This window comes from Rhopilema esculentum, chromosome 10, assembly GCF_057945365.1.
Source record: "Rhopilema esculentum isolate cy_ngs chromosome 10, ASM5794536v1, whole genome shotgun sequence".
Lineage (NCBI taxonomy): Eukaryota > Metazoa > Cnidaria > Scyphozoa > Rhizostomeae > Rhizostomatidae > Rhopilema > Rhopilema esculentum.
Genome location: NC_142824.1, coordinates 2,408,094 through 2,695,414, shown reverse-complemented (window position 1 = coordinate 2,695,414; position 287,321 = coordinate 2,408,094). Strand labels below are relative to the sequence as shown.

Genomic DNA, 287,321 nt, shown 5'->3' with positions numbered 1-287,321 from the left:
TAGCATTACACTATCCATGGCTGTATGAAGTAGTTTTGCCGCTGTGGTGGCGCAGCTTGAACAAGTAACCGTTAACGTGCTTCTGAGGGCTGGTTTTGAATTTGGTCTAAAGGGGGTGTGGTTGTCTTTATTTCCTTATGTCTATTTTAGCTTTTAACCTTTTTTCGATGCTTCAGCTTTAATAATTTATGCTTGGAATTAGTCATGAAATTCTAAACAATAGATTTGGGTTTTTGAGGGTTTTCTCGTTTATCCCCACAAGCCCCATTGGGTTTTAGAATCTTTCACAATGAAGGTCCTCCACAGTTTTTGTAGTTGCTTTCAAAACTCTTCAGACACTGCATTGCATTCAAAGCTTCGTGCAAAGAGATTTGTTTGCAAAGATTTTAGGTTTGTTTTGTAGTATAGCTTATACACTTATTGTCGGGTTTTGAGGAATTTGCTCTTCTCTACTCAGTGTATCACAATCAAAGTTTTCACGTTACTATTTCTGATTTCAATACAGTGAAAGGACTAAGAATTCAACTACAGTCTGGCCCTTTTCGAAGCCTTCATAGTGCCCAATAGTTTCCATAAAACATGAATTTTTAGTTGTAGGATAAAGCATGCATTTTGAGTGGACCCTGTCTTGTTCCTTAAGATAATGTACCCTGTCTTTGCTTTGAGGTTTCCATCTCTAAAATTTTCATAACTTAAGTAGGCCGACTAGATTTGATACATCTATTTGCCACATTAAAATTCGTTTTTATCTTTTTAAATCAGACAGTGCTTTCGTCTTCTTATTCCTGCTATAGTCTTCGGTGTTTCCAGTATCAAAATATTCCAACATGCGGAATCGATAAGAAAAACATTTTTGAACAAATGTCGTACGTAAACTAATCTACAACTTATTATGGACTAAAGCTCCAGTCAAGAAATGTATATCAAAGGTTTTGAAACCTCTTCTAACAGCCCTGAAAAACCTTTGTACGATAAAAGCAAAAGGTTTCGTGCAGCCTTTGGGTTTCCAAATCTTATGTAGCCATTTCTAAAGGCATTCATTAACTTAAAACTCTGTGGAATATCTTAAATTGGTTTGGAAGTTGACATAGGACGCGCTACATTGCCTTGAGGCCTGGCACACGTGGACCATTTTACACATGGATTAATATCCCTATTCGAGCGCATATTCTGTACGACATCTGTGGTTTGAGAAGTCTTCGTGTTTCAACGCTGTTTGAACAAGTACAATACGAGCTCTCAAGTCTACTTCTCAATGGCTTATTTGCGGCATTGCCGTGAAAAGATGGGATTCCATCTTAGACCGTAATACAGCTGGCATCACGTTTGCCCAATCAAAATAAATGAATTAACTCGCTACAATTTTACTTCTATGGAATTTTTGATCGTATTGACCTTATTGTCTAATGATTAATGTCGTATGACTGTGGATTGTGAGTACACCTGCCTGCCACACGATAACATCGTTAATACAGCTTTATCATCCGTATTTGTGCCATTGAGGAACGCTTAGCGGCCCGCGTTTGTTTGAAAGGGGGGATCCTTCACCTTCATTGATTCTCAAGCGCGAAATCATTATCAAATATAAATTTGTGCACGTGATACATTAGCACCTGACTATTAAAACACCTTATGTACAATATTTGCGAATGAAATCACAGCCTTTGAAACAAACGTTTCCTAAAATTTGTAACCTGGCTTTGCCTACTCAATTACCTAGAAATATTTCTTCAGGATATTTTCCAAGGAATTTACATAACTATAATTGTTGTTCAAAATTCTTGAACCTTTAATAGCTCCCTTCAAATTTTCACACGTACTTTTTACGGGTAGCTGGTTGTTACATTATCCTATAAGGCAACTAGACAATGCTAACTTTTTTATGTTTGTCAGTTTTCACCATAAAAATATTTCAGGAGGAGAGTTTCCTTATCAAAATTATTTTTCTGGACACTGCATCTCGTAAGAAACTTGCGGGCACTTTTTTCGTGACAATGGGAGAATCATCCCCAGTCCGTGAAAAAATCAACTTCTTTGCTTGTTTTGGCTCAAGAGTCCATTTATTTGGATTCTTAACTTGACTACTATTTAATGTTGATGAAAAAGTCCCCTATTGAAATATCTTAGGTTGGATCTATATTCATAAATGGATTCATTAGGGGTCATTCATTTGCCAAAATCATTAGGGGCCCTTCATTCGGCGACGAGGTGTGGTGGGGGTATAAAACAACATATTGATAGTCCAGGTGTTTAAGGTGGTATTTCGCTTATGTTAAGACATTAATTGCAAAAATTGAATTGATCTCCATCTCTAATTGCCCCTAATGCAAATTTAATGTTTTCTTAAATATTCATGTAGACTGAGAGTGTTAACAAACAAAAAAATGCTACAACACACCCTCTATTGATAACTAGCATATATTTCAACAATGTGACTCGCCATAAATGAGTACTCTAATGATTATAGCAATGTTTTGGTTGATATCCGATGGTGATGTACTATGACACCCTCTTCTGGAAAGAAAACATCATCACTTTCAGTACTCATTTCTGCTACTTTACTGTGTTTTCTATCATTCTTTCAATAAAAGTCTTGTCAAACTTTTTACCGAAAAGTCTTTACATGTAAACCACAAGTAGTTGTTTGTGACGTCATGAGGGTTACTCTAGAGTCAAGATCCCTGCGCACTGTCACTGTATCGCTTATTCTATTATTACAATTATTCTGTGAACGCATCTTCCGTATATTCTTAAAGCACCTGAGCTCAGAATAAACAGATAATTTTCCTCAATGTGTCTGACAAAACTCCACGAGGCAGTTAATAATACCTTGAAAAGATTATTGTCCAGTGCAAGTTGAAAACAGTTGTATTATCGCGTTTTTGTCCGAGAAGAAAAGTCTTTTCGAACCAAAACAAAAGGTTAATTATACATAAACTAAGCAAGGCTTTGATATCAAAACGGATTTGTACTCATGCACCTTGCTTTCAAATCAGCCCTGTTAAGCTCAGGTGGATTAATATGCTGTACTTCGTTGTTTTTTTTACATGTCTACGAAATCAATAAAAAAGGTTTTTGTGTGTACTTTTAAGCATATAGTAGTATTTGTTCTCGTGGCCTGTGAATTGGTCAAAATGATTGCTTTTATGAACAGAGCTAATCCGTAGCAATTTCATTATTATATTTGGTGCTAGCAAATATCAGTAGAACAATTTTATCACTAACCGTTAAATATTAGTCGTAGTTTAATAACAGGGTAATCTTTGAAACGGAAAATTGATGGCACAAGCCCGAATTAGTCAGCCTTATAATGAAGATGAAACCTTTGTAAGACCGTTTGCATTCTTTGTATAAGATTTTAGAATTTTCTTGATCTTTTTTAGTCTTTCTGTGACTTTAACGGAAAGCGTCCTTAAAAAGTTTTTTGTCTATTGAAATTTAGTTTTTATCGTTTCTAAAATGGGGGTGATTGTTTTAACAGCTTGGAAGTGGGAGGCGACAGGAAGAATTGTCAAGGGTATTTCAAAGTGCGAACCTAATTATCTAAGAAATTTAGTGGAGTTTGTTATTTATCGTTATTTCCTACCTTTTTCAATTTTGGTGGGATATCATTGTGTTTGTAATAAATCGCACCCTGTCCCTGGCAGGAAACCGTGTCAGCCACTGACAACCTCAAATTCACCAAACTTATACACACATCTCTTGAACGCCGCGTCCAGATATTCGTTCTCACAGTAATCCGACTGCATAAGATAACAGCCGCTGCCGACTCCAACCAATTTTACGGATAGCTTCCTGATTTTCCCACACTTTACTTGCGATGTTTAGCCTATCTACTGAGTTATTACTAAGCTTATAATTGCCTTTCGATCTAAATTTCACTAGCCTGGTACGGGTTGATAATTTATATACAATTCCCTCCTGATCTAGTAGGAAAGAAAATCAGATAAATAAGATCTGGCACTTTGATAATTTGTTCAGGAGCGGAACAAATTTCTATCTAATAGATGTCGAGATTGTTTCACGGGATATCAGTTGCATTCCTTCTTTTAAACAAGCCAAGACTGCTAATGTTGACTGCACGCGTGCCGAAGGTTTTTGGTCGCGTGCTGGGACGTGGCTGACAGGTCCCCCTGTGACAGAATTTGAATAACCCAATATCAGTTATCTTTATTCAGTTGAGCATTCTTTTTGCCATTAATAGTTCTTTCCTCAATCGAATTACGTCAAGATTGTGGTTGCCGTCTGCGGACCATTCTTTTATAAGTTTCCCATCAAAAGGGGCACTGAGGATAACATTGCCCTTTTGGTTGCGCAATGTTCACAATCTTTCGCCCAAAAAGCAATTAATTTGAGAATTGTGCGATGATTATGCTAATAAAAAGTAGATTTTATTTTTCTGTGTGCTTACCCCCTTACTAAAGTCCCCGGTCAGGCGGCTGGACCCTAGGAGACAATTTACAAACGAAATAAGATTGCGGCCCGGCCATCTGCCCGTAAATTCCTTTGTTCATCACAGCATGTACTATCTTGACTTAAAGATAAATAAGATCTGGCATAAATAAAAATACTCTGTAATTTCTTGTTGTTTTAGTCGATAATTTGTATTGAACTAAGTGTAAATGGTTTCTCGAGCAGCAAGTTGTTGAATATGCGCATGCGTCCGACTGTGCTACACCGCCCCAAGGGATTTAGATTTCGGTAGCCCGGCAGATCGCGGAGTATTTGAATCGAGCAAGACGCGCATCCTGGCTTATTTATCACATGAGGTTTAGAAACATCATCGCATCGTTCGTTATATTTTATTCAGATTTCATGTCTCGTGGACAGGTAGACCTAATCGGGGTGCTGCTTCAGGCCGTTCTCGTAAGGAGATAATCAAACTATGTGCAGTTCTAGGGTTGCGATATTCGTATTTGTAGTTGCAGTCTTGGCTCTTCATACAAAGGTTCGTTTTGTACACGATACTACAAAGATCATCATTATTGCAAGGGAGTTAATACGTACCTTACATGAACTTTGTTTCAAACCATGGCGTCTGTTTGATATTTTAAGCCAATTGTTGTCATTTTGGGGGTATTATGTTTATTGTTCTCATATGTTTTGGGGGCATTAATTTCCAATTGTTATCCTTCAGGATGTTATTGGTACTGGAGCCTTCGAATTGCAACTTGTGGAAATTAAGAATGTTGCTGGAGAGTTAAGAAACGGTTCTTGTTGTGATGGGAGCCATACACTCAGGTTTGGCAGCCAAAGATGCCTTGACCCATGCGATACGTACTTGAATCTCTGCGTCAAACAGTACGGTGCTACTCAAAGTACAACAGGACCGTGTAGATTTGGCAGCATGTCCACTCCTGTTCTTGGGGAGAATTCGTTTACGATTCCCTTGGCAAAAAACAAAACTATGAAAGATGGCAGGAAATTCAATAATCCAGTCGTGTTGCCATTTACATTTTCGTGGACGGTAAGTCAAATATAAGTTTTATTTTATTTAGTGTTAACCTTCCCTGGATATACGCAGGTTATTTTTACGAAGACTTTTTGCATTGATGTGTGTACTACTTTATTTCTTGAAAAAGACACCTTGCAAGCTTTGATGAATTATGTATAGAAGACCAGGGTTTGTTATGATTCCGTGTGGTCAGCGCGATCCCAGACTCACTATCGTATAGGGCAGGCTTCTTTAGCTAATTATATTTTGCGAAATCAAGAAATATTCTTCGCCCCAAGTTAATTTGACTTCAGATACGAAGCGTGTTGCCTGTTGGTCTTTTTCAAGCAGTGGTTTCCTTCTCCACGGAAATCACCTCTTAGAAATCAATTTGTTTGTGACATTAAAGATTATTTTTGTCATGTGGTAAACTTCCTTAATTTAGAAAGTTGGGATAAAACTTTCCTTCCCCCCGAAATTACAGCTACAAGTGATTTCTTCAAGTTTTTGTGTTATTTTGATTTGCTACATTTGGGGGCTTTCGCCGCAACTCCAATGTAATCTAAAATTAACCTCGTGTAGCTTTCTTCGATATTTCTCCTACTGAACCAATTTGTAAATGCTCAAAACAACACCGGGGGCCAGGAATGTTGACAAGGAAAAATGGTCTTACAGGGAGCCTCTACAAGAGCTGAGTTGCAATTTTTAGGTTCTCCTAAAATCAAAATACAGCTGCTAAGCACCAGCCAATGAGGACATGGTTTGCGCGATACTTTGGAGGCCTCTCGTTAAAATAAATATTGCCGAGAGTTTGAGTGAGAAGACCTGCAAACTCACAGTTTTCTTGTGTACCCAGGAATCAAATGAATATTACTGAGCCACGTGTGTGCTTTTGAAATGTGTCATGACGCTCGCGCCGAGTTGAATTAACGAGACTAGGGATTTAAATAACAATATCGCCAAGCACAGATCATCCTGACCACTCCATGGGAACCTATTCAACTCGCACCTGCCTCCATGTCAAAGTTTGCTAGAGTGTGTTCTCTCACGCCCCCTTTTCATTCTCAAACACTAAAGACAATCATCGGGATTGCTCAATAAACTTTCTAGGCCGTGTAGCTCAAAAGAATAATTATTCCCGGATAATCGTTTGTTGTTCGTCTGTTCTTTCGAGGTGTTGTGTAGTCAATCCGGTGCACGTGGCCACGAAATTTCGGCTTGAATGATTTGGCGCCAAAATTTGTCAATTTGTAGTAGAAATTACAAATCCGTAAGGGAAGTTGCAGTCCCAGTAATAAACTTCTTTTCTTTGGGAATGCAGAAAGCTACTTGAATTTATTTAGCCATATAGGGCACTCGGTGCTAGTGCACGATGTTTTAAAGCCGTGCTTTTCTCTAACAAACAAAGAGATTTCGAAACTACTCATCTTAGACTTGGCTACAAAACATGATACTACGATAAGCTGTGATATTTCATATTCTTTTGCGAGCATAGTAATTGCTATGATATCAAAACACTTTAAACCTCTTGAACCTCTTGTTTTTTAGACAAATGACTTTTCCCAGGTTCGATGAAGAGTTATTGTTTTGATCATGCTCCCTTTGATTGGTCTGAAACTAGGTTTCTGGAACTATAAAAACAGAACATCGTTTTGTTTTGAAAAAGGGATTTGAGACATTACCAATGACACGCAAAAATTTGAATATACAAAGATCGTCAGTCTCCTGTAACATTGTTTAATTGTGTTTGATTGAGCTCTGTGGATTTATTATATGTTTAGACAACCAGACTTCATTTCCTTTGAAATGCCTTCTGTGTTTTTTTCTCAAAATTAAAACTGAAGCTTTTTTCAGATTGTATGTCAGTCAGTTTTCCAGTACCATGAATGATTGCATTTATCTTCAATACTACTTTAAAACAAGACCTGAAGATGAATCTTTTGATATTTATTTCAGATGACATTTGTTTTAATAATTGATATCCTTGATAAAGATGAAGGTGGGAAATTTGGTGAGTGAAATGTAAATTTTGTCTGATTTGAGCTTACATAGGTTTGCATATGGAATTTGTCACTAGAAATTTGCTTATTATTGTGCATTTTCAGTTTTTAAATTTTAAGTTGTTTGTTTTTGTTCACTTGCTGTATATGTTATGTAATTTCTTTTCGTATGGTTTCAAAAAGCAAATGCATCGCTTGATCCAATTTTAATGACATGGAAGCATTAACAGACGTGCTCAATGTTGTGGCATTAAGTATAATGGTGAAAAAACTAGCATAGAAGCTTGCTAACTTGTCTAGAGCCTCTTTACCCCCAACAAGAGGAAGACTCTTGATCCTCTATGCTGCTACCCCTACTAGGAAAACACCAAATGTTATTCTAAGAACTTACCATGATGCATGATTCAAAATACCTTGATGCCTGTATTTGAGGATAATGCCCTGTTGGCTTCAAAATGTTTCATAACACTTTAAGTGAACTTATATCAAACTTTTTGTGTTTAGAATAATCAATTATTTTGTTATTTTTCAGTTATGTTTATATGTCCATGTCTATGAAATTTACTTGTGGGAATTTTGTTTAGAATCACAATGATATGAAATGTTTTTCTTATAAATGAGTCAGGCTTTTTGAGGTTTTACTTATAATTAATTAAATTCATCTTATGCACAAAATATGATGTCAGAGATGATGTCAGCATCATCCTCAATATTGACCTCCTAAGCATCAATATACTTACCCTGACAACAAAATTTTTCTCATGCTGGATTAAGGATTTTGATTAAGCATGCTAATGGCAACTGATTCATTTTCACCATGCACACAATTTCACATCACCAAACTACCTGCTGTTAGTGGCAGGTTTTTCACAAGATCTAAATGAGCATAGTTTTCAAACAATTTCTACTTTTTGCAATCAATGGTTGATATGAATGATGGAAAGTGGATACTTTTTCTTTTTAATTATTCATTATTTGGTGCAGAATGTCAGTGGTCAAAAATATCAATTTTTTATCTCTTATTTTTTAATGTTATCAATATTTTTTTATTGTTTATACATATGTTCATTTTTCATATAAGTTTTTCCTTGTCATCATTTTTGTTAAAAGATATTTTTCTATCTCTTAGTCTCATTTTTGCATGTTATCATTTTTGTGAATGAAAAATTAAGTTATTTAAAGCTTGCAGCTAAATTTTGTTCTATGTTGATTTAGATCTAATTGACAGAGTGAGCAAGTTTGGTATTCTTACCCCAAATAACACCTGGCAGCTTCATACATACAATGGTCCTGCTGCCACATTAGTTTACAAATTGAGACTTAAATGCGATGAGCATTATTATGGTATGTCATGCACTGTTTATTGCAAACCAAGAAGTGATAAGTATGGACACAACACATGCGACAGAAATGGAAACAGAATTTGTTTGCCAGGATGGAGTGGACCATATTGCAATATTCGTAAGTGAAAATATTGTCATAAAATTTTCCAATCAGAGGAACTAACTAAAAGTATGATAATTAATATTAAATTAAATTAATTGTGACTAATGTTTTATAATTCTTCGAGTTTTGTGTTCAAACATCCCTTAAGGGTTGTGTACATTTGCTTCTTGAAGATAAAAAGAACTTTATCAATACTGTATTAACTTTAGACGTGAAGAGAGTGTTCAAGTCTAAACAACTTTCTGTCTTATCATAGTGTTGGTATAAAAATCTATTATTCTTGTCTATGAAATATCCAACAGATGACCTAGGTATTCTTGTCATTGCTCACATAATTAATTGCAAAGCTGAGTCAAGCTTCACACCAAGACCACAAAATATGACTCAAGTCGTTATTTTCCAAAGAAAATCTAATTTCGTGTATTATATCATGCTGAATAAATATGATCAATCTAAATGGACTACGTCTAAAATTAGCCACAATTCATTGCTTTATTATTTATTTGTGGTTTCCATGATTAAGTACCCCATCGCTTGTTTTTCTCGTAGCTGTCTGCAAGACAGGCTGTGATCCAGATCATGGATTTTGCAGCAAACCTTGGGAGTGCAGGTGGCTGTTTATGTATTTGCATTTTCATGCTGGCTTCTTTCTCTTCATTTGATGCATTAATCCTTCGATTTACTTTCATTATATTCAACAAGAAATAATAAATCCACAATGTTTTTTGGATGATTAAATGATTTCATCCGTGCACGTTTTATTGCACAGGTCATAATTTTCAAACTAAAAAGTTATCAATTTCTCCGACTGCCTTTTCTTTATCAGAGGCTACTCTTTGTAAGGAGCATTGTATTTCCTCGCTAGAGCTTCCTCCAGCGTCTTGTTGCTTGATAACTGTCCATTAACTTGATCAATAATGCATCCACCCAAGCGGAACAACTCTTGCAAGTAAATTATCGATGCACATCCGTTGAAGCGTGGAAAAAAACTAATAACAGCAACTGACAAGTTTATAACTTTCGCTGAGTGGAAAGTTATATAAACGCTGTTAGGATTTGCGAGTTAAATATTACTGAAAAGTAGATCAGAAACATGCTGGAATATATTAAGTCATTTCTTTGGAGTTTAATGGGCTGTGAAGCTCGTTAGAAAGGCTGTGCCTACATGTAATTTTTACGGAAAAAGTATTGAGATCAATGACATGTTGGCGATGGCTATGTGAATGCTATAGATGTAAAAGACTGTTTAGTATGCCAAGTTTTTTTGATTAGAAACCAAATTAAAATTTATCCATCTTAATTTATATTGTTATGTGACATAGCTTGGTTGTGATAGTTTCTTATGGAAGAATGAAACTGCCTTGGAGAAACGATATTCTTCGAGTTTAACCAGCTGTTTAATTGCTTAGATCTACTATTTGCTTGGCTTGTGGATCCAACGAAAAATTTAATTTAAAATTCTGCTTTATAATCCTCGCTCATGAAATTTCGCTACACTGCTTGCTTTGAAAATCTAACATGTACATACGCAGTAATATACAATGATTGGTAAAATTATGTATGTCTTGGCTCAGGAATTATTCGTTTGTCTGCCATGTAAACACCTTCTTGCTATTTGCTTTCCAGTAGCAAATTAATGTGCCACTGCTGATATTGTCTTTTACTCTATTGTCCTTCTCCGATAAAATATTTACTTCCCGACTCGCATGCACCCAGAATTGTATTAATCAACCACAATTTTGTATCTTAAGATTTATTCTAAAAAAGAAGTAACAATTCATTTTTCCTTGAAATAGTTTTATTTTTATTGGTAAATAAAAGATAGAAATAGAAAAGCGCGAATTTAATCTTCATCAACCAGTGTATCTTTCTTCTGTGTTCCAGAGTTAGATCGTTTCTAAGAAGTTATTATTGCACTATATTTATTACAAATACTTTTGATCTAGGTGTCTGAGCGGATGGAAAGGGCCATTATGTGACGAGTGCCAGACATTTCCCCACTGTGTACACGGAACATGCTCAACCCCTTGGAAATGTGATTGCATGCCAGGATGGGGCGGTGTACTTTGCAATCAAGGTATGAGGATCGCCAACGTACTTATATATTTAAACCCTTTCAGATCGTTATATGTCTCCCTGAACTCAGAAGGGCTTAAATAAGTTTCCTATGTTTGTTCTAGACTTGAACATGTGTCGTCATCAACCTTGTCGGAACGGAGGCACTTGTTTGAATACATCGCCTGGCAACTACAAATGCTATTGCCTTCCAGGATTCTCTGGGAAAAATTGCGAAAGAGGTAATTTTATTTCCTTGTCTTCAGCAAAGTCTTTGGATGAAACCGCCTGCGTCTTTGATGAAGGTTACTTTCACGTAGGCTTCAATATGCGTAGCAGAAACAATTTGTATTTAATATTACAAGGGACTCGCAAAAGTTTGTTTGACTGCGAAATGCGTCATTCCAATCGCCATTTGGTATGCTTATAGACTTAGAAATTCCTTTTTCGGCTGAAAGCCCTAACTTTTGCAATCTTTGTTTGTTTTCAATCATTTTAGCTTGTATTCTGTTATATTCTTGTCGCACATTCCACCAAAATTTTACGCAATGTTTTTCTGTTTATATATCCATATGTATAGTTTTGAAAGACTTTGTAAGAAAGACCGCCCTTTCTTGTGTTAGAATTCCACAAAAATCATTGTCGATTCTACAAATGTTACCAGTCGATACATTACACTTAATAATGTTCTTTCACTGTGCCGTTTGTTTGTATTTCGCATGCCTATTTGTTAGATTTCTTCTGTAGGCCTAGTTTCGTGTTTGTTTCTGGTATTACGTCATGAGAAAATCTGAATGTTAGTTTGAACCGGAAATTTTTGTAAGGATTTTCACGCTGTTTTGTTATGAAATCAGACGGTGATGTGCGAGCTGTTTGAATGAAGTCGTGAAGATTTTAATATTTGATCAGTAGACATAATAATCTGCAGTATGTGAACGCGAAAAGATTTTTTGAGACGCATTTTGCTCAGTTAGAATGATGTAAAGCCACCATAGGTTACTTGAATGACTCTTTTATTAGTTAGAAGTCTGAAATTGTAGGGATTTGTATTTTAATCAATACAACATGGACCTGTTTTATTTGTTGGTGATCTTGTTTTTCATATCACGATGTTACGTGTTTGAATTCCGTCTTCTGAGATAATTTTCAAAAATCGTACGTCAAAAATCCCACAGTTATCTTTTCTACTTCTAAGCAGCGCCATTCTTTTCTGCAAACAACTCCCGTTTTTTTATTTCAGTAACATATATGGAGCCTTATCTACTCAAGAATCAGTCCTGCCCTTTTACTATGACCTTCATCTGTTCTATAGTATTTCTCTTAGATGATTTCTGCTTTTTCGGTGCTTTTCTAATTACCTCTATGGGTTATGAACGAGTATAAACATTTGGAACTCACTTTTACTTCAGAAAGAGATGAGTGTGCGTCAAGACCGTGTCTGCATAATTCTACATGTATAAGTCGGCAAAATGGATATCAGTGCATTTGTGCAGCTGGATTTGATGGAGAAAGATGCGAAAAAAGTAGGTAGCAAGTTGCAATAATTCTAGTTAGATTCTGCCATTGGTTTCGCAGAGTTGAAAATCAATGCATCACTTAAACTTCCGTTACTACAAATGGAATATATTTCAGTAATTATGAATCTGCGCCTCAATTTGTTTCTCAAGTAGTATCAAATGGACTAGCAATCCCAAGCTTTTTATCTCTTTCGTTGCTTTTCAAATAGTAGTGTTTTGTGTGTACAGACAAAAACATCAAATGGTTTTGTGTGTTCAGATATTGATTGAAGTAATTTTCTTCTAGATATCGATGATTGTGTTGGTAAACCATGCCAACACGGCGGTACTTGTATCGATTTGGTCAACGGCTTTTCCTGCAAATGTGCCAAGGGCTGGGAAGGTGTTAGATGTCAGCGAAGTAAGATCAATTATACTGTGGAAATCATTTTACCTATTTGCATGTCTAATATTACTAATCGTTGCTGATTAATTTGTTTCTACAGGGGGGCGTATGTCTTGAATAGGTCGAAGCAAAGTAAATATTGAAGGATCTGATATAGTGACTTAAAAGATCATATCTTATAAGAATGTTGTGGGGCACCCGCTTCGACCCCCACCACGATGCTATACCTTTTTACTCGTCATCTCTTGTTACCTCTGTAACCTTTGACCATGTTTTTGCGTGGTCTTAATACCATATGTCGGAGTAGAGAAACATGTGAGTGAATTCTAGCTATAAGGGTTTCATAACCTACTTTTATTAACTATATTGTGTTATGCAGAACTCGTTCTAAGTGTTAATAACACTTTCCGTTCTCTAGACATTGATGAATGTTTGTCAAGCCCATGTGTGAACTCCCTGAGTTGCTCTGATCTGGTCAATGATTATTCTTGCTCGTGCAAACCTGGCTGGAGAGGAAAGAATTGTGACCAAGGTAAGAAAAATTCCATCTAGACGTTAGACATTGCAAACAGATATTGAAGAACATTTTTGGTCTAAATTTTGCTAATCGTAGCGGATGATTTTATTATGGAAATGAAAAATGAAACAAAGCGAATCTTGCTTTGTTGGATTATAAAATTTCGACCACAGCTTTCTCACTGTGAACTGTTGAAAATTCATAAGATTTTTAATTCATAAGATCTCCCCACACTGTCAGCAATATACCATTATGCAGGTAAAACTACAGAAAATCTCAAGAACATTAAATAGAATATTTTGCTACAAAATGTGTTCAAATTCTATCCATAAATAATACCTTTTTCCCAGTGACTTTGAGTTGAAAACAATTAATATGTCCTTGATAAATGAAAGTCTGATGTATTTTGAAAGCACTGATGAATTATTAATGCAATATGCACAAAGCAAAAGTTATCTAACTGTCAGAAAACGACTGCGCTGATAAAGCCTGCAAGCAGAGCACTGTAGTTCCAAAGCGATAGGATTTTCAAAGATATTTGTATAGGAGAGGGCGGGCCTATTGAGAAATCATGCGCAATCTTAGAACAGCAAAGCTGCTGTCAGCTTTAAAGATGTTTTGCTACTGTTTTTAGTTCTCCGCTAATAACAATCGTGTTTATGTGTCCTGATAAACGAATTCCCTTTTGCCTTAACCAATGAATAATGCAAACTTTTTCCATGTGCTCAACTATTATTCTGTTAGTTTCATTGTAACGTTCACATCATTTTTATTCAAATTTTCTTATCTGTAGAAAATTTATAAATTTCTAAAAGAACGTGCGCAGCCCATTCAACTCTACTTATGCACAAAATCTAGCGTGGCTCAGTTCTTTTACGTTCAATCTACTACCTACATCATTTAGATGCTTGTCACTATGATATCACATAGGTCATAGCTATTTTTTAATACATTTTTACTGGCAAATGTAAAGAAACCACGAGGGATGTTTGATTAATAATGTGGAGGCCCTTTCTCTATATCTGTTTACTTCTTTCCATGCTGATTATATCTCTTGACAAAAATATTTTTGAAGTCATTCTTTTGCCTATATTTCTTTGTAATTTGCTATTTGAATCATTGTTAGTTGCATTTGTATCTTTAAAGATATTGTGGACTGTCGAGGGCAGTGCCAACATGGAGCCTTGTGCCAGGACCTTGAAAACGATTATCGATGCCTCTGTCCTGCTGGCTTCACTGGGAAGAATTGCCAAATCAATGTAGATGACTGCCAAAGCAACCCTTGCATGAACAACGGTGTTTGCATGGACAAGGTCTCTTCATATCAATGTGTCTGTCAAACTGGCTTTTATGGAAACAGATGTCAACATCACACGAACGAGTGTCAACCAAACCCCTGTATTCATGGTATTTGTACCGACCTGGACAATGATTATCGTTGCGATTGCGAAGTTAATTGGAGCGGAAAGAACTGTTCTGTGCGACAAGCATCAGCTGATCTGGGCAATTGCAATCACAATCGCTGCCAACACGGATCGACTTGCACCAGCTTGCCTAAATCAGAGTTTATATGTCACTGTTTACCAGGGTACACTGGTGGGTACTGTGAAATTAACATAGATGAATGCACGGGCGACCCGTGCAAGAACGGTGGGGTGTGTGTTGATCGAGTGAATGGCTATCAGTGCGTGTGTCCAGCTGGATTTGAAGGGAAATCGTGTGAAAGGAATCGAAACGACTGCCTAAGCAGACCGTGTAAGAATAATGGTGAATGCATTGATGGAATTGGAAAGTACACCTGCAAATGCACTCCTGGATATACTGGTGTTAATTGCACGTATGACATTGACGAATGCATCAATGTAAAATGCCAGCACGGGGGGACGTGTATCAATTTGTTAAACAGCTTCAAATGCAAGTGCAAGTGAGTAGAATTTTTCCAAGGTGGCTAACTATTCTTGCATTAACTTTCATAAAAAGTTCTGATTAGCATTTTCAACTTCGTTCATGAGCGTGTTGCTGACATTTCAATGACCACTCATTGAGATGCCATAATTGACAGCAAAATCTCTGGCTCAATTAAGTAGACAGAATTTCAGTTTTTGTTAAAAGTAATATCTTTTTTTAACTGGCTTTCATGACTGCTTTCATGTTACTCACATGTGTTTGATTCTACTTCAAGGCATGGATACTCTGGCCGCTACTGCGAGATTCAGGAACAATTCTGTTTGAGTCAGCCATGTTTAAACAACAGCACGTGCATAGAGCAGGCTGAAACGTACAAGTGCAACTGTCCAAAAGGCTACACAGGGAAACGATGCAATGTTGATATCAACGAATGCTCGTCTTCGCCATGTTTGAACGGAGGAACATGCACTGACCTAATTGGAAACTACCAATGCACCTGCGGTGGAGCTTTCACAGGTTGGTCCTTAACCATCTGTATTATCACTATGTATTCTTTCTCTATGTTTCAAGACCGTTGATTGCAACCTATTCTTTCTAACTGCTATATTACGATTAACCTTCCAGATTTCATTATCGCTGGTTTAGTTTTATACAGTGTTTTCCTTCTGTTTTCCTACTATAATCCCTCGTTGGTTGTGTTCTTTTGTCATAAACTCCTATTCCCGGAAATCTTCAAGGTAATAGTGTTTTAAATTCTGAATGTTAGTCAGGTAATCAAGAACATTAAAAGGTATGCCTGGCTAATTCTTCAAGTTTTTGAAAGGCCTGTGGTCAAAATACATCTTTAAATGTCAATTATGCCTTAATAGGAAAACGATGTGAGCAGATGATTGACTACTGCGCATCTTATGTTTGCCATAATGGGGGAACATGTATGAATATTATTGGTGGTCCGAGCTGTGTCTGCAAACCAGGGTACCAGGGGAAGCAATGCAAGGTCGACATTAATGAGTGCGCCTCGAATCCATGTCGCAATGGAGCTACTTGCTTGGATCAGGAAAATCGCTATGTCTGCCAGTGTCCGAAAGGAAAAAGAGGAAAATTTTGCGAGCAAGGTAAGCTAATAAATTTTCTTTTGATAAATACTTTGGTCTTGAGGCATCCAAATTTCGATTTATTTTTTTGGCCTGTTCTTTTGACACAGTGGCATCCATAATTAGTTAAGAGTGGCATCCAAAATTTTGACAAGATGTCCTAGGAAGAAGGGAGTTTTGTGAGATCTAGCTGTAAGGTTGTGTATCTTTTGTCTATGAAATGATTTAGTCAAGAAAGCCATTTTGCACATTTCAGATGTTTAAGGTGTAGATGTTTAGCAGCTTGGGTAGTTGAAAATCGAATTTGCACGCCTATATTTTTGAAAGATTACTTTTTGTGTTCTACGCCTGATCCAACCTTGATTCGCGGTTCTACGTTGATGGTATAAAACTTGCTTTTTAGTCACCGACAGCTGTACTAGAGTTGTTTACGGAAATCTAACGCATGTTGTCCGTACTGGTGTTTGTGGCAAACATGGTACCTGTAGTGTTTTGAAAGATGGAGGATTCAAGTGCACGTGCAATCCTGGCTGGACTGGCCTAAGATGTGAAACAGGTAAACAATCTCTTTTTATACCTGTTGAGTTGGGTGAAAAACAACCCACAAGGCTGCTTTTACGTATCCAACGGTCACCTTAACAAAAAGTTGGTATATCTACACTCGTTAAAATTGCCACTAAATTTGATGGTTAGAAACAAAGTGAGACTGCTTGCTTTATGTTTAAGAGGCAAGAGTGCTCGCTATTCACATCTCCATGCAATGATAACATTTACCTTTCATTCTGGGGATCGCACTCGCGTTGTCAATTAGTAAGAACTTCTTTTTCTGGCAAAATAAGGTCATTGTATAGACAGCTGCATGGTTTTGTTAAGGGATGTCTCATCTTCTGACAATATTGACTCATCAGTTGTTTATCAAATTTTGCATTAGCCTGTTAGGTCTGAACAAGCTCATTCCAGTCTTTCTATTGATAAAAACCTTCTTTTTATGGTAATATTTTGGCACATGGCGAAGCATATTCTTTTCAAAGTACATAGACAGCTCGCTGTCTTACCTTGTCATTTATTTCTTCACATAGATTAAATTATATAGAGTAGAAATCTTGTTTTAAAATATAAAACTTTCATATATCGCTGTATCAAAATTCTTCACAGCCTTTTTTAGTCATGCATGTTATAAAGGACCCTTATATGAATGTTATGATTGTCCATAACACTATTTGATGGGTTGCCCGCCTCCCTCCGCCCTCTTATTTGGTATGTTTGTTCAGTGTGATCAAATTCGGTGATCTTGGTTTGTTTTTCTTAAAAATTGAATGATAAATTAATTGAACTCATACTGGGCACGTGTATCAAATAGTAAACTCTCCTGAATGAGCGACATCCATTGATGGTCGCGTGTCCTTCATTCATCTTTTTATCGATTCATCCTTTTGTCATCGAGCTAATGTTTTTGTAAGACCCACTGACCCAAAGTGTTGGCGCCATCATTGTGCTATCGAGTTTGCGTAGGGAATGGTCTGCGACTACGATAATTGAAATGCGTGCAATCTGATTGGCTGGTGATTTAATACTTGCAAATTGATTTGTTTTTCCATTGAAATAATAAATGCTGATTGGTTGAGCTTAGCTGTGGCAGTCAACACATTAGAGAATAAGGCAGGTTGCGATGAATAACATCGTAAAGGAGTAAAGTTTACCACATTGGTTCATCAACATAAAACTATTCAAGCTCCTTCCCAGTATTTCATAATTAACGCTTAACCATACATTAGTTTTAAGACACGTTGAAAACAATCAACAAAACCTTTTTAACAATAGATGTCTTTCCCATTTTTCGCCTTTGTTTATTATTTCGTTTTCGTTTAAAGAGTTTTCGCTTCAATTTTGAAAGAATCCCTCAATCTCTCGTAACTAGTCATTAAAGCCGAGACTTTGAGACGAGTTACACTCAATCCAAAACACCAATATCAGAAAAATGCTCTATTCAAATGACATGATTGCTACTTTTCTTTTACGAAATAACCTTGCACTCTATGATATACTTGATTTTATTTTTAGATATTGATAACTGTGCTGAAAACAACTGCCAGAATGGCGCAACTTGCCTGAATGCATTTGCCTCGTACAGTTGCCTCTGTCGACCTGGCTTCAAAGGAAAGTACTGCGAAACTAATAAAGATGACTGTGCCAGCATGCCGTGTTTGAATGGAGGCAACTGTACTGATCTCGTCAATGATTTTGAATGCAAATGCCGAGATGGCTGGAAAGGGAAATTTTGCTCATCGCGTGAGTATATTTTCATTTCTCGTTTGAAACTTTTCAAGAAATTTAAGTTTATTTTCCTTCTACTTTCCCGAAATGTAGACTGCTCATGCAAGACATTCTTCCGAAATTGTTGCTTTCTAATATTTCTCAGCTCAGGTCAACCGATTTTCACTCAACCATTGTCTTTTTAGGTATATCACATTGTGCAGGAAACCCGTGCAACAACGGCGGTCATTGTGAAGATGACGTCACGACCTTTCGTTGCCAGTGTACATCGAACTGGAAAGGGAGAACATGCAGTGAACCTGCAGCTGTATGTCAGCCAAACCCATGCCGCAATGGTGGTGTTTGTCTTAATAATGGAGGAATCGCCTCGTGTAAATGCAGCGAGGGTTTTGAAGGCCGTCGCTGTGAGATTGGTGAGTATTTTGCCTTACTGTTGAATGACTGTTTGTGTTTTGTTGTTGTATGCTTTCAGAAGAGGTGAAGGCTCCAATTGCCAGAAGTTTTCTTGATTCGTTGGAAGATATTGTTGGGGGATGCCTAAAGATAGTTTATCGTAAAACTGACTTTTATGCATAAGATTTTTCCTAGTTACTAAGTCAACTATTTTTATTATGTTGATAAATATAGAACGTTGCCACGAATGATGCCGTTTTAGGGCGTAATCAAGTTTCCAAGGCACTTCTCGTCTCGCGTTGAAACACTCAAAGGCCAAGTTCGATCATACTCGCTCATTCTTTCCTACAGTAGCTCTTTCATTTCCAAATTACCCTCAGAATTACTCTTTGATTTATGATATCCTTTTTCTTCGATTTGTAGATAAAGACGACTGCGCGCAAAACCCGTGCTTTAACGAGGGTGTTTGTGTTGATGGCCCCAATTGGTACCGTTGCAAATGCAAACCAGGCTTTGCAGGAGTTGATTGTCGCATTAACATAAATGAATGTAGCAGCTCACCTTGCGTGCCAGGCGTTGGTGCCAAATGCATCGATGGCATCGGCAAGTATACCTGCATATGTCCCGAAGGAAGAAGTGGAAAGCGATGCGAAGGTAAGATATATCTATTTTTCTTGCGCATTCCCATCAAAAAGGAGAAAATAACTTTTAGTTTTATTTTAGGTTTATGTATTTATCCTCACTTCAATAGGTCTCAAATTTTCTGAATTGTCTTCCATTTAATTACTTCATAAGAAGATTTAATGTGCCACTAAATGATTTATAGCGTTTAATGTAAGGGTTGGTGCAGTTTTAAAAGTTTTTTACTTTCACAGTTGTGATTCAAAATGCCAAATGTTTGGTTGGTGATGTCTTCATGGAACACAACAAAACCTGGACTGAAGAATGCAACACGTGCACATGCGAAAACCGGAAAGTAACGTGCACCAAAGTTTGGTGTGGTCCTTCCAACTGCATGAGCCAAGAAAACAAGGACACTTGCACAGAGGACCACCCTTGCAAAGAGAAGGAGGACCGTTTGTGCCTTACTCCTCCTTGTACACCATGGGGACAGTGCGAGGGAAAGTACACAGAGGTGAATCAAGGCGTTTGTAACCCTGCAACGGAGATGTCAAAACTTACTGACGACTGTGCTAAAGTAAATATCGTCTACGATGCCAGAAAGATGCCGAAAGGAACGATTCTTGAAGAGTTTTGCCATCAGCTACGGTACCTGAAATTATTTCGATCTTACGCCTTGAAAGGCCCTATTAAAGTTCATTGCAACAGAGCCGGGGGCGTCAACCCAGAGAATGCATCAAGCATCGTTGTTTCGATAAGCAGTGCAGGAACGGGGGTAGCACCAAAAGCTGCCTTGGAGCTCGCCAGTCTTATAAAATCGCAAGCAACAAATACAACTATGTACAATATATTTATTGCCGTTATTCAAGTAACTATTGAAAGACCAATGGTCATGTCATATCATTCTACTCAAGGTATGTTTGTTTTTGCATAATTTGTTAAAGATGTATCATGTTTTTTATTTTCCTGGATATCAAGAGAATCCAGTCCAAGAAGTATTCTTATAATTAAAACTTGCCATTAAAGTTTTAGCCCTGTTTCAACAGAAATTGTGCTTGGTACGCGCCAATTTTAAGACAGTCTGTTTTTTTAAAAGATTGGTAAGTCCCTAATTGTATGGGGAATCGTTGTTAGTTAATGTTTCATCGTTGAATATAACCTCTTTTAGTGACATTTTCTGCAAGTCATGTTTGTTGACTTGCTGATCGAGTTCTCACCTCTCATGTTCACTTTATTAAGGTTTATCATTTTCGTCATGTGTAGCCATGCCTGATACACAACTAGTGTCTATAAACCTTTATTTCAGCATACCTGCCTGTAGTATGATTCTTACGTTCTCTAGGTCTGACTTTTGCTGGCTGCCTTCCAACGTTAAGGCCCATTCTTATCCTTAAAATGATAGTAACTTGATCGAACATTTGTTTTCCTTGTAGGCCCTGTCTTCCTAATTCCGCTGGTTGCCTGTATGGTAGGACTCGCAGCAATCCTTTTGCTCGTTCTCTGCATAACAACGAGACGGTATCGTGCCAAAGAGCCTGACAGTTCGGACGAGCAACATTTAGCTAGCTATTTTACGAAAACCCGGAATAGTTGGCATCGAAAACGCAGAGATAAAAACCTCTGTAGAAAAGAAAAAAATACTTTGAAATCAACAACTAAGAACAGCTCGCCGACCGAGCTTACAGGGTTAGGCCCTAGTTGCTCATCTGCTGGGAACTCGTCACTAGACCCTTACGATGATCAGGATATTGATGTAAGCGATAACCGATTATTAGCCGGCGTGCGCGCGGCTCGTTTAGTGCAACGGGAGGCGGAAGATTCGATGGAAAAGCCGGATATGATAAATATTGACTTGCCTTCGGATACTGATCAGAGAGAGTTTATTATTTAGCTCGAGTCGAGCCAGACTGGCTGGCGTTAAATCAACTGGATGGATTTTCCATCGTATACCCAGCTGACGAAAGAAAGGCTGCCCTTTGGAAAGTAAATTGTGGTTAGGCCTTCGAAGAGAACTGTGTGTCGATTCCGCGTTATCACCGAACTCGGAGGATTTTTTGTAGGAAATTCCTAAAGATCAAATGGTGTTTCAAGGTTTAGTTCGGTTCTTGGTAGAGAACATTGGCTATTCGTGTTCCCTTTGTGATGATCACGAAGTCGTTGACTGAAGATTTGACTGCCTCAGTCTTGGCATTTGATGTCCTAGACTGAGTACACGTTTAGCGAAGAGGGCAAAAACGTTTACATTGAGTTTCAAGGCGATTAAATAGAATGTAGAATGGATACGTCTGTCTGGCTGTAGCTGAACAAACAGGCGGTATTCCATATTGAAAGAATTGCTGGAAATGGAAGCCCTATAATCGACACGAGACACGCGTAGCAGTAACTACATACTTAGATTTGACCGTGCCTCGCCTTTAAAAACAAGTATTGTCACGAATTACGTAGGGAAATGCTTTGGTAACCAGAGAATTTTTGTAGATATAGAATTATGTGAGTACCAGTACAACCTGTATTGTATCTCTCAAAAATTAGAGGGGCAATATAATTATGTAAATATGTAAATGGAAATTTTAAGTTATGTTGCGTTCCTTTTGTTTTTAGTCCGAATTTGTTGTTTTGACGTTACTCAATGTAAAGAAGAGTACTTTAGAATATTGATTCAGGGGGGAATTTAGATTATTTTAGTTGAGTTTGCATACATATAATTGTATAGTTTTCTAATACTTTGTAAGACGAGCACTCTCGACCTTCTTCCAATACGGTGATGGACACTGTTTCTAGACAGTTATTATTCTATCAACGAGAAATCCAATATCGTTACAGTAAGCAGCTGCAAAGCGATAATAGTCATTATCAAATGAAAACTAGCTAATATCAGCGAATTCATCCATCATTTATTACAATATTATCGCAAGGGAGAAGCCTAGAAAAGGACCACAACCCACCGCGAAAGGCATATCTGTCTGCGGAAGATCAGATATTGCCAATTTTTGCCTGAATTCAGCGACATACGATAATGGGTCTAGATTGGACAAGATGTCTCCCATCCCACTTTTTTAACCGCAGAAAACTCTTAAACGTAGCTACTCGTGAATAAACCGTTGCTAATTGAACTGTCATTGGAGCAATTCTAAGCCGTGGCCTCCTGTACTGCCCCAGCGTACAATAGCGACTAAGTGCTAATATACTTGGCCTAGTCCGTGTTCTAGATCCTTATCCTTTATTTACGTCAATGTAACGAGTACGTTCGAATAACTTTATTGTGTTTGCGTTTTGTACAAAGTACAATTAATGTTAAATTGATTTAATGCACTTAAAGTCGTTCTAATTTGGTAGATATAGATTTCTCTCAGCAAACTCAGTCAGCGAGAAGTGCTGGTTTATAACCATTTCCATATGTAAACGCTTTCCCTACCCTGGGCCATTTTCTCTCACCCTCCGGGTCCCCTTCGCATAACAGTTTGTCGTGAAACACGTTCGAACTTTTATCTTGATAGAAAATTTGACCATAAAGCGTTCCTAATGATAAGCTTGAACAGTGTTAAACCTCCTTTCTGTTGCTGCTTGTGAAGATATCACTAAACAGATGTTAGATGTCTTGAATTTTGCATCCCAGGAACTATTACACTTTGTGCACCCGATAGCGTCTGATTATTTGTAAATTTTAGCTACACCCGCTAGAAAGACTTATTTTGCCGCCTATCCAATCGCTGCCTACCACCCCCCTCCCCCCCCCCTTTTGTTGTATAATGCAGTATTGTGGCTGTAAAACTTTTCCAATATTATACCCAATATTAACTTCTTATTTGGGTTTTTAACCACCTGTATTCTTGGAAAGTAACATACGTATCAATTTTTGATAAAGCTATATACTTAATAAAAGGAACAAATGTGTTCGCGTTTGTCTAACTTAACTTGCCATTTCGTAGAAATAAAACTGGGCATAACTTAATATATGGTTTTACCGCTCGTTTCTAAGAGCCTGCTTCGTTGAAAGATCAATAGATTGCTGATATTGTATGAAACAAAATATTTATTTTGAATCGAAAATTGTTATACACTATCAGAAAGCAAATCACCGATATTAGATTTGTAGAATATTTCCTCTCTTTCTTGCGTCAATTCCTATTTATTTTTTCAGTCGAAATTGTCTGCTGAATGTTAACGGTAGAAAACATATTTACAATTTTAACTTTTTCTGAGACGTCCGTCTTTCAATAAACTACAAAATTTTACATTGTATTATCTACACAATTACAAAGAAAGATTGAAATAGCCACACAAGCAGCTAAATCTGCAGTTTATATTGTCTAGAAATACGCCTTATAACACTTTATTCAGTAATTTCAGGTCGAAGTCTTAATTTTAGGCCAAAGAAATAGTTCTAGGCCGAATCCTACGCCTGGAGTTACAGGGAGCTGGTGACTTTCCTTATCTTGGATGAAAGTTTGGGCATGTCAGGGACTCGAACAACAGACCCTTGAATTTATAGTCCGCGACCCTAGCCACCGACCTTCTTCGCATTATGCTTGGCCTCTTAACGGAAATGTCTAATAATTAGCACAGTAGTGTATATACAGCAAATTAAGCTGACAATTCGTTTTAGTCTTATCCAGTGTCATCTTTTTGGACTTGAAAAACTTTGGCCAAATCACGAAAAGATCCATTCTATTTTAGATCAAGAATGTAAAAATTGTTATGCTCAAATTAGCTATGAAAGACACTAACCCTCTTCTTTTTAGTTAGTACGTTTGAGCGAGTTCAACTACGTTTTAAGCTGAAAGTCAGACCAACGTTTCTACTGCCATTTGAAACGAAAGTCCTAGAGATAGAAAATTGGTTAAGATTGCAGTGGGAAGCAAAAAGCCAAAGAAAGCAATGGCCGTATATTATTTTGTGCCAGCCATTAAAGAATATTAATTTTGCAATAAACCTTACTTACAGGAGATTTAAAAAATCCCACCCACTTTGCTCAATCTAATGCAGTTTTCACTCCACAAAAAAAGCTTCATAGAGTTTCAGTATTAAATTCTTGAATCAAAACAAATGGCCAGTAAAACAAACCTCTATGTAATTATTAAAAAAAGAAAGCAGTGAAATCTAATTTAAATGCTTTAGAAGAGAAGGAAGCAGAAATTGGTCAAATTTACATGTCATTTCTCTATATTTCAAACGCATGTGGTTTTATGTGAATTGTGAAAGATTTAAAGCAATACAAGTTAGCAAATATGCCTAAATTCACAATATTACATTAGGAAATAGCACAATGGATTGTAGCAGTGCATAATGTTATGACTTGGCTAAATTCATATTTCACTTGATGAGTTATGAAAAAATCTATTCCCGATTCACATTATTTGCAAAAAAATTAAAATTAAAAACGACTATGAAATCACCTGCGGGAACGATCTATTTTCAAAATAGGTCTGACATTAATAAATTTAAAATCCCCATCTTTTTTTAATAAGAACATTCATATCTACATCATGGGCGGCAATATTCTAGAAAAGATTCTTGAAACAAACGTCCTAAACATAAATTAGATTTTCCTTTCTTAAAATGTTTCAAATGAAAGAAAAAACTTATTATGTTAGTTAAATTAGTTATGTTAACTAAAGTTTACATTTAATGGAGAAAATTGATGTATTTGAGCGCGATCAGAAAAATGCATATAATGCATGTTTGAAGTACATTCTGGAGAGGCTAAAGTGTCATCAAAAACAAATCTTTTTACTCCTTAAGGTAGTTCAGGTCCTTGAAGCGATCTGCGATCATTTGAAAAACTAATTTTGAGAATCGAATTAAATATTTTGTAAGTTTCGTTCCAATGCATGAATTGGAACGTATGATTAAATATATCAATTTAATCATTATACCTAAATTCCATTTAATATTTTGATCGAATTTAGAAAAAAATTAAAAGTTGCAATAGTTGTTATTGAAACACTGTAAGCTACAACTGAAACTGACTCTGGACTCTATCAGCAACCATTTTTGCAATTGCCAGGGATGACGTTGCCGCAGGTGATGGAGCGTTTCGTACATGCAAAACATGTTTTCCAATGTCACTTTCTCCGACATCAAATACGAAATCATCAACAAGATTTCCCTCCTTGTCGAGAGCCTGGGCACGAACTCCGCTTGGACCTCTGCGAAGAAGCAATATCGTTTACAGGATTTAGACTTAATAACCTAAAATTACAAATATATCAAATAAGCCCAGCCTTCTGGGTCTTGCAGAAAGAAGCAATTCAGAAATAGAGGCAATTCAGAAAAATTGCAAAAAGAGAATGCAAAGAAAGGATAAACGATATGAAACCCTGGTTTATATTTGCGTATCTTACTCCTATGTTAGTTGGACTCTAAAATCTAGTTTAATCCAAACAATCTCATAATTGAAGCTTCATTAAGATGAATGAAAAAGTCTATATCTTTACCCTAACACAGAAATTAGAAAACTCAGCCACTATTCAAACTTTATCACTAAAACAACAGATAACAACATAACTGTGGCCCGATGATCGCATTAAGCGTGAAACTCGAAGGAGCAACTTAGAGAGAGGTCCTGTTCTATTCACCAAAAGCGTATACAGTATTGCTTCTACGACATCGAGCATTTCAACACAGACAGGTAAACAGTAACTTTGACTGCAAACCTAAATTAAATGAACTAAAGGTGCGATATATCGCCTGGATATTTTCTCTTAACAAAACCATAGCTAAACATAGATGAAGTGTGTAAACAGGATGTTCGTCTGCACGGGAAAAAATGTAACAGACAGCAAGTTAGGCCATCCATATATATGTTTTTGTAAGATTCAGCTCAGAATTCTGACCTTTCGACGTCTTCAAGCCGCAGCTCCGGTACATACTTCTGTAACTGCTTAATTTGTGCATCTAATACAAAACTACGATAAAACTCCTCTACTCCAAATTTCAAATGCTTTGCAATCAGCTTTTGCAGACCTCTACAAATAGATTGAATGTAGAAAAACTTAATAAAAATTTACATTCTGTGACACCTAGAGTTAATTGATCGATAATCTTGCCAGTTGGTGTTTATGATAATCAAGTCAAACATCAGATTGAAGTGGACAAAATTAATTGATAGGAGTTTTTATGAGGCAGATGAAAGCTCCTAAATGCTGCTGGCAAAATAGTAGTTTTGACTGTGTCGAATAAATGCTATGATATTTGACGGGTACTATAAATAAGTTATGTCATCTACAGTGCGATAGACGGCGACAAATAAAATTCAATCAAAGCGCACTATGTGCACCAGACAGGAGAGTTTGGCTTTAAGTGGCTAAACACAGCTACTGATTACAGAGGGAAATTACTAATAGTCAGGCTTCCATTGTTTTTAATAAACGCCTAAAGGACAGTGGATATGAAATTATAGAGAATATAAACAACAATTCTATTAGTGAGGAATATTGACGTCACAGAAGCACATGGTTAACGTCTACGACGTTTTAGAGCATGAAAAACGCTTTGGATCATAATAACAAAATCAGTGACATAATAGAATTAATATCTGTTGTCATATCAATTCCTGTCAGCCTTTAAAAATCAATAATTTCCTTTGTAAGAAAATATAAAGCAACTGAAGGCGTTAGGAAGATGATATGCGAGAATCTCGACAAGCTCAAAGAATTACCTGAAGCTGAGCGAGTCTGCTAAATCGGCTATATTAAAATCGGTAAATTTGTATCCTTCCCTTTTGAAGGCAAGTAAAGCATTTGGTCCTAGCCATATACCACCATCCATGCGAGGAGTAAAATGAACACCAAGGAAGGGGAGCTTTGGATCTGGGACCTTGAAAAAGCAACAAAAGCTCGGTTAGTTGTTCAGCAAAGAGATATACCACGAAGCACCTAAGAAAGAGTTAACAAAATTGCTCCAAAAAAGTGGTTATGCGATGTAATATTCAATTGAATTTCAACTTTACGGGAAAGAGCATTCTAAAACAACCTTAAGTGTCAAATAAAGTTGCACTTATCCAGAAATGGGCGAAATATAACCACCAAAACACAGGCTTCTTCCCAATTTGATCTTCCCCAATCGGGTAATTTGACCTTGGCTCTAAAATTTACGTCATAAATCTGATCTAATTTGAAACTGATTCAAATGGTTTTGAGAAACTCCATATTTTCTATGGTGCTATTTTCGATAATACAGTCGTACCCTCACCTCCTCCCTACTTCTCATTGAAGGTCCGAAGAGATGGGATCAACTGTATGCTCCAATTCAAATAATCAAGACATAAACTGACCATGTAACAAATTCCCCCATAAACCGCTGTTATCAGTAGTAAGGTAGCCAAGATTGAGCCTACGTGATCAAAAGATTACTCCATGAGTAAAATGTTACCTACCGGGTATATATTTCCTTTTACCAAGTACTGCTTATGAGGCTTCAGCACAAGATATTCCCCTCGGAAGGGGACTATCTTTGGCTCACTGCTGCATCCAGTTTTTTCTGCCAATTTATCTGATTGAAGTCCTCCACATGTAAGCACATATCGACAATTAATGGGCGCCTGAAAAAGGCCAGTAGCATGAAAATAAAATTGTTTGTCTTTTTTTAAACATCTAATCACCAGTTTATGATATTTGTACGATGATATTTTTCATTGCTTTTATATTAATTCTTACTTTGCGATGTGCGATTCACTGGTAGATAAAACTCTAGAGATACATAAGTATTTGCAAAAAGAATGATAGTATCTGCAAATATAACAAGATAAAGAGAGAAACTGTAGCATCATCGAGGCTAGAAAATGACTTGAAATGAAGAGTGGTGAGCTTGATTGGTTCCTTGTTTCTTCAGTAGAAAAAGAACTCCTTTTGTCTGTAACAATCCGGATTTGTTTGCTTAAAGAAATAAGTTCAAATACACTCAAATAAAAACATGACCTTGCTTTCAAAATAGCCCTAAAATTATCGAAACTGTATGTTCTGGCACATTTAGCATTTCGAGTAAGTGTTATCTAATGTGTAATTGATTATTCATTTCCGTATCGTGCACTTGCAAACACAATTTCAAATTTCTTCTAGCTGTTTCTTACTTGTTCGTACTAGCAAAACATCCTACATCATTTTTCTTGTAATTTTCACCAGTATTTTTACTTTTTTATATTTTTACTTGAAAGTTGCAAACACACTTTATTAACCTCCGTTTTGCACGAATCGCAATCAGTATCTAATGCAAGTATCTAATGTATTTAATTTTCTACTTTTTCGAATCCCCCCTTTCCCCCTAAAGCAATGTTGGATTTGTAGTTCTGTCATTTCTCCTTCAAAATCATGCATTCAACATTGAATTGGGGGAGGGGGAAAAGTTATTTTTCAAAGGAAAGTGAAAATATAAGCTTTCCTTGAAAAGTCTCAACTATTTTTGTCCGGGATTGTAGATCTACTTCGACAGCTACACGAAGGTCGATATTGTCAAGGTGCCACTAACCCCTGACTTAAAGACAGGGGTATAATTTCGAGGAGCGAGGCTGGCTTATTGGTAAGGGTTGCGAACTACAGTTCTAAAGGTCTGGGGTTCCAGTCCCTGACGTGGCAAAACGTTCACTTAGAGTGTGGGGAGTCGCCAGCTCTCTGCCATTCAAGGCATAGCAATGACGAGTTATGGTCGTATGGAGAGGAAGGTCCAAGAAAACGCTCGATAAGCATAGCTTATAAGTGTCCTATAAACTACCTTCGGGAGCAAGGTAGAAACAAACACACCGGGATAGAACATCTTTTAAAACTGCCGCCTTTGGCTTTACTGGATCATGTGTTCATGATTTATGAGTAGGCCTGATGAAGGCTTTCTTTTGACCAATTAATGTCATCAAGTTCTTCACTGTCATTCCAGTGGAACCAGATGGGACGAGTTTCGGTAATACAACTCAACATACATAACATTAAACCATGTGTATTTTCCACTTTGAAAACGATTTTACAAGATGCTGATAAGGTTTCTGCTCTGCAAATTCTTCTGGAACTAGATAGGAACTTAAAAGCTTTCTTTTTTTTTCTTTATCATGATACTCAAATTGGTTTTTATCAGCGAAGCAAGCATATTTTCATATTTTGTCACAATTCGTTTAAGAGACTTCCTTTCCACGAATATTTCTAGGAGGAGCTGATGCATTTGCGCTTATTGTGATATCTTCTTCCTTGAAAATAGCGAGGAAATAGTTTCTGAAGCTGCTGCACTAATGACTCGACTAAAACCAGGCACTATTTCTAAACATAAAAAGTGTCGCTTATTCTTTTCACACAACAAACCATATTTTTGAGTATCGTATATGACATGATACAATTTACATGGAACAAATAAGTTACATTTACATACCTTGCTTTTGCCAAAAATCTGTATTGGGTAGCTATCACCTGCAATGAAAGAACTTGTTAAACACCGTATTAAATATTCTACTATGCGATTTTACCAGACATTTTAACAAGACAATTTTTTATTGTTGGTGTATTTGGTCCATTCAGCTATTTCAAAGTTGTTTATTTTGTAAATAATGTATTCAGTCCCAAGGCCTCTTCAACACCAAGGAATGTATTCACAAAACGTTTTCTATGTAAACCAAATCTTGATCAACAATGAAAGCCTGGCAAAAACCAAACTTTTCTAGTAATTAAACCTGAGTAAAATACTGTAACACTATTTGAAACATTTGAAAGGATTTCATGGTCTAAATGTTCTGAGATTTCTTTCTGCAATACTTATCTTTCCGAGAAGTTGTCCAAGAAGTCTATCAGAGCAGTGGCTAATTGCTTATATTCACATCGTTTATGCAAATCATGCAATACCAGGAAAGTACAACAATAGACTTTACATAGAATAATAATAAAATATTTTACCTTGATCATTGGTATTTATACTTGGATTTCCTAAGGAACTTCTGAAGTCAGTTGCCTATCAAAATGCAATAGTTTTTCAATAGATTTAGTTTAACATCTAAACATTAAGCTTCTTAAAATATAAAATAAAACGGGTAAAAGAAAAAGGGCTATGTAAACTCACTGCTTTTGAAATGTTGTAAAGGACTGATAAGTGGAAAGCAGTTTCAATTCCAGTTACACCTCACCTCAAATCCAGTTACAATTGTGCCTCCAGATTTTTCAAAAACGTCACCAAATTTTCTTGCTACGAGTCCCCAGTCAACAATGCCAGTATTTGGTGAGTACAGTCCTATTTTGCCCTTGAAAGTAAAAGCATAACCTTTGGAGAAGATTGCCAACATTTTGACACTGATTGGTTTGCTTATACCAAGCCAAAACAAGATACTGCATCAATAAGGTAACTCATCAAGTTGTTGCATGCTAGTGTTTATGTGCTTGATTGCAAAGCTTGTCTGACACTACAATAATGCAGTATAGTGGGATCCTCACTGTTTACTGCTATTGTACTCTTGAAATATTTTATATGGGAAACTGGGAATCTATCAACACTTAAGCTAGCATAAGGCTTGAAACTGATAAAAAGGTGGTTGAAACAAATAGTGGGGTCGTGGCCAAGTCTAAAATTATCTACACAAGGGGCCCTTAACAAACAGCAGAGGGTCAACCTTTTCTGAAGCAATAGTTTTGTTGAAAGTAATTACCAGGACCTTTAAAATTGGAGCCAAATGCTCTTGCTGATGGAACAGAGGGTTGGAAAAAATTTAGAAAAATTGGATGCATTTATATCTGAATATAGAGTATGCATCTTAATTGACTGATGTTGATATGATGTTGATTTTGCTTTTAGTTTGTTGTACATAACCAGCAGCTTGTTACCTGGAAAATGTATTCTGTCCAGCAGATAAATACACTTTCGTGAACAGAACAGAATAATAACTTTAGGATACAGCATGCCATGGAATCAGGTTCTAAAGCATAGCCAAAAGTAGTACTACCATCAAAATCAATGAAAAAGCAGGAATACCTCACAATGTGGTTCAATCTCTTTCATTTCTGATTTTGATAAAAACGTGAGGCCTTTGGCCCCATTTGTAACCCCTCTTTTATACAAGTCCTCCAGCCTTGGTACTTCTTCATTTGTTACTGCAACAATAATCTGAAGATATAATCAAAAGTTTTAAGAGAAAAAGTCATTTATAATTTTCATGATTCTTTAATTTAAAAAAAGAAAGTTCAAATATTTAAACAAAGCCAGGATCATGATCTATTGCCTATATAATTTTCACAAAAGCATCGGTTTTCCAATCAACAGACAGAAGCAAAAAACCAACATAATAACTTACTTTGCCACACTTTTTGTATGGAATATTGTGTTCATCGCAATACTTGTAGGTCAATTCTAAGCCTTCAACGCACAACTTTGCTTTCAATGTTCCTGGCTTATAATATATACCAGCATGTATTACACCACTATTGTGTCCAGTTTGATGTGAAGCTGAAAAATCAATGTTCAAATTTTAACCATGCCTATCACACATAGAATGTAGCTTATAGCATGTTATTACATATCTGTCTCAAAATTATATTATACCTTAGAATTTATTTTAGATTATATTTGAGAATGATTACTTGGCAAATAAAAGGAAAGCAAGGGGAATGTACCAATATTGTACCCAGTTTGATTGGAAGCTGAAAAATTAATGCTCAAAGTTTAACATTGTTTGTATCACACATCAGAATGTTGCTTATCACATTTTATTACATACTAATTTTCTTAAAATTATATCATACTTTATATAAATTTTTAGACCATATCTGAGAAGAATTGCTAGGAAAAAAATTAAAGCAATATCTACCTGAAATGATTCAAAAATTTGGGCTGCCTTGGAATATTATGGATTCATTGAAAATCAAAATCCTTAAACTTTTGAGTAAGTAAATTGGTGAAAACTTACCAAGTTGTTTTTCTTTTTCAAGAACAATATATTTTAATTTTGGCTGCCTTTTGATCAGCTCCTGAGCTGTTGCCAAGCCAACAATGCCACCACCAACTATCGCAACATCATAGTTGTTGCTATTTGTCCCATACTTCCTGGAGCAATGAAGATATGTAAAGGTGCATTAGTAAAATCAAATTATTTGCATTCAAATTATACTTGGTGATCACAAAACTTAGTAGGACCCAGATAATGTCAAGTGAAAGGGCAATGTCTGAACAACTAGAGAGATTGAAGAAATACAAATTCTGCAAAATTATATCTTTGTCTGATACTCGTCTAGAGAGAAATCTTGCAAGTTTAGGTGGCAAAAATGATAGGCTGGCCCCAACATATATAGATTGTAAGTCTGAGATATTTAGTTTTTAAAGAAGAACTGACACGCAAAAATAAGTTTGGCTATATCGGTAGTTTGTGACAAGCAAATTCCGGGATCGAAAAAAATTTTTAAATCACAGTTACCGTTTTTGAAATACAGGCGTTTTAAGTTGAGAAACGACAATTGTTCCGACAACTTGAGACTCGAGGCGAAAATCGTCACGAGTGGGCGATCATCTTTGACGTCACAAGTGACATGTTCTCAGCACGTATTGTTTTTCTCTATAGAACCTTTAAGAAAATGCTGCGGACAAATGTTTATTTTTTGCATGTGAAAATAGCTAATTTTGCATTTTTGACACATAATTGACTTTTTCAATGGTTTGGGACTCGGAATCAGAGTTTTATTACACTGATTTTGAAATAAATGGAGAATTTCAGCCGTCTGAGTTTTTGCTACCAACCAGCGCTGCCGCTTGGGCAGACAGTCGTCCCATGGCTCAACATTGACGATGTTATGAACAAAGAACAGACTGGAAGTACAAACTGATATGGAATTTCTATTAAAAACAATACTATTGCTACAATCTAAATGAGATCAGGTATCGTAAAACTAAAATTTCATTTCAGATTGAGGCGTCTTTGTTCAGACTGCTTTGTCTGTATGGCCTAATTCGTTGAAATGCCTATGATGCCCTAAACGGAACTGCAAGTTATTCATTATCAATGTAGCATTCTATTATTGTTTTCAATGTTTCAAACGCGTTAACTGTATCGTGATATTAAATAGTAAAGGCGGGTTAAAAGTCGACTTGTGCGGATTATATGCCATTTTCACCGGGCGTGAAGGGTTTCGGGAACTGATAAGTTACCTGGCAGTCGAAAAATCTGGAGTTACGAAATAGGCTCTTTTCTCTTAGTCAAAGAACTTGATTTCTTAGTCAAAGAAAATGCTGTTTAGCTGTCATAGGAATATCAATTAGCGCATTATCTTCTTTTGCAAACAATTTTGACTTGGGCGGGGGATGGTCTTTTTCAAGACTAGGTTATTCCCTAGTATCTTAACCTCTGTTAAAATACAATAATCAAGTTCAGTGAAATTATCATTTAGTCACACTCGCAGCTCCCATCAACCAAGATTTTTCTTGAATTCATATTTCTGCACCCAGAGCAGGTTGCAGGATCGCTTTTACCGCTGTCTCCATTAGATTTTGTTTGTCTTTTGGATATTGCTTACCCCCCCCCCCCCCTTCACCCCCATGCTTCGATTTTATTCATAATTATAAAAATAAAAACTTTGAAGAAACGGTATCAGTTTTCAAACAAAGTCGACTCCTTTTTTTACAAGCTTAGAGGTTCTTTCAATGTTTCCAAGCATGTGGTTCGAAGATATCATGGTATAAAAATAAATTTTATGTGGATTTCAGCATCCTAGCAGACTTGTAGCTAGGTTTTTCTAGCTTCTTTATACTTAAATACTTAAATACTTAAATAAAATGCCTGACAATTTTTTGTCTTTTCACCCGGACTATTTTCAATAAAACACGAAATTTCATTTGTACTTTCACCGTTGAGGTGAAAGCCTTTACAACGGCATTGTTAACATGTCACTTGTGACATCAACCGAGAATTTTAACAACTCCTGGCGATAATCTTGTTTCCGCTTCGGGAAATTCCCGAGTCCTGGCTGTGACGTAATTGATGGATAAAAGTGCAAATATCAGAAAAACGGCGAATCTAAGAAGAAAACTTTTTCCAGATTTGAAGTCAGCGACAAATTTTGCATCCAATAAGCCAAAGTTATTTTTGCGTGTCAGTTCTCCTTTAAGGTTCAGGATTGCTGTTGCTAAAACGAGGAACAAGGGGAACAACCTAGTAACAAGTGGAACAACCCAGTAACAACCCAGTAACAAGCGGAACAACCCAGTAACAACCGGAACAACCCAGGAGCAAGAAGAACAACCCAGTAAGAAGCGGAAAAGTGAATTAATTGTTTAGTAAATAACACATAGCGGCATTTATAATCAAACTTTCTGAAATTCGTGTGGGCTAGCAAGTGCACTATCAAAAGGCTGTCAAACACTTTTGTTATGTAATATTTTGTTATTTCGCAACCATTTTCCCTCCTTCTCACACAACCGTACATTGTTTGATGGATCAGAAAACCTGTTGCTATGGTTTTGCACTTGAATCAAACACCGACATAGCAAGGCAAGGGCTGGTAAACAAAAAGCCCAAATTAAGGGGCTGACAATTCTTTATAATGGGGTGGGAAATAATATTTAGAGTATAAAGAGTATATTAATGGCAACTGTGGGGCAAAAGGAGATTGCTCAAGAAATACAATTTAAATTGAGATGGGTATTTTGAAAAAAATTCGGGCAAATAAAGATTTATTATGTCCATTATCGGCAAACATTTTAGGAGAGTATGGTATTCAACTCTAATTTTGTTAGACTTGCACAAATCACATTTTCTTACACGTGGTATATTTCCCAAGTTTTACTTCAGCATACATGAGCATGACAAATGATAATTCACAAAGTGAACACAACAAACAATTGCATCGCGACTGGGGGGGTGTGGGGGTGTCACACCTTCCCAATAGTATCTCAACAAGAAACTTCAGGTAAAATCAGCTCAGTGGAAGAAATGCTTAAGTTATTTCAGAGAGCTCCATGTCTCAAAATCAATTAAGGAACAAGCAAAGGTAGTTTCCTGGTATGAATGACGGAAAAGAAACTAATGAGTTTATGCTTTCAAGATTTCTTGTTGGCACCAAATCCACAAATCCTTTGGAAATCTCTTTTGGTAAACTGTGCCTTATGTACATTGCCCCTAAAGTTTCTTGATAGAAGCGTCACAATGAGCTCCAGATTTCTTTAACATTCGAAAGGAATGCTCAGATGGAAAGAGGGATCTAAATTGACAACCAGTGCTGCTTGTTACCTAGCTTTTGAAGTAGCTGACAACATGGTTTTTTCAAAGCAACGGCAAAATTGTACCAGTTGTTTTTATTTACTGCTCAAACTGTTTGCAAAAATAAAAGAATTTTCAATAGGATCAGGAGGATTTTTTTAATTAAATTTGCTTAAAAGAGTGCATTTTCCAGTGAACTGGAAGCATCAAAATTCGAAAATTTTATTGGCGGCACTTCTGGTAGTAACTATATCCTTTGCCTGACCTGATTAACAAATTTGACAAAATGATTAGAAAAATCTGTTATTATCATAAATGATAATTAAGAATTAAAGTTGTGAATTAAGTGATTTTACTATGATGAAGTCCTGTATGCCGGGGCAAAATATTAGTTTATTCCTTAAATTTAATTTATTAAATTTTGTCTCGTGAAATTGGATTCTGGTCGCCGTATTGCTTTATTCCTGTATATCTTTCGAAGACATGACTGGCGACCTCTTGATAGTACATTTTGTAGAAATTAACAAACTGGAGCGCTGGGTGGAAATGGTATTAATCCTACTCCTAAGTTAATTTTCCTTTTCCAATTTTTTTTATTTTTTTTTTTTATTTACTCCAGATTGGTTGTATAGCCTTTAGGAGTTAACGATCGAAGATTGAAGAAGAAGATGTGCTAGCCCACACGAATTTCAGAAAATTGGATAATAAACGTCCCCACGTGTTATTTACTTAACAATTAATTCACATTTCCGCTTGTTACTGGGTCGTTCTGCTTGTTACTAGGTTATTCCGCTTGCTCCTCGTTTAGCAACGGCGGGTTCAGGATATTTAGTCATCACTAAAAAGACCATCCAAACAGCATGCTTAAGGCCAGATGGTACATATACATAGACCACTATGATTTGTAGCAGTTTGTTAACAAAAAGAATTAGCGTTTTCAAATAGCTTGTGTCTGGTACAGCATCTGTTGAATTGCTGCATAAGTGACTAAAGAAATAAACTTTAAGCAAATTCTAGGCCCTGCCTACGTTGGGGTGAAGTGACACTATGCAAATAAAATGCAGCCCTTGACTTTCTCTGAAACAACTTACCTTGACAGGAAACATGAAACTTGGCAAGTTTTGCAAATTAGTTGTCTTGATACACGGTTAGAATAAAGCCACATTGTTCAAAGACAATCTTGAACTCACAATATAACTTTTTACATCCCTTCTAACAACTCTTTTCTCCCCAAGGGGTTCTATTTTGCAGCCTCTTATTGATAGCCCGGATATGAAACCAAGAGAGGCTATGACGGAACGGAAGGTCCCCATCAATCAATCAATCATACCAGTTAACCAGTAATCAGTCACTACAATCAACTAATCAATCGATCCATCAAGGACCCTTTCCTCCCAGATTTACCAACTAAATAAATCACTTTAGTGTATCAAAGTCAAATATTGTCCCCCAGTGGCTCAGAAATAAAATTAATCCTTTATGAGAATGGTTTTGGTTATGTCTGGATATTCCATGGAAATGAACGGCTTCATATACAAACTTTTCAAGATAGGATAAAAGACATCCAGTTTCAAACCTGGCAAAAAAGCCTCGCTGATTATGAAAAGCTGCCAAATTTCTTCGACAGGAAGATAAATGCATGTTTTCGATTTTCCAATTACCATTTAGCAATAGAATTGGGAAGTTATCAAAACAGATTAGCAAGAGAAGAGAAGAGAGAATTTGCAAAAATGTAACAAAAACGCAATTGAGGATGAATTCTATTTTTTATTAATCTGCCCAGCTTATGAAACTTTGAGACAAAAATACATCAATAAACGGTTTCTTAGAGTCAGGAATAAACAAACATTCATCAACAACATGTCGTCAGACTCAAATGAGCAGCTTGCAAACCTTGCTATTTTTTTGAGACTAGCCTACAAAGCCAGAGATTCTCAATCAACACCGATGCCATTGGATTAATTCATTTTTCTAGTTCGTTATTCTATTCTTATTAATATTTATTGCGTTGTATTATATGTAATGACCCTTAGCATGCTAGAAAGCCGTGTAAAGCTCTGTTCTTGTTATTTTATTAATTGGCGACTTTGTCCCAGGGGCGAAACACCACAAATATCTCATACACCGCTTGGATAGATCTCAAATAAATCTGAAAGAAAAAATTGTTTAAGGCCTCATAAATCTCGAAAAATCCAATCAAATCGATCTCTGCAAGGATTCTCTGCAAGTAGCTTCAATAAAGCTGACACAAATCCTAGTGGTTTGGTGCTTAATTGAGTTCTAAACACCTGCGAAAAATTGCTTGATGGTGCTATGACGCACTGCACACTCTATATGCACTCACTCTGCTGACCCCCCTCCTCCCCCCTCACCCCTCCCCCCTGTAAAATGAGAGGACAGATTTATGGCCCTGCTATCATCTAAATTTTCTCTCATCATTCATTGTCCCCTTCTTTTGATTTACTTTGTACAATGCTCAAAGATCTAGATTTGTTTAAATGAAAAAATCCAGCGCAAACTTTTATCAAACACTATAAACACAACAATATGTTTTGCTTATTACATGTATTTTAATACGGAGGAGTCTAGATATCGATATTTCACCTCTCGGGGTCCGGGTTCCAGGGGGTAGCAATGTCAGCTCGTTATGCCTTTTGGTTTTCTGGTCAGCTGAGCAACAATGGCTATTTCCGATGGCAATAGAAAGTGAGAGGAAACAAAAACGTTATAAAAAATCAACTAACTTTCATTAAAAAAAATTCAAAAGTAAATTTTAATTTCAAATTGAGTTCGAATTATAACGAAAATAATTTATGATGTCCTTCGCGCGTGTGGTGGATATTTCTGGAATTTTAATTTTAATTTCTTCGATTGTGCTATAGAAAATAAAAAAAAAATACATATTGTGAAAGCTGCATCAACATAAAATCATTATATTATTAAACAACTATCTTGGTCATGTCGAAATATATTCAATTAATTCTAAACAATACAAAAAAGATGAAATTTACTTAGACACAGATTCTGGCTAGTGTTAATTGCCCAGTTACTCCTTCTAAAGTGCTGCAAGTTTACCTCACCCCATAGACCTCATAGACCTCATAGATAGTATCTGCATTCAAACAATATAATACCATCAATAATTCTTCTGTGAAGAGATAAATTTGAGTGTTACCTGTTCATCAAAGCGCTGAGACTTTGAAATTCATTACAAATCCTTATTGCCTGTGGATACACGATGTGTGGAACTGTTAACAGAACTTTCAGTAGCTGTCAAAATAATAAAATGGAAAGTTAAGCAATTTAATTAGAATCAAAGTAAACTACTTCGCTTCTACGTATGGTAATAAGATAAAATGCCTGTAGGATGTCCTTTTTATTCCGTTATTTTGGTTCCTTAAGACGTAACAAAAAATGATATATAAGCCTAAAAGACCTTTGTTTTGGCTGACATGACTGTATTGTGATAGCTACAGTAAATCCCAGCAAAGAAAAACTTGCTTTTTGAAGAGTAAACTACTCTTGTTCTTATTCAAAGGCGCACATGGTCATTTCAGGAACAAAAATTCTTCTTCCAAGGGGCTATATTCCTTGAGCTTTAGGGAGAGAAAACCATATATATATATCAGAGGGTGGGGGGGGGGGGGGGGGTTGCTTATAAATAGACGATAAAGTGTTTTGTGAATTTGTAGCTAAAAATTGCCAACACACAGACTGAAATCACCAACGATCCTTGATCAACGTGCAAAAATATAACGAAGATACTTTTACATGAACAGCCTTATATATTTCGCTGCCTAAACAGGTTCTCGAATACAAGATATCCAATGAAAGAAAGACAGAATGTTGGTTCTTAAATTATTTTCTTCTTTGCAGAGATTACTGTTAAAAGATATGACCGTCTTTTTATTTAGAAATTTGAAACTAAGAAAGAATAGTCTTATCGTTGATTGAGAACAAAACCAGAGATTGACTTAGGCCCCAACGTTAGCGTTCCTTTCGGGATTTTTTTACTTTGCTACAATAAGGCATTTATCGTAATGCTGGTGTTAGGTTCTGTTATCAACCCTCTGTTATCAACTACACCATGATAGAATCGATATTCAAAGAATAAAACTTTTTTTGAGTATTATGTTAAAACTCGTTACAGGCAAAGGCTTTATGATTGTATGGTGTTGAAGTTTAGTTCTCGAGTTATGTTGGCAAAGACTATTCACATTCTGTTTTGGAAACAAAAAGTGGATATCTGTGTTCGAACTTGCGTTGCATGAGGTAGACCTCGCCTACACCAAGATATTATGTTTGCATTGTCAGTGGATTCAATGTATGCATCTCTGTTTGCATTCATCAATATGAATTCAATGTAGGCCTCATCTCTACATTAACTATCCAGAGGTAACGCAAGAAATAGCATAATAAAGTTTGAAAGCATAATCTAGCGTCAGAGACAAAAACCTGTTCCAAGGTATCGTTCCTCAGGTTGTTCGTTGAAGAGAAAAGCCTAAAATCTGTTCCATTTTCCATCATTGTTAGTTTTGAAATAAGAAGAGCTGTTTCCTCTAAAACACGAAAAAAACAACATTATGGTACCGGTTTGGTTAGACATGAGAAGGAAAACGTTTAAAGTCCTTAAAAAAATACTAGCCAAGCATTTAAGTACACACTTGATCAGCTGCGATCCAGATTTGAAGTTGTTGATTAATGAGTTTACTTACCAAACAGAATTGTTTAATGTTCAGCTTTGCTTATTTAAAGAGGATTTTCAAAAAGCTTTTTCATATCTTCAGAATTAATAAGTTGCAACTGACATATCAAAGTTTCTAAAGCAGGAGAAAAACCGCCAGTATGTCTTAAGGAAATTTCGACAACTTTGCGAGGGGAAAGGAAAAGTAATAAAACAGGAGATTGAAGCTTTCTTGGGCTGTGATGCTTTAGTGTTTATCAAACCTACCTTGAGAATCACTGAACAATACTTTAATTTGACTAGTGGCGAGATTTCCCAGCAATCCAGTATAGTTTCTACTGTACGGCCTAGGAAAATAGCACACATGAAACATTAGCTCAAATTTTACATAGGCAAAAAATTTTCATGGATCAAGTTTCGTTTTAAAATCATATCTCTGCCAATTTGTAACACATTCAACTGATTTTGAACATTGAGAGGTATTTCATACAGCTTTTTAGGTCAAAATTGAAAAATGGTAAAAAAGAGTTTTGTGACGTCAACGCCTTAATTTTCAACTTATAATCGATCAGAATTTATAATCCCCTCGTTGCGATTGGTGATCGAAAACATTGCCAGCTGCAAACAATTTCAATTTATTTCCCTCCATGGGTTACAAGAAAAGATATAAAAAGCCTCATTTGAATAACAGTTTAAGACAATCTTGCCACCTTTAAGTTCCATTTATCATTTATTAGGTTGACATCAGTTTTCAATTTTTGTAACCTTTATGATTGCGTTGCAGATAATTTTATGTTGAAGATAGAAAGAACTTACAGAAAGTGATTAATTTCTTTACTCATCGAAATATTTTCTTTCAACCGAAATTCTTCAAAAATATGACCGAAATTTTTTCCACCGAAAATTTTATCCACCGAAATTTTTGGCACCTAATCTTTTGGTACTTAATGTATAATCGAAAAAAACCTGCCAATCAGCTACTCAGTCAATCAGTTACTTAGCCAATCAGCTATCCAGCCAGTCAGCTATAGGGATAGCCTTAGCCGGAAAGACATAATGAGCTGAAGACACTTTAAAATATTTTTCATCGATCAATTATAAGTATCAAAAGATGCATACACGTGCTTTTCACCGGCTGATCCTCCTTTGACGCGATCTTTCTCAATAATAATACAACGTTTGCTGTAATTATCGGAAAGCTCTTTAATGGCTTCTACGTTCTTAGCGTTGTGGGCGATATCTGTAAAAAAACAGTGTCTGCAGTGTTATTATCTACAAAATTAGGTAGGCTATTATTATGACCACGATAACAAATATGAATACATTATATCATAACTATTAATTGTATAATACATGACCAGAATGACACTATAATCTTGCTTTCAATTTGCCAAACACAACAGCAGTTATGCAGAGAAAGATATTTGCATTTGTACTCCCATTTTTGAACTGCATGGGCAGCCTAACCCTTGCCCCAATTAGTGACATCCTTAATTTTCCTACGTTGTAATCATCAATGCAACAAAGTCTCTTAAATACTTTGTTCTTTTTACATAACATTGATATGCTCTAAGCTGGTTGGATGTTGTTATACATCTTTCATGTCCATACAGAAATGTCCTATTTAAAGCAGTGATTCATCATGAGTATAATGAAACTTTCAGCAAAATGAAAACTTTCAGCAATACGAAAACCCTGTTATTAATCTCGGGAAATTTTGACCTATTGTCTCCATTCACAATGTCCCCGTACAAGGTGGTACCGTTTCGTTGCTAACAAGCAATCAAACTGAATCCTCCAAACCTTAATGGTTCGAAAGTAAATTAAAAGAAAAGTCATTAAAAACCTGATAACAGTCTCCTCAGCACACCCATTCTTTTACTGACGACGAAATCACAACCAAGTTTTGAGCAAACAGTGACTTGAATATGGTGCTTTAATCGAAGGAGTGAGCCGATCTTTAAAAGAAAACTTCTATTTAGTTTCTTGCAAGTAAAAGCCATACAATTATAATCGCCATTTTAGAAATAATTTTAAGAAGAGTAAGACGTTTTGCTGGGAATAAAAAATGTTCCACAAAAAAAAATTCACCTGACTGGATGTAACTGTTTTGGTATGAACAAAAATGCATGGTCTCTCTTCGTTAGATTTCTCTAGGCTACCAACAGCCTTGACAGTTTTCTCCTGTTGATAATTTGCTCGTGAATGCAAATCAGGCTTCCCATTGGTTCTTGATTGCAAAGCAGGCTCCCCATTGCTTCTTGATTGCAGATCAGGTATATCGACATTTCTTGATTGTAATTGAGGTTTTCTCTCCGATATCACTGGCTTAAAAAAGAATTAAAATCTTTTGCATTTTTGAAATTTTTATGACATATAGTTTTAAAAGTCTATTAAAAAGAAAACTGCAAACAAATTCCAAGGAACTCATTAATTACTTAAGATGAAGATGCATGGTTACCAGAAGACCTTTTTAAATAAATGAGTAAAAGCGCAAGCAAAAAAAGGGTAGGGTAATTGCAAAGCAAGCAACAAAGCAACAGTATGATGGAATGTCCTGCTTGCTTTTTAGATAACAACACCATATCTGAGATTTATTTGCAAAAATTAATGAAACGACTCTTATTCTGAGTTCGGCTAGGCAAAGAAACTGGGTATGCGCACACAAACCTCGTCAGGACAAGAAATCAGCTCAAAATCTTTAGCACTTAACCCCAGTCCAAGATCAAAGCAAGGTAGAAAACAGTCTTTTTGGAGCTCTGGCAAAACTCCTCCATAATCTTCTAAATCTAGTTTAGAAGGTACGTCCACCAGCCGATAATGTGAAGCATTTTGTTCCATATTCTCAATATTCTTTGCCTCAGCAGACTTTGCCTTGTTACCTGAATCGTTCATCACTTTGTCAATAGCAACCTCATTCTCATCATCATCATCATCAGTATCAATGATTCTTTTTACACGTGATTTCTTCCTTGACTTAGTATCTTCACTTGAGCTCCGTTTGTCATATTTACTGACATCAGCATCGTCAGATATCACGTGACTATTTTCCTCAAAAATGTCTTCTTCATACTCGGAGCAAACCTCGTTCAAACAATTCACCTCCTCGGCCTCATCATCGTTTTCGTCACTAAAAGTCAAGACATTGATTTATCAAGACAGTAAAACTGGCATGACACAACAACCTAGAGATTTTCAAGCGAATAATTTACCTTGAGAGTGTACAGAGTTGTTTTATAGAATCCAGCGGTAAAACTGTTGTTTTTGAAATTTCTGTTAACTCCTTGGCAGTCATTAAAAGTACATGATCTAGGGTTTTTCAACCAGCCAATACTTTAACGATATCTTTCAATTAGCCTTTTATTTCAACAATCCAGGATGGTGTCATTTTATGACATTCAACAACAACGTAAATTTTCAGAAAGTTTGATAGATAAAGCAATCTGATAAAGAAAAATTTCATTTTGGTATACGAAAAAACAAGCTGGACCTAACCTTGGGTGTTGCCAATCATCCCTTTCAACCATTTTGTATTTGTTTCGATTTGCTTTGAAAGCAGGCGTGCCGAAGTTTAGTGCTGAATACATAGGGCTGAACAAAGACTGCCTATAAACCATTGCCATGTCGGCGGGTGAGCGAGTACCTGTAGAGAGACAAAGGGATCTACATATAAGTTCCAAATGACATAAAAACAAACTAGAGTTCAATTTATATAGAAACCAACGAAGAGAGTTGTTTATCTGCACTTTCAGCCTGTACTTACTAGTATTGAAGAAACAAAGAAAATTTGCAGCACAGTGATAAATAATACTCAAATCTTTATAGCACATTAATTCATATCAGCTGGGCCAAATGACAGAACGTTGCATGTTGGATCAGTGACATTTTACGGGCTTCCCTAGGGGTATCATTGAATAGTATAAACTGTTCCATAATTCCCGTTGCATTTGATAAAACACTTCAATATCTTAAATTTCTAAAATTTGACCTAGATATGCAAATTTAGACGTTCAGTGTAGCTCTAGGTACCGTTCTGTAATAGGTGATCAGTAATTAATAAAAATTCTGCTTTATAATCTGCTATGGCACCCTATTCCAGTCAGTACCTATACTTTCATACATAAGACACCATAGAGTATCAGTTTTAAACAGCTTGTTATAGAATAAGACCGTGAAATAGAAACTTGCAGCACCAGTCTTTGGGCTTTCTCACTTTCACGCGTTCTGCTGTCCTTCAGTCAAGACGGTTCTCGTTCGATGCACATGCAAATTGCTGCAAGTATGATTGCTTAAGTTTCTCACCTTTTTTATTTCGCACAGGTGTCCTTTGCGTCATCTGTGTCGCGTCATCAATAAAACTATCCATTACGTATTCATTGCAGTCAATGTCACATTCATCGCCACTTTCGTCATCAGTTACTTCCACTTCGTCATCAAAGAAGTCAGAGATACCTTTGTGCTTCTTCTTCGAGGCGTTCTAAGAAATTTGATTATAATCTTAATTGCTGACAAATTTAAAGCAATAAAACGTATTCGGAGGGAAATGACCTAAAATGCAAACTTATAACATTCTTAACGGACTAATGATATCAAAGAAAATATCCTTAAATCAAAAATTACATTTTTCTAATCATCTCATTATCAGTACAATTTATGTTATCAATGTAGCTGTTTCCGTTAAATATTATTAGAAAGGTCAATTCACGGTTGGTTTATTTTTTTGCCTTTTTTAGTGTTTACAAAATGTTTATCGTCGCAATTCATGTTTCAAACGAAAGTTGCATGGACAAGACTCAAATAAGATTTGTTACTTCTTATAACAAACAGGATTAAAAAATAACAACTAACACTGTCTCTGCATTTTAGTCCTGAAGGCGTTCAATTTGCTTACCTTCGTGATAATTTTGCGATCTCGATGACCACGCTGCAATGGCTCTTCACCTAGCAGAGGTTCAATAAAACTAAACTGAAAATCGTAAGCATATCATTGAAGTCAAAATAAAAGAAACAAGGGCACTTCGTCTACAAATAATCGTTTTGTTGAGAGATTTGAAAAGGGAAGAAGAAACGAAGTGCATTTATAGAAGATTAAAATCTGGGTTTTATTGTAAATGTACAAGAGTCTGTATAAATGCAGCAAATTCTATGTTGATTGCGTTGTACTGTTACATTGACATTAATTAAAGGGAGGTGAAGAGGGGGTGTCTCTTACTTAATTCTCAAAGCAACATAAACATAGGTGTACCTGCAGACTCGTTGTCGAAATCTTCGTCAGAGGTTAGGTCGACATTTTGAGCTAACGGTGACTTCAAAACCCGATTCTTTGATGTCTTCCTTTTCCTTCGCAAAATGCAAACTTCTTCATCAGAATCTTCACTATCCTGTTTCGCTATATTTTCTTTTCCTGGTACTGGCGAATCGTCTAATATAACCCTGCGTTTTCTCCGTTTGCTATGAGCTACCGGTGTTTCATCTTGTGATAACATGTTCATGTCAGCCCTATCCTCTCTAATATTTTCATTCCTAAACGAAAAACACTCGTTCTGTGAGCTGAACATCACATGCTTTCCTGTTCTTGAAGCTTCACTTTTCTTGATAGGAGATTCGTCTCTTTCTAAATCTACAATCTTCTTCTCAACATATAAATTTTGCGTCGGTATCGAGAAAAGATTGAAGTCCGCATTAAAAGTTCCCATCCTAGCATTTGGCGACCCAACTATATTGTCACTCAGCCGTTTTGAAACCGATGCTGTACTAAAACCTTTGTTGTCGTCTGCCCTGATGTGGTTTTCTGATTCATTACGTAAAACATTTACACCACGATTCTTGAGACGAGTGGTTAGAGAGGCAACTGGAAATTCGCTGTCACCTTCGGAGTCACTATCGCTTTTAACAGAATCTATACATTTCCTCTCAGAAATTTTCCCGTTGACTTTGGCTAACGAGGAGCTGTTTCTTGAACACGACGACGTACCAATTTTTGGTTCAAAATCAGTATCACACAAAGGAGATATATTTCTAGAATCAATATGATAATGTTTGGTCCTTTCTTTTGATTTATCGCAAATACTCTCAACGCCTAATACTCCCTTATTTTGAAGACGACTAGCGAGCGACAAGATCGGGAAATCGTCACAAATGTCATTTTCGTCTGATTCACAATCAAGCAAAGAATCTCCTTGAAAAGGAGCCGAATTGCTAACCAGCTCATTATTCTCAGGTCTTTTCCCTATACTCATACATTTGCCATCCGTTACCGTACTGACCACGTCGTCATGATCATGCATTGCCGTAGAACTTTTATCTTCAACATTCCTTTCTGAGTTCTCACCGAGCTTCGTTGATGTAGAAACCCCTGCTAGCATCGTGTACTCACCCCCCGTATTTTCTTTACCACTTACCGACTTAAAGGTCTGTTTTTGAACAACGACAGGAGGAGATGGGCAGTCTTGAAAATCATCTTCATCAAAGCACAGGCTATCTCCAAATAAACACGATGTTGATAAATCAAGATCTTCCAAATCTGATTTATTGCCATCAACATTTGCGCTAACAGCATTACTATACAGCTTCTCTGCAAAGTCTTCAGTGTTTACTTCCGAATAAATTTTCTTTTTATTATTATCACCACACCCTACATGTCCTCCATCTTCATCTTCAACCGTATAAATCTTGTCGTTGTTGAATGCAACCTTGCCTAGCTCGTCGTTTTCGCCTTCTAATTTCACAGCAGGTCCAGAGACCTCGTCTGCTTCATTAAAATCACCCACACATTCTGGATCAACGTCGTTTTCAACATTATCAAAGAACATGTCATTTGACATCTCTAGAATCTCTTCGGTAACCGCACAACCAAGAACATCAACCTCGGAGGAATGACAACTTGACATTCGATCCTCTGTAGTCTCCGAATCCGTAACATCAAGCATTCGGTCATCGTCAATCAACCGATCTTCTTCATTTCTACCAGGGGAGTCATCCAACAGTAAATCTAGATCCACAGTAGCTGGAGCAGGGGGAACAGGTTCACGTTTATTATGAAACTCGCTCTCACGAAATAACTGCTTTTCACTTCGAAAGTGTGGTTTAAAATCACTATTTGAAAGATAATCAGATATATTTTGAATATCGTCAGCTTCATCAGTTGATCCTTTCGGCGCTGGTGTCCCAAAAGCAACAGTTTGATTATATACAACCTCTGCCATATCTATTTCAATATCAGCTGACGCGTGGATACTTTTCGAAGGGCCACAAATTTTTGTGGAACCTACGGTAGTTTCATATTTCGTTAAATCTCCATTCTTCTTATCATCTTTATCTAGATCGAGTATTTCTTTATTAGTTTCATCACAGGAATCTTCTTTCATTCCATCCTCTGTACATTTAGTAGGCAGGTTAGCAACCTCATCGAAATCCTCATAATTTTGACTCTCGTTTTCATTAATATCAGCTCTTGCCAACGTACTTTGTCTCCAAGCCTTCGCTTTGTCAATTTTATCTTGTTTTCGAGTTTTCTTACCTTTTTCTTTTTTATCTTCAACCTTTTTTCTACGGTTTTCCTTTCCTTCCTCAGTAGACCTCTTGCTCCGTTTGGTTAAATTCCTCTTCTTTTTCTTGGAATCTTCGAATTCGATCCCATCATCTTCAAACTGCATGTTCTCTTCTTCATCAGCAGCTTCTAAAAATATGAAATCATATCTACAGTCTTAAGAAAACAAGGTATGCTATATAGGGAAGGGATATTTATCAGAGTTCATTAAAGCGAAAAAGATCTATAAACTTAAGAATGCCAAGCTATTGTCTTAAAATATAGTGATCAGTTATGAAAGTTGCTGAATAATAGTGAAATTGTAACAACTCTTTAAAAGACGATTGTGGCGCACATCAACATTTCTTGTATATTTAGACAACATTAACACCTGGGCCTACTCTTTGATGAGCAACTATATTGATGAGGATCACATATGTTAGTCATTCTTGCTACTAACACTTCTATATTGCATTTCTAACTTAGCCTAATTTAGCAAGAAAACTTAAGAAAATTCCCAAATGGCAAACAACTCACCATCTGCGTCAATAATCTCCTGTTCAGGACGCTTTGATATCGTTTCGGTCCTAGCATTACCCGACTTTTTACGAGATGTTTTGCCTTGGTTGTCCGTTGATTTTCTCTTTACACCACGACTGAAATAGTTTGATTGAAAGACGTCAAGCACGAAACAAACTACGTAAGGCATAATCAAACGATGAGGCATAAAACGTAAGGCATAAACAAAAACGAGCACAGATGCCACAAAATGAAATTTACATGAAATCACCTCGAGGTCTGCTTTGGTTTAACAATGAATTGCATTTTCAGGCAAAAAGGGTTCAACTGCTTAGGTATCATCCTAGGGTTTTCGTCAAACAAAACCAGCGAGTTCCCTGCATCTGCTAGCTTTTTATGAATGCTTTTCTTGTTCACTAAACTTCTTTTGTATATCTAAAACATTAAAGGCATCACATCTGTTAAATGGGGTATTTTATTTCTAAGGTGGCAATGAAATCTAAACTAGGCTCGTACACTTTGAGAAGAGTCACCCATCTAAAGCATGTTTCGACAAAAGGGAATTCTATCTTGAATATCCTTGTTAAATTCAAAAACGGAACATTCTTCTACTAATTTAAAACTGATTTTATCCACGTTCTTGATGGTATTATTATAAAGCAGGTAAATGACCCTTAAATAAGAAAAAGAAATTAAACGCATCTACAAAAAAGAATGTTATCTATCCTAAGAAGTAATCCGCCTGGTTAAAAAAAGCTACCCGCTTAAGCCAAATCCGTCTATTGAACACAACAAACCTGGTCTTCTTTACCCTCAGTGACTAAAATGATAATTTTTCCAGCCCGTTTCCTTCCAGTTCTGCCCATTCTTTGTACAAGGCGAATTGGTGAATTCGAAGCATCAAAGCATATTATAAGATCTATATCACCAATATCCAAGCCTTCTTCTCCAACTGAAGTTGACACAAGTACGTTGTACCCTCCTTTTCTAAACCTTTCAATGACCTGCAACAAAATCACGCAATAGAAATATCGAAGAGATTGAAGTATTGACGTGAAAGTAGGTTGGTCATCCATTGATTCAACAAATTCAACATTTCAAAGGACAACCCTAAAAATTAAAACCAGTTTCGGTGAATTACTGGTATTAAAAAGCTGCTTCTCCAAAGGAAAAATACGTGAGATATGCTAAAAGTAAAGGTAGTACAGTTGTTCGCAGGTTGATGTGGAAGAGAAAAGAAAAAATCTACTATGCTTTTGGACAGGATCAGTCAGAATCTCGGATCAGACAAGACCATGGGTCAGCCAAGACCACGGGTCAGTCAAGACCACGGGTTAGCCAAAACCTCAGATCGGTCAAGTTGTTATCTACCATGTTAGGTCGTTCAAACATTGCCAAATTATAATGGGGACTACATGACCGAGCCCTTAAAAGATAAAGGAAGTTCAAGAGCAAAGGGCAGAACAACAACTCCAAACGCGTAACGAAAAGGAGGGGGTATTTAAAGGAACTGACTGAGAAAACGTGGCATTCCCAGCGATCTTAGTTTGTCTTTTTGTTGATCAGCAAATCCTTTGTCCTGCAGTTTGACCAACCAGCATACATGATAGGACCTCGCAATTAAGAAACTTACAATTGAAATTGTTACCTCTAACTGTTCTTTTTGAGTCAATCCTTTTTTGCCCTTACCAGCGCCATTTTGCCCAACGAACGACATAACATTGACAAGCGGCTGATGCTTGCTCAATACCGCGGTAATTTCTTGAACACTGTCTCTGTATTGAGAAAATATCATTATTCTTGTGTTCAACGGTGTTTGGCTGGAATGTATTGGCTCCTTCTCCTTGCTCTTCTCGAAATGGTCCACGACAATCTCTTCTAGCTTTTGCAGCTTAGGGTGGCTTGAAAACAACGAGTTCGGCTTTGGTATCGATTTCAATAAGCGTCTTTTTGGTGTCAGCGACTCAAAGAACGACCCATTCAGAGACACATCTGCATCATCAGGTGGTTCTATGCGCTGCTGAAGGCCGTTCATCATCTCCATAAATTTTTCATGCTTCATTAACTCAGTGCGACATCGTGCGGTCCCTTTTGTACCACAATAAACTTCTTTTATGAAATTATAAAATGAAAGAATCCCATGCTGCTGTAGTAACTCATATGCATGGTATAGAGAGATGGCGAGAGCAAAGTCGCCTTCAATCAGTCCAACTCGATTCTGAAACGAAACATTATCAGTTCAGGTAATTGCTTGTTCTGGATTTTTAAACAACCAAAGTGGAATCTAGAGCTAGTCAGCCATATAACAGCTGCAGAAAAAATCGAAATTTCATAAAGATATTCATTAATCTCACTCATTTCACTTGCATTAACTGACATGATAATTCATGAGAAAAAACAGAAAGGTTCAGAAGCAATCTCAGACAGACTATACAAATCTTAACATGTTTAAACGTACATTTGCTCTAACTCATGTGGCACTCACTGAAGCTTTTCATCTGACACTCTACAGAGCATTAAATGACAAAATAATGATCGAAAATTCTAAGCAAGGAAATATTTCAACCCGGTTGTGGATCAAAAATGCCAATCAAAAATGCAAGCACATGAGTGTAAAGGTTGCCCAGTCAGTGCATGCTTATTGAGAATGTTACCAATGAAGTCCAACGGTGAAAAGGACCTCTCTGTCTACATAATAACGGTTTGGTTTTCATTTTTAGGTATAAAGATTCTAAAACTGCTATATGAAACGGCTACCGGGCTCTGCCAATTAACCAAAACGTTTTGATTGGATGTCGCTTCAGATCTACGAAACCCAGGAAGCTGTTTATTGTGTAGATCGTTTTCACCTTTGGAATATAACTACTAAAAATAAGGAAGTCTACGACATAGAAATTTGAAAACGTACTCTATCTTCCAGGCCACGTGCACGAAATTGGTCTCTTGCTTTCAACAAAAAGAATTTGGAAATTTTTCCTGCGTCATGTTGCCAGCATACGCCTTGAGTGCAGAGTCGCTGAACTATGCATTCAAGAACCTAGATGAAAAGGAGAAAGCCAATGAGAAAATCCTTATCCCGGTTCGTGATACTACAAAATGACCACGTAGATCGATAAAATGAAGATCCACAAAATTTGTGGATTGACATAAAGATCTTCCTTAGGAAATAATATCCCAATGTATAGGACTAAAGCACAGTTAAAGTCTTTGTCATCATTCAAAAATTATGATGTGTCTGCAATTATTAACTCGGTTACTGTAACGAATACAATTTTCTTGTATGTAACAAAGTTCTGTAAACAAATCAGGAAGAGAGCTTCCGACAATACAAAAAAGAGCCCAATAAAAACACCAACCTTTAAAAACTCTGCTTTGGCTTCTTTTAGCTCACTGCTGAGTGGGACAACAATCTTTTCAACATTTCTGCCAAATACGTACGGCTTTATATCATCTGACTCCTCGCTTCTAAGTTCAACGTGTGAAATCATGAGGTTGGTGACAACTTGCTGCACAGCCTAATCAAAAAGAGAAAGAATAAGTCAAAAATATGCTAGTTCCAACATTATATACCGCGGAGACAAACACACAAACAGCTAGCATAAATCGTGTATTGAGAACTAAAGAAACCAAAACGCACTTTAAGATAAAAAAATTGCTCATTATAGAGACAAATAAGCATAAAATACATTGTAAAACACATGACTTACATTCATATCTCCACCAGGAGTAGCACTAAGTGCAAGCACACGAAAATTGCTCTTAACACCAGCCACTTCTTTTATCACCTAGCAAAGGACGAGATTGATGTCACTCAATCTGTACACAAGATTTTTACCTCCCAAAAAAGAATCTTTTTGTTAGTGATGAAAAAGTTTTAATGACATTAAGGTGGTTTCTAGTGTTGGTAAAGAGCAACAAGATCTGCTACAAAGTCTTTTAAATCTCTACATGAGATGCTAACAAGATCCTCCTCTTCACACTGGCAAAGGGTCCTGATTAATATTGATCTCAACTCTGAGACAAGCTAACTAAAGTTGTGCTAATGGCCCAGGAAAAAGCTTCAGATTCCTAAACCTAATTTTATTACATCCCATATTATTATTATTTTACTAAATTATTTATTATCTCATTATAAAGCTTAAGAAGTAAATTTGCAAATAAAAAAACATTGGTGATACGTAAAGCGATTCTTATCAAAAGAGACAATTTGCAGAAGCAATGAAACTACTTATTGTAATAGACCAAATTGTTTAACCAAATAGGCTCTCTACAAACTGTCTGATATGCAAGTGACAAAGTAAAACAACCAAAGCAGACCCATTTTACCTGACAATACGCATAGTTGCCAAGAGCTTTGTGTGCTTCATCAAAGACCAAGCAGATGATATCTTCAGCACTGCATGTTCCTCTACCAAGGTCGTTTTGCAAAATATGAGGGGTAAGGAAGAAAACTCTTCTTGTTTCCCACAGTACCTTCCTCCTTGCTGGAGGCATTGCTCCTAAAAACAACAATATGTTTTAAAAAATAAAGAAATATATAATACAAAGTAAAACAGTAACCCTTCATGAAAAAAGTGGACATAGCTTTCATTTGTATCTAATGATATATGAAATTAAGACTACTGTGAGCAACAGCTTTGGCAATAACACCATATGGATCTGAATCCTGGGCTATGACAAAGGCAGCTGTAAACAAACGGATGTGTTCAAATGGGGGCTTATAGAAGGGTGTTAAGAGATATTTTTTTATGGAAGTTTGGCCTTTTGAAAATGTCTTATGAATAATAAAAATGTTCTTTGCCTGCTTGGGAACTTTTTTAGAGGATAATGTCAACTTAAAACCCAAGAAATGCTTACCTTTTGGGTAATTTCAGAGAATTTTCTAAAAGTTTTACTTTTAATCTTTTAATAGACCAATATTTAAAAGAATCACCACTCCTGCCCTATATCCTTTTATCAAACAACACCCTTCAAAGTACATTGCCACAATACCCATACAAAAAATATACCTGTCATTTCAGCAGTATCCTCAGGGGGTGTGCCAGTTATACTATAACATGCTTCAATCTGCTGTGCAACAAGAGGCTTGGTTGGAGCCATGAACAAAATTTTGCCTCGAGGATACCACCTATAGAAGTTATACATCACAACGGCAGCAATAAATGTCTTTCCTAGGCCAGTTGGTAAAACAACAAGTGTATTCTGAACTAATGCTTCCTTTATAATTCTAAATTGATACTCTCTTATTGGGTAATTTATTGGATAGATGTAGTTATGTCCAGAAGAAGAATCAAAACCTGGTAAGTTTTCTGGAGTGCAATTTGGATTGTGATTTTTATCAAGAAATGTGTCCTTATTTGTTTTTTCTATAGCCTCACAGAGTTCTATTACATCATCATTTTCTAAGCATTCTGCGATATTATCTATTTCTGTTTCTGTCTTCTTTTCTTTCAGACTTCTGTTCCCAGCTTGTCCCGCAGACTTTCCTTTTTTTGATTCATATTTCTCCTTCTTTTTGGAGATTTTATTTTCAGGATGTTGTAATGGCTCTGTGTGGGTATTTCCTGAGTGCCCCCATGTCTGAAACAATGTTGCCTGACTTTGACTTGACTTTGGCATTACACTGGAGTTCAAATTTCTTCATACTTTAGAGAAACCCTCAAGTTTGGCATGAAGATGATTCTTCTTTCTAAAGTTTACATTTTTTCCACTCTTTTGGTACCTACAAGACCAAAAATGTTCCTTAGATTGGCTTTCCATTTTGTATTCACAGCTTTTTTTCTATTGTAAGCAAAGAACATCATAACATATAATATACTTCTAAACATTGTAGAAATAAAAAATAAAATTCAAGTTCATTAACAGAAAATATGACACTAAAGCAATAAAGAAGAATCAAAACACAAAAAGTAAACCATGAAGAAAAACACCTTGTTCCAATTCAGAGGCGCCAATTATAAAATCAGGGACTGTAGAATTGTTTTTGAACTTTAAACCTGACAAAGCAAGTGATTTTCAGGTCACAATGCTTCTTTTATTATCAGTACTTCAAGTTAACATCCTTTGATTATTCAGCCATAAAAATACCAGAGGGAGTATTGATCAACAAAAAATGATTGACAGCAGCACTGACTGTTGAAACAACAACCAAAAGTTATTGATACAAGCTGCCTCTGGAAGGCATGCCATTGCACATGCAGATTTTGGCACCTCCTTCTTTCCTAAGAGGTGCAGTTTATGGCATGCCTTATCAAGGCTACAAGCTAAGACCTTTACAGGAAATAGTCTTACTTCCTGTTTAAACAATATTTTCATCAATATCAGATTCAATTTCCCAGTCGGACACAAAAAATTTCCTGTTTATATTGCCATATTCAAACTCTTTATCTTTATGGCCAATGAGGTGGCTTTCCACCTTTATAAGGAATAAATCATTACAGTCCCCTTTTCATTGAATGCCTTTGGTGGTGTCTTTTCATGCTAGCCATATAATCATTGTTATCATGTGACTTGTGTTACCTTGGTACATTAGGTTTCCAGGCAAGCACTTTTATGCACAAAGAATTAAAATTCAATTTGAAGCTAGATAAAAACTAGATTCCCTTAAGATGTTATGACCTTCTGGCTTGGTTACAAGAAGATAAGCACCATTGAAAAGTCTGCATGCAGACTAGAAAATGGTATGAATCATATCAGATTGGATTGTTTCCTTGTAAACAGAAGGCCTATGTGGTAAGGAATAAATTGATACAAAATGAAAACAGTTTTGAGTGGGCCTGGGACTCTTTTCTGCAAAGTTCATATTTTATCTAATCATGTTTTTCTTGACCTCATTATCACCGTCTGACTTGGGCCAAAAAGATTGATTACCAAATCAAATTGTAATATAGTGTAATATAAAACAATGCGTAATAAGGGCAATGTGCCATATAGTGAAGTTTCAATGACTTCAGAATACTGACCAGGTTTCAACTTTGTTCAGCAAAGTTAAAGAAAAAACAGGCAAAAATAGCTTGAGGAAATAGAAACAAATTTATGAAGTGTGTCATGTCTCCATATTATACCTTGCCAAGGCACCCTCCATCTGACCAACAAATAGGAAACAAGAATTGAGCATGTGTCAGTTTTTGGAAAATCAATGCCAAAGTTCTCAAAAAGAGTTTTTCAAGTTGATTGGCTTAAATCAGTGATTGATAATAGAATTGTCAGCATCCAGAAATCGCTCTTTACAATGAAAATATTTATCCCTGGATGCATGACTAATCATTACCAAATGAAACACCAGGCAAATGCTCCTGATGCAGTAATTTATCAACCATATATTGTGCATCCAGGTAATATATTATGTTTTGTCCAGCATTGAAATAGCGCTTTTGCTTGAAAATAGCTTGACCTGGCTTATATTTCAGATTGCTAAGCACATCTGGTCTGCCAAAAGCATGAATTTTCAAAACACAAACTACAAAAGACATTTTTTGTAGTTATCTGCCTAGCTTTTAAGGGAAATTCAATAATCTGATTTTTGTGAACGAACTGAAGAGACTCAGTCCTAATTCCTGACAATTGTAATTTTATTCCTATTGTAATCATCTAAGTTGCATATCAAATTCCTTCCGGTTGCATAACATAAGGCCTAAATTTACGAAATCAGTTTTGAATCATAAGTTAGATCATAGTTTAGCATCAATTCAACGTTTCAAACAAAACTTTTTTGACATAAGAAATTGAAAAAAATTGTAGAAGAGGTGAGGAAGGAAAAGTGTGAGAGAGAAGAAATAACGACGGCAACCCCGGATATTCCCCGTCGTGTATGCCTTGCATCCATAAGGAAAGAAATTGAGAAATTAAAAAAACCTTACAGCATACCGATGTTTTTCGTCGATCTATGATTGATAGATATCAGCAAAATCAGTTACATTTCAAATCACAAAAAATTCCTTTCGTAATTACCGCCATTCCCGGATTTTGGCGGGTATGGTTTCTCGGTACTTCATGTAAGGAGGTTGACGAGGAATGACGTAATCCTAAAGTGAATTTGTTTTGAATGCGAAACTGAGGCAGGATGTAAATGTTCTACGTTTTGTTTGTTATTTATCACTCACAGTCAAGTCTAATGAAACGACAAGATGGAAAGCAAGTGTTTGGAGAAAAATGACGAAGAACAGCTCTTCGAACTTGTTGAGGAACTCTCTACTAGTGGGGAGGCAAAACTTAGCGAGAAGTCTCTCAAATCTTTGAAAAGGATTTGCAAGAAATCTGATTCCAACATAAAGTTGGTGTATCGCATTATACTTTCTCAAATGGAAAAGGAGCACTCTGAAATCCGATTCTCTTGTTTTCAAATATTAGATGAACTGTTCAGTAGGTCACACGTATTTAGACAGCTTGTTTTCGAAGATTTCCAGCAGATAATGGAGCTTTGCCTTGAAACAAGCGATGAGAAAAAATTACCACCTCCGCTTAGCACTGCAAAGAAGCTGAAATTATTTGCCTTGTCTAGGATTGATAGTTGGAACGAAAAGTACGGAAAACATTACAAGAAGCTAGAGCTTGCCTATGACTATTTGAAGAACGTTAAAAGGGTAGATTTTGCTGGAATGAGATCAAGGACATCCTTAGAACGAAACAGAGAAGAAGAGTTGGAAAGAAGGCGCAGAGAAATTGAACAAAGATCATTGGAGACTGTAAGAAAAGAGATGGAAGATATGTGTACAGAAATTGAGTCATCAGTGTTACAAGGAAATAACTGTTTAAGTTTAATTTTGCCAAGACCTTGTGATTTATATGGAACAGAGGATGGGGAGCAAGGAACTAGCTTTTTGCATGACAGTAATTCCCATGATGATAATGGGTCACAAGAAGATGTAGCAGCAGAGACTTTAGATGATAGCACAGATACTTGTAGCTATCATGGAATATCTGGGAAAAACTACAGTTTGACAATAACTATACCTTTAGGAAAAACTGTAATTAATGAGACACAGGATAATGCAGATTTATTGAAGTCTCTTCAAGATATTGTCAATGAAACAGAGAGCAGATATTTACCTCATATTAACAAATGGATCAACATATTGACAAAGTGTAATAATGGTAGTAACCAGATACAAAGGTGCATTGACTTGAAAAACAAACTTCAGGATTTGCTTGATAAGCACAAAGATCTTGAAATTATTCACAAGAAACAGGATACAGAAAGTGATAACTTTGGCATTAATGACAGTGACAATGATGAAGAATTTTTAGATGTTCCAGAGTCTGAAACTTTCATTGTAGCAAATGAAGGTATCAAAGCAGTTTCAATCATAGCCATAATAAGTCTCTATTGAAACTTATGTCTTTATCAATGGAGATCATTGAATTGGAAATTTCATTTTGAAAGAAGCCTGTGCTGAAAATTTAACGTAGTTTGGAAAGATCAGGTGCTTAAATAATGCCATTTTCAAAATTTAGCTTTTTACATACATTTCACTGGAATTTGCTGCTACTGCAGTGTAAACTCCCTGCAAAATCAATCATTGCTTTCAATTCATTTGTCCACCTACAGAAGCACCCAACAGAGCTGTGGTATAATAAATGTGTTTTTTGGCTAGGCCGCTTCTGCCAAATCAAGCTCTGGGATTTCAAAGACAGATTTTTTAATAGTTTCCATCATGGAGACTCTTAACTAAGGGTTACCGAGCCCTTATTGTTTCCTGTGAGTTTTCTGTCCACTTTCTGTGTTATTTTGATTGTAGTTAGTTTTTTACAGTTTAGAATTCTTCTTTTTTCAGAAGGGATCTTGGCTACAAGCCAGGAAGAGGAATGTAAATCATGGAGAACAGACAAATTAGAGTCACACTCTTCAAGAGACAAATCAGAATTACCAGTGTCATCAGAAAAGGAAGCAAAGGCAAAGGAGCTCCTTAAGAAAGCACCTGTTATTCCTTTTGATAATGACTTAAGGTACTGGAGCTCTAAAAAGTTGCACATCACACCAATAACCAAAAATGACTCTTTGCATAAATTTTGGTGTAATGGAGAGCACAATGAAGAGTTTGTTCCAGCAGGGCTTGAGGAGTCACTAAGGAGCCGTGCCATGATATTCGCAGGTACATTTGAGAAGGTTAAATGGAAGTGCAGAGCACCAATGCCAAATGGAAAACTGTGTGAGAGGCAAGACAGGTAACAAATATTTCATAGCAAATCATTACTGTTTTCAAACCACATAATTTTTATATTTATAGGGTTTTTTTGTAATGCGATAGAATCACTGTGTGTACAAATACTGCATCCCTAAATAGTTTTTAGGAATGAACAGAATTCTGTTAAATGTTCTTATGTATTCTTATTTGTTTTATACCCTGTAAATACATTTGAAAAATCAAGGGAGCCCTAATTTTATATATTTCCAAATTCCCCACTTTCTCATCCCACTCTTTTGGCAGGGTGAAATGTAACTTTCATGGGAAGATTATACCAAGAAATGATGTTGGTGAGCCAACAAACCCTGAAGACCAGACAATTGAGGCAGAGAAAAAGCGAAAAAGAGACGAAGAAGAAGCTGATGAGATACGTAAGGATGTTGCAATGGCAATTGGCACTAACCTGGGAGCAGGGCAGAAACAACGAAAAGGAAAGACTAGTGAAAGTAAGCTTAGGTATACAAGGCTGACAGATTTAAAAAAGATTGATAATTCTTGTAGAAAGCGTCTAGAGAAGAAGGTTTTAAGTGCTGGAGCACTGCGAAGAGTAGAAGAAGCAACAAGTACTGTTACCAAAAGGAGAAATCTGGAAAAGTTTGGCTCAAATTTTAATTATCATTATGAGTGATAAACTCGTTTAGTTAGCATCTAGTTTTTTGGTTTTCCAAGGTGTATTTTTAAATAAAATGAAATTAAATTATTCAAATGTAATAAAAAACAAAATTAAAGATTGAAATTACGAGGTTTTTATGCTTTATATTATATGTTTTATATCAGCGATATCATATATCTAAAACAGTCAACTATCGCATATATGTATTATACATAGCTTTCAAAATTTTTCTGTAAGTCATTTAATATGCGCTAATTTAATATATAATAAACGCGATCCATATTCTGAGGAGAAAATCCACGCACCAAGGAGAAGGAAAAATCAGTATTAACAAGATCGATCGTGATTAAACACAATCCTGGCGAAAAAATCAGCTTGAACCGTTTCAGCCAATCAGGGCCCTGTATTTGCCATGGAATTCATGGTCAGAAAATTTGCATGTTGACAGGCGCTAATCCTCATGACAGGCCTTAATTACATTTGATTCCTTTGATATACCGCACGCGTGATACGCAATTTTATTGCCTAGGTAGATCTCACCGGTTCTTCTACGCTCGAGGCCGAGGGGCGAATTCAGTCTTTGAAAATCTTGTACAATTTCCGTTAAAATCATATGGTTTTATGTGAAAATCCCTAGAAATTATTTTGCTTTGGTAAAAATCATGTACGCAATTTGCCCCTCCCAGTGGCTTGCGATACGCAAAAGGCTTCAAGCTAAAAATTTGGCGCATAAGGCGAAATATAAATAGGTCATTACGACGAATAGATCGAAACGGGCACAGTCTTATGCCAATACGTCGAACGGGATAATTAGCAAGGTGCCCTTTCGCCTATTCTATCAGGTCGTGTTCCTACCGCGATAGTCGATCGATGGTAGATGCACTTGCCCTTTCTCCCCGTATCCCACCTAAACCCAACGACAGTCTCGTTGGTGACTATCAGGTAAATATTAAGATTCGCGTTTAAAATTCTATAAAGTTTTTCTCAAGCGACGGTAAGCTAATTTAAAGTGGGTTATTGGCCAAGAATAAGCACACGCATACGTTTCCGAAAAAAGTTTAACAAAAAAACAGTCAAATAGCTCACCATCGACACTAGAATATATTACGTCAACTTACCAAGTCAAAATGTACCATCTTTCCCGCATTTTCCGACATTGAAAAGAACCAACTAATTTGGCGCCAAATTCCATGCCTCTTTCCACGTGCTCCTAACCGAGCTCCTAACCACCACTGAGTGGATTTGAAAATGATTTGTAGAAGAGCTTCTCATGGAGCTGTGGACACTCCATTGAATACGATTAAAATAATATTCATTTGTTTCACAATACCTGGAGTTATAATAAATTTCTCAAGTTTCCTCGTGTTCCAGTGAAATGTAGCGCAATTTGCCTAGAACCACACACTTGCCAAGCTCTCCCGCGCGAGATGTACAATGCTCAGAATATCTTTCCAACTGTGAATTCTACACAGCCACTGACAGGTTTATATTGCCTCTGTTTTTCACGGAAGCGCCGCGCTATTCAAGCAGCAGTTTTTTTCTGGTTGGCAACATTCACATCGCATCTCACGTAAAGTCTTCCAACAGCCAGTATCGTGATATGCAGTCTTCGCAAACATTGAGTAAATAAGGGGTGGGGGGGGGTTGAAACCAAATAAAAAGAGGCTCAACTGGTGGTCAATTTCTTGATATTTTGCGTTTTCGAAAAAATTTGGGGCTATAACCCCCCACCCCCTGCTCCGCTCTGCGACACCAGTTGTTGTGGGAGGCTATGAATTCAGCTAAGTAATAAACAAAATAGAGATATAAAGGGAGTCGATCTTGCTGTTCATATTGAGATTAATTTAGCCGTTAAGATATTTGGACATGGTTCCTTTGAAAACCAATAACTTTTTTACATTTGAAACAAAGCGACGTAAACTGTATAGCAATTAGTTGAAAAATATTAATTGGATGTTTTTGGGTGCGGTTTTAAATGTTTCCCATTATTCTCAAAGTCGCTTGAAGTTTCATGAGAATACTTAAAGACTTTTTTCATTCGAAAAGCTTAAGTGAAAAATTTTTGCATCCGATCTAGTCACACGCCCGGTGGGCTCAGTCAATTCGTTCACTGTATATCATGTGTGGTCGTCCTGCAAGGAGAAACTGGACCCTAATCTCTGAATCTGGGATGCGTAAATTGTACCCTTCTCTCTGACTTTGCTAACCTTTCGGTCCCCCTTATTGCTATGAATATTCAAGCTAGGGCAAGTATTTTTTAAAATCAATTCATGTAAAAACCATTTTATTTCTTAAACTTATGTCAAAAAGCATATAAATGAGCCGAAATCAGTAAATTTGATTTAACAACAATTTCTTATGGTTCTTGATATTAATTGACAAAATATGACAGCTGTGAAATTATAAAAGCAACATATTGCTTACTTCACAACACATTGCTTACTTTGTTCGATGATGGTCGTGAGTCCTGGAGGGGAAGGTGTTCTCAGGGTAGGCTTCTGAGTACTATAGGACACAGAAAAATAAAAAGAAATTTACAAACTGCAAATAGAAATAAAGGAAAGGATTTGGCCGTGCATTTAGGGAATATTGCACCTTAAATTTTTTGCATCAAAAAGCTGCTCGGCATTTTCAATTTAAGTGTTGACTTACTGTTATAAAGGTAATTTTGAAACTCCCATTAACCGTTTACTAAATATTTCAAGGTCCCCATTTGTTTTAATTCCTTAAAAACTTTTCCAGACTAAGTGCTGAACCTCCGTTTATTTTGACCTATTGCTTTTTCTTGAAAAATCGCATATGGCGCATTAATATTGATGTCCAGTAAATCCTCTATTTGACTGAAGGGGCTAATTTTTTTTAGACAATGAATGCGCTCCTTTCTTTTTTATGAATTGGAAATTGGTTTTTTGGAAATTAAAAGAAATGAACAGAGGGAAATGAACAATTTGAAAATTGTAAGAAGGAATGGCCCTCTCCTCTCGATTTACCCCTTTTCCGACGGCCCAGTCAATCAAATTTTGCAAACTTTTAAAGACTTTTTCCGAACATAATTTTGACAACACGATGCGGTTTTTTTGGACTATTCAATCTAACCTTTTTTGCTGCAGCTTTTTTGAAGGGCGCTAGCTTACGTCACGGTCACGGATAAGGGAAGGTATTTTGGAGCCTTCGCAAGGTATTTTGTTCAAGTGGGTGTCCAAGTTTCAAAACTTAACCCATTCCCCCAACCCATATTCAAATTCAAATTCAAAATTAAAATTTATTTAATTAAGCAACATTCTTAAAAGGTCTGTTGATCATTGAGCAAAAATCTGTGTACCTGAACACACTATTGTCATTGTTATTAACATAAGAAGCAGAAAATCGTTAAATAATGTTCGTGAAATGTTGTCTAGGACACTGAGATAAGGGCTATCGAGCCTGTTACACATGCTTATGTCTTCTGTATAATTATTAATATTACAAAATTTGAAATTCCAATAACAATTAACGACAGTAACAGAACAAAATTACAGGAAAAAAACTATGAAATTGCATAAAAGGGAAAAGGGGAAGACGCGGCAACTGATAAATTAGGGCAAGTTTTGTATAAAGAGACGAAATAGGGGTTTTCGACCACATAAGATGTGATCATTGCAACCCTCATGCCTACAACTGCTGTCGGCATGCTATAACGAACTCACGTATCCAGGCGTCAAGGCTTTGTTTCCAAGCGTTACCACATGAGCTTCAACAGTATCCAAGCGCTCGCGTCATTATGAAAAATAGCATCTAATGAATACTCTAAAAAGACATTCATGTATGTACACTACTGCACGATTTTGTGCCAATGTTGGACCTGGTATGGCAAGCTGGAAATAATCTAGAAATTTATGTTGAAAATTCTTTGGTGTCTGCATCCCCCCCCCCCTCTCTCTCTCTCTCTTACGAAAATTCATGGGGTTTCATTTTGACTTTAATGATAAAGAAATTTTCATTTGATTTGGGAAGAACGGCAGATAATGGCACAACAAGGTTCCATTGAAGCGAATGCAAATGACAAGAGGGCCAAATTTGTGAATTTTGCGTCTAAAAATTATATTGGACATGAATTTTTGAGGGATTTCGTAAATTTTGAATTTTTAGCCTAAATTTTGTGTGTAGGACCACTGGGGGGACCCACAGGTGGGAAGGGTTAAGCAAGATTTAAATTAATTCAAATTTTTTGGGAACTATTGTTCAAGCAAATCAACATGCCAATGGACCATACAGGTTCTGACGTTTAGGAAGGGAACATAAAAACTCACAATCCTGCTCTATTTTACAATGGGAAACTAATCTTCGGCTATTCGGGCATGCCAGAGCCGCGGGGCTAGATGGGTGGTAGCCTGAACCTCAGACTCTAAAAATATTTTAGTTTGGGATCTGGAACTCAGGCCCCCCCCACTTTTTCGCTAACGTTGTGGCATCAGATATAATGGTAACAAACTACGTATGGAGCCACTTCACTAGAGACCTCTCCCTCCCCCATTCTAAAATTTGCTCTGACAGGATACTTGTTAAAAGTAAACTATATCCCTATACTCTTTTTGTCCGTAAGAATATTGTTTTATAATAATGTTTTTTGAGGCTTGACAAAATTAGTATTTTTATAAAAAGGAGTGTATAACTAGAAAGGAGTTATATTCGGTACGGGATCTTTTGCAACAAAAATGTTCGCCTATAACTTTGAAACGAATATAAAACAGGGTGGTAAATAAAACAGGAACTTTACTCTTGGAGACCTGTCTTGAAAAACATATCTGTTCATTGAATCCTATTTTTGATATTATTATGTGTGTGTTGATTGAACCGATAAGTGTAAAAAAATTAGGTACCCAAAAGCATCAGAGCACAAGGAAAGTCCTTACCCATAATTATCGAATAGACCAAAAACCCCTGTATATAGAATCTTCAAGCGGGGTCGATTCCTATAGTGTTTGGAGTTATTTTGAATTTTCAACCATATTGTTTGAATGTAGTACTTGGCACACATCAAAATGAAGTCTTACCATGTTGAAATTTGCAAAAAAAACAATAGATGAATGGATATTCTAGAAAAAATGTTAAAACTAAATCTTGCTCAACACTACATAGATAAAAAAAGCTTTCTACATAATTCTTAAGAAATATCATTGTGCTAACAAAAGGTCTATGGTAAACCTGAAAAAAATCGCATGATCTGCTTGTGGACTGTATTTTGGAATATCCATGACAAGTCATATTACAAAGTGTAGCTTCCTGTTTGCGAAAAAACGCTTAGATGCTATTTTTCATAATGACGCGAGCGCTTGGATACTGTTGAAGCTCATGTGGTAACGCTTGGAAACAAAGCCTTGACGCCTGGATACGTGAGTTCGTTATAGCATGCCGACAGCAGTTGTAGGCATGAGGGTTGCAATGATCACATCTTATGTGGTCGAAAACCCCTATTTCGTCTCTTTATACAAAACTTGCCCTAATTTATCAGTTGCCGCGTCTTCCCCTTTTCCCTTTTATGCAATTTCATAGTTTTTTTCCTGTAATTTTGTTCTGTTACTGTCGTTAATTGTTATTGGAATTTCAAATTTTGTAATATTAATAATTATACAGAAGACATAAGCATGTGTAACAGGCTCGATAGCCCTTATCTCAGTGTCCTAGACAACATTTCACGAACATTATTTAACGATTTTCTGCTTCTTATGTTAATAACAATGACAATAGTGTGTTCAGGTACACAGATTTTTGCTCAATGATCAACAGACCTTTTAAGAATGTTGCTTAATTAAATAAATTTTAATTTTGAATTTGAATTTGAATATGGGTTGGGGGAATGGGTTAAGTTTTGAAACTTGGACACCCACTTGAACAAAATACCTTGCGAAGGCTCCAAAATACCTTCCCTTATCCGTGACCGTGACGTAAGCTAGCGCCCTTCAAAAAAGCTGCAGCAAAAAAGGTTAGATTGAATAGTCCAAAAAAACCGCATCGTGTTGTCAAAATTATGTTCGGAAAAAGTCTTTAAAAGTTTGCAAAATTTGATTGACTGGGCCGTCGGAAAAGGGGTAAATCGAGAGGAGAGGGCCATTCCTTCTTACAATTTTCAAATTGTTCATTTCCCTCTGTTCATTTCTTTTAATTTCCAAAAAACCAATTTCCAATTCATAAAAAAGAAAGGAGCGCATTCATTGTCTAAAAAAAATTAGCCCCTTCAGTCAAATAGAGGATTTACTGGACATCAATATTAATGCGCCATATGCGATTTTTCAAGAAAAAGCAATAGGTCAAAATAAACGGAGGTTCAGCACTTAGTCTGGAAAAGTTTTTAAGGAATTAAAACAAATGGGGACCTTGAAATATTTAGTAAACGGTTAATGGGAGTTTCAAAATTACCTTTATAACAGTAAGTCAACACTTAAATTGAAAATGCCGAGCAGCTTTTTGATGCAAAAAATTTAAGGTGCAATATTCCCTAAATGCACGGCCAAATCCTTTCCTTTATTTCTATTTGCAGTTTGTAAATTTCTTTTTATTTTTCTGTGTCCTATAGTACTCAGAAGCCTACCCTGAGAACACCTTCCCCTCCAGGACTCACGACCATCATCGAACAAAGTAAGCAATGTGTTGTGAAGTAAGCAATATGTTGCTTTTATAATTTCACAGCTGTCATATTTTGTCAATTAATATCAAGAGCCATAAGAAATTGTTGTTAAATCAAATTTACTGATTTCGGCTCATTTATATGCTTTTTGACATAAGTTTAAGAAATAAAATGGTTTTTACATGAATTGATTTTAAAAAATACTTGCCCTAGCTTGAATATTCATAGCAATAAGGGGGACCGAAAGGTTAGCAAAGTCAGAGAGAAGGGTACAATTTACGCATCCCAGATTCAGAGATTAGGGTCCAGTTTCTCCTTGCAGGACGACCACACATGATATACAGTGAACGAATTGACTGAGCCCACCGGGCGTGTGACTAGATCGGATGCAAAAATTTTTCACTTAAGCTTTTCGAATGAAAAAAGTCTTTAAGTATTCTCATGAAACTTCAAGCGACTTTGAGAATAATGGGAAACATTTAAAACCGCACCCAAAAACATCCAATTAATATTTTTCAACTAATTGCTATACAGTTTACGTCGCTTTGTTTCAAATGTAAAAAAGTTATTGGTTTTCAAAGGAACCATGTCCAAATATCTTAACGGCTAAATTAATCTCAATATGAACAGCAAGATCGACTCCCTTTATATCTCTATTTTGTTTATTACTTAGCTGAATTCATAGCCTCCCACAACAACTGGTGTCGCAGAGCGGAGCAGGGGGTGGGGGGTTATAGCCCCAAATTTTTTCGAAAACGCAAAATATCAAGAAATTGACCACCAGTTGAGCCTCTTTTTATTTGGTTTCAACCCCCCCCCCCCCCACCCCTTATTTACTCAATGTTTGCGAAGACTGCATATCACGATACTGGCTGTTGGAAGACTTTACGTGAGATGCGATGTGAATGTTGCCAACCAGAAAAAAACTGCTGCTTGAATAGCGCGGCGCTTCCGTGAAAAACAGAGGCAATATAAACCTGTCAGTGGCTGTGTAGAATTCACAGTTGGAAAGATATTCTGAGCATTGTACATCTCGCGCGGGAGAGCTTGGCAAGTGTGTGGTTCTAGGCAAATTGCGCTACATTTCACTGGAACACGAGGAAACTTGAGAAATTTATTATAACTCCAGGTATTGTGAAACAAATGAATATTATTTTAATCGTATTCAATGGAGTGTCCACAGCTCCATGAGAAGCTCTTCTACAAATCATTTTCAAATCCACTCAGTGGTGGTTAGGAGCTCGGTTAGGAGCACGTGGAAAGAGGCATGGAATTTGGCGCCAAATTAGTTGGTTCTTTTCAATGTCGGAAAATGCGGGAAAGATGGTACATTTTGACTTGGTAAGTTGACGTAATATATTCTAGTGTCGATGGTGAGCTATTTGACTGTTTTTTGGTTAAACTTTTTTCGGAAACGTATGCGTGTGCTTATTCTTGGCCAATAACCCACTTTAAATTAGCTTACCGTCGCTTGAGAAAAACTTTATAGAATTTTAAACGCGAATCTTAATATTTACCTGATAGTCACCAACGAGACTGTCGTTGGGTTTAGGTGGGATACGGGGAGAAAGGGCAAGTGCATCTACCATCGATCGACTATCGCGGTAGGAACACGACCTGATAGAATAGGCGAAAGGGCACCTTGCTAATTATCCCGTTCGACGTATTGGCATAAGACTGTGCCCGTTTCGATCTATTCGTCGTAATGACCTATTTATATTTCACCTTATGCGCCAAATTTTTAGCTTGAAGCCTTTTGCGTATCGCAAGCCACTGGGAGGGGCAAATTGCGTACATGATTTTTACCAAAGCAAAATAATTTCTAGGGATTTTCACATAAAACCATATGATTTTAACGGAAATTGTACAAGATTTTCAAAGACTGAATTCGCCCCTCGGCCTCGAGCGTAGAAGAACCGGTGAGATCTACCTAGGCAATAAAATTGCGTATCACGCGTGCGGTATATCAAAGGAATCAAATGTAATTAAGGCCTGTCATGAGGATTAGCGCCTGTCAACATGCAAATTTTCTGTCCATGAATTCCATGGCAAATACAGGGCCCTGATTGGCTGAAACGGTTCAAGCTGATTTTTTCGCCAGGATTGTGTTTAATCACGATCGATCTTGTTAATACTGATTTTTCCTTCTCCTCGGTGCGTGGATTTTCTCCTCAGAATATGGATCGCGTTAATAGTCATCTAATAATAATAAGTCATTTCCAAAGCTAAATGTTTTTCGGATAAAGATGGAGAGTTAAAAACAATTCACAAATGTAACAACGATAGGAGAGGACAAGAGGACAAGAAAGAGCATTTAGACCTTGAAAAGGCAGGCAGAACAAAGTCAGCATAATAATCATTTCGTTGAATTTACAGCCAAAATTGCGTTATGTTTTATGATAGGAAAATGCTAGTTGTGCAAGCCAGCTTAATGAGGGAATAACGTTTAATGAGATACGTTGAAAGAATTAAACGCATATCCTTATTTTTATTGTATGTTATTTGGTACATCAATGTGAATAATGTGATGATTATGCTGTCAACTTCATGAATTTTATGAACTTTATTGCACTAAAGGACTTTTTTCTCTGAGCTTTTCTTGTTGATGGTCAACAAAATAGAATTGAAGCGAGGAAGACGAATGTTTCAAGCGAATTTCCTCGCATTCCACTTTTATTTATCACCTTTTCTTTAAAAGTATTTACCGTTATTTATAATAAATGAAATTTTGTAAGCGACCGAAGCCTGTTAGCTATTTCAATTACGAGCTAGCAGACTACAATCCCTAGTTCAATTATCGGACACAAGTAGGACACAAGTATTTTGGGTTACTGTATGTTTCTGTTTGGAAGTGTCCGTCGTATGAAGTTTACAAAGCGTTAACTGCGGCAGGGACTGCGCACTACTCTAAAAGTGGAGGGGCTGAAATGGGTGCGACCGAAAATTTTTGAGGCCATGCCCTCTAGAACGCTGGAAAACGCCTCTTTTAGAAAATGCTTGCTTATTTCTATTGAATTTTCATAAAGAGTCTGGTTCAGAGAAGATATCAAGAACCATAGAAATAGATATAATTAGCTCGAGGGTAATAAAAAACCAAGCTAACCGAGTTAGAAAATACATCATATCATTAAAAAAGATAAAACACCTAGAAAAAGAACAAAAATGGTTCCCAGTTAATGAGAACTGCTACTACATAGGAGTAGACTATCCAAAGTTGCGTTAGAGTAAACCTTCAAAAACATTTCTAGCCTATTACTGCAAAAAAAGTGGGTGGGCTATAGTCACTGCTAGCGCAATGGCTGAGTGGTGCCTGAACTGCGGGACAGGAATTAAATTTTGTGACAGAAATATTTATCCATTGTTTGGATATATTTCGTAAATGGGAAGAGACAGCATCAACAGTATTCATAGTTGCCAACGTATTTTAATCTGAAAACAGGTTTTCCTTTTACCTAGCAGTTGGAAAGACAATATTATACTTATACTGATGCAACACACTCACAATATGCAAAACTGATACAAAAATTGAGCGTGTCAAAACCCATTTCAAGTTCATTCATATTTCGAGTGCATACCCAGCTTTCCTCCCGAATTGTACTTGTTCTTTAGACTTTATTTACCAATAAAAATCCGTAGTTCTTCCTCAAATGATGTTCCTTAGTGAAGCCTAGTTTACCAGAAAGTTAGCAAACAAGAGATACTTGCTTGATCTGATTTTTAAAGATAAGTGACAATACCAGAAAAAATTTCCAAAATGTAATGGAAAAAACTTTGAAAAAAGTTTCTTGTTCGCCCTAAAAAAGCATTTGAAGCATTACGGTTTGTATGTAGCCAGCCAGTGCTGAGAAGAGGGGGGGGTCAGAGGGGTCACTGTACCGGGGGCCCGTGGCCATAGGGGCCCATAAATAAGAAATCAATTAAAAAAAATTCAAAGTAATAATAATGCCTCTCCATTACAACAAAATATCATTAATAGAGACAATCATGACAAAAGTCTACGAATGAAGTAAGGTAGAAGCAGTTTGAATCTTTGACTGCCTGGGTGGTTTGCAAAGATATTTTTGTCAAGAGTTTCTCATCTTTGAGGGCTTAGGCTAAAGAAATTTGAAAAGCCTCTGTTTCTATCAAAAAATGTGATTGCAACAGGGCAACATACAACAATATATATGTCATACAGATTTACACGATAGCATGTGCATTAGCCATCAGACAATGGCCTAGATTAAAAAATTAATAGGCAGGGTGAAAAACCTAAATTTTCCGGCAAAAATCTAACAAGCATTTATATATTTTCATAAATTTTAACATAAGATAACGAGATCGGAACTGAAATAAATAAATCCTTTGATATATTCAGATATTCTTATGTTTATTTAGCTTTAAATTTTTTCCTATCAAAACGAAGCAATTAGATAAGCATATACAACCGTGTTCAATTTCCGACAAGACCTGAAGTTTTCCCACAAAAAAGCAGTTTAGCTCTATAGGGGCTTTGCCCTTCTATAGGGACCATCCTCTTCAAAATCTCCTGGGGGAAGAGGATGATTGCTAAAATTGGGACTCAATTCTAACATCAGGGGTGTTGCAACTGCGGGGCTGTGTGTGTGGGGGGGAGGGGGGAGGCTTGCCTCACAATGGCCCTGTCTAACATATTATAAGTGATCAGACAACAAGAAACAATTAGAATCAAATTGGTGTGCCCCTGAAACTAATTTTCCCGGCCCATAAAAATTCCCACCACGCCCCTGAGTCAATTTGTAATTTCTTATTTTTGGACGTCAGTGGTATTTCATTGTGATCTTTTGGGTTTTGTTGTCAAAATTAAAAAATTCTTAAAATAGAGTTTATACTACCTCACGATAAAGACCCCTGCTACAATGTTTTGTCTCCCGCAACAACGTCGTGTTGTTTTGATAATCGCCATTTGCAAACGAGGTTGATCCAACAGCAAATTTGTTTTTTTGATTTGCTTGTTTCATCACGAGAAATTGTCATAAAGGCTTTTCTAGTACAGTACATGAACCCTCCTGTGTTATCGCTTATATGTTCTTAATATTTTAACTTCTATGGAAAATGGCAGGCACGAACTTGCCAGATGAAGACAACGTTGGTGACGAGAAAACTGAAGCTTGTGCTGGCCTACTGAAAAAGAAAGGGAAGAGATCCAACAGGTGGTCACCAGTATTTGCTAAAATCGAATCTAACCAGTTTAAGTACGGAAATTCAGAGCAGGTAAATAAATACGAGGCTCTTATTCATCATGTTTCATTTCATTTAAACTTATAACGAAAGTACTAAACTTAGAATTACCATTTGCACAACTACGCATCGAAAAAGACGATTACTCCACACTGAAGGCTAAAGATCTTCGGTCTCAGGTTAATAGAATGCACACTGGTTGATTCCTTTTTAGGGACCAATCAAAATAATCATTGCAAGATGTCAGAGGGAATAGAATAATTGCTTTTGCGTAGTTTATGATGATATTTTATATATGTTAGTTTAGATTTGAAACTTTGTTTAAGTAAAGTATGTTTTCTTTCAGGATCTCATAAAGTCACTTCCTTTAGCCGGAGCAATGATTGAAGATGGTGAGGAACATGGCTGTAAAAATAGTTTCAGCATTAGACCTACTCAATGCAAGAGGACGTTTTATTTTTTGGCAAACACAACAGAAGAGCACAGCAAATGGTTGCAGGCAATATGTCTTGCTAAGTTTTCAAATGCTCCCAATGTTGACAAGTCTGAAGCTTGCACCATCCAATGAACATATTCGTGCTTTACTTGATAATGGGAATCTGCAATGTTTGTCAGGCTTTTGTCCATAAAGGCATGTCTTGATATTCTGCTGAAAAAGGAGGAAACATCTCTTTGTCTCTTTTGCCATCAATATCCATTCTGTAGCTTGGGGATGCAAAAGAGGTAAATGAGCTGAGGTATCTGCCCAGAAGATGGCTTCTATGTCAAAAATAGAGACTTTTATTTTAAAATACACTGCTATGGGTCTATATGTGGCCATTTGTAACTGGAACCATTTGTCAAAAATGTTATCAAGTGCAGTTGTTTTCTTTTATGTCCCATTACAAAAACATCTCTATTTTTATCCTCAAGTAAGATTAACCAAGATACTGCTCTTAGCAAGAATTTAGACCTGGAAAATTTATTTTGACCCTTTGTAAACTCGTTAATTTTTAATTCTACAATGCTGTGTATTTTATAATTGAAGTGCTGGTTGAGTTTTTACAATATTTTTAGAATTTCTGATTTGTGCCTCTTTAGAATATGATATTTGCTACATGCTTTTGTGGCCACACTTTAAAAAGTGTATAGAACAGGACAGCTCTGAATTTTAAAATTTTAGTTTCATATTTAATTCATTCATAATGCAACTGTCTCTCTCTCTCTTCTCTCTCTGCAAGTTTTACTATGTTTAGTTGTTGTTGTAGTTATCAGGAATTTCTGTTTTGTGTACCTGAGCATAATAGATTATGCTGCTAGTCTGGTAAACCCCAGGGTAAACCCATTAAATGGGGGCATTGATCATTTCTCCTGCAGTTGCAGATCATCTCCTAGGATATACCGTAAATCCTTGAATTGGAACCCCCCTCAAAAAAGCCCCCCCCCCAATAAGCCCCCATCCTAGAACTACAAATGCTCAATATGCCCTCCTCCTCGAATAAGCCCTCATTGCTACTGTAAATCCTTGAATTTGCCCCCTTAAATTTGATGATTTTTGCCATTTGAGGTTGTCTCTGGCCTTTTAAAGAATTACCTTAAAAATTCATACTTTTGGTAAAAACTAGTTAATGCTCATAAAGAAAATCCTGCTAAAATAAACGAGGTCTTTTAATAATGGCTAAATTCTTAATGTCTAAAATGATTTTATCATGATTTTACCAAACAAATGATTTTACCAAACAAATAAAATCTGTCAGCAGTATTCTGCAGACATATCTGACATCATAACATAAATAAATATTTAACCAGGCAGCTTATAATATATACTGTAAATCCTCGAATTAGCCCCCTGAAGTCCCCACCTCACATAAGCCCCCCCCCCTCTTCGAATAAGACCCCATCAAAAAATATCAAAAATGAACAAGCCTTCAGGGGGCTAATTAGTGTTTGCAAGATTGTTTGTGCTGCATTTCAAGAATATAATTTTTCTCGACTTTCCGTCGACGCAGCCATGTATCACGAAATCCCATCTAATTAAAGAATGATGACGGTCTAAATGCCATAATGAATTTGGCCAAAGAACACTATATGTCCTCCGTGACACCAAGTCACCCCACTTCAGAGCTGCATTTCGAGGACCCACCCTGTTGATGCTGCTTCGTACCCTTTTTCACTGCACATGCATCCCCACTGACCTTAAGTAATTGTTTATGTATGGCTCTCCAGTAGTCGAACCATGCCTTGAGATATAATCCAAAATGATTTCATCGAGCCTATCATCAGAAAAATCGCTGATCTGCTGTAGATATTAATCCATATTCTTCAACTCTGCAGAATATCGTCCACCTAGATAATCCAAACAATAGATAATGCAATTTTGCTCCAGGAATTTTCCTCCAATGTTTCTGTTGGTATTGACAAAAGTGGCATGCATGGTCGACCAGCATCTTCTACCCGTTTTCCTGGAATTCTCAGCGCACAAAAAAGTGTTATATTTTCATGACAAATTTAAATGTAAATCTTCGAGATCTTTTTTAAGCATGCTGAGCACATTTTCTAGATCTGAGCATACTCTTCCATCATTCACACTAATAATTACCGGTGTATTGTTGATAAAAAGAAACTGTATCGCTGAATTGAGCAATTCAATTGTACCCAGGGTTCCACTCAGGGAACATTCATCATCCAATGAGCCATTTTATTGAGCTGAATAAATTTTATTGAACTGAATACAGATTTTCGATTGCATTCTGTGGTATTGATTGTGTTTTACATTAAATCTTCCTTTAAATGAAGAATTTTACAATTAAAATCAGGATTAAATCGGAAATTTGCTTGAGTAAAACATTTATTGAATATTGCTACAAATGGGTAGCCACAAAACTGTGCTTTTGGCAGCTAGAAAAGAAGACCACTGAGTTATTGCGGCATTGTATAGTTAAATTGTTAGAGCGGAGTGTTTTTAAGTCTTTTTTTAGAAGAAGACCATTTCAAAAGAGGACCAATCCATCAGATGATATCATCGCATTGTTTGTTTTTCTGTGGACATAGCAGCTTCTCTGATAAAAAGTTTTTCAACTGATGCTATAGTTCAAGTAAATCATTTAGTATAATTTAACAATTATTTGATATGAACATCTTCTTTTTTACATCAATGTCTTTCCCTTTCCACTAACATCAAATTTGATATTACTTCTGTTATTGTTCACCTGTTATTATCAACTAAACATTAAAAATCTCTAACTTAGATATTATTTCATTATTTCAATTTAAGGTCATTTCCTCTGTACAGTATAAATCTTGAAAAATAGCTAAGAAATCTAGCTTATTTACACCTCAACCAAATTAGTGTGTCATTATTATACATCTCCTTTTCTGTTCAATAACAACCCTATTAATTTAATTAACTTGGTGAATTTTATTTGAGTTTATCGTAAAACATGAGTCTCTTTATATGCATTTTTCTAGAAATATTTTGTTCAAAAGAAGCTCGACACATTTAGCAACAGTTTGAGAAATGACAAAATGAACCAACTTGGATTAGATTTTCCATCATTGAACGCGACAACAAATTATTTTCATGTTAGATGCCAGAGGCTTTTATCCAAAAAATTTGCCATGCTGATCTTGATGTTTTCCTATTAAGGAAGATTCGTCGTATTTCTTAATGCTTCTTTGATTTTTGTTGTTTTTTCAGTTGTTGTTGTTTTTTCAGTTTCAGTTTGTTGTTTGTATGAGACACGGCAAAACGTCATGAGTTCCGTGACCTCTTTAGCGATATTAACAAACATTTTTGCAAACTTTTCATCAAAGTCTTCTATTGCTTATATATAACAAAACTGAGGCACGAGGTAAAACATAAATGAGGCAATGAAATATTTTTCAAACATTTAAGAATTTAATCACTTCTAGAAAAAAGAAAACTTTTACAAACATAATTTCCATTTAATAAATACCCTCGCTTTTATGCATGCGTACTGGCAATGCAAAATTACTATAGCTTTATACGAAGATTCATGTGTTTTACATGCGGTGTAACATTTATGCATATTGCAAAAATAGCATTCCTTATCTAATGCAAAAGTAATACAATACAATTCAAAGTAGAGCTGTAACATTGACTGCAGCGAAAGACAATTCAACGCATTATTGAATGACAGTAGAACATTTGAAAACAACTAACAAGGAGATGAAGCCATGCTTGGCAATTAATTGCGTGTTGAAAATGTCACTCAAGAACGATAAAAGGTATTTTTTGGCCAAAGCAACAACGGATATGCAATAACGGTCATAAAAATAATTTTCTTCACTTTTATAGTTACAACAGATCTTCTCCTCCATTTCGTAACAAAACTAGTACAGAGCTCAAAATTCCATTTTCATTAACAAACTAATGAAGCAGAACAGTTTATTTTGTAGCAAATTCAAATATGAAGAACTTTATAAGCTGGCTTTCAACTTCCACCCGTAGCTGATTGCAATGACGAGCTCTGTGCTAAAACCATGCAAAAGGCCCCTGAAAATACCTTATACCAACTGTAAAATTTACCATCTGTCATGAAAACATACTTTATCACATACAAAACTATTGCAAATCTAGAAAGGAAAAGCGCCTGTATGGGTAAGGTCCTTGCACTTATAGAGTGTCTGTGCCAATGTGAATTCCGGTGAAAGAAGTGCTGTCACTGGACGTCCCAGTTCTGTTCATTTGGCTGACTTGAGTTACTTCATTGCATGCTTTATTATTTGATCCTATTAAATATAAAAAAATACAAAAATATTAGATAAATGGTGAATTCACATCAAAATGCAAGCATCTGTGGATAATGAAATATTAGAAATGAACATCAGGAATGTTCACAGTATAAAATATACAAGGATGAGAAGACGAAAAATTGTTAAAATTCGGAGAGATTACGGGGAGCTTCCTCCTGGGAGCCCCCTTAAAACGGAAGCACCCTTTATTATGCTATAGATTTTCCGTGAATGAGCAATTTCTTATCAATCTTTTTGCGTTGATGGATAGTTTGAATGACTTCGTACGCAAACAACAGACAATCTTTAACACAAATGCAAGCACATTTGGTACTGACAACAGCAGAGCACCCTCCTAAATTTTTGAGGAAGGGAACCCTGTTGTAAATTTATTTACAATGCAATATCTCATAGACACCACTAAGACAAATACTTGAATAGTAAATAGATCGTCACGAAACAAACCCATTTTCTCCTGTAAATCTCATGATTACAAGAAAAAGAAATAACCTTTACTTAAAAATGGATATTATTTTCACAGTTCGAAACGTCTATGACCAAAAGGTGATTTATATGCTGATACAGGTACTTTTAACACAAAGGAAGGAACGGTTCACTTTTGCGTCCTCCCTTTTAACTATCAGCCCTTGTTGTGAGCGGTGGGTTTTTGAAATGATTTGAATTTATTTTATATTTTCCAGAAAGAAGGTGTTAAATGGCTAGCTCATAATACGATGCCTCTTTGAAAATATGAATAGCTTGACAAAGAATTCAGCAAGAAAATTCATACATCTAGTAGCTAGAAAACCAAACGATTCCCTTAAAAACCTGCACTTTTTACCAAATTTTGGAAGGGAGGTGATATTTTGATCAACTTATACCCAAAATTCTTTAAGAGGCTATGAGACAAATTACCCTTAACACCTACTATCAATCGCGTCATTTCCGTACAGTGACAGCGGTGATTTGCTTGCAAAAATATTGTGTAGTTTAATGCAGAGAAATTGGCACAACCAGTACAACTAGATTTGAAAAGCTATTGTTACTGCTTACTGGGAACTGGAACATGACAGTTTTTAGGAATAAGCCAACCGAAAGAGCATGCACAGTTAAAGAGCATGCGCAACAGCAATTTCCTTCAGAGGGCATTCCTTTTCACAACAATGAAGGGGGTGGCTCATGAAATAAGGTGAGTGGCTTATTTGTTAGAATATATTTACTTGCTCGTCATTGCGACAAACTCCCACAGTCACGTTAAGAGACTGCTGATCTTGATTACTTAAGTAACAGCAGACAAGGCCAACTTAACATGCTTCTAGCTCTCACATCTTTAATAGCATTTCTCTCATTTCCTAGAGCCTATACAGCTGTGCCTATAAGGCAGCGATCACTAATTGACAGACCGGTAAGACAGTTATCTTCATTATCATTTTTCTTATATGTATATGCATTATGTTCAGTTAGTTCTGTATACGAAATTTATCAAGTATTAAAAACTGCGAGCGTTGGCAGGTTGTGTTTTAGCATAGTAGCTACTTAATATCAGTTTATCACAAAGGGTGTTTAAAAACAAGGGCAAACAAGAAAATGATCTGTATTATTCAGGTATGGATAATTTACCTTTAATGGTGTCAATGCATTTGTAGCTTGCAGGCCGAGTGTTCTCGCGAAAACGAAGGGAAAGAAGGATGTGGAGAAAAGTCTCTTTAGTGTGTCAATTGCAGTCATCATTGGAACAACCTCTCTTTGGCGCATTGTCTCGTATTCAAGTAAATGATCCAAGTCACCTACAAAAAGAGAAAATTGCCTTCGATTTGATTACACAGCTCTGCAATGAAAAAACCTTGTACTGAGAAGGGGAGCTCAAAGGATCAGGAGTTTTAAAAGCTGTTTAATTTTGAAAACTAAAGGCTCATTTTTTCTATTTAACTTAGCAAAATGTAAAATGATAATGGGAAGGGTGAGTCATTTTAATTTGAATACTAGACTATAACAAGATAATGGATCAGCTGAGGACAAATATAATTTTGACGAGATTTCAAATACCATATCTTCCAAGTAAAATTTAATGAAACAAATCTACTTTACGTTTGTTGTGTAAAAAGGAGAAACTTGTTTTAGAGGTAATTAAACCAGGAGAAAGAGTTTTCAAGAACATCTCCGGTACTGAAATCTGATAATACTTTACGAAACATTAAACCAAACAAAACATATGTCTGTAGAAATTTACCTGGGAAAATAAACCTAACCAAATGTACTTTTCGCAGCTTTAGTACTGTTTAACTAAAGGTCGAATGCAATAAAGGGCAAAGAAGAACAAGCAGAATCAGTTAATCAAGAAATTTACTTTAAACAGTCATATAGAAAATGCGAGGGGGAATTCATTCGCAAAAAAGTTCATGATTGATAATCAAATGTGATTGTTTTGTGATTTTAATCTGATTATTATCTGATTAGTTTGATAACATTTTGATCACTTTGATTATATTCTGATAACTATCATCACCTTCGGGCTATTTCATCACCCACTGTCTATTTTTGTATTTCAAAACATTTTACTCCATGTATTTCACAATGATAATGATAACTGACTTTTATATGATTAGCAGAAGTTTTATCTTATTTTCTAATCATTTTTTGATTGTTTTAAAAAAGTGAATGTTAAAATAATCAGTAAATAACAACCCCCCCCCCATCCTGAACATGTGCGAAGGTCACTTGGTAGAGTTTTCCAAAGTCCATTTTTGTAAGGTACGAGTATTTTGCCTTGCGGACTTAAGGACTTAAAAAAAGACTTTGGGAAAGTCTAGTCACAAAGAGGATTGGTTGAGAAGAACAAACTGTGGACAGTGAAAACCCAATGGTGTAAGAAGGTAAAAAATTACCAATATCATTTCCATGCTGAACAGCATCAACAAGCACATCCCTCAGGCACTGGACATCACTCGCCCCCAGGTTGACACCTTGGCCAGCCAGCGGGTGCACCCGATGAGCAGCATCGCTGTTTACAAGTAAAACATGCATTTGGTTACGCTTTGCACGCAGGACAGGGCAGATTTAAGTTGCAACTCCAAGCTAACTGCTAGATGCAATCATCGCCTAGGCTTACTCTATGAGCCTCTGTTTTGCTATTAATAACTTCAATTTACGGACGCTACAACACTAATAGGCACCATGAAACTGATGCAGGGAATTGAAGGTAGAGTGAAAAAAATGCTAGATAAACAAGCCTGAAAACAGGGAAAGATTAATGAAAAAGAAAGGCCAAAAAGATGCTTTAAATACTGCTTGCAATTACTTGGATGCATAATTATAAAACTCCCAAGCAATGTAAAAGCGTATTACGAGCTTTGCATAGAAACAACTGTTTTTTTTAAGGTTTTAAAGGCTTAATTGATAAACTCATAAACTCTATCATAGACCATTTAGTGTTGATACAAAAAGAATTATGCGAAAATAGTCCCTATAATATCCCTGCTAGAAATTAAGAAAAATAATTCAGCAGGAAAGCACATTCCGCCGGAAGGGTCATCAAAAACTAGATCTAGCCCAAATCAACCTTCTGGTTTATATTTAGTTGACAGCCTCTTGATTTAAAAACTTATAACCGAAATTTAAAATAAAAATCAAAGATTGCGAACTTAAATAATGGCGAATGCAAGTAGGAATCGAGGATATGCAGTGCTTATTGAATAGACAGCGAATAAAGATTTCTTCACGAGAGAGAGAGAGAAATATTTGCAGATAAACAATCCTCGAAATTTAGAAAAATGGGAATTGGAAGAATCACTGAAGGAACAAACCCAATGAGAGCCACTCTGCTGTTGACGTAGTGAGATGCATGACCAAGGCCGAGCGGGTACATTGCTCGGCTACTTCTGTCAATGCCGGATATTGTCGGGGGCTGCATTAATTTAGAACCAGCAAATGTTCCTAGAATTGGAGAAGAGAAGTCAGTACAAGGTTTGTATTACTTAATATAAAGCGGACATCCAAAGCCAAGCAAAACAAAGCAAACGACACGAAAGATAATGATAAAATATAAAACATATCATGATGACAAATCAAAGCTTAAAATAGGCTAGGGAAAATGTTTCGTAGAATAAATAAGAGAACATTTCGCAAAATAAAAACGCAATTTGTACTATCAAAGGGATATTTGATTTTTAACTATGAGAAGTTACACTGAATCTCATGCTTAATGATTATGTAAAATGCACTTATTTGATCACTTTTTTTAAATTTCAACATCTTTTTTCTACAAACATACTGAAAAGTACATGAGGAAATTCCTTAATCTAGTTATAGATAGTCTAAGCAGATCTTTACCTGGATTTTCAATCACTTGAAAAAATACATTTTTAAAATCCTGAATTACACAGATTAGAAATATAATCCATTATTTCACCGGGCGTATATCTGAAGGTCGAGGCACAGTAAGTCCCCGTTTAGAAGAAACTTAAATTTTCGTATCTAGTTCCTTACATGTAAGAAAATATTGCTAAATGTGGCTGGCTAATTTCTTATTAATCAATAAGACACTATTTTATATAATTGCTAATTCAAGAATCATGCCACATAGTGGAGGATACCCAAATAAATTAACATGCAAGAATTTATATAAATACGGTTTACATTTTCTAACTTTGATTAACTTTTTTTAATTTTATCACAATAAACTGGAAAAAATTAGAATTCCTAGTTTCTTAAAAAGGAGAAGGTGTTCCCCCTCCTGTTAGGCCGCAATTTCTTATATGCCCATTTTGAGCGCGGCTCACTTACTGAATTGAGAGCGTAAGGTTAATACAACAGCGATATAGAGGTAAAGGTAACCATGACAAAACTTCAATTAATGCATTTACCTGGCTGGATAGCACTAATGATACTCTGAAGGACACTTGCAGATCTATCAATCAGTGGATGACGGTCGCAATCAGCCCACTAAAAACAGTTATTAAACTTCACTGTGATGCAATGCAATGTGGAATGATGTAACCAAATTGTTTCAATAGAATCATATTAAAGCAGGGTCAGCTCAAATACAAAATTGGAAAGTTTGGGTATAATTTGTTATTGTGAAACATGTCATATTCACAACAAAAGGCAATGCATATTTCAGTCAAAAATGTCCCATTTGGACCATGTACAATTGGACCGTGGACCATTTGGATTATTTAGACCTGCCTTGCGGTCAAGAATTCAATTAGTTCTTGATCAAGGATAGTAAAATACATTAGAAGCTGATCACTTATGATGGCAGTATGTTGCGATATGGTGACTAACTCCAGTCTTGTTAATGAGAAAAGGGTTTTTGGTACTCACGAATGCATTGTTCACTGCATCGACAAACTCGTCATCGGGGACATCAATCAATGCCCTTGCATCTGCAGGGGTCGTCGACCACACTAAAGAGCTTCTGTTTCTGGACAGCTACAAAGAAAATTAGATTAGCAAGGTAAATCTTCAATCAGCCAGCCATATTTCGATATGCAGTTTATAGGAGAAGCTATTTTGACTTTCGAAGAAGTTAGAGCAAAATGCTAAATAGTCCTTAACAAATGTTTTGAAAAATCAGGTTCTCTCTACTTGACGGGACTGTATCTCCTTTCCTCTTCGTGTTTTTTCACGTCAAGCAAAATAATTTTTAATATTTTGTGCTAAATATGAGAATACACAAAAATCTTAGTATCTCTTTAATAAACATAAAAAAGTTCTTAAAAAGTTTTCGAAGTCATTGTAAATGATGCACCAATTCAAAATAATTTTTAGCGGTACAAAATTTGAGCATGGCTTTGAAAAAGCAAACATTTCAAGACACACTAAAGCTTTGTGTTTGACAATTTTATAGTGGAAAACGTCTGAATAATAATCGAAAAAGTCCCATAAATATCCCCATTGGCTAATCAAAAACAAGATCACACGACAGGCAGGGCTACCCCCATCAGTGCCAAATGCATATATAAAATATCACCACTGGAACCTTATGGGAAAAATGAACTTCTTCGGTCTACAGATATGGTGTTTCGGATCATTACACTGATAAGGGTCAGACGCAAAATTTTAGAATGGCTTAACATGTTTAAAGCCTATTTCAACAAAAAAATTAAATGTTCCAGATATTAATATGTGATTACTACGTCCAATTCAATTTCTATTCAATATCTTGACACCAGCGGCAGAACCTTTTGCTGAATGTCGATATTGAAATATTTTGCAGAGACCCTCGTTTCACATAGGGCACTTTACGGGAGTTGTCACTTTTGATGTTGTGCACCAGGGTGGAAGATTTTTTGTGGGATATGAAATTTTATAGCATTGTTAAATTGGGTTATCAAAATTTGTTCACTAATTACTGAAAGGGTCCTTCTGCTTTTCAAAGGCGGGCTGCGCCCCTCCTCTTCTTTCTAGGTAATTCTAAAACATCATGGCTCATTTCTGGCAGGATCAAAATCTTTGATTGAACCGATATGTCTTTTTGACATTTGCATTGATGTGTGACCTCAATAGTCCTCTGGATAGCTGAAAACTCTATAAATGCTGGAAAAATTTTACTACTTTGAATTCTTTATTTTCAAGATTTTTCTACTCAAGTAACACGTTAACATTGGAAGATGTTTCAAGCTTAGAAAAAATGGAAAGGTAAAGAATTTGATGTTGAGGAGCCATGCAAACAAAAACAGTTTAGATATTCACCTTGTATACAATATGGAGAAAAATCTATGGCCCCCTCTACATATTTTGGCTCTACCCTACTGGCATCCAACTATATTAGTACATCTTCACCGATGTATAAGTTATAAATCTTGCATAAATTAATAATTATTATTGTGCAGCAATATATAACAATACAGTTTTTCGAAAGGACATTGATCACAAACTTAGAAGTTGACTTGGTGCACTAAAACATAACTTAGTGCAGATTGGAAAAACATGGATCATCACCATGCTTTGATAGCATAATAGAAAACATTCGCTGGCTGCAGTCAACTGTTATTGCATCAAAGAGCCTGCTTCAATAGATGAGAAATGATTCTCAATCAAAGAAATAGAAAGAGTTGTATGTATGACACGAGTAGAAACGATATTGGGGTATTAATTTTTTCCATAAATTTGAAATGGGGTTTCAAGTATCATTGAATTTAGTCAAATATTGTAATGGGGTAAGAAAACTTTCCCACTTGTCTACAAATTTCTTCCGCCTCTACACCCACCAGCAAATATGATAACTGCCAAAGTTAAAAGTCAAACCTTGTTCTACGAAAGAAAAATCTTAAACAGTTTTCAAGGAACAAAAACAGCCGTTAATCGCAAACGACGTTAAGACTAGTTCCTTGTTCACCGGCTATCTTGAGAACATGGAACGTTTGACGGTGGAATGTGAATAGAAGAAATAGCCTTTACTCGCCAATTGAATTTGAAATTTTCATATATTCTCGGTGGTTTTAAATGTATATACTTTGTACACTGTAGTTTCATCAAGTGGAACATACCGGGAGCATAGCGATTGGCCCTGTGGGCAAGAACCTCTGCCAAGCAACGTCGTTTGGTGTTTCCTAAAAAGCAATGAAAGAATATCTAAAGTGAAATAACAATGATTACAGTTAACTTTAATATCGAGAGAGATTTCATTATCTTCTAAGAAGGGAGCTTTCGGATCTCACCAGATGCCGGTTTGGCCAATTATGCCACCGGTTCTGGTTTTTATTAAACGTGCCGGATTTTGGGTTTGAATATTAGATTCAGCAAAGCTTTTGTCCGAGCTAGGTTCTGGTACCTCTTGAAGGACAGAATACACATTCGAAATAAAGTACACATTTGAAATTTTGAATTTAACCAGAAACAAATGCATAACAGAAAATTACAGAACAAGGATCTATTTTTGGTGCTAAATCTAAAGTTGCGATGAAATTCTATATACCAGCAACAGTAAAGAATTGTGAGTAGTTTTCGAAAACGACGATTCTTAACTGAAGTGGTGTATTCAATATTTTTTGTTTCGAAGAGGCGAACACTTTCTTTCGGGTCGACTCCTCAATGACCGAATGACTCATTTGATGGCGTGTCGGGAGATTTGTCATAACTATGTGAGAGAGCCCAAATATATGTGGGTGGCAACCAGTCAAGGGCAGGCACAATCGTCGTAATATCATCAACCACGGGAATAAAAAGTGAGATTTAAACTACAGTTTTCCTGCTTGTTTAAATTCGAAAAAAGGGTGGCCCAGACAAATGAGACGAAACAAATAAAAACAGGATTTCGCCTTTACAAAAGGTATTGGGTATGTGGTCGGTTGCTAAGGGAAAATCTGCCACAAATATAAAAAATGGGGTAGGTGGTTGTGATAAAAAAAAGTATCTACAAAATACATGAAAAAGTTGATGAAAATAGGGTAGATGGGTCACTTTGGCGTGCTTCCATAAAAGTGTACGTTTCTCAGATAATTCCTGGACCTCCTCCAGTAACACCGAAACAAATAAACATTTTGTACGTTTCATTCGCCAGCGGAGTACACGGGGTAAAGTATAAGGGTTATCAGACGGGACAAAAAGGCAAAAATTTGAAAATTTTGTTCGAGAAAGGCCAAATGGCAACCCTGTACTGAAGAGAGGACATGACCGCGAAGCCACACGCGTGACAAAAAATTTGCACGAACCAGACACGACGTAGTCTCTAATGACTGTATAATGATGGTACGATAGTGGTACAATGATGGTACAATGATGGTACAATGATGTCGCTTTTGCAAAATCCTGTCTCCAAGACCGCCATCAAACTGACAAAAACACTAATCTAATAGCTCTGATGCAATTACCGATTTTTCCAAAAAAGCCTTATCAACCACCAGTAATTGCAAATTGCTTTCTGCGAAAATGGATTCCGTGAAATTAAATAACTTGTTGGCAGCTCAATTAGTGCAGCTTTTGTTTTTTTTCCTCACGTGAAAAGTAAAGAATTTACTAAGGGTTGACAGACGAAAGGTCCTTTCTGAGGGAACTGCAAAGTAATAGGTTTGAATCCTCAACCAGACATTATATTGTCGCATAAAAAGAAGTCCTATTCGAATGGTCCTGTTTCAAAGGTCCTTTCCCAAAGGATTAGTTCGTTAGGTCTTATTTCAAAGATTCTACTAGAAACGTCTAGTTTGAGAAGTCCTGTTTTAAGGTCCATTCCAAAAGGTCCTCTTCGTAAAACCCTATAAAAAAAGGTTCATTGCAAAAGGTTCTAGTTGAAAGATCCTATTCAAAGGGTGTATATTTCATTCGTATTGGAAATTAGACTTAGGTCTAGCTGTAGGATCTCACCTAGGTTGGCCAATCCACTCTTTTTATGGACACCATTTCAATTTCAGATATTTGAAAGTTCAGTAATGGAATCCTATTTGAGCTTGCTATCCTACTTAATGTGAATAGGCCCTAAAAGTCGCGTAGATTCCTCTAATGTTGGCTGGAAGCGCTGCTAGTGCTCCGTATTAGGACTACGATGAAAAAACACGAGTCTCGTCTCAAAAAGGACAACTCTGTATAGTAATCGGCATTTTAATGATAAGATTTGACAAAGACATATTTGCTGCAAAGTATATTTGACTCTGGTACCAACATTGTAAAGACAAATTTACTCGTTTCAAATATGGCTTAGTCAAATTTTACATCAAAAACATTACTATGTTGATTACCACCTCTAGTGTTATTTTCGAAATAGAACTCATGTTTTTGTCGCAGTCCTCATAATGAGTTTTTTTTAATGATTGTCATGCTTGTAACTGAATCGACGATTGATCGGTTTGCAGTAAAGGGTTTGATACACGGAAGACTTAACTACTTTCAAGGTGCAGTCTCGGGTGACCCATATTTCCTCCCAAACGACACCGTTTTCAAAGCCGACACATAATTGCCGTATCGAAAAAGTATTTCTTCGTTGAAAAGCACTGTACCCTTATCTTTAATTAGAATTGATTAATTTACCTAATTGGATAAAAACCCTTACGTAAGTATAGATAATGCGCCTGTATATTTGTCTGTATGCTATGTTGAAATAATCAAGCTTAAATAGGAGCCAGGTCGAAAACGCGGAAAATGCGGAACACGCGGAACACGCGGAAAAGTGAAATTTTGCTTCAAGCTTCTGGAATGGAAATACATTAACAAAGCAACAGAGCTCTTTCAAGAATTGAGATATAAGACCTTATTTTTAAAGGAATGAGAATTCCGTGTTATCCGCATTTTCGATTTTGAACGAGGGTGACTTTTCTAATAGGGCTTAACAAACAGGACTTTTTAAATAGGACCTAACGAACTGAGCCTTTTGACAAGGACCTTTCAAACACCACGACCATTCAAAAAGGACCTTTAAACGGCACCTTTCGGCACCTTTAAACGGTATTCAATCTATTCTATTCCAGTATTCTGTACATTGCACCATTTATTCCAATATTTTATTCCAGTATACCATCTCGATATTCCATTCAATTTTTCGATTCTAGTATTTCATCTAAGTATCCCAACCCAGTATACCATTCCAGTATCCCACGAGAATGTTTTCACAAATAATCATCTGCAAAAACACGCGGGAGGCTATATTCTGCCTAGTCTTGTTGAAGGAACAGAACTAGCCCACCCTTTGGCAAAGACGAGCCTTTAGGGAGGTAAGTCTGGCCAGCCATCTGGAAAATAGCCTTATTAAATTAGGCACACAAAAAGATGTCAAAATTGATAACCTCTTCAAGATGCAACGTAGCAACGACAGCAGTCTGTTGATAATCATGAGCCAAAAATCTCATTTTCGCTTTGGCTCTGACGAAAGAATTGATACCATCAGCACCAACCTAAAACATGTCGTATAAAAAATAGATTTATACTAAAACTAAAAAGAATCATCACCAATTTAAACCAACATTTTGTTGAATTTTTTACGTGGTAATTTAATACAGTATTATCGGGTAGGGAGCACACAACAACCCTTACCAGGACTGCACAAAGAAGCTATTATAGATTCTATATAGAATTGGTAAAAGTGTGAAAAGGGATACCCTAATGTATTAAATCAGTATCTTAAAAACTTCCGTAGCAATTACGATGTGTTAATGAGTTATATTAATTACGTGTTAATGAGCAGTTGATTAAATGTGATGAATCAAGTTCAAATAAAGCAGGACCATTTGGGTTGATAGCAGGAACTTCAAGAGGTATCTTTATATAGGCAAATATATATAAATTATTATAAAAAATGTTTAGAGTGAAAACTGGCCATATAACTATCCTATTAAAGATGGAACAGAGAAAATTATATTCAGATCATATGTTTGCAGACTTTACAGCGACTGCGCATTTGGGAAACAGATAACTTAAACTGGCTTGATCAAAAGGAGCAAGCAATTTTCCGCGTACAATTGCACATCAAGAGATCGAAACCGTGATCTAGCTACGAAACACAGCGATACAGACAGCAATATAAATTTGACTATGGCTGATACAATGACATCAGGGTCTGACAAAGCAAAGGTCATCAAATTCAGTCGGGAATTTTCTATTTGTCTACCACTTCTCACCTTGTTTAACGATACGCCGCTAATTAACCCAATAAATTACTCCTATAACCAAACAAATATGCCTCTAGACAAGAGGATTTGTCACATGCGATAGTTCGTGTTACTTTGCTTTCAATAAGTTGCACAAAGCAGACAACGCAAAGCTCAATGCATCTTTTGACTGTAGAATTAACGGTTTTAAAAGAAAAAGAAATCGTGAAGATTAACAACTTCCTTGTCAGCTAAAAAAGTATAAATAATCTGGCAATATGAAAAGATGACACGACAAAACAGACCTAGGAAATCCTCGACGACTCCCACTTCTCCCTATTAGTGGTGACACAACAATGTTTTAGAATGGCTACAATACGCTATGAAACCAAAGTCATTTTTTCTTTTTTAATTAAATCTAATGCCAGTTTACTTGATTGTAACACCAGCCAAGCATAAACTAGCAAACATCATAAAAGCAATTTTCACGTAAATTGACCCGATATTAAAATGTAACCTTTCCTGATTTTGTAAATTTTTAGCTAAAAATTCTCAGTTTTCCTAAACAGTCACAGAGAAATTAGAACTCCTTGCCCAGGGCCATTCAACCAAGTGCAGCTGCTCCATTCTCTTATCGCCCTTCTTGCTTCTCTAACTCCCTCCTTATCTCTCACCTTCTTCTCTCCGTTTTCTCTCTTCTTTCTTTCTCCCTTTTCTTCCCCCCTTTTCTCTCCCCCTTTTCTCTCTTCCTTTTCTCTCTCCCTTTTCTCATCTATCTCCATTTATCCTCTCCAATTGTCTTCTTAGGCCAGCTGATGTTTTCCTAAGATTCCTAAGAAGTTAACTTGAATTTTTCTGTGAAAGATTACAAATGTATTGTTAAGCCAGTGCAAGATCGAATTGAAGACCATGATATTGGACTCACTAGTAATTAGGTCGTCTATCCAGACTTGGTCGTACAGCCAAGCTTCTTTATGAGTAATTGGCCCGCTGCATTTACTTCCAGAACTTTAATCTCTCCCATTTCTCCTCTATATCCATTCTATATCCATCTCTTATTTTCTTTTCTCTCCAGTTTTCTTTACTTGGTCTCTCCTTTTCCTCTTTACAAGGAAGATCTTGGAACACAAGGAAATGTAGCTTACTTTACTAGGTCAAATGTTGGAATTAACAGCGAACGGTACTGAAGCTCAGCATTTTGGTTTGGCAGGGTCATAAGCCACAGTTTTCTCAAAGTCAAGTTGCTTACTATGTCAAAAAGGTTCAAGCAGCAAGACAAAATAAATCAAAATTCTCATTGCATATGTCGCCTTTTTTAAGTATTTCTATAACTATTTCACGCAACTTAAAACTCAGCTAAAACTGACAAAAAACATGTTCTTACCAGCAATTTCGTCTGAAATTCACTGCCATTTTCAAGGGAAAGTCGGACCAGTTGAGGTACATTTTTCTCACACTGCAGAGAAAATATGTGTTATAGTAACAATCTTGGGTGCAAACTCATTTATGGCAAACGCCAAAGGCATGAGGGGTCAAAACCGTGACAAAGAAAAACACGAACTTCTGTAGCACATCAATCATCAAAATCTATTGAAATTGAGAAACTTGTAAATCAAAAGTTGAAAGACTTTTCTTTTTTTGAGATGAAATCGAAAAAGATTAGACTAATGACAAAGCTAGAGACGAGGCTTCCGATAAAAAACATCGAGTCACATGGGAATCAATCTTTTAAAGAAAGGATTCAGGACCGTGGCGGATACTTGGTCAAATATAGGGGGGGGGAAGCTTATTGTTTTGATAAGATGACGTCACATTTCCCATTGTTTTAGAACAAAAGATAAGTTGACGTCACATTTCCCATTGTTTTAGAACAAAAGATGATTGTTCTCCAAAACATTGGGGGCCAATGCCTCACTCGCCCCCCTCCCCCCAGGTGTCTGCCAGCGATTCAGGATATATACATCAAAGCAGGAATGAGATATTCTTGATGTTGAAGGTAGATCGACCTTTCGTTATTGCTTTTGTGGAAACACTTTGTACAGTAAAAGTGGAAACATGTCATCGCGTTATAACAGGTAAGCGTAAGTTTATGTCCAGATGCACGGATTGAAAAAAAAGTGAAAGGAAGAATAATCCGTTTGGTGTCTTTCGTTTTTCATTTATCAGCAACCGCTGATTCCACACACATTTGATAATTAAAAGGGAGTAAAAAACTTTCTTTCTGTCTGTACAAGCCATGGTCTTTTGCTTTGATGTTGAAAAACGCATACAAATCACCTATACGAAGAGACGGCAAATTTATTCAACAGAACCCAACACAAATTCCTAGGAAAAAGGCTTTGACTACTTCTCATTACTACAATATTTTCTAACAGTGAAAAAGATCACCTTATCTGCTGGGAACTCAATGTCTTTTATTCTACTGCTGTAGTGCAAATCCACGTTTTGATGGACATTTAGAATTTGTTGTGTCATTGCTGATAGTATGATTGAGTTTTCAATTATGTAGGCCATGCTATGGTCTGTGTTTTCTTCATTTTCCTGCCGAATACCCTCTGCATTGAACGTTATATAGCCAGCTCCACAAGCATCCCAAACCTACAAAAGAAACATCCAACATGTACATAAAAAATCCACAAAAATTTCAGACTGGCAAAAATTTTGGGCTATAAATATTCATTTTACATAGCCCACCAACGAATTTTTGCATTTCACAATTCCTACCAAAAAGTAGATAGGTGGATAGAAAAAAAGATTTAATAAAAAATTATTTTCATTTCAAAAGAAATATTTAAAATTTCAGTAAGGAAAATCTCAATATAAGAATTATGCCCAATTCTAAAAGGCAAGTTGTAAGCAGAAACACTTCAGGCAGTGAAGATATTATGATTTTAAGAGCATAAAGAAAATGACTGCAACAATTAAAAAACTTTTAAATTAAATTTTTTTTATCTTCAGATAAACAAGTATATAGTTAATATTTGATTGTCACAAAAGAATAAAACCATTTTTCCTGAAGCATATTCTTAAATTCTTTTAAAAACTTACATGCATTTTTGAAAAACTTTTGTATCTGAGACTTTTAATTTCATCCCATGCACCAATATCTTTGGAAGAGAGACAATACAGAATGATTTCCATATTGAAAAAGTTGAGATAATTTGTGTCACCTTACCCTCAGTTCTAAAGGAATATCTGTAAACATATACTCTTTGAAACATATCTACTGTAAAACAAGACTAAAAGCCTGCAAAGAAATCTGTATTGAGAAATATGTTGTTCAAACTGGTCTTGAACAAAAATGGCAGATAGACACCATCCCAGAGTAAAGTAAGGTGAAATAACATATGTACCTTTGATCCAAGAATTAATAAATCAACATCATAAGATTAATTAAAACTGCTTAAAAAGTTGCACAAACTAGAGCCAATACTTCAGTATGAAAACAATTAAGTGCAGGTAACCAGTCTTCATAATATCAAAGATGCGATTGCATGTGCACACCTTCATACATGCCCAAACTGTCCAAAGTTTACAAAACATTGCTTGCACAAAGGGAAAAATTTGTGAGGAAAATTTTCCAAAATTTGACAGCCTTAAAGTTCAAAGATATGTTTCAAATGTTCCTAAAGCATCGGGAAATCAGAATTGCCAAATTCAAAGCCCATTTTGTTGGTTACCAAAGTGTTAAAGTATTCCCATGTACAAGATTTAACAATGGAGTCACAAAATAGTTACATATTCTTTGGTTGCCGCTTTATGGTGAAGGCTTTGGATCAACAATAAGATTTTTGATAAATATATGATAAATATCCACTACTTTGACTATGATAAAGGTGTCGGTGGTGTTGTATGGCAATATTTCATCAGACAGTAGGGTCCATGAACAACTGAAACTTTCTTTAATTAAGTTATCTTTAAATGATTGCCAAACAATTCTATAATTGCTTTCTGGAAATTTATTAACCAATGAAATTTAACATTGTTATAGAAAAACAGAAACTTAATATAACACAAAAGGTCTCCTTGAAATCAGCAATTAATATCTAGTCATGACAAGAATGAAAAAAGACTGTTCAGTTTGTATCACACAGCATCCCCTATTCTTAAGAGCATGGTCGGCAAAACATTTCCCTTTTATAGACCACTGTTCCACTACTGTTAGCTTCATACGTCCCCTGAAGCCCCGGAGGCCTGGGTTGCATTTTTATTTGAAAATGATACAATATGATATAACTTGAGGTATGTGACAACAATACCCTGACAAACTGCACATCCCAGTCTGACGAATATACTATACAATCTATTCTCTTGAAGGTTGCTTAGGGTAGCGTGGCAAGACGTGATGTGCCCCTCAAATTAAGGCAAAATGGCAGTGGGAATCAGACACCAAAATTACTGGTGTAAAACCTATGGCTTGCAATATTAAATAATTTTGAGGTAAATGAAAACAATACCCTGATAAACCGCACATCCCAGATGGACAAAAATACTATAGAACGTATTCTCCCCAGGATTGCTTAGCGTGGCGTGATATGGCGTTGCATGGTGTGGCTTGCTTAGGAAAACTGAGAATTAAGGCAGGTTGGTGGTAGGAATTGGAATCCAAAATTTCTAGCTTAAAAACTATGGCATGCAAAAAGCAAACTTTCCAAAATAACCCATGCCACCCCATGCACAAAGAAGTCAAGATATGCAAACAGCTCATGTGCCCTTTTTCATATCATAAAAACTATGTAAACATCATTACCAGTCCAGCATACTTATATCCATCCAAAATGCTCAAATATAGAACTCCTTAACAATACTCACACTCAAGAAGTCCTTTTGTTCCCGGGGTGATTGCTGATACCCTGTTGCTATATCTCTCAGGTGCGTGTTTTAGAAGTTCCATTGATGGGGCTGCCTCCAAAACCAAAATTTTGTGGTCTTGAAATACAGGATCCTTGCCTAAAAATTTTAGACAAAATATTTTAAGCATTTAGAAATAAGCTAAAAAGTATATGAGATAACAGAAATTAAAAATAAAACTTGCATGCAAGTAGTAGGATACTTAGAAGTTTTGCACTGTGGGAACATATGTCAAAGAAAATTGGTTGGACTAAGTTGGGTGCACAAAGCAGTTGTCTCTCTGGCTCTTGCAAAATTTACTATGTTTCTTTAATTTGCTTTTGTCTATCCTTTTTTGTAATGTTTTGCCTCCTCTGCCTAGGGGCTCTTCCAGCATCTCAGCATCTCATACACAATCTAAGCATATTGAAAATATTAAGGCCCTTTATTCCGTAAATAAATGGCAAATGACATCTGCTTAATACACCCATAAACAAAGAAATACCTTCCAGTATAAAAACAAAATTTTGTTTGGACAAGAAAGGTAGTTTGCAGCTTATTGCAAAAGGAGCCAACTAATTAGTTTTCTGTTGTCTTACAGACCTAACTAATACTTCAGCTTGACAGCTTATGTACTGAAATTACAAAAAGCAAGCATTTCCTGAAAGCAGTCAGCTTGACAGCTCATGTACTGAAATTACAAAGAAAAATCAAGCATTTCCTGAAAGCAGTCAGCTTGACAGCTCATGTACTGAAATTACAAAAAAAATCAAGCATTTCCTGAAAGCAGTCACCTTGACAGCTCATACTGAAATTACAAAAAAATCAAGGATTTCCTGAAAGCAGTCAGCTTGACAGCTCATGTACTGAAATTAAAATTTTCTCTTCACATAAAGCAGGCCTCTCCGGGAATAAAAAGTATGTGGGCTAAAAAAGACCCTGCTGGTTTCGCTGCGTGGGCTATTTGGCCCTTGCAGAATTTGTTGTTTATCTATTTATATTTGAGTATATACAAGCCAAAAATATATTACCTTGCCTACTGGTATCAGTGAGTTATCTTAAGAAGACAGTTGTTTTATGTGCATTACTACTCCTTAAAATGACAAATCAGATACCTAGATTTTTGCAAAATGGCAATGTTTTTGTAGAAACACACTGTATCCAATGAGCAGTATCCAATGAAACTCATTTTTATTCAAAAAGATAAAGAGCAGTACAATCCAATTTTAAGGGTAATCAAAGATTAAGTTGATTCGTATTAAAATTTCAAGAAAGAATAACTGAAATACACTTCTTTTCTATAAGAAATAAAAGTCAATGTTGAGTACTCCCGTTTCTTAACAGTACAGGAAATTTCAATACTCATTCTTTCTTATGAGTTTCTTAATCTGAAAACAGTTTCTTAAAGATTGGTGGATATAAACCTCAAAGCATAAAGAAAAGCAGAAATGCAGATCAAAAGTAATGAGAGAGTATAGAAAGGGTGAATGATTGGTTCTATGTTTTTGACAAATCACAACCTCTTATCTCTCACCTAGTTGAAGAGTCAAAGAGCCAAAACGAATGATTTCTGAAAGTTTTTTAATTTTTCCTGATTGCCTAGTTCTTGTTTCTTATAGCATGTTTCTTATAAAAATGATGTTGTCTCTTATAGCGTGTTTCTTTTAAAAAATGGGTGTATTCGTAATACAAGTTTGGTACCTGACAGTGTTGCGACAGTGTCCAATTTCTGTCATGGTTTTATTTGGCCTTATCTTTTTCAAAACACTTACCCAATTCTACCAGATTATGTGGTCAAAATTAAGAAATTCTTAAAATTGAATTTTGATGACATCACAATTTGGTAGTGTTAAGTTTTATGGAGTTGTTTTAGCTGCATATGTTATCATACCCCTTGGTTAAAAAAACATTTTAAGCCCTGAGAAGACAAGGGACTTCTTTTTAGTAAAGGACAGACTGAGAACTGTGTAAAATACACATGGAAGATACTCTCAGAAAATAAAATGAAGCTGGGATATGTAGTTGACTAAAGGAAAGTTCTTCTCTGATACATTAGGCAGGGTCCCTTGTATTAACCAATGGATGCCTTATTTTTGGAAAGATGTCAACAAGCTATAATAAACTCAATTTCCTGATTGCTTTCTTCTGGAAAATTTCACATTGGTTTCTTTAAATACATATGATACATTTTCTAGTCTGGAGAAAATATTCATATAATGCATTGCCAGGCTGGAAAACATGGGTGCTAATGCACTATCCTTCCACTCGGTGAGCTTGTTTTATATAAAACTGCAAATGCTGTTCAGGGGCCTCTTTTTGCCAAACAATAGAGCTTGCCCTTGCCCCCCTCCCCACCTCACTTTTCAACTTGAGTTGAAGCATCTGCTGGTAGGGTCAGGATCAGTGTCTGAGAGGTATACTGGTGCATTAGTGCTGAAAACATAAACTATTTGGCTATGCATATTTGAAACCTCTATTTTGGCCATCCCAAGCCCGTTTCAGATTTAGCTTATTGCAATGTCAGACTTAAAACTTACAGGAACATTGCATGGTCAAGATACTTGTAAATAAAATAAGAATTCCAATACACAATCAAATAGTTAATCAAAGAAAAACAAGAACAGGTTTGTACCTTCGTCATACAATGCATGTTTATCATATTTGCTTAGCCACTTTTCTTTGGAAACAAATAAATTTTTCTGTAGTTGAAACTTAAGACCTCACTCGAAGCATGTGGGCAATATATGACAGGCGCCTGGGAACTTTTTCAGTCTGCCATTTAGGCTACCAACTTTCTGAGGTGTCTAAGGTGCAACCTGCGAGCAGGATCAATAATGGCTGCAAGCTGAATATTTTGGTTTTTCCTATATTTCTAACAAGTGGCTTTATATGCAAATGTAGATTATCTGAAATGCGAGTTTGGACCATTATTCTTACATGTAAATGCATGTGAGACAATGTTTCCCAGTCTTGAATGAAAATTACGTAATATCGAAACTAATCATGCTCATGCGGAAATTTATTGAAAGAAACCAGTTTTTTATTTTACCTAACAAGCATGCAAGGGCCGTGCCAACTAGCCCTCCACCAGCAATGACTATGTCGTACTTTTTTGCAGCATCAAAATCTGCATTTTCCCCATTATTTTGAGATCCTGTGCTTGTATACCTAGAGCCAAGGCGAGGGCCTAAGCAAAAACTTGAGTTGTGACTCCGTCCTCTGGTGGTTGGAAATGTTGATTTTCTACGAATTCCAAAAAGAATAAGCACATTTCCGTCATTGCAAACTATTCCTTTATAACTAATTTTTCTTAGAACAGAAGTACTCATCATGTTACTGAATGTGAGCTGCAATTTTCGTAAAAAATCTTTCCTTGTATCTCATGGTCGTCACATTTTACGTCGGCGAAGACAAATTTGACAGTGGGAAATGGTTGCGAACGAGACTAGCCATATTTATTCAAACCCACGTGATTCTGGGAATTGTCTAGTTTCTATACTGTTCAACCTGATAGTCATAAATAAGCATGATTAATAGTAATTAATTAGTATGATTAATTATTTCAAGTAAAGGGTTAGGGTTAGGGTTAGGGTTAAGGTAAGGGTAAGGGTAAGGGTTAGGGTTAGGGTTAGGTTAGGGTAAGGGTAAGGGTAATGGTTAGGGTTAGGTTTAAGGTTAGGGTTAGGGTTAGGTTTAGGGTAAACTAATTACGTCATAAGGTCGAGAAGTATGGAAACTAGACAGCAACGTGATTCTGGGGCTAACTACTAGTCACCGACGATGGGGGTCGCCCCCAGCGGTCGCACGACACAGTGCAGTGGCGTGCTGGGGATAAAATCACAGGGGGCCAAGAGTCAAAGTAGCGCCCCTTATTTAGTTATCTTCAAACTTTTCTTAAAAGTTTTGGAAGTGAACAGTAAAGTACAAGAGTTAGGCTGAAGAGTACAAGAGTCACTGATCAGCACGCTGATCTATGTATATCTATCAGTGGCGTGCCGAAAGACCTTCAAATGAGGAGAGAGGAGGGGGATGTATTCAATTACCGACAGGTCGTGGTAGCGAGTATATTTCTTTGTAATAGGCTGTATATACGTGTGTATAGGCTGCATTATCAATCAGGGACGTCACTATTGAGTGAGGGTAAGAGTATGAAGGCGGCGCAAAGAAGACACTCTAAAGATGGTCGGAGAATGCATCTAAATATTTCCAACATCTAGACCTCTAGACCCATGATAGACCCTGGAGCCTGGATCCATAAGCTTTTTTCAAAATATAGCCCAGAGCCGTTGCGAGGCTAGCCTTGTTTGGGTTTACTACGAATTTGCCTGATTAAAAAAAAATTATGACACCACAATCCACAATACAGTGGGTCGATTCACAATCACAACAACTCTTTATAAGTTATAAAATGTTTGCTTTTTCAAGGCCATCTTTGCCATCAAAGCCAATTTAAAATAATGCAAGCTTTCTTTTAAATGAATACTTACAGGCTGAAAACTAATTGACAGTTTAAAACGATTTTCTTGTATCATTGTTATACATTTTAGCTTTTGCAACATAATTTTCTTCAGATTTGAACATAATCTCTCAGCTTTTTATTCCTAGCATTTCTTATCATTGTAAATCAAAACTCCTTGCACCCTCCCAGTAATTTCATGAAATGGCGCTCCCGATGATGAATAGTTCACAATTACAGACAAACCGAAATCTTGATCTGAACTTTCACCGATAAGATCAAAATTATCTGTATCGGTGGGTTCCTCAAAAACATCCCTACACCTCTTACCTCCACACGCCCCTGGTATTTTATTTGCGCAAAAATCATATAGATTAAGCTTGAGATCTTGAGATGCTGTATGGTGATCGTTGTTGAGCACATTAAAGTTGGTAGAAAAGAAGAGGTGGTCTGTTGAAAGTTGATTCTCGTTCTGTTCGAAGCGATTTATCGTGGATTGTATTGTCAGCCTATTGTACTGTTGGCGACTGTTTGGTTCTTTTACGTAAATTGTCCTCTTTTGCAAGTTCTTGCTAGGGCGCTTTTGCTAGCAAATATACTGTTCAGTGACAACTTGGTGCATTTTGTGTGGAATTCCTTTTGGAATAGTTTCTTTACATTCGTAAAAGCTCAAATTGCAAGTAAAGCCTTGTGAGCTAAATATTGACGTGTCCACAAGTCCGAGGGTAATATTTCTTGACCATGGCCTCAAAATATCTCAATTTCTTCTTACGCGTATAATGAACAACCACTTGAATAGGAAGAGGTTCCACTAGATTATTTAGGGCAAAGCTGGCTTTTCTACCGTCTTCTGCATTTCCAGGGCATTCACTCGTTATTGACTGCTAAAGAACGATCCTTTAAAGGGTCAAATTCTGTTAGGCGCTCTCTGCACGTTGGAACCTTAAAACCGCTATACCAATAATTCAATGCTATTAACATGTTTGCCTTGCAGTCTTTTAGACAAAAGGTCATCAACATAAATTTGAAATAGAAGAGGAATGAGTCGAGAACCCTGTCTAACACCAAAATTTATTTTCATTGTGATTCTTTTCAAAACAAAATTTTCAAGCCAATGATAGTATCCAATTTGCCTTTCTTTGTCTTGTGTTCCAGTTTATTCTAGCTGTTTTCCTAGCCTATTTGTTTTTGTTCTTGTGCTTTCTAGATATGACCCGATTTCTCACGTAGGTCAAATTACTGCATGGAAATCTCGTTCAACTTTGCTCGCAAATTAATCCTACAAGAAAATGCCTGGAACCTATTTTTTTCGTAGAAGCCTAGTTTACTATTTATAAACATTCCGTGCTCTTTTTCCATCAGCTGCAACTACTGCTCCCAAATAATTGAAGCTATCAACCTGTTCCAGCATAATTGAAGCTATCAACCTGTTCCAGCATTCTTTTATCAACTGTAATTCTCTAACATTTTTATCTTGCTGTTAAGACTTTCACTTTCATCATTTAGAATACCAAATAGTGCCAAAAGGATCTTCTTTGCCGTTGCTATAAATTACAAAACTCTGCCATATCTATGGTGATTTTGTTGATATTTTTGTCATCTTCTATATTAGTGATAACCATATTTAGTAAACCCCACCATGATATCGTAACAAAGAGAGAGCAGATCTGGCGATACAACCTGTCCTTGCCCACTTTTAATTTTCTCTTTCTTTCCAATTTCATTTACAATCTGACAAGTGCTGTTTTTACCAGTACATGTTTCGTATTTTGCATAGGTTTATTCCGTCCAGATTGAAATTTTCAAATACATTGGTAATTTTTTGTGGCCCAGTGTGCCATCAATGAGACATAATGTGAAAGCCTACTTCCTCCTCTATGAGGTACTTCTATTGCCCGTGCAATGATGTACCTTGGGTTGTAAACAACATTTGTATTTTGTTCTGTATCGTAGGTAGTACACGAAGAGCACACGTGTCGTAAGGAACTTAACAGAAAAGGCTTAGCTTGTATGTCTCCAGCATGGCTCTCTCTTACAGCATTTACTAACTATTCTGATGTATTTAATGCTATTTTGATCTATGCACAAATCACAACATGATATTTCGTTGTCCCTTTATCCACACAAAAAACTATACACTATGCTTTATCTTAGATTTGACATGTTTCTTGCTCTCACTATCACTTGCTTTCTCTTGAAGTGCCTTTCCTTGTTTTATCTTTTTCAGTACTTGTTGGATAAGAGGTATTTCAAAGTCCTTTCGTAACTGCAAGTGCTCAGGCAGACTATCCTTTCCTTTTCAACCCATCATGTTACCCCTACTGCTACCATCATCTCCTATCGTTTTGTTTTCCTTATGCCTCTTGTTGATAAGCAGGTCTGTTTCTGGTGCTTTTCTAACTTTCTTGCACTCCCGGTTTTGTTGATTTCAAGCTCATTTGCTAGAATTAGGTTGTGCTTAAAATTGCAATCTGCTCTTGAATGGTTGTTGTAACTTTTAACTTTTAATTGTGTTACAGTACTTTTTCAGACTAGCACATAATCCATTCCGTGGCTTTGTTTATCTTTCCATGCCAATCTTCTGCAGTAAAGCTCTTCAGACTAGATGTTGATAAAAGGTTTGCCTTTTCCATCAAGCTGCCTCTTGCTAATTGTACATGTCTAGGCCCTATGGAAATATAACTTTTTTATTGACCTAACTTTCATTGAATGCAACAGAATTCTTTAAGATGATCAATTTTCCTCTTTCTATCAATGACGAATCTAGCCTTAAACATCTTAAGTTATATATAATTTATATATAATGTTGCGACATGGACGCCGCTCTAATCATGCACCCTATTAAAGGCAGTCTGTCCCCTCAATGATTGGCTAATATGAACAATAGGTCTCCCCGCCTTAACGGATAACGGATTACGATACGATGCTTGCGTTGGCTGGCCTAGCTGCGGTAGTGGACAACATTTGAAACTGCGAACAAAAAGCTATCGGGAATGGCAAGAAGATTTAATTACTGGAATTGAATGACGATAATGAAAGTATTTCCGTTCGCTGTTGACATATTTGTCAAAGAAACCAAACAGAGAGCCATATTTTTCTAGCCACAGCTTCACTATAACGGGAACACAGGCATTTGATTCAAAAGCTCTGGAATCAAAGTTATTTCTGATTAGTTTAAATCGTTTAATTATCGATCAAATTCAACGGTGCGTGAATTTCACTCCCGTGAAAATAAAGTTGAGCATGATAGAGGACAGACAGCCTTAAAACTTGTTATTCTGGTTTTCCCAGTTTCAACCCTTCAAGAAACTCATTAAAACAACTTGTTTATATCCTGTTTGTTGACTTGTTTATGCCTGTTCTATTGATGCTGCTATTACCTAGAACTATCCATATTGGGCGTTTCTGCTTTAGTCGGTAAAATTGGGATTTTGACGGGTAGATAATTTTTTTTAAATTTTCAGACGAAAAAATTTTCCCGCTGTCTGTCTTGTGTCTTGTGTCAAAAAATTTTCACATTTGTGTCTTGAATGTTCTGTCTTCGCTTACACAGCACCACACAGCATTACACTGCATTCCATTCTATTGTTGTATGGTTACCCCCTCATTAGGATTACGTCATGTTGTATAGTCATTAATTTATTTTAGGGAACATTTTATGCTTAGTTATGCTTTCCTGGTAATTTCCTTCATAGACGTACGGGGTGAGTTTTGGAAGGGTGGGGGGCTGAAATTTTCTGCCCGAAAAATAATAACACCCAAAATTTTGAGGAGTATACATTAAAACATGTGAGCTTTTAGCATTAGTCAAGAAATGATTAAAATGCAACGCAATTAGAATAATGTTAACTGATAAGCATTTTCAGAACAAGCATTTAAGCATTTCACAAATTTTCATTAAAATAAGCGAATCTCTTTCACGACAGCGACCAACTATAATCGATAATTTTATCGATATCTTTTGTGAGCATGATTTGACTCATTTTCATCAATTCGCACACTGGAAATGCTTACCTGTCTATTCTTGAAGTGATTATTGAACATTTTGTGTTCCATTTCTAGAAGGTTAGAAACTCATAATCTTTTTGTAGAAGGAGCATACCTTTATGATGATTTCTGTCGAAAGGTTAGCATTCACACTGGCATTTCCCAGTCACGGGCCAGTGGAGTAACACAGTTAAGGGCACTTTGATTCAGCATTTTTCAACCTTTTCTACCCACGGCACATTATTTGCGGATAGTTATTAATTTTTTTCAACTTTATAGACCAATTTAGTGGAATTAGAGAATTTCCCAAGGCACACTAGGCAATATTTCAAGGCACGCTAGTGTGTCGTGACACAGTGGTTGAGAACACCAAGGGCCCCCGACCAAAAGGGACCCAAGGTACTTTTACGTCCAGATCTTTAAAGCTTTGCTCAAGTTCAAACAGCTTTTGAAAACTTTGAAAGTTCCTCAAATGAAGCTCTAAAACTCAGCTCTTCCTAGCTAACGAGAAAATAATTCTCATTTTTATCCTTTACTGTTGTGTTTGACATGCTCTACACCATTTAATGTGATCTTGCTGTCCGTGAATAGAAGTCTCGTAGCAGTTTTTGCTTAGGGGCCAGATGCTTTTATTACACCAAAGCACATACAAAGTAATATTCACTATCACTAAATCGCGCATAGATTTCTTCCGAAACTTTATCCATTTTATTGTAGAAACAATTGAACAGAGCTTTGCTGTCTAGATGGGTTGTGGGTTCTTCATCCTTGCAAAGAAAATAAGTGTCCTGCCCACTGCCTTCCCCCTCTGGCAAGCCCAGTGCGTTGCGCTTTGTCCCTTTTATCTATATGACGGTTCATGTTCAACTTTTCTCTTGAAATTATATGTATTTTGGTGTTGGCCTCAATGAAATTGTAGAGACCTCGAGCAATACCAAGTCCATTTCTCACTGACTCACTTTCTGCAAGAGTCAACTAATGGCCAAGGCAGTGGACATAGATGCTCAGCGGAGAACAGTCCTCCATTCGCTTTGCCAAGCCCTCAGCTTTGCCGCTCATTTTAGACAGTCGAAGCATTTGCCAACAAGTTTCTACATACGCTTTTAAGCCGAGTTTGTACAGTTGCTGAAGACCGAGCTTTGTAAAATTTAACAAAAATTCTTTTCGGACACCATTCAGTGCAAAAATGACACAAACTAACATTTATTCGTGCTGACGAAAGCAAGATGTTTAATCAATTATGAGAGCATAATAGCCGCTTTCTTTTACTTCTTCGACAATCTTCTCAAGCACTAATTGGGCTGTTGCTGTTCTTTTCACTTTTTTTTGTTTTTTTTTCACCCCATAGATTTTTACCATATTCCAATACTTCTGAAAGCGCTCACAATAACGACTACTTAATTTTTTCCTCTCAGATATTTTTAGCCATGTTCAAAATGTAGTTTTTCTTGTACTTTTTGCTTTTGGAGAAGGCTCCTGCCCCAATTTTGCCCGAAAAAATCAGCTGCTAATCTAAGGGGGGCTGCAGCCAAAGTATACTGGGTGGTATTGGTATTTCTCTTCGCTGGGTTCCAGAGAAAAAAGGGTTGTCAATGGGATGCCGAGAATCTTGGTTTGCGCTTACCCTGCGCACCCCACCCCAAGAATGTTTATCTTTGTGATGATATATAACAAATATAGAATTTGAATGATTGTCAAGAATGAATTTTTCTTTGTAACTACAGAATAGAACAAAAATATCAATAATGTTCACCTCGGTTGCAAACCAAAACGCTTATCAGGGCCTTTAGCTTGTTAAATGAATGCAAATAATGATCGCTTTGAACAAAATAGAAGAAAGCAACCCTTACAAAGTCAAAAAACGATTGAACAGCTTTGGAAGAAAACATCAAATATTTAATAGAATCTTTTGTCAAAACTGGGGAGGGGGTCGAATAAGGTGCTAAGAAAATTTCTGGGAGCTTTTCTTTCTAGTCTTCAATAAATTACCAGTACAGGTCGTTTGTTCTTCACTCCCTCTCAAATTCTTAGGCCTCTTCTACGAGAATGCGCAAAAGATAAAGGCAGCCATCTCCCTGCATTTTTACTTTCGATCTACGAAACAATGATTAGCCTGTGACTGAAATGGCAAACATTGAAAAGCAGCTTTCAGATTGGATACTTTTGAAAATATCCATCATTGGAAAAGTATCGTTTAGATTTCGAAACAAAACTTTTGATCGGTTGGTCAATGAGATGACAACGCAATGTTGCAAAACCTATCTGTTTTGTCTCCGAAAATTCGTATTGATGGAATGGGGCTTCAAATGCCCTGACATTTTTTACAACAAAAAATGGATTCAGGGGCTATTGAGGGTGGAACACAGATTTTGGGTGCTAAACTTTTTCAGGGGGCTGAAGAACGAGGGTAGAAGTTTCTAGTGAATAGTTTTATAAACATTATAGGAATTTTGGGGAAAAGGGCAAGCAATAGCAAAATGAAGAAAATTGCCTAATTTTGCCTACAGAAAGATTGCTTTGCATACCCCAGCTAAAGCCCGGTGTTACTGGGTAGCAAGCAAATGTTCCTTGACAAGGTGTCAACAATGGAAATCTAATGTCTCAGTTAATTTACAAGAAGTTTAAAATCTCGAAGCAAAATTTGCAACTTGTAGCTTCGATTGATCTTATGTTGGTGTACTCTGAAATTAAGAGTTGGAAACTACAATTTAATGAATGAATGAATAATGAATTGGATCATTTAAAGTACAACTGAATGAGTTGTAATCAAGGTACGTAAACAAACTATTTCTAATCCGAAATCATTTTGCGCTTAAGCCAGATTTTGACCTTTAGTGTTTGCTTAAGCCCCTATTGATCAGATGAACGGACAGTTTCATCTGAACTTCTTAAAGCAATTAATAAACGCTAAGTATATAAGAAATACATCACATTAGTGTTTTTCAAATTTCAATCTATCGTCGGAAGGATTAGGCTGTCGTATAATGCATGGGATAACAGGATCGTATCCACATATAAAAAATCGCTCTCATTTCTGTATGGATAGAGTTGCATAAAATATTTACTTCTGCTGTTGGATCAAAGAAATTGCATTTAATCCTATTATTGCCACTATATTTTCGGAAATTCAATCAAAGTTTCTTGTAATCGTCAAGAACTGGCGCCAGCCGGTGAAGTGGATTGGAACAGGTATATCTTTAAAAATGAATGGCACCGTCAAAAAGAGGCGCCCGTTACGCTAATCTTTGCCAATATTGCTATACAAATGAGGATTTACAAAAAATGTTTATAGTAACAAGCAGGAAAATGAGTCATTATAATCTAGTTTTAGATATATCAACAAAAGCCGGCATCGAATTGGCCTGACGTATCATCCTAGGGCATTAGCTGCTTGCTCTATAATGTCGCTGTATTACGTCAACAATCTATCTTCATTTGCAACAGAAAGAAATAGGCTAATATTCCGAATGCCCTTTTAGTTACTTGAATAATATCACCATATGCATATATTTTGCTTTTTGCTGAGAGTTTTTGAATTTATTACAGAAATTTGACGTATCGCTTTCTGAATTCTTTGTTTTAATAGTATCATTTTTAAAAGTAATCTTTAAGATTGCTTTCAAAGACAGAAGACTTCTTTTTATAAACTTTGCATATATTTAATTATATCTTTTTGATCAGAATGCGTTGGAGAGGAACATAAGCTCGGAAATTAAAAATTAAGCAGTGAATAAAAAACAAGAACAGCTTGTTTTGAATTTTATTACCAAAACACGTAATATTGCGCCGCGTAGATACAGTGTTGACCTGGGTATGCCGACCTGCAGGACCCGAAGAATCAGCTCGTTGCATTTTTCTTTTTTCTTTGCCAGTTGCAAATAAACTCACTAGAGATTGAACAGCAATCAATTAACAATCGAGGAAGGTTAGCGTGTGTTATCCCTTCTCTTTTTCTAAAATTGGCAAATAAATATTCTTGACCTTCGTTTCTTCAAAATATTATGAGGAAAGATTTTTTAAAACTCTTGTTAATCCATTTTAAACTGGCTAATGATTAAAATTAATAAGGCCAGAGAAATTAAGGTCAATTAAACTAAGCTAATTAAGCCCAATTAATTTGGGCCAACAAACTTTGTCCTTATGGAGGGCATGACTAACCTGCGCGCAGACTCCAAGTATCTTACCAGTTCTGGTAACATACTTGGAGTCTGCGCGCAGGTTAGGCATGATTGGTTCCATGGATAGACAGCAGAATCAAATATTTTAGAAATTCCAGGAGAATGGATGTTTACCAAAAAGCGTCTATTAACACCACTTTTATGAGCAAATTTCATAGAAGGGAAAAATGTCACTTAGATGCTGGCAGGTAGATGCCAAATCAAAAGAAATTCATTCGATAAATTCTTCTGTTGGATTTCATGCCCGAATTATGAATGCAAAAAGCCAAAGCTAAACTAACATGTCCTTTTTACTAAAAATTTTGGCAAAATAGAAAGTGAGGAAAAATATCGTGAAAATGTGTTCTAGCAGAGAATATATGCTTGATGAATTTGATTAATAATTGTATCAAGATATCTGAAGGTTTTGAATATTTGTCCGTCAACATAATAATCCTTCAACATGATTTTTTATGCGTTTTCCCACTTTTGCATTTTTGGCCCAATGGACCTTTACGGAAACTCTCACCTGTTTTCATCAGGGCCTATTTCATGGAATTGGCCTATTTCAGGAATGGATCTATTTCAGGAATGGGCCTAATGCTGAATCGCCAATACCACTCACCTTTATCCAGCCCTGGCTTGAAGTGGCATTTAAATCCCAATAAAAACTTGAATCAAAAGTGTAGAAGACACATTTGAAAGAAAGTTTTTAGATTCGACATAAAAAACCTGAGCATTAAAGTATATACGGGATACACAAGCGAGATGCAACTAGAGGTTGAACTACTAATTTAAGTAAACCACAAAAACGGAGGGTTTGGGTATGGAGACAAGTAACTTAAGTTAGGCGTTCTGTATCCAAAATGAACTTAATCGTTGCTGCGCACGTTGGAACATCCTAGATGAATCAAAAGAATTTCAGGAATTAAGAAAAACTAGAAGAATTTGTATCAAGGTGCAAGCACATTATTTCAATTGGCGAAATGTTGAGAGGATGACAAAATACAATAAAAAGCAATGATGCAGAAATATTATTGATGTAATGCTTACCTACATGGGTTGCATTTTGCACTATGAAAGATTTTGCCAAAGGAAAAAATAACAAAATTTTTACGAAATAAAAACAGCTTCATCTCAAACTAGTTTATGAGATTTCTGCACTCAAATTTGGAACATGGAGGAACCTTGAGGTTCAAAATTGAGCAGCAAGCCAGAATGGTCGTTGAAAATTCTAGAATGTGCCAGCTTGAGATCCCGGCGTGTCCACTCTCATTGTAGTGTACCCGAGCTCATCCGAGAGTTCTAAAAACGCCCCTTTCCTCTGACTTATATGTGAAGTTTTTATACCCTTTTCGCTGAGATAAAATACTAAGCAAGGTGTTATTTTCTTCGTGACCGTGTAACCATTTGTCACAAGGAACTTCGGTTAAAAAATCTTCTTACAGAAAATTTTTAGCCATAGCTAAATTAACTGTTTTATAAACTCCGCAAGAAGTTGGGCAGTTATGTAGGAAATGAAATGCTTGAGTTATGAATTGGGCAGTTATGAATTACTTCATTACATCGAAAAAGAGCAAAACTAGGCTAGCACAGTAATAATGTGCTAAGGAAGCTCAAGGGGAACAGCTTCCATTGCAAAAAGTAACGAATAAAAAGTAACAAATTACTACTTACTGTTATGAGTGTTTGAGTTACCTTTCGAATGCAGGCTATACAGAAAGTGTTATACAGGAAGTGCTTTACAGAAAGAACCGAACTCCGTTACTAATCATTTCAAAGCATGGTCGCAGAATTTTCTTTTCAAAAGGGGCATCGATAGATTTCGTTCCAGGACCTAAGAGACCTCTCCGTGGCCCTGGTTATAAGCATTCCAGAAGTTACTGATAAAATCTGAAATTTTGTTTTTCATTTATATGACTCCTGCTTTTCTTCAACGACATGATTTTATCGCATAATTGAGGTTTTAGAGCAGCAAGTTTCCAAAACTTTTTATACAGGAAATTTTCGTCTAAAAGTTTAAGTTTTCAAAATAACTTTAAAAAACGACACCCTGATACTAAATATAATAAACTTTATACAATAACACGAAGTGAACAAGAGATCCAACTTTGCTACATTATGATTCTGTCACACTATGTTGTCTTAAACTATGCTGAAGTTCTAGGTATGTGGTTCTTAATCTCAAAGGTTTATAAATGTTTTTCTAAAATATTGATAAATTGAGGAAACACATTGTGAAAGAAAACTGCCAACATTTTTATATTGAAAGTCGAAAATAAATTTTTATATGCAAAAGTCTTTTCTTCCAAATGTTATATTGAATCAAAATGATAACGTTTTTTTTTCTAAATATCCTTTGTGCATAATAATAAAGGTTAATGATCAAAGGACATGCATACATTTTACTTAATGTATCAGACGCTGTGATTTTGTCAGTAAAGAAGAACTGTGGACCACATAGTTTAAAACATTTATTTCAATGATTTTTTCAAATTCTAAAAGGTACCCCATTTTTTAAGTTTCACTGTCCTAGCCCTGAGGAAAAAATCACCCTTTTATAGAGATTTTCCGTATGGGACTGGGTATACCTCTGAATGAAATGAGACATGCCAGGCTTGAGATAGCAATAACGAATAATAATTTGTTAGAAATAGTTTTTTAGTTGTATGTACTCTATATAGCCCTGCTCATGCTATGCAAACATACGCTTAGCAGACAAAAGGGATTGGGGGCTTCAGCCCTCTCCCTATCATGCAAAATTTATCCCATTTCTTACTCCATTCAGGCAGTTATTTCTTAGTCAGTGGCGCAGATAGGAAAATTCACAGGAGGGTTGAGAAATTTAGATTTTTCGGGAGAAATATCATAAGCATTTTATTTTTTCACAAATTTGAACATAACATAAAGACATTAGAACTAGATTAAACAGAAGCTAGCATACTTGTCACTAACTCAAATTATGGTATTTAGTGATTTTCTGGTCTTCTCTTAAAAATGATATTTTTAAATACTATAGTTTAATGAAAGAGAAATCGTTATATTCAATTTTTCTCTCAAAATCAAGCACTTAGATGAAAAAACGACAACCATGTTATATTTCTGACAAGATCAGATGTTTTCTGACGAAATAACTCTTTAGCTTACAAGGGGTTTTTCACCCCTCTGATCCCCCGAAACTGTGGGCAAGTCCGGAGGTTAGGGTGATTTTCTTCGTACTCGCCTAAACGATGCACGTTCTCTTCATTTCAAAATGCTATGCACGCTTAACAACAAAATTACAAGCATAAGAGCATTTTCTCAATCCATTATTAACCTTGTTGCGCCTGCGCTGAAACAGGAGACTGTTTTTTATTTCAGCAATTTCAAGTTTATACATTAGCTACCCGGCGTATCCACTCTCATCCAGAGTACCCAAGCTCGTCTGGAAAACTCCTGAGAAACGGGGTGGTTTTTTTCTCAAACCTAGGACATTGAAACTTAGAAAAAGGCTACATTTTGGAATTTTGAAAAAAATAACTGAAATAGGGTGTTTCTTAAAACCCAGTCTAGGTCAAGATTATTCTTTGCTTACAGTATCACAGTATTTGATACATGAAATCAAACGTTTGCATGTAATTAACCCATTAATATAGTTATGAAACCTAAAGACTCAATTTGATTCAGTATAACATTTGGAAGAAAAGACTTAAGTATGCATAAGGTCTTTTTCAACTTATGATATAGCCTGCGCCACGGACCAAAACTTCCGTGAAAGTTTTTGGTTAGTGGCGCAGTCTACTTCTAATAGAAATGCTAGCAGTTTCACAATATGTTCCTTTCTCACTTATCACCATTCTAAATAAACTTATAAACCTAAAAAACAAGAATCATATAACTAGAATTTCAGCGTTCTCCAATAAGGACAGTTTTAAACAAAATAGTGCGACAGAGTCATAGTGTAGCAAGGCAGGAACTCCTGTTCACATTGTCTTTTGTACAAAGTTTGTTATCATTAAGGTAATATCTAAGTGAAAAGGGCATAATAAGTTCAAATCAGAGGAAGAGGCTCTTTTATTAAATTCATCGGATGAGCTCGCGTACACAACTATATGAGAGTTGACACGCCAGGATTGGTTCATGAGACTGACGAAATCACCTCCAGCACAGTGAGCAGAACGGGCGGTGCAAACTTAGCCTGGGCTGAGGCTCGTATAGTTTTCGTAATGCGAACAAGGCTAATGACTGTCATCCATTTCTTTGCTGTCAGCAAAGTGACTTTTTTCTTTCCTACAGTTTTGTCTAGTACTCCCCCGTATACCACAGTTCTGATAACGATTAACCTAGTAGCGTCACAAGTTTAATAGGGGGTGTTTGCAGACTTGCAATGAGTCCACTTGGGATTGTGCTTATTCATTTAATAGTGCCATTCAACCGCTTAGAATCTATTGTTGTACAATTTCTATGGAGGGCATGGCCAACATAAATGCAGTTACCGTTAAAGATTCCCCAGAGAGAAGGGTAGTGGTGTTGAGCCAGTACAGTCCTTGTATAGCTCGCATAACCGACAAAATCAAACTATTTCTAAAAAGCATAAACATGATGGAAAAATTCATTGCTATTTGGCTTCTTCTTTTACTGAATATTGAAAAAACCTCTGTCGCTGCAAGTGCCACTGCAATGGAAGATGTATTTGTTCTGAAAAACGGAATCTTGATGCAGAGAAAGTATTCTGCTGAACTGAATACAACGTGGTTTTCGCCAATCGCTAACTTTAAACTTGACGTCTTGGAAAATGATTTGGTGACTGACGCTTCCAAAGAGAGCTGCATTCTGCTTGAACAAGAAGGTTCAGAAGCAAATACCACAACAGTACTACGGTTTAAAGACATTTCTAAGGTACCCATTTATATCATTGATTACCAATAGTTTTAGAATAATTCAATATATTTAGAGTATAATGTAATTGTTTGTGTCTTGAAAATCGTCAAATAATTTCGTACTTCTTTGGGTGCTTTGAAAAATATTTTTGATGCTAGAAGAGAAAATTTTCGAATGAAAAATGCATTTATAAGTGTTGGTAAAGGTGCTTTTCTAACAATCAGATCAGACATGATTTTTATCCAAGTCTGCTAGGGTTTTTCTCTTCTTTTTGCATTATTAATTGTGCTTATATTTACGCTGAGAACAACAGGGTTTACAGTAAATAGAGAAATGGCAACTGAGCGTTTCCGTGCTTTTAAAAACCGTATTAGACCTACATACTGTTGACTGATGAAGTCAGTGCTCCCACTGAGTGAATGGAGTCAGTGTTACCATGGTGTTACCTGCTAATACTAATGACATGGTAATACCTTGAAAACTCTTTTCCCTGCAGATACATTTTGGCTGTAGAATCTCCTTTTTGTGCCACGAAATCCTTTACGAATAACGTTGGTAGTGTCTACTAAAAGATATTCAAGCTATCTGGAAACAGGTATTCGAAAAGCAACGGTTCGTCAAAAATTATTCTGCCAAAGACGCTAATTAGAATTAAACCCTTAGAATTTAAAACTTAGAATTTAGAATTTAATTAGAATTTACAACATTAGTACAATCGCGACCACAGGCAAAGTGAGAAAGTATGTGAAGGGGTCGATTTATGCCAATCAATTTATGACACGGCCCGGAGAAAACGCACTGAAATCAAAAGCAGTCACTTCTTTGCAGTTCTACTTCCAATCTGCACAACGACTGAAAACGCAAACATTTGAAAATTTCATCCAGAATTGAATCACTTGAAAATAGATTTGAATGGCATCGGTTTCCGTGTAGACGGAAACTTTTTGCTTCATTTTCGTTTAGACAGAAATGCAGCTTAGCGAACAATGAGAAATGGGCTAATGAAGCTTCCAAGCAATGGGAATTGACCTCACGAAAAATCATTCTCCCTTTTGCTGCCAATTCTCAGGTTTAGCTATTCAGGGAACACAAAAGCAAAACTAAGAGAAATAGCTAAAAAGTATCGAATTGCCATAAGAATCATTAGCTGAAAACGTAAAAGGACAAAGCGAATTAAATATAGGAAGTTGAGTCAAGGAGGTTACTTACAAATTTCGTTCTACAGTAAATCGCCACTTAAAAGAAATTAACGTATAAGAAACTTCAGCCTGTTAGCATAGAGAACATTTTCGCTTTTATAAGAAACTAGGTACGCTTCTTCTAGCATTCAAAATCCTTGGTGGGGGGGGGGGGGGGTGGGTATGCATATCATTATAATTAATTAACTTTGACACAAGAAGATTTGTCAATGAAGAATCCAATCGATGCAAACGGGAGGGTATTCAGCGCAAGGACATTTTTTATAAAGTATAGTACGAGAAGAGACCTCTCGGCCGACGAAGGACAAGGCAAAAGATATGTAACCAAACGATTGTTCGAATATGCAATAAAAACACCTCTTGAATCTTATTTTGTTTCGCGATAAAGTTATTTGTGAAGGTTATGGACGTCATTGGAGTGTTATGTAACTTCGTCAGTTATGTAATCGACTGTGTCATAAACGCCGGAGGAGAGGGGGCGCGGGGGATGGCTGGTGCAAGTTCCACAAGGAGGGCCAAAGAGCCCATTCGATAAATACGCCCTTGTGCTCTTGCCTGTTGTATTTAGCAAGGACACTAATATTACTGTGTTACTATGGTGCCTTTCTAAACTGATTTCTTTCTCTTGTTTGATGGCGACGTTTCTCAAAACGCGTAAAAGATTTTGACATGCCAGAAGTTTTTCCATTTTCAAGATGCATTTAGCAGACTGAAATGAAAATAGCAGTTTCGAATTAATAAGTGGAAATATAAAATGCGAGGGGCAGATCACAATGGAATTCTCGTACGCTATTTGCAGTGAATTGCCCCTCGACAAAAATTAGTATGTACTGTGCTATAGAGATTGATGCGTAAATACGATTGGCTTTGTTAGTGAATAGGAACATATTAGTTTTTAAATGGGTCGATGAAGAATCTTGGTTGTCGCTTAGTTCCTCTCAGAGTGTGAATAGAAATTCCTATTCTTTATCTCAGACAATCTGCGAGCGTAACCCGAATCATCTAATGCAAGAATTGGTTTTTATGTGCGTTGAGACCTGGCCAAACTAGTACCCCTGCTAGCCTGGCTAAACCTGGATTTGGTCAAGAAGGCGTGACCAAGTACCAGAGCTCTTCTCCTTTCAGTGTCAGTTTCATTTATTCATCAACCGATTCCTAAATAAAATTGTACATTGATTGACTAAGGAGGAGCTTTTTAAGCTAACTTATTGAGAGAGAGCCCCCAATAAACACATAGAAATTGATTTTTTTTAAAAAAAACAACAACAAGAAACCAGATAATATGATGTAATGACATAATTTTTTTAAACATAACACATTAGGGCTGTCTGATCACTCTTTCTTAAAGAGTGTCTCTGAATTTGATAAGCAGCATTAGTCCAGTTGTTCAGAAATCGAGTGAGGTCATTCTCAGGAATTTCGTTGCGGATATCATTTACTTTCTTGAATTTTTTAGAGATAGTGAGGGACACAAAATTAATATCAACCATGCCAGAAGGAAATGAAGTGGTTTGAAGGATGCTATTTTTAACAAAGGCAGTTGTAGTGATCTTAAAGCGACTTTTATCGTAGATTGGTTGTTTAGAAGACGAACTCGCAGTTCAAGCTTGTTTTTTATTAGCCTTGTAGAAATGTTTTCAATGCTCATTAGGGTATTGAGGTAATCTCTACTTAAATGTGAGATGTTGAACAAAGATTTTAGGGCTTTTGGGCTTCAGTGTCGAGTTTGTTCAGGTGATTCGGAGTTAGATTGCATAGCTACAGATCATATGTCAGAGTAGGATTAGCAAGTGATTGTAAGAGTTTGCTAAGTCTTGTTTAATGGTAGCTGGGTGGCATAACCGCATACCATCTTTAACTTTAACTAAATCTTTAACTAAAGACTAGAACTTGGTGAGATCAGTAAAATATTTTCATTTTCCATCGTTAGACGGTCAAGTTCCAAAACACGCCGAAAAGGTTTCAGATTGCCAGGGGCGTCGAGATGGGAGGGGGGGGGTTAGGAGGGGCAAGAGGTCCAGGGCCCGTACTCCGAAGGGGCCCGTAATAATGCAATGAGATCTATTCACAATGAAAAAGCTACTGTTTCAGCTACTTATATGAAATCAACGCCTGTAAGTTTATAGCAGAGAAAACAATACTCACACGTCCTTGATTCATGGAAAGTGTTTTTCCACAATCTCGTAAAAATCTTTAAAATACTTTTTCATCAATTGTAGCTAAAAGGGCGTCTCCTAGTTCTCCGGGAGACTGAAGAGCCTGGCCCCAGCTAAATTTTTGGGGGGCCCAGTTTTATAAATCACCTCTCGGCCTGAGCTGGCTGTCAACGGACCTGCAGATTGCCAACCGGTTTTATTAGAAAACCATTCATATCAAATGTGTTGTGGAATAGCGAGCAATCTGATTGACATTTGGATGTGCAGAACCCCATTTTTCCAGAGATGAAATTCATACAGTTCATCTTGGAGACAGTTACACAGGTACGAATCACATCTCTCAGTCCATCGAGGGTGGTACTCATGAAAATAATCTCATCAGCATACATTAGGGAGGCCCTATAAGGGGGGATGGCATTATTTCATATTTCATAATGATATCTTGCAATTATTTCATATTTCAAAATTAACAAAGCAAAGTATTTTGAAATTGTCAAATGCTCCATTCTGCCTTCAGGTGTCACGAAAAGTTGGACCGATCTACATACAAAATTGACCGAGACTTCAAAACCAATCTTTGCAGCTACAAATATTGAAAATGTATAAAGAATAGGTGCATAAAAAATCAAATGAATTTCGTACTTGGGTTAAAATATAGAATTCATTCCATTTGAACTGTGGAATCATTTGGTACTTTAAAGGCGAATCTAAGGAAACTAGATGAAATGTTTATCTTTGTTTTGCTCAACTTATTTTTTGGAAACAACTAAAAAAGAAACTCGAAAAACATACATGTACCAAAACTGATAGTCTTAAGTCTTTTGCGTGGAGGGTACAACTTGAAGGGGCCAGTTTTATAGACATGCCTGGAAGAGACAATAAAATTCGAGGATTTTTGAACTTTTAATTATAGGACATCTTTTTTGGTTCTCCTAGCAACCAGTAAATTCAGTTGTTTAATGGCCTTTTCATACTACAGTCCTACTTTTATTTCTAGTCACTTACAGTCTTAGGTGCATTCAATAGAAAGAAATAACGCTAAAATAATGTTAATGCGAAGCATCTATCTATCGAAATATCTTTGTTGGTTCAGAACTTTGAATCATAGGTTACGGGTAGAGACTGGGCGATGGATAAACATTGATTAGAATCACCGAAAATGCGATATGCGTTCTTCAAACGAGATTGGAGATGAGTATCATGAAGTACTTAAATGCCCTGCTTTGAAAGATTCAAGAACAAACTACATACCTGATTATTTTACCCGATATCTATCAGATCATAAATTTGATTCTTTGATGAGGATAAGTGAACACAATGAACTAACAACAAATGTTGCCAAGTTTGTAAGAGAAATATTCAGACAACGCAAAAAATTGGAAACTCTTCTGTAAAAATGAATCGAATCTCCATTGCTAGGCATAGATTTCCATTCATTGCTTTTGGTTGTACACTATTAACTCTCGCATTTTTTACATATCTATTGTTGCTTCTGTTGTGTTAAAAATTAAATTCTCTATGGTGGAGATTAACTGAAGTTCCTAGATGATGCAGTGAGGATCCTTTAACCAAGCTTCTCTCTGAATGACTTGTGTTTCAAACTTAATTTATCCATACAAAGAACAGTCTAAAAACCCAAGCCATTCATAAACAATTCAATTCAAGACATGGTTGTGTCATTTTTTCAAGTATAGCAGGTATATGTATAATGTTAAAACTAAGTAGTGAAATCAACTCCTACGATGTTCTCAAGAAGAAATCATAATAAATGCTGCAGATTGACTGCATGATTCTAAAGAATAGATATTTTATAGACAGGGAATTTTGCATAACCATCTTGCAATCAGCCTGACCGAAATTTTTAAGGTTTAAATCATTAAGCCTTGGGAACCTTCTGGCAGAAGACCGGAAGTCAAGTCCACGTTACAAGCTTTTTTGATGGTATCATCAGATTTGAATGTCGCAATTTTGCTGACCGTGCATTTTTCATGCTTCCAGTAAAGCGACTTCTGGTCAATTACCAGAATGTTTCCAAGGCTTAAAATGATCAGTGGCCTTTATTTTATGATTTAAACTTTCATCGAGTTTGAAAAAACAGTTTGAGTGGACCAAATTCTCTTCACTGTTGAATGATCGTGGCTTTTCATAATACTGCCTTATAGTTTGATCTTTTTGCGTAACTTATAATCACTTTTAGCATTACTTGTTGCCGCCATACTGAAATCAAAGATATGGCTGGAAACAAAATTTTCAAGATAAGAATAACTTTTCGGTAAACATGTTAGCTCCAGATAAAAAAATCGAAGAACGACCAATATCTTTCTGAATATTATCGCCACTCACCAGTAAATCAATCCTGCATCTTAAATGGCTTACAAAACAGTGGTTTAGTGGTCTTAGGAAGAATTCCAAGTAAGTATATGTGAACAAGTAATGTAGATAAAAACATGATTATGATGTTATTTGATGTTCTCGTCTATTTCGTTGAGATAATATAAGCCAAAAATTTGCGGTAGACTAAACCAAGATGACATTAAGATCAAAATCGGCGAGGCCATTGTTGAAGAAAGCTCTGAAGGAAAACTGCTAGGGGGGGTAATGGATAAAAATCTTAATTTCAAAAGTCACGTCTCAAATTTATGCAAAAGAGCCAGCCAAAAACAGCATGCCCTTGCTAGAGTAGCGACATTTATGGGTTCTGATAAACTGCGTCTCCTAATGAACAGCTTCATAAAGCTCAGTTTAGCTACTGCCCCCTAATTTGGATGTTCCATGACAGATGTCTGAATGCTAAAGTGAATAAAATCCATGAAAGAGCACTCATAATTGTTTATAAAGACAGTCATGCTGACTACGAAGCATTGCTGACATTGGATAATGCAGTATCGATTCACCAACGCAATCTACATTACTTGATGATAGAAATACACAAAACCAAATATAACCTGAACCCTAGTTTCATGTGTGATATTTTTGAAAGAAGAAATGTACATTATGATTTGCGAACTAAAAGTAATCTTTGCATTCCAAAAGCCAGGACAACTTCTTATAGTATAGAAACTGTGAGATATTTAGGTCAAAAACTGTGGCAAACACTATTTCACAGTATAAGAGAATCCCAATCATTAGTAACATTTATAAAAATCGCTCCTATCGCTCCTAACAATCATTTCACCATTCCTTCATGGATCCCTACTTTCAATGAACCATCTTATCCATTTGATCTAAAGCCACCTAGTTAACCATTACTTCTATCATAAGGCATATGAAAGCTTCTACTTCTTCCTGTCCTCTTGATAAGATATCAATCATCTGTTTCAAACAAAGTCCCTATCTTCGTTCTTTTCTTACTGAAATTATTCGTGTTGTCTGGCTTTCAGGTAAGGTACCATCCGAATGGAAAAAGGCCTCCACTATCTTGATTCACAAAAAAGACAGCACAGATGATCCATCAAATTTCAGGCCAATCACTTTAGAATCGGTGCCCTTAAAATATTCACTTCTTGCTTTCGTGACTCCATCTTCTCTTTTCTGAAATACAATGGCTTCATCGAGCACCAAATCCAAAAAGGCTTCACCTCAAAAGTATCAGGTACATTAGAGCACACAGCAATGATGAGCCATTTAATAAATAAAGCTCGCATTAAGCAACGATCTTTAGTGGCATCTTTGCTGGATCGCAAGAACGCCTTTGGCGAAGTTCACCACAAGCTGATAACAGCTATTCTTGCTTATCATCATATACCTTTGGAAATTCAATCATTAATCTCGAGCTTATATCTAGATTTTAAGACCTGTATCATAACCGATAAATTCCAAACCCCTACAATTCCCGTTCGCCGCGGCGTATTGCAAGGTGACTGCTTCAGCCCCCTTCTTTTCAACCTTTGCTTCAACACGTTCATATAATACATCAAATCAGATAAATATAAGCAGCTTGATTTCTCCTCCCATGATGGTAATGACTGCATGTTTCAGCCAGTACACTGGTTTCAGTTTGCTGATGATGCTGCTGTTGCTACTAGTGGAGAAAAGGAGAACCAACTCTTATTAAACTGCTTTACCAGATGGTGCCAATGGGCAAACTTCATTGTCAGGGTTGACAAATGTGTTACCTTTGGTGTCAAGAAACACTCTACGTGATCCCTCCAATTTCAACCGAAACTTTTCATCTGTAACCAAATAGTACCTGCTGTCAAAAATGGCGATTCCTTTAAATATCTTGGTCGTTTCTTTGATTTTGAAATGAGTAACCAAGATCATAAATCTAAACTCGTTTCTCTTTTCTCTACTCTTATGAAGGATATTGACGACTTACCTCTCCATCCTACAAACAAACTGCTATTAAACCATCGTTATGTTCTGTCTAAAGTTTCATGGCATTTTACTGCTGCAGATCTACCAAAGACCTGGGTTATCCAGAACCTAGACAATCTTGTTTCCAATAACATTCGCCAGTGGCTTGATCTTCCTGTTTCTGCTACCTTAAGTGGAAAATTCCTCTCAAAAATCTGTTTGTCCTAAATCTACATCTGCCTTCTATCAAATTTACGCAATGCCCTAAACTGTCTGTCGCAATGCCCTAAAATCTTCCCCTAACATTGACATTCAAACCCTATGGAAAAACACCAGTGATGGCACGAACCTACAGTACGACATCTATCGTAATACTAAAGAGGTATTAAAGGCTGTCAAATCAGACAACAAAGAACGTCTCTCTCAAAACTTACCATCTCAGGGAGCTACAATTACCTCCCTACTGAAACATTCACTGGAAAAGCTGAACGGTATTTGGTCAAGTACACAGAGCAACTTGCCTAGTAACATCTTTAACTTTACCATCAAGTATCTTAACAACACTCTTCCAACTCGAAAAAATCTGCTGAAATGGAACCTTAGTCAAACATCTGACTGTGAATTCTGTCTTCTTCCAGAAACACTTCTACATGTTATTGCTGGATGCAAAGTGTACCTTGACCAAGGCCACTTTACTTGGCGTCATAATTCTGCATTAAACTTTCTAGCCACTTCCTTCCAAGCAATAAACGGGTCTTCTCTCTACGCAGATTTACCGGGCGTTCTTTCCACTTCTATCATAACTGGAGATCAACTACGCCCCGACTTACTTCTTAGAACAAAGGAAAACTGTTTGTACGTTTTAGAGCTAACCATAAGCTTTGAAACAAATCTCAACTGCTATGCTGTCAGAAAGTTAGAGAAATATGCCAACCTCATATCTGACTTAAAACATCGGTTTAAGTCTGTTTCATTTGTCAATCTTTCCATCAGTTCACTTGGCATTTTTGGCGAATCCTGCAGCTCATTCATCGACATGTGTGACTCTTTGTCCATTGATCATCAACAGAAACGCTATCTCATCTCCAAACTTTCAAGCATCTCCATTCGATTTCTGATACGGCCACATTTTGGTGGCCCGTTGGTAGCTGTATTAATGGGGTTCCACTGTATGATATTTATCAAAGGAGCCTTTTGTGTCGTACTGGGAAAATGATCACGAGTTACCACGAGTTACCAACGAGTTACCATACGGGTCCCATTCTACGTTTACAGATCTCAGTATGGATGTATACGAGATACCAACGAGCTACCACCTTCTTTATAAAATATAATATATACATATATTCATTTAAAAGTGTCACGGTAACTCGTGGCATTCCCATATAAAACCTCTATTAGAAATGGTAACCCGTTGGTAACTCGTGATGACTTGAATATTTTCAAATAAACATTGATGCCACTCAAAATCAGTTCTGAAAAGCAGTGAGGACAATTTTGAGTGCTTTTCTGCACATCTGCTGGTAATGATGAATAAACAAAAATGTTTTCCATCTCACAGCCATCATTTTCTTTTCTCTTTTGACCGAGGTGTTGTATTTTTTGGTAGACTGACTCTCATGCTGGCACTTTGGCTGAATTTACCGTACTGTAGGTAATCAGGTAGCATCTGCGAATTTCTCTCTCCTAAGCTTACAGATGTTATCAACTTATTCTGCGTATGCAAAGATTGAAGGCAAATTGAATGTACGTACTATAATAGCAAAGTCTGAAGCAAAACGCAATGTGTAGGCTATCAAACCCATACAAACCTATGACTTATAGTTAATTGACCAAGAAGGACCGCCATGTCTATATTTCCCATCATAATTATGTACCGCCCACGTACGTAGAGAACTTTAAATCTGATCAGTTTAGGTAGAAATGTCGCGTCTTCTTCGATTTACTACGTCAATTGCAGTTTTCTGAAGTTCATAAATTTCCATGAAGATTCAACACAAAATGCTCTTTTAGAGCGGCTTCCTAGTTTTTTAGCATTAGGCGATCGTTTCTAGACGCCTAGTAGCTCTCTCCGATACATAGCAAACCTTTATATTTTATATTTACACTTTCATGAAATGCTTTTATTTCAAATAAATCAAATAAATTTTGTCGGAAAATTCTTCTTTCTGGCCCCTTCTAGTATTTATTCGCCACGATGCCCCTGTGAGACACGCTTCTGCTTACCAGTTGTGATGCATCTTAGTTGTCTGGTGGAAAAGGGATCGATGCCAACGGGTCGAAACTTAGATCTGAGGGCCGATACGTGCCTTGGGTGCACTTTCTTTTCGTTCTTCGTTGATATGTTTAGCTTCAAAGCTGCCTTCCATATGTAATTACTTTCCAAGAGCTACTCTGATCACGCAATGAGAATGAATCGTGTTAAGGCATGTTTTAACTTCCATGCATAAAGCTTTATCGAAAAGGTCCTGGTGTAATTTCTGTGTCTCTATTGAGCAATTTGTTTTGAAATTTCAGAATATGGCTTACTAGTAATACTTGCACACATTCCCATAACCTTCCGATGTGATAAAGCTGGATGCATCGTTTCCCTCAAAAAACTAAGACAGACATTCTGATAACTGAAATATCGTCCGTAATTGTGATGATTGAGTAGAAAAGGTATCAACTCACACTCAGCTTTTCAGTGCTATCTAATATTGCACTCTCTAGCTGCTTTAAAGTTTGAGAAAATTGCTGAGCGACAACGCTAATGAATTGACGGTATTTCATTTTTCCTTTAGCTTGCATCTTTGTTCAATCTTAGTTTCCCAGGTGTGCACATATCAGCTTAAATGACATTCTTGAGTTGCTGAATAACACAAAGATGAAAAAACTTCAATATCGAGCTTGAAAATTGCAGAACCGTCATTTGATGACGTCATGAAAACTTTCAATAGCAATAACTCGTTCTCTGCAAGTCTGATAGAGTTTATTCTTTAAAACGTTTTGCTCCTATTACAATTCCAAACAAGATAGTTGGAGCGATTTTTCAAAAAAGAGAAGAAAATTTTAATGACCGGGGAAAATGACGTCATCGATCACGTGATTTCTTTTGTGCTACAAAAATGTATCCAAGACTTAAAATATTCAGCAAAGCTTAAAGTACCCAAATCAAGAACAAAAACTGAGGTCAGGCACTTTGCTCGATTGTTGTTGGAAATTTCATGTTAATATATAAATTAAAATGGCCAAAATTTCTCTTATAGACTGCAGGATTCGACCATACTCACAGAGATCACATCCCTGTACGTCCACACTGCGTATTAGATTTTGTCGTTCCCTTTCACAATTCGACCAAACGGGCAACGCTCGCTGGGGAATTTTGCACAGCTGAACACATCACAGGCGGAGCAGCTGTTGGCGACTACGATGGTGACGGTCTGCTTGATGTTTTTTTCAGCGTATTTGACAAGCGAAGCGTTTTATACCGAAATTTAGGTATGTTAGACGATCCCTTTTAAATCATTTAACATTTCCTAATACATTTTCGCTAGTTATCTAGATCTTACCATTTTCCAGGAAGTGGGTCTGCTAGGTGCACCAGCCCTTGTACTGCCTGGATAATACTGATTTTTAAGGTGGGTGTCACCACTTGGAACATTTTCCCGACTGATGCACCTGCCCATATAAACCCACAAATGTCCCGGATGTCTTAGGCCAGCCTGCACTTGTCCGAAAGCGAAAACGAGGTTATAAGATTACAACAAGGGAGGTTAACTCTGTTTAAAACTGGGGTTCTAAAAAATGTAGTGCGAAAAAGTTCTCGCGAAACATCTTGGACATGCACAGTGAACTTTTACTTGAATTTAAAAAGGGAAAATGAATACATATTATTTTTGCTTTTCGTGAAATAGGTGGCGTACAGTGAGACATAAATGATCTCACACTTTTGATTAAATGTTTCATAGGAAATGGGAAATACAAAGATGTGACTACAGAAACCAAAATTGGCCCTGAAAAATATGCCAATGGTGCTGTTTGGATTGATATTGACCAAGACGGTGACTTAGATATTTTTATAACCACTGTTGGGGACTATCGGCACTATCTGTATGTGAATTATGACGGTATCTTCCGAGAAGAAGCGACAGAAAGAGGCGTCAGCTTCCAGTTTCCTACAAAGAGAAAATTAGCAGGAATGACACCAAATGCTGGGGATTTTGATAACGATGGCTACCCTGACATTTACACTTCTGAGTGGATTTTGCACAGCCAAGGTGGAAGGGTTAGTAAGAGAATCACTACACTTTAAAGACAATTGACAAATATGATAGTGGCCTAAACAATCTTTCCATCGATATTAGCCAATCAAAGAGCATTTGAGTAGAATCACGGTCACTTATTGGTGAATTTTTGATCGATAGATGGTTTAGCCTTTTTAGTGTCTGCCGATTGCTATTGAGATGCAAGCATTTTGTTGGATTCTATGAATTAAGAAGTATCCTGATAACTGCATTGAAAATCACTCATACATGTTATGATTGCCTTTTTACCCTCATCAAGACTTGGTACAGGTCGATCAGCTACTAAGTTGTCTTTAAATTCTTGCCAGAATTGAATTATATAATTCTTTAGCTTTAAATTCTATCTCCTGGATTAACCAAATTCATATTTGTTGCCATACCTTTGCAGCCATCCGCTTCAAGACTGATGAGAAATCTTGGTAAAGTTAAACCAGGGTATGTTATAATAAAATCATCGAACATGAAAACTTATTTACTTCTCACGTAGAGTTGTGTTCTCACTATTACCGTTGTTTTCTTTGTTCGATATCAATAACCAAATTGATTTTGTAATTTGTGCTGGATCATTGTCAGAATGAATTATATCATTGTCCAAGGTGCTGAACATTCCCTTGAAAAATTCCATTGCAAAAACGAGGTGTTTCTGACCATCTAGGGATGCTTTGTCGTTGAATTTTCAATTTTTTCGCAAATGAAGGATGGCTCACTCACTTTGCTGGCAAATGGTATTTGGAAGCCCCCTTAAGCACAATAGCTAGCGATGGGCCTGGTGTTGAAACATTATTTTTTCTCATATTCTTACTTGTATCTCCTCATCTCTTTATTTAGCTACTTTGAAGATGTAACTTCCAAGGCTGGCGTTGACATGGACAGCTACTGGGCCAGAGCGAGCCCCCTTAATGCTGGAACACACACATTTGGAGCCTCTTTCACAGTAAAAAACTCTTAGCCTATATACAGCTAACTTAGAGCCCACTGCGTTCTTTAATACATTGCGGTATATACAGGCACCATACAGCCATTGTGGTAGCAGGGGTTATAGCCCCCCCTTTTTTGCAACAATAGGCTACGAATTTTTTGGAAGGTTTACTCTAACGCAACTTTCGATAGTTTCCTGTTATTTAGAAGCAGTTCTTCTTGACTGGGAACCTTTTTTGCTTATTTTATAGGTGTTTTCTCTTATTTATGATGTATTTTCTAACTTGGTTAGCTTGGCGTTTTCCGGCGTTCTAGAGGGCGTGACCTGGGAAAAAAATTGACACACCCATTTCAGTCCCTCAGCTCTTAGACTAGTGCGCGGTCCCTGGGTATATAAGCATTTGATATTTTTGAGCACAGAAAAGCCGGCTTTACTTTGTCAAGAAGGCACTTTCTTTGCATATGTCAAGTGCCATCCACACTGCGAAAAAATTTTCAAATTATTTCATCCGTACTTTCAATGTTTTAAATTTGTGGTTTTTGCGATACTCTTTAAAGGTTGATGCTTTTCTTGTTTCAGGATTTTGATAACGACGGTCTTCCAGAGCTCCTCATTACTGGAGATTATGGAGAAAGCAAGATGTTTTGGAATAACGGAAATATGACATTTCGCGAATGTACAAGAAATTGTGGACTAATTGGTGACGTGGTATGAAAATGGTTTTCACATTGTTTGGTCTTGAATAATTTACAATTATGACTAACTGAATATTTCTCGATTGTCATCGAGTAAAAGGTCGGTTATTCTTTCTAGCTTCTCTAATAGTATCTGCTACTGTTCGATAGAGTAAAAAAATGCTAAAATGAAACTCTAATAGAGTCTCGGTATGTGTATATTTATAAATAAAGTCGCAGGCATAATTTATTTCAGTTTTTGTAATTACAACTGAATTATGGTATGAATTAGCTGTTTTTTAATATCAAGAGACAAAGATCTAAATGCTTCAGTCAAAAGTAACAAAGTTTACAGTCCAACAAAAATGACGTCACCCTTCCTCTTTAGGATGCAATGGGACATGCAATTGGAGATTTAAATAACGACGGATACTTGGAATGGTTTTCAACAGCAATTTTTGACAATGCTACTAATTGCGAAGTGACTGGCTGCATGTTTGGAAACAAGGGAAACAAGCTTTACAAAAATCTCGGAGATAGAAAATTCCAAGAAATTGCAGATCAGGTCAGATATTGGTTAGAGTTGATGATTTGTTACTTTTCTTACTAAAGATGTCATCAACATAGTAAATCTCAATGAGGCAGGATTCCCAATTATTATCAAGTTATATTTTGAAATTGTGAATAGTGGAACACGTATCTGCTCTAAGCATTGTAAGAAAAATGCTACTCGATGATGATTTTTGCTTGATTGTTATGATTCTTTGTTTCATTGACTATTTATTTGATTAATTGATTATATTCTTGATTAATTTATTTCTTTAGGCTGGTGTTCGCAATGGCCGCTGGGGCTGGGGGGCTGCTTTTATCGACTTCAACAATGATGGATATCTTGACATTGTTATGGCAAACGGTATGAATGATAGATAAATAGCCTGTGTTTCATTTTTAAAGAAGTATCTTCTACAGATGTGATATTCGTAAAGCTGTATTCTTTTTTCCAGTTAGGTACTTTGGTGTATATTGTAAATCCTGAAATCAGCCTACCAATGGCTATTTGAGATGTTTTTGGCTGGGGGCTAATTCAAGGGGAACCTAAAGGGGCGGGGCTCCTCCAAATAGCCTGAAAGTCATGCCAGAAAAATATTTTTAAAGAATTTCCACTTTTTCAAGATTTTTTTTTGAGAAATAAAAATTTGGCTTTCAATTCCTTTTGATTAGACAACATTACCGTTGTTTGCTTCCGCGATAAATGCTTCTATTATTCTATTTTTTCGTTTACCGTCAAAAATGCTATTTATCATTGACTTAAATTATGCATTGTAAACTTTGTATGTCAGGAATTGAGCTTAAGAAGAGTGGGGGCTAATTTGAAATTACCAATTTTCGTGTTGGAGGTGAGGGGCTTATTCTACGAGCAATTAATAAGAGGAGCAGTGTTTTCAGGTCATATGGCTTCTTCGTAAAAAGGTTAAAAATTGGTTTAATTCATGAGCTATTGTTTAGATTTCACTGATTCAACTTTTAGCGGTCAACCTTGATAAAATTAATGCTCATAGAGGCATTTGCGTACTTCTTTTTCTTTTTATCCTCCCAGACGCCATATATTTCTTCAGCCGGTACATTTGAATAATTCTGCGTAAATATTGACAAAGTTATACCGATATATTAATTATGCGATTTGTCAACTTGAACAGCAGAGTTTGTTTTTATTTGCTATATGTGTATTTCTTTGTGTAACAGGCTTTGACACACCATCAACAACTGTTGATGACACGTTCATGACGGACAATATGCTGCTTTTCCAAAACTACGGCAAAGATTTGGCTGGATCAATGGAGGGGAAAATGAAAGAGGCTAGCAAAAAATTTCAAGATTTACTTTTCTATTCCAGTTCTATGACGTCATTTATCCCATTGGAAGCCTTCTGAGTTATTGTAGTTTATAATTTAAAGCTATATTCGTAAAACGCGCCCTAATTAAAATTGATATTCTACAAACGTTTCGAGCATTACTTCACGAAGTAAATAAGGGGGAGGAATTTTATGCGAAAGCAAATCTCTTTCCACTTACTGGTCAGACGCCATTCACAGATTTCCTGCGCCTATGTGTAACAAGCGCGGCGAGCTTTTTTCTTCACATGGGGACGGGGGTGGTAGCAGATATACGTAGCAGGGGAAGCAGAATTTGTTTTTGACTAGCAGGGGTCGTGTCAAGGAGGGAACTCAAATCTAACTGCAAACCAAAAAGCTCAGCTCGCAGGGGATGTAGGGAAGTGAAGAAATTCCCTGGTCATTTGTTTTTTTCAAAAGGGGACTCACCGGTCACGAGAAGTTTTCACCAGGGATGGTTTTCACATGGCTTAACAATGTCTAGATATTATAGAGGTTAAGATAAATTTAAGTAAATAGCTTTATATCCATTTTAGGTTGCAAAGGAACATCAAATGATTTATAAAGGAATGGGAAGAGGGCTTTTGAAATACGACTTTGACAGTAAGGATCCTTTTTATTCCTTTAATCAATTAATTAATTCATTAGAGTTGATAATACTGTTTTGTGAAATAAAGAAACCTCAGTGATGGAAAAGATTGAACAGTTAGTGATATAACAAGAAAATGTTGGAGCGATATGATCAGAGTTTTAAAACACAAAATGAAATAAACGTTTTATAATGACATTACTGCTTGAAACGTCTTCCGAAAATTGACATTTTTGTGGATGAAAACGCTTAGAATGCCCTCAAAAAATCTTTTTAGCATCTGTTAGAACGTCATTGAGTTTTCAGTTGCGATTCATTCCCTGCTTCTCGGTGATCTAAAACCGTTTTTGGAACGAGGTTTTGAAATCCTTGCAGACCTTTTTCTTCATAAATATTTGAGCATGTTATAGGCAGTTCCGTTACCATCAGCCTTACAGTCTAACTTGTTATGTATTAAAACCATTTTCTATTACCCTGCGTAAGTTGGGAAGTGATGTGACTTGATGATCTATATGATAAAAGGAAGTTTTAACAGCCAACATCAAAAACATATTATTTTTCATAACCAAAACCTGTGAAAAAATTATAGCTTGTTCGACGTACTTTCATAGTTGTACTCAAAAATAGGAAAGACTACAGAGCAAGGCTGCGTAGCAAGGAACAGTGACTGTGGAGGCAAAGGTTGCTTTGCAATGGTATCTAGTTTTTCGCTATTTGATAGATTCTGTTTTTGCTGAAGGCATTTGGAATAAACGATGGGAAAACGGCTTTTTGAAAACTGATTGCAAAAAGACCTCCTTTGGGCTGGTTGTGATTTTAACCTTTCCTGCATACTTTTAATATTTCAGATGATGGAGATGAAGATGTTCTTGTCATTGCCAATGTAGGTCCTCCAGTTTTGTTTGAAAATATTGGAGGTAGTCGACAAAATTGGCTTAGAATTCAAGTCGTACATAGGTAAAAGATTGGTTTTGTTTGATATTAGATTTATTTGGTTTTTTACTAGTTTAAGCCTGTTTTTATTATTGTATAGCATACTTTCAAGCATTGAGGTCAACATTTGATCCATCTCAAAACTTCACTCATATTTATTACCTTGAGTGTATTGAAATACTTTTATAGAATAGACAATGTCATAAATTTATCTTCTAAAGGTGTGACGCCAACAAAAATAAACTTTGTGACAGCTATGGTGCAAGAGTAACCTTGACAGATCCAAAAGGCAGAAACCAGGTATCTGATGTGTTTTTAGTCCATATTCCTAGGCAAATACTGGATTGAATGATATTAATGGTCTACCTCTTGACCTTGTCATATGTCAAAAATGCTATTTGTTCAATAAAATAGATTTAATACCTGTTTTATAATGATACCGATAGCCATAAGCTTGTAGGATAATGTCGCTTGTCCGATACGCAGTGTCCCTTAAACAATATGCAATGCCGATGCTTCAAGTAAATGCTTTTAAAGTGGTCCTGAAAGGAGATTTATCGAGAAAAAGGTGCCTAGCCACCTGCCTATCTTCCTAATGTCCCTAGATAGATATAATGCAAAATACAAAACAAAGTAGATACACATGAATTGCAGCAAAAATTAATAAATGAAATTGATAAATGAAGGACATCGTGTGGAAGCCTTGTCCTTTAGGTAATGTAGATTGGAAGCACAGCAGCTCTGTTTCTGTATGGAAGAGTAGCTTTGAACGACTTCTCAATGGTAACCAACCTATGGCAACCCTCAAAATGACCAAGACTTTCCAAATTAGACGGTTTTAGTGTTGAAATGCTACAAACTGTAGCTAGTTGATGGCTTGATTAGCATTTTATTGATTTTATAACAGTAAGATGATTATTCTTGATTGGAAAAGTATCTTAATATCTACTATAACTTGTTTCTTAGACACAAGAAATTGGCTCTAGCACTCACTTTCTTGGTCAGAGTGAAATCGAGGCCCATTTCGGTTTGAGCGAATATAGTGAAAACTTGACAGTACGGGTCTACTGGCCAGCAACAAAGCAAAATGTTATCATCACAGACGTGAAATCAAGAAAAACTTTGAGAATCTTGAGACCAGAAAGGTAACCTGATTTCATTTATTAAGTGTTTCTGTGCTGCGATTTTAAGACCATTTCACCAATTTTGTCCGAGTTTTCCGCAAAAGTAGCCTTGACACAAGAAGGGAGACTAGCTTTCTTGGCGAACCCCTCAAGGCGGGTTTTTTACAAGGCCTCTTAGCCAAAGACCGAGCTACAACTTTTTGTTTGGGGGACCAGCCCTAATAAATATGTGTAAAAGCAGCCACATTTTAGTAAACAAATGTATTTTACAAATACTACTAAAGATTTTTAGGGGGGGGCCAAGTCCCCCCAGCTATCTCAGTCCTTGCCCCTAGCCCGTGGCTTGCCTTTCTTGCTGACAGTGAGCATAAAAGAACCCCTGTCTTCAACCTAGTCAAACTGTGTGAATTTCAGTCTACACATGCTCATAACAAATTGCAGTAAGTGCAATTCTAGAGTTTTTGCCCCTCCCATGGACAATCTTTGTAAAGTTGTTGCTCCCTTCCTAAACTTTTCTTCCATTCTGGTTTAGCTTCTTTTTTTGCTTTTCTTCGTTTTATGTTTTTGAGCGCTAAAGCCTCTCTTATTTTTTACAGTATTTTCTGGGTTTTAGTTCTCCCTTTACAAATTTTCAACGCTAATCGGAAAAGATTTATTCTCGTCAGTTCGAAAATATCTTATTGGAAATTATTGCTGTGTTTGCATGATTAAAGGCTATCATACATAACATTAAAACCATTATTTTCGTTAGTATGGCTAGTGTTGTCAAGGAATTCCAAGCGCTGAGAAATTGTCAAAAACTGAAGATTACTGATGTTAAAGTTAAGGTAATTTCAACAAAGTGCTTTTTTAAAGACTAGAATTTTGAACAAGCACGAATTTAGTGCTATTAGATTCGATTTTCAAACGTAGTTGCTACGTATTAAAGTAGTAGAGACCAGAACAGTCTTGGATCAAAGGAATGTTGCAGTGGAAGCACCGTTACCAAGCATGGAAGAGGAAAAAAATATAATAATTAGCGCTACACCCCTTTTGCTTTGGAAAAGATTCTTATAATTTGGGAACGTTCATGAAAAGTGCTTGGCCACGTTGTGGCAGATGCAATATCATAGAATCAGATAGCTATTGCCCATTGCCTAACATTTTCTTCTCGATTTTAAACGAATTGCAAAGATCGATCCTGTCAATGCCTAAGGGGGCCAGTCCCCTCACGTTTTCCCGCTGCAATGCCATTAAAAGGGCGGAGGTAGTAGGCCATAATTTTGAGTAACTTAGACACGTCTTGTTTATTTAATTTGCAGGCAGGATCTCTGTTTGGTGTTGCTGTAAGCCAAGACAAACAGTCTCTGGTGTTAAGGCTCCACCCGGCTGTTCCTTTACATGGGCTTGGGTTGCAAACATTTGACTACACGGCTGAATTGCAGCCAGGTGGAAATATCACAATCAGTGCCAAGGTAACGATTGATGCCCGGCTATATATACGAAACAGCACAGTAACATCGAGATGTCCTCATGGCAGAATGTGGGTACCAGGGATGCCTGTCCCTGCCAAAACGGAGAAAAGGTGAAAAGTGTTTGCAGTATTTCAGTAGAAAATGCCGTTAAAGTGCGAGGGGTCACCAGGGCCAAAATCCAGTATTTGTTGACAGAAAAAAAATCATCTACGGAGTAGTCATTTTCCTATCTGATAATCAAAGGAGAAGCTTTCTTAATTATCAAAAAGCTCCCTTGATTCTACAACCTACTTTGAAAGTTGATAATACAAATCTCCATGATAACTACAATAAAATTTTCTTTGGAACTTATAAACCATTGCATATCTTATGGTTCTAATTAGGCTACCTCTTCATATTGCTTGTAACCGACAACACTTTGTTTTCTTCAAGAACTTTCAATGGTTTTTCAAACAATATGGAGAATTTATTCTGGGGAGCTGCATCGGAAAATTTGCGTCGCCTTGTTCCAAATAACTATTTAGATGATATAGCGATGCCCGCAGGCACATGTACACAGGAGCAACGACGTACAAGAACATGTCCTTACCCAGATGAATTGAGTGGCTATGGGTCAATCAGGCCTCCACCAAGGCTTATCAGCAACGAGCTTTTTGCACAGGTATCGACAGCACTTTTTCTGGTTAGTCATCAATCCTCAGGCACCGTGGAGCAAGGGTTTGGGGGGGGGGGGTAACCACATTTTGACAGAAATGCAAAAAATTAATCAATGAATCACCAGGTAATATCCTTTCTGTTCGGTTTTTGCTCCCCTTTTTTTTGAAACCCCCACTTTTCTCAACACTCCGCGGTGCCTGGTCCTAAAGCAGCTTTCATCTAAAGTTATGAACCCCGTAAAATCTCAGAAAATTTATCTCAGTACTTTTTCCAGTGTAACTGTTCTTTTCCTTTCTGTTCAGTGGCAACACCAAGGGGGAATATTGGGGCAAACCCCCCTCGCCAAAATATTGTCAACTCAATTCTTTTTTTTAAAAGATAACAATTTTGGTAGGAGTTGATCATATTGTTTTCATTAACTGATTAAATCATGCGTTAAGAGGAGTTTAGCCGGCAAATTTCCCTTTATTCTGTAATATCCCAAATTCACAAAAAATTCGCAGCAAAGCATGAATCAATTTTTGAGAAAAATTCCCTTTTGTGGACAGATTTTGCTTAGGAAGACCTAAGGGCCAGTTATGTAACTAGATGTATAGCATAATGTAAGTATAGGGCAATTGTCCCTAAAATCAGACTGGCTTGCCTTTGTTAAGAAAATTGTCTATTGCCGTTATACAGCCAAAGAGCTGAGCTCCAAGCCAAAGTCCATTTAAAAAAAACCCAGATCCAAGTAGCTTGTGTTCCAGACCCCGAATGTAGAGGGTCTCAAATACTCCAAAATCCTACAAAATTGAAATATTGGCTATCAATTTCAAATTATTTTTCAGAAAGAGTCGGTTATAAGCGAAAGAAGTTTAAGTGACCTGCATGTGCACTATGGCCAGGTATGTTGCACGTTTGACTAGTTCACATTAATTTCAAACTCAATTCGATTAGTTTAGAGGTGTTTTTCTGTCTTATCCCTGGCTAGAATGTTAGCAAGTTTATCGTCGAAATTCAACACCGATTAATACCAATTCATTTCTAATTATGCGTCGTTAAGATGTCGTAGACTTTTACTTAGATACATTACAACTGATTTTAAAAGACTCATTAAAAATAAGGTTTTATTAGGTTCAAACCAATTAGGCCCAGGCTAATTAAGTTTAGGTTTATCAAGTTTGCTTGATTCCAATAAAATTCCTTTTCAGAGTTTAGACTTTTCTTCAGGCCATTGTTTGTAAAGATAGCACTGTTCAATATTTTTAATTCCTATTCTGATTGCAGGTCTACTAAATATTTGTTTATCAATCTTCCAATGCTACGAATAGTGGACATTTAAAAGCAATCGACCGATACTAAGGTGGCTTCAGCCATCCTTCGATCAACGATTAGCCAATCAGTGAGCGTGATACCACTTGCGTGCCTGTTAATTGGCTAATCCTGATTGACAGATGGTTTTAGCCACTATGGTCGTTGCAGGGTCTTGTAATAATGTCACCGCTATCTCAGGCCATCTTTCTCATTTCATCCTTAATTTAGTTCTTTGTTCATGACTTGGACTTCTCAAGCCCGTTACCTCGATTTGAGTTTCAAGGGATTTTGAATGAGGTTTGGATGCAAATAACAGTTCCAAAGGTAGGGTATCACTTTGTAATTTAACTTATTTTTATTTTTTACGAACTTTGGAGCTAGTGTTGCATTCTAATTTCAATGGAATACAACTCATGTTGATATGAACGTATTATACTGCTCGTTGAAAACTGATGCAAAGCGCTTCATTGTAACGTCATTCTCATAAAACACGTCACGTCATAAAACATTAGGTTCACGCTTTTGTTACACCAAATGCATCTCAAACGCACAATCCTATTGTCGAAGTCACCATTTTGTAAAACCCCAAAAACATAGTGTTACCAGGCATATTTAGTGTAAACAGCCAACTCTGAAGCAGTGTCATTTTACAATCAGATATATTTGATAGGTAGTACAGATCGTAAAGATTTTCAAATTCAATTTCTCTTCACTTATTCAAGATCAGGCAAACAGTTGCCAATAACCTTTATAACATGCAATTTCTTATGCTTTTATTGTCTATATTCCCCTTCTAAATTTCTATGAGTTCATTGTCCTCTTTGCATCAGCTCTCTGTCGTGGGTTATCTAGGGCAAAACTCATATCTCCACTGCACAAGTTTCATTCTGTTTTTTGCATCAGCATTATGCAATGTTTTAACTTGTTGATTTGAAATCTTGTTCATGTTTGCGCCTCTCCATTTTTAGCAGCCTTTTATTTCAAATTTCTTTGGTGTCAGCTTCACCTGCGATTAGATTTGCAGCAACTCCAGTAATTAAAATCCGCAAAGTTTCTTTTAGAACAAATAATTTCTATTTCCTTTAGAACGATTCACATTTTGACCAAGATGGTACGGGAAACAAATACTTGCCATTCACAAGATCAACCTACAACAGGTGACCTAAAAATATGCAGATTCTAAGTTAAAATATTCTAAGAAGAACATCAAGCCTAAATGAAAATTAGCTCGAACTCCTTATTATTTGGAAACAGCTTAAGTAACAAGCATTGTTGTTTTCATCATTTACTTCTATCCAAGGGCCTCTGACGTCAGGATGGGGGGCCAAAGGCCCCTCCACGTTTTTGCAAGACAGAAGAGCTTTATGGGTCTTTAATTTGACCCTGGCCTCCCTTGATTTCCAACTGGCGTCGATGCAGAGCCCCTGTTTCCATAATTTGTGCATGGATATCCGTAGCAGCTATGAACCTACTCTTTTTCTAAATCTGCGCATGATCATATAGTCCAAGCGCTACCCTCTACCCTAGTGGCATGATCATGTCTACATGTTAGGCCCTAGCCCATTGTAACAAGACATTACCCCTATATATTGTTACCACTTAGAATCGGGCTATACGTTATCAAACTCTGTTGCATTATCCTAATCATAGTTTCCTTGCACATTTTAGATGCACTGGGAGTTACCCGAACGGTTTCCCTCGCGAGCAAGTGAATAAAATCTCATCATACATCGATGCTACAGATGTTTACGGAACAACAGAAGCTAGATGTCTTCAGTTGAGGGCTATGAAAGATGGCAAGATGAAACTGGATGAAGATGGGCTTATACCGGTGAGACATGGGTAGACCATTGCCTGCTTAGCACTCTGTTAAAGCTTCTAAAGCGACTTCACAATGTTTGATGCCTTCCATTACCACTTAACTAACAGATTAATTTTTTTATTTCTACCAATAATATCTTTGAGGCTCGCAAAGTTTATGACGAATATTTCATAAAAGCTTACTTGTATCCCTTTATTCAACGTGCTGTGTAATTCGAATATGTTAAGATAACTTATTTATTGATGTCTTTCACCATAGAAAAATGTCATGGGACTCGCCAATGACAACCCCGTTGGAAGGAAGCAGTCAATCTTGCGAGTTGCAGGTGACACAAGAGCGAATGTTGCACCTGGATTGTTAGCATTCCACACACTTTTTGTATTGGAGCACAATCGCTTGTGCGATGAATATAAAAAGAAGTATCCACAGGTAGGGCCTTGAAAAGTGTATATTTAAATTTATATCAAGCATGAATGAATTTACTGTAGCTTCAGCTATTATAAATCTCATCTCTAAAGACCCATCAAATCTTTCTCTAACTTAGTTTCATACTTGATAAACAATCCAGAGTGGATTCAATGCCATTTCTTTTTCACAGTTTTTTGTTTTCAGCTCTTTTGTCAGCTATCATTCCCATTTATAGTTATGTTATCAAACACATTTCCATTAAACCTGCTACCAGCTGCTAATTTCAGGGCGTGAATGTTAATGTAAACATTTCGACAGTAAAGGAAAGCAAGAATACAATGGCTAAAAACTTCCTCTCCAGCCTTACTCGATGAAGTATCATTACAATCAAAAGCAGAAATTTTCTTCATTTATGTCGTTAATCTGAAGATTCAAAAAGCTTCTTATGTTGTTAGGTAATAGCCTAAAAGTATCGCACATATCATTGCCATCCACTAGAAAGCTTTGCTTGGAGTCAAACTATTCTGTTTACGACGATATGGTGTAAACGTTTTCCATTTTTTGTTTCGCTTTATTTTGACGGTCAATTGTTTTTTAAAATTGTCTTTACTACGACTTAACAGTGGTGTACGGCAACGTATTCAAAGCTCAGAAGCGAATAATATCGTCGATTATATTATCCTTTGCTTTCTCACATTAACGCTAGCACTCTGTGAGTTATATCTTTCTTTTTTTGCATCTCTTTAGGCTAACGATGAAGAAATTTTCCAGTACGCTTATCGTATAGTTGTAGCAGAGCACCAGGCGATTGCTTTTCGAGAATACCTCCCTGCCGTACTAGGTGCATCTAGCATACCTCCGTACAAAGGATACAATGCGAGCATTGATGCTAGTGTGTCAAATGTTTTTGCCACGGCAGCTTTCAGGTACAACTGTTTATAAAGCATCTGCAACTGTCTGTTAAATTCTTACATACTTTGCGTTTTCGACAGATCCTATTTCACATATGCAGAAAAACTAGTGGTAATAAAATATCAGAGTAGCATTCAAAACCTTGTTGTGACACAGAAAGAGACATGTTTTCTAATAAGAAGATATATTTATATATATGATTATATTTAATTATGAATACTCAAGAGAGAGAACCTCTCTCCATGCCTCGTGCTCCTAGCTCTGAATCAATACTAACCCTGGACCCAAATGGAGATTTTCTGTCTCCTTCGCAATAAACCTAGCCAAGAAGCTGGTTAGGAACATAGTATACAAAGAAAATCGCAAAGGATCTTTTTTGTAAAGTATGAAAAGTAGAGAAATCTAATAGATATGTAAGCTAGTGTTTTATATTGGAATTTTGTTATAATGCCTCATCATTTAATTGGTTGAAAAAGTTGCTGAATACTACATAAGCTTAGAGCATCCGATTTTTCGTCGTATAGATAATATCACAAGCTGTCAAAGCACAGGCATATCACACATCATCATAAAAATAATATAAATGTATTTTTTTCTTCTAGATTCGGGCACAGTCAAGTCAATACGCACATTTTCAGATTTGGCGAGGACTGGAAAGCATTTAAGCATGGACACATACTTCTTAGAGAGAGCTATTTTCATCCTGAAAGGATAGTGAACGAGGGTGGCATTGAGCCGGTGATAAGAGGGATGATAAAAATGCCAGCACAAAAGATCGACACACTCGTGGTAGACGAGTTAAGAAATGCCCTTTTCCCTGTTGGTCGTAGTAACGGATTGGATTTAGTAGCAATGAATATTCAACGAGGAAGAGATCATGGACTACCTGACTTAAACACTGCACGTAAACTTCTTAACTTGAGAGGTATGCTCTGAAGTATGAGTTATAGTTATTTGTTATCTAAAACTTTCTGTCCTGTAAATACCGTAAAATCAGCTGCCAGTAAATGCTTCCAAGCAGACAATAGAAAGGTTCCCGACCTGTAGAAAAAAAACTTAACAACCAATTATGAGCATTTGCAATTTAATTTATTGTTGAAATATTATCTTACAAGTCCCTATAAGTCAGTTTTAAGTCTTGTTTGTATAGTTGCTAGAAAGTTCTCAAGGTGAAAAATTATAAAAAAGCACCCCGTACCCTATACATTTATGATTTTTCTGTCTGTCGCTTCTAGATAGCAAACATGATTGATGGGAGAAATTTTGTGGGTGTTGTATACTCTAAATAAGCCTGTGCTTGAAAATAAGAATTAACATATATATTGCAGCCTACACGGATTTCTCGGAAATAACGAAAGATGCTCAAGTGTCAAGTAAATTGAAGTCGCTCTACAGAGACATCAACAATATCGATCTTTGGGTTGGCGGCTTAGCAGAAGATCATATCCCTGGATCTGACCTTGGGGCGACGTTTCACGCAATCTTTAAAGAGGGTGTCTTGCGGATAAGGGACGGCGACAGGTTTTGGTACGAGCATACTATGTCAAAAGAGGCAAGTATAGGATTTAGGTATTTTGCTAAGGGCAGCTGATGATGGTAGTTGATTTTAACGTATTCTGAAAAGAGATAACTGTAATCATTTGTAGTGTAGTTGTTGCGATTTTGTTCCAATAAAGAATTTCTTCCAATTAAGAAAGACGCTGACTGTAAGCGTGAATAAATATCAGTAGCAGATATTTGTTTTTCGAACATAGCTACTTCAAATAATTGTAACAAATTGTAGGTAGTTTATAAAATGCTGTCATTTCTCTGCAGGAAGTCGAAATGATCAATAGTCTTACACTGGCTAGAATCATCAAGCTAAACACAGGCATAAAGGATGTGCCAGACAATGTCTTCTTCTCTGCAAAACTTTGCAAAGCGGTTGTTAATCACGAATGTGTACCACGTGCTTCAGCCAGTGGAAATAATGAAACTCAGAGGATAAAGAAATTGATGGAAGAGAATGCAATTCTGTCTGCAGCAAGCAAGGGTTCTACAAAGGCACTAGATGAAGCAAACGACAAAAGCAGAATGCTAGAGATTCTCTGCATCATTCTTGGTGTATTGACTCTGGCACTGTTGATCATGTATGCTGTGATCTGTATTCGAAAGCGAGGATCGAATGGTTTCAAATTAAGACGTAAGTATGATCCAAGGAGAAAAGCCAGTGATTTAATTGGTCTGCCAGGGTTCAAATGATAGCCAAAATTCATAGAAATACGATGTTAATCACACAGTTTGTCTGTTGTTATGCTTAGATGTAACTGCTAACTTAAAACCAATGCAACCTCTAAAACTAGCCGAAAGATTAAATGTATCGGTATGCACTTCGAGACCCTTTTTAAAAGGTTTTGAAAAGGAAACATCCAAACATACTTAAGCTGTTCTGAAACGTTGTGGAACATTCTGTGCATATACAGCGTCAGAATAGCGAATTGTTCGCAAATTCATAACTACCTTCATGATCAAAATACAATTCAGTTTCAACCACTTTCTTCTTTGAAAGATTAATTTTGTAAGGTTTTTTTATAAGATTTTATAAGTTATTTCAATGGGAGTAGTAAGACATTTTTCTGTTAGATGTTTTTCTGTTTTTGTTAGATTTTGTGAAATAGCCAGTGGTTTGATGATATTTTTTAGGTAACATAAAGTATCTATGTATTATACGCTGGATGTATAAAAGTCGATCTTTCAGAAAGCTTACCTTATTTTATGCACCAAAACAATTTTAAGAAGTTTGGCTCCAAGAAGGCAGATCAGAACCAGGGGCTTGGAGCTTGGAGGGAGCCTTTAGGCATAACCCCCCGAGATTCCTGTCGAGCTCAAGATGTGTCTCTTTTGTGAACGTAAAATTTTTTTCATTTAAAAACTGTTTATGGATTCAACACCTGAAATTTGTAGTCATCAAATAGCTGAACTGTTAAGTCAATGTGTGGTATAGCCGTTATCCATCTAATTTACTATTCTTAAAGAACATCCTTTAACTTTCCTAGCTATTATGTCCATATTGGGCCACCAGAGCAAAAGAAGCGAAAGAACCTCAAACTTTATGTTTTTTGGGAGCCTTCCCATTTAAGTCTTCAGCGCATGTCTTTATGCCCCCTTATTGCCGTGCCCATCCACTTTCAGATACGCTCCTACACATCTTTCTCAATCCCCGTTTCCACTATCCGTTTATCTACAATCTGTTTTTGTTCAATTTGTATCCAATTGCAAAAAAGCGCCAATTTTGAATGGAAATAACAAGCGTGATAAAAAAATGGAGGTTTTTTAAACACACTACCAAAGCATACAGGAAGTGCTTTCGTTGAAATAAGGTTTAAGAAAAACGGATAGAAACCGCTTCAGTTGCTAATCTGTGTTCCAAAACCGAATTTCAAATAATATGTGAACAGATTTCATTCAAAGATGAATCTTATGTTTTTATCTTACTGGACTTGTAACTTATTCTAAAGATATTGTTTAAGGAAATAGCATACTAACATTCATGTAAATAGTTTTTTGCCTTTTGGGGATTAACGTAGAGATTAGTGTTAAAATCATAATATCAAGGCATTTAGATGAATGGAAAATTTTATTGTCAAAACTCTTTATAATGATATGACCTTTAAATGGACGTTTATTGTGCGTGACAAGGCTGGAAAACAACCAAGGAAAAATTCTAAATTCTGCATAAGGTAATGTTCGTTGCTTCGTCGAAATCCAGAAAATCTCTTCCTTTAAGCTATTGTCGTACGAATACCATAATTTATATTCACCATCTTTTTTCATTTTTAACATTGAGTCTATTTGTCATCTTTTACTATGCTTAAACAGCATCAAGGGTAAATTGTTTTCTGGAGTGAACAAGAGGAAGAAAACCCTGAATTCCCCAGTTTAGGATGGTTAAACCGCAATCAAAACTAAGATTACCATTTTCTGTTTTATTAATGTAACTCTAAAAATTGTTTCAACCTCAAAATTCTTGTAAACTACATGCTTATATATAAAAGTTTCAATTAAAGAGCATTGTCTGGAAATATTCCGTTCAACAACCTTCAACATACCTTGAAAGCCAAACGTACGCTTCAAATTAAACAGAAAAATGAGTGTAAAATGTAGTCAGATTAGATGAAAGTTGTCAAAGTTCCTTCATTCATCACTGTTGACATTGAAGTAACTGAAGTCATATTGTCAGCAATGCTGACTCGGCATTACAGCATTGGTGTGTTTTTGAGGCTTCATAGGTGTGAATTCATTTTTTTGAATCATCATTAATCCTCTTCTTTTTGGCACAGATATGAAATACTTCTTTATTTTTGTCGGAAAATTTTCATTTATTCATTTTAAAGAAGCAATCTTGTAAATTGATATTTGTTTTTTGGAAAATCATTAAGAATAATTTGCCCTTTTGAATTCCATCTAATGGTTATTTTTTTATCATATTGACAAAAGCTGGACCAAACACCTGCATGTTTGGGTGCAACCCTTGGGAGCAAACCATTAAATTTCTTACTGTCGGATTTAGATATTTAATTTGCATATGAATACGATTTATAGGCATTTAGCTTTTTAAGCCAATTTTGAAGAAACACTGTTATTGATATCTCTAACAGTCTTTTCTAAACTATTCTTTTAGAAAACCTAGTATCGGAATCAATGAGCGCTTTGCATACTATTACCTCATACCATAAACTTCAAACGATTTCATAGATGTCAGAGTTCTTAGTTTTGCAAATTCCGACAATGTTTCAATAAAGTTTATTATGTTTCAGGGGCAGAAAATGGATCAACAGCTCGTGTTGTCATTAATCCCCACATCGAAAATGATCTTGAAATCAAGAGTAATGGGAAACATTTCAAAAACGGAAAGACTGAGAATGGCAGACTGGAAATGGTTTTCTAAAGCCAAGAAGATTGGTGCTTGTGTATCTTGCAATTAAATAATCTGAACTTCCATTTTGTATTTCTTGTGGGTAACAGCAACATCTATTGTCCAAAAAATCAAATTTTATATTTGATGGATTGAAGAGATTTGCAACATACGCGTGTAAATCAGGCACCGCGCAGCCATTAGGCTAGCAGGGGCTATAGCCCACCCACTTTTTTGCAATAACAGGCTAGAAAATTGAAGGTTTACTCTAACGCAACTTTGGATAGTTTACTCCTATGTAGTAGCAGTTCTCGTTGACTGGGAACCATTTTTGTTCTTTTTCTAGGTTTTTCAACTTGTTTAATGATATGATGTATGTTCTAAGCTAATTCTATCTATTTTTATAGTTATTGATATCTTCTCTGAACAAGACTGTTAATAAAAATTCAATAGGAATAAGCAAGTATTTTCTAAAATGGGCGTGGCCTCAACAAATTTTCTGTCACACTCATTTCAGCTCCTCCACTTTTAGAGTGGTGCGCGGTCACTGGTATAAATTAACCAGTGTACGAGTTAAGATAGTGGGATTATTTTTCATTTTGCTTCTTCTTAAGCACAGAAGTCTGTATCCGCTTGTTAATGTCAACTATATGCTATTCTGCACAATATCTATGACAATTCACTGGGATGTTATAAAACTAACGCCTTCAAGTTTTAAATTACAGTATCTAGATCTTAGTATTTCCTTTACTTTTGATGTTTTAGGGTGCAGTATCGCCCCACTGCTATTATTTTTCTTAAAAAATGTTTTATGAAGGCTTGATTTTGTTCTTTTCGTGGTCAGTATTTTTATATGTAAAAGTGTACAACGTAGAATCAGTTTTTTAAGGGAATGTAGCTTTTTTAGTTATTTGTGAAATGACTCTTGACTGTCAGAAATTGTTTGCTTCTTTGTATAGTACGCAAATTTCGATTTAATTGCCTGAATTCAGGTATTGATTGTTCAATACAAAAGGACTGTTCAAGGTTCTGAACAATATGCTGAATAAAAAGACAGAGTGTCCCCTTTCTAAACATGACTCTACTCTGCAGCTTGTAAATTTATTTATAGATTTCTTTGTGGGGAAAATTGAGAAGATTCAAAATCATTTTGACCTGGCCATGAATAGGGATGGAAATAGTAATGTTGTACCAGAAGAACCCAAATATAAGACCCAAATGCCTACATTTTGTCACCAAACTGAAGATAATGTTGAGAAACTTATAAAAAAGTCACCAATAACAACATGTGATCTAGACCCAGTGCAAACGTGGATTTTGAGACATTGTGGGGAACCTTTTGTAAAAATCATGACTCTGATAATTAACACGACATCTCAGACTTCAGTTATGCCAGAACGTTTTAAGTTAGCTATATTAAACCCATATTTGAAAAAGCCAGGCCAGGAAGTTAAGAATGCTAACTTCAGACCAGTTTCCAATTTGCCTTATGCCTCAAAGCTTATCGAAAGGGCAGTTGCAAATCAATTTGTTCAGCATATGGTGGAAAATGATCTTTTTGAGCCATTGCAAACGACATATAAAGAGGTACATAGTACAAAACAGCATTACTGAGAGTTCAAAATGACTTAATGATGGCAATTGATAAACAAAAAGTCTCCATTCTTGTTTTGTTAGATCTTTCAGCGGCGTTTGATACAGTAAACCATTCTGTATTACTAAAGAGACTTTCCAACAGATGCGGAATTCAAGGAGCAGCTTTGTAATAGTTTGTTTCATGTCTAGAACATTGTTTTCAAATCGTTAAAGTTAAAGACGAAAAATCAAAGAAGGTGCCTCTATCTTGTGGTGTTCCACAAGGAACAGTGCTGAGCCCATTACCTTTTCTCGTATACACGCTGCCCTTAGGAGACATTGTTCGGAAAAGAGGGGTGATGTTCCACCTCTATGCTGATGACACGCACCACTATATGTCATTTTCACCAACTCCAGAATGTGCAGCTTTCTCTGTCCTTGAAATTCAGTCCTGGATGCTAACAAACAGTTTTGAACTTACTTATCCCTTTCCATTCAAATTTCAAGGACAAAAATTTTGTGGAAATGAGCATTGATGTCCCTTCCCACTGGGGCTACTGCTGGAAACAGATTTAACCTAAGGTGCTTTTGCCTTTATTTGAAGGACAGAATTCCTATTCAACCAATGACATTTTGTGTAAATAGGGTAACAAGCCATTGAACAAGGAAGATATTTTCTGCTAACTTTTCATGTGCAAGTCTGTTGACGCCAACGGTTCCTTTAAACAGAGAGTTTAAATAGCACCCCTTTCTACCAAAACCCATCCTAACGAAGATTGATCTTGAAAAATCTAGTTGAATATTATTCATACTAAAAGAATCGTCGACGATTTGTAAAAAAGCGAGGAGCCAAGCATTTTTAATTGTGATTAACCATCCAGTTTGCCAATGTATTGACACTCTGTATGTCAATAGAAATTTTACTTTTCATAACATTTTTATATAACAGCCGTGCATTTTTTGTGCTAAATTTTTTCAGTTTCATTTGAATTTTAATATTTAATTAATATCAATATATTTAGAAAAGTAAATCGAATCTAAGTCAGGTTTCGATTTCTGAATCTCAAAGAAGTCTTGGTATTGAATGTCATGTACTAATTGTTTGAATTTAGTAAATTTGCTATTTTAAGCTCGAGAATGTGCATGTTAGTATAAAATGCCAGAACTCAAACTCAAACTCAAATTCAAAACATTTCATTCACAGCAATAATTAACTACTACATTTCTATTTAATACTTGAACCACAAATAACAATTATTTTTTACAAAAAAGAAAAACTACAAACAGTAGATAGTTCAAAGTTTGGTATGTTTGCTGTCGGACATATGAAAAGAACTCACAAGGAGCTATCTAGGTCATATGCCCGATTGGACGTTTATAGGTGTAGGTGATCGATTTCAAAAGAAGAATGTGAATGAAAAATAAAAAGGAGGAAAATCAAGATAATATAGGGTAAGTATAATGAGATATGTTAATTGGTTGTACTAAAAACACAATAGTGAGATGCATGGTGGTAATATATGTTTAATGATAATGTTCATAATTGGGTTCAAATAAGTATATCAATTCGACTTTAAGAAATAACTTTTCAGGTTTTTGATGAAGGATGACTTATTCGGTAACTTGTGCAAAGCAGAATATTAGATCGAGTCAAATTTTATTGGAAGTTATTGACCCTAGTCCCCCAAATCAGATTCTTTGGCCTCAACCCCGACAGGCCATCTCGACAACGACTTACAATCCTTGCCAAAATTGTTGGAACACTTGTGCAAAGCTGAAGATTTTTTGAAAGATATCCCCTACACTACAATGTTGTTCAATTCGGTTGTTTTAACGCTGAAGATAAAAAATGAATCGCTGGAAGCTATATGAAAGTATTGAGAAAATGAATCAACATTGTACGGGGTGAGGGAGTCGAAATTTTGAAGGGGCAGTGATATTTTTGTGAGGTAGTTTTAGACTTGCTTTGTTTATTCGCATGCTGCAATGGGAAGGCGTTCCAGTTATTTTTGGCAAGGATTGTCGTTGCTGCTGTTGTTGTTGTTGAATTGAATGTCAAAGGTCTAAAAAGGTTGTGTTCTTGGCAGAACGCTTTTTTCTCAACTATGGAATCAAATTCTGTTCCAAGATGCTTTGTAGTCGGTGTTGGGATGACAAGGTATTTAGTTTGTTTTTCAGATACTATCTCAGTCTTATTCGAAAATTGCAATGGTGAACGCACTGTGGTTTTTAGGCAAAAACAAAGCTGGGATTGGGACTTAAAACTAACCTAGATAAATAATTGTTTGTGTTATTAATGGAGCTTTTATTGAATAAAGAGAAAATAATTGAATATTCCAAAGAGTTGACTAAATTCTCTTTGGCAGTGAACGAAGTGTTTTCACTACAGCAGAAAATTCCTGTAAATTGCAAAGGAAAATATTAAGTTTGAAAACATAGTAAGCAAAGGTCTATGCCAGTCTGCAGAGTATGGCATGTGCACACCGGAGATATTTTTGTGCAAAACCTGTTGCAAACCGGGTATTTTTGGGTGTGGTAACTAAGATGGGTGTGGCTTGGTTTGGTCCCATAGAAAATGTCAGCTGATAAAAACAAGCACAGTTTCGTATGAACAATTTGAGATATCATGAATCTTACTTGACAAATATACAAATAAAAACTTGCGCTATCTTCAACAGTATACTTCACACGAATTTTTACGGTGAAATGCAAATTCACAAATTTTAACCACAACAGGGAAAAATAACACCAGCACACCAGACATTTTTGGTGGTGCACACCCTCACACCAGGATTTTTGCTCGTGCACACCGGAGATCTCATCGAAAAGTGCCATACTCTGCAGACAGGGGTCTATGGGGGCTGATAAAGTAATGATTTCAGTTTTAAGGCCTGAAATTAATCAAGCATAACAAAAACATGCCGTAAGAAAATTAAAATTTTTCAAACGATTGCAAGGAAAAAAATTATGATTCCAAAATGTATTTTAATATTAAGCTTATCTAAAAGGTATTTTTTTGGTTTTTTATAACCCTGTTTACTTTTTTATTTTTTTATAATTCTCCTTCTCTATAATATACTACATTCTGTTCTTGTTTTGATATAGAATTCAAATAAATCAATTACTTGTAATCTTTAATAATTGGTTTAGCATTCAAAATATACTTGTTTTTCATTGTGACTATAATGTTAAATGACATTATTCAATATTTAGGGTGCTGGGCTCGAAAACTGTTCTGGTTCCTCTCAGCTTTTTAGGCAGCTATATATTGTTAAAACTATTAGTTATATGGACTGTAAATTACCATGTATATAATTATCTTATGACATAAATTTCTAACCAAGTTGCTGAATATATGATTAATTTGAATTTGTGTTGTTGCAAATTATTTTTGCTTGCTTAGCTAGCAGGGAAGCCACTTCTTTTCGATGTACTTAGGGTCTCAGACAACCTTTCATCAGCCCTTCCAATGTATTGCTAGCATATAAAGTATTGCTGATATAAAATCATAGGTATACACATACAGTGAAGCATTCATGTGCGTTTTCAAGAGTTGATTTTTCAGTCAAAAAATGCTATCAAAGAGAGCCCCCCACTTTGAATTTATTGGTGCCAACCCCGAAATATGAAGGTACTGACATCTCTAAATGAGAACCATGAATTTGATACAGTGTTTTACTATTGTCTGCAGCCTGTATTCCTGTTAAGTTTCATGATCTGGCAAAGCTTACTACCTTCTGCCATATATTACTCATTTTCTCTAAAAGGTAGCAGTATAGATTGGGTCCAGTCAGAGATTGGCATTTGTATATTAAACCTTGAACTTCTTGACAAATTAACTCTTCGAAAAGTTTTACAATTCATCAGAAAATAACATAAATAAAGACATTTTGCAGTTCTCTGTTATTTTTGGGATGTATATCCAACCCATGAACAATGTATCTTTGTTTAAGTGTATTGTATAGTAAGATGGAAATTCTTTATTTCAATTTTTGTTGTTGGATTTAAGGTTTGAAAAGCCTCACACTAAAAAATGGGATTATCCAGGTAAATTAAATGTTTGGTTTCTTTGACACTTTGTATATTATTTTCAAAATATTTGATATGCTGTTGTGTTGCCATAAAGAAACATAACTGCTATAAAGTTAACATTGCCAAATAGAATATATTATGCAACAATGTAGAAACTGGAACCCTCCATATTGTCATATGCAGCTTTACTTTCAACAATATTTGAGATACATACATTTGAGTTTCTGCTATCATACATCAGAAAAAGATGATGCATTATGGATGTGACCAAAACTATCTAATTTTGTCTTGTTTTCATTACATATAGTTTTCAAAATTGTTTTTAGATATGGTAAAGGAGGCTGGGACTAATGCACTTAAAGACAGTGGACTTAATTATTTGGATGATGTTGATGTTGTTGTTGCAAGTTATTGCTATGGAGAGCCCACATCTGGTGAAATACGCATGCAGTCCTTTTCGTTTAGCGCGTGCGATCGCACCCGCACACGCCTGCACACGCGCAAGTTAAATTGCGCGTGCTTTTGACCACACGCGCAAACAGGTGTTTTGCAGTTTTCTGTTAAAGGGCCTCTCCAGCCAAATTTTGCACTTGCATTTTATTGGCAATTTTTATAAAGAAGTTGAGCCTGTTGATCACGAATTCGTTATTTGTTTTTCGATATTTTTTTACAGTTTGTGAGATATAAGCTCTTGCATTTCGATAATTTTATTGAATTAACCGACAAAAATTTTTGGTTTGGTGACACTGTGACGCAATTTTGACGTCACAGTGTATTTCGGATAGTCTCGTCTCAAACCGAATCGAACGACGGCGATTCCCAAATTGAACACTGCAAGTGATGGTACTCTCAGTTCTGTTCCACCAGCTTTTAGTTTGAGCATTTCAGACACCAATTCTGAAGCCTTTAGTTGTTCATCGTTTCTGGAGAACAACTGAAGTGACAATTTCGATTAATTATACGCGAGGGAAGAGCTGGAACAGGAACTGGAACTGGATGCAGTTATCAACGCGTGACCATGAGTCCTTCACGCTTCGGTGGAAGATATACGAAATTCATGGCGAACGAGAGCCGCACATTGTGACGTCAGAATGTCAACAAACTGATTCGGCTTTTGTCGTTTTTTTTCTCGGAAAGGTGCAACTGTAAAGCCTTACAACTTCTAAACTAATTGGAATTTTTCAAAAACAATGACTTTGTCATAATACACGAACCAGATGCTAACTTTTAAGTCATTAAAAAATTTTTTTTTTGCTGGAGAGGCCCTTTAACATCAATTTCCCATGGTCTCATGATTGTTTATCCTTTCCCTTGTTACTTGACTCGCACTTTTGACCACAATATGATTTTTCCAATTTTCGGAAGTGATGTTTGGCTTTTGACTGAGTGCTCCATTCAACTTAGCGTCTCGTCTTTCAGCTAAGTCGCCATTAGCATGTTAAGTGTAATAACTGATTTCCTGTCAAAATGTAATGAGGCCCTGAAAGCAAGTAGCTGTTGGAAACAATTTTTACTTGCTCTTGTAACTTTGGAGAGTGACGACGACTTTTAAAAGATGGCTGCTAAGGGCAACAACATCTGTTATGTATTGATTAATTTTGAGTTTTGCTCTTGCACGTATTCGAGTGGCTTTTTCCTTTTTGCTCCTTTTACCAATTTTATCAGGTTTGTACTTCAAATTTTCTTACAAGTGCGATCGCACGCGCAAATTTGTTTACATGTGCGATTTGCCACACACGCGTAATTTTGCTCACGAAAAGGACTGCGCATGCTTATTTTGCATTCCTGTTTTATATGTTTGATATTCTTATGAAAATTCTTAGAGCCTCAAGACATCTTACCAAAAGTTTGTGTCAATATCCTGTGATACTCTGTGATGTATCCCATCTTTGATGAATAATGGATCAGTATAAGGCTGGCAAAGATAAATCGAAATAACAAGAGATTTCTATGCTAAATAACCAACCTAGAAAATATTTTTCCAGTGGAATTTCTTGTAAAGGACTAGGAAATTGCTTGCCCTTCTGTTGCACAATACCAGAGTACAATACTGGTCGACTTTATGCTCTGTTCCCCCTAACTGTGTAAAGAATGAAATATTCTCCATCAGTTTGTCATGGTAAGGCTATGACATAAAATTGTCTCTTTCAAAGCTCAACCACATATAGTTATAAATTTGGACCAAATTTGTTTTGAAAAAGCCTCTTGCCCTTAAAGCTTTCCTCTTTGCTTTTTATTTTAAAATTATCCTGCAAACTTTAGTTAAAAAAAACCAGAAAATTTTTGTGGCATCCATATATTATTGATCATAAGAAGCATACTTTACAATAAGAAGTCTTCTTGGACAGGGGTGGGCTGACAGATTATTGGGCCATTGGCTTAGGACCTCCTGCACAGACAACAAGAGAATAAAAACAAATTGAGCCTGCCCCTCTGTTGCACCCACGAATGCCCTTTGTCCTGGTCTGATGTACCTACGAGTCAATCTGTCCATTCCAGTGCTTAGTTGAATTGCTAGAGTATTGAAAAAGAATTTGAAATTTTAAAATTAATTTTCATAGAAGTCGTATTTTATTCTTGGCTGTTTTATTTTAAAATAGATTTTGCTTGACTTTCAGGGCAGAGGGCTGCCTATGGTAGGTAATGAGATCATTTTTAATGTTTATGATGCACCAGAACTTTATAATTGCTGTAAGGATGCCAAACACTTTATGAAACTGGAATGTTTTATGCCAATTTGTTTTAGGGTTTCATTTTATTGAAAGTGTTGCAAAAGTGCAAAGAAGTGTTGCAAAGTTTCATAAGCAAAAATATATTTTTACGAATAATTGAGAATAAAATTTGCTTATAAAACATGAAAGGTATTAGAAACATGCTATTAAAATTTATTGTTAGAAACAAGGTTATTGTTTCATATTCTTTGAACAAGCATTTTTCTGTCTTCTTTAGATAATGTTAAAACTTGTTGTTGGTAGCAGGTTGCTTTGCGTAAACTTCATTGAAAATGATTTCCTTTTTGTTTGAAATGGCTTTAAAGAGACTGTCAGTGTAATTCAGAGGGAATAACAATGAAAATACAGCAGAATTTGAACTGAATGAAACACTTAATTAAAAGTCTCACAGTAATTCCAGTAAAACCTCTTTCTAATTATTGGTGCTATCTAACAAAGTGTATTACTTGAAATGTTATGCTACTTGAAATAGCAAAGAAAAAGCTCTGTATGTTAGCATGTTACTCACTTCAATTATATTGTATATACCTAATATTTTTGCTTTGTACTGATTTAAACCATAATATGAGTATGCTTTCCAAATCCTAATTTTCATCTTGATTTGTAGTGATTGTAACTAAAATATGATTATATTCTATCTAAATCGAATTTTATCATTCACAGAACTTGGCCTCTCTGGTGTTCCTGTTTTCAACACCAATAATAACTGCTCCTCGGCTTCAACAGCCTTAATGATGGCTAAGACCTTCATCCAAAGCAAGCAGTATAAATGTGCACTGGTTTTGGGTAAGCCTGTTTTAAAGTAATTATTTTACTGTATTAAATCAGTCGCAAGGCTAGTTTCCACAAATTGAAGGCATTTGTAATTTATTTGGCAGAGAACGGACAATTAAAGCCCCATTTCTCACTAGAAGCCGATACACCTGCCCCCTTCCTTTAAGTGCCGTAATATGTGATATGCTAGAAGCTTAAACGGTGCTGGAAAAAGAAGTTAAAGATGTTGGGGTTATACAGACAACAAACAAATATTTAAAAAAACAGAATGAGAGTGAGAAGGTCTTCAAAGGACGAACAGCACTAGTGTAATGACACTCCATCAAGCAAAATGAGACCAATGCTATGTTGCGCTCATAAATACCCCTACTTGAACCAAGATAATAGAAATGCTATGAAGCCTCACACCTTACCATAGTATTCTAAATCAAAATGCTCCGGAGAACGCCTGAATAATATGTACATGAATTTCATATGTATTCGCTGTTTTCTTGAAGGAGATGTGCATTCGTCCTTTCAGGCTTTGAGAAAATGGACAGAGGCTTGTCAACCAAATATACTGATAGGGTTCATCCTGTTGACAAACATTTTGATCATATGATGAGTCTTGGTGCGTCAGAAGGCCTCATTAACAACAGAGTGAACAAAATGACATCTGATGTGGTTAAGGTACAGATAAAGTATTTTTTGGATTCCGGTCTAAAGTTAGAAGGTTAGTTATTGATGCATGATGGTTATAGAGTTGGTGTTTGGTAGTATGATTGGTGTATGGTATTTTTTAGTGATTTTAATGGTTGAGGTATGGCAATTATTGAGTTGGTGGATGGTATGGTTGATGTATGATAGTTATTGGGTTCTTGGATGGTATGGTTGATGTATGATAGTTATTGGGTTCTTGAATGGTATGGTTGATGTGTGATGATTATTTGGTTCTTCTTGGATGGTATGGTTGATGTATGATAATTATTGGGTTCTTGGATGGTATGGTTGATGTATGATAATTATTGGGTTATTTGATGGTATCATTGATGTATGGTAATTATTTGGTCCGGTCTATGGTAAAGTTGATGTATTATAGTAATATAATGAGTGAGCCGCAGTAAGAAAGTGTATCATTGTTCTGTTGAAGGTAGAATGCACATTGTTAGTTGTTTGATATTCCGGTTTTATAGTTTTCTGAGTGCAAATATTAAATAAAAAATCAAAATAATTGATTTAAGTGTCAGTGGTCCAGATTGTGTTCAAATTTTTTTCAAATTAAAGATGCATTTGCACTTCGAGTTATAAGTAAGACAACTGCAGCCTTGCAATTTTTTCAAGCTTAGTAGCATAGTCTGTATTTCTTCATAGCTCTTCGCATATGCTGCAAAGGAGCATGCCGAGAAATTCAATTCAACGCCTCTTCATCTGGCCAAGATCGCCTACAAAAATCACTGCCATAGTGTTAATAACCCATATGCATGTTTGAGGAAAAAGTTTCCGCTTGAGATGATAATGAAGAGTCCAATGATATGCGATCCAATAGCATTGCTAATGAGTTCCCCAACCGCAGACGGAAGTGCTGCTGCCGTTGTTTGCAGCGAAGAGTTTATGATCGCTCGTGGTTTACAGGTGAGCAAAGTTAAGGAAAGGTGGAGGTAGGCTAGTAGTAATATTTTGAGAGGGGAAAAAAATCTATAAGTACAATGCAAACTGCTTGCCTTTCCAAGCACCTTTGGCAGGCATTGTCGACGATTATCTGCCACTTTTCGAGTGTAGTAGTCTTATTAGTTTTCCTAGGTGCATTGATCTTATTCGGAAAGATTCAGTAAATTTTGAATTGTTTTTTTCAACCTGTGAAGACATATGCCATTTGAGGTCTTCTTCTTCATCCATTTTTTCTTTTGCTGACACTGCCATCAAGAAACCTATGATAGAATCTTGTCGTAGCATATCGAGCTTTTAAACCTGTGAGGATATCATTATTTTATTGGGAAACAACTGTTGCCTACTGCTTATCATAGTTTCGGCAATTCTTCTTTGTTTCTGAACTAGAAAAACGCCGTGGAGATCGTGGCTCAGGAAATGGTTACTGACTTACCATCATCATTTGGAAAGAGCTTTATCGATCTGTCCGGTTATTCAATGGCGAAACAGGCTGCTCGGCAGTGTTACTCTAGCAGCGGCTTGTCTTCCACGGATGTCGATTTATTGGAGGTTCATGACTGTTTTTCCTGCAATGAGGTAAACTTACTCTCTTTTTGCAAGATTTTCTTAGATTTGATCCCAACAAGAGATTCTTCAAACACGAGTCTTTCTTTTGTACCCCTTCTCTCTGGTTATAATTCTAAAGACGCTTTAAAAACCTATTCGCTTCGTGAAAATTGTTGAGCATAGCATTCAGTTTGGTCTTTAACGTTTAGTTTTCTCTTTAAGATGTTGATGTATGAAGCTCTTGGTTTATGTGATGAAGGCAAGGGTGGTGAATTGATCGACAAAGCTGAATGGATAACTAATATAGAGGGTGAGTTTTTCCTCTTGGTTTCAGCTTCACACCACCTTAAAGCTATTTGCAAGTAGAACAATTTTTAATATGACATTTCTCTATTAGATTAATTTGTTCGCACTTGAGCATCCGTAAAATGTATTGTACCTTTACTGTCGCAGAAAGCAGGGATTAGCACTCAGTTTTTTAGCTTTTTTATTTCAGAGCAAACAGTGTTTTAAAGGTTTCCTAAACAAATACTGTAAAAACTACTTTTTAGAAACACAACAACGTAACATGAGATTACATGAAAAGGAGTGAGTCACGAGGAGCCCTATTAAGAAGATCTAGGAATATTTCGGTGATTGGCATACACCCAATTCTAGTTCTTATCAAATGTAATGGTTGGCTGTTTACGCAAACGCCATTGTACTCACTAGTGTTCCTTGCGTGAAATTTTGTGAATTCCTTAGTAAATTTCTTCAGCGCAAACAAGTTGCACTCTTTTGATGTTCTATATTCCTTAGGCGGTGAGTTGTGTTTGTTGGCTAATCGCTGGGTCGTCAATCCATCCGGGGGATTAGAATCCAAAGGTGAGTATATTAGTTGATAGGTACTAAAAATTCTGTAGTTCAATTATAATCATCAGCGTAAAGTTACATAGGGTTCTTTTGGCTGTGCTTGAACAACAGGCCATGATCGAAGGCTGCCTTAATCTACTCGCAGGATAGCAATTAATGCGTAATACCTTATTGCAGTTAGGCTCCTTATGGCAGTTAGGGTATATAAGCGTAACATCGCTAGCCTCCTTCACTGAATGTAGATCTTGATTACCCTTGACCTTGTCAACGCTGAGGTTCAACGCAAAGTTCACGCCCTTTATTGATTTAAAATGTCACTCAGCATAGAAACGTAGGATGATGACGAAAAGGTATTGGAAATGTTTATCCTTGTGTGTGTCATGATATTTGCATTCCTAAACCGTTAATGGAAGCATTGAAGGAATTTTTGACGTTTTTTTTACAGGGCATCCTATTGGTGCCACTGGGCTCGCTCAATGCGCAGAGATCAATTGGCAGGTATAAAATGCTTCATAACATATGTTTTTTTCTGTAACCCCACCTCTCTTCCATCTGGATATTTTTCTTAGCTCATGTAATACTCGACTATTTTTGCTTACAATATGAAGGAAAGGTTTCATAAAAATCAAGGAAAAGACAGAGGAAGTTTTAAGGAACTGCTATTTTTGTCAAGCCTTAAAAAAGAGCAGTCGGCTCAATTCCTTTTTCGTAATGTTCAGAAAAATCATTCATTCAACACGTTTTAGGAGTGACTGCATTGTCGAATGAGATGAAATTTGAAAAGAACAATTTGTTCATTATCACAAGGCTGCAACTTGGCAGTCAGAAAGTATACTTTCAAGCATCTGGCTTTGCCCCAAAAACGCTCGCCCATGCTAATCCTGGCAAACATCATCCAAAGGTTACCCTGCAGTCACTCACTAAAAATATCATGTTTTTGTATTTGTATGTTTTTAAAAGTTGATTCGATTTTATGTTAATAACCGATCGTGAAACAGCTAGGAGCAAAGAAAAACTGCAGACTTGTACCATTGTCTTTGAGACCAATGACATGTCACTATCACTATCACTGCCACTATTTTTATTATGATATCTTCGTTAAGAATATTAATAAAATTTGTGTCATAGCTCAGAGGTATTGCTGGTAAACGCCAAGTCGATGGTGCACGTGTCGGTATGCAACACAATTTTGGAATTGGTGGAGCCGCTGTTGTAACATTATACAAGAAGTATCGTGATACCAACGATGGATCAGCTTTGGCTTCAAAGTTATGACCTACATTGATAATGATATCTGAGTGATATGACAATTCTTCCAGGGAACTTTTTGAAAAAAGGAAATAATGCGTCTTATAACAAATTACTGCGTGCTATATCTAGCAATTTGTCTCTTGATTGGTCTGTATTGTTGCACCACCTAATGGTGCTAGGAACAGGTTTGATTCTAAATTTAGTAGAATTATAGTTTCGATTTATAATTTAGCTACACTTAGTAAAGTTAAAAAACTTTGGTAACATGGTCTTTCCCAATGAACTCTTCTCTCCCTTCAGCAAATTTTATTGTATTTTACATAAAATATATACATTGTTTTTCAGCAGACAGAATATATTTTTTTCGGTATTTCCCCTTCACTGAAATAGATTTTGGAAGGTATTGATAACATGTGCTTGAATTCCCTGTCAAAAATGGACTTTCAAATTATTGAAAATTCTAAGCTATATCAAAACTTCATTGCCTCTTAATTTTTATTTTAAAAAACTCCAGACTTACTTTAAAAAAGATTACTTTTTACAAAATGGCTGCCAGAGTTTTTTATCAAATGTTTTTATAAAAAATATCAATTTTATTGTACATTAAAGTGTTTACGAAATAGTTTACATTTAAAACGTGTAGTAATTTCTATGCCATTCAAAAGATTTCAACCTATTGATGATAATTATCCTAAAGTTTCTGGCCGATTTATTCAAGCCTGAAAAGAGTAGAAGAAAGATTGAAACCTCCCTTAGTGAACAAACTGATTTGAATGTTATTGTTAAGTAAATGGCAGCTTGTTGGAAACAGTGCTGTTAAAGTGATGATGATGATTGTCATCTTAGGAAGATGAATAAACCTAGCTTTGCAAAAAGGTAACGAATTCAAATTATGTGACGTGGTGTGCTTTAGCTTAAAAGATGCGCTCAATTTTTGGGCCTAAGTATGACTGTTTCATAAATAAATGACGTAAACTTGGTGGCCATTTCATAAGCAAATCCATTCAGAATTCAATACAGTCATCTGTGAATTGAAACCCATATGGCTACAAAGATGCACCTATAGACATATTTCTTTGTGTTGTTGGGTCAAATGTGGCAAGTACCATCTTGGCACAAGCGGAAGACACTCACTTGCACCTTTCATTACCTAACATTCTTTGAAACACCAAATATCATAATTGGAACACTTATTATTCAGTATGATATTTTGTAACACAATCCTAGATACAAATCAAATTAACTGCCTATATAAATTTAGATGCAACACAAGTTTCACAAAATAACAGTATTTTGTCAGTATGCAGGTAAAGTAACGATTGTTATGCTGTATTAATTCAATGTTTAAATATGTACTGAAGTTAACTGGTTGATTTAAATGCAGTATTTTTCAGTGCTTTATGGTGTAAAATATGGAAGTAAAATTAGTCAATAAGTTGTACGCAACAATACACTAATGAATTTTGTTTAATAGAAAAACCTTGAAATACCTTTAGTGTTTTTTTCTGGTACTTTTGCATTAACGCCAGACGTTAATGAATAGACCTTTATTAGCCCGGAGAATTGACGTAGAAAGTATTTTAAACGCGGGGGCAAATGAAGGCAAAAAGAGTGTACTTCTGTGAACTGCAAAATAGGCACTGTAACTCTGTTTTCTAAAATTTGGGGGCGTGTGGCCGCTGTGCGAAATCAGACTGAGTGAGCTTGGAGAATTTTAACCTAATAAACCACTCACCCCCATTACAAAATCTTAGGTAGCGAGTGTTATTAGTTTTTCTGACGACACGTGCATCTAATGATGTAAATACTAAAATTTAAGAAATAAAGAAAGTAGAAATTATGTACAAATGTGAAGGGAAGGGGGGCGGCCTTTCGTTGTTTGTTTCATCGGTCAAAGTATATGATAGGGAGGGGAGGGGTGCAGACAGGTGGCTAAGAAAGGGAGAGAAGCAGTAGAAGAGAAATGGATGTCTTTTGTTAGTTAAAAATGAGGGTTTGTTAGATACAGATGTCAGGGTGTTTAAAAAGGTTTTGCTAAGAGAAATCAGGGTTGAATGAAGGAAAATTACTCAAAACCACTCCCGGCTAACAATGAAGCTTTTCTAGTTAACAACATCAACAACATTTTAAAAGTTTATGCGACCAGGTGAAGAATCATGGCGGCTATTAACGCAAACCCATCACATCTACTGAAAGTAGTTGCTTCCTCTGTTGCGATTGCAAGAAAAGCAGGATCTGTAATAAGAGGGATTATGAAAGGTGGAGACCTAGGGATTGTTGATAAGGTACAGTTCAATAGGTTTTCTATTTCACGCAGTCTAGGCCTAAAAACCCGGTATATGCAAATCTTTTCAATTTTTTTTAGTATGGCAAGTGCACACCCAATTTTTTTTTCTAAAATGTCCCTGAACACCAGGTAAAGGGTGTGGCATTTTGAAATCTGGGCGTGACATGGTTGTACCCTATATTGGTTAGACTTGAATTTCCTCAAAATCGACATTACCTTGCACTGGTTTGATAACAAATTAACTAACAGTCGTGTACATTTTCTGATCTTCGTGTTCATTTTTGCTTTTAATTTGATATCCTTTAAATATCCTTGGTCCCTAGCATAGCTGAACACACTTTTGTGCTCAATTGTGGTACAAACTTATACCAAATTGCACACTTGAAATTGCTTGCGATTGAAGTATGAAGAAGTCAATATTTTTAATACTAATTCATGTTTTAATAAAATAACACATGATGGAGTGCAGTGTAGATAACCCAGTTCAGTTCAGTTCAGTTCAGTTTCATATTTTAAATTCTCCACATACAATTTATCATAACAAAACTAATTAATACAAACAATTTACTAAACTACAATAACAACAATAATAGTATTCAGAGCATGGGGATGGTGAGCCCAAGATGCAGACATTGTATGGATGAGCCCAAGTGCACATAAAAACATGGCTTTATTCAGTTTAAATCTGGAAAAAACTGATAGCTATGGTGTACCTGGCATTTTTGGGTGAATTTTGGGTACTCACACCTTAGGTGCAGGGCTGTTGGTACACCCAAGATCTCGTCAAAAACCGTCATACTCTGCAAACTGGTAGATAACTAAGCCTACACTACAGGGGGGCAACATTATTTTGCTTACAAGAACATAAAAATTTCATTTTATTATCATGATGCATTAGACTAAGTACATTAAACCTAAGTCCACTACCAAAAAAAATTCAGCAAACTCTTCACCAGAATGGTGGTACTTTCCTGGCCCCTTCCTTTTAGAGTTTGTGTCACAGGTCTGGTTTAGCAACAGGCCAATCATTTTGAGGTGCATTTTGTCATGCACCTGCTTCTCAAAAAGTAGCGATGTCGTGCACCTCAGCCATTTGCAAAGGTTAATTTTTTATCAGAAACTTTGTCTTGTTGTCCCAGGAATCATCTTTTTATTACAGAATTCACCATTTGGGAATAAGCATGAAACAATATGTAAATAATAGAAAACTTTCTGTGCCGCCATGAATTACTAAGGGGGTCATGGCCGAGTAATGTGCTTTCAAAATTTGACAGATTCTGGGAAAAATCATTGTTCTATCAGAAAATTCTCAAACTTGTGCTGTGGGTTATTCTCAAACTTTTAGCAAATTACTTGGACATAAATTACTTGGACTAAAGTACTTATCATAATTTTGAGAGGCAATTCACTTTTGTAAAGAAAATACTAGATTTCCGCAAATTAAAATGATTTCCCAGGATTTACCGATTCCTACCATAGAGTGATTTGCTGCTTGGAACTCGTCAGTTAAAATCTGAATCTTCAAGGGCCAAATTTTGTTATGGAAATTGGGCAATATTGGTCATAAATTATTCCTTTATTTATTATTGTAGGCTGGGACAGTGCCAATTTTGTGCCTATCACCAGAATTTGAAAATTTATGCAGTTATGTTGCATAAGGTAAAACAAGGAAGAAGTCAATCATAACCATTACTTTCTCCCAGTGGATGTTCAATTTAAGTATAAGATTTTATAATTAAAATTTGCTTCAAATAATGCAATTTCCAGGGCATTTGAAGCATTAGATATTACAATTTTCCTCTTTGGCTGCAACCATGGTGCCACCTCATGTAGTGACTTCATTATACCCTTGCCCTTATCTACAGATTTCAGACTTCGTCCACTGTAAGTATGAAGAAACGGAGGCAAACTAAAAGTTTCCAGAAAATTTTCCTTTCTGGCTCCCTCTAAAAGTCATTTTTCATGATGCCCCTGTGAATTACCCTCACGAAGGACAAGAAATATCTTAAGCAAGTGATTACAACTATTTCTTACTTCACACCTTACATTAATACGTTTTTGCACTGCTAGAATGTGATATCAAACTCTTAAGGTCTAAGGCCATCATTATCATATATTCATACATCCCATTTCTTTCACTTAGAGGGGAAATAATTCATCTAATTATTAACATAATTTTACTTTGTCTAGAATGAACACAGTTCTGGAAACTTTGACCCACAAACTGAAGCTGATCGTGCTACACAAAGAATAATTGTTGGATCTCTAACCAAGCAGTTTCCAGGCTTAAAAGTAATTGGTGAAGAGGTAGTGTAATTATATATATGTTTTGCTGATCACCTTCAATGTATGAAATTGTTTGAAATTTGTTTCTTTCAAGTATAATTAATAGTGTTGTATCTTGACCTTCTTTGCTAAAAGATGGATAGTTCTTAGGCTTGGTACTTTGCTAAATGATGAGTTTGCTTGACAAAGAATGGATGTAGCCCTCCTATAAACACTTTCAGACATCCCCTGCTTTTAACACATTCAGCTTTGCTTTGCTAAGAATTCCATTGATTGTTTTTGGTTGTTAAAGGAAGACTGTGACACTGCAGATGATGCATCCTTGGTGTTATCTTTGGATGAAGAAGTGTTGCAGCAAAAATGCCCTGATGAACTTGCAAAGCTAAATATAGAAGATGTAAGTTTTGACATTTTGTTTGTGAACTATATTGTTATTTTAATCTGAAATTAATGCTTCAAGTTTAAGCAAGAGGAACCATATGTTTTAAAGGGTACATGTTGTTCCCAAACTTCCTCTTACAAATAGGCTTAACTTAGGATTTAGAATAAATAGGTAAGGCTTTGCAAGTATTAACTATGATTAAAATATGTCAGTCAACCCAAATTCTTTTTCACGAAAGCTATTACTCATTTGATTAAAAAAGACCTCAGTTTTCTTAATTTGTTTAACAAAACTTTCAGAACTTAGATTAAACAAAAGAATTGCTCTTTCAGTTTGTGCCCTGTGACATGTGGTTTCCTATGTGTGGCTTCCTATTTTCACCTGTTCAATTGCAAATGAAAATTCTTTTTGAATTGTGTTTAAAATTTTTCTTGACTTTCCTCATTAATTTTATTTTCCTTTTTTATTGCCAGCTGTGGATGATTTAATTCTCTTTTTTTAAGATCTGACCATTTCCTTTATATGGGATATCACCTTTGTCAACATCTTAGAAAAAGTGATTTTTACAGCAAGAATCATTTGTAGCAAATTTAGATTTAGATATACCCAATCAAATGTTGTTCATCAATTCCTGGCCACCAGTTGTGCACAGAAATAAATTTTGATAAGCTCTTGTTTTACTCTGTCTATCCTAAATATATAGCCTGTGTGCAGACACGAAGGAAATTTTGAGTCTGCACCTAGGCTATGAATATAAGAATCACTAGGCTATATTAAGTCAACCTTATTTACTGGTTATATTATTTAAATGTTTCAAGTCAAGATCCAATAAATAACCTACAGTGTAGGTATTCTTTATTTTGAGGCATCTTTTAAAGGTAGCAGTATTATAACTGTTGACATTCTTGTTGCATAGACACTTAAACACCAACAAATATGTAAAGTAATGCTGGACAAAATGAATTGAAGCATAGACTTCTTTTACATGTAAGCGAATCCGTAACCCTTCAATAGGGGCAGGCCAGGGTCTGCATCTTTGTTCTTAACGGATCTGAAGCCTGCACTTCTGATAGTGTCTTCCTAGGTAGATCACAACCTTTTCCATCTTGTTTGCTTTAAGATAAAGTCATAGGCTCTTTGGCTTCTTTTGCAGTTTGCCTTGTTTACTGACTGGATTTCTGGATGTTTACTCTGTTTGGATGTTCACTATTCTACGTCATAATCACCTTAATTAAATAATTGTTTAATGTTTCATATAATTGAGTTCACGAAAGTGGACATGCTACTTGGAACGCACTACATGTAGAACGACTTTCCCTTTTATATTATTTGTGTTTCTTTACTTTCCAAACTCTTTTAACAGCTTGTGGTTTGGGTTGATCCGTTGGATGGTACAGCAGAGTTTACTGAAGGTATGTATCGCATTTTTCTATCAGCTTCTCAGTACAACATTCATCGTTAGTCAATCGTCTGTGCTAAAGAAAAGGCAGCTCATTGCAAATAGCTGCTGCTGGTAATGCGCGGTATCACTCATCACCTTAAAATGTCAGGCCTATTGTCACCGTTGCTTAAACCAGTTAATGTGAAAGCCCCTCTATGCCCAAAAGTTTCAAGCGCCTACACTTCCAGCGCTTCGGATAGATTACTGAACATGAATGAAATAAATCTATTTTGCTAAGCTTTAAGACCATTGAAGGCACAGATTATCTTAATTAATGATGTATCAGGGTAATAGTTGTGCTCTTTGATGAGCTGTCAATCAAACTTATATGTGATTGTTTGCAAAATAAAGTTACGCAAACGGGATCAGCGGGCAGCTGCTTGGAAACAAAAGTAAAGTTTTAAAGAAGTCTCACGATTACCACTAGATTTTTTGACAGCCTGGTGAATTTTATTCGCGTTTGTTTCAAAACAAATGGACATGCTGATATAGATGTACAAGTAAACAAAAAAGGATTTTCACAAGTCTCTTATTGCACTTCATACAACATGTATACAATGCCTTTTCTTTATTGCTTCTTTCTAAAATATCCCTTTTAGAAACATTCAACACGTTACCTTCATTTTCTTCTAAATTTTTCTCGCCCTCTGTCTCGATTTTCTCCTTAGGAGTTACTGGAATATCAAATTCTATAAGCTTTTATGTTTACGTATCGCTTGTTTAACTAATTTTCTAGCCTTCTATTCAATTTCAGTCACGAGTTAATAAGCCCTAAGGCCTATTTCTTTTATCTACTTTTCTCACTATCAAACATTTTCACACGCACTCTCCCTATACTGGAGACATTGATATAAAGATATTGGCCAGTAGAAATCCTGAAGGTATAAATTGGCAGTTTAAAATTTCGACATATATAGACATGTATTTACAAGCGCCTAAAAGTTTGCTCTTTCAAACAGTGGCGGGAATTGCGGGGTGTGTGTGGGGGGGGAAACACCCCCCCCCCCACATTTTTCCAACTTGTGGGTTTTTTCGGTAACATTATGTCATTTGTTGGCAAATTTTCTTGCTTTTGTGAAAATTGCCCCCCCCCCTTCTACTTGAAAAATGAATTTCCGCCACTGCTTTCAAAGTACTGTCAACCTAATAAGAATATCTGAAATATCTAGGCGTGTTTTCTGTTATTTTAGAAAAGTTGAATCGAGGTTATTTTTTCAAAGTCTGGATCGATATAATAAGAAGTTTTAGAGCCTTGTGTTGATACTTGTGCTTTTAGAAGTTAGTTTGTTTAAAATTTATTACACGCTTTTTTATGAGAAGAATCCTGATAAGAAACATCAGGCTGGGATTTACCCAAAAATAAGACCAACTTAAAAAATTCTTAATGTGATCTTGATATATCTAAACACTACTATGCACAGGAAATTCTTTTAGTCTGAATTTATGCAAAAGACAAGAAACTCCCGGCTGAAACTTGGGCCAAGTGTTCTTATGCCAAAAAGCGTGGTATATTTTTTATTGTGATGTGGCCTGTTCACGTTATTTATTACTTTTTTGTTATAGTTTTAAACGCAATATCTATGTTTTATTTCTACACTGCGAATTTTGCTGAACCACGTTGGAAGATTAGATTCCTAATAGTCAATTTTGAGTGTTTTTACCATATTTCTAATAGGAAAACATTCGTTGAAAAGAAGTTCAGCTAGTTTGTCCATAAGCTGTTAACCTTTAAGAGTGACAGGCTTTTCAACGGCTTTGGCAACCATTGACGTTTGTATTGTAAAAGTCATCAGTCGACTGCGAAATGTCTCGACATTATTCTCATCAGAGTGCGCTAAAATACGCCATGTTCTAGGCCCATAAACTACTAATAAGATTGTTGCGTTTGCAATGAACACAGCTATACAAAAAGGAAATTCAATCAGCTCTTTTAAAGAGGTTGTGCTTGAAACTGGTAGATAGAACAGCCACGTAAGCGAGATTACAAACATCCCCAAGCCAATGTAGCGACCTTCCCTGAATTCCCGCGGAAGATTTCTTGCTTTAAAGGTGTAAAAGATGGATGTCAGTGATATCATACCAGTATACCCTACAAGTAAGTTAGTCGGGAGTGTAACATTGACACATTGTATTAAAATGCTGCGGGACTCTTCGTTAATCTCGTGAGATAACGCGGGTGGTTCAAAAACAAATGACATTGTAGATATGAGAACAGCTAGCCCGGCCATCGAAGACACAATCATCAGCTGAAACTTGTTCGATAGCATTAGTATAACACTACGCCGTTTTACTCGGTAGTTGATTTTGAAAATCCGCAGCAACCTGTCTGCTTTTGTAAAAATTATCGAGTTTGATATGGCGAACAGCACACCGAATATTAGCGGTTTTGAGTAGCAAATCAGCAAATTTGGCTTGATTAGAAACAGCAATGGATATAGAAATGATAGAGTTGATATCGTTAGTTGCAGAAGAGACAGGTCTCGATTTGAAGATCGCACAAGGGGCGTGTCTTTGAACAACACAAAAACAAGCATTCCGCCAAGGCTAAAAAGTGAGCCTATTGCAGATAAAGCGATTATCACTATTCCATGAAGAGAATTGAACCTTAGGTACTTCTCTTCCAGCTCTAAGCAAGTGGTCTTGTTTTCATTTGAAATACTCAGTTTGGGACACGACTTGCATTTTTGGTTGCCATGCGTATCCTTGTATGTGTCTTTGGGACACTTTAGGCATTTCCAACAACACTTTTTGTTCGTTTCAGTCAGTGCATAATATCCCGGACCACATTCGTCTGCACACCTTGAAGGCGGCGCACTCGAACTGCTCCGCGCGAAAGAGACTATTGTCTTATTGGAAAACGCGATCTGTCGACTTTCACTGTCCCACTGACCAACTATTTGGAATTCAAGTTTGCCATCTCTAGTTTGCCTCGTATTGACAAGTGAATAAGCAGCAGTATTTGGATCTCCGTTTTGATTGAAGTGTACATTAATGCCGGTTGATCCTTCAAATTTGAGCTTTTTAATTGCTTCCAATAACATCGAATGTAATGGTGTTTTTTCAAGACTGGAGATAGTTTGGTTCTCAGACAGGATTCTAGCTAGCCCATTAGCAACAGCGTACACCGCATCAATAACATTAGGTATTTTAATTCTTAATGTACCGGAGGAGTTTTGGAAAGGGCTGGAACTCAAACACGAACTTGAAGATTCGCTACGACTGCCATTGCAATGTCCTGCGTTATAGAACAGCTGATATGATTTTAAATCTTGAATCGACTTTCCAACTATATAATTTTCGAATGGTGGATAGAATTTCATTAAAGGTATAACTCCGAAAAGACCCTCCATGACATTTGGGCCACTGTGAAGGATCTCTTCGTCACCAGCCCAACCTTCAGTGGCTATCCATGTTTGCCCGTACAAATTTACATTTGCTGCTGCGCGAATGACTGCCCGCGCGCTTGTTCTGCCGCACCACAGGACCGTAACATTTGCTGCTTCGCTGTCTGAAAGCCTTTTAACAATGTTCTCCATATCACGCGAGTTCGCGCCTGTATTAAACGTGTTCATTAACGCTACGCACATCCCATTGTTGGCGAGCTGTGGCAGAAAGTAGTCAACTCCAACTCTACCATACGAGTCGTCCGATGCTAAAAGGTTGATATACTTCCAGCCGTAATGCTTCAAAACATCAACAATAAACTTAGCTTGAAAATTATCTGGTGGTATGGTGCGAAGAAAGCTCGGATGGTATTTTTTGACCGACAGGACTGTGCTTGTCGAAGAGTAACTGATTTGCGGCACACCGTCGACGCTCAAGAGCGTAGAAACAGCAGACGATATTTTAGATGAAGCCCCACCGATAACTGAAACCACTGAAGTTTCAAAGGAGCGGCAACTGCAGTTACTATAATTTTCGCGTCCAGGTTTTTTTGACTGAGTTGTCTCCGCCCGCTCATTTTTCGTATCCCCACCAAGAAACAATTCAAGAACGCTTAGTTGCGCAGTCGATATCATATTGCAAGTATCATAAATTTTGTACCCAAATGTCTTATTTCCTGGTAGCATTTTCTTATCATTAATTTCATTTATAGCAAAGATCATCGCTTCAGCCCAAACGGCGGCTTGTAGATTGTAGCTGTATGAGTCCGATGCAGCGTTGTACAAGTGAAGTGGAAATAAACCAGCTATTGTGAAGTCGCCTTCTTTCACCAATTTTTTTGGCGTTGCACAAATGTCAGTCAAATTCGAAAACGCTGTGGCAAAAACTGCAAAAATAATCGCTGTTTGTAAGTAGTTTTTTGCGTGCGGCATTTTTCTCAACCCGAATTCCGTTTCGTGAATCGAAGCTCTTAAGTTTCAACAGCTTTGTTTGTCAACCCGTGGTGCTTTCTCTTGCTGTAAATCACTAGATGCATGCTCTTAGCAGAAGCTGGAAGGCAAACATTTAAACGCTACATGATCAATAGAATGGTTCCTTTCGACATTGCCTTTAAAACATTGTAACAAACCTTCCAAAGATAGACTCGATGTCGTCACATGAAGTTCTCTAGACTACATCAAAATATCAGCAACCTCCCAGCAAATGATAAAAATATTTCAAATTTATGTAGATGTGCCCATAACATCATCTGTCTTCTTCTCATTCTGACGAGCTCTTTGCTTTAAATATTTGACTTTGTTTTTCTGCGTCGGCGAATGATTTGACCTGCCGTCCCACACTTTCCCCTTATGACACTTGGTCAATATCTGCGTTTCTGCTGTGATATCACTTGTCTATAATCTGCATCTTAGTCTGTCGCTTGATCGTTACAGCTGCCGCTATGAAACGATTTTGCACTGAACTCTCTCTGTTCCAAGACAAGCAATCACTATCATCTAATCCTATAAGTTAAGTCAATGTTATGCGTGCTTTAAGTATGCCTCGTGGATCTTGTGTATCCCGTCGCTACACCGCTTTCTTGCACAACCTGCACCTGTTCTTGACAACAGACCAATAAGACTGTCTTGTAATTGAATTCTGCTCTTTTTGTTGTCTAGCTTCTATCTCTAAGTATAAACAGGATCTTTCTCATTAAGGTTTCTAATCACGTTTCGTCGCTGAATTTTTCATCACTGACATATGCAAATGCAAATAGATATCCGGTCAATTCTTTGAAACTAGTATTGCCGTGGAAAAATCGTCGTAGTTTTTCGATGTGATGGCTGAAAATGGCGACGAGGCATCCATAAATTTCCTTTGCTGCTTCTGTAGTCAATTGTCCCATTCCTTGGCAGATTAACTGTTGCTCAAAGGACATGTAATATTGAGATGTGAAGTCGCTTTCGTTCCAATTTCTGGCTGCTTTTTGTTGTTAATGTGATTAATGTTGCAATTTGGTTAAATTGGAAATCTTGGTGGTGACCAATGATGTATTTGTTGCATTAGTCAAAAGCACATATCATCATTTAATGGCGTAAATATAAGAACTTGAGACAACCGTGTCCATTTGCTAATAATAAGATCCCTTTCAAAACAGTTAAAGTATTGAACCAGAAGTAGAAGAATATCACATGACGTGTCCCGTCTTTTCGTCATAAAACAGTCGCTAAAAACAAACCAAAAGGAGGTCAGTTCATGCATTAGTTTAATTCTCATATAAAACGCGTTTAATCTTTGGATCGTAAAATATTGTTAGTGGAAGAGAAGGGATTTAAATGAATGCGTAACACTGTTTCTTTCCGTCATACTACCTGTTTGTAACGCATGCGCTCAACGCTGATGCTGACTCGGATTTCTTCTTAACGGGATCTCTTTGTAAAAATTGTATTCAAAATACTTTTCTAGTTTTGCTGTTTGTTAAGCAAAACAACCAAAATCCGGAATTTCTGTTCAACATTTTCTAAATTATAAACTAGTTTCGATTTGATAATTTTAACTAGTTTTTGTTTTGATGTAGGAATAGGCGACAGTTTGTTTATGATACATGACTCTTTGACGTAACCGTTATGAATCTGAGATATTCTGTGATAGAAATGTAGCCGGAGTCGAAACTCGATAAGAGAATACTTCTAGTGGTTACTTGTATTAGATCTATCACAGAATAACCAAAACACAACAAAACAGAATTATATACAAGGGCGGATATTACGGAACGTGCTTAAGGCGAATACCGGGGGTAGATGTAAGGCAATAACTATACTCCCTAACACTTCGATATCTTCTAATTTCTTTACAGAAATGATGAAATAACAAACTCTGTTCTCAAAAACTTAGCTAGGTTGGTTTGAATATGATTTTTTAGGCTGCAGCATTTTTATAGTTAAATTTCGCTTTGTTTCATCTTCTGAATTCGCTCGTAGTCTTTCAATAATATTTGTTTGGCATTTTCACAGTTTGGTATGATCCACAACAGTTCTCAACGTTAGTAAAAAACTACTTTCTACTAATTTGAATATCTTGTACATGTGGGTATTAACTATTTTTTAGTTTCCATATTTCCCAAACCTGACAGTGAATGAGTAAATGTTTCCCATTTTTCCCAAACCTGACATTGTTTCAGTAAATTCAGTTAATTTTCGATTATCTGACTGAGTATGTTAAAAAAGCTCCGATAAGGTTCTGCGTAACGAAAATTACATCTGAAAACTGTTGCCAATCCATTTATCTCTCTCATGAGCCTGGCTATCTTTGTTGCCTGCTCACTAGAGGTTTTAGAGGACTTCATAAAAATTTTTCTAGAATCTTTGAAATTAGACCACATTACGCGAAAAAGCATATTTAAAGGCATCTTGTTACGCAAAATCTGTTAAATGTATTAGATGAGGTTTGGCACATGAAACCGGCTCGTTCCCCTTTAAATCATTATAATTTGATCTTTGTTGTAAAATATATAAACACTGCCAAAACATGAGTAATCCATTTGCAAGACTCCCTTCATTCACCAGCTTAACCTCAAAAAAGGTAATTCGTGATGTTCTTTATAATTAGAAAGTTCAAAAAGTAGAAATCTGGTCAAAAGTAGAAAGTTGAAAAATAACATTTTTATGACGTCACGCTTTATAATTATATTGCTAAAATTAAGGTATGGTAAGAAATCCGATTGTGAGTATATCGATCGGAGATTTTGTTCATCTACCTGTCAAGTCTTTATGTTAAAATTCTGCATGTCTTTTGCTTACTTTCTATGAACTGCAGCATTTCATCTATGCAGACAAAGCTACCCTATGTGTGTTATTTCATTGCAGTTGGAGACTTTTATGATATTTCTAGGCAACTTAAATTATCTGCTTGCGAATACGGCAGCTGCATGAACGTTTAACAAATATTTTGCAGAATTAATATGGCATTGGTCCCGATCGAAGTTTTCTCATTGATGGCAGTGGGTACCTACCAATTTAAAAAACTTATCCTTAGGGGGGTTTCAGATTTTATGTACTATAACGAAAATATTCGGCAAAAAGTAGAAAAGAATCTTTCTAGTTTTTGAATTTCTCAAAACTTATTATCATAGCGGCCGACCAGTCTTTAATTAACGATGTTCATGTAGCAACAGCATTCTGTACGTATTCGACAATAAGTTTATAATTTGATGTATCTTTTTCTTGATAAGGGTACGAATAAAACTGCCTGATGCCTGGAGATTGCATCATGCGTGCGTGAAACTGTTTTATAAGCAAGAGTGTATGTTATTCAAAGTCAGTAGTTTAAAGGGTTGATAGTGTGTACCTATTAAGTAACATTGTTTGCCAAGGAATAGAGTACAGCTTACGGATCTCGTGTACTTATTTGTCAATTTATGCAAATTTCGGTTCAAGGCATTGACACGCATGGACGGAGAGCTGTTCATTTTCCCGTTTTTAGCATTCTTGATATTTGTTTATTCTATATTTTTTTAAATATTTCAATTTATTTCTTAAGCTATTTTTTGCCATTATATAGTTTCTGTTACTTTTCTGATCAGCTGTAGCAAGCGTAACTTCTGATTGCCTTGTTACACTACATATTATTTTGTACCTATTTCAGGAAATATCGATCACGTGACTGTACTGATTGGAATATCCGCGCTTGGTAAGTCAGTGGCTGGGGTCATTCACCAACCATTCTTCCGATACCAACAGGAACCAGAAGTCGCTGGACGTACAATCTGGGCCATTGTTGGCCTGGACGCATTTGGCATAGAAACCTCAGAAGTCGTACCGGGCAGACGAATTGTAACCACAACAAAATCCCATAGTAACAAGGCTGTTCTTGAAGCAGTTCAGGCTGTACAACCTGATAAAGTAATCCGCACTGGAGGGGCAGGCTATAAGGTGCTTCAAGTCATTGAAGGTGTTGCTGACGCATACGTGTTCGCAAGTCCCGGATGTAAAAAGTGGGATACATGTGCACCCGAGTCTGTGTTGCGAGCCCTTGGCGGGAAGCTAACAGACATAAATGGTGTCGATATTGCATATGACTGCCTTAATGAATTCAAAAATTTGACTGGGGTGCTGGCAACGAGGCTCGACCATCAATCATATGTAGAAAAAATACCACCTTCTGTTAAAGATGTGCTGGGCAAAAGTCGCTGAAACGAACTGACTTTTTAGAATATTTTATGTAACAGGCGGAGATAGGTATATTAGGATTTAAAGTCAAAAGTGAAAAGCTTAAAAATCATTTTAATGAATAATTAATAGCTAATTATTATACTGAAAATTTAAGATAAACTGTTGTACCTAAGTTGAACTAGTTTTTGAAGTGTTGCCGATTCTTAGGTAGCTATCAAAATACTTTGCCTACTGAATGAATTTTTTATTTTTGCCTATTAATTAGCAAACAGAAGATGAAGTTTCCAGTCAGAACAGGATCACCTGAATCCGAGCCAATGAATATTTTTGGTTTTACGCAAAATGCAGGCTTCTTATCTTGCTATGCATGGCAAAATTAGGACATGTAATATCAAGTATATCCGTTGCTAGATTCTTGTGATAATTTGTTCTTATATCCAGTAACCGAACTCTTTGAGCATGGATATTTCTTCATCAAATTCACTAAGTTTCGAATGACGGTACACCTACTCTAATAAAAGATTTCAGTGTATAATAATGTAATTCTTAAACTCTAGTTTATTGAAATTTTTTTGTTGATATGTATTGTTTATAAAGTATCCAGAAATCAGTTCTAAGTCACCATCTTTGCTGTGAATATTATCAAAATAATTCATCGCTTAATTTTATCTATACTTTGTGTAATGGAAAATAAACATTACGATCAGATATATCGGTGTATATTAATCGTTTTAATGGTTTTTATGCAAACCTTGTATTTTGTGTTAATCTATTTGCCATTTCGTTCCGATCAAGTTTTTGTCAGGTCGTTAATTTTCAAAAAATATACATGACAACTGGTATGGAGGTGGGAAGATTAAATTTTATTGGTTTGCTAAACTCTGAATTAAGACTGTAAACAACTAATTTGGGTTTTCCAAAAGGTTTTAGTTTGCCAAACACAGCCGAACTTCAAAATGCTTTTCCCAGGCTTTTTTCTAGGTGTCGGCAGATGCTGCTCTCACTCGAAACCTAAAATTTAAAAATCATCTACAAGTAGTAAGTATCGTCTGCTAGGAAATCTTTAAGGGCAGATCTTCGGCGATTACAAGATTAAGAAAAGGACGAAGAATCTTATCACAGGAAATATGAGTCCAAGTTGTACTCGAAAATCATTAGTATTCACTTTGGCTTCCTCTAGCTTTTCAATCTGATGAAGTGTGAACCCACGAAAAGCATTACAAGTAGAAAAGAAAAATTCATATACAGTAGAAACCCGAATAAAAGAACCTAGGTTTTTTTCTGGCAGCCTGAATAGATTCTTGCACACATTAACAATGTTTTCCACCGCAAGAATTCTAACGGACACACATAAACCAGCTTTGTTTATCATGATAAATTTCAACCAATCAAATGAATTTCTGTTGTTAGATTGCCCGATTATAATGCAACATACAGTAACCTGACTTCTCTAAGCTGGTTTAATTTGCCAGTGTGAATAGGGTGTCAAAATACCATTCTAAAGACCCTTTTTTCTTATACATATATAAGAACCTTCCCAAATTTCAGCCTCTTGGGGTTTAAAGGTTCTTAATTATGGGGTTTAAAAGATTAAGTTTCAGCCTCAAGGTTCTTATAAAAACAGGTTCTTTTATGTGGGTTTTTACTGTATTAAAATCAATCCTTGATTGTCAGAATTGATGTTTCCAAAATATTTTCTTTTGGAAACAATTTAAACAGATATCGGAAAGAGTTACAGAAGGTCACCAAAAAGGCTTCTTATTTCGCGTAAACATTCTTATGACCAAAAATGGATAAAGTTTGGGAAAATGAGCAAAATATGGCCAAACATGTCATCCAGAGCAAAATTTTGCAAGATATCAACGATCTAAAAAGGTTCACCTATGTGTGCTCTACTCTGTACATAAGGAGGACAAACTCGTGAAAGGGGGCCTGCGCAAAACCGTGTAAAAATCAGCATAAAACTGTATCCACAAGCACACAAAGTACATCTACCCCGAAAGAGACAAGACGCACCTTATGCGAAGCCGCAGTTCGCGGAAAAACCATTGCAGAATCCCTAGACTGCGCGTATAAATGGACCTCAATACGTCGTGCCGCATACCTTTAATAGGCCGCATGAAGATCTAAATCAGGGGTGGGCAACCTTTTAAGAGACTGGGTAAGATCTTTCAAACCCTTTCTTTAAGCGGACCAAAAGTAACAAGAAAAGCGAATACGATAGCTGTAAAAAATGATGATAAAAATAATGAAAACTTTCAGTTAAATTCAATTACAATACAATCACAAACCTCTCTTTTTAGATAGATAGTTTGCAAGGATAGATAACACTGCAACAAATGTGAATGCAAAAAGGGAAACTAAAAGAAACCAACCAGAATGAAAAAGGATGTGATTCAGGGTTTGGAGAAATCATCTCTGTAATATTAATGTATTTACGTAGATTGGAGAAATCTATCTACGTAAATATACTTAAACACCAATTTATCAATTTTGCCCCTCAGCACCCTAGCAATGAAGACATGAAAAAAAGGGACAACCGTCATTCTTTCTCAACAGCCATGAGTTCATCCACAGTCAGATTCGTTCTTTCAGCATTCGTTAATATTCACCCAGTCTCTTAAAAAATTCTGCTATCCTCTCTTAAAGCAAGATGAATTTGTGACGATTGACAGTGAACAAATCTTTCCATTATTTGATCAAGATGTTAGATTAAGCAAACAATCTTTTGATGATACAAAACTTAAAAATAGCTTTAAAAAAAAGTAAACATTTGAGTATACCAAAGCTTTTGTCTGAAGTTCTTAAGAATACAAAACCTCAGAACATAGATCGAGCAGTCTACGCTGGGAAATATATATACCCAGTTGTAGGATCGAAATAAGCCAATCAGAAACGCGAGCATGACTGTTGAGGTTGCCCAAGCAGTGCCGCTTGCCTATTGAAGATGTTACTAATGGAGCCCTAAGGTGAAAACGCACGCTTTAGTTGTAGTTTTAGATCTACAAAACCGAGGTGGCTGTTCTCTTTGGGGATGAGTTTCAAAGCAATTTTAGATTATTTTTCATTCACTATTTCGCACCCTTCGAAAAATCATCTTTGCCAACCAAAAAGTATGACATTTTTCATCTCGCGGGCCACAAAATCCTCTTCCCGGCCCGGATTCTGGCCCGCGGGCCGTAGGTTGCCCACCCCTAATCTAAATTAATTTTATGCACCGAAAAAAAGAGAAGCAAACAGAATTCACTTCAAAGGGCAGTCGCAGTGTTGAAGGCGCACAGCTTGCAAGCCGAAAAAGTAGATGTATTTGACAGCAAATACTGTAACTTTAAAACCAAAGGAAGAGATAAAGAAGACAGTATGCAATATGGCATCTGCATACCTTGGCAGAAAAGGGATAGTGTTCCAGATCATTAACATGAATTAAGAAGATAATGACGTTGTAAAAATATTACGTTGTAAAAATCAAAATAAAACGACAGGCAATTCTTTTTAAGTATATCTTAAATATATCAAAGATATCAAGGATATTCTTAAAAGGATTCATGCACCTTATTTCATTTTCAGAATCAACGTCATGAAGTGTCACATGGTTGAATATAGATTCCAATCAGATATCCGAGATTTTGTTATGTTTTACTGCTAGTATCAGTAGTTCTCTTTTTTCCAACTGATGCTCCCATGAATTCTAAGTATTCAACAGCTTTCAATAGTTAGAATGTCCTCAGTATAATAAAATGAAGGTTTGGCTCCCAAGGTTTGGCTTCCAAGCTCCGGTATGATAAAAATATAATTTTATTGAATTGATTGAAAACATGCAAATTTTATCTCTAAACAGGTACTGAAAGTTTCAACAATACTTGCGATTATTCCTTCACTAATTTATCAGGAGACGCAAGCAAAGCAAATAAAAACCTAAATCGAATATTTCATACAAACGTTTTTTGGATTTTAATTTGCATAACTGTGTTTCTTTCTTTACATTTTTGACATTATGCTGTTTTGCTGCTTACTTTCGTTTAGAATAGGTCTTCACATGGCTTAAGGATTCCTTCTCTTCCCAAAAGTTGAATTGGGAATGTCTTGTGGTGCCCAACCAAAGGGTTTTGCAATAGAGTATACAGGAACACAAATTGACAGATATTTTTTTGGAGGGGTGAGGGGTACAAAATTTCCGACTGACAATAAACCAATTGCAACTTTCTACTAAAATTGTACTTAACCTTTCATTAAAGAACCTTAGCATTATACAGGTCGCTTCCTTTTAAATTGAGAGAATTCTAGGCATTAGCATCGTGTAATATAATTCTCTGATGTAAACAAGCATTGAAACTACGACTTAGACATTTCGATTACTCTCAAATTTTCCAACTAACTCAAAGAATTTCAAATATTGGAGGGTGTGGCATGCCCCTCATCTCTGATATTAACGTGCATTGGAGCATAACTAGTTGAAATCTTTCTCCGTAACATAAACTTTGTTTTACTCTTCTATCTTTTCATCAATATTCTTTGATAAGGAATTTGACAAACAAAGTTAGTTTATTTTTTCATTAAATAGATAATTCTAGCATCTTTCTTTGCACTACTTGTCTGTGGTGTGGTATATGATAGCTTGTGATTGCTTCTATTTCCTTGTCCTGGGTCTTTGCTTTGAACTTGTAAAGTTTGCTGATAACAGCAAATAGCATATATTCCATTTCAGCCTCTGATTGACCTAACTTGTAGTCTTCTTGCCAAATTTGAACAGTTCAACATATTGCAGCATTTTATCTGCAACACTGTACTGTCTAGATTTAGAGTCAATTACGGCTTTTGGGGCTGGTAACACCTGGCATTGTTTTTCATCCACAAATGAAGTTGCCATTTCCAGCAACAAGTTCCAAGACTGATGAATGTCAAAACAAGCACAATACTCAAACTGTTGAAAAAAAAATTACTTGGTTAGATGATAGAATGAAATTGAGTGAAACCTGAGTAAACTATATCAGCAGTTATTGAATTCTTTTAAGGAGACAAGACCAGTATTACCAGATAAATCAGGGAAGAAAAGGGTTATCAAAAAATGCTTACGTTTACAAAAGCAAATTCATTTCTTACCTCAATAATGATACCTTTAAAATTATTTCCTTGGGAAATATTACCAAGCTTTATCTTAAAATCTCCAAAATCGTAGTTTATGCCTTTTGCCTAAAACAAATCATATTTATGCAGTTTAGTAAATTGCAACAAAACTGAAAGTTACTCACTTAAGTTTGAACAGCTCAAATAAAACATGATTTAGCATTAATTTGGATCTTCCACTTAGAATCAAAATCTTTGGGGTGATCACAGGACCATAATATTGAGATACTTGGCGTAAAGGGTCATACATAATTGACATCAACTAGAATTTTAGTATTTTTACCCCCCCCCCCCCCTCCTCCCTGTCACCACTGTGTCACCAGCTTTCTGACCCTCCTGAATTATATTGCCAGTTGCGTCACTTCTCACACTACCCCTCCCCCCCTCTTGCGAAATATTCATTTGAAAAGGAGAGCAAACCAAAAAGCATATTTTTTTCTTTATCACTTTATTAAAAAGTGGGGAAATTTAATGTTGCGAAATTTTTCTTCAAAAAAGTTGCGAACATTAAATGTAGCGATAAATGAAAATTTTGTAACAAATTTTAGCATTCGTTGTTTGCTCGGCAAAATTTCCCAAAACGACTGGACTTTCTGTCGAAAATTCAGAATGTAGAAATCATTAACACATCAGTTTCGCTAAATATCTACTTCAATTTTCATAAAAGGTCTATCATCAAAGTCTGCATCGTTTTTTATCTTCATCTAAATTGTCATCTAATTAGACATGTTGCGTTTGGGACCATGGTAAACAGGTAAAAACGAAATTCTGCCGAAAATAAAAAAAAGTGCGGGGAAAGAAGATGTGAATATAAAAATTTAAAAGTTGCGGGAGAAGAAGTGCGGATTCTGAGAAATGAATATTTTTTTGAAGAAAAAGTTGGGAAAGTTGCTAGTTTTTCTTCACAACTTTTTCTTCCCCCAAAATTTTCTTCCAGCGATATTTTCTTCCTTTAAAGTATACATTACGTTTTCACAATTAATCGTCATCGAAAAAACAATTTCTTGTAATATTTCGACAAGATTAAAAAATGGGGCAGAAATTCAAAGCATAGGAAAGCGATGAAAGTTACTGTCAATTTTCTGCCATTTCTATCTGAATGTTGAACACCAATTTACCATTTTCTCTGACAAACAGGGATCCTTACGAATGGTCACGAACAATAACTCTCCTTATATTCTCTTACATCTTTAAACTTTCTCCACTTTTAATTTTATGAACTTGCCAGAAAAGGAGGAATGGAAATCAAATCACACATTCTCTACAAAAGATACAAATTTGGCGAGAAAAGGCTGGCGGGGGTGACCCCTTCAATTCTAACCAAGAATTCTAACGAATTTGCGTAAAACAAGCTGAAAATGCAGTTGGGTCCGTCCAAAATTTCCTGTGAGAAGAACCTAGACCAGGACCGACACCAGCAGTGATATATAGGGGGTGGGGGTGGGGGGTGGGTGGAGATCATAATATTTCCAACGACATATCTACTTCAATGGTAAATTGACTCTATGCATTCGTATCTACTTGTTAGTTCCCATTTGCAGGGTATAGGTCTAGTTCGCCAACTGTACAACCCAATTTGTTGCTACATTTTAGATGCAGATATATTTCCTCAAGGTGTTGTTGCCGTCTTGTTGAAGTGACTAGTCAAGACAAAGGACCACTAAACTATTCTGCAAATATCAACTTTGGCTGTTTTCAGACAATACAACATAAAATATCGATTAAAAGCAAAATTACTAATAATAAAATATGAAAAGCTAAGAAGAACATCATCAGCCAGTCGTTGCGATGTGACTTGTTGAGAGTCCTAAAATTTTCTGACATACATTCAGATTTTCCAACAAACAAACAGAGGGTGATGCGACCTCTCTTGCCCCCCCCCCATTGGCATCGGCTTTCACCTAGGCATAGAAAAATGACCTTGAATTTTCATCCTTTCTCAAAGAGTGGTACTTATTAAAGCACAACCACTCACCACATTGTTTTCTATTTGTGAACCTGTCTACATTTGAAGCTGCTATGATAACTTTTATTCACAACTTTTGGGAAACGTTGGGTGTAATTTAGACAGTTGTAGACAGGGGCATAGCCAGCAGGGGGTGTTAGGGAGTGTAACACCCCCAAATTCTCGATGAGTTGGTCGGTGAATCTTCAAATGGTCTACAAAACCTTTACTTTGTCAGTAAAATCGTTTGTTGGTAGGTAAAATACCACAAGGCTGTGGAACGTTTCTTTTCACGTTTTTTGTCCTTGGAACATACCAGGGGGAAGAGATGATCCAACTTTCACCAAGGTGACATCACCAAAGCTGGAAACCCTCCTCCCCCCTCTCAAAGTGTCACCTTCCATCACCAAAAACCGTAAACCCCCCTTCCTCTGCAAGGACTTCGTTTATGTATGAACCCTAAGACACCAAGCTATTGCCCATGTTTTATTAGAGCATCAGACAAAGATTAAAGCTGTAGAGTATTAACAAGTGCATGCAGAGAAAGATTCTTTGGTTTGGTCATGTTGAGAGAAAGGATGACATGATGATTGGGTGAAGAAATGCAGAACAATAAAAGTAAAAGGAGATGATGGCAAAGGGAGATCAAAGCAAACATGGGAGGAAGTAATCAAGTCAGATCTGGAGCAAAAAGATGTCACCAGAGACTTGGCAAAGAATAGACTGGCCTGGAAGTCAATAATTTCAATAAACCGTCCAACAAATACCAGCATGTGAACCAGACATAAAAACGAACATGATGAAGCAAGCCAAAGCTGAAGTCTGGTGGAAAAGGTAATTGACAAAAAATAAAGTTATCATGTAAGTCAGTGGAAGCACCAACAATTGTTTCCAAACATTCACATAATTTCTCTGAAATTGTTATCTGCATCTTGAGGGTTGTTGTCAACATCGCACAATAATGTTATAGTAATGTCAACATCACACAATAATGTTAAAGTATCAAAAAAAGGTTTAAAAATTTATATGCAATATTATAAATCCAAAATCGGTCAAATAGAGTTGCAGCTTTAAATGTGGAAATACATACCTCAGTTTTTCCTGACTTTCTTGGAACATAAAATGCTTTCAGCTTTGTTACTAGTGAATCCATTCCTTGATCAGCAACAACACAGGTATCATTTTCAAGAGCAGCAAAGCTGACATTAGGATAGTCAGAGCAATGGAGCAAATGAAAGATCTTTGATGTTGACTCTGAATTGATATGATCAAAGAATAATTTGAAACACCTTTGCAATTTGAATCAAAATATTTGTGACAACTGTGAGCATGCAAATGATACTGTTCACACAGAAATGACAAAACAAATAATTGTTTCATATTATATAAATTAACTTAGCATGTAGTATATCTGAAAAGATTAACTTTACTTTATACTACATATTTATACACAGGACAATAACATTTAGCATTTAGTTGTATTTGTTAAATACAGGCCAGTGTTGTGACAAACACTCATTAAAGCCTGGTTTTCATTAGAGTCATGAGGGTTGTAAGGACCGCAAGAACAACATTTTAAGATTTTATGACATTTATGATTAAGTGAAAACACCAAGAATCATAATCGTAAAATGATAAGAACTTGATATTATCTCCTAAAAGGCATGACATATGAATCGTAAAGATCAAAAACTTTTTCATCTTTACGATCCTTATGACAGGATGTTCCATTGTTTTGCCAATTAAGTTGCTAAATTCCCTGATTTTCAGTCCAAGGCAGCAAGCATTGCTCCTTCTCTTGTTGGCCTTGATACGCAATTTATGGATCTATATTGTGTGGCAAGGTCATCTATAGAAATCCAGCTGCTTTTTTGACAAGTCTTCAAAAGACCATCAGTTGGCAAGAACACCTTGCTCTTATCTCCTTTCTCAGAATCCAAAACCCTTTCTTTCTTCATATTTTATTAACTTGCATTTCTGCAACATCTTCGTCTTTTCATTAGAGTATACACTGCCAGGAACAAACATAGATTCTTACAGCCAAGTAAAATCCTTGTAGAGAAATGGCAGGGAAAAAGGGCTTCCTAATCAAATTGTAACGGTTCTTATGATGCTTATGATTTTTTTATTCTTATTAGAAAACAAAAGCTTATTTATTCTTAAGGCATTTTTATGATGGAGTTTTCATCTAGATTTTCAGAAACATAAGTGACACAGGCTTAAAATTTAGTTTCTTATGATTCATTCGATTGTTATGACTCTAGTGAAAACCAGGCTTAACTGATAAGCATAGAGTTTCAGAGTGTCTACATTCAGTTACTTAAAAAAATCCCTGCCATACTTTCTGTGATCTTTTAATGATTTTATTACGCTATGTAGTAGAATTTAAAAATCAAACTAAGCTGAACTGACCAAAATTTTGTGAAGAAGAATATGTTTCGCATTCGACAAGCCAACTGCCATTACGCACTCCCCCTGCCAATTCAACTTTCTTTTGCAATGCATCAAGTGTCTGCTGTCCATTCATTCCCTCAGATATGTCAACTTGAAGAAGGCTTAAATTGAAATAGGTAGAGCAAGATCTAGTCAAAGATTGATTGGTGCATTACACATTCCAATACAGTTGGCAGCACCAGGAGATGGTATGGGGGAGGGTAATTTAGATGGTATAGAGGGGGTAATTGCAAGCACTTTTGTCAAAAGATGGTCTACATTCTTCTAAAAATCGATTAAAATGTAATTTATAGGCAGGGGTAGGTCATACTTTTCAAGATATGCTTAAGGAAAATACACTTTGTAATGTATAAAGTACTGCAATGGAGCAAAAAGGGCATGGTCTATAACGCCCATTACCCTCCTTTTCTGCTTGGTGCAGCAACTACAACAATATTTAAACAAATTAAAGTAGACCTGTGTTATAGTCACGCCAAAATGCTGCTTGAAATCTTGTGACTGTAAACGCAGTGTGGCGGTATACGGAATTAAATTGAGTAGTTTTGCATATTTGGGTCTAAGTTTAATGTGACATCAACCAACCAGCAGTGTGACTTTAAGTGTAATTTTTAAAATGAAGAAACTGAAGCTGAAACTGAGTCAACTGGACAGCACTTCAACAGCCACTTTATATTAACTTATAATATAATTACCATGCCACTCCCATGATGAATGGGAACTCTGCTCCACAGACTTTTCTCCTTTCCCTTTCCTGTCTTTTCTTGTTCAGATTTTAATCCAAACTGAACCAATGGAGTTCATGTGCATGAAAGAACACCGGGTTGTTGTCAGTGGTTGTTGTTCAATCGTTGTTGTTGCTGCATCAACGTTGCTATGAAACGCCTGGATCCTAAAGTAGGGGCCAGCTAACTAAATTGCTCGTTTATCCTGCTTTCCTTTGTTATTGAAAAAATTATTTCTACAAAATCAAAAAATAAACAAGCAATGAAAAACGAAAAACGACAATGGATTGTAGGAGATCAGTGGTTGTAGGATGATAACTTTTGGAAGTGTTGTTGTGGCTGGTAAAACTGTTGTTGTTGTTGATGCTCTTGTTTGTGTATCTTGAGAATATTGGTGTTAATTCGTTGTGGTAAATGTTGCTTGACAAAAATGAAGAGACAAGGAGTTAAAGACAATAATATGAAGTCTACAAGAGACTCACCAGATATTATACAGTTTGAAAACAGTCTTGAAGTTATTTCAAATGGTATTTTGTCCGAGATAACTAGGCCGTCGTTTTCACGAAACTCTGCAAGAAGTTTATCGCAGCTTAGCATGCAGAACTCCACACTTACCTTTGAGCTAGAGAGTTTGCCAGTCGATAGAAGTTATCAAGAAGATCCGCCAAGTGATGACCTGTTCTTAGAAGAAGTCGTTGCTGAAGAATCTGAAAGTGACGAAATTCAAATGACTGACAATCACAATGACAACTATGGTTATATGAATATGAACGCTGAAGCAAAGGAGTTCAAGGCCAAGGAAGGTGATAAAAGATTTTCAAAAGGTAGTAAGTTTCAGCAAGATGTTGAGAAATATGAGAGTGCCACAGTAGAAAACAGCCTTGAACAGGAAATGCAGTCAACCGCTGAAGATGATCTGAATTCCAAAGAATTTGAAAAAGAAATAATGAAAATTGCACGTAGGGTTAGGCAACCTAAGGTTAGCAAAGAGGTTGTTGTAAAAAAGTCCAAAACCATTAGTGGCTCTGCAAGTCCTGCTTCCACTGACAAGAGGCCCGAGTCAACTTTGTCTAATAAGGGTGGAGAGCCTAAAAATGAGAAAGAGATTGACCCTAGAATTAAAAAGGGGCTCAAGAAAATAAAGAAACTTGATGACATACTGGCAGAAAAGATAAAATTGGAAAAAGAGACAAAAGCAGATAGAAGGAGAATGGAAAAGGAATGGCAGCTGGAAATTCAAGGTTTCATTGAATGGTGTGGTGAAAACACATCAAAGCCTATCATTCAACAGTTTTTGGCCTTAACAAATGCGGTTGGGGACTTTCACACTGAAGACGATGATGAATTTTTGCCTCTGTTTCAAACAGAGATAGACACAGATTTCAGTCAACCTAATGCCAACTTGTCAGGTGAGGTCAATGGTGATTCAGAAGAAAAAAAATTAAGTGGTAATGGAAAAGATAAAAACAATCACAAAGCTCACACAGAAAAACCAGGCAATGATGAAAAGGACAATAAAGCAACTTCTAAACGGTCAAAAAAGAAAGACTTTGTTAAAAGAAACATTGAATTAGCTGGTCATGCTAATGAAATTGTTTCCTTGACTGAGCAAGAGCAAAAAAGACTTGATGAACTTTTATCTGATGACAGTGACTTGCTAATGGTTGATAATCCTTTTACAAAACATCCTATCAACAAGCTTCCATCTGGGTATGAGCTGGATGATTCTGCCAAACGAGCTTTGACAGATATAGATGAAAAATTAAAGTGCTTGGTCCCAGAATCTGACTTTCAAAGCATTTACTTTAGCCCAAGAACTGAAAATCTAAGTCCAAGAAGCATTGATTTTTCAGAGTTTGGTTCAAGTAAAGTAGATATTGATACAAAATATGGAGAAGAAAGTCTAAAGCAAGGAAAACATTACCGGGTATTGAGGGAAAGACTTCAGCAGATAGAGGCTAGACTAGAGAAACTTGGCAATAGAGAAACAGAGGAAAGTTCAGAATCATCAAGGATACCTGAGGAGTTGCTAAGGCAATTACTTGAAGTTGACTCACGCCTTACATCATCTGCACTAAGTATTTTAAACTCAGCTAGAAGCAATCTTAGTCACAGAACGGACAGTGCTACCCTCATAGATGATGCAACAGAAACTGTTACATTTTTAGATGACAATGAGTCATCTATTGATACAAGTAGGTCATTTTACTCAGATAAAAGTTTCCATAGTGTTGGTGTTTGATTCTTAGACAATGTCATTTTATGCAACACAGATTAGGTGAACACACTTATGGTATCTTCTCATTTTATTCCTGTTTTGTATAAAGTTTTGTATAAATTCCATAATTTGCAGGAATTCCATAAAACCTTAACCCAAATCCATAATTTTCTTTGGAGTCCAGGCTTTGCACATCACTAGTGTTTTTTTATCATTTAAAAAAATATTTTAAAAAGTACAACTAAAGCTATTTAAATACATGCCACTCACAACAGTGAAGGACGCAAGGTCATCTAGTCTCCATTATGAGTGACATTTACAATTTTCAATTACATCTAAATAGAAAGGCAAAAAAGGAAGAAGAAGAAAAAAAACTAAATCAGGAGAAGTGAGGTACCTTTAGATAAATATACACACACATTTTTTGCATGGTTTACATGTTTCAGAGATAGATCAAGAAAAAAAAATAAAAAAAGGAGTTGCTACTGTTGTGTTTTTCAATTAAAGGAATATCTTAGTGTTTTTGATGAATTGAAGAGTGGCCTCCATAAGAAGTCTATTGGCAAGTACATTTAATTTGGAGCTTTCAGAAAGTATTACTTCACAAATTTCCATTGCAGAGAGGTTTGAAATTTTTGAGTCCAGGGACTTCAGCAAGCCAACCAAAGAGCTTGTTCCGCATTGCTTGGAACAAATGGCTGTGGAACATTTGGTACACATCACTAGTGTCACTATGATATGTACCAATATGGGGGAACTAACACCCTTTTTTATTGTTTTAGAGAGCTATCCACCACAAAATCAGCACCCACCCCTCTTGGAATAGAGTGAGACATAACAAGCTCATAATAATTACTCTAGAAATTAACAATATAATGTAAGCTTGTATGCTCCTATGCAGGCAAAACAATCAATCATATTAATATTATACAAACTTTCAAAAATGTCACTACTTTATTTAGAATGTAAGGGAAAATCCTTTGTAAATACTAAGATTCTGCCATTGACTGTCATTGACACAGAGAGATAATTTCTTGTTCTTATTTTGTAATAACTTGCAATCTCAACTCAGCAGTTAATTGGAAGTACCCCCATCAGAGGTAGCAGCTACTTAAAATAGCCTCAAGTGGTAGAAGTATTAGTGGGCCATCTGGCAGCATTTGGGAAGACCCTTAAACCGACTGGACCACCTGTCAGGCAATAATGAGAGTACCTCCCCCCTGGGCTCTAACACCTTGACAGTCTGTTTCCAAACTGGTTTTTGGAATTTGGCACAAATGCTTTTTAAGAGCCTTTTCTTGCAGTTTCTCCAAATTAAACGTGAGATTTTTAAAAGGGTTGTGAAAAACACTTATACAAACATATTTTTGGCTTTTCTCTTTATGCAATGCAGCAGAAATTCAGAAAAAAACATGGTAGCTTCAAATTTTGCTTGGCTTTTGTTATGGTGTACATCTTGCTAGTGGTGACATAGTCAAGTATAAAATTGCTGTTCACAATAACATTCTGTAAGTTTTCTAAAAAGTCATCAAGGTTTGGATAGAGGTCTTGTTAACTACTAAAACTATTCTTATTTATAAAACAAATCTTAATTAGCGTCGCGCTCTTTTCTATTCTGGATTTCCACAGACGGGGTCACCAGATTGCACCTTGGGGGAGGGGCCAAAAATCAAGCTTAGTGACGTACGAGGACCCACCATGGTTGGGTCTTGGGTCTGTCGGGGAAGAAAATTTTTGATGTTTTACCTTCTAGAATGGCTAAAAAGTACAAAATATTATACAAACTAAAATTCAACTAAAATTCAACAAAATATTATACCACTCAGGATAGACAAGTTGATATTTCTCAGAAGAAAACTAATCATTATTTATTGGGAAAAATCGAGGAGCCATGCTAAAAATCTTAGTTGAGAAAAGAAAGGAAAATGCCATTATATGGTGGGAAGACCAATAACAAATTTTGTAATATAAAACCTTAGACTTTGTGATTTACTGAATCAATGAAGATTAAAAGGCAAATAATAGAAATATAGGTGAATAAGTTTGTTAATAGATCAAATCAAATAAAATCAATCAGGATATAAACAGTTTGTTATTTTTTTCAAAAATCAAAAATGATGTTCTGTTTAAAAAATAATTGAAAAAACACTGAAAAAATCATCTTGGAAAAGGTGGGGGGCTTCAGCAGGTATGGCGCCACCAGGAATTGCCACAGCGGAAATGGTGTTATATTAGATCTTTGTTGGTGGTTCACTCACTGTCGGCGCTCTGGCATTACAGCCCCCCCCCCCCCCCCCCAACATTTCTTTCCTGGCGCCATCCCTGGGCTTCATCCTAGCCAATCTTCCCCTAGTGGCGCCGTACCTGATTTTCCACTTATTCCAGAAAGAGAGCGATGTGATTTTCTATTTTTAAACATACTAGACATGAAAAATTTCCTAAAATTTCTCAGCCGACACTGAAAGAATCCCAGTTCTGATTTTAATATAGAAAGTTTTTTTTACAAAAATGCGTGATGGCATTCACAATTTGTTATGGATACGAGGTTGGGCTGAGGACGTGGAAACAAAATCCTGGCCTAGCAGGTTGGAGCAAGAAAGGCCAGTTTTTATTCTTGAAGTTCGATATACTTTTCAGAGAAGTTCTATGCTAAAATGGACGACTCAGTGCAGTTACTGACACTATCTTTTGCAATGTTCCTTGGTAGCTTCGTAGCTGGTGCAATTCCATTAACAATATCACTTTCTGAGGTAGGCTATTAAAGGGGCAGGTTGTTGTTACTTTTCAAGTTATCTTCGACTAGTCCTGTTTTTATTGAGGTTTCACCACGTCTCATCTTTTGATTTTTTATTAAGATGCCTGATGTTTATATTCCTAATGCTCTGTGGAGTTTTCTCTGTGAATATCACGCTTCATCGGTCAATTTTTACTTATGAAATTTAAAAGGGAGATATTATATTTAAGGGTCTCTAAAAAAATTTCAACTTATATGCCTAGACATTTAGACATATAGACGGTTAAATAACTTCATACACTTTATAAAAGGAAAGACAGACTTATTTAAAACAAATTTAAAACACAAGCTTCAAAGTTTAAGAAGACTGCCACAGGTAAGGCCATAATAAATAGATTTCCCTGGTGGCAATCAACTCACAGAGACACTTGATTAGTAAATTGATTACCTTTATAATTTGTAGTCTAAGTGATATCATTAACTTTTTGTTGGATAATTTGAAAATCTTTATATATGATAAATGCCATTCCATGTAATAACCACCATAGTTTTAAAATAATCATACCTGATTGGGCCCTTGCCACTGAAACATTAAAAGTAATCCATGCCTTAATAAAATATGCAATTTATTTTGTTGTTGTTGTCTAATGTCTAATGTGGAATTCTTCATTTTGTTTTTTGCTCAAACAGAAAATTTGATTTATTTTTTTTCTCTAAAATTAAGATGGACATATGGAAATTAAGGAATTAAGAACATACAACAGACTATGGTCACATGGAATGCTGCCTGGAAGTTTGTGATTATGCAGTGCCGTTGGAACGAAATTCATATTTGGGGGGCTGCCCATTGTTTTCCTTCTCATTCAGTACACTGTTATAAAGGAAACATACTACAGTTTGCCAATTATTGGGGGGCTCCAGGCCCCCCAGCCCCCTGGTTCCGACGGGCCTGTTATGGGCAGAGTGAGGATCTAGATAAAGCTAGACAGATAAAGCTGAGCCCAATGACTAAAAATTCAACAAAATCCCTTCAATTTTTAAAAGAAAATATCCCTGTATTAAAAGTGTCATTGATGTTTCCTTTAACAGCTTTTTTGCCCTCTTAAAATTTTTTTGCACGAAGCATCATTTCTCATTGCTTAGCAAGGTAAAATACCATCTCATTGCTAATATTTTGTTAAACTTTTTAAATACTAAATTATTGGACGGGATATAAAAGAACATTGAATATAGTGAATACTGTCTTTTTTGTATAAGTTTTTTGTATTTCTTATTTGTTAAGTATCCTACCTTTTTTAATTTTGTAGAGAAGTCTGAGGCTAGTAAGTATCATTGGAGCAGGACTTTTGGTAGGAACTGCTTTGGCAGTTATTATTCCTGAAGGAGTTCATGAACTATATGAGAATTATGAACATGAGTGTAAGTATTTTAGATACCCAATGATTTTCAATGTTGTCACTTGTTGAGAATTCTTTGAAGACAAATTTTTATTATTCAATAGACAACCCCCCCCCCCCCCTTTCTTGGTGGCATGAATTTCTTGCAGTTACTGGTGATGGTGGTTTATTTGATTAAAACTAAATGACTTTACTTCACAGGCCCATGCTTTGGCACACGCCTTCCATTGCTCAGAAGTGCAGTTTATCAAACACCTCAAATAATCTAATATTGCCCAATGTTATTTTTTATCATAATTCAACTATCAACAAACATTGCTAATCACCCAATCGTTCCTATTTGATTCTATTTGATGGGGAATTTGGCAAATATTCTAATTTGCTTAAGGTTACAGTAAACGTTTTCTGGATTAAAACATCCATTTTTCGATTTCTTCATATTCTAGTAGCTGGACTTTCAAGCCACACAATGATGCCATGTTTAAAACTAACAGAAATTTTGAAAATGGCAAAAAATCCCTGTAAACAAATGTTTCCACAATTTCTTCATCAAAGTTTTAGGTTGAGGTCTGAAAATCACTTGACCTTTTATACCAATAATCCTTGCTTTGCTGTTGTGGCTGCATGTCTCATTTGCAATAACTAGTTACAATCACATGGCACATGAAGGGCTGTGTTTATTCAAACAGACTTATTGATTTTTAAGCTTTAAGTGACTTGCCCCAGATTACACTTCGGTTTACGAATGTACCTAGCAAGTGTGATTAAAATCCCATTTTATCAGGACTCACAATTCCTCTATATACATTTTACTTTATGTGTGTTTTTTCTAATATGTGTGCAAATACAAAACTCTTTAGAAACTTCTGCTAATAAAATATGACCAAATGTTTTCTTATGATAAAGTTATGTAGTCTAGTCTATATCAACTGACTGTACTATTAAATACTTTGGTAAGCAGTAGCACACCATTGCATGCCTTGGCACCAGAAGGAGTGCGATTCATTGCACCTGTGCCATTTTATTCCCAGCATGGCCTGTAAATTGAAAATAATGTCAATTATTATGCTTATGATCATAATTTTTGGTGCTAACTGTTAGAACCCACAGCTTAAGATACATTATAATGTAGTGAAGACATTGAAAAAGCCCAGCATCTCTTGGGCTTAGTCAAAACTCTTTATTATTGCATCGCAAAAATGCTGGTAATTTTTGTAACAGCATATGTTTTTCTTTCAGTATTGCATCATAAAATCAGTCATCATAGTACACGAGAAACTGTGTTACAGTCTTCAAGCATTACAAAATTAGATGATATAACAACACACAAACACAAAGACCATTCACATCATGAGCATAAGGGGGTTGAACTTCATACATTGATTGGGGTTTCATTGAGTGTTGGATTTATCTTCATGCTCTTGGTTGATCAAATCAGTGGAGGTCATTCCCATGGGCCATCAGGTATTTACTTATCTTTCAAACAACATATATTTTTATACTTTTACCATTTGCACCATCAAATAATCTCCAATTCATTATTACCTATTGTCCATCTTTAAACAATATGGCTTTATCTCAGTAAGCTTTTTGAGTATTCTACTTTTTGCATTCGTTGAAGCTTGTTTGCCTACGTTGCCCCAAAATTTCCAGATAGTTTGTAAACATGTCACCTTATATGCAAAGACAAAGACTATCAATTTAGGATATAATATTTAGCATAAGTTGCAAATTTAGTTGAATGCATATTTTAAAAAAGGATGCTCACTTTATCCATATATTGCCCTTTGAAGCATAGCAGCATTTTACCATGTAAATTTTTACTTCCCTAGGAAAGCATTATCAGCTGTTGTCTTTTTGTAATCATGTTTGAAAGAAATGTGTGTTTTGTATTCTAGAATCAAACAATGACAGGAGAACCAGTAAGTCAGTTGCAACAATTGGCCTGGTTGTCCATGCAGCAGGTATTATACTTATTTTTTAGTTGGTTTTGTTTAGTAGAGAACTGGAAGTCTATAGCAAGGCTTTTACAAGGTATAAGGAAGGGAGAGGGGGAAATGAAAGGAAGTTGAGACACAGTTTGTAATTTAGCTTTCATAGAAAGCAACCAGGGATGGCGCTACAGGGGCTGTGGGGTGTCTGGAAGCATCAATCTTTGAAGATTTCTCCTCCCTTCTCCAGCAACTATTGTGCCACATTGGGTAATGACTATAGCATGCACAGTTAAATTAGGTTATTTTACTGTAATTAGAAGACAATTAGAGTTTGGGGAGCGGTAAAGCCAGATATATTTTGAAATATTGGGGAGAAAAGGTTCAACCAGGAAAGTTGAAAACCAGAATTAAAAGGTCAAGTTCTTTCGGGCCAGAGATCTGTACATATAAATGCATAGCCCACTATTTGGGTAGAAAAAGGAGAAAGCTCATAATCAGGAAATTGGAGGTGGGCATGGGGTGAAAATGGAGGTGCACACGGTTTTCCATTTATAGGAGGTGGTGCACAGAGTTAAGATTAAAGGAAACCCACAGATTCTGGAGCAGAAGATCAAACAATGCTTAGAAGTTGCCACATTTGTAGTTGCAGTTGATTCACTAAAGTATTAGTTGAGTTTGAAGACTGTGGCATACTTTGATTTTGACCCTTCAGCTATTCTGTGGCCTCATCTAGGCCTCCAAGAGCTGCAAGCTAGAAGTGGATTCAGTTACAAATGGGTATACCAGACAGCCCATGATTATTTGCCAGCTGATAAGGCAGCATCTCAAAGCGCTACAAGAGGGTTCAGGCCTCTGTACTATCAGGTAGCAGGCCTGAGGTACATCCTTTTCATCTGTACCCTTGGCAAATGCAAACTAGCCGAAATCATTAGAATTAAAAAATCATAAGAACTGGCAACTTCACAATATCTAATACTGAAAGTGAGAGTGTCACTAAAGACATCAATAGGCAGAGCAATTGTACCAACTCTGGGTCTCTTTTTATAAACGAAAGTGGATACAGCTCTGCCTATACGGCTTTATGACAAACCGGTAAACAGTAGTTTTCATTATACCTTTTTTCGGTTTAAAGTTTACTCCTTGTTGAATCTTAACAGTATATATTCTTTATTGGTTTGAGAAATTATATAAGAATAAGAATTAAACTTCAGCTGTATTGCAAAGATCAATAAGAACGAATTAGTAACCCACCAACATTGTGGTCAAAATAGAGATTGGCTTCAATGTAAATGAACCACGTATCCCCCTTCCACCTCCTGGCAAAAGCCCTAATATCAAATAAAATGCATTCCAATTTTTATATTCATAATACTAATCTTACTTTGCAGCTGATGGGGTTGCTCTGGGAGCAGCAGCAACAACGTCGAGGTCTGATGTTGAGATGATAGTCTTTATAGCAATTATGTTGCACAAGGTAAGCCACTAATGATTTGGTTAGATCCACTCTATGCCAGTAGTCGTCATTTAAAGAAACAAATGATTTGTATACCGTAAATCCTCGAATTGCCCTCCCCCCTCGAAGAAGCCCCCCCCCCCCCCTCGAATAAGTCCCCACCTTAGAACTACAAATTGTCAATAAGCCCCTCCCTCGAATTAGCCCCCACTGCTACCGTAAATTTTTGAATTGGACCCCTCAATTTGATGATTTTCGCCATCTGAGGTTGCCTTTGGCGTTTTATTGAATTACCACAACAAATTCATTCTTTTGGTAGCAATTAATTAAATGCTCATAATAAGAGATTCCTACTAAAATAAACGAGGTTATAAGTCCCTCCCTCGTAGAAGCCCCTCCCCTCAAGTAAGCCCCCATCCAAAAGTATCAAAATTCGAGGATTTACGGTATGTAATTACACTTGCAAAACCAATCCTAGTAAACTACTTGCTGATCTGGCTTATATTACCCTTACCCCTAATCATCCATGCACTTTCTGTTGAAAGACAGTATATTATGTTTAAACTTAGTTGATAACATATAAATTGAAACGTTTCCCAGACCATCTTTCTTTTGTCTCTTTTTTTCTCTCTCTAACTTGAGTTGTATTTCTCTGCTCCAGAACAGGCGAGACGTTGCTACGATCTTCCACTAAGTTCACTGCCTAGCCTGTGTGCAGACTCAACTGCTTCATCGTTTAACTGATCGTAAATATTTTCTGCTAGCTTAACTCTTCGGAGTTTGATTTAATTTGCAGTGTCTGGAAAACCTCCCTAAAAAACTGCATATGCTATGTGAAACTATGTAAGCATAGCCCTCTTAGCAATGAAAACCCCAGATGGTCTTGGAACTCTTTCGCCTTCTCAGCATTCAGTAAATGCCAAGTTCTTCATTATTTTTTCAAAAGATTAACTCAACACATGCTACATAGTTGCTCATTTCCACAAGATATAGAATTTAGAAGCTGGAGCCTCGAGACAGGAAATTGGAGCCTATTTTACGGTTGCCACTACGGTTGAAAACACGGACTGATGAAGCCATTAGATCAAATGTTAGGCATTAGGATATACTGCCATCGATCGAAATCATATTATCAACTTTGAATCATCTTTTTGCTCTAGGCGCCTGCTGCATTTGGGCTAACAACGTTTCTTCTCACAGAGGTTTGTTTACTTTGAAATTTGAAACATAGCTTTTTATCTGCTTGAGTAACATCATTTCAGATTTTCAAAAAGGCCAGTTATTCTAATCTTGCATTTGTCGAAACCAAAGCCTGTGTTATTCAAAGTTGTCTTAAAGATCAGCCTAAGGGAAATTAACCCCTATTGAGCTGTAGGATTTAATAAAGACTGTTTTGCTCTTGATGTTGGTAAGAAGCAAGCAAAATCAAGATTATGTGCACAAATCTAGCAAATATCCTTTTTAGTATCGACGAATTTGCTAAATATAGAAATAACAAATGTGTTTTTATTTGAAGAATGTGGAGAGAAACCGAATTCGACGGCATTTGTTGGTGTTTTCTTTAGCTGCACCCATCGCAGCTCTTGTTATTTTTTATGGCCTAAGTCAGGTATGTTTCGGCTTTCGGTGTAATCATTTTATCTATAGAATTTATGACATCGTTGAAATGTAAATGAAATTACTGTTTGGTTCTGATGCTTCATATTCTCTTTTTTGTTTAAAAGTTGTAATTTCACGCCTCTGTCATTGTTGTTTGTATTTTTCATCAAATTTTCAACTGTGAATGGAATGACGACTTGCCCTATCACTAGTTAAATAAATATGTAGACCAAGGTCAGACTGTATTTGCTAAGAAATCCGTTTATATGGAGAATTGATCATCATAGCATTGCAAGAGAATCTGTATTTTCTAATTCTCTTGTGAAAAGCATTGGGAACTTTTTGATAAAAGCATTCTACTCAGTCCTTGGAACCAGTACTTTTCGTACACACGTCCTTCTTTAGCTTTTGTTCTCTTGTATTAATTCTTTCATCATCACCATTCAACTAAAGCTAACTCTTTATTCTTCCCAGGGAAGTAAAGAAGTTTTATCAAACATGAACGGTACTGGTATAGCCATGCTGTTTTCTGCAGGAACATTCTTGTATGTAGCTACTGTACATATATTGCCTGATTTAAAGCATTCATATCGACTGTCTAATGTAGAGGACGGTAAATCAAACGGTTTGGACTGCGAGGAGCGGTTCTCAAAAACTGATTTATGTTTTTTAGTAGGTGGTATATTGTTACCAATAATTTTCTCAGCTTTTCATCACCATTGATAGTGATGAAAACGTCTCTTAGAATCATAGGAATTTTGGTTACGGTTTAGCCGTACTAGATTTGCTAACGAATTGAAGCAAGCGAGCGTCAGTTTTCTTGCGCAAGTGTTGATAAACCTGAAAGGGGCAAAATTCTAGAAAGTAACGGTAGGATACAAGGTTTTGGTCAGGAACTAAACAAAACAGCGACTAGGATCCAATGTTGTATAATATTATTTTGAAATAAATTTGATATATCTTAATAATTCGCCCCGGCATACAGGGCTTTATCACTTTGATGGATGAAAGGGGCTGGATGCTAAGAAGGACAGAATTCTAGATAAGGCTGGATTTTAAAAAAGGGTAGGATTCAAGAAGTAGGCTTGCAAGTTTCTAGTAACGACTGGATCCAAATAAACACTTGGTTGTGATAATGGCTTTATCAAATTGGATTTTAAGAAATAGAATCGGGCTTTTATCCGAATCAATGCGGTACTTTTTATGAGGTAATGTGCGATTAAAGTGCGATTAATGTCTTTGAGGATAAATGGTAACTAGACACTCTCTTGGTAAAATTCTCAGCATTAAGAGATTCGCGTAACAGGTTTCGTACCATTGTATAAAGAGATATCTAGAAAATTGTTAGATATAACTTTTTCTTATACTTAAATTGAATTATATTATTTTGGAGAACGTATCAGTTTTGATTTATAGAATAAAATGAGATCGTCTCAAAATATATAGCCATTCTGTTTCAATAGTTGGTACTGTTTCAGCAGACCTTGTTTAACTTTTATCTATGCAAGCATGTGCAACTTTGTCTTTATAAACACCTTAAAATGCTCAAATCTGCGCCCGGGCTACTTGTTTGAAAGTCTTCCTTAGAAGGGGACGTTTTTTCGAGATTGGCTGAATTAAAAATTAAAATTTGTCTTTCCGATAATTTCAAAATATTTTTGAAAGTCAAAAAAGTGAACAAAAAGTAAGTCAACGTAAACAGTAATAGAAATTGTTTTATACTGTTAATTTATACTATATATATTTTAACAGGAACGTCATTTTCGCATTACAGAGTAGGATCTATAAGATGCGAGCCTCTATTTCTTCCATTTGATTTACATCTTCGTCCAACACGTTTTAAAAATTTAATGATGATTCAAGGACCTGTGGTACTCTTTTGAGACTGGATTCTCAATAAAAATTGTCATCGAAATGGGGTACTTCGAAAATGATCGAAAACCGAGCATTTACAGTAGTAATACGCCTAGGTGTTTATTGCAAGGTCATGCTTTCATTCGACCATTCGATATGATACTACCATTTGATATGTTTCAAATTTGATGCAAAAGCATTATTAAGTTGTCTGAAACTCTCTTAATTTCAAGCTTTTTTAAGACGTCTGAATTTCAAATCTTCATCTTTTCATTGCTTTTGCAAAAAATCCCCACTTTTTCATGCTTTCTCATCAGATAAATTTTTATTTTAACCTTGTTTGCTAGATAATATCTGGCGATTTCTTGTTTTTTCGTTGTTTATTTTGGAATTCACGTGCTTGTAGTTTTTTGCATGACGTCCGAGCAAGAAGTTTACTTGGAAGTCTATGTATATAAGCCAGCATGATTGTAAAATATTATTATTTGCCAAGGTTGAAAAAAACTTAACATTTACCATCTTAACTTGTAACGAATCTCAGTATTCCAAATGAAATCGACCTTCAATTTACTTTTTCTTCTCACGGATAACTGGCTCCATTTAGTGGGAAGGAAATAAAAACAGTTTTTTGGCGAGGAAGGAAAATGTATCATCAAATAAGGACCTCGCTTTCACAAGGACCTCGCTTTAATAAGGACCTCGCTTTAATAAGGACCTCGCTTTCATAAAAACCTCGCTTTCATAAAAACCTTGCTCAATGCCCTTGTTCTATTATTGTTCTATTATTTTATGAGATGAAGCCCCAAAGCCACCCCCACCCCCGATTTCGACTACTAGTTCTGGAGATGAACCCGTACTAGAAGCCTCGGTAGCCTTCCGTGTCCTTGTTAAATAACGAGATAATTTTTTAATCAAAATGAGATCTTTTAACTGACAGTATCAAGTTCGTTGGAAGAAATTAAAATTTCTTTGAGTAACAAACTCTGTAGTATTTTTATTTACTTTGTAGTAGCAAAATTGTTTGTGAACAAGTAGTAGCAAAATTTTATTAGTTTACTTTATCTAGATTAATTTATTGGTGCTAATCTAGTTCTTCTTTAAACTTAATTGCTATTTTAAACCTTTGTGTTTTTTGTCGTGAATAGTGTCCTAAATGTTGTTCAAAAATGTTTTATATTGAACTGTAAAGCTAGGTTAAAATACTTCAAAAAACGAATCATAATAATCTTATCAAATTTTTATAATAATGGTACATTTTGTCGTGAAAATTAAGACCCATTTTAATTATTTTGTGTGATCAGGGTTACAATCACCCCCAACCAACGAGAATCTAAATGGCCATAGATATTTATCTGTTACATAGCAGACGAGATTTTACCGCACATTTTTTCAAACCTATAAAACATTTCATTACATTTTGACAAGGTTGAGTATGATAATAGGTTGACAGGGCTGATGCCACCAACAACAGTGCCTGGTTTTTCATTGGAGCCACAAAGGAAACTGGTTTTTATTATATTATATTTAGTTCTTTATAACTTTCGGTACCGAGGCGGTTGAGAATTTCTAAAATGGTCAAATATATGATCGAGAGCTGACTGAGAACCAAGGATCCTGGGCACAACAGACGAATATTCTATCTAAATTATGCTCCAAAGCTCTATTTGGTTTGATTATGACATGAACAGGGATGTGCCGATTGGGGGGCGTCACGCCTTCCCCCCCCCCCCAATACCTTGAACAAAATTCAACCTGTAATTCATTCATTTTATTGGTCATGGTTGGTCATAGTCAACTTTCATTTTTGTAATACACTCTTTTTCTATAAGAACAATTTTATAGGAACACAAGCCTCAAAATTGGTCAAAAGTTAAAAACAAATTAAGAACAAGCTGAGGCTGCTAATGTAAACTGCAATTTTGAACAACGTTTTATCTTATAAACGAAAATTTTACTCATGTGTGGGTACTTTTTCGGTGAATATTCAAACTTGTCGGCAAATTAAGGCTGTCTAACTCAATTTGTTGGCAAATGAGGCCTGAACACCTCCCTAGAGCGAAACCGCTAGCAATCACACTATTTATTAGTTTAAGAACAAATTAAGAACAATCCACCTTAAGATTTTCGAAAAAACAGTCAGCCTGAACTCAAATTAACTGGTTCGTACAAAAAAAGAGAGTATTGCCAATAACTTGCTATAAGGAGCAAGCTAACGACTATAAGAAATGACTGCAAGAAATAGCTGCAAGAAGTTTTCTGAGATGCATTTTAAGCTAAACTGAAGGGTGTGGTCGCAAAAATTTTCTGCTCGCTCAGCTTGCAGGGGCATCGTCTTTCCATTTTGCCCCAGAGCCTATGGAACCTCTCGACGGCCCTCCAGCCACATTTTCCCCTTCGATTCTTATGAAATTAAAGAAAATTTTATAAGCTGGAGTTATTGTTATGAGGAGCTCAAAAGAAGCTGTAGTTCATTTTTGCAGATAATCCTAAATTGGCTTTTCGCAAAAAGATGCTCAGGGATTCACCCCCATAAACGCAAAATCCAGGAATATAAGTTTACGAAAATTTAATTTCCTCGTGCTTTTATGCCATCATTTGCTCTTACTTGTTATCATGAAGTGTGTATATGATCATCTATTTCATTGTTAATTAATTTTCTATGGAAAAAACCAATAAAGTAAAGTTGGTCACTTTTTTTCTGCATGCCCCCCCCCCCCCTAAACAAAATTATCTAGACACATCACTGGACTTTTAAGCGCAAGGAATTAAAGAACACAACTTTATGGATAGCCCTTGTTGTTTTCCAAAGCGTGACTTTTCTAGCAAAACATGATCCATTTTCGGAATAAACAAGTTAACTTTGAGGTAATTCTTGGAGTAAATTAATCTGTAGTCTCAGAAATTTTTTTACGAGATCTTTCTTCTTTACTTGATCATTTATCATTCTTCAGGTGCAAAATTTCCAAGAAACTCGGTGAGGGAGGAGCAACTGCCCCTAGCTCTCCCCCTTAAATCCGCCACTGAGCTGGCTAGCCCCTGTATGGGATTCATCCGAAATCAAGGAGTTACAAAGGAACAGTGTTATGTAACACAAAAAGAATCAAAACACCAAAGCGGAAGCTAGCCGGAAGCATTTTTCCTAGAATTGGCCAAAACAGCGATGTTGATGAACCTGCTCTAGAGTCGAGAATGAATTTTGCAAATTTTGGGTTGCTTATACATGGAGTGTTTGTTATCAATCTTGCTTCATCAACCAAGAGTCAAGGTAAGCAGTTCATTTTGCAATTACGGATGGAATGTGTGTAAATCTAGACGGAAACACCGAAAGCAACAGGCAAAAGTGCAACTAAAGGCATTATCGTAGATTGAAATATATTACCAATGCTAAACTCAGAAAAATATATCTTTTTCAATGAGATCAACAGCCCGTAGAAATAAATTACCAACGCTGCAGTCATCAAAGTATAGCTATCACAACGAGATCAACAGTATCATAATCATAACTTTAAGTTTGCATCAAGAGTGCAACTTCAAATCTCGTGTGTTTTACGCTGTATGAAAATAGGTTTTGGTTTCCTTGAATGTACAAGTCAGGTCTTTATCCTAAGATCGTGTGACTTACGGAAAATGAAATAGTTTATATTAAACAAATTCTTGTGCCACGCCCCTGTTGCCACACATTCTGGTGCCATGCATCCGTAGTGACCACTCCCTCTTTATGTATTCACTGTTCAACGACAAAAATAATATGAAAAACAAGAATTAGTAAGTTACTTAAAGCAACCGAGTATAAAATTTTGATCACTATAGGCGAAAGTTGTTGTGGTTTGGAAGAGAAACACCCGAAGGCCTTTCTAGTGTAACATGACTCGCGAAATCTGCCATAGAGAAATTGATAGGGAGATGAGCGAGCATATTTGTTGGCTTTCAAATGTTAAATCCTATGCACATGCAGAGATAAAATCGATTACGAGAAAAGAGGCTGTAGAATGAGAGCTATGTCCTACATCCTCTTCCAGTAAAAGCCATTCTAAAACCAAGAAAGTCCATAAAACGCTCACATTCCTACTCTATTTCTATTCGTACTCCCAAAGCCTTAAAAGACTAGAGCACTCAGCGTCGATCTTTGTTTCTTATAAAAGAAATCAGGTCACTTTCTATCATAAGCCTTTTATCAAAACATATGGATGTACTGATTAACATGACAAAATCAACCTGCTCTACATTAAAAACAAGGCAAGCTTCTTCTGTTTGCAAAGAAATCTTTTCTAATCAACAAATAAATGAAAATCATTATTTTACCGATCTGTCTATAAATGCTTGATGCTGTGTAGTGAAGCTAACATAAGTGTTCAGAACAAGATTTTTCAAGACTGCCACTCAGACGTTTACGCTTAATGCGAACATAAGGCTAATGTTTAGTAAATTAAATATATACTTAATGAAACAACACACCCGGTTTACCATTCTCAAAATGTAGATTTAGGAGGAAGTAGAAAAATAAAAGAAGGCCGTCTGAAAGCATGAGCTAAAAGAAGGTACTCATTTTATTGCCTTCTTTTTCTTCTTTTTTATCTTAAAATGCTTGCAACTTTTCCCCTTTTTGCCTTCTTCTCTCTCTTCTTCTATTTTTTGTGTTCCTCTTTGCCTTCCCTTTCCTCTTTAACCTCTTCTTCTTCCTCTTCGTCATCGTCATCTTCTTCCTCTTCGTCATCGTCGTCTTCTTCCTCTTCTTCCTCGTCATCTTCTTCCTCTTCGTCATCGTTGTCTTCTTTCTCTTCGTCATCCTCATCTTCTTCCTCTTCGTCATCGTCGTCTTATTTCTCTTTGTTCTCGTCATCTTCTTTCTCTTCGTCATCGTATTCTTCTTCTTATTCTCTTTTTTCTTCTTCTTCGTCTTCTGTTTCTTCTTCTTCTTTCTTTCTTTCTTTCTTTCTTTCTACATGCTTCCAACTTTACTTCCGTCTCTTTGTTTTCTCTTTGCTTCTTTCTGTTTTGTAATTCTCACTTCTCAGACACATCTATTTTTCCTTTTCGCAAGCTTAACCTTCCAAATTATTATCATTGAATTATCTTTGTCATTTTAGTCAGAATTGTCTGCTGAAAGTAGCTTATTTACAACTCATTAAAGCTCACTACCAAAAATTACAATGAATAAACAAAGTAAATAGATTCTTAAATATATATATAATAACATTGGAGGACGGCAATGATATTTATATACCTCCTTTTTACAGCTGTTTATATTTTTTCCATTTTTTGGATTTTTCAAACAAGGAAACCCACTTGTGCAATGTTATTCTTACACACTGTCCTATTATTTCGATGTATGTATTAGAGAAACGAGGGACTTATCTCAAATTATTTTTTTCTCAGTTTGCAATATCGCTGATGCAAGTCGTGTCAACTGCGGATGGCATGGCATAAATGAAGCCACATGCACGTCAAGAAACGGGTGTTGCTTTAAGCCTTCATCCGCGAGTGGATTTCCTTGGTGCTTTTACAATTCAAGTGAGTATCGCTATGCATAGTTTATCGTGACGTCCAATCTACAAAGTATTCACTGTCTGTGCTAGTAGCAAGGGGGTCACCTGCAAAGCAAGGATACGTCTTTGGATGATTACGCTATAAAGTTACTTTATCAAGAACAAGCATTAACAGTTAGGCTTTGCATTTGAAGAACTTGGCCCCATAATACTAGCAGCATAAGGAGCAACATAATACTCGATACCAAACGGAACATAATGCTCAGCCTCACGATAAAGAGCGATGCTTAGTTTGTGTTATTATGCTTATACACATAGGTATCTAGATGACCTCCATTAAAATGAAAACCTTTCGACAAAAAAATAAGGCAAAACAACTTTCGGGAAAAGATTTCGGATCCATTTTCGAGAATTTCGTTCAAAAAGACTTTCGGACAAACTTTTTTTGGATGATTGCAAAATATATGTTAAAATCAACTGTCGCAGGTAACTAAAACGAACTTTATAGGTCTATTAGAAAAGCTAGGGGGCAACTAGAATCACAAGTTTAAATCTGCATCATAGCGCTTGCACACCACCTGATAAAGATCCCAAGGTGTCTTCCCCAATATCCGCCAAGAGCGATTTTCTAATCTGTATATGTCCGTTGAGAAACTTTTGTAAGAGGGTAAGGTGACAGACAATAAAAAATAATTTCACCCATATTAGAAAATCTTTTTCCCCCTTTTTTAAAAGCTTTCTTTTGTCATTGCATAAACTTTCCTCGGTTCAAATTTTTTCTGTGTTAAGAAGTGTTGTGGAAGTGGACTTGACTTGTGGTCCCTTACATTGTCTACGCATAAATGTATTATCCTATTATTAAAAAAGGACGTAGTCGCAAAAAATGCTATTGTTTATTCCTCTAGGTTCTCAGTCCTCTCCATTGTGGGGGGCTGGTGCCGCCTCTAGTGCTCTGGCTAGCGTTGGATAATTGGATATATAATCTTTGTGAAAATCACTCTATGTTCCTGCTCACGTGCAAATTACTGCTCTACTTGATGCTATTGTTTTCTAGGAATTAAAAAACAGAATACAGAAAAATAGTCAAGCAACTCGTTTTTAGATGTTCTTTGAAAAATTGCAAATAAAATTCCATTGGACGCAATGTGAGCCAGGGGTTGAAAATAGGAAGTATTTTGAGACACCAAAAATATCTATGTCTGACATAATTTAAAGTATGAGAGGTCATAATGAAGGTTGGAAGTTGGAACAAAATATTTGGAAAAGAATTAGGAAAAGGGCTGGTAAAGTACAGGCAGGTTTATATGAATAAAAAACCAACCAGGTACTTAGGCCAATTACATGAAACACTAGTACAGGGAGACGGTTGTCGCCTTTGCAAAAGTGAGGCTGCTTCCTGGTGATAATAACAAGCTAGAGCTAAAGAAAGTTCTTTGTTGGCAAGACCCTTCGTGATTCAGTCTTAAAAAGCTCATTAGAAAATGCCCTCTTTTTTATATTTTGTATATCTTGCGTCCTAGATATATCTGCAATTCTGAAGTCAGCATCTGTCTGTGAGCATGCAGGTCCAGCAAGACTTGTTTGTAATAACAATCAAAGAGTGGATGTCCATGATGCGTTTTACGGTCGAAATAGAGATGACGCGTCCTGTCACAATTCCGGCACTGTAACCTGCTTTAACCCAAATGCAACTGAGATCGTCAGAAGCATATGCAAGATGAATTCTACATGTACCGTGTCACCAAAGGGTAGTATTTGGAATTTCGACTCAAACTGTGATAAGCTTAATGCACAGCTGAAGATTCATTTCTTTTGTGTCGCCAAAGGTAATTGCAGCTCCTTTTCAAATCTTTAAGGAATATTACGCCGAGATTATTTTAATTTAAGAAGGATAACATAAGGGTATTTAGTGGATTGCAAAGCCAGAAAAACATGAAGGCGACATTTGATAGTCATCCATATATAAAACTAATTTTAAATAATACTTTTTCTTTCGTGTTTTGTTAAGTAAATTCTTTAAAATTGCTTGCATAATTGCTCTTAAAAACCTTTTACTATTCATATTTACTGACTTGTTCTCCCCCCCCCCTCCTCGCCCAAGTATAATACTTGATTATAATACTCAGATAATTCACATCAGTGCCCTTAAGGAATATACTGGAAATTCTGCGGTAATTTACTCGTTTGCTGCGAGGCCGCCATTTTTACCAATTCATAATGGCGGCAAAAACTGTGAAAGCGCTTAATCATTCTGATAAAAAATATTGTGATTAAAGGCCATTAAAGATACCACAATACTTAGTAGAACGTTCTGAGACCTGTTTTGAGATGCAGACTTGCAACATTGTGATTTTTCGTCATTGTGTAGCACTTTTTTCACATTTCTCTCTACAGAATCGTCGATCAATGCGTCATCTTCTTTAGCAACATCTTACTTCGCTATTAACTTCATCACAAGCATATATCGAGCTTTTTTCAGTCCTTCGATTATTTTGACATCCAGAATCGCGCCTAGCTCTTCCTATTTGATGGAAACAACCTCTTTGAAACCAATGGAATCAGGTTCAGGGAGCATGTATACGTCATCGACAGAAGTTGAGCAATCTACCAGTGAAGAATTGTCTGTTTCTACAACAACAACACCAACAGACTGGGAAACTCCTACACAGAGTTGGGTGTTAGAGATGCTGACATCAATCGCAGAGGTCCAGGGCTCTTCATTCCCAACAGATGCGCTACGAATGTCATCAACTTCAAGTCTGCCCTCATCTTTGACTACAGTTACCGATTACCCAACATCATACTCTTTTCCAGAAATGTCTACGTTTTCAGTTGCAAGTAGAAATTCAGCAAAGCATCTTTCGTCACCAGATTTCTACATGTCATCGGTCTTCGCAAGCTCTAGTAAATTCATCTACATTTCCAGATTGCGGGCACATTCTAGTGCAGCAACAGCAACATCAGCAGCAGTAGCACCCTCAACAAATGCTAATGCGGTGGTAGCCACGACAAGTCTTCATGCATCGCCTCACAGGTCTAGTAGCCCAACAGCCTCACAGTCTTCGAGAGTCGCTTTACTGAGTGTTAGAGCAACAGAATCTCAGCCCTCTACCAAGCAAACTGCGAGTATGTAAACTTTTTAATTCTTCATTTTAAAGCTGGGGAATTTTTTGTAATATCTTGGTAAGATGCAAGAGACAGCGATAACTTAAACAGCACAAGTGCACTTTTTAGTTTGCAAAACAAGTCTAGGATGGGGGGATCACTCCGTGAGTTTTCCTCCCGTCATACGTCTTTTTTAAGGATTTTAGTATATTTTTGCCTCGACCTTTCCGTCCTTTGAAATCTAAAAGGAATGGCAGCTGGATTTATTAAATTTGCTTGCTTAACTGTTTCTGATCATTGCCAAATTTTAGATAGCATATTTCATTGATCCATGCAGATCTTTGATAAAAAAATCAGTTATTAAGCCATGTTCTTTATATTTAAAAACATAGCTCAACGTAACAACTATATCACAGGAATAGCAATTATACAGGTTGTACAAGATGTACAGGGTGTCGCCGACCTTTATTCGAGATTCTTCGGTTAATGACCTTTGAATAAACTTGATGCATGACATGACATTTGAATGATGACCTTTGCGCTATTTGATGTATGCCATTTGATTGTTGACCTTTCAATTCATTTGATGTATGCTATTTGATTGTTGACCTTTCAATTAATTTGATGCATGCCATTTGATTGATGACCTTTGCGTTAATTTGATGTATGCCATTTGATTGATGAACTTTCAATTAATTTGATGCATGTCATTTGATTGATGACCTTTTAAATTGATTTGATGTTACCATTTGATTGATGACCTTTGCGTTAATCTGATGTATGCCATTTGATTGATGACCTTTCAATTAATTTGATGTATGCTATTTGATTGATGACCTTTGCGTTAATCTGATGTATGCCATTTGATTGATGAACTTTCAATTAATTTGATGCATGTCATTTGATTGATGACCTTTTAAATTGATTTGATGTTACCATTTGATTGATGACCTTTGCGTTAATTTGATGCATGTCATTTGCTTGATGACCTTTGAATTATCTTGATGCATGCCATTTGATTGATGACCTTTCAATTAATTTGATGCATGTCATTTGATTGATGACCTTTCAATTAATTTGATGTATGCTATTTGATTGTTGACCTTTGAATAAATTTGATGCATGTCATTTGATTGATGTCCTTTCAATTTATTTGATGCATGCCATTGATTGATGACCTATGAATAAATTTGATGCATACAATTTGATTGATGACCTTTTAATTTATTTTATACATACCATTTGAATAATGACCTTGTATTAATTTGATGTATACCATTTGAAGGCACAATCTATTTTCATCCCAACGATATCCAGTTTAGCCACTTTCATGAATCATGATTACTTGATGGACCTTTTAGCTATTCCACAAAAGAATTGGATCGAGGGATCTTTTTGTGTACGAAGAATGAGTACACTATGTGGTGGGTCGAGAGGAACGCATACATGTATGTATGTATGTATGTATGTATATATATATATCTCCTGAAGAGTGAGTTACTCACGAAACAGGCTTGTAGAGATAAACCATGTAGTTTTACTTTCTTCAATCTATGATATATCATGCTCTACGTGCTAACGTATTGAGCACTGTGCTACGGAAGTATCAAAAGACAAATTTCTATATATATATATATATATAAATATATATATATATATATTTATATATATATATAATAAAATAGAATATAGACTAGAAATGAGACATGTTCTCTGTTACTCCGAGTTTCGTGCTTGCGCACTCATCAGACAGACTATAATTAAGAATATTCCTGTTACCGCGGTATAAATATACAAAAGGTGTGATAAAGTTAGACAAAAGAAATTTTATTTAATACAGGTTAATTAGTTAGGTGGAGTTCTATTGTTCATGAGGTAAAACTTGTTTTCGCTCGATCTGTTAATCTACTGAGCCTACTAAATTGGTTTTTGAAAATAGCCTTATTCCAGATTTCTAGTTTCTGTATTATAACCAAAATTTTACTCGTAATAAATAGCATAACAGCACTAAAGAAGATAAAAGAAATCTCTAAATTTTGATTAACGTAAAACGAATATTTAATCTTTTCGTAAGAAGTAAAGCAACATAAAAGTCAAACCAGTATTAGATCTTGGGGATATTTAATGCTAAAAAGTAGCTAATATTCTTTCAAGTCAATTAACAACGATTTCGTTCTTTTTCTGCTTTGTTCATCTTAAAGCTATTTGCTGCAGATCATCAGTTTTATATAAAATGCCTTTTTTACAATAAAGAAGCATCAATGAATTGACCATTTCATCTTTTGGTCGTTATGGAGGGAAATTTTTTACAATTTTCAAAGGGCTAAATGTTCTTTGTTTTTTGGAACTGGATAGGGTGATCTGAGGGCAAGTGCATGTGCCCAATTCGTAAGATAAAGCACTCTTCTTTGATCTAATACTTCTGCTGTCGCTTCTTTGATCAATGTTTTGTGGTTTCTCATCAGCTTTATCATAGCAATTTATGATAAGATTTAAGGAGGTCTACAAAGTGCAGGGAAGCTTAGCATACACTCGTTAAGAAGCTTTGAAAACTTGCAATGATAGATTTTTAATGTTTTAAATGAATTGGCTACGTAGTTTTTTGAAAAGATTCCCATTTTCAATTGCTCTGATCAATAAAGGGTATGATTTCTTCAAAACTGCAGGCTCAATCAATACTGATAGTAAAATTTAAACTTCTTATCTAGAAATTCACCTTATAATAATAATATCATAATACATCTTGCCAAATCTCCGTTTCGGAACAGTTACTATACCACTAACACAGAATTGCCAGGAAAGACGTCATTTGCAGTAAAATACCACAGGCTAATTTTCACTTAGGTTGGAAAAAGTTCAACCAATCTCTCGATTTCTATCAGGCCCTTTGCGTTGCTTTTTAGAATTTGTTCCATTCCTGGGAGGTGTCTTTTGAATTTTTCGCATTGCCATGAATGTTCTATGTTTTTTCATGTAATCCACACCTTCTGCAACTTATACTATCGTTGTTTCCTTTGTAATTAGCTTTTAAATCGGTCATGTTTAGTTTCAATTCTAGTAACATTGGTCCTTCTATTCCAAGATTGCCTTTCTTAATGAACCTCATCTTTGTTTTATTGCTATTCTTAACTTGCTGCTATATCTTATTTATGATTTTGCTTTTTACTATTTTTTCCAATCTTTCCTTGATAGATCTTAAATTTGTTTTTCTAAGTATTGCCTTGATAGGGCGTTGATTTTAATATTGAAGTGTTTAGGGTTATCGCATCTTTTTGTCTATTTTCTAGAATTTTTAAGATTTTTTTGTTCATATTAGTCCGTGTTTCACACCCATATAAGATTTTACGGATAAGTACACTTTCTATCAATTTTATGCTTATTTCCATGCTTTGTTTTTTGAATGCTGGTTGGCTGATTAAGAATTTGATTTCAATAATAATTGCCTTTGTTGAATTTTTCTTGCTATTAATGCATTCCTCTACTGTTCCTCTGTTATTTTTTATATCTCCTAGGTAATTATATTTGCTCACCTCTTTTAGGGTTGTCCATTTAACTTTAGTTTCTTACTTTGTTCTTTATTCGGTTTGTTTTTAAAATTCATTATCATTCTTTCACTTTTATCAAGGTTAAAGTTTAGTAGATTTTGTTTTTGAAATTCTTCTGCTATGTTCAGCGTTTGTTGCATTTTCTCTACTGAAAAAGATGCAAACATAATATCATCTTGATACAACAGAGGTGGGATAACCATCCTTCCATATCGTATTCCTAGTCTCTTTTTAATTATAGGTTACATTCCTTTATCAATGTGATTTGCACTAATTGAGGCTGCTAATATTGTGCCTTGTTTAAGAGTTTCGCCTATTTCAATGTCCTGGGTTATTCCATATGGTGTATTTATTTGCACACAGCCTTCTTTGTTCAATTCATAGATGCTTTTTAGGTATTTACCTTTCACTCCACTTTTATATAAATCTAGTAAACATGATTTCAAACATAATTTGTCAAAAGCTTTTTCTAAATCAAGGAACACTAAGTTAATATCACATTTAATGTATTTGTAGTAATCAATCATTGCCACATAACTAGGCGATCTAGGGTTGATCTTCCCTTTCTCCCACCAGCAGCAGCCTCTGAAAAGCCATTATCTATGTTTTCTCTAAGCCTATCTAGTATCAACTTTTCAAAGATTTTGCTGATATTGATAGTTAGAAATATTCCTCACCAGTTTTTTAATTGTCTCCAGCATTTAATTGTTTTAATTACCTTTTCTCTTGTATATTGTTTTAACTATTAATTTTTTCCACGTTTTTGGTGTAACCCTCTTTTCAAATGCAATATTTATAATTTTCAAAATTGATGTTCTTAGTTTCTCCCCACAATTCATATAAAATTCATTACACATAATATCTAACCCTGGACTTTTCTTTGTTGTTAAGCTATTTAAAACATTTTGGAGTTCCCATTTCATGAATGGTGCATTCTCTGGGACCTACTATCACCTTGTCTTCTTACAATGTTTTTTAACAGGATTGTTTTTAGCCTTACATGTTTCTTGTATTTTTTTTCTGGTTTCCTGCTTGATAATAGTTTCTTGAAATAGCATTCATGCTCTTTAAGGATTTCAATAATGTCTGTAAGTTCTTTCCCATTTTCATTTAGAATTGATGTTGGGTACTCAGTTCTTACCAAGTATATCTGCCCTTACTTTATAAAACTCGGCACTATTTACTTTAAATTTCTTAATTTTATCCATATTTGTTTTAAGCTTTTTCAATTTTTCTATATTAGTTTTTTCAATGATTTTTTTGTTAATTGTCTTGATTCTTATTTATGTGACATCCCTATTCATTATATCCCCATCATTTATATATGTTGTTAGTTTCTTCTTTAATTTTATTTTTTTCATTTTCAAATCCGTGTGCTTTCTATCAATATAGTTATTATTATTTTTTGTATTTTTTGCCCTACTTTTTGTGGTGTCACATCAGTTTCTTTTCTTTAATTTTCTATTGATAAAGATCGTTTAACCCAATATCTTGATAAAACCTGTAAATTTCCTTACAGCGGGAAATGCCCCTCCCTTTGGCCATTGCCCCCACATTTTGGCATAATAACCGAGATTTTTCCGAAATAATTTGTTATGGGTGTTAAATTTTCTCTTGGCCCCTCCACTTTTCAACCTGTGTCGGAGCCCATGGTACTGCAAGGCCCTCAAAGCGTATTATTTTATTTTCACTTTAATTTAGATTTGTTTCATTTCATTTTAATCTTAAAAATATTTCCGTTGGAATAAAGTTGAGTTTAGTAAAAATTGTAACTGCAATCCAATAGCACCTTCATAAAAAGGCTGTAATATGCCTTAAACATTGCAAGATATTCACACAATAATAGTCTTTATAGTGAAAACTACTTAAGTTTAAAATATAAGGACTGGATCGACGGGGCTAAATTCATTTCCGAATTATGTTGGTTTTATGTGCATATGTTCTGAGGCAAGTTGGAAATTGAGGACCGATGGCAGATTAAGGACTCTTAACAAGTGAGGACCCGCCTGTGTTATGTAACACAAAAAGAATCAAAACACCAAAGCGGAAGCTAGCCGGACGCATTTTTCCTAGAATTGGCCAAAACAGCGATGTTGATGAACCTGCTCTAGAGTCGAGAATGAATTTCGCAAATTTTGGGTTGCTTATACATGGAGTGTTTGTCATCAATCTTGCTATATCAACCAGGAGTCAAGGTAAGCAGTTCATTTTGCAATAACGGATGGAATGCGTGTAAATCTAGACGGAAATACCGAAAGCAAAAGGCAAACGTGCAACTAAAGCCATTCTCGTAGAAATATATTACCATTGCTCCAGTCATCAAAGTATGGCTTTTTCAGCGAGATATAACTTAAAGTGTGCAGCAAGAGTGCAACTTCAAATCTCGTGTAAACTTTTAGTTTCCACCCACGTAGTTAACGTTGTTATTACGTTGTATGAAAGTCGGTTTCGGTTTGCTTGAATATCAAGTCTTTATCCTAAGATCATTTGACTTATGGAAAATGAAATAGTTTAGTAAGTTAAACAAATTTTGATGCCACGTCCTTGGTGCCACGCATTCTGGTGCCATGCATCCGTAATGACCACTCCTCCTTTGAGTACTCACTGTTCAACGACGAAACTAATATGAAAACAAAAATTAGGAAGTTACCGAGTATAAACTTCTAATCATCAGAGGCGAAAATTTGTTGGAATGTCCGTTGGCTTTCAAAATGTTAAATCCTATGTACAGAGTCGTTCACGAGAAAAGAGGCTGTAGAATGAGAACCTACATCCTCTTCCAGTAAAAACCATCCTAAAACCCATTAAGTCCAAAAAACGCTCACTTTTCTACTCTATTTCTACTCGTACTCCCAAACCGTTAAAAGACTAGAGCACTCAACGTCGATCTTTGTTTCTTACAAAATAAATTAGGGCACTTTCTATCGTAAGCCTTTTATCAGAGCATATGGGTATACTGGTTAACATGAATATACTGGTGATACTGGTTAACAAAATCAATCTGATCTACATTAAAAGCAAAGCAAGCTTCTTCTGTTTGCAAAGAAATCTTTTCTAATCAACAAATAAATGAAAATCATTATTTTACCGATCTGTCAATAAATGCTTGATGATTTGTAGTGAAGCTAACATAAGTGTTCAGAACAAGATCTTTCAAGACTGCAACTCCAACTTTCACGTTTAATGCGAACATAAGGCTAATTTTTAATAAATTAAATAAATACTTAATAAAACAACACACCGGTTTACCATTCTCAAAATGTAGATTTAAGAGGAAGTAGAAAAATAAAAGAAGGCCGTCTGAAAGCATGAGCTTCAAAAAGAAGGTACTCATTTTATTGCCTTCTTTTTCTTTCGCATTCTTCTTCTTATTCTCCTTTTTCTTCTTCTTCTTTTTCTTCTTCTTCTTCTTCTTCTTTTTCTTTTTCTTCTTCTTCTTCTTCTTCTTCTTCTTCCTCTTCTTCTTTATCTTTACATGCTTCCAACTTTACTTCTTTCTCTTTGTCTTCTTCTCTCTCTACTTCCTTATTTTTCGTGTTCTTCTTTGCCTTCCCTTTCCTCTTCTACCTCGTCTTCTCCTTCCTCTTCTTTCTTCTTATAACATCTGTTCCCATTTTGGCAGAGTTGGTGGCCGGAATTCTTTTCAATGAATGTTTTTCCAAAAGTTGGTTCCTCCACGAAATTGTAATTATCGGAGAATAAAGAAGGCATACGAAAATGAATAAGGCAACAAAACATCTTTACATATCTGATAGATAACAACTTTTATAATAATGATAATGATTTTTAACTTGTGATTTTTACAGATGCATCATAGATTAAGCATTTCCTAATGGCAAATGTTATGGGCCATAATTTGTTATTTTGTTATTTCTGTTGTCATCTTCGTAAGCTGGTTTTTTCTATTTATCGACCTCAAATTCATAAGAGTCTAGCGCAAATATAGACCTGTGTAAGTAACTCATAATTGATCACGTTTTATTTGCACTTTCTTTTAATTCTTACTTCACAGACATATCTATTTATTATTATTAAATTATCGTTATCGATTTAGTCAGAATTGTCTGCTAAAAGTAAGTATCTGCAATGAATAATCAATGCAAATAGATAATTAAATATATATATAATAACATAGAAAGAGGGAGATAACATTTGTTTACAATATTATTACAGTTATTTATAGCTTTTCCAGCTTCTTGGATTTTTCAATCAATGAAACCTACTTGTGTCATATAATTATTATATGTTTTACATAACGAGGGACTGATCTAAAATTGATTTTTCAGTTTGCAATGTCACTGACACAAGTCGTCTCTACTGTGGATGGCAGGGCATAAATGAAACCATATGCACAACAAGAAACGAGTGTTGCTGGAAGTCTTCAACAACTGGTGGGAGTATTCCTTGGTGCTTTTACAATTCAAGTGAGTATCGTTATGCATAGTTAACCAGCTTACAAAATTTGGACTGCCAAGGCCAGTTTCGGGGGGTCACTCTATAAAAGTGTAATAGGAAAGCCAGGGGACAGCTAGCATTACAAGGTTTAAAGCAGCATCATAGAACTTGCTCAACGCCTGAAAAAATTACTGCCCAAAATTCATTATTTTGCTGCCATTGTTTTCTATGTCATCAATTTACTCTTTTGACAAAGATCTACTTGCAGCGTTGAAAACATCACATTGGCTTTTTTCAAGAAGTATTGTGGAAATCACTCCACACTATATTTCTCCATAAGTAAGAACCACTGATGGTATTGACTTATAAAAGGTAGGAAGCTAAAGACAGAAAAATAGTCAAGCAACTCGTTTTTTTCAGGTCAACTCTTCGAAATTTACGAAGGTATTTTCGTAGGACAAATATAAAAAGGGGTAGAAAAAAAAGTAATTTGAGACACCATAGAGCTCTTTGTTTCAGATACTTTAAAATATATAACGTCAAAATAATGATCGAAAGTCAGGGGCAGCGCCAAGAAATTCAAGGGGGGGGGGCTCGAGTTGATAGCTTTATTAAACTAAAAAACCATTATTTGAAAAACGCACTAGAATGCTTCAGGATATTTTCTGCCTACGATTTTATGGGGCAGTTGTTATGCTAACAGTTCATTGGAAGGGGCCAGCGATAACTTGTTGGAGTCCCTAGGTTTATCCCAAAGAAAAGGCTTCCTTGCGAGCGAAGCGAGCAGATAATTTTGGCGACCACACCCTTTAGATAAGCTCAAAATATATTTTGGAATGTTTCTTGCAGTAATTTTCTTGCAATAATTTAAACCATTTTGCTACCTTTGAGGCATGGTTTTAGTACGATTGATTAATTCCAGTCTTACAATGGAATTCATTACTTTATAAGGCCCCAGAGACCTGTTATTTCTTGGAAATTAAGCAATAACTGGATTTATCGCACTTTTCTCTTCTTTTATCTCTTTTCTTTTATTCTTTTCATTTTCTTAAAGAAGCTTTTTGCAAAAAAGTGGGCTAAAACCCTCCAGCCCCCCCCCCCCCCTCTAGCGCCGTCCATGAAAGTTTTAAAAATATCTAGAAAGCCGTTAAGAAAAGGGTTAGTAAAATGCAACAAGGATTGTAGGAATAGTCAACCAACTGGATGCTTAGGCCAATCGATGCTTAGGCCAATCGATGCTTATGCTAATTACTTCATTTGGCTTTAGCCTTTTCAAAAGTGGGGCATTAACTGGAAATAAAAACTAACTAAAGCTCTCTCCTGGCAAAATCTTTCGTGACACATTCGTCAGAGAAGTGTCTTCACTTCTTATTTCGTATATCTTGCATCCTAGATATATCTGCAATTCTGAAGTCAGAATCTGTCTGTGAGCATGCAGGTCCAGCAAGACTTGTTTGTAACAATAATCAAAGAGTAGATATTCACGATGCGTTTTATGGTCGAAATAATGACAACAAAACGTGTCACAATGACGGCACTGTAACCTGCTTTAACCCAAATGCAACTGAGATCGTGAGAAGCATATGCAAGATGAATTCTACATGTACCGTGTCACCAAAGGGTAGTATTTGGAATTTCGACTCGAGCTGCGATATGCTTAATGCACAGCTGAAGATTCACTACTTTTGTGTTGCTAAAGGTAAAATTGCAGTTGTTTTTCAAATCTTCAAGGAATATTACGCCGAGATTATCTTAATTTAAGAAGGATAACATAAGGGTATTTAGTTGATTGCAAAGCCAGAAAAACATAAAGGCGACATTTGATAGTCATCCATATATAAAACTGATTTTAAATAATACTTTTTCTTTCGTGTTTTGTTTAGTGAATTCTTTAAAATTGCTTGCATCATTGCTCTTAAAAACCTTTTACTATTCATATTTACTGACTTGTCCCCCCCCCCTCTCCCAAGCATAATACTTGATAATAATACTAAGATAATTCACATCAGTGCCCTTAAAATAATAAAAAACTCTAAAGATTCAAAAGCTAGAATTTGTATAGCTCTCTAACTTGTGCATTATAACACTTTGCTCGTACTTGGTAGGTAACGAGAAGAAAAAGGGTGTCTGGTCTATGAAGAGTTTGCGTGAGGGGCATTAAAAACTTAGGTGAATCTAAGAAGGAGGTTTTCCGAACTTGGTTACTTTCTTTCTTGTTGTGCCATTTTCAGAAATACCTCCCAATTAGTATTTGAAGGTGGACATGCGCATTTGTAATACATAATATTGAAAATCTGTCAGTATTTCTGGTCTGCTCTTCATGAGTTTATTTTGTTTATTACATACAGGTCAAATTTCAAGTACACAAATCCACGCAAGTTCAACACCTCACCACGCAAGCCCCACTAAGAACCACCTAAGCACAAGCTTGTATTCACCCACCTTGGTAAAACCTACTGTTCGCCAGTCTCCTGAGGGATCTACGATGCAAACGGCAAAAACTACAGCAAGAGGTCTGGGTTCTGTTACCACTAAGACTGTTTTAGACCCCGTTTACACTGTCCCGGGACAATTTTGTACCGTTACGGTTCGCAAGTGTTTACACTGTCGCGGTTCCAGATTGTTCCGTTTAGCCGTTCCGTTTACACTGTACCGGTACGACCTTAATTTAATGGTAGAACATTGTTTAGAAGAAGCTGTATTTAGTCAACCAAGGCTTTTATTTTGCCGCTGAAGTCAACAATCGAATTTTTATTGTGAGTTAAAATGGAGCGGAAGGCCGATTAAAACTTTACTTGGACGAAAGACAAGGTGGCTTTAATTTTCAGTGTTATTTTAGACTACAAAACTGCCAAGTTCAATCAAGGCTTGGACTGGGAAACACTACAAGCCTTTTCTGTGGTCGTCTTTTCTTCAGAATTCCCTTTTCTTCAGAATTTGAGAACGTAGTTACGCCACAATCAAAGCCTCGATTAACTGAAACAGCCATACAAAAGACCTCTTTGTGAATCCGTGACAAAATCGTCTCGGATAGGTGTTTACACTGTCCCGTTCAAAAACGGAACCGTGACGGTACAAAATTCGTTCGCTTTCAAAGCAGGGTCAAAACTGTTCCGGATAGCAGAGCAAAATCGTCACGGTTCCACAGTGCTAGTGTAAACGCAAGGGCGAACCGCGACAGTTTTGTCACGGTTCCAAACTTGCACGGGACAGTGTAAACGGGGTCTTAGTTACTGCAACACATATTGTTAGTTCCAGTGTTGAATTCCAAGCAAAGGGCACGCAAACAGGTAGACATTTGATACGGTCACTGATCTTTTAAGGTTGTTGATTTCATCATGAAATTTTCATGCATAACAGACAGGCTTAATGCTGGCTTACAAGTCAGCCGTACTCATTTCTGCTTGCTTTATCCATGCTCAGACAAATCACATTCTTGCTTATAACATATCTGAAAAGATCTAATCAAAAACATATATATTGATTACGTTGTCATTTCAGGTGCCTTATCAGTGCAGCTCAGCTCCAAATTTTCTCACCATTTTTGCACACACTCTTAATTTTAAAATGTAATTTTATATTTCAATATTGTTAAAATGATCCGCATTGAATTTTTATGCCTCTCTCTCTTTAACCTTTGTTGATAGCACTTTTCCTGGAAGAAACACTTTTTATATCGTCGGCTGGAAACTAGAATACACAAGCCAAACAGCGTCCAGCAATAATGTTTACCTTCTCACTAGATTCTCGTTCATCAAAGATTCATTCACTTCATCTCGAATTGAAGAAAAAAGACCATGTTATAATTGGGTTGACGGTCGCAGTTTCCATTATGGGATGCGTAATAATTACCTTTCTGTTCCTCTTTTTCCGAAATGACAGAGGTAAGTTTTACAATGGATTTTCATTGCTTTTAAGTATCAAGTGAAGATATTGATATATCGAAGAGAGTTCATTTGGCTTGAAAAGCCGTAAGTAAGACAATTACTTAAAGATGGTGTAACTTAAAGTAGGTATTAAAGAGCCCTACCATTCGTTTTATGTTATTGTACAAGATATCTAGAAGGTTAGATGTTCATTTTCAATCTCATGGTCAGACCATTCAAAATAATTCCTCTGTCATTTCTCACACAGGAAAAGATACAGATCAGTTAAGGTAAGAACTCTTCGATTTCTGATTTTTAATTTCTAATCATTTGATTGATGAAGAGTTTGGCTTTTTGACAAATTTCAGCACGTCACCAGTGACTGGTGACTTATACTGAGAATCTACATTAAAAGTAGGCCGAAAATAACATGTTCCTGACAATTTTGATTGTGTGCAGGGACCGCGGAAGGGGACTACGGGGGCTCTAGCTCCCCAAATAATTTCCAAAGTGTACTTGAAACCATACAAAAATCACCCTGCTCTTGATTTTTAGAATGTTTAGCCCTCCAAAAAACATTCTAACCCCCTGAAACAGTATGCAGTCCTTGATTGTGTGCTAAGCCTTACGGCACCTTTACTCTGATTTATACCCAGCTCAAAATGATCTTGTATAAATGAAGCACATATTGTTCGTAGCGGTTCGAAAACTGCAGAGCATGAGATGGGCACAACCAATTGCTATGATGTGATGGATCTGACAACTGAAAATCCTTACTATGATAGTACCTAGCATATCGAAATGACATTGAATGTTGTAAATTTGGTCAACGGAATCTAGCTTAAATAATATGTTATTAATAAATTATAAAATGTTACTTACTTTAAGTCTTGTTAATTTTAAGATTAATTGTCTATGAACTTAGGGTCACACGTTTTTGAGTGAAAAAACCTTTGAAGTTAAGAAACCTTTCTAAATTTCTTATCGATCTCTCTCGTAGACATTCGAAGAAGTCGACGAGAAAACCACGGTTTTCCGTCAGCTTCCCTTTATTTTATTCCTTGTGTCACACCTCTGCTTCAAGCTCATTTTTCTCAATACTTATTGCAATCGAGCATCACATGATTTTACATCAAACCATGTGCTTTTCTAAATAGCAACCAACTGAGTTTTTGGTGCAAAAAAACAAAAGAAAGAACCAACGAAATACAAAAACAAGATATACTTTAACCAATGATAAATTACAAGACAAATGTGATAATACTGATAATAGTTTATGTGCCTCTTTACTAAATCCCCTCACCCTAAAGTAATTTTTGTGAAATAAGCCCTGACGCTCGAATAAGCCCCCATGGGCTAAGGTATTGCCTCAACAGCAATAGGTTTATCTTTATCCTAATAAATATCTGCACTTTTAAGCATGCTAACCAGTATCTACAGAAGAAACAAATCTGCCCTGATATTTTTTGGCTGCTGCTTAAGAAGCCCCCTCCCCCTTCAAAAAGGCCCTCTCCCCTTGCATAAGCCCCCACTACAAGTTAACATTGATGATTGAACAGAAATGTCAAGAAGAGTTCGCATGTGAGCTTGCACTGGTTTTGGTCCGTACCTGTTTTTCTTGGTGTTTACACTAGAATTGATCCAAGTGGATTTGTACCTGTTTAAATCGGTACCAGTGTTGTAAGGTCTCATTCCTTCCTTCCTCCTCCACAGTGTCTGTACTCAGGCTACTCGATACTTGACACAATGTAAAATGTTAAGTTTTTCTTCTTTGCCCTCATTTTGCCACGACCTGTTCATACATTATGGATTACATAAAGCCTTATCTCAATCACTAGACAGCATTTAAGGGATTATTTTGGGTTAAAACAGGATACGTTGAATAGAAAGATTGGGAAACTTGAAAACCATTCAAATTGCGTTGCACTTTCATGTTAGGGTCATGTCATTAGAGTTCTTAAGCGCTACTTCATAAAAATTTTTTTAGGTGTTTTGATCTCCTTTCTTGCCACCTTAAATTTTGAATCTATTTACTAACTTATTTAGGTATATTTCTATTATTTATCTATTATTTGCATCAATTCAGCGGATATTTGCATCTCTGTATCATTGCAATGTCTGTATTTTGGATGTGAAAACATTCCCTACTGAAAAACTCGAGACAAAAAAGCTTCTTATTATTCTCATCGATGTGCGCTCTGAACTAAAGGTCACCCTTTCTTTTCTCAACGTCTGCCACTAGAGTTTTAGCATGACTCCTTCCCTCCCCAATTTTCCCCAACAAACAATAAGCAGTTTTTTCTGAGAACAGTCAATTGTTTTTTCTGAGCAATGTAGTAATTTGTTAAATTTTACTCTGGTAGAGCATTCGAACCCAACCACGGTAGGTCCCCTTTCCCCAGGTTCAATTTCGTGGCGCCGTCTCTGTTACCTAGTAGCCAAAACAGAGTTCGGTAGTTTTTCCAGATTTTTATGAAAGCATTGCAGAGCCTCACTTTCGATACTGCTGTTCCGAGTCCCAGGCTTGGTAAACTGTGCCGAGTCCCAACTACTAAATCTTCAAAAATTGCAAAATCATGTGGCTAGAATTGTCACAAATAGCAGCTACGATGCTCCTGCAGAAGTTTTGGGATGAATATGATTAGATCTATGTGCAATACAGAAACTGACTTGCTATTACTATTCATGAAAACTAGTGAGAGGCAGAAAGCTTTTGCATTTCCTGGAGCAAAAATCTAGAAGAAAGCTTGTTGGAGCGATCGAGTCCTGGGAATAGGGTGGTGCCCAGTCTTTCTCCCGTCGACCACTGCGTTGACATGTCTTTCGTGATAAATCGCTTCGGCACATGACCTCAAGGTTTAGTTAGTTGGCTATTGTGGCTGAGTGTGTAGTAAGCCCAATTTTGTTACGAAAATCACGTATATAATCTCACAAATGGATTTTCTCTATGCTCCGACCTAGGCTTTACAACAAAGCTCCCTCTTTATCTTCTATTAAAAAAACTGAGTGTCGGCTGTATGTAATTGATTTTATGATCTTCATTACTTGTAAATATTAAACAATGATCTTAATGAGTTAACTTTCGTTATCTTTAGTATACACTGTAGATTTTCAATTTGTCATGTTTTTTGGCACTCTGAAAATCAATCATACTAACTGACGAGGCAACAATGGATAGATAAGTTAAAATAAAATGGAATTTTTATTAGGAACCAAGTTTTGATCAAATTCTTAAATTGTCTAGTATCTTGTGCTATCTTTATTGATTCTGGGAGTGAATTCCAGATTTTAGGCCCTTGAAAACCTAATGGACGGGTAGTTGGTAGTTCTGGCTTTTGGAATGTCAAGGGGGTTTTTCAGTCAAAGGTTATAACCTGTTGTTTTGAATCGATGAAAACAGGATTAAGATTGTTCAATGTTTTATAAACAAAGTCGTTTATTTGCCGACAAGTTTGGAAATTTACCGACTAAGCACCCCTACTCCTCGTTTTTGCAATTGAATCATTTTTCAAGGGGGGTCATCTTTTCAAGCAAATCCCCTTGTTAGAAGTAAGAGAGATTTTGGGGGCTCAGCCCCCTCCCCTTAAGGTGGTCATTAACAGTAAAAAATGCTGGTCTTGGTGAGAAACTGCTAATCTGGGATTTTTATGTCAAGTAGTACTTTAATGCTTCAAAATTTGTATGAAAAGAATTTTTTCAAATTATCCTAATCATTAAGGGTGAAAAAAGCCCCATACAATTAGTTAGTGTGCTTAGCAACCGAAAAATTTGGTTGCTAGGGTGACAATTTTGGAAGTTTCTCAGACACCCCACAAGGTATTTCGGAAAAAATCCACTCTCCAGTATTCCAAAGGTCCAGTCCGTTTCTACCCACAATTCAGTTCAATTCAATTCAATTGAAAGAACGGAAGAAAAAGACGAAGCTATTCCAACAGTCCTACATGGCGAGGAAAAAGTTTAGATATGTAACTCGAAAGAAAAGAAAGAAAGTTTTTTATGGAAAAGGAAATAAAGAATCAGAAAATAGCTTAAATTCACAGCTAGAGTTGGAAAGTTTCACCATTCGTTGGCTGAGGATGAAGCAGCGGGTGTGCCAAGGCCGGGGCCTAGCCATCAACGAAGTGAAATAGAGCTAGCACTTCACCATCATAGCACCCCAGATGACAAAAAAACGAGCAGAAGCCAACATAAACTTGACAATTCATCATTTTTGGAATTTGAAAACAGTATACCACAGCTTACAAGAAGTGCTCGGGTAAATCTTGGACTGAAAACCCCAACAATTGAGGAAGCCCATGGCTATAAATTACAGGACTTCACACTGCTGCAGCAATTTTTGAACGAAGCAACAGTTTGTAGAAAATGTCGTAAATCAAAGTCTGAGCTTGTTATAAAACAAATAAATAGTCAAAGAGATGGACTTGCTGAAAAATGTGTTGTTACTTGTAAAAATTGCAACTTTTCTTACAACCTTGAAACAAGCAAATAGATTGGTGGAAAAGGAGGTGGATCATATGAAGTAAACAGAAGATCAGTGATAGCCACAATGTCCAGTGGGGGAGGACGGTCAAGCCTACAGAACTTTTGCACACAAATGAACCTTCCTGCTCCAATTTCTCAACCAGCATTTGCTGCCCAAGTGAAGTTTATAGAGTCTGCATCAGTGACACATGCAGAGGAAGTGATGCGTGCTGCCGCACAACGTCTTAGAGATTTGATCTCTTCTGAGAATTTGTGAAAGATAAAATTCATAATACAAAATCATATTCTGAAGAAGGCAGACTACCAGAGGTGTTTCATGATGAATTAAAGTCCATTTTTACAAGACTTTCTGATAGAGTTCTCCTTCAGAGATGTCTTGCCGGCATGACACAAAATCAGAATGAGTGTGTCAATGGACAAGTCTGGGCAAGGTGTCCCAAGACCAGATTTTGTGGCAAGAGAAGAGTCGTGGTTGCAGTGTGTGAAACAATTGCTGTTTCAAATACAGGTGCTGCATCCAAAGCCAAGCTGTTTGAGAAGTCAGGGGTACACATTGGAAAAAACACATTTAGAGGGCTCAGATTTCAAGATAAAACTAGGCTACAATCAGCAGCTCAAAAGATCTCTGAGAAATACATCAGAACAAGAAAGAGACAAGCATCAAAAAAGAAAAGTGACATGAGTTATTTACCAGGGGGCTTTGGCACTAACCCTGAGCCAGACTTTCCAGTTGCTAAAAAAAGAAAACCATCCATAGGAAGCAAGACTTTGGGAAAAAATCAGAGAAAAGGAAATACTGGAAAACATAAAAAAACGCAAGATGAAGAGTTATCAGAGGACAGCATTACAGAGGAACCTAAAATTCTATTTAGAGAACCTATCTTTGAAAGGATACATGGTAACTCTTCTGGCTTATGAGCTGGAAGTCTTATTGATGTTTTAAAACTGATTTTAGATGATATAACCCGCTGAAAACTTTATATGAAAACTTTAACAGTCGTTTTCTCAAAATAGGAGATTTTAGTACCACACCATATTGGAGACCAAGTGTACTCCAAATCTTTTACTGTACACTCGTGAAATTTTGCAGTGGCATAGGATTAGACTTGAAGAGTGCAATGAGTGGAATAAAAATAGTTTTTGTTTCCCATGGCAACCGTTGCTATGGAAAACATCCTTATTTGGAATAGAAAGCATTATGAATCATTTTTTTAAAAAGTGTTACACTCATTGCATAGAGGTTCAATAGTTTAAGCTACATGCAAGATTTCATTAGTGCATGATTAACAGTCTCTTAATAAATACATCTCCAAGTTTTACCCTTGCGTGCGCATTTCGCTAATTTGCATATTCTATTTATAGAATAAACAAATAAAAAATCCGTCAGAATGATAGTCCATTCTATGCATTCACATCAGCTAAGTTTATTTTGTCCTGCATCATAGAGCCTTTTTGGAAATTGATTTTGTTTAATGTTAGTGCTTCTAGGAAATTTAGTGTTAATTACCACCTTAACATGCCATTGTGAATTCGGTTCAGCAATTTTTTTACTTGAAGATGTGGATCAACCCAATCATTACGATTTTCTGTCAATAAACAATTCCCTATCCACTTGAGTGATTTCATATACCCAGCAGAGAACTTTTAGCGCAAATACATAGGGCGTGGTTTTTGGTGTGGCCCTATGTGTGGCTTCCAGAAATTCTTTACAGCACATTCCCTTTTCTTAATTTTTTAGGACGGCACCCCTGCTCTAATGATCGGGGAGTTTCCTCTCTTCCCTCTTATCTTTAGCTCCAAGCTCTCTCAATCTAGCTTGATTCTTTTCACTGAATTCTGGGAGCGTGAGTGTTTTTGGCAGATTTATGAGGGGGGTTTTTCGGTCGGGGCCTTTGGCTTCACTCCCGGAGCTAGTTCGTTCTCCGCTTATTTGCAACTCGGTTTAGGTGGACCTCGCAAGACTCTGGGGTTAACAAGGAAATCCTTCATGAAAGTGTTTTCTTTTGCCCCTGTCCAGAATTAGCACTTTGTTTTATTTACAGCCGCCTTTCTCGGTTTGGTCCGAATCTTATACACCAACGAAGATGTGATCTTTGAGGGATTAATGACGTCCCAATTTAATTGATATAAACAATCCTTTCTTTTTAGATTAAAGGGCGATAGTTTAGCGGCTTTGATGCAGCAACTCAGGGTGAAGTAAATGCCTTTGATATCAGCATGAAAATGTATGATGTTAGCACCTACTAACATCAGGGCTAACTTGCGTATCGTGATTTGAATAGGCAGGCAAGTAAATAATAGGGGGCGTGAGGGCGTCATTCACTTGCATTTGGAAAACTTAACAGTTTCTTGGATTTTTCTCTCAAGTCCAAACTTGTGAATTTTATACTATAGGAAATTTTGAGATTTTAAATGTAAAATTCTATACCTTATTAAAATTCAGAGAGTGGAGAGGACCCATCTACTAGTCGTTGTTGGGACTGTAAATTCCCCAGTTGCTAATTCTTAAGATTTGTTGAAGTATCTAAAGATGAACGCTGAAGAATAACAGGACCAATTTGCTCTGCTATCTTGTTCACTGGTATCAACCAACGTGTTTACATCTTAGGTTGCATCTAAATTCAAAATTAACGCGCTCTCTTTTAAGAGAAGAAATATGCTCGAAGGCAATGGAAAAGTTCCCATAGTCATTTTTCTTTTGCAAATTCTTGTCTCCACTGGATCTCAAATTGCACCATTGCACCGTTTGTTTTTTTTGACAGGAATTTAGTTGAATAAAATTATATAGAACAGTTAAGGTGAATTTCTGGATAAGAAACTTTGAACTTCATAATCAGTATTGAGCCCACAGTTTTGAATGAAATAATGCCCTACGGATAATGAATTCAATACAAAATTAAAATATTTCAGTTATAGAAATTCTCAACGCTTTTTATAAAAAACGAGTGTATGCTAAGCTCCCCCTGTTATTGTAAACGTCCTTAACCCCTTATCAAAAATTGCTTGTGATAAAGCTGCTGCCACAGTGGCGTCGCCAAGGGGGGGACATGTCCACCCCAGTTTTCGCAGAAGTCGATTTTTTAATTTCTCGAATAAATGGCTGCAGGGGCGTCACTTCATATTCCTTGTTGGGGAGGGGAGGGGGGGTGGCTGCATATTTGCCCTGCAGAAATTTTTTTGCCATGCTGGGAACTGGCCCTCAGTTCTTAAGGTAAGTTGTTCCCGCTTAGGTCCTTGCTCAGTGTGTCCACAAGTTCACCGACGTGTTTGCCTAACCTTGGGGAGTGAGGAAACCCTCCATCCTGGATTCAAAGAGCATGCGCTCATTTTTAAACACTTTCGATATACACACTAGCATCTCACAAGATAAGGGTATCAAAGCTTCCCTCTATGCCATCAAAAATCATTATGGGGAAACTACCCTGCTGCAAATAGAATACAACAGATGGCGCTGTTTTTTCTCAAACATAACTATATTACCTTTACACTCTCTTTTTATAAGAACAATTTTATAAGAACACGAGCTTCAAAATTGGTCAAAGGTTGAGGACAAATTAAGAACAGCCTGAGGCTGAGCTACTGTAAAATGTAACTTTGAGCAATGTTTCATCTCAAAAACGATGAGTTTTTTGCCATCTTGGGATGGTTCTTCGGTGAATATTGAAACATGGCGGCAAATCAAGGTTTTCACCGCACTTTGTTAGCAAATGAGGCCTGGACACCTCCCTAGAGCGAAAAGCTAGCAATCGCACTGCTTATTCCCTATAAATTTAAAAACAAATTAAGAACAATTCAGCCTCAGATTTTCGAAAAAGTTAAGAACAACCAGCCTGAACTTCAATTTACTGACTCTTATAAAGAAGAGTGTAAGTTTAGTTAACCTCCCTTAATGCACCGCAATGGGGAAACCCTTTGCCCCAAATTATGCCGACATATTGATGACAACAATAGAACAACATATCTTGAGCAATGCCCCGATGAGACGTAGTTGAATAGTTTGGAAAAGGTTTATCGATGACATAATCTTCATCTGGCAAACACAAGCTTGAAAACCTACAGGAATTTATACAATACACCCTATATCATCCACAAAAAAATATAAAAACCGTATATAGTCGACACCTTTCTTAAAGTCACGCTTCTGGTTACACTCAAATCAATTTTAGGCCCAAATATGCAACGGCAAGCGGTGCTTGCCTTTTTGGTATGGTTTTTAAATAAGACACAAATATCAACCAACGGTGTAACAAAAAGGATTTTCCAAGAGTCTGAAGGGCGTAGCCGAGAAAATTTGTTTTTGTCCACTCCAGTTTTTTCGAGCTGGCAACACCACTGAACCCAGAAAACAATGCAGAACCTGCAGCAGAATTATTTGATCAAAGAAGAGAGTTTCATCTTATGAATCGTGCATACGCACTAGCACTCAAATCACCAATTTCAACTGTAAAAACCAAAAGGATATTTGGCCACCTTAAAATTGTTAAAAAATTCAAAGGCAAAATTCCTTGATGCTTTTATATCGTAAAAGAGATATCTTGGATAAAATTGATATCAAATATATCTAATTCTGGCTTTGCTTAGATGTTGCTTAACTTCTTATGATAAGTTTAAATGTCCGTGCTACATAATAAAGATTTAGATATTTCTTTGTTGTTTTTAGTGATTTATGCTTACGGCTAATTATAATGAGCAAAATGATGGTAATTGTAAAGAAACTAGAAATCTGGAATTAGGGTCATAATGACATTTCAAAATATCAATGCGGCAAGTGCACTAGATTTACAGGTGGAAAGTAAAACTCCTCAAGTAAAGTAAGAATTTTCATCCTTCCACAACCCCCCGAAATTAGCCACTTGTTTTCATCCCTGTGAATCAAGGAGCAAGAAATAAAGTGGCGGGAGGGGGGGGGGGGGCTTCAGCCCTAAAATAATTTTCAAAACTGAAATCGTTAAATCTAAGAAATCCGTGCGTGATCAACTCAAATACATGACTGGAGAGTTCTCCGGATATTTTCAAATATACCTACTTTATCGTGGCTCTCTATCGTAAATGCTTGAAAATCCAAACGATTGACGTCATAAATTGCTCTTTTGTCATTATTCCAAATTTCTTATGGGTAAGCAGTTTTTAAATGACAAGTTTATTAACTTGATGCGAAATTGGCGAAGTCCTGCATATTTAGTTTCAATGTGAAAGGTTGCCGCTATATTTTCCAAGGAATTAGACAGATGATTCTTTGTTTACCAGAAAATTGGCATTTGCACGAGGTAACTGAGAGATAATGGCACCGACTGTAAAAAACAAGAATATGGTGAAAACTGGAACCAAATATGACGTAGCAATCACCGAACAACCTAGGGCTTAAGACCCGGCTACACGAAAGAATACTCTAAAATAATATTGATATTCTTTGGTTCTTCTTGCTTGCATTCCGATGTTCAATTTCGCAATTCTTTCCTGCAAGAATATTCTAAAAGAATCTCGTGGACATTCTCCAGTGTCCATATTCACTTCTGTCTGTTGCTCAACAAGCATACCGATGCACAGAAAAGAGTGAACTTCCGCATTTCCATCGATTAAATATTCTTCAAGCCAGGATTTGATTCAAACGAGTTTTTACTAGTTTGAATTAATTCACCTTGACAAGAACATTCAAACAATAGGATGATGGCACAAATGGATATTTTTTGAAAAATTCTTCATCGAAATGAAAGGAAGAATATTCAAAAATTAAATTTTTGTGCTTAAAATAGTATTATTCTTGTTGAAAATTCTTTCTTTCTTTTAAGAGGACGCGCCTTTAAACTCGTTTGTTTAAGCATAGTTGTTTAAGTGAGAGATGTTAAAATACTCACACGCATCTTGAAAAGCGGCGTTCATTAGAAAACCCACCACTATTCGAAAGCTATGAAAGTTTTTATATCATAGAGACGAGGACTCTGACGGAGACAGGGGTATTGGCATTCCTTGACATTTCCATAACGTGAAGACATCTTTGTAAACTTTCAAAAATTGTTCACATAATTCTTTTTACGTGTTTTTGGAAAAGAAAACGTTGTTTAAAGTCTCTTTTTATCTTTGTTCATTGCATTTTTCATTTGAAAACTTTTTATTTTGTATTAAACGCTTCCCTCTGATAAACGCCGCCCCTATTGAACGCCGCATCCAAAATTTGGAGTTTTTAATAAACGCAGCTTTAAAGTTCGAGCAGACTTGATTGGAGCTATCTTTTTTAATTTGGGTCCTAAAAGCTCAGGGGATGGTTTTGGTTACGCCATTTTGTCTAGTTTTAAAAAGAAACGGGATGCCATTTAGCAAAAAATCCAAACAAACTAGAGCTGTCACTGGAAGCATCTCTTATTGGCAAGATAAAATGGCTGAGTCCAAGGGCGAAACTACTGGGGGGGTATGGGGGGTGCTGCACCCCCAATCTTTAAAAAAGCAGATTTTGTCGGGCAAATTTATGGCTGCCAGTGTATTTGTCCGGCAAATCTGGAAATTTTCTTTATGTCACACTTTTATTGCTACTTTGTGCCCTAGCTTGGTTTTATAATTCATGGTCTTTTCCCCCATCTTTTTTTCAATCTCCTCCCAGTTTGGAAAACAAAACAGAAACGAGGCTAGGAACAGCAATATATATACATTTCTGTTTTTTTGTCCACCGATCAGCGCTTTCGTCTCGAGCTCGACACGCACATGTTTATCTTCGCCTCGAGATGAAGTCTGAAGTATTGATCGACAGCGAAAGTATAGACGGAAAGTAAAGTGTGTTTGATGCGAGAAGGAAATGAACACTGTGCATACCCCTCCCCCCTACTTTTTTGCAAAACAAGAGAGCTTTTTTCAAAATCTTTTGCTGTGATTCCATTCTGCCTCGGAGCCCATGGAACACTGACAGTTTTAGAAGCATCATAAATCAAAGCATGAAGGATATACCACCTCGGAAAACGTTGTTGAGAAAAATCAATCAATACTTTCTTTTCCAAATGTATGAAACTTTCATCATACACTCATAAGGAGTTACACTTACAGTTCGAAAGTATTGCACCCTTCGCTAGAAAATGGTCATACAGACGCCAAAGTATTTTAACTAAAAAAATTCGAATAACCGTAACAAGTAACAGAAAGTTTTAATCAGTTCAAGCAGAAAATAATATAAAATTTATCAAGAAATTGTAGTTAAGATATGAATTGCAAAAAACTTTCGAGTTTATTCTATTTCTGAACATTATCTATAATTACGAAAACACAAAAATTGAGCTTTAATGTTAGGTGTACCTGTAAAATACCTCCAATAAAAAACTTTGCTTGCTTGAGGGATTTTGTTATGGTGAATTTAGAGATACGTACTTTGTGCTTGGGTGTCTAAAAATGTTGAAATTGCTTCCGGAGCAACCGAAAATTGAAAATGAAACTCAGAAAATGCAACTGAAGCTCTTTTTTGTTGAAACATTGTAATCTGCGTAGCTGTTTCTAAATTCCGAAATTTCCTAGCTGTGTTTTGGTGTTCCACTTTGATAAAATTTAGACCCTACTTCAATCCCCTTTTTTGAATTGCTTTCTTAATAGCTATGTGATTCAGAAAGTGAAGATGTTTTTAGCCAACACCAGAAAAACTAGAGGCATATTTCTTGACTTTAAACAAACAGCCTGAGTCTAAAGACCCTCTCTCAGGCTTCTCGATGATTTCAGCCCTTGAGGCGATGTGCTCTAAAAATGAAGTTCATGTATGACACGCCCTTTCATCAAGCATGCCACGCCCTTTCGTCGGGCATCTAAGCTTCATACCCCCCTAATGAGAATAGTGAAGTTCCGCCCCTGGCTGAGTCACATTGTTTTGTGTCCTTTGTCGGCAGATGGGATGCTGTTTCCGAGTACCCTGTGATGGGGCTTGAGAAGCGATGGAGCTATGTTGAATAAGATTTTACTAAAAGAACCAGAGTCGCAGAGTAAAACACAGAAGAAATGCTCGGTTCATAGTTTATTGTTATTATTTTCAGTTTTAATAGTTTAAAAACGACGTCCTTTTTAGAGTACTTGCTTCCATCCACGGCTCCATCGTGCCATTCCACTGCAGTCTGCATTTTATTCCTGTTTGGATAGAAGCGTTCATTTCACATTTCGACACGCCGACCGCCCAGAGAAAGCAAGGAAGTTGGCAGGAAACTTTTGAGTATTTAAATGTTTTAGCTGGTAGCGGAAATGGCGAGTAAACTTTTAGCTTTATGTATCGTGTTGTCGACGATTTGCAACCTGGTGCAGCTTTCGTTGGAACAAGGTGAGTATGCCGTCAAAACAAATAAAAAGGCCAATGTCTCTTTTGTGTGAATCAAGAAAAGGTCACTGTAGCAGGCTGCTCGACGGGCTCCGAGGAGTTCTTGCGGCGAAAAGTCGATAAAAATGTAGCAAGTAAGAAACACCGCAATACGCCGAGAATAAACAACAATAAATACACGTAAATCAGTGAAGGCTAATATTTCGCCCCGGCATACGCGGCTTCATCAGGAATGTTGAAAGTAAGATACACGCCCATTTGCAAGACTCGTTCGTAATAACATTTTATCATGTTGGGCAAGTATAGAGTGTAATGGGTGTTGCTTTTGGTGAACCTGTCAATTTTGTTATGATATTTCCGATGTGATGTGGATCGAAGGAATATGTTCAGAATTTTACCCCTCTTACTGGGCATTGTTACATTTCACACAAAATATATATAGATATAAATGTAAATAAGACAAGACATAAAGACTCATTGTTACATCGAAGCAAAAGTTGGATTGCTTTTCTTCCAATTGATAAAGCTTATCTCCTCTCATTTTTTATTCAATTTCTAAAACTATACTTATTGCTGTGGATTTATAAGCACATTTTTTAAACTGAAAGTTGTCAGAAAGAAATAGTCCAACTTGCTATGTTTTGATTTTCTGTCTTCGCAATAAATAATAGCTGTAGGATAGCCACAAAAATGAGTTTAAGTGGAGCATGTTATGAAGTGAAGTGGAGTGGACTGGCCATTTCTGAAAGCCATTCATAGGCATTCAAACATTCCTGAAAGCGGAACCCGCACGTCCTGTGTTGCTGACAACGCAATGTGGTGAACCGGCTAGGGAGGCTAGTCATTCATCTATAAATCTATAAAACGGAGACCACGGTTAAGTACAGTTTTGAAATATTATTTGGGGGATTATGAAGCCCCCAAGCCCGTCGGCCCGCCCTGCTTGCGCGGTCCCTTTAAAGGGGGGGAGGGTGATATTAAACAAGGAGTTAAACAAACAACATTATCTGTAGCCGGTACAAAAAAAGGAGAATGGATTATTTAAGCTGAGGGGAACTGCTTGACCTTTAATCTTTTCATTGGCCGCTGATTGTGTCATCAGCCATGAAAAACAATGGTTTCCCTTTGTTGGATCTCCATCAATGATGTATCATAGGGATTACTACGGTACAAAAGTTGGCCTAGTTGGGTGTGGGCTTTTTCATTTCATTTATTTCATTTCATTTTCATTTCATTTCATTAAATGTTTAACGAGGGTAGCTCTTCAGCAATGCTGATTTTCAAGGGGCCCTCCACTTAAAATACTTACAGAAATTATTATACAAAACAAATTACCCTAATTACAATTCAATATTTACAATCTAAAATAAATCCTATTTTAACTTGAGTTTAATTTTACTATAAATATCTATAACGAACGGTGAAATGGTAATTTCCAATATACAATTTACAATTACGCCTATTTATAATTTCGCAAGATTTTTTTGAAGTTGGTCAAGGAAGATGCCTGTTTACACTCAGCTGAAAGGCCATTTCAAGACCTAGCACCTCTAAACGAGAAGCATTTCTGTTCGAGGTTGGGGGCTTATGAGATGTATTTACTATCAGGTAGGGGCTACTTTGAAGGGGGTTATACTAGGGAGGACCGATTAGAGGGTTCACGGTACAAATTGAAGGGGCTAAAAACCAAGAAAAAGGCGATTTCGTCCCCCATTAACCTAATCAAGGCCTCGGTGATCCGATCAATCTTATCAAGACCAAAATATTTCGCCAAGATCAAGCTTAAGTCTAGTTTCGGGTACACAGTCTTTACGATCCAATTGTGCAAGGCTTCTGTCACTCTCAGTTGCAGCAAGATTATCGATTGCCATGGTCTTGGAAGTATTTGGATTTGTGCCACAAAGAACCTCGTCTGATTCAGATTTTGAAACAAAGGCCCCATCCTTTTGATCTAGTTCAGGGTTGTCCAACCTTATTTCAAGAAGGGCCACTTTCAGAATAACGTAGTAACTTAGGGGGGGGGGGGCACATGACTATCGCTGCAAGATGATTGTCTGTTTGGCCCCGTCCCGTTTCATATCATCCCATTCCAATGAATGAGTCATTTCGGGGTTGCGCGCAGGTGGAGCACCTTAAATCGTTCGATTCCCCTTGTGAACAGGTGAAGTGGTCCGAAAAACAGAATGATTACTAATTTGGCTAAATGCTTGCGCTGTTCATATGGATGGAAGTACTGATATGCGCATTGATCTTCCCGCGTGAAGAGAAGAAACAAGTGGTACGTGATCGCTCTGTTCCCGTCTAGTGCTATTGTTATTATGCCTAGCAATTTTGTATTTTTTCTGCACTGCAATTTTTTTTCAACAAATCAAGCACATAACAAAGTCATTTTGCTGAGCTATGAAAAAATCGGTTGTCCGCGATAATTTGAAATTGCGTTTCCCAAGTTTACTTTCTCGCTCTCTCTCCTCCTTAGAAACATAGCTTGTACCAATTTTGAACTTTTAAAAAAAGCGTGGCGTGTTCCTGGTTTGGGCACAGAATAGAGTGTTGTGTTACCTGCGTTGAGCTGGAGGTCGCTAAGTGTACGTGCGCATTAGTGGGAGGGCTTTTATTATTCAATGCATTTCAATACTATCAACTTTGACCCAAATGCGGGCCACATCAGACAACAGGACGGGCCATAATGTGGCCCTCGGGCCACGCATTGGACAAGCCTGATCTAGGTAATCTGGTCTCTCTGATAAACATCAAAGTTGGCCAAGTGGTGGATTTATCAGCGTCCTCTTTTGTTTTTTTCTGATCTTTTTCTGCTACTGAAGATGTAAAGGCTGATCTGAGTGAAGATTATAAAAAGTTAAACATAACAACCATAGTTTTGGTGATTACCTGCAGGGTGACAGCTATCTTTTCTAATGATATTATGAACTGATTCTTTCTAACAAATGATCATCCTCATATTTACAACCAATTGGGAAGTAATTGACATTTAAATGTTTACTGAAATCGTAAAAAAGCTCAGATATAATCAGCTTTCTTTCAATTCATTGAAACTGAGTAATTTTGCAGGATTTGGACCCCTTTTAGGTTGTTTATCACATCCAAAAAATGCCAGCTTCAACGTAAAAAACCATTGAAGATATTTTTGCTGGGGGCACCTCTAGGATCCCTAAAGGTCGGTTCTGGAACTTACGACTGAAAAACTTATCCACTTTATTTAAAAGGGGTCACTTTTCTAAAAAACCCACTCGCCTTTCAAGACCAACAATGCAGCAATTTTGTACCCTTATTATTTTTCTTTACCTGCATCCGCCTCTTCTTCATGCTCTTAGTCTTCCATTTTGTCTTCTTCGTTACCTTTTGCCTCGTTTCTTCCCGCTTTTCTTCTTTTCCTTCTTTATCATCTGCTTTTTCTTTTTTGTCTTCTTCTTTTTCTTCCACCTCGTCATCTTTTTCTTCTTCGTTAGCTTTCATCTCGTTTCTTACTCTGAATCTTCTTTTTCCTCTTAGGCTACATCCCTTCTTTGTTTTTTCGCTTTTCTTCGTCAAAGTTTTCTTCCTCTCTTATGTCTTCATCCTCATTTTTGTTACCTTCTTTATCGTTTGATTCGTCATGGTCCCGTTGCCTCCTTCCTATTCTTTGTCTACCTGTTCTTCGACCTCTTCGTCTTCCTCTTTCCTTTTCAAAACGCCTATTCCCTTTTGGCAGATTCGGTGGCCCGAATTCTTGTCCTCCATGTTTTTCGAAAGTTTGGATAAGGCAACAAAACATCTTTACATAAATCATAGATAATAATTTTATAATATCGATAATCATTCCTGATTTGTGATTATAACAAATGCGCTATAGATTTAGCATACCTAATGGAAATGTAATAAGAGTTTATAGATAATTTCTGTTGCTGTCTTCGTAAGCTGCTATTTCGTATTTGTCCACTCCAAATTCATAAGAGTCAGACACATGCATAAAGCTATGTAAAAGGCTCATAACTCTAAAGACGTATTTTTGAGCTTTTCGAAAACTGTTCCTTACTTATTATTGTTATCATTATCATTTTCAATTTACTGAGAGCAGACTTCTAAAAAGAAGCTTATTTACAACTGATTAAAGCTTGCTACAAATTTATACAACGTATATGCAAAGTAAATAGATATAAAAATATACATGTAATGACATAGGTTTTAGACATTCTTTTCACAGCTGTTTGTAGCTTTTCCATTGCTGTGGATTTTTCAATCAAGGCAACCCACTTGTACAATGTATATCTTACACATTATCCTTTGATTTCATTGTATATATTAGAAAACGAGGGACTAATCTCAAATGATTTTTTTCTCAGTTTGCAATATCAATGATGCAAGTCGTGTCGACTGTGGATGGCATGGCATAAATGAAGCCACATGCACGACAAGAAACGGGTGTTGCTTTAAGCGTTCATCAGCAAGTGGATTTCCTTGGTGCTTTTACAATTCAAGTGAGTATCACTGTGCTAGTTTATGGTGACGTCCAATCTACAAAGTTTTCACTGTCTGTGCTAGTAACAAGGGGGTCACTTGCAAAGCAAGGATACGTCTTTGGACGATTACGCTATAAAGTTGATAACGTAATTAGTTTACCCTAAACCTAAGCCTAACCCTAACCCTAACCCTAACCCTAACCCCAACCCTAACCTTAACCCTAACTAAACCTTTACTTGAAATAATTAATAATGCTAATATATGACTATTAATCATGCTTATTTATGACTATCAGGTCGAGCAGTATGGAAACTAGACAATTTCACAACAGATCTGTTATAGCGTCCGTCAAGTGAGGCAGTAGCGAAACAGAGGCTCGTGGAGTAAGTCTAATGCTCGATACCAAACGAAACCTGATGCTCAGCTTATAACGATAAAGAGCGATGTTTAATTCGCCTTATCATGCTTAGTTTGCGTTATTATGTTTATTCGCATAGGTATCTAGATGAAACACACGCATCTTGTTTTATGAAACTCAGTTTTTATCCAGTTGTTATATGAAACTCAGGATTATTACCCAGTTTTTTAATTTTTTTGTTGATTTTCTTAAAAGGTTCTTAAGAGGTTTCTCAAATACTTAGTGGTAAAGAGCAAATTTTGAGAAACACGAAAACTTAACAAAATATTAGTTTAAAATAAAACTCATAATCATCTTCGAAAGTTATTATTTCTTTGAAACTTTTTAAAAAGATGAGTTTTCCAGCGGATTCTTAAAATTATTTTTTGGAAATCTTAGGACTAGATTTTAAAATAGGCGGTTATTTGAAGTTGTAGGAATCTTTTGGAAAAAATGAAAGATACAAGAAACAATGCAAATTGTTGAGTAATTCAAGTGTTTTTGACTGGCATTGTAGCATTATCGGAAATTAAAGAAACAAATAGAAAACCTAATCAAATAATCGATAGTGTTATTCGTACGAAACGTATTCTGGGTAACGTTGGATATATATAAACTACTGCATAACTTAATGTTATTTTTTTCTAAGCACCAGAAAGCTTAAACAAAAATAGTCAAGCAACTCGTTTTTGTTAGGTCAATTCTTTGAAATTTACAAACAATATTTTGGTGGAACCTAATTTTAAAATGGAGTAGAAAAAAGGAAATGTTTTGAGAAACACTAAAGCTTTTTATTTGACATTCTTCAGAGTATAAAACGTGCAAATAATGATTGAAAGTCTGAACAAAGTAATTCGATCACAGCATTACAGAAAGGGCTAGTGAAACAGTTAAAGTTTGTATGTAAAATAACCCAACTTGGTGGTTAGGCCATGAACGTGAAACACTAGTACAGAAAGACGGTTGTCGCCTTCGCAAAAGTGAGGCTGCTTCCTGCTAATAATAACTAGCCAAAGCTAAAGAAAGTTCTTTGTTGGCAAGGCCCTTCGTGACTCAGTCTTAAAAAGCTCATTAGAAAATGCCCTCTTTTTTATATTTCGTATATCTTGCATCCTAGATATATCTGCAATTCTGAAGTCAGTATCTGTCTGTGAGCATGCAGGTCCAGCAAGACTTGTTTGCAATAACAATCAAAGAGTGGATGTCCATGATGCGTTTTACGGTCGAAATAGAGATGACGCGTCCTGTCACAATTCCGGCACTGTAACCTGCTTTAACCCAAATGCAACTGAGATCGTCAGAAGCATATGCAAGATGAATTCTACATGTACCGTGTCACCAAAGGGTAGTATTTGGAATTTCGACTCGAACTGTGATAAGCTTAATGCACAGCTGAAGATTCATTTCTTTTGTGTCGCCAAAGGTAATTGCAGCTCCTTTTCAAATCTTTAAGGAATAATATGCCAAATTTATGTTTAATCAAATAGAATATTAAAAGGGGATTTTAAGGATGCAAAGCCAGGAAAAGAGCAGAAATATGACATTTGATAGTCACCCATGTGCAACTGGTAGTAAGCGAACTTTTTATCGATAAAAATCCTCTCAAATAACTCTTTAAAGTAGCTTTTTCACTCTGAGATTGAAATGGGACCCGCTTGTACAAGCGTATTTTTTTCTAAGAACGCGAAGCTAATAACTGTAAACTACCGAGATAGGGTCTCTGAAAAATGACGAATGATGCTAAAACATCGTACTATGGGTTATAAAAGTTTTTGAGCAGTTTTATTGCGTTATAGTTGTGCCTTTAGAATTATTCTGATAAACAATATTGCGATTTAAGATACCACAATACTTAGTAACACGCTACAAGTTGTCAACCCCGAAACTGGACTTGCTCTGATATGCAGACTTGCAACATTGTGATTTTTCGTCATTGTGTAGCACTTTTTTCACATTTCTCTCTACAGAATCGTCGATCAATGCGTCATCTTCTTTAGCAACATCTTACTTCGCTATTAACGTCACCACCAGCATATATCGAGCTTCTTCGAGTCCCTCAATTATTTTGACATCCAGAATCGCGCCTAGCTCTTCCTATTTGATGGAAACAACCTCTTTGAAATCAATGGAATCAAGTTCAGGGAGCATGTATACGTCATCGACAGAAGTTGAGCAATCTACCAGTGAAGAATTGTCTGTTTCTACAACAACAACACCAACAGACTGGGAAACTTCTACACAGAGTTGGGTGTTTGAGATGCTGACATCAATCGCAGAGGTCCAGGGCTCTTCATTCCCATCAGATGCGCTACGAATGTCATCAACTTCAAGTCTGTCCTCATCTTTGATTACAGTTACCGATTACCCATCATCATACTCTTTTTCAACAATGTCTACGTTTTCAGTTGCAAGTAGGCGTTCAGCAAAGCATCTTTCGTCACCAGTTCCCTACACGTCATCGGTCTTCGCAAGCTCTATTAAGTATGTTTACAATTCTAGTGCAGCACACTCTAGTGCAGCAACAGCAGCATCAACAGCAGCAGCAACATCAACACCAGCAGCAACGCCCTCAACAACTGCTACTGTAATGGTAGCCACGACAAGTCTTCATGCATCGCCTCCCAGGTCTAGTAGCCCAACGGCCTCTATGACTTCACAGTCTTCGAGAGTCTCTTCGCGGAGTGGTAGAGCAACAGTATCTCAGCCTACTAGCAAGCAAGCAACGAGTATGTAAAATTTTCAATTATTCTTTTTAATGCTGGGGAATTTTTTGTAACCCCTTGGTAAGATGCAAAAGACAACAATAACTGATATTGGCCAAGTACAATTTTTGGTCCGTTGAACTAAGATGAGGGGTGTATCCCTCCATGAAAGGTGCACGGGGTTTTTTTTGTCTAAGATGCTAACTACTCGAATTTTACGCTTCATGTGATCATCAGTCAACTAGTTCAGTAAGGTCCTATTCCATTCTCTTCTCCAAGCCGAGGTCCAGACAATTATCTCTGTGCTGCATTAAATACTCTTCAGCCAATCGGTTAACTGCGGTCTTGTTAACTGGACTGGAAAATTGTAAAGTTTTATGCCAGTTGTGTCAAGTTTTATAGAAACTCGATTGCTTTTAGTAGTGAAGCTTTCCTGTGAGAAATAACTTAAGATACACATAGAAATATTTTATTTGAGGAAACATAAATTGCTTCAGATTTTACACCTTACCAGCCTTGCTTAGTAACTCTACATCGGTTTTGAAACAAGCCTTTAAGCCTTTGTTTGGCAACATATTGTACTAGTGCATGGCCTTGCTCAAGTTCCATTTTTGTCACAGTTCTCTCCATTAGTAACCATTTACATTATATGACTTAACTCAGCTATAGTTACAGCAAACGGTATCTCTTCAATTTTCAGTTCAAACTGATAAAATTTCACCAACGAGTAGTGCAGTTTCCTCTGGTGTTTCACCGTCCATAACAGTAGTTGAAAAGGAAGACAGATCTGCAGGCAAATCCAACAGACAGACAGTGATTGTGGCTGGGGCTGCTGGAGGGGGCTTTCTACTTTTTATCATAATCATCATTATTGTCTTGCTGGCAAAGAAAAGGCCTTGCGGTTCGCCATACAAGTAAGTTAACTGAATCCATTTTAAATAGAAATAACCCCCTTGTTGCTATCGTTAGCCTCGCTCCCGCTTCTTGACACGTGCAAGTAAAACTAGGACATCCGGGACATTTATAGATTCATTAAGGGCTCACATGCTGAGGTTTTCTTTGCTGCAGCAATGTTAGTGAAACTTCTCATTTTCAATATGAGACCAGGTAGTCATGGCAGAAACTTGCTGTGCGTAATTGACTAGTTGCCACTAAGACATAATCGAGCCAGAAGGTACAAGTTTGCCTCTCAAATTTCTGCCTTTTTGTTAATTTATGCATCCATCTCGATTTCATACTTCATCCATACTTCAAGGGATTTAAGTTATTTTTGGCATTACATTTTGATGTTCTTTACCATTGCGTTTTATAATTTCAAATGAAAGCAAAATCCTCCGCGCAGAATAGGTGACGTCATTTCCGAGAATTTGGCCATCAATTGATCAAACGGTGTACTGATGGGGCGCGTTTACATCTTGTTAAGCTAATGTCTTTATTATTGAATTTGGAAATATGTTCGTGTCACTAAACCCAGTCATCTGAGGCTGATAGAATTAATTGTCACAATTTGAAGTCAGAATTTGAAGCGCTTTTCCTTCTTCTAAAAAAATTTATTGTTTTTGATTTTCTGAAGAATTCTTGTAAATTGTATTTGACTTTTTTCAATTTTATCGAAATTTATTCCTTCCAGAAACGAGCTTTTAACAGACCATTTGTATGTGATGAGCACGGGAGGCGACGAGCAAATAGCAATGGATGATGTAAAAGAATCGTAAGTGAAAGGCTTAATATTCTACATGAACCACGAATAACAGTTCTACTTTTGACCACGTTCTGTAACAAAGTATCGCATATATACTTGAGGTATATTTTGTTCTCACTCGACAGGGTGCGTTTTTGACTAATGTTTTGGAACTAGTGAAACTAATTGAATCAAAGAGAATCTTGAATAATTAGAGGAATCAAGAGGAATCTAGCCTGAAAGGAATAGAAGCATACAATTTTCTACTGAAATATCAAGAAAAGGTTATAGAAACATCAATACAGAAAGCAAGAAGAGTAGACTTAGGGGCTTTTGTTTCAAAATATGGTTGAAACTCTTTAGCAGACATTTGTCATTTGATAAACTTCTGATATACTTGTTTGATGCAAATAATTTTTTTATTCTAGAACTGTGGTACATCTCAGTACAAAGCATTTAGGAGGGTTAGTATGCAATCTGATTAGGGAAGAAGGGGGGGGCAAAGATTGACGAGGACAAAGGGGGTGAATGGGAGGGAACAACCGAAGCTTTGAATACACTAGAAACCTGAATACCGATGGCATCTTCTAACCCAAGTGATGGTTCTTAAGTTTCCCTATAGGATTCAATCGCTTTATCGATGCAGTTTATTTTAGATTTAGATTCGATTCAATTTAATATTGTTTACAAAGTGCTAACTGATTGTATAGAAAGAATCTTGTGCAGCCAGAAAGGGCTTTGATGTGTTCCAGAAATTAGTCATGGCTTCCATTGTGGATTATCTCGTTGTGTAATAACAATTTGTAATAAATCACGTCGCTATGCAACTGTAACTAACAGTTACTTTCTCTTGTTAAGGTACAAGAACGAGGCTGTTCAAGAGGATGATGAAGAGAGCCCAGTAATATACAACAACAGCTTGTACTCTTTCGTACCAAAACAGGCGAAAGATTGAAGAAACTTATAACAGAAAACTAATTTATTGAGCTGGCAAATGAAGAAAGACTCTGTCAAATTTCAAGAAAAGAAGGCACCCACAGAGAATTCATAGGCCATTACATTGTACCTTAGCTTATATCATGTCGAATATTTAAACTTGATCTTGTCCCCCGTTTTCCTTAATGAGTCGTCATCAAACCTCTTGCAAACCGAAATCAACTATACACCCCAGGGGGTCTCCCATGAAGGCCTGACCGGGGGGTCCAGTCGATTTGAGAGTCTTACCAAATAGCTACCCAATGGCCCAGTTTCGATGATAACACAAGGGCTTAGTTTAATTTGCGATTTACTATAGGTCTTAATGGGAGTACCCCCCTGGGCTATTGACGTTTTTCGACCCCCTTGGGCTATAGACGTTTTTCGAACGCCACTCTCCATGCTTTTTACGACTATATGCACCCACTAACAAATAATGCATAATATGATTTTCAATTACAATGAAACATTTTAGAAATATTTTGCATCCCTTTTAATTTTTGTTTTTGTAAAACTCTTACACAGGTATAGTAGATGTCCTGTACTGAGATTTCTCAAAGGCCATTCTTTGGTTTTAGAGATGAAGGTAGCCCTTACCTAAAAACTTTGCGCTTGATAAAACTAGGCATTGGAGATGTTAACTCACACAGAAAAGCACATTATTGCTTGGTTACATTGTGTTAAACAATTCTATAACGCAATTTTAGGTCACTTGCAGATAAGAGCCTTCACGCTAGATGTATATTAGTATGGTGTAGTTCGTTGAACTTTTCCACGCAGTGATATGATTATCATTAATCTCTTGCTTGAAGTTCTGATGTTTTAGGGTCATATAACGCTTTAGCTGGCTAAAGACAATATTTTGCTACGAAATTGATAGATATTGAGTAAATTTAAAATTATATGAGAAAATATTGATATTTTAAGAAGCACTTCACTTGAATTTGTTCAAATTGTCCAGAAATGGAGACCTAGATTTTGACCCTTATGGAGTAAGGAATTGAGTAATTCTTAGGCATTAAAGATACGTCAAACAGACCTCCCTTTTGATAACCTTAAATGTTGATATGGAGTAGAAATGAAGCAGTATTTTGACATGCTTTCCAGACATAGGATTATAAAGAGATCTTCGTATCACTCACACCACCCAGGAAATACGTATTCAAATCCTTCAACGCATCTTGTCTCCATTTGTGGGCACAACCACGTTTGTAAATAGAACTGATTTATATTTTGCAACTCGGCTTTATTGGTGTATTTGCCGATTGGATTGAAGAAATTCCTTGTAATTTATTTTATGAACATCTTGTTGTTTTAAAGCGTTTAAATCTCGGTCAAATTTCTTCTGTTCTACCATAATTCAAGTACATGCATTTGTATAAGAAGCAGAACTCTGGATTGGTATTCACTTAATGTTTTTCACGGTTTTCTTAGAGACAAAGAGTCTCTCACGGTTTTCTTAGATACAAAGTGCTAAATTGCTACATTTTACAAAAGGAAAATCACCAAACATGAAATAGAACACCTAATCGGTTGCAATTATTGAGGCAAATCTTACTATAATAGAGGCAAATTGAAATAGCTACAACCCTCACCAAAAGTTTTTGGAACACCCTGCAGTCGATGAAAGATTTTGATGAAATAAAAGTTTCCGGCCGTAAGATCCCCCCTCCCCCAATACAATTTTCATTGGCTGAAATTCAAGCTTTGAAACTGTTGTTATTCAACATTATTCCAAGGGGGAGGGGCGGATGCTACTGAACTTATGCGAAATTTTAGCCTAGTGTGCCAAGACTTCTGGCAAGCATTGTAGCTTATTATAGACAAGAATCTTTTCAACTCATCTTCAAAAAATTGATTTTAGCAATTTCTCAAATTTTGTGGGTGATCAGTACTATTTCTTTTTATTTTTTGTCATCTTAGCGTCTGTTCTCTTATAAAAATGCGTTTCTTAAAGTTTGACCTTTGATTCATAAGCTGAGAGGTAGAGGCTAAATAAAGGTAGGCAAAAACTGGGACTGAATCCAACAAAACATTTGTTCGCATAAACACTCAAATACTTTTTAGGTTTAATAACAATATATATTTTTCAAATTTCTACAACCCGACAGTTCGCAACAACAAAACAAATGACAGCAAGACTGACGTACGTCTAAATTTTAAGAATCGGTACAAAAGCCACAACTTAAATCGCCTACAAAACTATACAAAAATGGTAGTGACACAACTCGCTGAGGCAGACTGATTAAAAAGAGACACAACGTTTTGCAGGCATCCAACAGCTGATCTAAATTCAAAAGTCGTCTTACAGTGGATCAAATTTTAAGCGTTATGTTGCGGTTTGCCTTCAGCATTTCATTGTATAATGGAATATAACTTGTAGATTATAGAACACAACGGATTTGACCTATGAGTGGGATCACCAAAAAGGGGAATGGAGTCTATCCGGTTTAGGGGAATGTTTTAGACTGGAAACTAGCCTGAACGCGATTATACATCTTACAAATGCATTTATGTTCCATATGCAAATGAATGTATAATCGGACATTGTACGCAGAATGGTGTCACTTTAAGGGTGTCACTCTAGACCAACATTTTGTGCAAATCCATCAAAAAAGTCTTCCCATTTGACGTAATGTCGTTGGGGCTCAACGACTAACTCAAATGCGTTTAAACACCCTTGGTATCACTTCCTCAAAACGTTTTTATCTTTTATAAAAACTGGGACCGACTAATACACAAACAAACTTCTAATCAAAGACGAAATGAGTAATTTTGGATTTTACGGTGTATAAAGCGAAAAAGATGCCGCAAACTGAAATTTGTACAGTTAAACAATTATTTATAATAGAATTCATCTAGAAATAAATCTAGTCTCAACTAACTACAACTATCATTTCGACAAAAATAATACATGACAAGATCGAATTCCACAGAATTGGATCATTACTGTTTACCGCAATCAGTTACGACACTTTTAAGTGCAATTTATAGTTTTGAAACCTCTCGAATGGGCATTTAAATGCACTACAATTATTCTAACTGTTTTTTCATAAACTGCCATACAATTTGTTCCAATCTTCAAACTGCTTAATGGAAGCCTTTGAAACGCTCGGTCTTATGGCATCCATTGACTTGAGAAGGTCTTCAACTTTCAGTTTTCGTACCTGATTAAGGAAGAGACAGGCTCAAAATGCTGTGACCCGACCCTAAAATACTGCCGGCGTGTTAAGGAATTTTTGCATTGCGTGAAGATGTTTCAAAAGCTGTCGATAAATCGTAGCACACGCAAACAACACGACCGGAGAGGAGGTAGGCCTGTGTTCGTCACTGAGCTAGTTCAGAAACTTTTCTTACGAGATAACAATTTGGTAAAAATGCACAGAAAGGAATGAGTGCTTTGAAAATGGCACTTCTTTTGTTTGTTACAATTTCATAGGCACGGTCATTTTCATCAAAATGAAAAAGAATTAGAAAATAGCACGAAAAAGCGAAACATGTCATGCAAAAGTACTTTTCGTCTGACACTCGTTGGAATATAAATGTCGGTCAATGCCCAAAGGTAAACAGAAAATGTATACCTTGGACTTTATCCGACGTTTTTACCCTGACGAGTGTCGGACGAAAAAAACTTTGTTATGAAAAGTTTCCGCTTTTCTGTGTTATTTTCAAGTTTGGGGTACCGAAGGCATATTTGGAAAACGAATTAAAAAGTCTTGCGAACAAACGGAAAAAAATATCTTCAAATCATTCCATTAAAAAAAGATTCCATTCTGGAAAGCGCTTTCAATTACAGACCCGCCGTTTATACAAACTAGGTAAGTAAAAATGCAGGACTTTCACTTGGAAACGTTTTGGTGTAGTCGGGGGTTTCAATTGTCTTAAGGCCAAGGTGCACCAGTGTTGTGACACATGCAACGTCGGCTTAACCGCAGTCAAAAAGTAGCGTAAATTGGCCACTAAAGAGGCGACGAGATCTCAACAAAGTCGTTATATACGTACCTTGTCCGCGGGTAGAGACTTGAGAAGTTCACAGTCCACTTCTACGAACGCAAGGAATAGATATCAAACCAATGAAGTCTGGCAACCTAAAGAGAGCTCAAATGACAAGGCCTAAGGTTAATTGACCAAAACCCACCCCATAAATCACATGTTCTGGACTCTGGACAAGACACGACGAAATTGAAGAATATCAGGATTAATGACGATTGGTAAACCGATCCCTAGCATTTGAGTCTAACAATTCGATTCATACAATAATCTGTTTCGCAATAAAACTATTACTGGTCACTTCTTCTGACAACCGAAAGGGGAAGCTGGTTATGTCATTATCAGCATTGACTATAGCCTATTTAAAAGTCCACTTGCTACAGAAAAATAACCTTTTTCGTTTTAGACATTGGAATCCACGTTTTGAAATGATAACATAAGGCCAAAGAAGAGCAGCCATACAAGTCCATATCAAAAGCTATATGAAGCGTGCAATATGCTATCGTTATTGAAAGAGCCTGAAACAAACAAAGGCTGTAAAATTTGAAGAAAACAACAAAAAACGGCATTTAAAAATCCAACTCACCCCTAAGTGGCATAAGGGCTGATTCCCGCGCCAACGCAGCAAGATCACTGCCAGAATAACCCTCTGTTTCCCTGATAGCAAAGAGAAAATTTTTATTTTGCTTATTGTATTGCATACAGGTATACTGTAAACCTGTGCCAAAGGCATTCGCTGGTTTTCGTGAGCCAATTTATGATTTTGAGATAACACTGGTTTAAAGAACTATCTCATAGTCAGTGGCGGACAACCTGGGGGGCGAGGGGTGGGGGGCTTTCGCCCCCCAATACTTTAGAAAACAATAGTCTTTTGTTCTAAGACAATGGGAAATATGATGTCATCTTATTAAAACAATAGGCTTGCCCTCCAATATTTGACCAAGTATCCGTCCCTGCTCAAAGTTATACAAATTGGTTGCGATCCACAACATTGATAAACAAGTAAGGCACAACTAAACACTTGCGAAAAGACAACTGGTCTCTTGCAATCAGTCTATTGAGGCTTCACTTCACATCCTCCCCCCAGTTTTATCTCTACCATAGAAGAACACATGCACCAATTTTAAATGAGGAAAAAGGGGTTGATGTGTTAACAGATGTTATAAATTCTGCAGCGATGTGAACACAAAGGAAAATAAAAATGAAAAGCCGAAATCTCAAGAAAGGGAACATACCTTGCTACTCTGTCCAGCTCGTAACTGTGCAACGGAGAGCCCTCCTTTACAAGAAGTTTCTCTAGAATTTGCTTTCGAGTCTGTTAAAAGAATAAAATAAAAGGGTTGACATGCATTTTAGATAACTAATGTAAATATGAGCACATAAACTATACATAAGATTAACCTAGCCTGTAAAAAATGAAGGCTCTATCAAAAATGGTGTTGACGAAAGATGCTGTATTGTTTTCAAGTCCAGAGAAGATATCTGCAATAAAATCATATTCAATATTGTTTTTGCAAACAAATTGGGAAACTCTCACTTACATTGAAATCCGGTAGCGGAACATAGACTCTCTTTACAAATCGCCTGTAAAATAAATGTTTTCTTAATCTTAGGTATCAAGGCAATCGTCGACTGAGATGATCAGTGAATAGAGATACATGTATGTATTAAAACCTGTCTCGAGACCTTTTTGACTGCTCAGTGGAACGGGGGTAAATCACGAAATCAAAAAGAAATACATCAATGCAAAGAAATACAAAGCAGGGAAGATATAATTTAACACTGTTTGAACTATGAAGAATATCAAGGGTTTGGTTACTCGCAGGAGTAACAATAACCATTTTGGTGGACAGTAACCAAATTAAAGCCAACACGGATTGAAAATTCGATTAGGCCTAATCCCTTAGAATAATACTTTGGATTAGTTGTTGAATCTAATACCGAGAAAAGCTAGTAGATACCTTTCAAAAGTAGACATTTCTATGCTTTAAATTTTATCTAAAGTCTAATTAATGAACTATGACGCTTTTACGTGTTGACGATTTTAGAAACAAACTAAATCAAAATAGAGGAGGTAGAGATGTGAGGATAAGTTTCAAGACAGAAGAAGGTTGTTTGAAGACACGTCCATAAGAGATGCGATCAATATAAATTGAAGGATTCCGTGTAAAGATCCTCGCTCAGCAAAAATAGTTACCTAAGAGCTGCATCATCGAGTTCCCAGGGTCGGTTAGTTGCAGCCATGATCAAGATACGATCAGCTGTGTCGCTCATCACCTGTTGATAAAAAATTATTCGATAAAAAGCGTTGTTTCTATCAGTCATTGGATAGTCTTTTACATAGCTTCTGGAGCAAATACATGTCATTTATCAATGCAATTCACAACGGAATGAATATAGGCGTGCTACATCTATTGAAGTCTACTGTATCAGTTCAATATGGAGAGAAGTACCCATATAGTGTCCTTATATAGTTAGACGAGAGACGAGACTACTACGGAACGACTCGGTATCAAAAAGCACAGGAACATAGAAACGGCACTCAAGGAAACTTAGCAACGGTTAATTGTAAAAGCGACGACCTTTAAAATTTTAAGTCTGTGTTGGCATTATACCTAAGTCTTATGATAACAAAAACCTGATGAACACAAGGTTTGGTATGGGCCTGTTGAAATAAAATACTGGATATTGTCACCATATTTTAAATAATCACAATATTCTAGAGAATGACATAGGTCATTGATTGAAGACAAAGTTGTGGGGAGATCAGGGGAGGAGGAATAGGGAAAGGGAATTAAGAGGGTAAATACGGAGGGGGAGAAGAAGAAGGATAAGGACTTACACCATCAAAGCTGACGAGAAATTCAGTTTTCAGTCTGCGGCTCGATTCATGTTCTGATTCGCTTCTTTCTTTCAAAATGGAGTCAACTTCGTCTACAATGAAAATAAGCCCTTATAAATCAAACATTGAATTTAAAAGAATTTATTGAAACAATACGATGTTTTCGCTGTTTGCAACAGTTGACGATATTTTTCAACGTGAGATTTCATAAATTTAACAGTTCTAAGCTATCATAATACCTAATTTCATTTCGGAATGCAGGGTAAATAACTTTTTACAATTTTTTCTGCTTTAATTAAGTCATTTGACAGATAAACTTGTTTGAGGCGACTTTGCTTATGTCGAAGTAAAATAAAAGTATATTTTTACTTTTTCTTAGTACATTTTCAGAAATCCTGTTCTAGGTCACTTAAACTTAGGTGTTAACTTTCCCATTTTTATTACTACAATACCTGCTTGTTACTTGGATTGTTAAATTTGGACAATTTTGGATTAAAGACCACTCCAGAATCCGATTAAAAGACCTAGTCCAACTATTATAGAAAAAAGTCTTAATTGCACCATTGACATGCATAGCCAGAGTGGTCTTGCAAGCAATGGTCTCAGAAATGCAATGAAATGCATTGAAAGGGATATATCATATAAAGATTGCCTTCGTCATGTTGTTTGACAAATTGAAATGTTTACAGACAGCTGAATACGTCACAAAAGTATAAACAAAACACTCGGGCAGCAGCAGCATGTTTGTATCATGTGCCACGAGAAAAGGTTTACCAACGCATTACTTGAATGGCGTACAAGTGGAAGGGATGATTGCGCAAATCAGAAGGCCGAAAAATTACTTATACAATAGATGCCAATATACACTATTTATGATACTTAAAACACTATTATTTGAGGCAAAAAAGTTCGTTAAACGAAATGAAAATAGGTATTACAAACCCATAAAGACTATAGCAGGCTGAAGTTCTCTCGCAACTGCAAACATGGCCCTTACAAGCTTCTCGCTTTCTCCCATCTGCAAAATTAATGTTAATAGTTAACAATATCCTACATTTATAATATTGAATCATGATATCAAGCTCAGTCATACATTGATACATACTAGTAACGTCTCAAATAGCAGAAAAATTAAAAATGAGGTGACTGATCCACTGGCTTTGCACTAAATATTGTATTGACGAAAGAATTGTAACAAGGAAATGATTTTTAGAAAGATAACAAGAAACAATTAAAGTAGCGACTAAGGAAAGAGGGAATTAATGAGATACAGCGATATTCAGTAACATAAAGAGCACCAATAAAGAAAGCAATGATCATACAGGCAGTAACGTTTCAATATCAGTATCTATTCTTAAAATCAAGGTAATTTTGAAATTTTCAATTTGGCCTTTTACAATCCTTCGTGTTTTAGATCTATGTTCTGACGTTTCATACTCTAAGGAGTGGCAGACGAAAAGCTCAAGTATGTTTCAAAGAAATTGCACTGCATTTTTCAATGTTTGCATTATTCAAATTTTTAAAGTATAAAACAATTATTTCTGAAAAAGTACTCACCCACTTGGATGTTAACGAGGCTACGCTGATGTTAAAGAAAACAGACTGGGCCTCAGTTGCAACTGCTTTGGCCTGAAATTTAAACCCAGTTTTATGAGAATGAGTTTCACTTTTCAAAAAACAAGGCCCAAAACCCGCAAATGCATTAACTACGACATAATTGTTTCCCTGTTATCAAGTAGAATACGCAGCAGTTTGTTGCCAGTAGCATATTTGTTGACTGTCTCGAAGTTTGTTTCAATTTCAATGACTCGAGATAATAAAAATAACTGATACAGCGAGCCTTTACAACTAAAAGGGTCAAAACCAAATAGAAAAATGAAAAATATCAACTAACATTCACATTGCTAGCACCAATTGGTTGGCAAATACCACATAATTGGGGGTTGGTATATTGGCATCTATGAACTTCGTAATGCTGGTTTTTTTATAGCATTCTGGCATTGAAATTATACCTTGTGAGTTTGAAAATTACTGTTTTAGCAGTTCGTTATAAAGTGCTCGCTTTACAAGCTGTATACGCTTTTGGTGTTAAAGGATGGTTCTACGGCTCTACAAGTTGCTACTCCGAGCTTCACGCTTACTGCACTTGTCAGGCAACTGTCAGTTTATAAAATAGTTTTGTCCCTTTTGGAATATCATGAAAATTATGGGATTTAATGTTCACAATCACAAATTTTTTATAGCTATGCTCGCTGTTACAGGGATAAAGAGCACTGAGTAAACATAAATATTGATCTATGCGATGAATGAGCAGTGTTGAAATATTTTTGCCCATTCCAAATGCATCAGGAATCTCGCACATCTAAAAATTTTAAGCAATCATGAAATATTCCTGTAAATTTTGGTATATATATAAATCTTTTGGCATAAAATAGTAAATACTTTGATGATAAAATCTGATATAAAATATTTTACAAATTTTGGCATCTTTTTCAAATTTCGTTAGCATATCAGGCATTTTCTGTCAATATCTTTAGCAACAAGCAAATGCAGCGATCTGCCGACACTGTAATCAGTTTCAGATTCTACGGATGCTTTCATGGTTAGAGAAAGGAAGAAACTGCATCTTTATTTCAACAATGCAGAAAAGAGCATTTTATTATATTCACCACAAAAATTACCAAAAAGCCACCAAGTTCAGTAAAAATAAAGGATTTTTATGAATCGAAATTCGTACATTTTAATTCCTTACTTCACAACAATTTGGTCAACGCCTTAGAGAACTCATAAAATAAATGAAGACTCACCAACAATGTTTTCCCATTTCCAGGAGGACCAAATAACAAAACTCCCTTTGCTGGAGCTCGCAAACCAGTAAATAACTAAAATAAACGGATAAAAGAAGCTATTAACTTTTCATTCAAGTAACATAAGAGTTATTGCAAAACCGCTGCAGAGACGAAGGTCACTTGAAAAGAAGGGGTTTGTGAGAATCTGACTTTTTACAGGCTCCACAGTACAATAAACACACGAATAAAAGAAAATGAATCTAAACGATTTTAATCTCAAGTTTTCAAGCTGTAAGCCTATTACAGAATAACAATAATAGCCAGATATTCTGTTACAATTGGCTAAAAAACAAATATTCTACAAAAACAACGGCCGCTTTTAGCTAGCAGCAACCTATAATTCACTTCTTTGTCAGATCAGATCATCAAATATTTAAGCAATGATAATTGATGCATGCATCACCCTAGCTTACGCTTAGTGATAATTAAGCAGACAAGCCTAAAGCATGCCAAATGTAAAAGTATATTGTGTGATTACATGTTTACTTTGGGTGTTTAGTTACACAATATATTATAGATCCCAATCTATGAGCTAAATATAAATGGTAGGTACATATAAATGGTAGGTACGTAGGTAAAACAGCAATTTTCTCTATACTCATTTATTGCTTTTCAGTATTTTTCAATGAAAATAATTCAGCTCGCAGTTTGGGGTAAAGGTAAAAATATATATATGTTCCTATGTGTAAAAATGCATAAAAAGTGAAAACAAGTAGGCTATAAATTCTAAGTACCATTTAACACTATTTCAATGACAATTGTTTTCAATATCAAATATAGATGGTACCTCAGGCCTTATGGTTGGCAAAATCACAATTTCTTTCAAGATGCGTTTTGCATTGTCAATTCCACCTAATGAACAGAATAAAACAACCATGAATCTTAAATAATGAATAAGATAATAAACAATTATATATTATCAAGGAATTTTACATGCTAGCTAGCGAAAAATGTCTTGGTCATCACATCATGTAATTTGTGCAATTATACGGGCTAGCACCAGTACAAGTATTGAGCAAATTTGCCTAATCCCGATGGATCTGATTTATGTGGGTTTGACTATATTACATATTCATCAAGTTAAGTTGAAATCCCCTTCAGCTAATGTCGGAAAACGACAAGCCAATTTATGTATAATTGAAAACACAGCAAAAGTCATTTTAATCGCATATTTGGGAAATTATCGTTTCAAATAGAATCAAGATGATTTGAATCTTTAAAAAAGCATTTTGACATTCTCAGCAGCAACAAAAATTCTCAAAATGAAGGCCAGTCATTTTCATCATATCCACAACGTATTTCTATCATGTTGTTACTTTGATGCGAAGCAAGCATTGAGAGTAGAGCAAATTTGCCAAGTATTCTGAATGAACCATCATTGCTTTGTTATTGCAGTTGTACTTGTGGTTTTGTAAATTCTCTTTTAGCAATTAAAAACAGGCTGGAAGGTCAGAGTGTGACAAGCACCGATGAAAGATATTCAGATACATGCGGTTTTCCATGCACATGTGGTATTTACCTTGGGGTAAAGACTGGCATTAACATGTTCATTCCTGCTAAAGAGATAGTGAAATTCATAAACAGACCAAAATGCGCAAAACAACGTTAGCTTTTCTAAAAAAATTCAAATCTTACCAATGTCATTGAATGATACTCCTGGACCCCTAAAACAAAATAACAACAAAGTGAGTTGCAGTTTTGTTTCTGAGTGTGCTACCACATCTTTTAAACAATCATTTGGTTATACAGGCACAAAATCAGCTCACTACTCAAGTTCTTTTATAAGATAGTATCATTTATGCTACATACATGATACAGATAGATTACGCATGAAAGGTTAAAAAACATTTGAATACAAGCAAGATAATTTTTGTTATAAATGATCTGTTATAAATGCTATGATGGTTATAAAGAAAGAATAGACTATTCTAAAAAGGCTTCACATCCATCTTTAATTATAAATACGACTTGTGAATATAGTGTTTTTGCCTTTGAGAGTACTCAATCCTAACAATAACATTTAAACAATAAAAAAACTTTTAGAAGAATAACATTTTGAACTGTTTTATTCTTCATGATCAAATAAAAAGAATGAGCTTACTTTTCAACAACTTCATTCAAAATCATGTTTGCCATTTTGTTGTCAACATTCTTTAAATTCGAAATTTTGCTTTTATGATCCTCTGGGGGTTTTGGAGCTTGTTTACCTCTCTGGGCAGGGACCTGTCTTGCTTTTGCAACAGGCCTGTTTGGTAGCGTCTGAGTTCTCTTCACCTTACTTGTTGTCTACAATGAAAAATGAAACATTATGAACATTAAATAAATATGAAGAGGTATATATCATAGATCCTGATGATTGCTTTCTCAATAAACATAATAATTTGAAATCATTCGAAAACACAATAATATTTGAAAATTTATCGTTTTTTGTTTGATTTCTTTAATTAAGAAGAAAACTCAAGTTTTTGAAGATGGATGCGTGTAGATTTGGTTTCAGACCATTTCATTGTACAAAATATCCTACCCAGGACCCAGAGATGTGGTGCTATGGGAGCTCAAAAGTTGATACTCAGCCTGAATTTCAAATGTTTACAACATCAAAATCTCTTGATGTATTTGCATCATATTGCAAAGTTGGCTGGTAAATTCATGGCATTGCTTTTCCTAAGTCCAGCATTAAATTACTGAATACACACTGCTTCTCTTAAGTCCAGCAGGAAATTACTGAATACACACCGCCAGAAGTTCATAAAATTCCTGGATTTAGAATATACATACTTCATTCTTTTATCAACTTTTAATAAAATAACCTTGGCTTCCCTTATAAAAGACAATTGCAAGTGTTGCCTTTAGAGACACTCTAAAAAATCAATGGTTTGAATTAAAAAATGACCATCTATTAGAAGTTTTAAAAAACATGGCAAAAGCATGGAGCTTCAGGCTTGTAGCTGTGCTTTATTCTATTTTAGAGTTGTCTCCAGTAAAGGTTGGCTTTTTGCAAATTCATGAAAAATCCTGAATCTTCTACCGTGCTTGTGTCATTGAACAAATTCTCAAAAACTGTGTATTCCGTTTAACCATACTAACAAAACTTTTATTGCCATGCACGAAATCCAGAAACAAATGAAAATAAAAAAACCAACCAAATGTCCTCTTGGACTTAGATTTCCAGCATTGCTCCTCAGTTTATCTAATTTAGGAGACGTTGCTTTGTGTCCTCTTGTCAACTGCTTTCTCAAATCATCTGGCTTTGCATCTTTTGCTCCAAGAATTCGTGGGGATGGTAAAGATGGCTTGCGTTTCTCAGGAGACCTTTCAATTCTTTGCATAATCTCACTCACATCTATACTACTTTTTCGTATGGAACTTTTTCTTGGACTATTTGGGCTCAGTTTTTTTGTAATATTAGCTTGATTTACACTGTTTTGATATGATTCTACAACTGCATCTAAAAGAAAAGAAAACATCGTCAAAATTTTCTATCTACAGAAAACAAAAAACATATTAAATGTTTGAACAAGGTGTTGCACCAGTTTGATGAATTAGTATAGCAGCATAATAGACAAGAGGAAATTGAAAGTTTAAACAATTCTTGTTAAACCATTAAGTGTCATTGTATAATTAAAAACAGATCAAAAACTATTGGCAATGCTTTTAATCTTAAATGTGGAATGAATCAAATGTGAAGCCGTCAAGTGTGTGGAAAGTGGCTCATTTTCAGCAGTGTATGGTCCCTTTTTCAATGCCTTTAAGAGAAACTGGTGTTGCTGTTTATTGTGGATACTTTATGGCATACTTTGCACACTCGATAAATTAATAAAATGCAGCATTATTTTAAAATTGGAGTAATTTTAGCAGCTGAAATAATCTTTGCATCATTGGCCTATAAATATCTCATTCAGTAGGCCTTTCAATAATGAATAGTCTTCCATGACTTTAGGAGGTCTTTTTCTGCCATCAATAAATGTTTACACAAGGAGCTCGCAAATTCGGCTGGCCAAGTTTCAAGAAGGACCCTGTCCTAGGTGGCCGAATATTTGCACGTCTTAAAGACCAAATCCGTGGTCGTTTAGCCGGCTCCTTGTAAACACAAGGCCTAAGTGACCAAAAATTTGACCTATAAAATATTTGGCTGGTCCTGTGTAAACACAGCCTTATTGTTAAGACGAAACAACAAGAGCATTAAAAAAATTCCATGTAAGATATTTGCATCTTACTAGCAAGCTTACCAAAATCAGGTTTAAATACACTAAAAGAAAATGCAGCATATTTGTGTGAACTCTGTGGTCGATGAAGTTCATTTTCAAGAAAAGCTTCTTTTAAATATATATATTTGCTTCTGGGTGTGTGAAGGTTTTTGATTGGGCATGAACTTTGGTGCTTTAAATAGCTGGAGATACAAAATACTTCATGTACAAGGCAAATAATTTCAGCAAGTTTCATTTTTGTAAGACCTTTTTTATCTTTGAATGCTGAAGGAACAAGAGCCATTAGAAAATTGCTTACAGACAAGATTTGGCCCACTGGCCATAGGTTGCCTGTCCCTGAGCTATTCAATTATAAGTTGCTTAGTTGCTTAGAAAATTCTTCACTTACTGAGCTCCTCTAATCGGGATGTACAATAGCGTAAATTAGATTCCATCTTTGTCTGAAGATTTCTCGCTCTGTCCCATTCTGAACCTGAAATGGGAATTTACCCAGTTAATGATCTTTAGCCAAAACCAATAATTTTTGACAGCGAAGATATCTTTGACAACTTTTGAATGGACTAACAGATTTAGTAATCTAAAGTTAGTAATTTAAAAAAATTTCAATTTGTGGTAAATCCAATGCAGACCTTATTTCAATAGAATATTTAGTCCATTCAATAGTTATTCTTTCAATAGAAATTTTTATCACAATTTAAAAACTATAATGCAAAAAGCTTATTAGCCGGGAAATTTATATTGGCAACATGGTTCTAGAGTTACTAATATATAAATTTAAAAAGTTAATGAGTATCATAGAGAAATGATGTCCAGGCTTTAAATTTGTGAAACATCATTTAAATGTGGCTTGTCATTAAGCTTCTTTGTAAATACATATAAATATAAATATGTTGACTGTACCTTCTCCATTGAGCTGAATCCCTATTCCATTTACAAGTTCTCTAACACCAAGGTTATACAATCCAATGGCCTTCAATTTTGCTTCTTGATCACCTGGTAGACAAGATTTGTATACATTATCTTTATGACCTGAATACAAACTTGTGCATGAATTAGCTGATAACAAGAAATAGGTTAAAGTCATCCTTGGTTATTTCTATTAATATTTAATTGTTTCTAATTTAATTTGTTTGAACTGTTTCTGTTTACTATTTGTCATCATCCTTATTTCAAGATTTGGGGAATCCAGTATTTTTCCGTTTAAGCCTTTTGGCACATTACAATAAGAAGCCAAACTAAGAATGTGGAGAGTAAATCCTGAAAAATAGCAAAAATTGCACATACATGCATACATTATGAAATGGAAAATGCCTATGATTGCAAATTCCTATACAACATTTGGAATGTCAATAATCCAAATTTATTCTTTCATGTACAGGCCTTCCCTGTACTCGCATGCGCTGGTACACGCCTCCTTACACTGAGAAGTGCATTTAATCCCATGCCTGTTTTGTAATTATTCAATTGTTTTTTAATCATACTTTGAGCAAAATACAACTTGTGCCATATTTCTTTTGATCTACACCCTTAAATTTGGCGTCTTCAGCAAAGAAAAGTAAAGGAGTCACAAAAGAGCTTTCCACACTCCTGATTTGGGCAAGGGTGACACTATTGGCTATCCTATTTCGACCCACAAAAATAAGCAATATGTAACAAAGATTTGGTGCACATAACCAGATCATCAGGCACCCATCATTCTAAGAGCTGCAGCGTTCTACCTTTGCCGATGGCCCATGCTGGACAGCTCGCTCTCTGCACGCTATAGGTTTATGCCAGTGATTTCAGCATCCAGTTCCTACTGCCAGCTGGGTTAAATGTAAGCAATGCACCACGTAATGATAAACAATCCTTTCCAGAAAGGGGCTACGCATTGTGGTATATTTGTCACCGAGATGTCCTTTTTCCAGGGTATTTTCTTCACATACCACAAATTATTTGATGTTGTAACTTTTTATTTGAAAACGGAAAAAAGCATTCCCATTTTTGTGACTAGCGCAAAATGAAAATAATTTGGAAAACGGCAGGTTGTGATAAAGGTATAAATGTTAAAGGGTTACACTTGAAAACTGAACAACAAGGCTCTGGATTCAAAGAGAGGGAAATCTGCATTATAAATGTTCTAGTTCAAGAGTTTGTGCCGTTTTCAAATCATGCTGTTTTCAAATCGTGCTGTTATCAAAATTGTTTTTATATCTCTTTTGACGACACAAGCTTGAAAGTGCGGGCCAAAATATAAACATTTTTAAAGGGTTACATGAAGGCTGCCACCATGGTTGGCGGCAAGAAGGATTGCCCGGAAACTGCATCTAAAATATTTTCAACATCAATTTAGTAAAAATCCTACTGCCACCAGAAATATTTATTTTTGAGTATTATGAAAACTGAAGAAATAACTTGAGAATGGGAGTTTTTTAAGGCTCTATATATCACGTTATTAAACCAGTGTATAAAACACCAATAGCACTCCATCTCACGCCTATAACAGTCTAGGGGTGCGAAATGCCACATTTGTGCTAATTTATTCCCAGGAAGGCCTGCATGTATGAGAGTAAACTTTATTGGTTCAAATGTTTCTAAAAAACTACTTCACTAATATACAACATATATAAAAATGTATATAAAAATATACTTTAAGTACCAAAAGTTTCGGTTGGATTTAACAACAGAATCATTTTGGTGAAGCAGGGCAGTGGAAAATTCATCCCAGCGAATTTTTTCTCACCGAATTTTTTTTTGCCAGTCTTTGTCATAAAGATATTGCCATGTGTGTGGTATTCGCATGCATGATAAATTCCATGGGTGTGATTCACACTCTTACCCAAGGTCTCCAACAACAAAAGGCCAAGGGGCCATGCCCCCTTCTCACTTTTTGCACAAAACAAACAATATTTTTTATATATAAAGTCTTTTGTTATTAGTTTTTAATTTGCTCGTGTCCCCCACTTTCCAACTTGTTTCAGAGCCCATGTTAGCTTTATTTTTGAAAACATTACTTTTGGTGGGCGTACTGCGGGCATTGTGTGTATTTTTGGGAATTACAAACTTTTGCTCCAATTCTAGACCCAAAAAAGTAGCCTGAGCGCCCCCTATCCTAAAAAAATACGAGGAAATTAATGCTCGCAAAAAAATTTTACAGACAAAGATTTTCCACTGAGGGAACATTTTTAACAGTGAAATTTGTGATGAAAAAGACATTATTTTGGAAAACTGCCTTTTATGGTGCTTTATTGACACCAAGCCATAAGGTATTGATGATGAGATTTGGAATTTTCATACATTAAATTTGCCCCACATATGCAATTTTTGGCCTGTCTATGACATCTTATCTCCTTCGAAAATGCTTCTGTAAGAATAAGGCAATGTTGCTCAACTTTTGGAAGCAAAACTTTCAACAATTTGAAGAACTACAGTCCTAGAAAGGTCAAAAACAACGGTCAAATATCTGATTCATGCGTGTGCCAAATCGCTCGCATTATTTGCTCCTTGCGTGTGCCGATGCATGTGCATGTGATAGCATGCATTAAATGAAGAAGACTGTTACCAAAATTTTCAAACGCTAGAAAAATCTCGTTTTCAACCAATGGACTTTCAAAATAACAAAAACAACTTTTCCTTTTTAATGTTTAAGTGTTTTGATCTTTTTCGATCTCTACATTCACAAAAAAGTTCTCTATAGGCTGAGCTTATGCTTCTATTGGCACTTAATGATTACTCTATAATTATTATCTATTTCTTTCTAATGTTTCAGTGCTTTCAACTTTTAACTCACAATCGATCAGAGTTTCTAATCCCCTCGTTGCAATTGGTGATTGAACATATGGCTAACTGTAAAGCTTCCAACTAATTTTCCTCCATGGGTTAGAAAGTTAAATAAAAAAGACATCCTCACTTCAGTTTCACTTATTGGGCTGGCATCAAAATAATGGATTTTTGTAACTTTTATGATTGCATTCCAGATAATTTTATCTTCAAGATAGAAAAAACTTGCAGAAAGTATTCAATTTCTTCACTAACTGAAATATTTTCTTTCCAACAAATGTTTTAAGTTTTCACTAAAATTAACACCAAAATTTCAAAAATATGGCCAAAATTTTTTCCACTGAAAATTAATCGACCAAGATTTTTGGCACCAAATTTTTTGGTACTTTGTGTAGCCAACCACATCAGTGACATTTAAAATATGTTTCTCTAATCATTATACTTATGAACAATGGCCAGATAGCACCTCTGTCTATTAGTCACTTGGTGGAGCGAGTGGCCCCTTCATTTTTTACATCTAAGACCACTTATATAACAATTTTGAAAATAAGCACCTGATTTTAAATAAGGATTTTGAAAAATAGAACCCATTTTATTCACTATGACTTAACATAAAATTCAAGCCAATGTGTCACTGCATATAATTGTTCTCTTTTTATTAGTTCAAACAAAATTCATATATATTTATTTTTCTCAAAAAATTTATAATCCTACTTTCAATTTTGTGAAAAATCATGCTGCAAGGGTAATATTTAAACTGACTTGGAAATCTAATTCTCTTTTTACCTGGCAAAAAAAATACTATTTCTTCAGAAAGAAAATAGTAATGAAATATTTTCGAGTATTAGAAACAATGAAGACTTGTTGCAATGTTACAAATCAGATACCATGATAATTTTGAAATTGTTAAATGAGGCTTTTTCTAAGAATTAATTAACATTTTAAGTGGAGTGGCTCTGTCTCGAATTTCAAGCTTATTTTTCAATAAAAATTTCCATCTGGCGTGGTTTATAATAAAATAGCCAACAGTGATGACGCGCTCAAACAGGGCGAATTTTGAAATCTATTATCGTACAAATAGTGGATGGTAGGTGAGGCGCTGCATTCTTAAGAAGCTTTCATTCAAGGGCGTCTTTTCCTTGGGTGATTCACAGCTTAATATGTTGAAATGGCGTTGTGAATCAACTTTTCAATAGATTTAGAAAATGGCAAAAGAAGCTATGAAGTTTAGGTAACGATTTGATACGTCCTAAAACAGCAGCCGCCAAAATTTTTAACTGATAGGCCTATTTGGCTTTGAAATGGGATATCCAAGTGTTCACATATATGAATTGTTAGATGAACAGCAAATAAGCAATATGAAAATTTATCTTACCTCCTTCTTCGTCAATTTTTAATGCTTCTGAAATATGTTTATAGGCTGCGGCATGATGATGACGAACAGTCAAAACATGCACAGGGATATCTGGATCTGCACTTAAACTGCGACTGAGCCGAAATGGCGGCCTTCTTGCAGGACCCGTGCCTGGCGATGAAGTCATGGGAATCACTGAAGCTGGCATAGACAAGTCTTGAAAAGGAAGAAACGGCAGTATGTCCAAATACGAACAGAAAAATTAAATTGTTAATTAAAACCGCGACGAGAACGGAGGCCTATGATATTGTAACAACTGCCAATTCTGAACACGCAACACAGTCCAACTGATGTATTTCTGTAGATTTCTGAAGTTCTACACCATAAGTTAACATACAATCCTCATTTTATGTATAACTTGAGTAGTGTTTTTGGCTTGGTAAACGTGACCCTCAATGTAAGTTGCTCCAACTCTGTTTACTAGTTCATTCGATCTTGTGTCTGAGTCATCCAATCGCCAACATTTGAACTCGTTTAAGCCCATCTATATCACAGAACTCAAGCCGACTCCTGTGCTCCTCCACATCGGCATCCTGCACATACCCCTATCAACGATTCATCCATCTTTATGAGTCCATCCTTTGAAACCAGGGCCGCCAAGAGGGGAGGGGGAGGGCAAGGGGGCAAATTGTTCCAGGGACTAAAGGTCTAGGGGTCCACTAAGTAAGCAATTAAGCAAATTGAATTAATCAATCGTTAGAAAAGTGTGCCTTATAATTGTAAAATGTTTTTAGCCTAAAGGATGTGATTACAAAATATTCTGCTTGCTTCGCTGGCAAGGGGTCTGTCGATTTTGCCCAAGGTCCTCAGAAACCTCTCGGCGGCCCTAACGGAACCAGCAACCGGGGAGGGAAAAAACTTCCAGTGCATGAACTTTTAGCTTTTTGGGAAGCATTCGGAGTGGAGGATGCAGTGTCTTAGCACCACCACTTCAACTGTTCCTGATATCAGGCAAATATAGGGTTTTGATATTTTAGGAACGGAGAAGAATTTTGAAAAAATTTAGGAAACATGGGAACACATACCATAGGGCAGGCACCGCGGAAAAATTAGGGGTCTTAAAAACGTGACGGGAAATTAAATAAAAAGGGGGCTTTATTGGTGGTTCGTTGAATCTTTATACTTTGCATTTTGCTTCGTGGTGTCTGGGGGGGGGGGGGCTCAGGTTTGTTGAACATTGCCTCGATATTGAATAAAAGTTAATGGTTGCTTTGTCTAAAATGTTTGAATTGTTAACTCTATCAACAGAAATGCAACGCACGGACGATGAGTTGTACGATAAGTTCCCCGAATTCCAATGCTATGTTTGCTATTTAAGGATCATTAAGAAAGTAACCTTGCTCAGAGTGCAATTTATTCTATAAAAACAGCACAATGAGAGGAGGAGCTCACTATGGGCAACTGTCAGGGCCGCTGAGAGTGGGGCAAGGGGGCAAATCATCTCTTGGCCTCGAGGTCTAGGGGGCCCCAAAAACATGAATTCCATTTTGAGAATGGGGATAATCAAATGTAGCAAAAATTTTCTTTAAACTAGTTTAACGTTTCCAACGATTGCAAATCACTGCAAGAATTAATCAAAACATTTTCTCGGTCTCGTCTTTCGGTTTTGGCCTAGGACCTCCGAAAACTCTCGCCCCCCCTGGAAAGTGTGCGAGCCTGTATCCCCGAGAGATAATACAAAGGAAGGCTCAAGATACAAGCCCTTGCTCCTTGGGACAGAAGATTTTGAACATGATAACTTTATTTATACATTTAGATTATTACTCGGTACCCAAAAATAACCTCTCTTCTGTTCAGTAAAAACCACTTCTTGGAACTAGGAACAATCTTTTCATATAATAAACACTTTAACCGCGATTAAAACAGATAAAGATTATGTTTAGAAAGTTAGAAAGCTCAATCAAATGTAAATTCGTTTAATGTGAATTTCGCTTGTTCAGAGGTTTTTCCCCTCTCAGTTCAATTTATCTATGTTCTGTTATTGTCTACGAATTATGCCATTGTTGGTTGTTGGTTACTGACAGTAGAGATGGCGTATGTTATTCAATGTCTGTTCTTGGTGCCAGGCAACCTATTACATAATGTACTTTTACCCTACGCATGACGTCAAACAGGCACCTCAGAGCGTTGAGAAAAGTAAGGGTCTAAATAAAGTGGGGGAGGGGCTAAAACTGTATAAAAAGTGGCTTTCCTGGTGATTCATTGGTAAATTTTTTGCATTTTTTGGCAAAGAGCTCCCCCCCAAAGCTCCCCTTCTCCGCGGTGCCTGTCAAAGTATGACCTTCAGACAATTAAAACGGTTTTTCCTTTAAATTCGGTACTCGAAACTTCAGTAAACACGTCTTGAAATGCCTATAGAAATATCGATACGGCTTACTTCCTGTTCTATAATCGTTGTAATTTGATCTCATTGAAAGTTATATTCTGTTTGTTTGTCTGAGCCAGATTACGAAAAGGAACAGGAAGCAAGAAAGGACGTAATTCTTCCGTGAAGAAGTTACTTTAAGGATGAGAAATTAGGTCCAGTGGTACAGTAATGTTCCGATATAAGACCACAAAACGCTAAAATTTCTTCATGAAAGAAATTACGAAGAGCAAAACACTGTGACGATTTCCAGAACAATATCTTAAGATTTCACAAAGTTTTTCAAAATTGCGAAATGTTTCCGCTGCAACAATTTGCTATAGTGATACTATGATAATAAAAATGATAATTCATCGCTTATATACAGTTGGCTTGTGTGGTTAATTTATGCAACCTTGTTCAAAATCAAGAAATTTTGATGGTTCAAAGTGAATCAAGAAACATGAATACAATTCTACAGATTCTTTAACTGTATACTTGGAGTTCCATTGTTGTGTATAAAGAATGAGTACACTGTGTTTAGTGATAACAGAGATAGCATTTATCTGTGTGGGAGCCATAGAGCTCTTTGCTAAGATTTGAACTTGCCAGTGGTCTTCTGCAGGGACGTCCCGAAGCCTTTGAGTTGGGGGGGGGGGGGGGTTGGCTGGATCTACCTGATATTTTGTGAAAATGCCTTTTTTCCCTGAAAAGATTTTATCCGCCTCTAAACATTTACAAAGGTATTTTAATCATGATGATGTCCTTATCAATTGATTCTCTTTTCGTCAATCTTTACAAAAATTTCATCAAGCTTAACATTGTCAGTTATATCTCTCTCTATGCAGCAAAAACTGTCAGGTTGTTTAATTTTTCTTCGTCTGTCTGGCATATCTTTTTACGCTCTTCATCAGGCTGGACGACTGTATATTTGTAGCAACAGATGGAGCTGCAATGAGAAAAAGCCTGTAGAGTTTTGTTGCCAGCACAATTATGCCATCTCTTTCCTTGGAATTTAAAGCAATCTTTGCTGCAGTGCAACACATTTGGAATTTTTTTTCCTTCTTCTAGACCTCTCTGTTGGTCTTCTTTATACAATCTCTTTGCAAGTTCGAAGAAGACTGCCAGCTCGCTGTTTGTTTGTTTAAAACCATACAAAAGACAAGCTCAGCTTGTCAAAAAAACTAAGAAAAGATGGTGTAAAGGTGGATTTCCACTTCACAGTACGGTAAACGGTTCGAAAAGTTTCTTCCTATCAATTTCCACCTCTTTGGGTTTCTTTCCACTTTCATTCTGTGCAATGAAACATGCCCGAGGAAGGGAAAAGAGGGCATGTTTATATTGAACAGCATTTTGATTCTTTTTCTTTGGTAATAAGATTGAAACGTTAAAGGAGAAAGAAAAAAGGTTCCACCCAGGGAACTATGAATATATGAAGAATACAAGTGTTGCTATGAAAAATACTAGAGGGGCCTTCTTGAAAAATTTCTCAAAAAAGGAAAGCAGAAATAAGAAAAGGGTTCATCTTTGGCTTTTACAAGGGGGCTAGGAAACGACAAGCGTACCGTTCTTGAATGTCAAGATATCTTCGGCACATGCTTGTACCGAATACCGTTTTCCGTCCATACCGTGAAGAAGAAATCCACCTTAATACAAACCGTAGCCTCATTGCACTGGGCGTCGTCCCACAGCCTTGTGCCGTCAGATATCTTGGATCAAGTTTGTTGTTGAAGTAGTGTGCCCAGAGGAAAGGGGCATGTATCAGTACAGGCATGCTGTACTGTTTATTCATATATAACTTCATAAGGAGTGTTTCATATGTATATATAATTACACGAACTCTTTGTTGCTTCGTAAACAAGAAACGGTTACTAAATCTTTGGTTCATTTGCTCCTTCCGGATTTGCTCCTTACCTGGCGAAGCAAGCATAAGATTCTACTGAAAAAATTCTGAACGGCCGGGACGTCCTCTGGTAGTGCAATTTACAACAATTTTCATGCCTCATAGATGAGGTTGTCCTAACCAAGGCAGTTACGGCGCTAGCCTGTGCTCCTGACCCGTAACTTGAAAGTAGAGGTCTGGAACACAGGCTATGGCGGCGCCAGCCACTAGGCCATGGGGGGGGGGCGAAGCAAAACAAAAATTTTTAGGCCACACCCTTTTTACCGCCCGAAAACTTCCTTTTACCAAAAAGCCACCACGCCAATTATGCGTGAAGGAAACGCCAATTACTAACTTTTGGCTATGTAAAGGCCGTTTCAAAATCATAGGATTACAACAAGAAAAGTACATTGCCAAATTATTACCCCTCCCCCAACATTTTCTCATCGAAATAAGACGAAAGACGAATCAATTTTGCCGAGAACTGGGGGGGGGGGGCCACTCCTCGTGGCGCCGCTACTGAATCGAAGGGTATTGTTTGACGAAGGTATAAACAATTCTCTGCAAATGGTGTATGTATGTCTAACAGGCCTTAAACATTATGGCCAAACGGGAGGAAGACCTACAGGGAAATATGATGTTAGAATAGTTCAGAAAAGAAGGGACATAGCTAAACGCACTGAAAATGGAAGCAATAGCGTACATTGAAGAAGGCGATGTTGATGCGTTAAAACAAGTAGATAGCTTTGAATGTCTGGTGAACAATTTACAACAAAGGATGGGTTGCAGTGCCGAAGCAAAGGATAGTAGCAATGCGGTATGGGAAAGTGGACAAATGGCGGAATGGACGTATGTACGACAAGTGACTGCCAAGGCCGTTGAAATTGAAATGTACAGAAAAATTATTTGCTCTTGTGTTATATACGGGGCTTAGAATTGGGCCCTGAGAAAGAAAAGGATTTGTTAATGAACAAAAGTAAAGATTTTAAGTTGAATCAAGAGAATGTCACGGGTAAGAAATAAATACGTAAGAAGCTTAGAAGAAGAGGCTAGCATTCTTTACAAAGTGAGAGAGGCAAGTTTTTGTTCGGTCTCGTAGTTTAAGAAAGTAAATTAAACCGATAAGAGAAGAGAGAAAATTACTGGTGTTGCGGAGAAGGTCAACAAGGAGACTGTAATTTTGAAATAGCTTATTTTAAGGGCAATTAGCTGCAGGGACAGGCCTTTGTTTATATGAAGAGGAGGATGATAACCATTTGTTGAAAACAATGGATTTTCACTGGGGCTACAGGTGCAATTGCCCTAGTTTGCACGTTAAGAAAAGGCTGATGGTGACAAAAGAAAATGATGTATCTTATCGGTATCAAAGTTTGGAGAATAATTGTGAAAATAGGCAGTAGAGATAATTAGAGATCCCAAATACCATATTCACAGAATTATCCCAAATGTAGAAGCAGCTTTAACTCAGACCCCGTTTACACTGTGCCGGAAAAAATTTATCCGCATAAAACTTGTTCGGATTGATTTGCGTTTACACTGTGCCGCACAAATTTTATCCACTTTGCCCTCCCGTTTACACTGTGCCGGATAACTGCAGTCACATGACCTAGATCATGCACAGAACGCCAAAAATGAAGTCTTCTCTGGGCAACAAAATAATAACAAAATTCCCACAAATGTAAAAAGACTTCATTCACTCTTCAGAATCATCTGCTTCTCTTTTAGACCAAATCTAAAGATATTGTCAATACAAATTAGGCCTAGTTTGTTTTAATAGTTTGTTCATGAAACAAAATGACACTGATATAGCAACCAAATTAGGGAAATCAGACAAAGATGCCAATTTTACGTGGATTGGCAAGATACTGCACTTTTAATACGAGTATTTATCGACAACAAGGCAGCCAAGATGGCGAAGGGTCTTGATTGGGAGACAGTGAAAACTAAATTGGATGAAATATCCAATCGCTTTCGAGCAAGATACGATGTGGATAAAGTTTATCCGGATAAAAGCGTTTACATTGTACCACAAAGCTATCCGAACTAATTTAATCCACTTTCCTAGGTGAACTAATTTTGTTCGGATAGCCGCTCTCAAATTCGTGCGGATAGCGTGGGTCTAGTGTAAACAGGGCGCCTATCTGAACTAATTTTGATGCGGATAAAATTTATCCGGCACAGTGTAAACGGGGTCTCATACTAATCAGAGAAAATGAATACTGGTGGAGGTACAAAGCTTTTTAAGACAATAGAACTAAAAACTTATTTTTGTATTAGATATACTTGCAAACTTACAAAACAATCTCTGGAGTCACGCGCCCCATTCCCTTACTTTCCATGTAGGCAAAGTAAGTTCTATTTTCCCCTTCTTAGAATAAACGCTACTGCAACTTTTGATGCTTTTGCAGACATCAAACTATATTATTTGTTTAAGGGAACACATCACCTAGAAATAGGAAGCCTCATTCATGAAGAAATTATGTATGCCTCGATGTTGATTATCATGGAAATTCGCTCATTAGACACCAAACGCAACTAAAAAACCAAAAAAGTTTTTTCAATAGCTAGAATGAAGAATATTCGATTTCGCACTTCTTTCTTTGCCATTCTTTCAATGATATTTTAATTAGTTCTCAAAGTTCAGAATTCATAATTAAAGCAAAGTAATAAAAGTTAACAGAAATCGGTTCATGGCATCGAAATAACGGTACGCCCTACGACAACTTCACTTGACGACAATAAAAGCCCGACTGAATTTACAGCCACGGAACACACCCTTAGCCTCACGACGCGTACCCCCACTAATGACACAGATCTACGCAAATATACCAATGTCTACAACAATAGTGGAGGAACGATGAATTACATATAGAGTGTTCATGGCAAGGTTTAAAAACCAGAATTGACGCCAACATCGAAAACCATATAATTGGCTGACCACCAACAAGAAAGCAAAGCAGGATATATAATACAAGGAAATTATTGTCGATTATAAAATTGACAGCTAAATTACTGAATCATTTGAAAATCATCTTTATACAATTTTCATACACCATTTTTCATTGTAGGTACATACACATACATATCATTTTTCAACTACCATTTTCAAAAACACATATGACCCATATATCATTTTCAAAACAGAGGCCCAGTATGATATTTGACTAAAACCCCTTAATGGCCTTCACCCAGCCCTACAGTTTACTTTTGAAAAGGAAGAAAACAATTCCTTGCCTTTTTAGATTTGTCGTTTGAAAAGTCTGGCACAGGATTTCTTTCCAGTGAATATTGTAAACCTACTTCTGCAGGGTTTTACACTCGATGGAATTCATTTTGTCCAAAACAAAAGAAAATCAATCTTTTCAAAAAGTTAACTCGCAAGGCGCTTATGATTTGTTTCAAGTTTGAACTCGACCCGGAACCTGACCAACATAAAAAGATCTTTCTGGAGAGCGGCTATCCAGAGGACGTCATTTCTACTTACGTTAAACAGAGAAAATTACTAGTTTTTCTGCTGAAGTAAATTTGGTCCGCAAAAGTGCCCGGTTTTTCTTAAACTACCATGGGTAGGTAATATTTCCATGCGATTTGAAAGGCAAATCAAACTGGGCGTTACAAAATGTTTGTTTGCTGTTTATCACAGAGCCTGCAGTTTCAGAGCCTGATGTTAATCACAGAAACTGGTCGTTACAAAATGTCTGCACAAAAAGCCTTTCGATCTTATCAAATGGATTTCGTTCCTACCACCCAAAAAGGGTTCCGTTATCTACGAGTTTACATGCAATTGTGATTCTGGCTACTGTAATACTGCTATTTGTCTGACCGGCCACAATTTTGTTATAGAATTTCAACTTTCATTGATTTAATTTCCTCGTATTAGTCACAGTCGTTTATCAGTATTTCTCTTTATGTTGCCCTACACATGTAAACGCGTCTTTGTTAACATACGCATTTAGGAAGTTACGCTCTGGAATAATTAGACACACCCTGTATTCATGTTAAGGTTTGAATACTGTCATTGACGTAACCTTATGTATTTGTATTACCCTTCTTTGCATTGATATATTATCTTACGTCCAGTTATCTTATCAGGATGTAGATTCACGTATATATGTAAGCTGGCAAGTTAGCTTTAAGGAGATACATAGAGGTACATTGGCAAATATGGAAAGGCCTAATGAATAGTTCCGGTAGGAGACTACTAGAAAGGTGCAAGAAAAATAATCTGTTCATCACCAATACAACGTTTAAATACAAGAAAAGTCACATAACAACATGGTCTGCCCCGTACAGAAGTTTCCAAACATGGAATGGAGAATCAAGACGACAGCCAGTAAGAAATCAAATAGATTATGTCATGATGAGAAATTGGCATAGAAGATTTGTCACAAATTCGAGAGCGTATGGAGGAATTGAAACCGAAACTGACCATAAGCTAGTAAAAAACAGAAGTTAACTTTCAATGGTACAAGATCAAATTTAAAGTGGAAAACCACTAAGAAAACTAGATGTAAAAGGGTTTTCGAACAAAAGCAAAAAAAGAATACAACGAGGAAGTTAGAAATAATATAGGTAGAATAGCATGTCAAAAAAGAGGCCAAGAAAAATGGAATGAAGTTTGCAAAGTATGTATTAAAGCTGGAGAGGAGATACTGGGTAGAACAAAGCATGGGAAAAAATACATAGACAAAGAGATTGAACAAAAAACAATAGATTCAAAGGAACTAAGATTAGATATAGAATCATGTCAGAATAACGAGAACAGATAAATGATAACCAAAATAAAAAAAAGATCTAAAAAATAGCATCAAGAGAAAATTTAAGCAGATAGAAGAACAGCAACTAGAAAATAGGCTCCAAAGAAAAGAGGATATGTTTTGTTTGGCGGTGTTTTGAGGCAACAAAACAATGAATAACAACAAGAAACAAAAACCCCTTATCATAAAATCGATAAAGGAGAACTAGCAAGCTAAGAAGGAGAACAAATTAGGATCATATCAGTGCTAGCTAGCACCAAAAAGTCAAAAAGGAAATTTCAAAGAATATGGACCACAATAGATGAGGGAACCATTCACTGAAACAGAAATAACAAAAGCTACAGGCTCGCTAAAGAATGGGAAAATCATTGGACCAGACGATATACATGCTGGGTTCATTAAGTATGAACCACCAGAAATACATAGAGAGATAGCTAAAATCTTTAACAAAGTGGCTGAAACAGGGAAAACGATCACTGAACGTACATTTGGATTCTGAAAACCATTACAGAAACCTGGAAAGCAAAGAGGTCCTGTTGTTAACCTAAGGCCCATCATCCTACTATCTATCTTACGAAAAATCTTTACAATTTGCTTTATCAGAAGAACATGGAACAGTCTAGAAAAACATATACCACTAGAACAGTATGCATACCAACCTGGGAGAAGCACCACTGAACAAGTGTTTGCCGTGAAAACTTTAGCAGAAAAAGCCATTCTATCAAACGATTATAAGTTATATCTCCTACTATTAGACATGTCCAAAGCCTTCGACACTGTTGATCGTAAAAAACTCTTTGAAGAATTGGAAGAAATCTTAGATGATGATGATGAACTAGATCTTTTGAGCAAAATTACAAACCAACCAGAACTAAAAGTAACCAGAACCTGTAATTTGACTTTGCTTTTAATTTTAGAGTAGAAAAGCCACACTTGTAGTGGATATGCTCGATTGTACCATTGTTATTTTTTTTATTATTATTATTATTATACTCCAGCAAAGATAGCTCTTGATTAAAGCCTGAAAAAGACAAAAAAGAAAGTCGGAGGACCTCGTTGCTGTACGTTTAGGACAGACAGTCATTGAGCAAGACTGCTGTGCCTCGTCGACAAATTTGGGTTCGCGGTACAAATTCAGCTGATGAAGTATAGCCTGCGTAAAGTATAGCCTGGAAAACCTGCGTAGATGATAACTGAAAGGAGAGGATAAGCCGCTCGTCAATGTCGTCTTTTCTTGTAATTCTTTTCACTGACACGAAGTAAATCTGCCCCAATTTTCCATATTACACTAAGTAGGATGCACAACCCAAAGATTGAAAGATAGAAAAAAAACATGTTCCTTCTGGTATTAGAAACAAAACTCGTCCTTATCAAAGAGAACAGCCACCTCGGTCTTGCAGATCAAAAACGACAACTACAACATAAGATTCTGCTATCGTACAGCATTCACTTGAAAACCCAGATTGTGCTAAAAACTATAATGACGACATGTTTCGGATTATTGGTAAAGCCCGATCGTCGTTCCATCTAGCAGTTTTGGAATCTATTTACGTAAACACGAAAAAACTGCTTTTGTGTAGACAGAAGGAGCTCGTTTTCACCTTAGGACTCAGGCAAGCGGCATTGATTGGGCAACCTCAACAGTCATGTGCTCGCGTTTCTGATTGGCCTAACTCGATCCACAACTACAAATGAAGTTTTAGAGGTGACCTCAAATAAAAATATAATCACAAGAATTGTGAAAGCAAAAGTTTAAAGTTTGAATGTTAGTTGATATCCAAGTGAAATGATAAGATATGATTTATTTTATGATATGATATTAAACAATATTATCCTATTCCTTAATAACAATTAAAGCCTGGCACTTTGCTAGCAAAAAGTACCTATGATGGCATAGAGATAACAAACACTCCCCTCTTTAAATCATACAAGCATTTATTTTTTCACCCTATGAGAGAACCCATCACAGTGGTGGAATGTTTTCTAAAAGCGCAAGGGGTCCAGAGGCATGCTCCGCGGCGGGGGGGGGGGGGGGGGGGGTAGGGGGTTGTAGGGGGGAGACAATTTTGATAAGCTGTTCACTTTTAAAAAGATTAGCAAATAAGTCAGTACCATATTGGTATGAAACGGGGATCATACCCACACGTCCAGCCATTAATATTTTCAGATTTAGAAAAATTCAATCCACCTAGACAGCAAACTAGCACTTATCATCAGCTATGCCATGATTGATTAACAATTTGCGAGAATTTGGCCAAGTAAAAGGAAGCCATGTGATGGATTTGAGCAGCGTACTCCCTTCTTTCTTATATAATCGTTTTAACACAGTCTTAGAAAGAGCTAATTTGGCTATTTAAACGCGGGTAACACCCATTCATTATGCCACTCTAAATTCAACATAAACACGTCGTATTCTATTGCATGTAAGAAAGTATGGCCATGAAAATTAATCTCAAACGGAGCTTACGAAATATTTACGCTGTTATTCAATCTTAAATCCGAACGTCTACTGTTAGCTTTTCGGTGCATAAAGCAAAAGAATATGTTTGGTTAAAATGAATGAGGCAGTCCTTACGTGAAGCGCTGTCTTCACAAAGCAACCTGTGCAAATACGTAGATGACAATACAATTAGGATGTCAAGTACTAATATGAATGAACTGTGGACTTAGAATCAGAAGCAGCTATACTTAATAAATTGTTTTGTGAGCCTTTCATTGTACGATGATTGTGCTCATCGGTGATAAAAGCAAGCTTGTAACTTTTTGAGTTAACCGATCCTATTTAAAGAAATCCAACATTCTAATAAATGGTTGTGCTATTCAAGAAAGTAAGAGTGTTAAATTATTAAGAATAAGATCGGACCAAAAACTTAGATTAGAAATACATAATAATAACTTTTGCAAAGAAGCTCGAAAAAAGGTAAATGCTCTAGAAAGGATTGCTTCGTATATGGAAGAATCTAAGCAAATACAAAAGGGTACCCTACATATTTTATCGAAAACTCAAAGTCAGCCAACGAAAAGGTTCTAGTTAACATTTTTCAGTATTACTTTTTTCAAGTTTTGGATGCAAAATCCATTTTTCATGAACACATTTCTTTTTTATAACACCTTAGGTGGGACCATTGTGGAAATAAGATCGTATTGACCTTTTTAATGCTATTTCTGCCATTTTTAACCCGGAGTGTTTTTAGTCCACGTTTTTGACTTTTTTCTGTAAATATTGTTTCTGTATATATCATTAATAAGATTTTTTTTCTTAATTCTAAATTGTAATTTATTTGATGGCAAAATTATACTTACATACATATGGGGAATCGGGGGCTAAGTCCCATGATAAAAATCCGTTTTGGAAGTTCAGCCCTCTCCCTCAACAAGCCAGTTTATGTTTGGGTGGGTGAATCCTTACCATATTTATGATCAATTCGTGCAGTGAGTGTTATGTTATATGTTGTTTTTTCTAATTGATAGAAACAAAATGTCTTTCGATAAATCGTGATCTAAAAGTTTTTCAGAATTAAGTTTGTCAATATATGCAAATTAATTAGACAACATCATAAAACATAAGCCTCCACTCTTTAATTAGCCGAATCAGAGTTGGGTGAGTGCTGTTGTTGATTCTATAGCTTCCACATTCCGCGCTGAACTGCTATTTCCAGCTCATTTCATGCAAACTATCTGTACAATTAACATCAAAACTAAATCATCACAACAGAACAGATTCAAAATCGTTGTATTTTAATCAATCAGCAAACATCTGTGTTGATTTTGCACAATAGAGTGAAATGTGTGATTGAAAAATGTACTTGCATAGACAGAGTAATTAAGAAAAGCGCACAAAGCCAGCTTTTTATCAAACAACTGGGAGTTATGTGGCTCTGGGTTCATAAGCAGAACAAATTTTGATTCTGTCAATATTCATGGAAAGTGCCGGTGAACATGGTAATATGACGTCACCGCACATATAAAAAAGGTCGCGATGAACAGCGAGGAGTAGTCAAGCTAAAGTCATTTGGAAAAAAGTGAGAGAAGGCGGCGAGCAACGGGACAAATTCCCTACCAAAAAGCACGCTGAAATAATTGCTTAATTTTTTGCGAGTCACGTGGCTTTTTACCTAAAACGAGTGCCTTGGCAAGGTGATGCATATGCCACATCAAGACATTCTTTGAGGATCTGGAATTTCTGAAAACTTCCAGAAATAGGCAATGTAATTTGGAACTATTCTGAGACATTGAAGATAATTACGTGAGTACCTCTAGACGGATTTCCTCTGGGACTTTGAAATCTTGGGCAGTATCTCCATTCGCAGTTTACAGTGGGTAACATACTCAAGGCCAACGCTTGCGACCGGATATAAAGCAACAACTTTTCCCAGGACTAAGAACAAAGCATGACGGAAATTTCGCCAAAAACGTCTGAATCAATATACATAGCCCTAGGGTCTATAACTTTTATTCTAAACTTCCTCGCCATTGTTTTCATTTTAAGAGGTCGGAAAAAACTAAAATTTCACGAAAAGTTCCTTGTCAGTCTAGCGTTCTCTGACCTGTTTGTTGCTTTTCTTGTTACAGTATACAAAATATTTGATATATCGATTTCAGGTGAGCAGGAGCTTCTAGGCGAAGACATATTTTCCATCTTACTTTCGTCATCTGTCATGCTTTCCATCGTAAATCTGTTTGTTATCACCGTGGACAGATTCCTTGCCGTAAAATATCCACTAAAACATCACGTCCGTAGCTCTGTTGTGAATACAAACGCAATCATCGGAATGATATGGTTATTGGAAGTTGGCAAGTCAATCGCCCTTCTGTACCTGTCCGTTAAACAGAAAATTGAGGAACAAGTACTTCTCTATTCTACTGCGGTTTCTATCATCGCATTCGGTCTTTTCATGACGGTAGTTTACATGTACATTGTTCATAGATCATGTGCACGCAGGACTATGTTGAACAGCCAAGGAGCGACTCACGGGCAAATCGTTAACTCTTTCTTCTGCGAGGATTTCAAGAAAGAAAGACATATATTCTACACATGTTGCCTCATAAATTTTACCTTCATCATTTGCTCGTATCCTTTTGCAATCCAGTACCTAGTTACAGTGAGTGCAGATCCTGAAGAGTACACAATATCGAGACTAATGCTCTTCCTGAATTCCACCCTCAATCCATTGGTATACTTTTTTAAAGGCTATCTCGAAAGACGAAAAACAGACAACAGCGTAGCAGTGGTTCAGCGGCACTGACTCACCAAAAAAGGCATCCAAACTCTGCGGTGCGACACAATTCAGAATTTTTTCTTCTTCTTATTTTAAGTAAGTAAATATATAGCTACATTAAGCTAGCTAAAATCAAGGAATTTGAATTACCATCGCATAATATTAATTGTACATAACCACTGTTGCATATGAATTTCTTGTAAAGTTTACATGAGCAATCAAACGATGAATATTCTGAAACATTATTCTTGAATATTTGTAAAGTTGGGAGGAATTTATTTCGTGGGCGATCTAGCCCATACTAAGCCGCATCTACAAGGCAAGGTATTAAATCCAAATATTTTTTTAATGTGGCGCCCTTTTTAAATTGGGGGTTACTCAAGTTATATCCATAAAAGGTGGATTTAATGCTTTATTTAATTCTTTTGCAAAATAGTTTACATACTTACATATGTATATCATTACGATTATTTAGCACTTAAATTGTCAATATTGTGATTGTATTAGGATTTTTCGCAAAGCAGTATTAATATTGCCAAAGTCTTCGAGTATTCCATCAGACGCTACTGTGGGCTAAGGGCCACGATTGAAAGATTATTCTCAAGAAAAATTCTATAAGAATAGTCACAGACTAACAAAGGGTTGCTGTTTGAAAAAAGACTGTGACTTTCTTTGTAACAATTTGAGTTTTTAAGGAAAAACTTTTGATGTCCTTAAATCAGCAGATAATCGGTCTAATGCAGAATGGTTTCTCATTTCTAGCAGATCGTTCTCGGTTACGAAAATGACAAGATGTAAACTCTTTGAATAAGAATATCAAGTCTGATACAATTTTCAATCAAATGATTAAATTATAAAAGGCAAAAATTATAAATATATTATAAAGTTCGAATCGCAAACGTGATGCATTCAGAATCCAGCGGGTCTGGCTGATCCATTTTGACTGAAGGCGAACACTTTAAACTTCTCACCCATCTTGTCTTCACTGACGAGGTAGTCAAAAGCACTTTTCAAATCTTTAGCTTGTTTCTCATTTGCGTTTTGCATTAAAACCTTGAATCAATAAGACATTAACGATAGCAAAATGATTTTAGGCATAAATCAAAGCAATAAACTTTATACTGACGGCAAAATTAGACAAGGAAGGCATGATGTGTGCATGATGCGGCCATAACAACATATTCCAAAGAATAGCGAAATTATTTCTAAAGGCTTGAAGAAATGCAAGCAAAGGGACAGATTGTTTCCATGAGCACACTTCTAACGCATTCTAAACGAGCTGTTTGAATGCAAAAATAGCAAGAAGAAAACAACTTTAAAAACATTGATTAACTTTCGTTTGTGAAGTATGTCGTGCACCCAAACTAACTTACATAGAAATTATAACAACACATAATTTAGCAATGATAGAAAATGTAAGAAACTGAACAATCTGGTTTTTTAATGTTGTGGGTAACTTAAACTGTCAAAGCACAAGTGAAAAATTGTTAAAATCGGTTGCATCGACAAAGACATTACACAAGAACATTTATCATCGAAGTCTAATATCCATGCTTACCACACATTCACAGTAACTTAAATTATATAAGCAATATGATTGGTTAATGCTTAGATTTAAGACTTTTGTGATTTGACAAAAATATAAGCACATACTTAGACCGTCTATGTATATTCGTATTTCAACTTGTTCCTTTTTCGTATTTCAACAATATATACAAATATATTCATATATATATATATATTATATTGTAAATTAATCTAACTCTCTAAAGATATCTAATTCTTGTGCTTCAGCCTCTATCATTATAGATTTTTAATAACAGACAAAAGAAATTCATAAGTCCCATGAAAGCCTCGTTGGTTTTCCCTGTAAATAACAGTACCTTGAATCGTGCTTCAATTCCCATAGCTTTCAGAAACATTGATTGCGTCACTGGCCCAAACAGCTGCACTATTAACGCAGAAAGACATAATAAAAAGATATCAGAAGTTATAAGAAATAAGATATAAGAAAAAGAAGTTATTATCTGAAGCTTAAACTGATGTTTTTACTCTGAAGATTGTCCGACACAAGCCAAAGTGTTTGCTTTTAGAAATTTAACTATTTTAAAAGACAATAAAATATTTTTAATATCATATTACAATAAAATGCCTAAAGTATTATAATAAAGAAAGGAATCAGTATAAGTTCACCTTTATTATGGCACATTCTCTTGAGAAAAGCAAAATCCACATTAGCCGTTATATCTGCATCTCCTGGGTATTTGAAAATATCTTCTATCAACTCGTGCTCTTTAAAACTCTGAAAAGTGATAACATACCATGTAAGACCTAGACGGGCCATCATTTGATCATCTATGATTTGATTAAAACAGTAATAACTTAAAAGAGACAGCTGAGTTATGTAAGTTTTGATAAAGTTAAAATAGCTCCTTTTATTCAAATTTATACACAGCACAGATTTTCGTGTTTCAGCTAAGTGCCGCGAAAGCGACTATATCATTGCATCATGACCCGATACCGTAAAATCAAACTCTACATTTTCGCATACACTCTTAAATATTGCTACGGTTATAGGTCAAAACGTTAGAGAAACTTAATTTCTTTTTATATAGAATCAAAAAGACATCTACTCATGTGAATACAAAAAAATTAATATAGGCGAAACTGCAGGAGGCATTTTCCGAAAAGAAAAAAATTATTCTTACTCTTAGCGAATTCCGGGACGGTCCGTCTTTTCCATAATCAACTACGAGGCTGCTCCCACCATGAGTCTGAATAACACCGCACATATGTTCAATAGTCACCCCAGCTGTTGGGCAGACTTCATACTCATCAATGACTGCTTCTTTACGTATAAGCAACTCTGACAGGGGGTTTGCAGCAGGAGAAACCACCAACTGCAGACCTGCACTTAAGCAAACATTAAACGATAAAATTTCTATAAACCTGGTTATAGCATAAACTATGATAACAGACAAAATGGTTAAAAAAAATTAAAACTCAACTATAATAAAAAGATTTTTTTTCTTCTTTATGGGCATATCATCTTTTTCTGGCAAAAAGGTAACAAAGAGGCAGCAAGTTTTGTAATCATTAAAGCCTTGTTATCGTAAGGCCCAATGATGAAAGATTTAATGAAAAACTTACTACTTTGCTGTTTAAGTTTGAAAAAATGCAGCCACGGGTAACAAAACGTTTAACACAACTAACGACGGTGTACAAACAAGAAAAATGACAGTTAGCGCATAAAGACCATTAAAATAACGTTATGTCAAGCGAATAAAATTAACAAAAGGGAAAGTGATCAGTTCGCAAAAATCTTCATCATGTAACAACAGCTGAAGTAAAAAATAACATTGACTTTGAGGAAATAAATCATGCTTCAAAAGCATTCAAAAGGACAACAAAGGCAATAGGCCAAAATAGACATGCCTCTCCTTGTTTCCTATGTTGTAGTTGCATACGTGTCATGTTTTGAGAAAGAAAGACAACAAATAAAACAAAGAAACAAAGAACCTAGGCTAGTTGGCCAAATGCAGAAAATTCACCCAACTCCACTCCAAATAATAACCAAAATTTGCAAAAAATGTTGCATCGCGGACCAGAGCTCAAACGATTGCAAAAATTTACCCATGGCAAATCTAGTTTGCATGACCAACAAAACTCTTTTTATTCAGATTCAAAGACTGAGATGGCACATTAGACAACATAACAAAACTAATGAATTATATGTTAGTCCAAATCACACTACTGTCTACTATAAATCAAACTACAATCTACAGTTATACTACCAAATGATCAAGCTAGACAAGAAGTAACAGACCTTCTACAGATAAACGGATTTATTTCCTTATTCAAATAAATTTGATACAAATGCTTTCCAGCATTCACTATCTTCTTGGCTTGTCATTGGACAAAAAACAGAGATCGGATACTTCAACCTGGATACCATTCAAACTGGTTTCAATGTGACATCCTTCCTAAAGTTGTCTAAAGACAGATTTTCTTCCCAGATACAGCAAAATTATTAAGGTCAATGGACTAAAAAACTTACTTGTCAGCATCAACTAAAACTTCTCTCCAACCATTTGTTGTTCTCTATAAAAGATAACAGAAGAAATTCTATATTCCTGCTTTAAAAAAAGATTTTGATTTATATGAACATTATCTTAGTTTTAAGATTAAAGTGAACATAGAATACACATACGTTCTCCAACATATCGATTTGTTTTTCAAAAAGAATGAACAGGTTGGTAGGCCATAGCAATTCTTTAAAGCAAATACTGGCATAGAATCTTCTTGGGAACATTGGCATTAACAGAGAGTTTAGTGGCGTTGCAGATTAAAAGGTATATGAATTAAAAAACATCTGTATTTGATTGGAGGATATCGGGCACATTTTTTGCATTTTATTTTTGATTTAAGGAAAGTCTCGGATAAAGTTTCGGAATTGTAAAATAAGAGTCTTCTTTCTACACATGACAGGTATGGGACTAATTTTGCTGCAATACACCCAGAAAAGAATTTTTAGGTTTCATTTGCTCTATTGCATCCCGAAGAGGTTTACGTCTGCAAGAACTTGCTTTATTGGTTTAAAAACCCTGTTTGCCTCAAAACCTATGAAATTTTGTAACACAATAAGCCTCTGGCAAGGCAAAATTTGAAAATAACACGGAAGAGCGGAGACATATCATACTGCAGTACTTCAACATTAAGGGATTCCTCTCACGTTACTTTCGATCCACATCTTGGAGATAATTTTCCTCAGGACTTTATCCGACGTTTACACTCTTAGGAGTGTCGGAGAAAAAAATTACTTTAGTATAAGTTTCCGCTCATCCGTTGAATTCTGTCATAAACCTGTCTAAATTGTAGAGTCCCTCAGACTTGGTCTCTCAGATGACTGAAATGATAATCAAACGACAGCAATACATTCTTTTCTTTAGTAAGATGAAAGAAAAACTAGTTCCTTCACCTTAAATACATGAATTGGCAGTGCATCGAAGAATTCGTGTGCGATGTACATGGTGAACCCTAAATATAAATGAAATCTTTAGAATAACAAATGCTAAAAGTAGTACATTATTTCATAATGCTAAAATGAGAACATATAATGTGTAGATTAACACAAAATTTATCATATATATCGCAAAGATATAGTATCGCTACAACTACAAGTAGAGCCACTCCTGGCAGCAACCAGGGGCGGACACCTGGTCAAATATTGGGGGGGGGAAGCCTATAGTTTTAATAAGATGACGTCACAGTTCCTATTGTTTTAGAACAAAATACCATTGTTCTCTAAAGTATTGGGGGGTCGATCGCCCCCCCTCGCCCCCCAAGTGTCCGCCACTGGCAGCAACAATGCTAGATAATAGTGTGAAATAATCGACTATTTGGAGTTAAATTGTTAAGAGGCTTGTCTAAAAAAGCAAAATAACAAGTTTTATTAGCCTAAGTAAAAATATTTCCGAATTGTTAGCCTAAGTAAAAATCATCATATCTGAAATACGAAAAGATAACTGTAAAAGCAAAAAGTAAGAAAAATAAAACTTTCTCTTTCACTAAGTTGTTTTGCGAAGTTTTTTAATTAATGTGTTGCGAATGTTTGCGAGAATGTCAAGCGTACTGGAGTACTGATGATAATGATACGAGCGCAATTGCGAATATGGAAACGCTATTACCTCAGAGTAATAAAAACAATACATAAAAACGCTACGTAATATTATTTTACTGGGTTAAGTTGAAAAGCTAGTTGGTTGTTCTAGCTAGTATTGAAGATCATCTGCAAGATTCCCATCTAAACAGCAATTGATTAAGTGTGTAAACAGCCATTTTCTTATAGTGAAGTTGGATCTCAGAAATGGTAAGCTATTGTTCCAACTGACGGGGCAGTCCTTGAGGCGGCAGCCGCCTTTAGTACCTAATTTGTAGATAATTATCGGAAATCTGCTACTTTGTCAAAATTTCTAAAAAGCGCACCACAACCCCTTCTCCTCAGGAAAAATGACTCCAATGGAACAAATAATGAGTGAGAGACAAAATTAGAGTTAAGTTAAACACATAAAAGACCAGCAGACAATATACTTTCAAGAGTCAAACCCCAGAAATACAATTAACACAAAGACAAAATGCAGAACTTGTAAATAATTACATCACTTGCCTGTTGGAACATCCTTTATATTACTATACCAATGAACTTCCACATCATTGTACTTCGACGTCGCATTTTCAAAGTTCTTTGAATGGAAAAACATAAATAGAATAAAGAGGGCTAGACAGACCCAATGTCTGCTTCAAATTTTGAATTCAAAATGTATGCAACTCTGAAGGGTCAAAGCGTAGAGAAATATAGCCGCTAAAGTGAGATCGGTATAAAATTTTAAAAATAGGGTTTACTTTTCCTCGTTAGCTTTGATTACCTATAGGCACAAAGAATTCGAATCATTCGCGACCATATGTTTATTGTTTAGAGGAAAGATGAAACCCAGTCATCGTTCTTTTAATACAAAGACAACTTTCATATGGTATTATCGCAGGTCGTTTTTTGGTTTATTCAACTGGAATTTAAGATAAATTTTCCTTAATATTAAACTTAAAAAATTTCACAGATTTCAGCAACGGACTTAAGAAAAACTTCCGGCGAGTGAGAAAATTTCTATTTCCAGACAAAAGTCAACAACAAATTTAAAATAGTGCTGCTAAATGACAAAAGCAAAACTTGATACGACGCAGATAAAGAAAATTTTCCTTACGAATCAATAGCTTTATAGAATTAAAGAAGAAAATTGACCTTTAATACGGCACAGAATACCAGTCCCATAAATGCATAGATATTGAATTAAAGCTTTAAAGGAAAGAACAGAACGGTTTAAAGTTGAAACCCAAATTTTCAAAGTTGCCCTTAAGATGGCATTAAACGTAAACTTGGCATTTTGTAAATTAATTTCAAGGTAAATTTTAGGACATTGAGGAGTGCTTATCGAGCATTCACCGTCCTCTCAAAGTGACCACAACTCGTGATTCCTACGGCTGGAATTATATAGAGGTGGCGACTTTCCTCACTTTAAGAGAAGTCTGGGCACACCAGTGACCCGAAGCACTGATCCTCGGATCTGTAGTGTGGAATCCTAATCCGGAATCGCAAAAAAGAACCATCCTGTCCTACATACTAAAGCGTGTACAGAGCAGTCTATGGCAGGCCGGTGAACAGTAATTTTAATCAGATATAATCGAATGAAACCGGTAGCGATCCATTCCCCTTAAATTTATGTAAGAAAAATATGTTTCAAAGGTCTGAATGTTTTTTGGTACAGAAGACATGAAAAACAGTACACAAGTTCACTAAAATTACCTCCTTTGATTCATGAATGCCACATAGCAGTTTTCGCTGCATCTGCCTCATTTTCTCGCTCACTTCGACCAAATGAACTGACAAAGCATCGCGGCCAACTTTGAACTGCCTGAAAACCTAAAAAACCAGTAGCATTGGTTATTTCTTTAAATATTAAGAGCTGAGTAAACTGCACCGCGAGCAATGTGCTTCAAGGACTCACTCGTTAAACGAAAAGATCATTGCTCTCTCTTACAAATAAGCGTACGAGTAATAGAAAATTTGGAGTATAGCATCTTCGATGGATGTTCTAACCCATACAATCAAGAAAAAACTTTACATATACAGCCTTGTCTGATAAGGAGCCATTTGTTTTTTGTCATCTTGTTAAGGATATGAGATTTAAACACAAGTTAAGTATCAGCTTATGCTGTGAGTTTAAAAGGTGGCAGGAGAATACTCGAGAAGAGAAAAATGGCTCTCGAAAAGAACTCCTTTGGCAATTCAACTGTCGACAATACCATACCTCGCACGATAATAGGTAGTTTTAATAAAAAGGAAGGCAAAGTGAGAATAAAAATGGACTGCTTTAGCAATTCAACTGTCGACAATACCATCCCTCGCACGATAATAGGTAGTTTTAATAAAAAGGAAGGCAAAGTGAGAATAAAAATGGACTGCTTTAGAGTCGGACGAAATGGGAGATTTTATCAGATTATGCATTGAACATGACACTGAATTATTTATGGATTTTTTATCTCCTTACTGAAATCCAGCTGAGACAACCAGATGTCCTCTTAAAATCTCATGGGCATGAGTCTTTTGTCTATTTACTCAGCTTAAAATAGATCATAATATTAGACAGAACATAATCCAGGGGGATGACATTGAGGATATTCTACAATATATCACCAACCAATGTTTTTACCAGACGTTTGACTCTCTAGCTTCAATCGCATTGGTCAAAAACTGGGACTAAAGAAACTCTGGCATTTGAATAGAGACATGTGGTACATATACAAAATGTGCAAAATAAGGAAAATTTAATTTTTAATGAAAAAATGTGTTTTTTTTACTTAATGTGTCATATTAGAAACATGCCAGACACTGATGTCAAAACTCTCAGTCTGTATTAAGAAAAATCGTAAACATGCCTGACAGAAATGATAAGTAGCCATTTTGAAAATATACCTGTTATTCTGTTTTTAGCTAACTGAGCACATTTTTATTACAGATTAGTCAAATAAAAAGAAAATAAAAAAGGACATCGATGGAATTATAATTTCATATTTTACATCATTGAGAATATTCATAGCTTGAATTCATTCAATATAAAAACATTCTAATGGTCAATCCTATCTCTCAAAATAATAAAGATTGTATTTAAAAATGATTACCCCTTTAGCCTCTATTCATAGGGTACAATATTGCAGATTGACAAGAAAGGTGCTGTAGAAATTTAGTGAACAATATGTTGATGGCCACTCTATGATTATGCACATATTATATAAGACAAAGTACTTCCACTGATAGTCTTAAGTCTTTATGATTCTTCCGCAGCCCTGTGTCGGTGTAACAGCCTGAGCTGAAATTTTTAAAGTTTCTAAATTAGTTATTTAGATTTAACCTTTTAGCGCAATAACTGATGGAATCCAAGAAAGGTACTTACCCTAAGGATATCTGCCATTAATGTACCTCTTCCTGGCCCTAGTTCTACTAGCTTCACATTTTGTGGCTGTTTTGCTTGGAGCCATTCATTCAATAGCCAAATTCCCAACATCTGCAAAAGCACTAAAGATTACAACATTGTAGAGTAGGGAAGGTATGTGTACATGGATTCAGTACCATCATAACATAAATTAACCTGAATAACATCTAAAGGAGCAGGATAATCTGATGTTTTGAGTAAAGAATATTAAAAACTTTCTTGAAACAGATTTCCTGTTTTTTAATCAGCATGAGCTTTCTAAGAGCATTGTAAATATTTCTGTTTTCTTTCTTGTTGCATGCTGCATGCTAAGAAGGAATGTTTGCAATTAACCAGATTAATTAGATTGAAATAAATCTGTTATTGCCAAATAAGATTGAAATAAATCTTAGAGCTTTGCATTTGAACAAGTTACTTTAATTCCTCAACAATTCTTAAGGATGCTGTGCACATGTAGTTATTATTATATTATGTCTTTATGTAATGCATGGGGCAAAGACAATGAAAGCAGACATGAGAGTTTCCAGCAAGAAGTGTGCAAGAGATCCCACAGAACAGTCAAAATGGTGTAAGAGTATCTTAAGTTCTACTCTTTTACTAGAAATAAGACCTTGATTTCTTCATTTTCATTGAAAACAAAAGAAAGCAAGCCATTTTCAGATTAGCAACATTGAAAGACCATGTTTTCTGTTAGCTACCATACTCCCTCTTGAATTTCCTCTTCAATCCTCTGCCTTTTTTAAAGATTCAAAAAAATTATCTTGCTTCTCTTGAAACTGTGCATGTTAGGATACTAAAAGATCACATTTACTTTTATGACCATTGGAAACATTCAACAATGAAGACGAGAAAATTTTAAAAATATTAAAAGAGCAGAGTAATATTATATTTCCAAAGCATACTCACTGTTTATCTTAAATAACATGTTTTAAGACTTTCCTTTTGGGAAATATGGTAGATTTTTTGAAAAAAAAAAGAAATTGTTTACCTAGACTTTGAATTGTTTACCTAGACGATGGTTTAAAACACTAAAAATTAACACATTTACTCAACCTACACTTTTACCAAATCACATGGGACACAGGCTATAGGCCGGGCCCGCACAAACCCTGTGCAAAATATATTTTTTTCGCCTGCACAGTTTTTCAAACCATCGTATTCATTTAATCTGCACAATTTAGCTTCCCAATGTTTGTACTACTTATCAGAGTGTTAGCAAATAAAGAGAAAGAGGTCTTATGCGTCTATGTGTTTATCACATGTGTATTATCTGCCAAAACTTGCAATGGAATAGGAAATGTGTTCTCACGAAAGGAATAACATATAGCATGATTAATGCTACAAATAATTAAAGTGAGAAACGTTACTCTGTGCTGTCAAATACAAAACAATTTCTTTTAAAGTCAAGACATATAAACTATACATTTGCAAAAAACCACATTTGACCAGCAAAACCTAACAAAACTTTGCTATATTCCAAAAAACATTATTTTCCTCCTTTGTCTCATTTTAAGGAGTGGCAATACAAAATTTAAAGGAAGTAATACAGACAAAAATGCCTCCTTAAGGTGAATAGTATTTAAAGAATTGGCAAGGTAATGTATTTTTGCCTTTTGTAAATACTTAAATATAAAAAAATTAATAACAGTTCTGCAGGGCTAAATAGCCCAAACAGCCAAACTGGCAAGGGCTTTTTATAGCATGCTTTTTTTTCCAAGAGAGGACTGGCTGCATGCCTTAATTTTTCTTATCCAAGTCCTGAGACAAACCAGGTATAAAACATGTATATATATATATAGATCTTTCAACAGCAAGGCTTATAAAGTAAACAGTCTATACTATTATTTAAATGTCTTATATTTTTGTCCGGTATATAACTGTGTTCTTTCGACAATGGCAAATCAAGAGCTTACCTCACCAAACATCTGGCTTATTTCTGGAGATGTGATGAAATCACCAGATTTACCAAAGACATCTTTCTTCATGTAATAGCCCTGTTCAAAAAGAGAAATGGGTCATACAAAGGAACAGAAAGCTCATAAAATCAATCATTTAATTTTTTAAGAAAATTACTGAAGTTTCTGAACACATACCCATTTTGGGTTAGTTAAAGCTTCTTGCATGTAGGCAGCAACAGAGATTGGTCCAGCGATCTACAAGCAAAAATGATCTATCGATATCAGTTTTCTGAAATCAGCTGTGATAAATTTTTTTCTGGTAGTCAGTAAATTTCTCTTATAAATCAAAGCAATACAACAGCAATTAACTCAATACAAACCTTTATTCTGTTTTTCAAGTAAGTAATAAATTCAGAATTTGCTTTTGAGCTAAGAAAGCAACGTCTGTTTCTTTGGGCAGCATTTCGCAATAGATGTGATGCTTTGTGCCAAAACATTCTTGAAATGTTTTGCAATTCTATAAGACAAGAAAAGAAAAACAACTGTAACCTATTGTCATGCAACTGTATTGAGATATAAGGTACTAAATGTTTGGAAATATTCACATCTTTAAAAGATCCAGCCTACTTATTGCAGGGAAGTTCAATGAAGGAAGCATCATCAAAAATTGGGGCTTGAAAAAAATAGAGGAAAAGTCGAATAGACTCAATATATGGAATGGTCCCTGATCTTAAAGGTGGCAAATAAAACGATTCTGGTTTGTTCATGGAAAGAAAAAGAAATAATTTTATACATTGTGTCTAGTAAGCACATTTTTGAATGGAGGTGATGGCTAGAAAATTTCTGCAAACTATAGTGAGATAGACTTAGGTAGCTGGGTTTAGACACATCCCCCTTCAGCAGGATCAATTCTGTATTTTGTCTAAATTCAATCAGGAAATGTTGTGGGAGGATTAATTTTTTGGCAATCTTTACTTTGTGATCTGATTCTATGATTTTGAATCTGGCTTTACATAACAAAAAGGTAGTCAAGAGCCTTCCCTGACATTAAAAAGAGTGTGGCTAAACATTTTTGTGTTGTTCCCTTTCAGCCATTTTTTGTGATGTCCCCCTCGGCCAGTACCCTCACTGCTGGAAATGGGTTAAATTTATTTCAATTTTGTTGGAACTTACATAAAAACGTTACAACAAGGGGAAAAAATAGGCCCTTAAGATTTTCAATGTTGATAAGAAAGTTAATTATTGAATAAACAACAATATTGATAGTGTTTACTATAACAGGACACACAGGAAACAACAGGAAATAACAAGAAACTAATATAAAAGAGGAGAATCAATAAGGAAAGAGCATGAACAATTTGTTACTTAGCCAAAACGCCTATATCTCCAAGTTTTGTTTGGTCATATTATTCTCCACAGCAATAGCTGTTGTCTCAGATCACGTTATTGAAACCCAGTGAAGATGATTTTTACCATGCAATTTTTACAATTGGGTAAAATTGCTATTGAAAATCTCAACCAGCAATCTTGTTATGTTCCACTGATTTTCTATGCTGTTCTTTGAGCAAAGGGTTAACTACATTTGCTTTGAAGCATTCATCCTAATACTTTTGTTACCTAAGTGTACACAAACCCCACATTAACTATACTATTACCATGGCTTAAATAAAATTATGCTGTAGTTGATATTTTTCCTACCAATTTCTGCTTATTTCATAGTCGTTTATATTTGTTTCTGTTTGTCTCCTAGTTGTTTCTTCTGTTATGATTGGTTATGATAATGATTGGATTTTGGTGCCACACTGAAAAAAAGATGGAAAACCCCATTTTTAAAATTCAGTTTGCCAGATAAAGAAGAAAGACAATTGATACAGTAAAATGTTTGCATCATTTGTTATTAGTAATGACAAAAATGTTTTTTATTAAATTAAAGCAGAATTCACAAAAGCACACAAAAATATTAGGGGGGATCACACCCTGTCCCTTGTATATAAATCCTTGTGACCACACATCAACAATTTTTCAGAGATTGCCCGTCCACCTTTAGGCGAATGATTTTGATATAGATAAACAGGGCCACCAATAATCACAATGGGCCTACTGCATCTGGCACTTTCCAACCCAAAGCAATAAACCTAATTAGGCATTTAACATGGGGCTTGAATTTTCTTTATTCACTTGCTAAATATATTCACGAAGTATTTTTAAACCATTCCAGTACAGATATGATTTGTTTTTCTTAAAATTACTATGTTATTAAGAGTCAGAATTAAAATAGATACAATGTTATTATCAGTGGGCCCCTCTTTGCTTACGGGGACTAGAAGGGGCAATTGCCCCCCCCCTCTCGGGCCTGTAGATAAAGCATCTGTAACTATAATTTTCTGCTTTATTTAATCATTAGTTTGAAATTTGTTTGCTACATTCGTATATTAGGGTTTGAATTGATTTGATAGAAGTTTATCATTTTGTGGAAATGACGTACGTGCCTTCCCTAATTTGGCGGGAAAACTTTAACGTTAAATAGGTATTGTTTAGCATTATTTTTAAACATTATTTAAAGAATTGCTCAATGAATCAACACCTTACGTTGACATCACTTTGAGAAAGGTATGTTTTTCGTCAGTTTTTGCATTCCTTGCCAAATTTATTAGCTTTCTGTCCTAGCATCTCCGCCATACTAATGTAGAAACTGACCTCCTTTGGAATTATACCCAAACGAGACTCTTCAAGTCTTCATCAATGAACTATAATCCTTGCCAAAAATAACTGGAACACCTTCCCATTGCAGCATGCAAATAAACAAAGAAAGTCTAAAACTACCTCACAAAAATATCACTGCCGCTTCAAAATTTTCGACCCCCTCCCCCCGTACAATGTTGATTTATCTTCTCAATACTTTCATACAGCTCTCAGTGAAGAAATTTTTACCTCCAGGATCAAAACAGCCCAATTGAATAACATTGTAATGGGGGGGGGGGAGGGGGGATTTTTCAAAAAAGCTTCAGCTTTGCACAAGTGTTCCAACAATTTTGGCAAGGATTGTAGAACTGATCAGTGTTCTTTCTGGGGAAAAGAGGACTGTCACACAGGAAATCTATGGCCCATGCAGTTTAAAAAAATGTGAATGCATATTCAAAAATTTGTGTACGCAAACACAGGGGTGCTGTCCATTGTTTTCCATCTCATACAGTGTACTGTTATAAAGGAGACAAACTACAGTTTGACAATTATTGGAAGGCTCCAGCCCCCCGATTTTGATGGGCCTGTGTTGCTAGCTTCTTGGTTCAGAGCCTGGGAGAGTCTGCTCCTGTTGGTAGGTGCAACAAATTCCAAAATATTACCCTCACCCAAGTTCATGACAGCATATCCTTAATTAAAATGAATAAGTTTTAACCTCTCTAATGTTGAAAAGTCTCGTTGAAAAAAAGAGAATAAACAAGTCTGAAAAGTACTTTTGCTAATTATTTTTTGTTCTGCTTAGGAAGTGTTTTACTAAGGCTTGCTTTTCTTTGGTGAAATTTAACGACTCAACAGGCATCCAAAATTTATTTGACAACAGGACCTTTTTTCAAAAATCTGTCAGCATATGCTTTGTGTCGTTTTGATAAAACAAGTTTGTTTTATGTCAAATAAATTTTGGATGCCTGTAAGGTCATTTAATTTTCTCCATTTTTTACCCACCAGGAATAAGAATCCTGAACATTTTGATGTAAAAACCTTATCCTTTCCCAAACAATTTGCTCCATTTCACTATGGAATCACACACCTAACATAATAAATGTATTTCCTTTCAAACCTTTGTGAACACTACATGACCATTTACAAAATTGATAGAAAAAGTTTCAATATTCCTATTGACTTCTATCAGGTGAGGTATAATGCTTAGCTACTTTGTATATAGGGAAGGCTGCAGGTGTGTATCAAGCAGTGAGCATAAATCTCACAAATGCCTTTTGGAAATCATTATACAATTCCTTGTGAATCCCAAAGAGGACAATGGGAAAAATATGAGGTTGTCAGCATCAAGACATTTGATATATATGAATACAAATTGTACCACATAGACATCCCATACAAATAAGTAGAATACTACATGTAAATTGACAAAGGTTTTCTCCACGATTCAATGCAGAAACAAGGCTGTACTACAGAAATTTGCAAACCAACTGCAATGTTACTAAATTCATGTAGTAAAAGTCAAAATTGGTATGTAGAGTGCATCAAATCAGCAGCATGTATGTATTAAAATGTATCACAATCATTTGCATGTATGTATTATAAGCTGGATGTAAGTATTTGTCATCATAATTTTGCACTTAGTCACTCAGCAAGGTGTGAAAAAGCAGCATCTTTTTCATCTAACAATTCCTTTGCTGTTGCATCCATCCTCTCTCTTGAAAACTCATCAATCTGTAATCCTTGGACAATGCTGTAGTTTCTGTCAGCACCAATAGTAACAGGGAAGGAATATGCAATGCCTTTTGCAATACCATATGAACCATCTGATATGATACCCATGCTAACATAAGTTCCCTGAAAAGTAAGACAGATAAAATGAACACCAATTTAAGATTTTGAAAACCAACATGAATGATCTGGAAGCAAGAAATTGTATGGTTGCCGACTCTAATGACAAGGCTGATGCGCAAATTCTTGAGGAAACACCACATTCTAGCTCCAGCAACATTTAATGAAATAGAAGATGAGGTTCTCTTTTCACTGGTTGACAATTGATTATTCTCAGTAACCAGAAAAAAACCAATCTGCTAATTATCTTGCAAATCTAAGGTTCTTAGTACCAATTATATTCCAAAATTTAAGGTACCTCCTATCTGTCAGTCATTCATTCAACTCATGTGTTTTATTTACATATATTTGAAAGAGTCTCTTACATCCAGTTACATTGGGCATTAATTAAATTAAAATAAAAACTGAGGTATATACCGTTTTAGTTCCAAACCACCAATCTTTCATATGATCACAAATGGCTTTGGATGCAGACATGGCACTGGACAATTTTCTGGCCTTTATTATGGCAGCACCACGTTGTTGGATTGTTTTGATAAAGTCTCCTTTTAACCAAGCATCATCCTTTATTGCTTGCATGACTGGAAGCTCTTTGCCATCGACTGAAACAACTGCATGTCTCACATCAGGGTACTGAGTTGAAGAGTGGTTTCCCCAAATAATAACATTTTTAGCTGCATGTGGTTGAACACCAAGTCTGTTTGTAATCTAGAAAAATATCACACATGTAAAAAATAGTCACCTGATGACAGCACCAAGCATTAACCCAGAATTGCAACTACAGATCCAAGCATGCAAAATAAATAGAATCATTGTTACGTAAGGAAAAAGGAGTGATTTTAGGTTCAGGCAGCTTAAAACACAAGTGGTCAACACTGTAAAACTGTACATATACATTCAAGTACCTGTGCAATTGCCCTGTTGTGGTCCAATCTTGTCAGGCATGTGAAATTCTCCTTGGGAATAGATGGTGCACACTTTGAAGCAATGAGGCAGTTGGTATTAGCTGGGTTACCAACAACAACAATTTTGCATGTCTTCTTGGCATACTTTTCCAATGCCTCTCCTTGAACCTTGAAGATTTTTGCATTAGCCTTCAGCAGGTCTTTCCTTTCCATACCCTCTCTTCTTGGCATTGCACCAACAAGAATTGCAACATCAATGTTTGCAAAAGCTTCTTTTTCATCAGCAGTGGCAACAATAGCTACAATTGATTAGTTGGCAAAGATAACTTTGAATTTCTTTGTGAAATGAAGCTTGGTGATTTCAATTATTTAATAAACAACAACTTTGATTAGAATGTTTTGTATAGTGAATCACTCTGAGGAAGCCCTGTATGCCAGGGTCAAATATTGGTATACACATGTATATATCATTAAACCTTATTTATTGTAAAATTCTATTACACAACATTAGATTCTCATAATCATTTTGCTTTATTTCTAGGACAAATAGCTTTGATTAAAATGCACAATTCAAAACAAAGTCACGTTTTAGAAATCAAAAGCTGTTTAGAGGATCTCCTTCTTGGACCAGCATTTAATGTACTGCAACCAAGATATACATAGATTCATGCCCCCTAACTTAACATTAGTGCCTTAGCTATAAGAGACATAGCTATAAGAATAGAAGAATTCTTAAAATGGATCTTACATGAAAGCAATGGAAGAGCACAGTCCTGAAGTTCCATGACAACTCCATTGAGTACTGGCATCATGGATGGAATGTCTAACAATAACAGGTCTATTGGCTAGAAGAGAAAAACAAAATTCAAATGATACTTGTTGACAAATTGGCTGAGAACAGTCAAACACAAGAGTGTTCTTTGATGTATTTGTACAGAAAGTACAATTTGGAAACAAATTTATTCTCACTGATAGTGAATGAAAAAAGAAGTAACAAGTAATAAAGTGATTTATTGAATCACATTGAAGCAAAGACAATATTTAACTTAACAATGTTATTCAATGCATTTATATACATACTTGATCTGCTCCAAAAACATCTCCTTTTGCAATAGGATACAAAAGGGAATATGCAATCTGCCCTGCAGCTCCAGTCACCAAAACCCTGATGGATGCCTTGAGGGAAAACAAAAAATATCTTATTGAGAATATTTTGAACTATTTCACTGATTTCTGTTAAGATGGTGCCCAAAGAATATACAGAAACTAGATTTACATACTGTCTGTTGTGGCCTGGCAGGTCGGGCTTTACCTGTTTGTCAGTTCCAAGACTAATTTCCAATATAATGGTAAATTCTTATGGAAACTTTTCAACATTATCATATCAAACAGGTTTATCATAGAAATGACTCCATAGCTCATTATTTTTCTGATACTTTGGGAATTGGTTCTACTATTTGCATAAAATGCTACCATAGTTAGTCCAGGGTTCCCTTTACTACAAGCCTGCACGGAACTACAGAACAACAACTATTGAAAACGAACAAATGCGTCCACATTAGCGTCCCTGTGTATTTTCCAGGTAATGGAAAGCGTTTTGGGTGCAGTTGAATATCAATGGCCATAAGCTTTTACTCTACAACGCAAACGTGTTCTAAATGGTTCAATGATGATAACCCTGTAGCTTTAAAATGACTTCTCGTGTAACGGCTTAAGATTTCTATCCCATTGCAAGACATTGATGGCCTTTAGCCTGTCCTGCACTAAGAAGCATGCAGGAGTGCACGGGTCGGTTGCTTACCGAATGAAGTGCTAAGGGCTATTCTGAAACAAAATCTTTCGAGAACATCAGCAAATATCGTTTACACTGTTTGGAAAAAGTAAATATTCATTTTAAATTTGAAATACGGTAATAGGCAAAGGGGCGTTCACACATTCCTGATGCAAAGGAGAAAATATTGCTTAGGCCTAACACAGACGATGAATCGTAAGTCCCCAATTAATGCCTCGAAGAGAAAATAATTCAACTGGATAAAAAGGTAAACTAAAGAAATCCATAAAACCAGAAAAGATGAATTTGCACCATACCATTTTGGAAGATTTGTTTGAAAAAGAAGTGACCTGATGCTTCTGTGCAGCTCCTTCTGGTAGCGACTCCTTTGCAGAGAGGACAACACGTGACGCTGTGGACACTTTTTATGGACAGTGGACACGTAGAAGGTCCTATAACTTATTCATAGATTACAATTCACGATTGTTTTCTTTGTCTGGATTGGGAAAACCAGGTATCAAAAACCCTTTTGACAATTGCCAACAATTAGTTTCCAAGATGTTTGGGATCTTCATTGATATACACAAAGACATACTTGGTGAAGAGGCGCAGATGGAGCAGGGACGGATTCATGCAGCATGGATTGGGGAGGGGGATTCTAGATAATGTTTGGAATTTGTGCCACGCCTTTCAGGCGACAGAAAACTGACGAAAACACCCGTTTTAAAAACTCAGTTTTAAAATCAGAAGATAAATAAAGCAACTTTTCTGCATCATTTTGTTACTGCTGACTACCAAAAATGCTTTTTACCTAATTTAAGCAAAATTTACTGAAGAACACCAAAATATTGGGAGGTGTCACACCTCCTACATTACTGAATAAATCTGTCCCTGAGTTGGAACTATATTTAATGGGGTTTGGGGATAGCTGGAAAAAAAGGTGACAAACAAGTATTTTTTCGCAAGTTTCCGACAAATCTGGATTAGGGCCGGGCTATGGTGGAAAGCTCCTTCATCGCGGCGCCAAAGTTACGTATTGAAAAGTTGACGGGCACAGCAAAAGGGAACATTTTACCATAAAAGGGGTTCATCTAGAAAGGGCAGTAAGCTATGAACTTCAGTACGTTGCCAAGGTATGCCGAAGTTTGGTTAACTTCATTTATTGGAACCTTCTTGCTTTGCTGTTTCAAATTTTACGCTAACATCCGGAAATCTTTTGACACTCATTTGCTCTAACCCCTTATCCTCTGTTTAGCACATAATTTAATCATTAATTATAATCATTGCCCAAAATCACATTTTACAGTAGCTCAGCCTCAGCTTTCTCTTAATTTGTTTATAACTTTAACAAACAGAGAGGCTCGTGTTCTTATAAAAAGAGCGCGCTTTGTGCCTCCACAAAGTTATCAAACGACAGCATTAACTAAACTAGGCCATATTACAACCAATCTTCACCTTCAAGCGTCGGTCTCTCCTTCCTTTGATGTAAAGCTCTGTATTTTTTATCTTCCATGGAAGGAGAAGAAGTATATGATTAGCATTAGAAAATAACGCTTCATCTTTAATTTAACTCAAAAGATCCTTTAATCAATGTTTTTCTAT

At 36.2% G+C, this 287,321-nt stretch overlaps 20 protein-coding genes across 33 annotated transcripts in view; 12 read left to right on the top strand and 8 right to left on the bottom strand.

Annotated features, from left to right (window-relative positions):
- The window catches only part of LOC135689766 (uncharacterized), a 64,274-nt gene extending 40,532 nt beyond the window's left edge, over window positions 1–23,742 (top strand). For 3 of the 4 annotated variants that reach the window (XM_065207123.2, XM_065207107.2, XM_065207115.2), the window contains 18 exons: window positions 5,138–5,467; window positions 7,391–7,445; window positions 8,650–8,895; window positions 9,430–9,490; window positions 10,827–10,957; window positions 11,061–11,177; window positions 12,345–12,458; window positions 12,739–12,852; window positions 13,256–13,369; window positions 14,501–15,278; window positions 15,537–15,778; window positions 16,132–16,377; window positions 16,760–16,912; window positions 18,418–18,645; window positions 18,816–19,043; window positions 19,447–19,677; window positions 19,899–20,558; window positions 21,078–23,742. In XM_065207123.2, coding sequence (XP_065063195.2) covers window positions 5,138–5,467; window positions 7,391–7,445; window positions 8,650–8,895; window positions 9,430–9,490; window positions 10,827–10,957; window positions 11,061–11,177; window positions 12,345–12,458; window positions 12,739–12,852; window positions 13,256–13,369; window positions 14,501–15,278; window positions 15,537–15,778; window positions 16,132–16,377; window positions 16,760–16,912; window positions 18,418–18,645; window positions 18,816–19,043; window positions 19,447–19,677; window positions 19,899–20,558; window positions 21,078–21,535 — 4,506 coding nt within the window. In that variant the 3' untranslated portion in view covers window positions 21,536–23,742. Of the gene's footprint in view, window positions 4,949–5,137; window positions 5,468–7,390; window positions 7,446–8,649; window positions 8,896–9,429; window positions 9,491–10,826; window positions 10,958–11,060; window positions 11,178–12,344; window positions 12,459–12,738; window positions 12,853–13,255; window positions 13,370–14,500; window positions 15,279–15,536; window positions 15,779–16,131; window positions 16,378–16,759; window positions 16,913–18,417; window positions 18,646–18,815; window positions 19,044–19,446; window positions 19,678–19,898; window positions 20,559–21,077 lie in introns of all 4 variants that reach the window. The other variant, XM_065207130.2, reaches the window with a different exon arrangement.
- Window positions 23,743–23,873: 131 nt separating this feature from the next.
- Window positions 23,874–37,058, bottom strand: LOC135689814 (L-2-hydroxyglutarate dehydrogenase, mitochondrial). The gene is made up of 11 exons (XM_065207175.2): window positions 36,880–37,058; window positions 32,510–32,646; window positions 31,898–32,049; window positions 31,579–31,710; window positions 30,740–30,853; window positions 30,513–30,567; window positions 29,995–30,032; window positions 28,022–28,186; window positions 27,305–27,462; window positions 26,481–26,612; window positions 23,874–25,793 (listed from the first exon to the last, which is right to left on the bottom strand). Exons 1-11 carry the CDS (start codon window positions 36,951–36,953, stop codon window positions 25,598–25,600), a joined length of 1,353 nt encoding a protein of 450 aa, XP_065063247.2. The 5' UTR covers window positions 36,954–37,058; the 3' UTR covers window positions 23,874–25,597.
- Window positions 37,059–38,173: 1,115 nt separating this feature from the next.
- LOC135689751 (uncharacterized) lies at window positions 38,174–56,534 on the bottom strand. Of its 2 annotated transcripts, none has more exons than XM_065207094.2 (22): window positions 56,379–56,503; window positions 53,529–54,241; window positions 52,846–53,018; window positions 52,227–52,304; window positions 51,876–52,034; window positions 51,428–51,556; window positions 50,168–50,737; window positions 49,317–49,523; window positions 48,791–48,954; window positions 48,538–48,656; window positions 45,718–48,150; window positions 45,364–45,413; window positions 44,775–44,949; window positions 43,968–44,115; window positions 43,143–43,602; window positions 42,564–42,800; window positions 42,319–42,430; window positions 41,592–41,712; window positions 40,740–40,819; window positions 40,244–40,347; window positions 38,964–39,058; window positions 38,174–38,664 (listed from the first exon to the last, which is right to left on the bottom strand). In XM_065207094.2, exons 2-22 carry the CDS (start codon window positions 54,136–54,138, stop codon window positions 38,568–38,570), a joined length of 6,321 nt encoding a protein of 2,106 aa, XP_065063166.2. In that variant the 5' UTR covers window positions 54,139–54,241; window positions 56,379–56,503; the 3' UTR covers window positions 38,174–38,567. The 2 variants fall into 2 exon arrangements, with proteins under 2 accessions (XP_065063166.2, XP_065063159.2); XM_065207087.2 differs by having other exon boundaries at window positions 38,175–38,664; window positions 56,386–56,534.
- A 22-nt stretch (window positions 56,535–56,556) lies between these two features.
- LOC135689801 (UV-stimulated scaffold protein A) lies at window positions 56,557–65,985 on the top strand. Its single transcript, XM_065207152.2, has 3 exons — window positions 56,557–57,804; window positions 58,293–58,683; window positions 58,947–65,985. The coding sequence occupies exons 1-3, from the start codon at window positions 56,646–56,648 to the stop codon at window positions 59,329–59,331; spliced, it is 1,935 nt and encodes a 644-aa protein (XP_065063224.2). The 5' UTR covers window positions 56,557–56,645; the 3' UTR covers window positions 59,332–65,985.
- Window positions 65,986–70,852: 4,867 nt separating this feature from the next.
- On the top strand, window positions 70,853–72,304 carry LOC135688051 (uncharacterized). Its single transcript, XM_065204748.2, has 2 exons — window positions 70,853–71,152; window positions 71,466–72,304. Exons 1-2 carry the CDS (start codon window positions 70,994–70,996, stop codon window positions 71,685–71,687), a joined length of 381 nt encoding a protein of 126 aa, XP_065060820.1. The 5' UTR covers window positions 70,853–70,993; the 3' UTR covers window positions 71,688–72,304.
- Window positions 72,305–74,974: 2,670 nt separating this feature from the next.
- Window positions 74,975–95,632, bottom strand: LOC135689808 (ubiquinone biosynthesis monooxygenase COQ6, mitochondrial). The gene is made up of 13 exons (XM_065207164.2): window positions 95,249–95,632; window positions 92,182–92,319; window positions 90,418–90,476; window positions 89,758–89,967; window positions 88,754–88,825; window positions 86,569–86,676; window positions 83,344–83,406; window positions 81,176–81,283; window positions 80,716–80,794; window positions 79,657–79,786; window positions 78,739–78,854; window positions 77,474–77,640; window positions 74,975–75,850 (listed from the first exon to the last, which is right to left on the bottom strand). The coding sequence occupies exons 1-13, from the start codon at window positions 95,529–95,531 to the stop codon at window positions 75,821–75,823; spliced, it is 1,563 nt and encodes a 520-aa protein (XP_065063236.2). The 5' UTR covers window positions 95,532–95,632; the 3' UTR covers window positions 74,975–75,820.
- A 13,604-nt stretch (window positions 95,633–109,236) lies between these two features.
- On the top strand, window positions 109,237–140,106 carry LOC135685715 (uncharacterized). Its single transcript, XM_089110448.1, has 26 exons — window positions 109,237–109,677; window positions 120,559–120,790; window positions 121,261–121,577; window positions 121,985–122,031; window positions 122,425–122,530; window positions 123,095–123,223; window positions 123,578–123,754; window positions 124,015–124,102; window positions 124,933–125,045; window positions 125,618–125,684; window positions 126,519–126,627; window positions 126,825–126,903; window positions 127,570–127,748; window positions 128,479–128,554; window positions 129,029–129,291; window positions 129,614–129,842; window positions 130,666–130,722; window positions 131,360–131,455; window positions 132,218–132,288; window positions 132,800–132,962; window positions 133,212–133,382; window positions 134,109–134,287; window positions 134,876–135,198; window positions 135,602–135,825; window positions 136,089–136,455; window positions 139,070–140,106. The coding sequence occupies exons 1-26, from the start codon at window positions 109,243–109,245 to the stop codon at window positions 139,198–139,200; spliced, it is 4,428 nt and encodes a 1,475-aa protein (XP_088966574.1). The 5' UTR covers window positions 109,237–109,242; the 3' UTR covers window positions 139,201–140,106.
- A 2,653-nt stretch (window positions 140,107–142,759) lies between these two features.
- Window positions 142,760–154,065, top strand: LOC135685731 (sterol carrier protein 2). 2 transcript variants are annotated; one of them, XM_065201784.2, is made up of 12 exons: window positions 142,762–142,900; window positions 144,752–144,789; window positions 145,101–145,208; window positions 147,393–147,410; window positions 148,170–148,292; window positions 148,801–148,949; window positions 149,631–149,891; window positions 150,315–150,503; window positions 150,696–150,783; window positions 151,272–151,337; window positions 151,771–151,823; window positions 152,454–154,065. In XM_065201784.2, the coding sequence occupies exons 1-12, from the start codon at window positions 142,848–142,850 to the stop codon at window positions 152,598–152,600; spliced, it is 1,293 nt and encodes a 430-aa protein (XP_065057856.2). In that variant the 5' UTR covers window positions 142,762–142,847; the 3' UTR covers window positions 152,601–154,065. The 2 variants fall into 2 exon arrangements, with proteins under 2 accessions (XP_065057864.2, XP_065057856.2); XM_065201792.2 differs by lacking the exon at window positions 145,101–145,208 and having other exon boundaries at window positions 142,760–142,900.
- Window positions 154,066–154,686: 621 nt separating this feature from the next.
- LOC135685745 (3'(2'),5'-bisphosphate nucleotidase 1) lies at window positions 154,687–168,250 on the top strand. The gene is made up of 5 exons (XM_065201804.2): window positions 154,687–154,861; window positions 157,054–157,170; window positions 157,442–157,546; window positions 158,895–158,943; window positions 166,980–168,250. Exons 1-5 carry the CDS (start codon window positions 154,733–154,735, stop codon window positions 167,525–167,527), a joined length of 948 nt encoding a protein of 315 aa, XP_065057876.2. The 5' UTR covers window positions 154,687–154,732; the 3' UTR covers window positions 167,528–168,250.
- Window positions 160,100–164,976, bottom strand: LOC135685721 (extracellular calcium-sensing receptor). The gene has a single exon (XM_065201771.2). It carries the CDS (start codon window positions 163,286–163,288, stop codon window positions 160,694–160,696), a length of 2,595 nt encoding a protein of 864 aa, XP_065057843.2. The 5' UTR covers window positions 163,289–164,976; the 3' UTR covers window positions 160,100–160,693.
- A 2,494-nt stretch (window positions 168,251–170,744) lies between the features above and the next one.
- On the bottom strand, window positions 170,745–177,874 carry LOC135690012 (mediator of RNA polymerase II transcription subunit 20). Its single transcript, XM_065207418.2, has 5 exons — window positions 177,722–177,874; window positions 176,988–177,130; window positions 175,666–175,829; window positions 172,607–172,696; window positions 170,745–172,427 (listed from the first exon to the last, which is right to left on the bottom strand). Exons 1-5 carry the CDS (start codon window positions 177,733–177,735, stop codon window positions 172,224–172,226), a joined length of 615 nt encoding a protein of 204 aa, XP_065063490.1. The 5' UTR covers window positions 177,736–177,874; the 3' UTR covers window positions 170,745–172,223.
- Window positions 177,875–178,049: 175 nt separating this feature from the next.
- Window positions 178,050–182,361, top strand: LOC135689897 (uncharacterized). The gene has a single exon (XM_065207261.2). The coding sequence runs from the start codon at window positions 178,182–178,184 to the stop codon at window positions 179,991–179,993; it is 1,812 nt and encodes a 603-aa protein (XP_065063333.2). The 5' UTR covers window positions 178,050–178,181; the 3' UTR covers window positions 179,994–182,361.
- Window positions 182,362–182,502: 141 nt separating this feature from the next.
- On the top strand, window positions 182,503–191,432 carry LOC135690036 (zinc transporter ZIP9). The gene is made up of 8 exons (XM_089110447.1): window positions 182,503–182,719; window positions 184,011–184,122; window positions 185,340–185,564; window positions 185,999–186,064; window positions 187,423–187,508; window positions 188,648–188,689; window positions 189,004–189,096; window positions 189,561–191,432. Exons 1-8 carry the CDS (start codon window positions 182,624–182,626, stop codon window positions 189,807–189,809), a joined length of 969 nt encoding a protein of 322 aa, XP_088966573.1. The 5' UTR covers window positions 182,503–182,623; the 3' UTR covers window positions 189,810–191,432.
- Window positions 191,433–192,127: 695 nt separating this feature from the next.
- Window positions 192,128–204,377, top strand: LOC135689924 (uncharacterized). Its single transcript, XM_065207297.2, has 5 exons — window positions 192,128–194,205; window positions 196,317–196,451; window positions 197,947–198,252; window positions 198,821–199,552; window positions 200,893–204,377. The coding sequence occupies exons 1-5, from the start codon at window positions 194,130–194,132 to the stop codon at window positions 201,018–201,020; spliced, it is 1,377 nt and encodes a 458-aa protein (XP_065063369.2). The 5' UTR covers window positions 192,128–194,129; the 3' UTR covers window positions 201,021–204,377.
- A 652-nt stretch (window positions 204,378–205,029) lies between these two features.
- On the top strand, window positions 205,030–212,304 carry LOC135689979 (uncharacterized). 4 transcript variants are annotated; one of them, XM_089110444.1, is made up of 8 exons: window positions 205,030–205,271; window positions 207,363–207,500; window positions 208,865–209,170; window positions 209,820–210,017; window positions 210,702–210,761; window positions 211,215–211,355; window positions 211,606–211,627; window positions 212,036–212,304. In XM_089110444.1, exons 1-8 carry the CDS (start codon window positions 205,196–205,198, stop codon window positions 212,127–212,129), a joined length of 1,035 nt encoding a protein of 344 aa, XP_088966570.1. In that variant the 5' UTR covers window positions 205,030–205,195; the 3' UTR covers window positions 212,130–212,304. The 4 variants fall into 4 exon arrangements, with proteins under 4 accessions (XP_088966570.1, XP_065063444.2, XP_088966571.1 ...); XM_065207372.2 differs by lacking the exon at window positions 210,702–210,761 and having other exon boundaries at window positions 209,820–209,984; XM_089110445.1 differs by lacking the exon at window positions 210,702–210,761 and having other exon boundaries at window positions 209,820–210,126.
- An 11,441-nt stretch (window positions 212,305–223,745) lies between these two features.
- LOC135689907 (uncharacterized) lies at window positions 223,746–235,626 on the top strand. Of its 2 annotated transcripts, none has more exons than XM_065207271.2 (8): window positions 223,746–224,097; window positions 228,435–228,569; window positions 230,067–230,372; window positions 230,917–231,675; window positions 232,352–232,565; window positions 233,282–233,362; window positions 233,761–233,796; window positions 234,191–235,626. In XM_065207271.2, exons 1-8 carry the CDS (start codon window positions 224,022–224,024, stop codon window positions 234,285–234,287), a joined length of 1,704 nt encoding a protein of 567 aa, XP_065063343.2. In that variant the 5' UTR covers window positions 223,746–224,021; the 3' UTR covers window positions 234,288–235,626. The 2 variants fall into 2 exon arrangements, with proteins under 2 accessions (XP_065063343.2, XP_088966568.1); XM_089110442.1 differs by lacking the exon at window positions 223,746–224,097 and adding an exon at window positions 224,104–225,702.
- Window positions 235,627–236,320: 694 nt separating this feature from the next.
- Window positions 236,321–253,840, bottom strand: LOC135689916 (spastin). Its single transcript, XM_065207281.2, has 17 exons — window positions 253,331–253,840; window positions 249,097–249,189; window positions 248,585–248,668; window positions 247,132–247,436; window positions 246,090–246,274; window positions 245,624–245,652; window positions 244,776–244,840; window positions 243,947–244,021; window positions 242,697–242,768; window positions 242,082–242,157; window positions 241,140–241,231; window positions 240,495–240,574; window positions 239,839–239,881; window positions 239,533–239,612; window positions 238,884–238,954; window positions 238,310–238,350; window positions 236,321–237,474 (listed from the first exon to the last, which is right to left on the bottom strand). Exons 1-17 carry the CDS (start codon window positions 253,515–253,517, stop codon window positions 237,358–237,360), a joined length of 1,695 nt encoding a protein of 564 aa, XP_065063353.2. The 5' UTR covers window positions 253,518–253,840; the 3' UTR covers window positions 236,321–237,357.
- Window positions 253,841–262,653: 8,813 nt separating this feature from the next.
- Window positions 262,654–267,598, top strand: LOC148959217 (uncharacterized). Its single transcript, XM_089110813.1, has 3 exons — window positions 262,654–262,834; window positions 263,108–263,242; window positions 266,925–267,598. The coding sequence occupies exons 1-3, from the start codon at window positions 262,654–262,656 to the stop codon at window positions 267,596–267,598; spliced, it is 990 nt and encodes a 329-aa protein (XP_088966939.1).
- An 882-nt stretch (window positions 267,599–268,480) lies between these two features.
- LOC135689947 (protein arginine methyltransferase NDUFAF7, mitochondrial) lies at window positions 268,481–282,380 on the bottom strand. Of its 5 annotated transcripts, none has more exons than XM_065207318.2 (14): window positions 281,098–282,380; window positions 280,212–280,315; window positions 278,894–279,030; window positions 278,709–278,768; window positions 278,529–278,609; window positions 276,577–276,687; window positions 274,929–275,045; window positions 273,738–273,813; window positions 272,550–272,608; window positions 271,629–271,672; window positions 270,280–270,484; window positions 269,765–269,873; window positions 269,455–269,522; window positions 268,481–268,624 (listed from the first exon to the last, which is right to left on the bottom strand). In XM_065207318.2, exons 3-14 carry the CDS (start codon window positions 279,008–279,010, stop codon window positions 268,481–268,483), a joined length of 1,191 nt encoding a protein of 396 aa, XP_065063390.2. In that variant the 5' UTR covers window positions 279,011–279,030; window positions 280,212–280,315; window positions 281,098–282,380. The 5 variants fall into 5 exon arrangements, with proteins under 5 accessions (XP_065063390.2, XP_065063398.2, XP_065063406.2 ...); XM_065207326.2 differs by having other exon boundaries at window positions 281,103–282,380; XM_065207349.2 differs by having other exon boundaries at window positions 268,490–268,624; window positions 269,455–269,517.
- Window positions 282,381–282,529: 149 nt separating this feature from the next.
- Window positions 282,530–286,193, bottom strand: LOC135689993 (malate dehydrogenase, cytoplasmic). The gene is made up of 6 exons (XM_065207394.2): window positions 286,037–286,193; window positions 285,029–285,124; window positions 284,697–284,793; window positions 283,949–284,247; window positions 283,461–283,751; window positions 282,530–283,049 (listed from the first exon to the last, which is right to left on the bottom strand). The coding sequence occupies exons 1-6, from the start codon at window positions 286,037–286,039 to the stop codon at window positions 282,837–282,839; spliced, it is 999 nt and encodes a 332-aa protein (XP_065063466.1). The 5' UTR covers window positions 286,040–286,193; the 3' UTR covers window positions 282,530–282,836.
- Window positions 286,194–287,321: the final 1,128 nt, after the last annotated feature.

Coding starts and splice junctions, on each gene's coding strand:
- LOC135689814 (XM_065207175.2), bottom strand. CDS start 36,953: ATGTGGCTTTATTCTAACCGTGTATCAAGACAACTAATTTGCAAAACT. Junction 30,568..30,739: donor CAATTGTAACTGGATTTGAG/GTGAGGTGTAAC, acceptor GCATTTTGATAG/GCAACTGACTTCAGAAGTTC. Junction 30,033..30,512: donor TATAAATACCAATGATCAAG/GTAAAATATTTT, acceptor CTTTCATTGCAG/GTGATAGCTACCCAATACAG.
- LOC135689751 (XM_065207087.2), bottom strand. CDS start 54,138: ATGCCAAAGTCAAGTCAAAGTCAGGCAACATTGTTTCAGACATGGGGG. Junction 52,035..52,226: donor CTCCTGGTGGAGATATGAAT/GTAAGTCATGTG, acceptor CTTTTTGATTAG/GCTGTGCAGCAAGTTGTCAC. Junction 42,801..43,142: donor TGATTTCTTGTCCTGACGAG/GTTTGTGTGCGC, acceptor TTCTTTTTTAAG/CCAGTGATATCGGAGAGAAA.
- LOC135689801 (XM_065207152.2), top strand. CDS start 56,646: ATGGAAAGCAAGTGTTTGGAGAAAAATGACGAAGAACAGCTCTTCGAA. Junction 57,805..58,292: donor TTTCATTGTAGCAAATGAAG/GTATCAAAGCAG, acceptor TTCTTTTTTCAG/AAGGGATCTTGGCTACAAGC. Junction 58,684..58,946: donor CTGTGTGAGAGGCAAGACAG/GTAACAAATATT, acceptor CTCTTTTGGCAG/GGTGAAATGTAACTTTCATG.
- LOC135688051 (XM_065204748.2), top strand. CDS start 70,994: ATGGCAGGCACGAACTTGCCAGATGAAGACAACGTTGGTGACGAGAAA. Junction 71,153..71,465: donor AGTACGGAAATTCAGAGCAG/GTAAATAAATAC, acceptor GTTTTCTTTCAG/GATCTCATAAAGTCACTTCC.
- LOC135689808 (XM_065207164.2), bottom strand. CDS start 95,531: ATGATGAGTACTTCTGTTCTAAGAAAAATTAGTTATAAAGGAATAGTT. Junction 92,320..95,248: donor GGCCCTTGCATGCTTGTTAG/GTAAAATAAAAA, acceptor TAAAATTTTTAG/GCAAGGATCCTGTATTTCAA. Junction 81,284..83,343: donor GGCCAATCGCTATGCTCCCG/GTATGTTCCACT, acceptor TTTTCTTTGTAG/CTGTCCAGAAACAGAAGCTC.
- LOC135685715 (XM_089110448.1), top strand. CDS start 109,243: ATGGAGGGCATGGCCAACATAAATGCAGTTACCGTTAAAGATTCCCCA. Junction 125,685..126,518: donor TTTGAAATACGACTTTGACA/GTAAGGATCCTT, acceptor TTAATATTTCAG/ATGATGGAGATGAAGATGTT. Junction 126,904..127,569: donor ATCCAAAAGGCAGAAACCAG/GTATCTGATGTG, acceptor CTTGTTTCTTAG/ACACAAGAAATTGGCTCTAG.
- LOC135685731 (XM_065201784.2), top strand. CDS start 142,848: ATGGAATCAAATTCTGTTCCAAGATGCTTTGTAGTCGGTGTTGGGATG. Junction 144,790..145,100: donor TAAAAAATGGGATTATCCAG/GTAAATTAAATG, acceptor AATTGTTTTTAG/ATATGGTAAAGGAGGCTGGG. Junction 149,892..150,314: donor TGATCGCTCGTGGTTTACAG/GTGAGCAAAGTT, acceptor TTTCTGAACTAG/AAAAACGCCGTGGAGATCGT.
- LOC135685745 (XM_065201804.2), top strand. CDS start 154,733: ATGGCGGCTATTAACGCAAACCCATCACATCTACTGAAAGTAGTTGCT. Junction 154,862..157,053: donor ACCTAGGGATTGTTGATAAG/GTACAGTTCAAT, acceptor TACTTTGTCTAG/AATGAACACAGTTCTGGAAA. Junction 157,171..157,441: donor TAAAAGTAATTGGTGAAGAG/GTAGTGTAATTA, acceptor TGGTTGTTAAAG/GAAGACTGTGACACTGCAGA.
- LOC135685721 (XM_065201771.2), bottom strand. CDS start 163,288: ATGCCGCACGCAAAAAACTACTTACAAACAGCGATTATTTTTGCAGTT.
- LOC135690012 (XM_065207418.2), bottom strand. Junction 175,830..176,987: donor TTCTTCTTCACAAAATTTTG/GTCAGTTCAGCT, acceptor ATATCAATTCAG/AGTCAACATCAAAGATCTTT. Junction 172,697..175,665: donor GAAAGTCAGGAAAAACTGAG/GTATGTATTTCC, acceptor GATTTGTTTTAG/GCAAAAGGCATAAACTACGA.
- LOC135689897 (XM_065207261.2), top strand. CDS start 178,182: ATGAAGAGACAAGGAGTTAAAGACAATAATATGAAGTCTACAAGAGAC.
- LOC135690036 (XM_089110447.1), top strand. CDS start 182,624: ATGGACGACTCAGTGCAGTTACTGACACTATCTTTTGCAATGTTCCTT. Junction 187,509..188,647: donor TAGCAATTATGTTGCACAAG/GTAAGCCACTAA, acceptor TTTTTGCTCTAG/GCGCCTGCTGCATTTGGGCT. Junction 188,690..189,003: donor CAACGTTTCTTCTCACAGAG/GTTTGTTTACTT, acceptor TTTTATTTGAAG/AATGTGGAGAGAAACCGAAT.
- LOC135689924 (XM_065207297.2), top strand. CDS start 194,130: ATGAATTTTGCAAATTTTGGGTTGCTTATACATGGAGTGTTTGTTATC. Junction 196,452..197,946: donor TTGGTGCTTTTACAATTCAA/GTGAGTATCGCT, acceptor CTTGCGTCCTAG/ATATATCTGCAATTCTGAAG. Junction 198,253..198,820: donor TTTCTTTTGTGTCGCCAAAG/GTAATTGCAGCT, acceptor TTCTCTCTACAG/AATCGTCGATCAATGCGTCA.
- LOC135689979 (XM_089110444.1), top strand. CDS start 205,196: ATGAATTTCGCAAATTTTGGGTTGCTTATACATGGAGTGTTTGTCATC. Junction 209,171..209,819: donor CTACTTTTGTGTTGCTAAAG/GTAAAATTGCAG, acceptor TATTACATACAG/GTCAAATTTCAAGTACACAA. Junction 211,356..211,605: donor CTTTTTCCGAAATGACAGAG/GTAAGTTTTACA, acceptor TTTCTCACACAG/GAAAAGATACAGATCAGTTA.
- LOC135689907 (XM_065207271.2), top strand. CDS start 224,022: ATGGCGAGTAAACTTTTAGCTTTATGTATCGTGTTGTCGACGATTTGC. Junction 232,566..233,281: donor CCTTGCGGTTCGCCATACAA/GTAAGTTAACTG, acceptor TATTCCTTCCAG/AAACGAGCTTTTAACAGACC. Junction 233,363..233,760: donor ATGGATGATGTAAAAGAATC/GTAAGTGAAAGG, acceptor TTTTTATTCTAG/AACTGTGGTACATCTCAGTA.
- LOC135689916 (XM_065207281.2), bottom strand. CDS start 253,517: ATGCCAGCTTCAGTGATTCCCATGACTTCATCGCCAGGCACGGGTCCT. Junction 242,158..242,696: donor CCTCGTTAACATCCAAGTGG/GTGAGTACTTTT, acceptor TTAATTTTGCAG/ATGGGAGAAAGCGAGAAGCT. Junction 239,613..239,838: donor TTCCGCTACCGGATTTCAAT/GTAAGTGAGAGT, acceptor TTCTTTTAACAG/ACTCGAAAGCAAATTCTAGA.
- LOC148959217 (XM_089110813.1), top strand. CDS start 262,654: ATGAGGGAACCATTCACTGAAACAGAAATAACAAAAGCTACAGGCTCG. Junction 262,835..263,107: donor AGGGAAAACGATCACTGAAC/GTACATTTGGAT, acceptor TCCTACTATTAG/ACATGTCCAAAGCCTTCGAC. Junction 263,243..266,924: donor ACTAAAAGTAACCAGAACCT/GTAATTTGACTT, acceptor TTCTTGTTACAG/TATACAAAATATTTGATATA.
- LOC135689947 (XM_065207318.2), bottom strand. CDS start 279,010: ATGTTTTGGCACAAAGCATCACATCTATTGCGAAATGCTGCCCAAAGA. Junction 276,688..278,528: donor TAAGCCAGATGTTTGGTGAG/GTAAGCTCTTGA, acceptor GTGCTTTTGCAG/ATGTTGGGAATTTGGCTATT. Junction 271,673..272,549: donor TGCCAATTCATGTATTTAAG/GTGAAGGAACTA, acceptor TATCTTTTATAG/AGAACAACAAATGGTTGGAG.
- LOC135689993 (XM_065207394.2), bottom strand. Junction 284,248..284,696: donor TGCTCTTCCATTGCTTTCAT/GTAAGATCCATT, acceptor AATCAATTGTAG/CTATTGTTGCCACTGCTGAT. Junction 283,752..283,948: donor ACAACAGGGCAATTGCACAG/GTACTTGAATGT, acceptor ATATTTTTCTAG/ATTACAAACAGACTTGGTGT.